Source organism: Eublepharis macularius, chromosome 7 (assembly GCF_028583425.1).
Source record: "Eublepharis macularius isolate TG4126 chromosome 7, MPM_Emac_v1.0, whole genome shotgun sequence".
In the NCBI taxonomy this organism is placed as follows: domain Eukaryota; kingdom Metazoa; phylum Chordata; class Lepidosauria; order Squamata; family Eublepharidae; genus Eublepharis; species Eublepharis macularius.
This window is the reverse complement of record NC_072796.1, coordinates 140,910,557-141,197,830: the sequence shown is the minus strand read 5'-3', so window position 1 is coordinate 141,197,830 and position 287,274 is coordinate 140,910,557. Positions and strand designations below refer to the sequence as shown.

General features: G+C 48.2%; 2 protein-coding genes across 2 annotated transcripts in view; one reads left to right on the top strand and one right to left on the bottom strand.

The window, feature by feature from the left end:
• Positions 1-6,617, bottom strand: part of GFUS (GDP-L-fucose synthase) — a 19,650-nt gene extending 13,033 nt beyond the window's left edge. The window contains exons 1-3 of the mRNA XM_054985795.1: positions 6,472-6,617; positions 5,180-5,341; positions 3,627-3,741 (exon numbers count right to left, since the gene is read on the bottom strand). Coding sequence (XP_054841770.1) covers positions 3,627-3,741; positions 5,180-5,325 — 261 coding nt within the window. The 5' untranslated portion in view covers positions 5,326-5,341; positions 6,472-6,617. The remainder of the gene's footprint in view (positions 1-3,626; positions 3,742-5,179; positions 5,342-6,471) is intronic.
• Positions 6,618-44,217: 37,600 nt separating this feature from the next.
• Positions 44,218-270,188, top strand: ARHGAP39 (Rho GTPase activating protein 39). The gene is made up of 11 exons (XM_054985596.1): positions 44,218-44,320; positions 166,266-166,700; positions 184,755-184,835; positions 220,731-222,123; positions 229,813-230,374; positions 242,501-242,593; positions 253,771-253,844; positions 261,768-261,967; positions 263,291-263,382; positions 266,442-266,611; positions 269,656-270,188. Exons 1-11 carry the CDS (start codon positions 44,310-44,312, stop codon positions 269,848-269,850), a joined length of 3,306 nt encoding a protein of 1,101 aa, XP_054841571.1. The 5' UTR covers positions 44,218-44,309; the 3' UTR covers positions 269,851-270,188.
• Positions 270,189-287,274: the final 17,086 nt, after the last annotated feature.

Below are 287,274 nucleotides of genomic sequence, written 5' to 3'. Positions count from 1 at the left end.
GGAAGGGGCAAGAGGCAAGGCTGACACCCTGCATAACCTCCTGGACTCCCGTGCCTCCCAGCTGGTTCTGAGGGTAAGCCCCTATGTCACCAGGCAAGGCCAACGGGACTCACTTTGCACCCCGTGTGTCTGGACAGGTACAACCTTTCTCCCCCCCTCCCACCAATGTCTGCCAACACTTTGACATCTTCACAAGTAGGAATTTATTTATTTTTAGTCAGAAAAGCTGCCTCTCTCTCAGTTAAGGGCTATGACGGGCCGCTCCTCACATCTGTTCACAGTAACAGCTTTTTTTAAAAAACCACTATGTCACCACAGTGTAAAAATAACCTTCCATATTCAAAACACGATTGCAGAATCATACAATCATAGGTTTGGAAGTCTAGAGTAATCTAGCCCAACCCCCTGCACAATGCAGGAAATGCATACTTACCTCCCCCTCCCCAGTGACCCTTACTGCATTCCCAGAAGATGGCAAAACACCGTCAGGATCCCTAGCCAAACTGGCCTGCGGAAAAGTGCTTCCGGGCCCCAAGGTGGTGATCGGCCTTACCCTGAGCATGTAAGAAGGGGCCAGGAGAACGAAGCACTGATGTAGCCCTTCCTGCCCTCCCTCTCATGATCTGCCCAGGTTCACAGACTAAGCATTTCTGTCAGATGGCCATCTAGCCTCTGCTTAAAAACCTCCAAAGAAGGAGAGCCCACCTCCTCCCGAGGAAGCCTGTTCCACTGAAGGACCGCTCTAATGGTCAGGAAGTTCTTCCTAATGTTTGGCTGAAAACTCTTGATTTAATTTCAAGCCGTTGGTTCTGGTCCGACTTTCTGGGGCAGCGGGAAACCACTCCATGCCACCCTCTATATGACAGCCCTTCAAGAACTTGAAGAAGGTTCCCCACAACCAACTCGTTCAAAACTCTCATGTCTAGTTTTACCCTAAGCTTCTCCGCAAAGGCCTGCCAGACCAATCAGAGAGCAGCTTCTCAAAGCTACAGTCTGTTTGCACCGAGCTCAGACCATCTGCTGGGATGGCACAGTTCCCTAAAATATTATTTTAGAAGATGCTAGCCCTGGGGCAGCTGCCCCTCTCCCTGCAGACATGCCCTATGAGGCACACAGGGGGTCTCGGGCTTGGAAGTGCAGCCAGCCAAAGCAACAGTGCCAGCATCCCCGAAGCATCCCGGGGGAGGCAGCTCAGGTGAAGCGGGGCGTGCTGGGACTCACCGTTTCCTCTCTTGACCTTTGGGTTCGGAATGACGTGGCTGCAGATTACAGAGCCACGTGGCCTGACTGACAGCAAACAAGCTCTCTCCTATAGCAGCGGCAACGTGACCTGTTGTGTGTGTGTGCGTGCCTGCGTATCCTTAAGCTGCTTTAGCATCCGGGAGAAAAAGAAAACAAAGAAAGGAGAGAGACGCTTGCAAGGAGTGGCAGTCCTTCTCGCTTGGAACCAGGAACTGATTTCCTGGAGCAATGAAAGGTCATGCCAGGAGAGGAACGAGATGGGGCAGGAGAGGTGACTCCCTGAAGCAGCTCTGAACTGGGGGGAGAGAGAACAATTCCCCGCCCCCCCCTCCGCCCTTGATCTCAGAGATTTCTTACTGAGCCTTCTTGCTATTCATCGTCTTTCCAAATGCAAAAATGCAGTTGCTCAACTAAACTGATGGGCTGACCAGGTTTAAAGAGCAACTGAAGGCACCATGTCACCGTACAACACATAGCCCATCTATGGAACTCATTGCCACAAGAAGTTGCAGGGGCCACATGTGCTGTTTTAGTTGCCTGATTCTGTACCCAAACAACCAGGAGTAAACACAGCATCCAACAATCTTACGAAAGCAAAAGCAGCACAGATTTTTATAGAGATTTTATGCCGACTCTCGTTTTAAATTTTTGTCTCTTCCCTAACATTGCAGTTCCCCATATCCACAGCCATGGCACACCAAGCTGATGTTTTCTGCCAAAATTCTGCAGAAACTCCACTTCATTCACAGCCAACTCAATGGCAAGAACTTTCATTTATACTCCAAGAGGCTGCCAGCTACCCAATTCGGTACCAAATCCAGCAAGCAAGTTAAGTAGTTAGATGTGGTGCCAGCCGCTTCCTGCCTCATAAGTCATGGCAGAAAACAGAAAATCCCCCCATGAAGAATTCTAACAATGAATACTAAATATAAGCACTTTAATACAGTCTTACTGGAGATTTAAAGACAATGAATTATGTAATCAATAGTAACAATACACAAAATCTATATGCAACCATTAAGCCGATAAATATAGCCAATCTTACATATTCAAGTGTGAGATATACAAAATATGTCAAACATTATAAGCAACCAGATTCCAGCTCCTTAACAGTTCAATAGCCCACAGGCTCCCCAGGAGTCAGCAACATTTCTAGTACCATAATTCTTTTGATAGTTCCATACTTCAAACCACCATTTCATATGGAAGTCACAGTTAGCACAGCCAATCTCTCCCTCAACAGAGTCCGTGTGATGCACGCCTGAAGTAGAAGACAAATAGCCCGAAAAAACCCTAGCCCTGTTTGTTTCGCAGTCAAAGCTTTTTCACCAGTATTGATATTAAACATAAACAACCTGTTAAACAAACTTTTCTACTCCTTACAGGGAATCACTCCACTTTAAGTATCTTTACTTACAATAAATGGAACGCCTTCAAGAACATCAAAACTACCTGGTCTGGTCTGATGTCAGCGGATATAACGTCTGTGCGCACAGGCACTTGGGAGAAGCGTGGACAGAATTTGGCAAAGTCCAACAACTGGTGCAGAATTATTACAAATTTCATTTTAAAAAAAAACCAAGTCTCTAGACCTCATGAGTACAGAAAATGTTTGAAAGCAAATCATGATGTCCCACAATCGTTCTTCTTTTCCAAGCATACCCATTTTTGCTTTTTAGAAAACTTTAAATACAAATACTACAAAAATGTACACATAATGAGTTCCGAATGAAGCATGAAGTTTGGGCACAAGCAAGCGCAGAGCTGAGGCTGTGAGAAGCGGGGCAGCCAGGGGACGCCTCCAGCACACAAAATCTAATTCATTTGAGAATCCACTTCCCAAGGAAGTGAACTTTAATTGTCACTTGTATAAATTTCAAGCGGTTGACTGCCGAAGGAGCAGATATGGGGCGGACAATCTAGTTAAAAATATCTCACACACATTTAACGCTGCAGCGTTCTACACAGTTACATTTCGTGGGCAGAATTTGAGTTCTCTTGGCGCAGCATTTAGATTTCATAATTCCATAATTGAAATTAAATTGTTAGGGGAAAACAGAGGTTTTATCCAGCTGCTGCTAAGCTGCAGGAGCCAGACTGGATCGTATTGCACATCTGCATCACAGGCCGGAGTATGACGCCTTCCTCTGCAATGTTTTTACTTGAATCTCCTAGCTCTCCGATGATTTCAACACCCTGCCTATTTGGTCTGTTTGGAAAAGGTTTAAAGTGCAGAAATCATTCGGTGCTGATTTGCATACAATGGCTTATGTGTATAGCTGGGGGGTGGGGGGATACCTTGAGCGTCCTTAGGGCAGCACCTTACCTGCCATAGGTACTATGAACACACATGCCAAGTCTGAGTTGGCAGGCAACAGGCTTACCCAGAAGTCCAGGTTGTATTTGATGTTCCTGAAGAGACCTCCCACCATAGCTGCCAGGTGAATGACATGGGTGGGTCTGTGCTTCTCAAAGAGGGCTTTGGTCTGTGCCGCATTCCTGAAGGGAAGAAACAGCAGTGAGGGAGAGGGGTTGATATTTTCCCCAGGCAAGCGCACCTGTCCATCCACAGTCTCAGCTGCACACGAGTGTGTGTCTGTACAGGAAGATCACCCTGCCTCGCTCCCTATGTCCCTCCTCGGCAACTTTGCTCATCCAAACAGGGTCTCTTGCAGGTGCCAGCCTGTACATGGGCAAAATCAACTGCAGCCCATGCACAGGCCTTCTCAGTGGTGGCCCCTACCCTATGGAACCGCCTGCCTGAGGAGGTCAGGAGAGCTTCCACGCTCTTGGCTTTCTGCAAACAATGCAAAACTGAATTATTCAAAAAGGCTTTTTTACTCAGATAGGAGGGCGGTATTGTAGGGAGGGGGTCTCGGATGTTTCGCCAATGATTTGGGAACCATGGGTTCCACCATTATGTTGCTTTACGTATTATCTGTTGCTTTGAATATGTACTCGTATATACTGTTTGAGCTTCATGTTGTCTAATGTCAGTCCTAGAATTGATTATGTTCTGTTGCAGCAATTCTTCAACCCCATACTGGATCCTTGCTAATGCTATGTCTCTGTAAACTTGTATTCATCTACCCTATGACAGTGTTTACGGAAATGTCCTTGACACTGTATGGAAATGCCTACCCTTGTCCTGGCTACTGATTGTACTGATCTCACATTATGTAATCCGCCTTGTGCCTCAGTGAGAAAGGCAGACTATAAATGACATAAATAATAAAAATAAAATAAACAACAGGAGTTTAGGACAGATGAGCTCCCCTGGGAGCCTCTCCCACAATGTCACTGCAAAATGCCATCCAGGTGGACCTCCACAGAGTTGCTGCCACTCAGAAACACAACCACAACTTTTCACTGATAACGCAGCTCAAGACAATGTGTCCACCTGGATTGAATCAAGACCTAGGCTTCCTGTCTCATTACCAATGCTGATTTCTCCACACCCACCACCCCTTTGCATGCCCCACCCTATTCAATCACGCCTGCCGTTGTCATTCACCGGCTGTTATCATTCGGCTTCTGCAATCACTCCACTATGATATAGGAACAGATGGACTCACATTCTAGCTGTATCTGAAGAAGCGAGCGGTGGCTCATGAACTGTTAGTCTTATAGGTGCTACTGTTGTTATTTTTAGTCTTATAGGTGCTACTGGACTCTTGCTACAGAACTTTTCAGGCCATCACCCAGTATTGGGAGCGTATGCTTTGCATGCAAAAGGGTCCCATGTTTAATGCTTGGCATCGTCACTTCAAGGGTTTCAGAGAGTGTGTGCTAGAAAGGGACTTCTCCGCATGAGACCCTGAAGAACTTCGCCAATCTGAGCAGATAACACTCAGCTCAATGGGCCACTGGCCTCACTCCAACCCAGCCAGCATCATGCGCTCATGCTCAAGCCCCCAGCAAGCAAGCATTCACTCACGTTAAATCAGCATCTTTAGAGGACAAGAAGATCCACTCCTCATCGGGCCGCCCTGCCCCGTCCGCTACCACCTTCTCGATGGCTTTCCCCACCAGCCCTGAGCCGCCGGTCACCAAAATGCGCTTCGGCCTTCCAGGCTCAGCCATGATAAGATGCAAGAGGCTGGATGGGAATAAGAAGGCAGCTTAGAATCACAGCCCAACATCCCCAGAGGGTTGAGAGCATTATTTATACTTTTAAAGCACTGAACGTTTACCTTGCACGTTTTGATTCTAAGCACAAACTACCCAAACATCTCTTACAAGAACCTTGCAAGGTAGGCCTGTATTATTTTCTCTGTATTACAATCTGGGACCTCCGGTTTCTGACTCCGAAGGGCTCCCCAAGGATGCACTTCACAAGAGGGACTTGTCATGGGTGCAAGAAGCTGGAGATGCCCAACAGTCAAGGAGCGAACAGCTGAATTATCATTGGAAAATTAACCTGAGTTTTTCCAAACTCCCTAGTTACCAATAGGATAGTCTGGCAGAAGGGTCGCACCAAGTGGGATGGATCTAGGGTTGTCAACCTCCAGGTGGTGGCTGGACCTCTCCCGGAATTCCAATTGATCTCCAGGCCACAGAGATCAGTTCCCCTGGAGAAAATGACTGCTTTGGCGGGTGGGCTCCATGGCATTATATCCCGTTGAGGTCCCTCCCCTCCCCACTCCACAAATCTCCAGGAATTTTCCAACTTGGAGCTGGCAACCCTAGAACTTGCTCCCCTTCTCAGCACAACCATGGGGGCAAAGGTCCGCTTGGTCCGGGATCCTGTTTTCCAGACGGCTGCTTTGAGCAAAACCTGAGGGAGACACCTGGCCTTCGGAGGTACACTGCCTCTCTCCATGGAGGTTCCTCTGAGCTGCTGACATCATAACCCTTTTGCAACTCTGTTCCAAAGCAGAGGTGCCAGCCCAGAGATGCCAAGCGGGATTGTGGCTGGCCAGGCTGGAAAGGAAGCATCCTAGCGTTGCCAACCTCCAGGTGGCAGCTGGGGATCTCCCGGAACTACAGCTGATCTCTAGGCCGCACAGATAATTTCCCCTGGAGACAATGGCTAGCTTGGAGGGTAGTATCTATGGCATGATACCCTCCCCTCCCCAAACTCTGCCCTCCTCAGGCTCCACCCCAGGAATCCCCCAACCTGGAGCTGGCAACTCTCCCGGCGTGCAAGCAGCAATCCAGCCGGAGGGGGAAGGCTGCCTATCCCTCCCTCCCCGTGCGAGGCTGGGCGGGCAGAGGGCAGAGCTGCACCTGCAGAGCTTCTGCCTGGCGAAAGGCGCCAGGCGGTGGCTGCTCCCCGTGGGCAGCCGATCCCCGGCTCCGATCCCGACCCGCGGGCGCCCCGGAGCGCGGCAGGAAAGCGGGGCGCCGAGCCGCCGACGCCTCTCCCGGCTGCAGCTGCCTCACCGGCGCGCTCCGCCTCTCCGCTTCCTGCGACCGCCCCGTCCGGGCCGGGCCTGGCCGGCCGCACCCTCCGCCGGCGGCTCGCCGGGAAATGCAGTCCCTGCGCCGCGTGGCTGGCCCGGGCTGGGCAGGGCGCGATGCGCTTGAGCCTCCTCCGAAGCGGTCGCTTCCCCCAACTGGCCTCTGCGGCCTGGAGATCCGCTGGGATTCCGGGAGATCTCCAGCTGCCACCTGGAGGTTGGCAACCCTGCCAGTACCCTCCCTCGGGCTCGGTTTTCTTCGCCGGGGCGAACCGTTCGCCGCGCCTCCGATTTCGGTTGGAGGCATTCTATAGAACAACTTTTTTTTAAAGGAAAGGAAGCTTCTGAGCATGTGCAGAGCGCAGTTGTTTCCTGTGGGCTGCCCTCCTTTTCGGTGCAATCCTAAACAGAGTGACTCCAGTCCTATGCCTATTGAAATCAATGGGCTTAGGCTGGAGTCACCCTGTTTAGGATTGCAGTGTTTCAGCAGCGAGGCAGATCGGCTGGAAGGTTCTCTATTGCAGCCTGGAGGCATATTCGTCTCCCACTAGTCTGGCCTAGTTGGTAGTAGGGTGTTGGCCACGGATCTGGGAGAAACTGGGAGCACTCCTAAACAGGTTACTTGGATTTGGTCCCATGTTATTCAATGCATGTTATTCCCAGGAAAGCATCCTTAGGGTTGCAGCCACTATCTGTCCTGTGATTGTGATTTGGGGTCAGTCACTCTCTCAGCCTTACCTACTCTATAGGTAGTTTCAGGTGGGTAGCTGTGTTTGTCTGTAGTAGAAGAGCACGATTCAGGCCCAATAGCACCTTAAAAAACTAAATCCAGAGGAAAATCAAAAAGAGTCCAGTAGCACCTTTAAGACTAACCAATTTTATTTTAGCATAAGCTTTCGAGAATCAAGTTCTCTTCATCAGATGCCTGATACAGAGACTGGTCAAACACAGAAGAGCAGGAGAGGGAAGAGGCAATTAGTGGGGGAGGGGGAGGGAGCAATCAAAACATTCCTTTGCTAGTATATGTAAACATCTCCTTTTGGTGTGTAAAATCAAAAAGAGTCCAGTAGCACCTTTAAGACTAACCAATTTTATTTTAGCATAAGCTTTCGAGAATCAAGTTCTCTTCGTCAGATGCCTGATACATCAGTTGGCTTCAAAGGAGTTTGCCCTGTTAGTTTGTAGAAGCCAAACAGCTAGACCATCCAATTCCAATGCAGTATGAGCCTTCGATAACCACAGCTCTCCCTGCCAGATGCATCTGACAAAGAGATCTGTGGTTCCCGAAAGCCCACGCCAGGTGCCACTGAGCTCCCCCAGACCCCACGTCTGTAAAGGAAATCTGTTACCTGTGGTAATGTGATAACCATTCATAGTCCCTATGATTGCTCCCTCCCCCTCCCCCCCTAATTGCCTCTTCCCTCTCCTGCTCTTCTGTGTTTGACCAGTCTCTGTATCAGGCATCTGATGAAGAGAACTTGATTCTCGAAAGCTTATGCTAAAATAAAATTGGTTCGTCTTAAAGGTGCTACTGGACTCTTTTTGATTTTGCTACCACAGACTAACACGGCTAACTTCTCTGCATCTAAATCCAGAGGAGTTAGCCATGTTAGTCTGTAGTAGCAAAATAGAAAAGAGTCCAGTAGCACCTTTAAGACTAACCAACTTTACTGTAGCATAAGCTTTCGAGAACCACAGCTCTATTCATCAGATGTGTCACAGTTCTGTTCGTCAGATGCACATCTGACAAAGAGAACTGTGATTCTTGAAAGCTTATGCTACAGTAAAATTGGTTAGTCTTAAAGGTGCTACTGGGACTCTTCGATTAAAAAACTAAAGACTTCTACCTTTTTTTCTCTCTTTGTATTTGACAAAGGGAGCTTTGAATCTTGAAAGTTCGCATCCCGGAAATCTAGTTGGTCTCTAAGGTGTTACTGGACCAGTTCCTATTCCGCAGGGTTGTTGGGAAGATAAAATGGAAGAGGGGGAAACGATGCACACAGCACAGCTTCTTGGGATAACAATGTACTAAATGAATAACCGGAATCCCTATTATTATATAGTCTATTATAGTCTTGTAGCAGGCCTCAAGGAAAATGTTTTATATTATATTGATTATTAACTAATAAGTGCTATAATACTGTTCTAATTAACATTTAAGAAAGATTAAATAAAATCCTTCTTCAGAGTAAAATATAGCTGTCAAGTCAGCTAGATACTGTTGCAACAGGAAACCTGTAGCCTAAGAAAAAAGGAAGTATATTGCATTGTGTATCTTAGAATAGACTGCTTGAAAGCTAATGAAACTGCTGAATTAAGAGAAATGTCTGATTTATGATGTGTAAAGAAAAGGTCATGGCTGGGGCAATAATCTTGACGATGAGGCTGAAATACTGTAAACTTGTAATCAACTATGTACCACATGCTACGTGATGTAAGCAAGCTTGACTATTTCAGCATCTGAACTCTCTCTATTCGGGGCTCAGAATTTTAGTGATTCCTTATATCACAGCTGAGCCAGCCAGCTAATAAAATCTTTCCTTCTTAAGATTCTGTTTGGTTTCAAGTCCTTGGGCAAATCCCTAGTCCTGCTACAGTCTGACCCAGAGAAACAAAAGGCTGCATCCCCACTGGTGCTTACTTTGTATATGGAATTCTAGCTGAATGAATGTCACGGGAACCTACTGGACAGCGTCCATGCCGTCAGCAGTGACAAACAGCAAACCCGCTCCTCCATGTCCATATTGTGCAACCATTTCATGTGTGCGTTGCAGTGCAATACATTATTTTATTTTATCATATTTGTATTAGGGAGCAAAGTAATCGTATTAGGGAGCAAAGTAACATAATACGGGATTGTTCTGGGGTGCGCCTTCCCATCTTAATTCCCCAAGTAAACAATTTTGTGTAATTCAGAAGTTTTCCTAATATTTTACAGATCAGTGCTTTGAAACAACGTAATTTCAGGGGAGGGGGATACTTGCTGGGAAGGGGGGCCAGGAAGGAGTAATTGTAATCCTACAAAGAAAACAACTACACAACACACACACACATACGCACAGAGCCATGGCTTGGGCTTTAGTTGCTTGTGGCTTTTCAGCAGGTGACCCTCGAGATTTTCTCAGCAGTCATACCCACATAACAGGCTTCCTTATACAAACCAGCTTTCTCTTAGCTTTCAGCAGGATAGTTAAAGCCCTTTTCCTTTTTAAACAAAGCATTTGCTGCGCCGAGGAATGGTTGTGTGACAGCTGGCATTTTAGTGGGTGGCTGTACAGCGGGAATTGCTGCATTATTGGCATTTCTTTGTTTCCGCATTCTGCTGTATTTTGTATTGTCACTGATTTTATAGTACTCTCTTGGATTTTGGATCTGGGTGAGGAAAGCAATGTTTGGCTATTGCAGCAAACCAACCCAAAAAATAAGTGATTTGGGGCTGTTGGTTTTTAATTATAATAATAATAACATTCAATTTATATACCACCCTTCAGGATAACTTAACGTTCACTCAGAGCAGTTTACAAAGTATGTTATTATTATCTCCACAACACTCACCCTGTGAGGTGGGTAAAGCTGAGAGAGCTCTGAGAGAGCTGTGATTGACCCAAGGTCACTCAAGCTGGCTTCAGGCAGAGGAGTGGGGAATCAAACCTGGTTCTTCAGATTAGAGTCCTGCCGCTCTTAACCACGACACCAAACTGACTATCTTTAAGATGCCCCCAAGACTCCTTTGGGGAGCTCAGATTTTAACCTTTTGAGGATCCTAAGCGGCAGAGTGGAATAATAATATGAGAATCAAGGAATTAAAGGGAAAGTCCAGGAAGCAGCAGGGCCTTCTTAGTGGGGGCCCTAAAGCTGTGACATAGCTGGGTTGGAGGACACTCAGACAAATTCTGCAGAAAGACCCTTTCAGAAGATCTGCGGAGCCCTTCTCTGTTTGAGACCCCAGATAGCTGCTGCCAGTCTGAGCAAACCCTATTGAGCTGAAGGGACTCCGAATCTGTCTCAGTGTAAGGCAGCGTCATAAACGAGAATGAAAAGATGTCTCTCTAGTAAAGAAGAGCTCGAAGAAGTGCTGGCAAAGGCCCTTCTCTTCCTGAGACCCAAGAGAACCGAGCAGGTGAAGAGGCAATACTGAGCTAGGGGTTCCAATAGGCTGCCTCGGGAGAAGGCAGCTTCGTGTATAAATTCATATCCTGGAAAACAGTGTTGACGTTCTCGCTGCAGCCCCTCAGGACTGTCTTGGCCTTTGCTCTGACCTTTGCTTTGACCTTATATAGGATACGGTTAAAATGGTTTCTGCACTTCTCGTGTGTTGTTTGTGTGTTACGCTTCTGTGATCAGCGCACATGCCTATTGAGGAAGCTTTGTAGAGGCATCTGTGCGTGTGCTGTGGGAAATGCAATGCTGGACTCAAAGGGCCTTTGGGCTGCTCCAGCAAGGCAAGTTCTTCCATTTGTAGGGGGCAAATCTACAGGCCAGCGTCTTGTGGTTTCCTGGAGCGGATGTGCTCCAGGCCTCTTGTCCTTTGCAGTGGGACGCTGTCCCCAGGAGATGGCAGCACAGAGCCAGCCGAGGTGCAAGCAACCTGCCCTCCTTTTACGAATTCGGCTGGTTTAATCTGGTTGTTTATTGACTTCATTTAAACTCAAGGGTCCATCTGTTTTTTGGTAGTCCATCCATTGTCTATGGGATATTATAAATTTGAACGTACTTGTATTGCCGAAGGCTTTCATGGCTGGAGAACGATGGTTGTTGTGGGTTTTCCGGGCTGTATTGCCGTGGTCTTGGCATTGTAGTTCCTGACGTTTCTGGACCACAAAGCGTAGCATCCAGACAAGAATAAAAGAACATGAAAGACACTGCAGACTTGGACAACCTGAAAAATCAGCAGTGGCTGAACATAGCCTAACTCAAACAGGGCACAGTATCTTATTCCAGGACACCAAAATACTGGACAACACTTCCAACTACTTTGTCAGACTGCACAGGGAAGCCATTGAAATTCACAAGCATAAGCAAAACTTCAACAGGAAAGAAGAAACCTTAAGAATGAACAGAGCATGGTTTCCAGTTCTGAAAAACACCAGGCTAACAAAACACTCTATACCCGACAATAGCCCTGCAGAGAAGATTAGCACATCAAGCACCAATCCATATGCAAAAGAACCTCCTCAGGATACAGTGAAGCCTCCCGCCATTAGCATTCCACACCCTGGGAAACTCTTACAGGATGACTCAGCTCAACCCCACCCCCCCTGAGTAGATATAAATGACCTGCCAACATCTTTTCCACACTGTGACACTGAGAGATCTCTGTATTTTGGTGCTACACCTCTGAAGATGCCAGCCACAGCTGCTGGCGAAACGTCAGGAACTACAATGCCAAGACCACGGCTATACAGCCCGGAAAATCTACAATAACCATTGAATGTACTTGTTATTGGTCATTGGGTAATCCATCATTGTGTATGAGATATTTATTGTATGTATTTGTTCTGCAGAAATTTTTAATTGATCTTCATGTGTACACTCTAGGATAAAAAGATGTAATTTTGTAACACTTTTGTAAAGTTAGCTTGACCTTCCTATTTCACTCACTATTTCGGATTGAGTTTCCTCCTTGCTTTTTTTCTTCATTTAAACTTGGCCTTTGGGGACCCCATAGCAGCTTCTGTAATTCTGCTCACCTCCATGGTAATAATAATAAAACAGTAACAACAATAACAATAATAACAACAATAACAGCATTCAATTTATATACTGCCCTTCAGGGCAACTTAATGCCCTCTTAGAGCGGTTTACAAAGCATGTTGTACTTTGTGAAATGGGTGGGGCTGAGAGAGCTCTGAGAGAGCTGTGACTGACCCAAGGTCACCCAGCTGGCTTCAAGCGGAGGAGTGGGGAATCAAACCTGGCTCTCCAGATTAGAGTCCTGCTACTCTTAACCACTACACCAAACCGGCTACTCTCTCAACAACACTGTGAGGTCAGTTCGGCTGAGAATGCATCCCCCAGCCTTCCATCCTTCTGAGGTCGGTAAAATGAGTACCCAGTTTCCTGGGGGTAAAGTGTAGATGACTGGGGAAGACAATGGCAAACCACCCCGTAACAAAAGTGTGCCGAGAAAACGTCATGATGCGACGTCCACCCATGGGTCAGTAATGACTCAGTGCTTGCAACTTTACCTACCAATGTTAAGAATAAAAGCTCTCTTTTTTCTAAAGTCTGTATTCCTTAATCCATAAATCCACATACTATCAAGTCATTATTATCTATTTCATGTAAAAAGTCTATAAAGGGTTTCCATTCAACCAGAAATGTAGATTTTGTCTTCTTTCTAATCAACAAAGTAAATTTTGCCATTGATGCAAATTCCAACACTCGATGTTGTGGTTTTTGTGACTCTCTTCTTTGCATGCCAAAGGAGCATCCTTAGAGGTATCATGCAAATGGTGGGAAACCAGCCCTGCCTAGCTAGTCCCACTGCCTACTCCTGGTCACATCCTTTTATTGTCTTTCATGAATCCAAATTAATGGTCCCAGAACGCTGTTGATAGTAAGGAAGCAGCTCTCACCCCAGTGCTCGAGTTTCAGACCACCACCAGCGCAGGGTGCAGTCTCACTCCAGAACATGCATTAAAAGAGGGGGGCATCTTTTTTCCATTCTTTACTCACCCGATAGGAAGTTCTTTCAGGTGCTGAAAACGATATTGTAATCGCTTTGCGTAAGGCAGGTGTTCTAACAATGCCTCTCGCTTTCACTCTGGCTGGTGTTAGGTTGCAAAAGGGGAAAGGATAAAGAAAAGGAGTACTCATAATCTCCATTTAAACAAACAAACATGCCCAGAACAGGTGCAGAACTGCAGACTCGCAACCTGCTCCAGGTGCCTTTTTTTTAAAGCTCCTCTAAAGAGGGAAACTGGTTTGCATGATCCCTTTTTGGCCTCCAGTATTGTCCACGGGACTGCTGACGGAAGCGTGAACCTGGTGCAGAAAAGACATATAAGCCCTCCTCATATTTATTTATTTATTTAATGTCATTTATGGTCCACCTTTCTCACTGAGACTCAAAGAGGATTACACAGTGTGAGATCAGTACAGTCAATGTCAGGAACATTTCCATAAACAATGCCATAGGGCAAACAGATACAAGTTCACAAAGACAGAGCATTAGGAGGAATCCAATACAACATAGTGGTGAAGTCTATGGTTCCTAACTCATTAGCAGACCATCTTAAACTGGAAGGCTGTGGACTGGACTATAGGGCAGTTCAGTGGATAGGGAACTGGTTAGAGGACCACACCCAAAGAGTGGTGGTCAATGGCGTTTCATCAGATTGGAGGGAGGCGTTCAGTGGGGTGCCGCAGGGCTCGGTTTTGGGCCTGGTACTTTTCAATATTTTTATCAATTATCTGGATGAAGGAGTGGAAGGGCTGCTCGTTAAATTTGCTGATGATACCCAATTGGGAGTAGTAGCAAACTCCCAAGAACACAGAGTTAAAATTCAACAAGACCTGAATACTCTGGAGAAGTGGGCGGTTGTGAACAGGATGTAATTCAACAAAGACAAGTGCACAGTATTACATCTGGGCCACAAAAATGCGAAACACAAATAAAGGATGGGGGATACACTTCTGGGTAGTCGTGTATGCGAAAGAGATCTTGGAGTAAGAGTGGACTGTAACTAAATATGAGCAGTCAGTGTGATGCGGTGGCAAAAAAGGCAAACTCAGTCTTGGGTTGTATCAAAGGGGCCATAGCATCGAAATCGCAGGAGGTCATAGCCCCTCTCTATACTGCCTTGGTCAGGCCTCACCTGGAGTATTGTGTGCAGTTCTGGAGGCCTCACTTCAAAAAGGATGTGGACAAAATCGAGAGGGTGCAGAGGAGAGCGACGAGGATGATCAGGGGTCTGGAGACTGAGCCCTACGAGGAAAGGCTGAGGGCCTTGGGAATGTTTTGTTTGGAGAAGAGGAGGTTGAGGGGGGACGTGATTGCTCTCTTTAAATATTTGAAAGGCTGTCATTTGGAGGAGGGCAAGGAGCTGTTCCAATAGGACCTGAAGCAACGGGCTTAAATGACATGCACAAAGGTACCGGCTGGATATTAGGAAGAACTTTTTCACGTTCAGAGTAGTTCAAAGGTGGAATCAGCTGCCTAGAGAGGTGGTGAGCTCCCCTTCACTGGCAGTTTTCAATAAGAGACTGGATGAATATTTGTCAGGGATGCTTTAGGCTCCTCCTGCATTGGGCAGGGGGGTTGGACTAGAAGGTCTCTGAATGGCCCCTTCCAACTCTGTGATTCTGTGATCTGAGATCTCCTCCCTACAATACAGTCCTCCTATCTGAGTAAAAAGCCTTCTTGAATAATTCAGCTTTTCAAAGCAGCGTGTGGGGGGCGGGGGGGGGAGTGGAGGCTGACCGCTGGGAGTTCATTAGGGTAGATCTGGGAGGATGTGTAGGAGGTCCTTTGAAGTGTTAGCCAGCACTTGGTGAAAGGACGCCCAACCAAACCTGGAGGAAGAGCCTTTCTGAGTCTGCAAAGGAGTTTTTATCCTATTATCCCCAGGCATTTCTTGCCGCTCTTTGCCTTTGATTTGATTAGCTTAGAACGGAACGTTTGCTTGCTTATCTGCGGCGAGCTGCTTTGAGTTTGGTGGAAAGCAAGCCATAAAAATGCCCCCTCCCCGCCGATCAGCACCATCCTTTAAACATTGCATGCTTGCATCGTACGCTTTTTCTAAAACATGATTCATGGTTGAATTGCACACATGGCTCTTTGGCAAGTGGTAACCATTAGGAGAAATACTCAAAGAGCACCCTCACCTCTGGGTTCTGGACTCAGCAACTCCGTCCCCATTGGTGGTCTGGGCCCACAGATGCAGAGGACCCCTTCCACTCCCCTGCACTCTCTGCTCATCTTTCCCCTCTGGTTTGGAGGGCCTGACCGGACCCTTCCTTCTCTGGAGCCAACCTGTTTCTGCCTGCAAACAGCCGTCCATAGGAGCATTACCTGACGTCCGTGTTAATGTCTTTTGAGTGATATGCTTTGAATTGGATGAAATTGATGTCGGTCTAGTAACCATCTTTGAAAAAGAACAGAAATGGGACCAGAATAGAGAACTGGTCTGCCTGTCAGATGGTCTTTCTTCTTACTTCCCCTCCATCGAACTGCACTTGGATTCAATGCTGTGTTATTTATTGTTATTTGCACTTACCTGTTGGACTGCTGCAACATGAGTGACTCTGGCCAAATCCACACGCACTCACCATCCGCTTATCTTGCGCAGTCGTGGCAGTTGGGTTCATTCCGCTACCATGCTGTGCATCATCACATTCACCCTCCCAGTGCGTCTTCCTGGCGCAATCAGTTCTCCACATGCCACTGAGTAAAGCGTTATAGTGGGCGGTTCCCTCCTCCGTCGTCAGTGTTGATGGCGCATGTCACTTCCCTTTTTTTTAAAAAAAAGAGTTAATTTTGCGCTATACCGATATCCCGACTTTTAAGAAATGGCAAGGTCCCCTGTCATGGGCTGGGCCCACCCAAGCTGGGAGTCCAGGTACTAGCACGAAGCCAAGGGGTGTTCAAAAGTCACAAGCCAGGTCCAGTCCATAGTCAGAGCACAAGGTTAATGCCAGGGTTGCCTCCAGGATCCAAAAAGCCAAGCCAAGTCCAGTCCGTAAGTCAGAGCACGAGGGTATCAAGTCAAGGTGCAGGCAAGAGCAAGACACAAGGTACCAGGGAGTGGTTGCAGGTAGTTGACACATTGCTTCCACGCCTGGCAGTTGCTCCTGACTGGCTTTTATAGCCAGGCGTGATTTTCAGCCAGCTGCTGGGGCTCCATCCTGATGCTACTCATCATCACTCTCCAGCAGCTGGCGTTGGCTCAGGAGACGAGCACTGCGCCGTCTCTCCTGCAGTTCCAGTCTCTGGCGCTGTCTGCAGCGCTCTCTAGGCGTGGGTGAGCCTGGGGGGGGGGTGGAATCCCCTGACTGGGCTTCCCCTGTGGTGCTGGCAGTCCCTGACTGAGCCTCCCCTGTGGAAGTTCCTGGCTGAGCTTCCCCTGTGGTACTGGGGCTAGAAGGTGCTGGTGTCTCAGCTGCTAGCTGTGAGCCTTGATCAGCCAGCAGCTGCTGCTCATGATTGCTGGCTTCTGCTGAGTCAGGGCTAGGGCTGGCTACACAGAACTCTTCCTCTCCTGAGGAGTCCTGGCTGGCTACACGAGGCTCCTCTCCTCCAGAGGAGACCTCACTCTCAGACTGGGCTATGACATCCCCTCCCCCTCAACTTTGATTGGCCCATTTTTTGCTCGTCACAGACCACTTTCTAACAATTGGCTGGTTGTTATGGCGGGCAAATTTGAAAATAGTTTGTCACATTAAAAACATTCTCCGGAAACCCTGTTGCTCACAAAGTAGGTTTTCCAGTATACCGACCTTTCTTTATTGTGCAAATGCACGATGAAAGCCCATTTTTTTAAAAAAAAGTGCCGGGCAAAACCAGATTTCCGCCATTATCACGTGGTACAGAAAAGAGGCGCAATTGCGGCACAGTGATGGCGGGGAACACTCGGAATGGGAAAGCGTGTGAGTATCTGCTTGAACAGCGCCGCGGTGGCGAAAAAGGCACGGAAACGAAAAGGAAGTGTGGATTCAGCCTTTGTATGCAATTTGTTTATAGGAATGGAATATGAAATGTAGTAGGCACTAGCACTTTAGGTACAGTTCTGGAGATTGGAAGTGATGCATGCATGAATATTGAAGGCAACGTATGCATGAATTTCTCCCCTGTTGTGACAGAATTGAAAATAAGACAAACTAATTACTGGTTTAATACTTATTTGTTGAGTTTTCGTTAGCTTTCACGATACTTCCTTTTTGCTCTACCTGCAAATAGGCAAAGAGGCAAGTTTTCACAGAGATGCTAAACATTTCCCTTGTTCCTTTGGCTGGCCTAAGCATTTGTTACTCCTTGGAAATGCCCGTCTTAGCTGAGATTTACTGTCGCGTAGTCTTAGAGATTGCTGTTGAGTTGGGCCAAAGGTTTGTTCTTTGTGAGCGCTGGTTGCCCGTGATGCCAGAGCAAGGCACTCCGCTTCCAACCTGCTAGGAGAAGAGGCTGGATTTGAAATGCAGCTAGTAAAAGAAAAGAGACAGGCTGTGTTTTTGCAACCACCTGGCAAATTGCAGCAGAAGAGAAGAACAGGCTGTGCAGCTTGGTTTGGAACAGATGAAGCTGCAGTTTGCAGAGTCAGACCGGGTCCATTTAATTCTGTACTGCCTTCTCTGATTAATAGCCATACACCACGGTCTGAGGTGGGTCTTTCCCACCCCGTGGGCAACTGGAGATGCTGGACCTGGAACCTGGAACCTTCTGCATGTGAAGTGGAAGCTCCACTGTTGAGCCACATTCTCTGGCTTGAGGGGGATACCAAGTCCCTTCCCTTAAAGACTTATCACTGCTTGCTCCCCTTTGCATATCTGCATTATAAAACTCATAAGATAGTTTCAGGTGGGTAGCCATGTTGGTCTGTAGTAGAAGACCAAGATTTGGGTTTCGTAGCACCTTCAAGACCGGCTGGATTTCTAAGGTATGCGCTTCTGAGAGTCAGCGCTCCCTTCGAAGGAGCTCTGGCTCTCAAAAGCTCATACTCTGGAAATCTAGTTGGTCTTTAAAGTGCTCTTGGACTCAAATCAAGACTCATAAGGAAACTGGCTACTTAAAGGCTGTCCCTGGAGCACCCATCCATTCAAAGGTGTGGGGGGGCCTGCATACTGAATGCACAAATGTGGCCAGTGGAGAAGCACTTGTCCTGCCGAAGCAGCTCGCACTGTTGCATTGTGGTTATGTGAATACAGCCTACTGTGTCACAACGGCAAGTATAGCGTCCCATGAACACCGTGGCACCGCTGCCCAGTAACCTGTGGGGGTTAATCAGGCCTGCTGGGAACAAACTCTCCACCTGCTACGCGTCAGATCTTTCCCTTTCTGGTCTTTCTCTTCCCAAGCTGCAGACAATCTCCGCAGAACTGGGGGGGGGGGGGCGCGGACTGGGCCTTGCTTGACGCAGCTGGAGCACCAAGAGAATGCCAGCCACCACCCGCCAGAGGTGTTCCTCGAGACTGAAGGACACACGCAGGCTGATTCCACACACGTTAGATAATGCACTTTCAACGCACTTTATCAATCATTGGAGGTGGATTTTTTGTTCCGCACACAAAAAAATCTGTTCCAAATGATCTATAAAGAGGATTGGAAGTGCATTATCCAACGTGTGCGGAATCACTCACAGACTTGACAAGCCACGCTTGATGGGACAGCGGGGTCTGCTGAGGGCTTGAGCCAAGCCAGGGCTGTCAGACACGAGATTTTTTAAAAGCTTTATACAGAGGGGTTGAGAGCCAGAGGAAGGAGAGCAGAGGTCACAGCGAGGGGCAAATGGCGTTACAGCGGAGAAGCACCCCCTTCGTTGCAAACCTCTCTTATTGGTTCTTGCAGTTTATCTGAACCGGACACTTGTCCCTGTTGCAATCAACACGAGTAGCTTGAGAAGGTCCCCAGCAAATCCAGTCCTTATTCACTGTTAATTCCATGCTATTTTGTGCTGCAGTCAGAACCTCATTAAAAAGTAGGGTTGCCAGCTTCCAGGTGGAGCCTGGAGAACTCCTGGAATTTCAACTGATCTCCAGGTGACAGAGATCTGTTCCCCTGGAGAAAATGGCTGCTACCTAACTGAGATCTCCAGACCCCATTTTCCCTAGGCTCCACCCCCAAATCTTCAGGACTTTACCAACCCAGAGTTGGCAACTTTATTAAAAAGGTACTAACTTCATAACAAAGACTCTCCATAAAAGGAAAGAATGCTGGGATTAATGTTTCGCAGTCACCAGCCTTCATAGTATGGAGCCACTTCTCTATTCTAGCCCGTAGGGTTGCCAGCTCCAGGTTGAGAATTCCTGGAGATTTTGAGGATGGAGGCTGAAGAGGACCAAGTTTGGGGAGGGGCCTCAGCAGGGTATAATGCCATAAAGTTCACCCTCTAAAGCATCCCTTTTCTCCAGAGGAACTGACCTCTGTGGACTGGAGATTATTTGTAATTCCGGGAGATCTCCAGCCACAATCTCCAGCCTAATTCTGGGAAACATAAAATACTCTGCAACTCTGCATTGATTTAATTTTATTCTTTTGAATTATTATTTTATTTTAATCCATTTCCTAGTGCTGGGTGGATCTTTTGATCTGCTCAAGAGCCCCCCTATACCACACAGGTGCCTTTGGGAAAGATGCCCCCCATTAGGCAAGGAGAAACAGAGAAGGCCCGCCCCATATATCCCTGCCCCACTGCACCTCTCCCCTTATTCAGTACTGAGGTTTATCTGAGCTCTTTAGAAATGCATTCAATTAAAATGAGATTTACCCATCTTTAATTCACTTAATCTCCTATTAAGCACAGGGAATGGAAATGGGTACGCTCAGGAGAATTCAAGGCGGCTTTTTCTTACCCCCTACCCTCAGATTTCTGCAAAGAAAGCCAAGGCTATGGTATCTGTCAAAATTAATATGTTAAAAGGCCAAAGATTAAGGTTTCTCCGTGGTGGGAATCTCCTGTGCTCCCCGCCCCTCCTCCTCTGGATAAGAAATGCAATCTCCATTGTTGCTGGTAGTAATGCGATTTCCAGACCCTCACCCCTTCCTCTTGGCAGAGAACAGAAAGAAAGTGTTACAGAGTTAATGCAGAGGAGTGAGAAATTGGTGGGAGGTAAGCTGAGAAAAGACCTCCTTTCCCTGTGCATGGAATGGTGATTTGTAAAAAGGTAGGTCTTAGGATTTGAAAGGATTTGAAACCTGTAAGAGGACCACTTACCGGGCACATACTATTTAGCACAGACCAGGATCTAATCATTGAAATGGGAAGTCTGAGCCTAGGCTGTACCATTTCAGACTGCAGGTGGAGAATGACATGATGGAATGATTCACCATATGTAAACAGTTCCCCGCACCTAGAAAACTAGCATGTCAGGGGAAAGGTGTTCTTACCTATTCCCAGTCTGCTACTTCTGTGTTCTGGGAATCTTTCTAAAGGGGCAAAGCATCCAGTGCATGTGACCCCCAACTTGTGGTCTGAAGTAGCACAGTCCAAATTCAACTACAATGATTCAGGCAACAGTCACCTCTAGGCTAGACTACTGTAATGCGCTCTACGCAGGGCTTCCCTTGAATCTGATCCGGCGGTTGTAGCTAATCCAAAATGCAGCAGCGCGTGTAATCACCAGAGTGCCGAGAAATGCACATATTACACCGGTATTGCACTAGCTGCATTGGTTACCAGTAGAGTACCGAATCAAATTCAAAGTTTTGGTATTAATCTATAAAGCCCTATGCGGATTGGGACCTGCATATCTTTGGGACCGCCTCTCTGCATATGTGCCCCAGTGGACACTTTGATCTAGTGATAAACAGCTACTAATGATCCCTGGCCCCAGGGAGGCCCGCCTGGCGTCGACCAGAGCCAGGGCCTTTTCGGTCCTGGCTCCAACCTGGTGGAACGCTCTGTCTAATGAGACCAGGGCCCAGCAGGATTTATTATCCTTCCGCCAGGCCTGCAAGACAGAGCTGTTCCGCCAGGCGTTTGGTTGATGCTGGGTAGGGCCCCCGCCAGCCGAAATACGGTAGAACAGGGGCCCCCTATTAGAACATCCACCTCCAAAAAAGAAGTGTCCTTCTTCTTTATTTTTCAGTGACAGTTGGAAATGGATTAATGAACTGTTTGTGCTGCTTGTGTTTGTTTTTAAATATTTATATTGTATTTATTATGTTTTAAATTGTGCTTGTAATTTTAATGTCTATAAATGTGATCCGCCCTGAGCCTGCTGGTGCGGGGAGGGCAGAATACAAATTTAAACAAAGAACCAAATAAATAAATCACCAGTGCAAAGAACCAGGTGTGTAACTCAATACCTGGGCCTCTTTAAGTACACGGTAAACAGGTCCCAGGTTGATAGACACAGAGAGCTTTCTCCTCCATCTAATGTGTCCTAAAAGTCATCCTCAGCACATCTTGTGGCAATGAGTTCCAGGGATGACATTGGTAGCAATAATAAGAGGGTCTGCCTTACCATCGTTTATTTTCCTCCTCTTCCCAAACCTGTCATTCCACTGCTGTTCATAGATCCAGAGGAGTTAGCTGTGTTATCCTGTAGTTGCAAAATAGTAAAGAATCCAGCAGCACTTTTAAGACTAAGCAAGTTTATTGTAGCATAAGCTTTCAAGAACCATAGCTCTCTTCGTCAGATGCATCTGACGAAGAGAGCTGTGGTTCCTGAAAGCTTATGCTACGATAAAGTTGCTTAGTCTTAAAGGTGCCGCTGGACTCCTTACTATTCCACTATTGTTTATTTCTCCTGGTTTTGTCTTGGTATCCAAGAACCAAGCATCCGTATTTGCTTTGACGCTCAGCTTTTCACAGGGGACCTCACCCATAGTCCATTGGAGTGTATAAAGCTGACAGGCAGCAAGAAATTGTATTGACAGACCTTCATTGGACATAATTACTCAGTGGGGGAGCATCCTGAATCCATTCATCACAGCTAAGCTAACCAGGACTCCTGCCCTTGGGAGAACTACTAGCCAAACCGACACCAGTACACGCTGATTTAACTCCTTCCTGGCAAAGGAAGTAAGGTTTCAGAACAGCCTGTGAGTAATTCATTTGGCAATGGGGTATGGATATTTAAATGTATAGCACCTAGCATTTTGCAAATCCAATTATTGACAAAGTCCTCGGCCCAAGTCTCCAGGGCAATCAGTGAGGGCTCTGTGCAGGTGACTGGATGTAAAAGAGAACAGCCCTGTAGAAGTTGCCTTGTGTAGAAAAGATTATTTTGGCTGCAGTATTCCCCCCCCCTCGCTCTTCACTGAAAGGTCATTCCTCTATTCAACTATTAAAGTTGCAGAAACCAGATCCAATGCGGTGGCTGAGCTGGGGGGATTCGAAGAGGTTTGTCTTATCACTCATGAATGCCTTTTTTGCGTGTAAAGAGTCCAGTAGCACCTTTAAGACTGCATCTGACGAAGAGTGCTGTGGTTCTTGAAAGCTTATGCTATAATAAAGTGGGTTAGTCTTAAAGGTGCTACTGGATTCTTTACTATTTTGCAACTACAGACTAACACGGCAAACTCCTCTGGATCTATTTTTCATTTGCGGGCAATTTTAAAAATAAAAACATTTATAGAAAAGTAGAATGTATATATCTACCTAGAGAGAGAGAGAGATGAAATCATGCCCTCAAGTCATATCTGACTTGTGAAAATTATTATAATACACAAAACTGAAAAAAACCATGTTGGCATTTTATCAGTTAGACAATCTAATTTGCAATACCCCTTCCTCCCTCTGCCTGGAATTTAAAGACTCCTAACCTTTTCCACTCCGAAGGGAGGGAAAGGTCATCCCCTGGAAATCTAGTTTGTCTTGGTATTACTGGACCCAAATCTTGCTCTTCTACTAAAGACCAACACAGCTGCCCACCTGAAACTATCAGGAGATGGTACAACTCTACTGATTGACGATGGTGTGCTCAAGTGGATTGACCCCAGCAGTGAACTGGCATGAACAGGATTCCCATCAAATCCAGTTTTTACTCGTGCTTGCTGGGATAAAGAGAAGAGTAAAAATTCTCCAAAGAGTAAGAACAACTCCTGAATTGTGGCCCAAATCCAGTTGCTGGATCAACTGGATTTCCATGCACCACTTTATGTATGTTCTTTTCCGCACTTCAACTGCTGATATAGAATGAAACAGAAAGACATTTTAAAATGTGCCTGTGCATGCGTGCAAAACAAACAGGCAGTTTTAACTGTGTTAGCACGCATGTGCAAAGAGAAAGGCAGTTTTAAATGTGCTCAATATCAGATCGCTGAAAAGACTGACGGCTTTTTATTGGCTTGATTTACAGTTGCGTTTCTAACTTCCTGCAGTGTACAATGCATCTGTGATTTCGGCCTTCAAGGCGTTTCAAAGGCCATTTATTTCAGCCTCCTGACTTAAAAGACAGGATTGTCTTTTCTGTCTCCCTCCCTTCACGGGTCAACCTACACACCACTGCTTCCCAGCACCAAATATGGTGATGAACTAGATTTTGACTCACCATGAAATCCATCCACTGACTCTTCCAAAACAAAACTTTCTTCACAAGCTTTCACACTTCACACTTCTTCACACTTCTTCACAAGCTTTCCCTTGCTGCAGCTGCACAGAAGTAATATAGAACTGACAGGTGCAGGGTGAGTGGGGAGAAGGTAATATCAAAGAGGAGGAGGAGGAGGAGGAAGGAGAAGCCACCCTGTCTGAGGCACAAGCAGCTACTCCAGAGTTCACTTGGCTGGCAAAATCTGCAGAGCGCTGAAGACATAGGGCCAAGCTACAAGTGACAAATGACACTTGAAGGCAAGTGAACAGACTCACGTGTATTCCTCACTGTTCACTTGCCCTCCACTTGCCCTCCACTCGAGTGGTGGGCAAGTGAACAGGAAGGAATACATGTGAGTCTGTTCACTTGCCGTTCAAGTGTCATTCATCACTTGTAGCTTGTCCCATAGTGCACAATCTGAGTGGAGTTGCTTGGGAATGGTAAAAACGTCCTGGGCCAGCACTAGGGTTGCCAGCTCCAGGTTGTGAAATTTCTAGAGATTTTGAGGATGGAGCCTGGAGAGAGACGGGTTTAGGAGGGGATGGACCTCAGCAGGGTATTATACCATAGAGCCCACTTCTGGAAGAACTATGTTCTCTTGGGGAACTGATTTATGTCAGCCGGAGATCAGTTGTAATTCTGGGAGGTCTCCAGCCACTACCTGGAGGTTAACCGAGCAACTTGGTGGTCAAACCTCACTGGAAGTATATATAATAAAGTACCTCTCAACGATACATAAATATATATTTAGGTTATTTAAAGCGAAAAGTGACTTGTGCTCAATAAATACATAACAATAAATATTTTAGAAAAATATAGTCATATTAAAAAAATTAATAAATATTACAAAAACACACATTGGTGTCAGCCAGATATGAAGATCTCTCTCTCATATACAAAAGTCTAATAAAGTCATTTCTATTCCTTTTGCAGGTGGTAATGCCGAAGAAAGATGTTCAAACAAAGACCGGAGTTCAACAGGTACGTAATACAACCATGCAATAAATTAATAATCCATATTCTCTTTCTCTTTTCTTTTTTTTTTAAGGTGGAGCTGCAAGGGTGGGGGGAGGACCCCCCCCTGCCCAGGAGATTTGGGACAATTCCCAGAGACTTGTTACTGCTGCAATCCCAACAGACCCCCCCCCCCATGTCCGAACATGTCCAATGCTATCACCAGCTGTGTCTGAACCAAGCCAGAACTGGTTGCTCGGGACAAGGAGGTCAACACAGTCTGAACCTACGAGGCTGACAAAATTTGGTGTCCTGTCAGAGCCACTAGAAACTCAGCATTTTAGAAGAACCAGCCCGGGAGCCTGCTTGGCCTGGCGACACGTGTGCAGGCCCGATTTCGGCCCTCTTATTGCTCTGGCGCTTAAGGGGTGGCCAGAGTCCAGTTGTGGACCCGGTTTTACTGGCAGGCACCCTCTTCCCTTCCTCTGTGGAGCCCCACTTGGTGAGAAACACCGGCTTCGGTGAGTAGAGGCCCTTTTGCTGAAGGGGGTCGTTGAGCTCAGCTGGCCTTCAGGGCCTCGACCTTTGCTCGGCTGCCAAGAGAAAGGGCACGTCTTTGCTTCAAGGAGGACATTATTCCAGCTGGAAATGTCAGGACATGGGGCAGCATGGGGTCTGAGCCAGCACTCTGTGCTGGCTGATGAGCTGGGAAGCGCATCTTATTAGCTGGGCACAATGGGACCCAGAAAGCCACCGCCTGTCCATCAAAGGAGCCTTTCTTGCCCTCACAAAGGCCGCTGGTGTGCACGAGGGTAGCGAGGAGGCGGCTTAAGCTCCTCGCCCCCTTCTGTTCCAGGGCTCAGGCGCATTCCTCAGCGCCTCTGTCACTGACAGCCATTGAAAGCCAAGCTTGGGCATGGGGCTTGACTCAGCCACGCCTCGAAACAAACAGCCCGACAAGTGGAGAATCACTGGAGTGGGTGGGGAGACAGATAAACAAGAGGTCCTTCCAAGATGCCTTGGGTCAGAGGGGAGAGCCCCAAAGGAGAAGGAATGGATGCCAACAACAGCAATCGGTGGTGCCTTTGCGCTACCAAACATACAGCATGTTCCCCTAAATTCCATGCTCTACATTGGACAAACTGGCCAGTCCCTTTGACATAGAATTAATGGACATAAGTCTGACATCAGGAACCAAAACATTCAAAAACCAGTGGGGGAATACTTTAACCTTCCAGGACATTCAGTTGCTGACCTAAAAGTAGTTCTCCTGCAGAGGAATTTCAAAGGGAGATTAGAAAGGGAGACTGCTGAATTGCAACTGATAACAAAGCTCAAGACAATGCATCCACATGGACTGAATCAAGACCTAGATTTCCTGTCTCATCACCAATGCTGATTTCTCCACACCCACCATCCCTCTGCATACCCCACCCTATTCAGTCATGCCTGTCATTGTCTTTCACTGGCTTTTGTCATTTGGTATCTGAAATCACTCCACTCTAGTCTAATCACTCCACTCTAGTCTAAGATATAAGAACAGATGGACACACATTCTAGCTGTATCTGAAGAAGTGAGCTGTGGCTTATGAAAGCTCCTGCCCTACCACAAATTTTGTTAGTCTTATAGGTGCTGCTGGACTCCTGCTCTTTTCCATTGCTACAGACAGACTAACACGGCTACCCATCTTGATCTATCCCCTAAACGCATCGGCCGTACACCCATCACACTAAGCCAGTGTTTTTGTTTTTGATGTTGAGAGCACAGCCCGAGATCAATGGATTTCTCAAATCAACTTGGAAACTGAAGAGTACGTGTTGCGCCACAACTGTTTCTGTCTCTTTTCTCTTTCCCATGCTCTGCCTCCAGTCCTTACCACAAACCTCAAAGCCATCTCTGGTGGGAGACAGCTGAGTCAGTAGGGGTGGACATTGGCACCTTCCTCTGAGGAGAACCACGACCCATTTTTGTTCGGTTTTGAGCGACGATGCAGCAGAAGGGTTTCTGGTGACCACCAACGTAAACAGGCACCCAAGCCAGCGTCCTTGTAGTGAATTAGCCCAGGGATTCACCTAACTGAGTAGCATCTCCTCTAACTTCTGGAGGTTCTCCTGACCAGAGTCTTGGGCCAAGAAATGTCCTTCCCAAGACCTGCTACCTAAGATCACATCGCTGAAGATGCCAGGGACTGATCCTGGGACTTTGAGGATATAAAGCAGATGCTCTGCCACTGAGCCACAGCCCTGCCTCATTGAGGGAGTGTAGGGTGATAAATAAATCATTATGTAGGCCCCAGAAACCTAATTAAAGGATTCTGTGTTTGGGCCATTTGCAGAGTCTGTTGTGTGGCATAGGAAGTGCGATTATAGGTGCTTGTGAGCTGATTCTGCTGGCTGGTGTGTGTGCAGGAATGAAAATAATAAATTCATACACTTGCTTTATATTTAGAAAGGAAATAAGAGTTCTTTATTGTAGGAACTCCATACTTTGATAGGAAAGGAGGAGAGATAGATCCTAACTACCTATCTAGTCTAAGGATGGGCATGGATGGCAGGACAAGGCCTGAATCCATGCTGCCAAGGTGGAGGGAGGAGGAGGAGGGAGATGGTGCCTGGAACAAAGCCAGGAAGAGAAGGAGGAAGTCAGGAGGAGGAAATCCTGAGAATAGTAATCTACATATCAAAGGACAGTCAGAGCAGTAAACAGAAAGCCCTGACCTCTCTATCTTTCTAACTCTTTGGTTTGTCCCCCTCTGAAACCTGAGGAAAGGGACAGTGTTAAATGCTCCTCTTCCAACATAGGGTTTGCCAATCTCCAGGTAGTGCCTGGAGACTTCCCAGAATTGCATCTGGTCTCCAGATGACAGAGATCAGTTCCTCTGAATAAAATGGCAGCGCTGGAGGGTGGACTCTGTGGGGTTCTTCCCTGCTGGGGTCCCTCCCCTCTCCAAACCATGCCTTTCTACACTCCACCCCCAAATCTCCAGGAACTTCCCAACCCAGAGTTGGCAACCCTGGGGGGGGGGCGGGTTTCCATGTTCTCTTCAGATTCTGCAGCGAATTCAATGCGCCACGAAGACATAGCTGTTAAATAAAAAAAGAGCCTGCTGAATTGCAGTTCATTAACAGCATTCTAGCATGACTCATCCCTGAAAACGATGCTGGTCTCGCACAACCCAGAATAACCTGAGTCCTGGTGTGCCACAGCTCTGCCGGCTGGCTCGTGTTGGGCTTGGGACATGCCGATCGGACGGCAGTGGGAACTGCCCATCTCTCCAGCTCCATGGCCAGACTTTCTGTTCTGCATTACGGGATAACTAATTTGCAGCGGATAATCTGGAAATGCCGCCTCAGGCAGGAGGCGATGAGCAAAGATTGACTGAGAGCTGAGAAAGGCAGAAGGAAGCAAGGAGGAGTCCACAGTCTGAACGATGCCTCGTCTGGCATCGAAGAAGCACACCACTGAAGCCGCATATCCCCTCACGGCCGTCCGCTATAGTTCCAGCCACCAGGAACGGCCACGTGCCTCGCAGCTCTCTCCCACAGCATGCAATCAGGTCCCTCCAGCTTTCCATCAGCAGGGCACTTCCAGAGAGCTGCATCCCTCCCCGCAACCGTTGCACTTTTTCCAAGTGGAGGGCGGGAGCGCTGATTCAGCAGGCCCGCAGGCGGATGGCACCAGCCGCTGTGCTGGATGCCGCAGAAGGCAGGCTAGTGAGCTCAGGCCGGGCAGCCTCAGTGCTGAACCAGCCACTGTAGCATCAAACCACACTGCTGGCCTGTTTTATCGTCGCAAAGGTACTTGGTGTCCAACTTCCTGTCCATAGGAGATAAGACAGAATCACGGAGAGGTCTATCGATGGTTACTAGCGATGATGATGTAAGCAGGGCTTTTTTTCATCAGGAACGCGGTGGAACAGTGTTCTGGCACCTCTTGAAAATGGTCACATGGCCGGTGGCCACGCCCCCTGATCTCCAGACAGAGGGGAGTTTAGATTGCCCTCCGCGCTGTTGGAGTGGCGTGGAGGGCGATCTAAACTCCCCTCTGTCTGGAGATCAGGGGGCGGGGCCACTGGCCATGTGACCATTTTTGCCGAGAGCAAGTTAAACTTTAAACCCCCTGTCCGGCGACACCGGCCTTTTGTCCGCCCTCACCACCAGCCCTGCAGCAGCAGACACCCCCTTTAGGCCCTGCAGCACAGCCTATGGCAGTACCCTCAGTTGCAGGAGCCCCTCCAGGCCTTCCTCACCCTTAGGCCAGTTGCAGCCGACGCCCAGGCACAACTCTGGGGAACAGCCTGCAGCCACTCAGCAGACTCACCTGTCTCCCACAGTTGCCCAGATGGCTCCACTTCATCCAGGCTCACAGGAGGTTGCCATCAGCACAAGCCAGGCAGGCGCAGGCCCCAAGATGCCAAGGGAGCCACTGGGGAGGGTTCAGAGGCAGCAGGGGTGAGCCAGGCAGAGGGCAGACCAAATGCCCTGCCCTAGGTGGGGATGGAGTGGGTGGGGCCAGGAGACTGCAGAGTCTACCCAGCCCTCCTATCAGATAGGCTGGGAGCAGAGCCAGTCAGGGAGACGGGGTGGCAGTTGGGGCCAGAGCCAGGGAGGCGGGGCCAGGGGAGGCCTTTAAATTCAGGTTCCTGTGAAGGCCGAGGAGGATTTTGCAGGGAGAGACAGCTGGAGCGCACTGCTACTCCCAGGGCAGGAGAAGGAACAAGGTGGTGCAACCCCCTTCCCTGCCCATCTGAGGCCGGAGGACACCTGCCTGGAGAGCTGGTAGGATGGCAGGCCGTCAGGAGAGGGCGCCAGTGAGGGAGGATCCTCACACACCCCTTGTTCCAGCTGACCCAAAGTGATGTCATTCTGTGGTCCTGAGTTCCACCACTGAGTTCCGCCACCTCTTTTCCCAGGACAAAAGCCCTCGACGTAAGGAACCTCGACATACAAAGGCAGCAAAGCTACCCATGCTGGGAGGCAGCGTCGGGGAAGCCCTCAGTCTCTGTGACCTCTGTTTGGCCTTCTAGGGCAACTGGTTGGCCACTAAAGTGAAACAAGATGCCAGAGCAGATGGACCACTGGTCTAATCTGACAAGGGACTTCTGATGTCAGCAAAACAAAAACAGAGCATACACGAGTGGCGCTAAATAAAAACAACAACAATGTTCAATTTATATACTGCCCTTCAGGACAACTTAACTCCCACTCAGAGTGGTTGACAGCCAGTTTAGTGTCGTGGTTAAGAGCGCGGGACTCTAATCTGGAGAGTCGAGTTTGATTCCCCACTCCTCCCCTTGAAGCCAGCTGGGTGACCTTGGGTCAGTCACTTAAGAGCAGCAGGACTCTCATCTGGAGAGCCAAGTTTGATTCCCCACTCCTCCGCTTGAAGCCAGCTGGGTGGCCTTGGGTCAGTCACTTAAGAGCAGCAGGACTCTCATCTGGAGAGCCAGGTTTGATTCCCCACTCCTCTGCTCGAAGGCAGCTGGGTGACCATGGGTCAGTCTCTTAAGAGCAGCAGGACTCTCGTCTGGAGAGCCAGATTTGATTCCCCATTCCTCTGCTTGAAGCCAGCTGGGTGACCGTGGGTCAGTCACAGCTCTCTCAGAGCTCTCTCAGCCCCACCCACCTCACGGGGTGTTTTGTTGTTGTGGGGATAATAATAACATACTTTGTAAACCGCTCTGAGCGTGCATTCAGTTGTCCTGAAGGGCGGTATATACATCAAATGTTGTTGTTGTTATTACAAAGTGTGTTATTATTATCCTCATGACAATCACTCTGTGAGGTGGTGGAGCTGAGAGAACTTCGAGAGAGCTGTGACTCTCACCCAGCTGGCTTCAAGCCCAGGAGTGGGGAATCAGACCTGGTTCTCCAGATTAGAGTCCTGCCACTCTTAACCACTACACCAAATCGGATGAGACGCCACTAAAGATGCTATGCTGAGGAAGCTGAGGGCAAGCCATCCCTGTTCATCTCTTACCTTGAAAGCCCATGAGAAGTTGCCGTAAATCGGTTGCCAACTTGATGGGACTTAATTATCTTAATAGTAGCTGAAGAAGACATTTTTTTAAGAATTAACTCGCCAGATTACCCCTGCCCCACTGCTACTTTGATCTGATGAGGAGAGATCCCTGATCCTCATAACCGATCTATCACCTCACCAGAGACAACAAACAGGAGCTATAGAAACAGATCAAAGCCTTGTCCCTCACACCATTGATTAGTGTAAATCAATCAGTGCAATCCCATTTAGGGGCCAATTTTGTCATTCTGATTGGTTAACATCCCTGTCAGCTACACATCTGCTGAGTCATTCTTTTCCCTCTGTTCAAGCTGGTTTTGAAAATGGTAGAGAATCCTGCAAATACAAAAAGTAAGATTGCTGCATGCTTCTCCACCAGTGATTCCTTTTCCCATCTGCCTTCAATTATTTTTTTATTGTCTTCTGTCTCCTTTGGATCCCCTTTCTGTCTAGGATTCTGTTTTTTGGATTTCCCAGTCTTATTTCCTGAGCTTGGAAATCTAGCTTCCAGGGCCTGATCTCACAGAGACTGCTCATGTATCCATACATATGTGACCCTCTCCTGTACGGAGGTATTTCCCCTCTAGGATACTGAACAGATCCCGCTTTGATTTCATGCTAAAACATCTTCGGAGTCCTCCGACCTTCTTGGAGAGTAAGCTGCAAAACGGGATGTGGAGGGCTGAGCAGCTGCTTGCTATTAAGAGGCAGGGCCCCTTCTTGCTTCTGTGCGATATGAATCAATCGGGGCCTTCTCTTTGATTCTCTGCCTCGATCTGCCTTTCTTTTATGAGTCCGTGTCTGGCAAAGGAGATGTCTGGCTAGCAGGTGTGTGAAACAGAAGCCTTTGGCCTCCCACGTTTTCATCCCCATTGAAATATTTATTAAAAGGGGAAAGAGATAGCGGAACACTTTGCCAAGTTGCTGGAGTCCAGATTTCCAAAGATGTCTTTTGCAAAAGTGGAATTCAGGGCTGCCCAGTGTCAGCCCGAGTCTCTCACACCGCTGGCTGATATGGGACCCTCCCCAATTATTACCACTTTCTCAAGAGGCTTTGCTCCACAGCTGGCTTTCTTCCAGGGCCATGGCTTCCCTGTATGCGACAACATTTAATAGGGTTTTCAGTAGCGAAAGCCTTATTTTCTTATCAACTGTTTCAGAAAAACTGGATTTCAACTGGGAGTTCTGTTAGAGCTGCCAGCTCTGCGTTGTGAAATTCCTGGAGATTTTGAGGGTGGAGATTGGGGAGGACAGAGTTTAGGAGGGGAGCGGCCTCAGCAAGGTATAATACCAGAGTCCATATATAAAGCAGCCATTTTGAACTGGCCTCTGTCGTCTGGAGATCAGTTGTATTTCCAGGGGATCTCCAGCCACCACCTGGAGATTGATAACCCTAAGTTCTCTGCTCTGAAGGTTTCATTCCAGCATGGAGTAGTGGCTAGAGTGTTGGACTAGGATCCGGGTGACCCAGGTTCGAATCCCTGCTCTGCCATGGGAGCTTGCTGGGTGACCTTGGAGCAGTTACACATTCACTGCCTAACCTACTTTTCAGGGTTGTTGTGAGGATAAAAATGGAGAAGAGAATAATGCTTTAAGCCACTTTGGGTTGCCATTGGGGGAGAAGGGTGGAGTAGAAATGAAGTAAATAAATTACTCTGCTTTTCTGGTGTGTTCTAGCCATCCTCTTGTGTGTGAGTCTCTCTACATGAGTTGCCTTGGTGCGTCTCCAGTCTAAAACTGTGTGGGATGGCAACCAGAGGGCAGCAACGAACGGAAATGGGTTGGAGCTGCCTTCTGGAGCCAGGCTTGGTTCTAATGGGCTGAAGTTTCCCTTCTGGGATTTCACATCCCCTTCACACAGCTTCAGTGTATAGCAAAGCCTTTGTCTTGCCGCCGACTCTGTCTTTTTAAACTATCCTTCCTGGCTACCATTGCATCTCCCAACATGTGTTCTTCACGTGTCAGACGTGTTGTGTAGAGAGATTCTGTGGTTGTAGCCCTTCGAGATTAATCTCTCCATAATTGCCTGCTGTGTTTTGCTCGCCACCTACTGCCCTAAACTGGGGGGTCATTGGGGTATCTCTGAACTGCTTAGGTCCAACTTACCTTAAAGAGCTTCTCTTCCTATGTACCTTGTTAGAATTGTTGGCATGTGCAGCAGATGTACTTTTGGGTGTGCTATCTAAGGGCTCAAAGACAGATCTTTTGGGGTGGTTCCCTTTCCCCTAGTTACGGGACTTCTTGAGCATCTTTGGCTAGCACTGTAAGACTTCCTCCGGTTTGGTTTTTGTGGCTCTGGCTTAAGTGAGGAAAGGATGGACCAATTTCAAGGAATTCACTTTATTCTGTTGTGCTGGGGGTGGGTTTTGTGTGTGTGTGTGTGTGTGAATGCTTTTATTTATTAATCATCTCCCTGAGGCCTTCTGGCTGCGAACCTGAATAATTAAAGCCTTAGAAATACGCAGAATAAGTCCTTCTTTGTATTAAGAGTATCTGCTTACACCACTCCTCTCCCCCAAAACATAGAAAGGGTGCGAAAGAGAACATTAAATGCCTTCACCTGCACACTGTTGTGCCTTTTTGCAACCTTTTCCTCAAGTGGATTTCAATAGCTTGTTTGAGTAACGCACTGCCGCAAGTTTGCCCGGTAGCACATAAAGTATTACTTTATTTTGAATTATTTCTAGGTATCCCATCCCCAAGGGCTGGAGGCAGACACGGAGACTTAAATCAACCACCTGATAAAAGCAATTCAGATAAAATGCCCTTTAAAACAATCAGATTTGATGCTGAGTTCACGGGAGTTTGATGCCAGCTGGGATCTCCTTTCCATGCTACAGCCCAGCCATTGATTTGGGAAGCAGCAGAGTACCTCTGAGCATGTGCAAAGTGCCTTTCTTTCACCACATTTTAAATTGCTCTCTACCCCGGCACAAGCGAATTGAGACCTGGTGCGAAGGGTCCCCATGGATCTATTCTAAGGGTCTACAATGCTCTTTAATATTTATGGAAAGCCTTTTTATTGAAAGCTTCTTTAGATTTGGAGTTTGCCATCATCAATTTGCTGATGACACCCAGCTCTATGTTTCTTTATCAACACCCCCAGAAGTGGCTGTTGCAGTCCTGGAGCCATGTGGGTCTGGGCTGGGAAATTCCGGGAGATTTGGAGGGTGGAGCCTGAAGAGGGTGAGGTTTGGGGAGGGGCTTCAGTGGGGTATAATACCATAGAGTGTACCTTCCAAAGCAGCCATTTTCTCCAGGGGGGGACAGATACCTGTCACCTGGAGATTGTAATCCCAGGAGATCTCCAGCTAACACCTGGAGGTTGGAAACCCTGCTTGAGACCCATGTAAAGTGGCTGAGAGTGAACAAATTGAAACTAGATCCAGACAGCGCAGAGGTAATACTGAGTTGGATAGTGGAAACTTTGGCGCCAGTATTACAAGCTCTCTTTGATAACTCAAGTGAAGAGCAGGGGTGGGGGTGGGGGTGGGGGGTGGAATGGTGGAGTATTCTTGGACCAAAACTTGTTAATAGAGAAACAGGTTGTGTTTGTAGCCAGGAGTGGGGTTTTTCTTACAACTGGCTTGCAAGCCGGCTCCTTATTCAGATTCTACCAACCTAGCTTGCCCCTTCCGGCACCATTGCTACGTATTGTAAAATAAGCAATTCCTACACCTGTTTCTCCTTAAAGTGAGACCAGCGAGAATCTTGTAAGACACCTTTGAAAAATGCTGAAGCATAGATCAACAAGTCCCTGTCGGACTCTGTTGTGTGCAAAAACTTACCAGATGCTCTCCCTTTCCAAGGAAGATTTTAAAAATGTCTCTGGGTTAGGTTGCCCCAACCTGTGTTTTACTCTGAATGCAGCCACAAGCTACCTACCAAGACCTACTAGGGCCTTGAGAACCCTGCCTTTGCTGCCCATGTAAGGACCAAAGCAGAAGCGACACATCCATCTGGCCTCAACCAGGGCCTGGGCTTTTTCTGTCCTGGCCCCGGCCTGGTGGAACGCTCTCCCACTGGATATCTGGACCCTGTGGGACATGTTACAGTTCCGCAGGGCCTGTAAAACAGAGGTGTTCCACCGGGCCTTCGGCTGAGTGCCAGCGGGTGCCCTCCTTCTTCCATCTAAGACCACCACTTCTTCTGGGGCTGCCCTCGGCCATCTGCTATGCCCGTATACGGACTCCCAATATTTGTCTAAATAGCCTGCTCCTGGACTATTTTAATTATTTTTAAAAAATTATTGTTGATTTTATGTTTTTGCTCTTTTAATGTATTTTTTAATGTTGTCAAATCCCACTACTGCCATGAGCTCTGCAGGTGGCCTTGGGTCAGCCCCTCCTCTCAGCCCCAGCTCCTCAGCTGTATTGTGGGGATAATAATAACACTAACTTGTTCACCGCTCTGTCTAGAAGACAGATTAGTTGTTGTTACACACATACTATTTTTCCTCCAGGTTATTGCTACTCTTCCACCAAAAGGAACAGCCAGCCACTTTAGCCACAGCTTTTGTCCAGCTGTAGTTAATCAGACCTGACAACAGGACTTTCACACATCCAAAAAAATTGGTTGTTTTTCTTTGTGGGGTTGTGTACTCTCAGGCTATGACTGGGGCTGGGCATTTCATAAAGAAAAGAGGCACAATGGAAAATAGGAGATATATATATATATATGGTTTCCCGGAGTACACTGGAAGTGCTTGGTGGTTGCTACCAGAATCCAAACTTCTGGGCTCATGTTTTTTAATTTGGGAAATAACTCACACCAGTGCTCTCAAAAGCCCTTCTCTTTCCTTCTATAAATCATCCTACTGCAGGCCCAGTTTTCAGAAGAAGAGAATGACAAGCATTGTATATAATAATACCTTGTCCTTCGGTAGACACTTCAGAAACTGCTGAGCAGACACAAAAACTTCAGCGAGGGACACATTTGACAGTATATGGTCCCACCGTCCCTACTTACTGGAGGAAATCCCTGTTTTCTGATTCCTGTCTGTGATCAGTCACTGCTCTCATTTTGCATTTTGGGGATGGATTACTTAAATTTTTTTTGCTAAAGCGAACTTTCTTCATCTTTCATTTTCCCCCTCCATGTCCCTAGAAGATTTGTGTGATGCAGGGCAGGCACATCTTTTCTTTCACATGAATGCATCATCTGCATCATCATCATCATCATCATCATCACATTCGATTTATACACCACCCTTCAGGACAACTTAACGCCCACTCATAGCATTGAAAAATATGTCATTATTATCCCTGCAACAAACACCCTGTGAGGTGGGTGGGGCTGAGAGAGCTCTGAGAGAGCTGTGAGTGACCCAAGGTCCCCAGCTGGCTACAAGCAGAGGAGTGGGGAATCAAACCCTGTTCTCCAAATTAGAATCTTGCCGCTCTTAACCACTACACCAAACTGGCTCTCATGAGCATGTAAGCCTGTAGGGTTGCCAGCTCCAGGCTGTGAAATTCTTGGAGATTTAGGGGGTGGACCCTGAAAAGGGCAGGGTTTGAGGAGGGAGGGACCTTAGCAGGGTATAATGCAATCACCCCCAACAGCAGCCATTTTCTCCAGGGGAACTGATCTCTGTTGCCTGGAGATCAGTTGTAATTTCAGGAGATCTCCAGCCACCACCTGGAGGCTGGCAACCTTAATGAAAGGGCACATACATGAACACTAACGTGCAATGGAGCATGCAGCCTGCCATTTCAAAGGACACAAGGTTAGTTTTTGAAGAGTTAATATAAATGATTAAAGGACAATTTGGTTTCGGAACTTTGGTTTCAGTTCAGCACATCTGAGCTGAGTTTCAGTCCACCCTGGCTTTTAATTAAGGGGTTGACCATTTAATACTTTTTTAGTCTGGAAACTCTTATTTTAAACTGCCAGTGGTCAGTTTTTATGATCTATGTTTTTATGCTGGGCTGAATTTTTAATGTTGGATTTTAATTAATGTATTTTAGTGTTTTCTTTTTATTATTTTTTTATTTTGTCAGCCATCTCGGGCAGATTCCTGGAGAGGCAGCATTTTTTTAAAAAGTCTAAATAAATAAATAGTCTGCCATGGAGAAACCAGAAAGCAGCTAAGCCAGACTTCAAAACAGCAGGGCATGAAGTTTAAGTGTTTTCTGTAAGTCTCAAACAGACAAAATAAAGATTAACAGTGCAATCCTAAAGAGAGTTGCTCCAGCCTAAGCCCGTTGATTTCAAGGGACTTAGACTGGAGTAAATCTCTTTAGGGTTGCACTGTGAGTGTCAGTTCTTCTATAAAATACAAATTGCAGGCTTGTGGAACTTCAATTTGCCTTGGGTCTGTGTAGGAAGAAAGAGGTTTAACCCTTCAACCTCCACCGCTTTGCAACTTTGTTTTTACTAAAGCGAAAATGTGTTTTTTTAAAGGGCTCACGAAAGATAAGATGGGAATAAAACTTTTTTTTTTAATTTTCAGAAGGGAAGGATTTCCATCTTGGAAATGGTGCAGAAAAGAAGAGTTAGCCCTCTCTACCCCAGCATTACAGCCCATTAAAATCTGACTCCTCACATCAGCTACTCAGATCAGTTCCCCTGGAGGAAATGAAAGCTTTGGAGGGTGGTCTCTATAGCATTATACTCCGCTGAGGCTCCCTCTTCCCCAAATCCCACCCTCTCCAGGTTCTAGCTTGCAAATATCCAGGAATTTCCCAACCAGGAGCTGGCAACCCTAGCCCTCAGGGGCTCCAAGGTGGATCAGTGAGCGATGGGAGATGCCAGCATCTTCTTGGAGAGACACTAGGTGTCATTGTTGCTATGGAAACAGGCTCTGTTGGGGGAGGGAATCACTCCTGTGTCTCCTCCTCTCCTTTTTACTTGCTGCATAAAAGCATCTTTGGAATAAAAAGAGCCCTACCAGACACCTTCTTTAAACAAGTGGTGCTAAGACTAGCAAGTCAAAAATGGTCTCCCAGGCGCTCCCCCGAGAGCATCTCACAGCATCAAAGCACAGACCTCCCTTTCAACTCCATGTTTTAACCAGCTCCAAGCTTGTCGAGCCACGTGGCATCAAAGCCGTGTGCCAGACTGCCGTGCTGCAAACTGGGACTGGTTCCTCTCACTGCCACATCAGTCCCCATGATTTGGCCACAGAGTGTCAAAAGCAGAGATTGTGGCTAAAAGGCTGTCGGCATAGCTCACTAGTTGACAGAGGGAGCTATGGATCAAAAAGTCCCCTGGTTTTCAATCTCACCTCTGCTATGAACTCATGGGAGAGCCTGGAGGGCACAAGAAGGTGAGAGGAAGATTGAGCTCTCATTCCAATCATAAAATGCAAATTGTAAGCATATGCAGCCTCCATCTGCCTCGGGGCTGTGCAGCAGTGGCAGGATGGTACTGGTGGCGGTTAATCCTTCAACCGTCATGCTCTCTGTTCAAAATTTGTCTCCCTGCTTTAATGTTTTAAGAATGTGTCCTTTACAAAAAATACAACTTTCCCTTTAAAATGCTAATAAACAAAGCGGGATGCTGGGTTTTTAACAGAGTAAGAAACCATGCGGAGGTTGAAGGGTTAAACTCCCTGCAGAGCCCCAAGGCAAATTGAGACCTGCGTTTTTCACTCTATGGAAGGAAAGTCTTTACTGAGTGAGGGAACTGGTTCCTCTAGCTCAATACTGCCTGTTTTAATGCCAGTAGCTGTCAGGCACAGAAAAAGACTTCTTGGCACATGTTACCTGACATATTTTAAGTGAAGATGCCAAAGACTGAACTTCTAGCAACTTCCGTACCATGATGATAAGGCCACTCTGAGCCTTGGTCTGCCATCTGCAACGTGATAATACTGACCTATAAGGATTATTGAAAGGATGAGTATGGCTGTGTTTGTGGAATCTGTCTGTTTTCCTTATTTTCTTTATAGCTTACCTTTTCCATTGAGACTCACACACTATTATGCCAATCGTTTGTTTTCAGGCTCTGATTGAGTTCATCACAAAGCTTTAGGCGTGAAGCAGTAACAGATGGCTTTTGAGCATGTGCAGAATGCCTGTCCCATACCACTGAGGACTCCTTCAAGCATTAATTATGCACTGCACGGGACACATTGTTATATAAAAGACAAAAAACGGCTCGTCTTGTACAACCGTTACCCATTCTTCTGTTTTACAAGCTATGTATATTATATGCATTCCCTGGGAGGTTGTGGGTAACTGACTTCAAAGGTGTGCAAGAAACAGATCTTGCCATTCTGGGAGATCCCCAGCCACCACCTGGAGGCTGGCAACCCCATCCAGACTTGATTACTGCACAGGTCTCTCATTGGGATCAGTATTGGAGGCAGCATCAAGCGGCAACCTAAACACCCCAGCTGGCCCAGAGTTATATCAGGGCTGAGATACGGCCTCCTCTCTGGTCTGACACTCCAACCACTACACAATACTCTCTTCCTTTGAATATATTTATGAGTTTTGTCTCAATGGCTACATTATTCATGGTGAGGTTCCACAGTCTCTCTTGCCTCTCTGCCCCAGCACAGACACCATCGGTCCTTTTTTCAGCACTCACCAATTTCCTGTCATTCTCAGAATTCTCATCCTTTTGCTGCTATGTCATTTCTGATTTTGTTATGCAGTATTTATGAAGGAAAAGAATGATGGGGGAAAAAAAAGATGATAGTAACAAGAAATCTGCTCTCTAAGCCCCTGAGCAATACAGTGCGACTCTACAATATGTTCTCGTTGAGAAATAATATTGGGATAATTATGTACTTGTTCAAATTTATTTTCTGTTATGTCACCTGGAGCGATTTTTTTTGTTGGAAAGCAACTAACAAGATTATAAATAAATATAATACGCAGAATACTTCTGAGGCCATGTTTGGAGGGCAGAGAAGGAAACGCCTTGGGGAACCATGGAAGACATGGGATCTGTGCAGCCACAATACAGGTCTGAATCAATTTACACCAGTCTTGCTTGGGTTTGCCTGTGTCTATATATCTGTTGCAATTGTCAGTGTTTGTATGAAGATAGTAAAGAGACCAGTAGCATCTTTAAGACTGACCAACTTTATTGTAGCATAAGCTTTTGAGAACCACAGCTCTCTTCGTCAGATGCATCGTCAGCTTTTGAGAACCACAGCTCTCTTCGTCAGATGCATCGCCAGCTTTTGAGAACCACAGCTCTCTTCGTCAGATGCATCTGACGATGCATCTCGAAAGCTTATGCTACTATAAAGCTGGTTAGTCTTGAAGGTGCTACTCAACTCTTTGCTATTTTGCAACTACAGACTAACATGGCTAACTCCTCTGGATCCATGACACAGAGGGGTCCTCTCTCCCAGCCCACTTGCTGCCCTTCAGTGGTGGAAAGCAAGAGGGACACATGTCTGTACCAGAGGAGTTAGCCGTGTTAGTCTGTAGTAGCAAAATCAAAAAGAGTCCAGTAGCACCTTTAAGACTAACCAATTTTATTATAGCATAAGCTTTCGAGAATCAAGTTCTCTTCATCAGATGCCTGATCAAAACTGGGCATCTGATGAAGAGAACTTGAAAGCTTATGCTATAATAAAATTGGTTAGTCTTAAAGGTGCTACTGGACTCTTTTTGACATGTCTGTACAACCCTCTTGTGTATCAGGGCTAGGAGGAGGCAGGGATTTCAACTTCCACTCCCTTCCTTGCCAGTACAGGGTACCTTCTGTAGAGACCTTCTCCAACTCCACCTGACCCAATCCTCCTCATTTTCTATTTTCAGCAACTATTGATGTTTTAGATGTCGCATGGTTTGGTTTCAACCGTTGAAAAATATTTATTTTAAAATGCAGATGTTCTGCTTTGTGTATCCTGTAAAGTGCCGTCGTTGTTGATGCTTCTGTACGCACAATAAGCTCTTCATGTTTTGAGAGTCACTGCTACATAAACACTTGTGAAGCAAGGAAAAGAACTTCCAAGAAAACCTGCCTAACGTGGAAGAACTTGAAGCTCTACGCATTTGTTAGTTCTTTTCCAACTCAATAAAAAGCACTCGGAACACTTGGCTCTTACTCACCAAAGCTTTTAATGGAGTAACCTGTGTTAGTCTTTAACATGTCCTTGGGCTCCTGTTGTACTTTGCTGCTACAGACTAACGCAGCTTCCCATCTGGAATTTTCAGCATACAAGAACGTATTACCGTTAGCTAAGATTTCTGTCCTGCCTTTGGTAGCGTAGTTGGTAGTTAAAGGGCCAGGGAAGGTCTGACATCTTGGCTCCTCTGGGAGATGGTAGAATTCAGGGGTTCGTTGGGACTTAGGTACTGAAATAAGTACCTAAGAGGAAAGCTGCAGGATCAGATTAGGTTTGCCAACTCCAGTTTGAGACATTCCTGGAAATCTGGAGGCAGCGGTCACACTTTTGGAGAGGGGATGAATGGCTTTGGTCTTTCACATTTCCAGGGCCACCTTTCTCTTTGTATGGCAGCTTTGCTCATCTGAACAAGACCTTCTGCAAGTACGACCTTCCACATCGGTAAAATCAACAACTTGCCCATATATCCAGAGGAGTTAGCCGGGTTAGTCTGTAGTTGCAAAATTGTAAAGAGTCCAGTAGCACTGTGACACTGAGAGATCTCTGTTTTTTGGTGCTACACCTCTGAAGATGCCAGCCACAGCTGCTGGCGAAACGTCAGGAACTACAATGCCAAGACCACGGCAATACAGCCCGGAAATCCCACAACAACCATAGTCCAGTAGCACCTTTATGACTAACCAACTTTATTGTAGCATAAGCTTTCGAGAAGCTGGGTTTGAAAGCTTATGCTACAATAAAGTGGGTTACTTTTAAAGGTGCTACTGGACTCTTTACTATTTTGCCCATACATGTGCATTCTCTGTCGTGGCTCCCACCTTATGGAATAATAAGCAACAGACAGCACGCAGTAGTGTAGTCTACAGTCCCTATCCCTTTAACCACAGCATCTCTCTGAACAATTTCCTTGCAGCGCGGCCCTATTACCCGTGTGAAAAGCCTTTCTGAATAATTCAGTTTTTTGTTATTTGTGGAAAGCCAGGAGAGTGGGAGCTTCCTGACCTCTTCAGGCAGGCCATCCCATAAGCTGGGGGCCACTACAGAGAATGCGCATGTATAGGCAGCTGTGGACTTTGCCTCTTTACCAGACGGCACCTGTAGAATAGGGACTGTTCTAATGCATGCTCTGCCGAGCTCCTGTAAATAACTGGGCTGCAACATTCTGCACCAGCTGGAGTCTCTGAGGTGACTTTGAGGGGGAGACCTACATAGAGGGCATTGCAATAGTCTAGTCTTGATGTTACCATGGTGTGGATCCAAGGGGCCAGATCGGCTGTGCTAAAGTAGGGCACTTGTTTTTCAGGCTGGACTGAATCTCAAGAAGGCATTTTTTTTGCAGCTGCATTAACTTGCTTCTCTAGTAGCAATGCTGGATACAGTATAAGCCCCAGGTTTTTAACTGAGTCTGCACAGCTCAGCTGGACCCCATCAAAAGTGAGGAGGAGCAATGGCCTTCAATATCTCTGCCTTCCCAGCCAGTATCACTTCCGTCTTCTCTGGGTTCTGCGAATATCTTTCTTCCACCTGACCACAGCTTTCAGGCAGGAACTCAAGACCTTGCAGTGTCAGGGAATTTGGAAAGAAAGATATAGAGATGGGTGTAGGGTTGCCAGCCTCAAGAGGGGACATTCCTGGAGATTTGGGAGATGGAGCCCGGAGAAGGCAGGGTTTGGGAAGGGGTGGGACTTCTGTAGAGCCCACCCTCCAAATCAGCCATGTTCTCTGGAGGAACTGATTTCTGTGGCCTGGAGATCAGCTGTAATTCTGGGAGATCTCCAGCTACTACCTGGAGGTGGCAACCCTACCTGGGTGTCATTCCTCTATTGATGGCGTCCAATTCCAAAACTACAAATGAATTATCCTAAAGACTTAACATCGGGGTTTAATAACATGGGCAATAAGACTGCGCCCAGTGGACTATAAATAAGGAAGATAAAAAGAATTGCATAGAGGTAGGGTTGCCAGCCTCCAGGTAGTGGCTGGAGATCTCCCGGAATTACAACTGGTCTCCAGGCAGAAGAGATCAGTTCCCCTGGAGAAAATGGCTACTTTGGGGGGTGGATTCTATGGAATTATGCCATGCCAAGGTCTTTTCTCTCCCCAAACTCCACTTTCTCCAGGTTTCACCCCCCAGATCTCCAGGAATTTTCCAACTTGGAGCTGGCAACCCTACAAAGAGAGTCCACCTTGCAAAGCAACCATATTCTCAAAGGGAATTGATCTCTGTAGTCCAAAAACCAGCTGCAATTCTGGGAGATCTCCAGGAGATCTCCAGGCCCCACTGGGAGGTTGGCAAACACTCCTAAGGGTCTTTCAATCAATCACTCTTGTTTATTTTAATTTAATTATGGTATTCAGTGCGGGGAAGAGAAGGGGAGTCCGAAGAGGCTTCTATCTTGGCTGTGTCAAAACAAGTTTCCTCCACTTCACACGCAAGTACATGTGCCACTAGGATGGATGCCAATGGTGGTTGGAAAACTCCTGCAGATCTGGGGAGTGGATTATATGGTACATTTTCTCTCCTGGAGAAAATGGCTGATCTGGAAGGTGGATTATATGGCCAGTTTAGGTCCCTCCCCTCTCTAAAGTTCCTGACTGTTAGAGTGGGTTCCTCAGTGGAACAGGCTTCCTCGGGAGGTGGTGGGCTCTCCTTCTTTGGAGGTTTTTAAGCAGAGGCTAGATGGCCACCTGACAGCAATGCTGATTCTGTGAACCTGGGCAGATCATGAGAGGGAGGGCTGGAAGGGCTACATCAGGGCTTAGTTCTCATGGCCCCTTCCTGCACACCCAAGGTAATGCCGATCACCACTTTGGGGACAGGAATCAATTTTCCCCAGGCCAATTTGTCTAGGGAGCCTGATTGTGTTTTGCCATTTTGGGGCACGGAGCAGGGGTCACTGGGAGTGTGTGTGTGTGTGGGTGGGAGGTATTTGTGAATTTCCTGCATTGTGCAGGGGGTTTGACTAGAGGACCCTACAGATCCCTTTCAACCCTATGATACTATGAATCTAAACCCCGCCCTCCCCAAGCTCCACCCTCTAAATCTCCAGAAATTTCTCAGCATGGACCTGGCAACATTAAAGCAGATCAACAAAAATTCCGGGAGATCTCCAGGACCCACATGGAGGTTGGCAACCTCTTGCCCAGCCAGACACAATCTGGAACTACAACTCCCAGGAGCGCTGGCGGCGGCAGGGGCAGGGCCGCGGCAAGGGCGGGCGCCGGGTTGGGCGGGGCGGGGCCGCGGCCCGGCAGGCCCCGCCCCTGCCGCGCGTGATTGGCTGCGGGCGGTTGTCGGTGGTGACGGCGGGACGCGCCGCCAGTGGCCGGGAGGAGGCGGTGGCGGCGGCGGCGGCTGAGGCGGAGCGGGAGCCGCAGCGCTGCCGGGGCCATGGGCTGCCGGGCGGGGGCCGCCGCCGCCCCTCGCCGCGCCCGGTGACGAGCCCGCCGGCCCCGGGAGAAGATGGCGGAGAGGTAGGAGCCCCCCCCCGCGCCCCCTCCAAGCACCTGCGGCAGGCCCCGCCCCCTGCGCCATAGGGGCATCCCTCCCCCCACCAGCACCCCCAGTTCGCCCCCCTGGAAATGGAGCCCCGGTGCTTTTACGTCTGTTTCTTAACCTCCACCCCAATTTTCCTGCAAACCCCCCCCCCCCAGCCTGCTTCTTGCATCCTTCCTCTGCCTCTTTTAAAAAAACCTGCACCATTAGGCCGCCCCCCCCGGGGAAATCCTGCACCCGGATCCACTTAAGTGCAAATTTGCATGAACCCCCCCCCCCCAACTGGAAGGAACGTGCTCCCCGCTCTGGAAGGGGTCCAGTGGGTTCCTTCAGCACCCCTCGAGGGTGTCCCCATCTTCCCCCTCCACGAGTCTCTCTCCTGCGAGATTGACCCCCCCCCCCGCAGCCCCTGCTGAACCTGCCCTGCTTCCTTTGGGTGGATCGGGCCCCTGCCCCCCTGGGCGATCCCCGGGGCCAGCAGGAAGCTCCCCACCCCGGCCACTACCCCCTTTGCATTTGGGTCTTTACTTCTCTATGCTTTCAAGCTCTTGCCCTCCCCTGCACGCCTCCTCCCTCCCTTCCCCCTTTTGCCTCCCAGCCGGAGCCCTCCTTGGACCCCCTGCTGTGCCCCCCCAGTCTTCTCCCTCCTCTCCCGGTTTCGTCCCTGTGCAACTGGATTGCTCCGCTCGCCAGCATGCCCTGCAACTCCCTAGAAGCTGTAACTGTCCCCTCCCCAGATCCCCTCTTTTCTGTTTCCTTGCTAGGGGGGAGGCTCACATCCTTGGCACCCTTAACGCATGCTTCGCCGCTCCACCCTGCTCTGCCCCCCCCATTGCTCTTCTCATCTCTCTGCCAGCTCCCCCCCCTCCCTTGGAGCTCCTTCTGTCCCCTCTGGCAAGATCGTGGCTTTGCCACCCCTTTCAGCCCCCCCCCCCCGCCCCGGCACCTGCTCCCGCCCATCCTTCTGCAGGCAGGTGGCTTTCTCCCCCCCCCCCGCCCAACCCTCTGCCTTGCTGCATTGCCTTGCCTGCTGCCGGGCTTTGAGTTCTGGGGGGGTGGTCGTGGGAGAGCGGAAAAGACCCTCTTCCCCCCTTTTGGATGTTTCCACCCATGTCGTGTGGCTGGTTTGGGGCACCCTTCTTCCTCCCAATCCAGATCTGTGCATGTGAAAAAAAAAACCTGCGTTCAGGGCAGGTCCTGGAAATGTTGTTGCTGGTGCTTGCCTGCCATGGGTGGGGGGCACATCAGAGTGGGGGCTGTGCAGAGAGAAGGGGGCCTTGATTCCCGTCTTTGGGGATGGGCTCCTGAGTTGGCTGAGAGACCCTTGAACCGGAGCGAGGGGCGTGTGTGAGGCTAGGAACTGGCGTGGCCTGCCGTGGCAAGAGGCTGGGAGGTGGATCGGGCCCCCTCAGTCATCAGTTTCCCTTCCATGGCCGTTCTGTGCCTTCTCTTTTGGTGGGCGAGCGGGTGGGAGAACTGCAGTGGGTTTTTTTTCTTTGAGATGGGTTGCGGGTGCACGCCTGAGGGCTGGGATCCGAGCATCCACGTGCGGTTGCTGCTGTGGCTTATGCGCCTTGTATTGGGCCAGAGGCACGGATGCTTGCAATGTGCTGTGGGGGCCTGCTGGTGCAGTGGGAGGGGCGGGGGGGGTCGAGGGTGAAGGCTGGTATTTGGGTGGAGTGTGTGTATATGGGGGGGGGATGCAGAGGTTTGCACAGAATGGCGCGGTGCTCGGAGCATCCAGGGTTGAGGGCTGGTATGCAGGTGAAGGCTGGGGAAGCTGTGTTTCTCCCGGGCCGGCTTCCATTTGCTTTCCCTGGAGAGCTCTCCTGACTCTCGCTTCCCCTTTATTCTTTTTTGCTTCTGAGCTTCTGCAAGATGAGGAATTATCACGGCTCATTCCTCCTCAGATGTGTGCAACACCGTTTGAATTAATCCTCTCTTGATGACCTTGGCTGACAGTCTTGCCCCCCCCCCCTTCCTGGCAAAGGACCGGAGTGGCTCTTTCAAAGGGGCAGGGCAATGCCCTTCGTTGTGATCCGGGCTGCATGCAGGTAGCAGGTGACTTAAATAGAGGGTGTGTGTGTGTGTGGCTGTGCTTGTGCCCCAGCCAATGGAAGCTGAGATGTAAGGCTGGGGCTTGGCCCGTCCATGCCGTGGGGCTCGCCAGGTGGAGTCTCGCTCCCATATCGTTGGCTTAGACATTAGATGCTGCGTGTACCTCGAGCGACTGCCTTGAATACCGATAAGTGTCGTACCAAAAGCCGCCTTCCTTTGCATCTGCTAATTGCTCCAAAAAGGTTGTGGGGGTGGAGGAAACGGACACCCCTGCATTTCAAATAATGGAGCTTAAATTTAGACAGAGCGAGCTGATTTTTGTTATTACGGAGGAGGGACGATCACAGCGCATCACTCGGTTATTTATTCCCGTAGCCTTGGTTGAGAACACTGCCCCCTGCTTCAGAGAAACTGGATTGGATTTTGGGGGGGGGGGGAGGAATAAGAATTTTTGTTCTGTACTCATCCTTTGCTTACCAAACGCGTCAGTCCAGAAGGAAGGATTACCTGCAACTTTTATCTTGTGAGTTGCGTGTGGGTGGCTGCTTTTGGCATAGCTGACCAGGCTACATCTAATCCTGACTCCTGAATGGCCGGTTTCTGTGATGGACGTAACCAGTCTCTGTTTTTGAAAACCCTTTTTGGAAAGCATTTCCCCCCCCTTTATCCTGAAAACATGGCTTGGCTCGCTTGCTGGAGCTGTCCAGACTTGTTTACCCTCAGCTGCGCTCTGCATATTCAATCCAGAAGCGTCTGGGATATAGGAAAACGCTTTCCAAATCCCAAACCTCGGGTAATCAGCACCTTTCATTCCATTTATCTTTGAATATTCTTGTTAGAATTACTCTTCTCCCTGTCCTTTGATGAATGGGCTGTGCCTTGGTTCCTCTTTCGTGTGGAATCTCAAGTGTGAATTTTTGGGGGAGCTTTTGATCTCCCCTCTCTTGCCCTCCCTTCTTCCTCCTTTGTCAGTTTTCACTCCAGGATTTGGGTTCAGGTCTCCGGAAACTCTTTCTGCGATGAGAGAAGCTGCTTTGCAAAGCAGAAAAACACAGAGCAGCGATGGAATGTTTTCTCTTAAGGAGACCCATAGATTTCTAGTTATGTTTTCATGCAGAGTATCTGCCAAGATGTTTTATAGGGATCCTCCCCATAGATAGATCAGTTTGTGGGTTGCCTGTCACCTGGATTATAATAATTTATTTATTGTCCGCCTTTCTCACTGAGGCTCAAGGCGGATTACATTGTGTAAAGCAATACAGACAGCAAGACGAGACATCTGATAAGCAATGTAATAGGACTAGGGTTACAGCAGTCTGAAACAAAGCATAAACTATTAGACATGATTTGTTACGCAGTGCAGATCCTGTGAGAAAGAAAAGTAACACTTGAAGCTGCATATTAAAAAAAATGGAATCGAGGGAAGCAGACGAGACTCCTTTTAACAAGCAGCTTCAAGAGTGGACGAGGAGCGAAGATTCGAATTCAATTCAAACCAGAGACTTTCTTCCTGGGAATAATGGAGAGTCAGTTAGAAAAGTCTTGGAACTGTATTTTTATATATGATCACGGCAGCAAGACTGCTGTATGTGCAAAACAGTAAAACTCCAATATTGCCCGCGATGGAGGAATGGTTGATAAAGGTCTTAGAATTTGCATCGATGGCAAAACTTGCTTCGTTGATTAGAGAGAAGACAATATCTACATTAGAGAGACGACAATATCTACATTTCTGGTTGAAATGGAAATGACTTGTAGACTTCTAACATGAAATAGAAAATAATGATTTGATGGTATGTGGAATTACAGATTAAGGAATACGGACTTTAGAAAAAAAAGAGGGCTTTTATTCTTAACATAGAGTAAGTGAAAATTTGGAAAATGATACATATTTGTTGTGGAGAAAATCGGAACACTGCTTGTAGTTTATTTAGTCCTGCCTTTATTTTTCCCCCTCTTTGTCTTCTTTTCCCTCTCATTATTCTCCTTTTCCTTTTTTCCCTTTTAGTTTGGTTTGTTTGTAAAGTGATTTTGTTTTTTATTTTTTATGTACTGATTATCGTTCATTCTTTAAATGAATACAATATTATAAAAAGGGGAAGAAAACAAAAGGAGGGGAAAATTCTTTCAGGAAGCATTTTAGGGACTTTCTACCACAGCACTGGTATTGCATCTTCAGGGCTCTAGCAGAAGTCTTGGCCGGCCCTGAGGTCCCTGTGGCCTTTCTAGTTTTACCTGGCACCATGTGCATGAAAAGTCAGGATCCCATTTGTTTGCTTGTGGTCAGCGTTCTTGGGGGGCGGGGTAGCTGCACATACTTTGAATTACTCATGGCTGCCAGGTAGTTAATGCCGGCTGGCAATTAGCTGTAGTTTCCCCCAATGTTTCTCTTGTTAGGAGAGAGAGAGGCATGGAGAGCAGTTCAGATGCCAAAAAGCTCAGCCGATTAGCTATTTTTTAAAAAAATACAGCGAGAGATGGACAGTTAGCCGTATGTAGAGCTTTAATGCTTTCGTTCTTGCTGTTTGAATCAAGTGCGTTCTTAAAATATATTCCTATGTTTGGTCTGACATTTTGTAGGCGTTTCTGGCATTCAGGGTATGGTTTTCATCTGCATATTCAAGAAATGCAGAAAAATCAAGTGTTTGTCTCTTGGACTCTTTACGACTGCAGTTTTGTTCCTGCAACTCAAGATGGTGTCTCTGAAGACTTCTGAAGTCCAAGAGTGCAGTAGCACCTTTAATACTAACCAACTTTATTGTAGCATAAGCTTTCGAGAACCACAGCTCTCTTCGTCAGATGCATCTGACGAAGAGAGCTGTGGTTCTCGAAAGCTTATGCTACAGATGCATCTGATGAAGAGAGCTGTGGTTCTCGAAAGCTTATGCTACAGATGCATCTGATGAAGAGAGCTGTGGTTCTCGAAAGCTTATGCTACAATAAAGTTGGTTAGTCTTAAAAGTGCTTACTAGACTTTACTATTGTGCAACTACAGATGAACACAGCTAACTCTTCTGGTTGTGTAGTCCAGTTCAGCTTAAGCCAGAGTATATGTTAGTCTTTAAGGCCACTGCAGGCCACTCGGTAATACTCAGCGGCCTACCCCTTTGGAGTGGCTGGCTGTCGGTTTCCTTGAAGGTGGCGCCTAATTTTGGATAGGAGCACAGGCACCTCTGCCGCTGCCTATTTTTGCTGGATGCAGGACTGGAAGCAGTACCTTCTGGTCGGAATGAAGCAGTCAGTGCTGGATTCTACAAAATCTGAACAGTCGGGTCTAACCACTGTGTTTAAAGAGGAGCGCACTCATTGTGGAAGCGGCCAGCTGTTACTGCGCTGTGCAGTTTTGGAAGTTGTTGTTTGAGTAGGGTTGCCAGCTCCAAGTTGGGAAATTCCTGGAGATCTGGGGGGGTGAAACCTGGAGAAAGTGGAGTTTGGGGAGGGAAAGGACCTTGGCATGGCATAATTCCATACAGTCCACCTCCCAAAGTAGCCATTTTCTCCAGGTGAACTGATCTCTGTGGCCTGGAGACCAGTTGTAATTCCGGGAGATCTCCAGCCACTACCTGGAGGCTGGCAACCCTATGTATGAGGCAGCCTCGCCAACGTTCCTTCTCTTCTCTTAATGCCTGCAGAGAAGGGAACGTCGGCGGGTCTATCAGCGCATCTGTCAAAGTTGTGCTTCCTCTTTAGATTTCAAAGGAGGCTGATAGTTAGAAGAATTAAAGGCTGGTAGCTCATTGCAGACGAACCTTTTTTGGGAAGGGTCTTCCATTTTATTTACGTAGATAGCCTCGGGTGCTTTCTACCGCTTCGGCTCCTAAGCTGAGAATGGTGCGGTCTGATCCTGTTTGGCATGAGTTCGTGTAACTCTTGCGCGCTCCTGGAATCCATTACCGCATTCCGTCCTGGTCTCGTTCCCGTTGGAAAACACCAGTTGGTCCAAGCTGCGGCCTAGCATGCAGCAAGGTGGGAACTCCTAAAATATTTTCGGCCGAACTCCTGAAGTATTTTTCCCCATGCACAATTCAAGGTGATGGTTTCCACCTTGGAATACCTGCATGGCCTCGGTCCAGAATACAGGAGGCAGTGCCTGCTCCCTTGCGTATCTTCCCATTCCACGTTCTGTGGATCAAGTCCTGTGAGTTCTCTCACATCAGGAAGTCAGGTTGTTGTCTGCTGGGGGCCCCAGTGTTATGGAATTCCCTCCCCTTGAAAGCCCACGAGGTCGTACCTCTTCTGTCTTTTAAATCATCATTTAGCAGTTTCGGCTAGCTTTTTCATGCCCTTTCAGCACTTCTGATGGCTGTCAAGGTCTCTGATGGCTTTTGATGCTAATATTTTTATGAGATTTCAATTAAAGAAGGTCTCGATTTTCGTTGCTGGTTGTATATGAGGGTTATTTTGGCAGCCTCTTACTGAGTTTGATTGTTGTTTGTATAATGTTGTGCCTTTATGGGTTTTAATACGCAAGCCATATAAAATGTTTCAAAATGAACGTGTACAGTGCAAATTGAGGCGGAACTCTCCTCTGCAAGGCTGCCCTGTACATTCAGGCGTATCTTTCTTTATCTCACCCTTCCACCAGGCAACCGAGGGCAGCTGATGTCCGTGGTTTGCTCTTCCCCCATTTTATGCTTCCTGCAGCCATGCGAGGTGCAGATACAAAGCTGCCTTATACTGAATTGGACCTTTGGTCCATCAAAGTCTGTATTGTCTACTCAGGCTAGCAGTGGCTCTCCAGCATCTCAGGCAGAGGGTCTTTTCCTTCAGCTCCTGCCAGATCCTTTTCGGTCCCGGCACCAACCTGTCGGAACTCTCCGCTGAAACGAGGGCCCAGCAGGATTTACTATCGTTCCCCCAGGCCTGCAAGACGGAGATGTCCTGCTAGGCATATGGGTGAGGTTGAGGTGAAGGCGGGCTCCCTTGCTGGTCTCCTGGTGTGTGTGTGTGTGGGGGGGAGGAATTGGAAACTCCCTCACCCCTCTTTTCCACTGATAATATTGCCTGCCCGTTCCTACCTCATGGAATGTTTTTGGTTGGGGGTTGAGCTATGTGCTGTTATATTGTATTTTATGTGCTGTTATATTGCTATGAGCTGCTATATTGTATTTTATGTGCTGTTATATTGCTATGTGCTGTTATATTGTATATTACGTTGTGCAATATAACAGCCCAAATGTGTTGTTATATTGTATTTTTTGCTTTCAATGCAGTTTTTATTTAATTAATTTGCTCTAATCCACTCGGAGCCTGGTTGTGGGGAAAGCGGATAATAAATCCAATAAACAACAGCAACAATAACACATGCCAGGGGTTGAACATGGGACCTTCTGCATGCCAGGCGGATGCTATGCCGCTGATCCACAACATTGTGCAAGTTAGGTGAGGCTAAGAGAGAAAAGCTAGCCCTGGTCAACCACAGAGCTCCGTGGCAGAAAGGGGATTTGCACAACCCTCTCTGGTTCTGTTTCAAATATTTGTATCCTGCTTTACTCCTGACCTACAGGAATCAACACAGCTCGTGTCATTCAAACTACGTTAAATTTAAACTGGGATAGAACGTAAGAAGAGCCCTCTCAGATGAGGCCAGTGGCCTTTCTAGAGCAACGTTCTGTTTCATGCAGTGGCCATCAAATTGCTCTGGAGGGTCAACAAACCGGGCGTGGAGGCCAAGACTTCCCTGTGGAGTTGGCTTCTAGTAGTGCAGAGGTTGACTGCCTCTGACTGTGGAAGCTCCCTTTAGTTGCTGTGGCTGTGGCCTCTGATGGACTCATCTGCGGTGCTCCCCAAAAAATCCCAATCAACTGACTGGCCTTTAATTAAAGGCTCTTAAAGTCCGACGGGGATCTCTCTGCTTTATAGAGCGTGGGAATCCTTTGCAGAGGTGGGGCCTTTCTCGCTTCCCTGGAGAGAGCATCCCACAGAATGAGATGAACCACCATGGGTGCTTGGGCCACAGTGGCCCTTACTGCGCTCCTGGCAGTCCTGTGCGATGCGCTCCTGGTTTAGGCAGGACTCGCTCTGCACAAACCCCAGCTTGATTGGAGCTGCCCCCATGTATGGGTCTGCCCCAGTCATATTCTGACACTTGCCGCTATGCATTCTCGGCATCTTCTGTGTGTGTGTGTGTGTGTGTGTGTGTGTGTGTGTGTGTGTTGGTCTAGGCCAGGGGTGGCCAAACTCGCTTAATGTAAGAGCCACATAGAATAAACGTCAGATGCATCAGACATGATGCATTGAAGTGACTTCGGAAGAGGAGGTGGGTTTGGGGGAGTGTCCTGAAAGTGACATCACAGAAAGAGGTGGGGTTTTGTTGCAGTATGCTGGAAATGACATCATTGGAAGGGGTGGAGCTTGGGAAGAGCCATCACTGGACTTTTTACTTGGAAGTGACATCATAAAAGTGACATCACATCCTTGCTAGGCTTCACCTCCAAAGTCCCCAGATGTTTTCTGAGTCACACTTGGCAATCCCAACATTTTTATTGAAAGTATGAAAGATAGGGAGAGAAAGAAGGAAGGAAGGGAAAAAGGAAAAGGGAGGAAAGACATGGAAAGAAAGAAAGAAAGAAAGAAAGAAAGAGAGTGAGGAAAATAAACGAGACTAAAATAAAATGTGTGGCCACGGCGATACTCAGAGACCTCCAGGAGCCACACAATATGTCTGAAAGAGCCACATGTGGCTCGCGAGCCGCTGTTTGGCCACCCCTGGTCTAGGCAACGTTCAATCTGCTGATCTTGGGTACGGGCGTCCCTTTGCGAATGCTGAGCTGTCCCAAAGGAGGGCTTGGCATCTGCGTCTGAAGGCTGGCCCTGGAGCATGTGGCAAACTGTCCCCTGGGAGTGGAGCCTCGCAATTGCAAAGAGCTCCCTGCCCCCAAACGATCCCAGCCTAAATAATTGGGAGGTTCCTTGAGTCGTTGCCAGACTTGTTGAAAGGGTGGCTTTTCTTGACCTCCTTTCCAAGGCATGCTGCCCACGGAGGGTGGGCAGAACTGGCTCTTTCCATTGGGGGTGTGTCTGCTTCTGGGGGCCCTTCGAAGCTTTGAGCTGCCTTCTTTCCTATTACATGATGCTTCCAAGGGCCCTTGCCCTTGGCTAAGCTTGTGGCCCCTCGCATGGCTAGAAAGGTAGACCGCGAGGCCTGGAATACATAAAAAGAGCACGGCTGCTCTGCTCTGCTCAGCTCGTTGCTGTTTTGCGTCTTGGTGGGGTTGGACTCTTTTGAGCTGAACTTTTAAGTCTGCGAGGCAGCAAGGCAGGGAAACAAAGCCGAGTGTGTGCCTGATTTTCGGCTGTCAGCTGCGTGCCGCCTCTGCTCTGCCTCTCTTTTTGAGGTGCTGACATTTTTCTGTCTGCTTCGATGCATTTCTATCGACCGCTTAGCTTTGAGCTCCGCCTGAATGTAAATGAATTCTGTGGGTAACGTGTGTAGAAATCCAGTCTAAAAGCTCCGCTAGCCCTGCAAGCTGACGAGGCCCGTTTCCATTGTGGCTGCATTGATCCGATACAGGCTTAAAGCCTTTGGGGGCCTCAAGCGAGGTTCTTAGTCAGGCCAGAAATCAAAATGCAGCTGTCTCTGGGGTGGGACAGGCAGCCAGACAGTATGTTAGAGAGACTTTGGTGTTTTTGTTCCACTTTCTTTGTGCAGTGTGGGTTGATTGGGGTTTTAGTCCTCTAGGGAAGGATTACATTGCTGATCGTAACTTAAACAAATGGGGAGTGCTTTGCAAATATATTGTACAGCCATGCATATAAGGCCCAGGGGTTGTAGGTTTACATTGGCCTGCCTGCCTATGGAGTTGCCAGCTCCAGGTTGGGAGATTTCTAGAGATTTGGGGAGAGAGGGGAGGCTGGAGGGAATGGAGTTTGGGAAGGGACTTTAGCAGGGTATAATGCTATAAACTCCACCTTCCAAAACAGCCATTTTCTTCATGGGAACTGATCTCTATGGCTGCGAGATCAGTTGTAATTCCAGGAGATCTCCAGGTGCCACCTGGAGGCTGGCAACCCTTATTATGTTGAGTCACTTGTGACAATTGATAACATTAAATGAGGGAGAGGGGAATCGAGGAACAAACATTCCCCCCCCCCCATTTTTTTTTTGCAAATTCTTCTGTACCTAATAACTTGTAGCCTAATTTTGAACATCAATATACAACTTAAACCAGAAGCCTTTTTGTTGGGACAAATGGACAAACAGTTGGAAAATAAACATGGTACCCTATTTTTATATATGACAATGGTGGCTAGGCAAAAATGGTGCAAAAATGGAAAAGTACAGTACTACCTTCAATTGATGACTGGGTTGTGAAAATGATGGAGTTAGCGGAGATAGCTAAACTTATGGCCCTAATCAGAGATAAAACATAGTCTGCTTTTATAGTAAATTGAAAACCCCTTATTGACTTTCTGTGCGAGACGAGAAAAAATGAACTGATGATTTGTAGATTTGATTTCTAAGAGGATAAATTTGGGAAAACGAAATAGAAAAGGGGGGTGTTACTGAAAATGTAAATTTGGGAGGTATCAAAACTACAAGTATAATGTTTGTATAGTAGATATGTTAGGTTTTGTAGAGAAAAATGGAAAATTTCTTATATATGTATTCTTTTTCTTTGTTTTTTTCTTTAAATTTTGTTCTCTTCTTTTTCTCTTTCTTTATTTCTCTTTCTCTTTTCCATTTTTATTGGAATTCTAAACTTATCAATAAAATAAAAAGTATTCATCCAAAAAAAAAAATAACCCGTAGCCCATTTTTACTTATTCCAGGTTACCTAATTCAAGTGGCTGCATATAAGCCCGATAGCGCAGTTTGAGGTTTGGCCTCTGTTGGCCTTTGGGCCAAATCTGGTCGTGGTTGGCTGCCGCCAGCTCCCCTATACAAGGCTGTCCCCTTCTGTTCCCTGTAGCTGCAGCTTCATTACCGCCCATGGACACCATGTGGCCCGTCTTATGGAGAAAGGAAAGTGAGAGACCCATGCAGGGGAGCTGGTGCTTGGAACTGGGGTGCAGTTCTTCGCAAAGCATGGAAACCTGCAGGAGATCTTGCTAGCTTGAGAGCAGAGCAGCTGCACCTTTGAGCTTCATCTGCTGGAATCATGGTAGGGAGGGACGATTTCAGGTGAAAGCTGCCCGTTTCACAAGCCGTCTTTCTTGCTCTGCTATAAAACCTGAATTCCTGCGAGGAGACTCTAGCGAATGGGCACAGTTAATAGCCGCAACGCGTCATAAAACGTTACGTTTCAGGCGAACAAAATCTCGGGTGGCTTGCCGTTGGTCCTTAGCAATTTGATGTACACCTCCTCCTGCCCCCCCACCCCCGCTTGTTGTACCACAAGAGTTTTTCCGGCAAAGGAGCACTTTTCTGCTGCCTCTCTCCAAGCCATTTTGTACGCTAAGCTGGAGCAAGTGTCCGTCTGCAACCGAGTGCATGCTTAGCTGTAATAAACGCTGAATCCTGTTGCACCTTGAAGGTGGAGAAACTTAAAGTGATGTGAGCTTTTTTGCGCCGGAGGATACTGAGTGCGGAAGCATTGGCCCCGCCTCCCTCCTTTGGGTGCTGGTCTTTATGTGGTTTTTTTTTAAAAAAAAGAATCAATCTGGGATGATGGCCTTTGGAGCACTAATGAGTTTGATTATTACTAATAACTTCTAGCCACAGTGAAAATTCAGAAAATACAGATAGGAGGGAAATGTTGGGTGAGAAATCGATCCGTGATGGATCTGCAGTGGCAGTGTGGCTTGCAAGGTGAAGGTATAAATGCACTCCTCTGTCTCTCTCCATCAGAATTTCATTGGCTCGAAAAGGTGATGTGTGTTGCGCACGCCCACAAGAGATGGCTCTTTAGATGTAATAAATAAGGAGCGGTGTTCTTCGTTGATGTGTCTGGAGAGAAGAAGCATTTGGCCTAACCCAGTTTATAATCCTAAAGGTAGTCTGTGCAGGGCACCAGTTTATCATTCAGGCTGCTTCTTGGAGCTCTTAGCTTGGAGCAACAGAGAAGCCTCCAAAGATCTGTTTTCCAAGGATCCAGCCAAATGGTTTGCTGGCAGATCTGTACTGGGCGTGGCTGTACAGATTGGAGTCCAGGAACATCTTAAAGGCCAACAAGAATTCCAGGGTATAAGCTTTTGAGGGTCAAAGCTCCGTTTGTCAGATAGCTTGATGTAGACTGATGAAGAGAGCTGTGGTTCTCGAAAGCTTACACTACAATAAAGTTGGTTAGTCTTAAAGGTGCTACTGAACTCTTTACTACTTTATTGATGTGGACTGGTACTGTGACACAAGGGGAAGGTTAAGCCTACCCCTCTCCCTTTTTCCATTCTAAAACTGCTCCAGGAAGCCACTCTTTATCCCATTGAGGAGACCTGCGTGTCCTGGTGTCATGTTTGTGTAAGCATCCCCAGTTGTTCAAGCAGGGTTTGAATCCAGTAGCACCTTAGAAACCAACTAGATTTTTAGGGTGTAAGCTTTCAAGAATCAGAGGTCCCTTCTTCAGACACCATGTCTGCTCTGCTTTGACTCTTGAAAGCTTCCACCCTGAAAATCTTGTTGGTCTCTAAGGTGCCTCCAGACTCAAATCCTGTTCACCAACACCGCTACTTGCCTAAAACTAGCTGGTCAAGTAGCAGCTCCTCAGAGGGCTAGTTTAGATTGGGAAAATTATGTCTGCCTGAGGAGCATAACAGCAACAACATTTGATTTATATACCGCCCTTCAGGACAACTTGATGCCCACTCAGAGCGGTTTACAAAGTATGCCATTATTATCCCCACAACAACCACCCTGTGAGGTGGGTGGGGCTGAGAGAGCTCTAGAGAGCTGTGAGTAGCCCAAGGTCACCCAGCTGGCTTCAAGCGGAGGAGTGGGAATCAAACCCGGTTCTCCAGATTAGAGTCCTGCGCTTTTAACCACTACACCAAACTGGCTCCCAGAACACAGAACTAGCAGACTGGGAATAGGCAAGAACACCTTTCCCCTGACATGCTAGTTTTCTAGGTGCAGGGAACTGTTTACGTATGGTGAATCATTCCGTCATGTCATTCTCGGCCTTCAGTCTGAAATGGTACAGCCTAGACTCAGACTTTCCATTTCAATGACTAGATCCTGGTCTGTGCTAAATAGTATGTGCCCAGTAAGCAGTTGTCTTAGAGGTTTCAAACCCTTTCAAATCCTAGGACCTACCTTTTTACAAATCACCAGATTAGAGTCCCGCACTCTTAACCACTACACCAAACTGGCTCTCTGGAATCCAGATTCAGCTTCATGCACCTGGCAAGTGACTAAAAGACAATATTTATTGATTAATTTATTCAAGGTCTTTATTAACTGCCTTTTCTCCAGAGGTGCTCAAGGTGGCTTACAGAAACAAAGCACGCAGTGTGTTCCTGACATGAAATGTGCAGTGCGTCCTCTGGTGGGACGCGGAGCCGCGTATTGTGAAGTTCCCATAGAGAACAATGGCCCTGCCTTGTGCTTGTTGCGAAGCGTTTGCGTCTGCAGCTCTCAGCCCCCTTACGTGTGATTCTCAGCATTGCCATGAGCTGCACGGTGTGTGTGCGTGTCTGTGTTGTGTAGTGCGTAGGTGTTCCCTCTGGGGTATTTAATCATTTATATGTAATATATATTTATTCCAGGCTGTGCATGCTGTGATCGTCTGGGGACGTAAAAGCCTGTCTCTTATTTTATCCCGCTTTTCCTTCAAGGAGCTCAAGGTGGCTTAGATGCCCCCCCCACCCCGCTCTGTTTTATCCTCGTGGCAGCCCTATAGGCTGAGAGATGGCGGTGTGAGGTCTTCCAGGGAGCGCCATGGTTATTTGATTCTCTTGGTGTGAAAATCCAAGCGCTGCACAGCCTCTAAGGAGCATGGAGCGTGGCATTGGGCACGGAATGTAGCGGGCGTGGAACCTCTGCTTTCATTTTAAAAACGGAAATGCCAGGGCTTTATGGAGGGAGGCAGATGCTTGACAGCACGTGGGCGGTGCCAGCTGAAGAAGATGCCCGGGAGCTGGCAGCAGGAGGTACAAACCTGTATAGGTTATATAAAAGAGACACATTGCTTATTTATTTTTGCAAAATATTTATACGCGCACCTTTCTCTTGATGACGTCAAGAGGGTTGCGTAATTTATGCAAGTTGCAGCGCTGAGCTGCCCTTGCTACAGAATTCCTCTCCACTGGTTAAAGAATTCTCTCTAATGTGGAGTATACCTGGCCCTGGTTGTATAGGATGGCTTACAAGGTGTGTTGCGTCCTCGCTGCTCTTGCTTTGAAGAACAAGGCGCTGCGAGGGGCTCGTCCGAGCCAAACCAAGATCCCCTCCTATTTTGGAGGCTTATTTCAATCAATTGGTGAAAGTCTAGAACTGGTTGCTGTGACTTCTCCTGTAGTTCTGGGTTGGTTCAGACAACAAAAGCCTTCTCCTGTGTCGCTCCTCAGCTGCCTGTGGGAATCATTCATAGAACATAGCACGTTGCTCAAATCTTCTTGGGGCTCCTCCTGTTCTACTTGGCAAAAATTTCTACAGCCACAAGGGACTCTTCTGGGTGGTGCTGTGCTTGAAGGGCCAAAGATGGAGAGCCAGTTTGATGTAGTGGTTAAGAGCAGCAGGAGAACTGGGTATGATTCCCCACTTCTCCACGTGAAGCCAGTTGGGTGACCCTGGGTCAGTCACAGCTCTCTCAGAGCTCTCTCAGCCCCACCCACCTCACAGGGTGATTGTTATGGAATCATAGAATCATGGGGTTGGAAAGAACCTCCAAGATCATCTAATCCAACCCCCTGCACAATGCAGGAAATTCACAGCTACCCCCCCACACACCCAGTGACCCTTGCTCCATGCCCAGAAATGGCAAAACACTGTCAGGATCCCTAGCCGAACTGGCCTGGGGAAAATTGCTACCTGACCTCAAGGTAGCAATTGGCATTACCCTGGGCATGTAGGAAGGGCCATGAGAACTAAGCACTGATGTAACCTGTCCTGCCCTCCCTCTCATGATCTGCCTAGGTTTGCAGAATCAGCATTGCTGTCAGATGGCCATCTAGCCTCTGCTTAAAAACCTCCAAAGAAGGAGAGCCCACCACCTCCCAAGGAAACCTGTTCCACTCAGGGACCACTCTTAACTGTCAGGAAGTTCTTCCTAACATTTAGCAGAAAGCTCTTTTGATTTACTTTTAACCCGTCGGTTCTGGTCTGACCCTCTGGGGCAGCAGAAAACAACTCAGCGCCATCCTCTATATGACAGCCCTTCAAGTACTTGAAGATGGTTATCGTATCACCTCTCAGTCGTCTCCTCTCCAGGCTCAACATTTTGAGCGCCTTCAACCTTTCCTCCTAGGACTTGGTCTCCAGACCCCTCACCATCTTCGTGGCCCTCCTCTGGACACGTTCCAGCTTGTCTATATCCTTCTTAAATTGTGGTGCCCAAAACTGAACACAATAGTCTAGGTGAGGTCTAACCAGAGCAGAGAAGAGCGATACCATCACTTTGCGTGACCCGGACACTAGGCTTCTGTTGATACAGCCCAAAATTGCATTTGCCTTTTTAGCTACCACATCACTCTGCTGACTCATGTATGTTCAGTGTATGGTCTACTAAGACCCCTAGATCCTTTTCGCATGTACTACTGCCAAGACAAGTCTCCCCCATCCGATAATTATGCATTTGATTTTTCCTACCTAAATGCAGAACTTTACATTTATTCCTGTTGAAATTCATTTTATTTGTTTTGGCCCAGTTTTCCAGTCATGAGTATAATAACAACATACTTTGTAAACCGCTCTGAGTGGGCATTAAATTGCCCTGAAGGGCGGTATATAAATCAAATGTTGTTGTCGTCGTCATTATAATTATGTTGCATGGCATCCCTGGAGCAGTTGGTGGAGATCTTGCTGCTTGATGTCTGTTTATCTTTTCTCCACAGTCAAGACCTAGAGCAGGTTTTCATCTCATTCTCCCCTTCTTAGCCTGAATCACTAGCAGAGCTTTAAAGGCTGAGACTTCCATTCCTGTTTTTTGCAGAAGGTCCTTTAGGTATGTGTTCAGCATATTGAAATCATGAGCCTATGCAGTTTAGTGGTTAGAATGTCAAACTAGGATTCGGGAGCCCCGGGTTCGAATCCTCACTTTGCCACGGAAGCTTGCTGTGGGTAGCCTTTGGCCAGTCAACGTTCCCCTCCTTCACAGGGTTGTTATAAGGATAAAATGGACGAGAGGTCAACAGTGCAAGCCGCTTGGGTACCCACTGTTACCCAATGGGAAGGTCTCCCTGCGAGTTGGGGGAATTAGTGTGTAACAAGAGGGAGCGAAAAGCGATAACTTTGGGATCTCCACCTGTGTATACTAGGATTGTCCCAGCTAGATAACTCTTTTAACGACCGGACAGAGATTTCAATCCAAAAGGGTTTTTAAAGATTAAAATAAAGATCAACAGCACACAAAAACACACACAACACACTCAAAACTAACTGAAAAGCGGTGGTGAAAGTTGGATAGCTTAAGGGATGGGGTGATATCTAGGAGAGAGTGTGTAGAGCGACCAGCGTGTCAGTGCAGAAGAGCGCGAATGGAGGTCCGAGGGTGGATGCTGGGTCCAAGAGCATGCATACAGCTATGGCACAGGGGCAGTCCAATTATACTGTGGATTGCATCTTCTGCCCCAAAACAAAGACTTAATGGTTATTCCCAGAGTGTGACAAAGGATTGGGAAGAGAGGCAGTTTTGTGCAGTGGTTAAGAGCAGCAGGACTCTAATCTGGAAAGCCAGGTTTGATTCCCCACTCTTCCGCTTGAAGCCAGCTGGGTGACCTTGGGTCAGTCACAGCTCTCTCAGAGCTCTTTCAGTCCCACCCACCTCACAGGGTGTTTTGTTGTGGGGATAATAATGACATATTTTGTAAACCACTCTGAGTGGACTTTAAGTTGTCCTGAAGGGTGGTATATAAATCTATTATTATTATTATTATTATTATTATTATTATTATTATTATTATTATTATTATTATTCTCCGGGGCGAGACAATGAGCTGGTGAATTGTCTCGGAGGTGGGACAATAAACTGGCAAACTGTTTCCAGGGTGGGACAATGAACTAGGAAGGTTTGATTAGGTCTTCCCAGGCGCAATGAAAGTTATCAGCAATGATTGACAATCCGTGAAGTATGGATGTGTGAGGCTAGCCGCTCCCTGGTTCGCCTAAGAATAGGAAAGTGGTTAAGGAGAGATCGATAGGTTGTGTTGTGGTGATTAATTCAGGAACTCTGGGAAGGCCCTATTGTATCAGGATCCTTAGTGCATCTCCGGGGTGTGCGTATGTGTGTGTGTGGGGGGGGGGGCTGAGCTGACTTTGCCGGTCATCTCACATACTAACAACATTCCATCCCCTGGCTGGGATCTGGCTTCCATATCTCTGCCTGCTTGGGCAGAAATGTTAAGAGTCCGGAAATATTAAGAGTCCAGAAATATTAAGAGTCCAGTAGCCCCTATAAGATGAACAAAATTAGTGGTAGAGTATGAGCTTTCAGGAGCCACAGCTCACTTCTTCAGATACCTGAAGAAGTATCTGAAGAAGTGAGCTGTGGCTCACGAAAGCTCCTACCCTACCACTAATTTTTTTAGTCTTATAAGTGCTACTGGACTCTTGCTCTTTTCCACTGCTACAGGCAGACAAACACGGCTACCCATCTTGATCTTTTTAATATTGTGAGGGCAAGTCTGACCACTAACACCACACGGGAGAAAGCAGGATATAAATCAAGCAAATAAACAACATCCTTATGAGGTAGGTTAGTCTGAGAGATTGTGACGGGCCCAGCAAGCTTCCCAAAAGGGGATTCAAACCTGGATCTGCCGGGTCCTAGTTTGACACTCTGAAACCATGCCAAGCTTGTGCGTGTTTTTGCCGGCTGTTCCCTTTTTTAAATTGAATAAAAGGCCAGCAGTAATATGGAGGGAGGGAATCTATGAGTGAAAATGTCTAAAAACAAAAAAGCTGAAAATCTTTCGTTCTCTTGCAGTACCGTACGCGGAAAGACCTCTGAAGTTTCTTTCACCTCCAGAGAAACCTGTTGAAGTTAGCTCAGAGCTCTTTTCCGGACTATTTTGTTAAGAGATTTACGATGCGGTATCCTTCAGGCTGTGTTGAAATAGTGGCTGGAGCGTGTCAAAAAGCTTGCATGTGTGTGGTCTGGGGAGAGCAGGAACAGCCAAGCAATTTGGTTTACCTGAGCGATGGGAGACGTTAGAACAAATGGGGTGAAGTGTTTCTTGGGCTGCAGTGGGACTCTTATGCCCGCTGGCAGCAAAAACATGTTACTTCTCATCCCATATTATTGAGTAATGCAGTGGCTTCAAAGAGAGGCTTTTTTATCAGTGACCCTGTAATACTCCAAACTGTGTGTAGTTCTGCAGGTTGTCTGGCTCTCTTGGATCACAAATCCTGGCTGGGGGTAAAGGGCCTGGTTGCATGTGAATTTTAATCCATCTGGTCAGCGGTTATGCTCTTCAAGGCGCACATGGAAGTACCGGTGGCACACGGTGCCATGCGTGGTTCTGTACATTTACGGCAGCATCTAAACTGTTGAACATTTTCATGCTATGCACGGCATCATTGGTGAGAGCTAGCACGGTGAAGCTGGGGAGCAGACTAGACCTAGGAGGGAGCCCTGAGTTCAAGTCCCCACTCCGCCAGGAAGCTCTCATGGTGGCCACACACACACACCTTGGGCCACACACCGTCTGCTTGCCTAATCTGTCTCGGGGTGGTTAGCATAAAACAGGCCAACAGTGTGTGTGCTGCCTTCATTTCCTTGGATCTGGTTTGCCAGCTCCACCCTGCACCTGGCGAAGAGAGCTGTGGTTCTTGAAAGCTTATGCTACAATAAAGTTGATTAGTCTTAAAGGTGCTACTGGACTCTTTACTATTTTTTAATTCAGTGACCCTGAAGTGTTCGAAAGGAACAGGGGTGCTTCTGGACCTGGGCCTCCCACTGGATAAACAGGTGGTATTATTGGCCTTGAGTGCCTTTCGCAGCTTTGGCTAGTAAACCAGTTGCGGCGTTTCCTGGGAAAAAAGATCTTGCCACCGTATGCACGCCCTGGTTATATCTAGATTAAATTTTTGCTGTGCGCTGTACTCGGTTGGGCCTGCCTTTAAGAGTGTCTGTAACTGGTACAGAATACTGACTGGAGTGGATCATAGGGGCGGACTCTGTCCAGCTACACGGGTTCCTAATTTGCTCCCAGGTCCAATTCTAGGTGCTGGTGTTGATGTTTCAAGCCCTATGCTGCCTGGTAGTGGAGAGTGCCCTCAAGTTATAGCAAAATCAAAAAGAGTCCAGTAGCACCTTTAAGACTAACCAATTTTATTTTAGCATAAGCTTTCGAGAATCAAGTTCTCTTCTTCAGATGCCTGAATCTGAAGAAGAGAACTTGATTCTCGAAAACTTATGCTAAAATAAAATTGGTTAGTCTTAAAGGTGCTACTGGACTCTTTTTGATTTTGCTACCACAGACTAACACGGCTAACTTCTCTGCATCTATGCTCAAGTTATAGCTGACTTATGGCGACCCCTGTTGGGGTTTTCATGGCAAGAGACTAACAGAGGTGGTTTGCCATTGCCTGCCTCTGCAACCTTCCACTTCTTTGGAGGTCTCCCATCCAATTACTAACCAAGGCCGACCCTGCTTAGCTTCTGAGGTCTGACGAGATCAGGTTCTCCTGGGCTAGTATATCTTAAGGACTGCCTATTCTCACATGTATCTACCTGGCTGCTAAGGTCATCTTTGAGGGCCTTGCTTCAGCTGCCCCTGCCATCTAGGGCAAGATAGCGGGCCACCCTAGACAGGGCTTTTACGGACGTGGCACCAAAATTGCAGAATTTCTTCCCCAGGGAGGTCATCTGTGCCTCTCTATCACTGCTTTCTACTGGTGGGCGAAGACAGTTGTGCTGTTTGCCTGCTGACCCTCCTTCTCGTTGCTGTGTTTTTATTTCATTGATTTAAATTATACACACTTTTCGTCTTCCTTTAATGTTTTTGGCTGTTTGCCATCTTGGGGATCCTTGTAAATAAATGTACAGCTCCCAGGAAATGAGTGAAGTCCCTCCTGCATGCGCATGTTATGGTCTGACAAGCTGCTTGCTTGGCAGCAGCTGCCATGCCAAATCGTGCTTTAACTGCACTAGGTACGTAAACACCTAATTTCTTTAAATGGAACTAAGTCCTCAGGGCCAGGCGAATTGCACCCAAGGGTACTAAAAGAACTCGCAGATGTAATTTCTGAGCCTCTGTCCGTTATTTTTGAGAATTCCTGGAAATCAGACGAGGTGCCAGAAGACTGGAGACGGGCAAAGGTCTCCGTCTTCAAGAAGGAGAAAAAGGAGGATCCAGCTAACTACCGACCCACCTGCTTGACATCTATACCTGGAAAGGTCTTAGAACAAATCATCAGTCAATCCTTGAGCATTTAGAAAGGAAGGCTGAGATTACAAAGAGCCAGCACGGGTTTCTCAAGAACAAGCCGTGTCCGACTAATCTTATCTCTTTTTTTTTGAGAATGTTGCTACCTTGCTGGATCAGGGGCATATCTCAATTTCAGTAAGGCTTTTGATAAGGTTCCACATAATATCCTTGTGGACAAGCTGGTAAAATGTGGTTTGGATCCTATTACTATTAGGTGGATCTGTAACTGGTTGACCGATCACACTCAAAGAGTGCTTGTTAATGATTCCTCATCCTCGCGGAGAAGAGTGATAAGTGGAGTGCCTCAGGGATTGGTCCTGGGACCTGTTCTGTTCAACATTTTTATAAATGATTTGTATGAAAGAATGGAGGGAATGCTTATTAAATTTGAAGATGAAGACAGAGTAAGGATACAGGCTGATCTTGACAGGCTGGAAAACTGGGCTAAAACAAATAAAAAGCAGGACGTACATAAAAGATAAACAGACATCAAGCAGCAAGATCTCCACCAACTGCTCCAGGGATGCCGTGCAACATAATTATAATTATAATGACGACAACAACAACATTTGATTTATATACCGCCCTTCAGGGCAATTTAATGCCCACTCAGAGCAGTTTACAAAGTATGTTATTATTATCCTCATGACTGGAAAACGGGGCCAAAACAAATAAAATGAATTTCAACAGGAATAAATGTAAAGTTCTGCATTTAGGTAGGAAAAATCAAATGCATAATTATCGGATGGGGGAGACTTGTCTTGGCAGTAGTACATTCGAAAAGGATCTAGGGGTCTTAGTAGACCATACACTGAACATACATGAGTCAGCAGAGTGATGTGGTAGCTAAAAAGGCAAATGCGGTTTTGGGCTGTATCAACAGAAGCCTAGTGTCCAGATCACGAGAAATAACGGTATCACTACTCTGCTCTGGTTAGACCTCACCTAGACTATTGTGTTCAGTTTTGGGCACCACAACTTAAGAAAGATATAGACAAGCTGGAGCAAGTCCAGAGGAGGGCAACAAAGCTGGTGAGGGGTCTGGAGACCAAGTCCTAGGAGGAAAGGTTGAAGGCACTCAAAATGTTGAGCCTGGAGAGGAGACGACTGAGAGGTGATATGATAACCATCTTCAAGTGCTTGAAGGGCTGTCAGATAGAGGATGGCACTGAGTTGTTTTCTGCTGCCCCTGAGGGTCAGACCAGAACCGACGGGTTAAAAGTAAATCAAAAGAGCTTTCTGCTAAACGTTAGGAAGAACTTCCTGACGGTTAAGAGAGGTCCCTCAGTGGAACAGGCCTCCTCGGGAGGTGGTGGGCTCTCCTTCTTTGGGGGTTTTTAAGCAGAGGCTAGATGGCCATCTGACAGCAATGCTGATTCTGCAAACCTAGGCAGATCATGAGAGGGAGGGCAGGAAGGGCTCCATCAGTGCTTAGTTCTCATGGCCCTTCCTACATGCCCATGGTAATGCCAATTGCTACCTTGAGGTCAGGTAGCCATTTTCCCCAGGCCAGTTTGGCTAGGGATCCTGACAGTGTTTTGCCATTTTCTGGGCATGGAGCTGCGGTCACAGAGGCAGTCGGGGGGTGGTGTTGGTGGTGGTGGTTGTGAATTTCCTGCATTGTGCAGGGGGTTGGACTAGATGACCCTGGAGGTACCTTCCAACCCTCTGATTCTATGATTCTCCAAGCATTAATAGTGATGGTTAAGCAGATGTGAAACTCAGGCAGCCTAATGAAGGATTAGGAGTGTCAGGTTTGATCAAAGAGCACCTTGCATCAGAATCATATTTGTTTCATAGAATCACAGAATCATAGGGTTGGAAGGCACCTCCAGGGTCATCTAGTCCAACCCCCTGCACAGTGCAGGAAATTCACTGGGCACTGATGTAAATCAAAGTTAATTATGTATTGATTATCAAATCAGTTACCTGTGGTTGTGAAAGATTATAATGATTCGATTTTAACAGTGCTAGATGTGGTGCCTATAAATGTGAACAGCTCACGGAGTGCTCTTCTTTGGCTGTTATCCCGGCACTCCAGGGTCAGCCTACAGTTTCAAATAAAAAAAAAATTAAAACAGAAAAGAGGTAAAGTAATAATAGCCACTGTGGAGAGAGGTCAGGTTTGAGTAGGCGGTCAATAGGAAAAGCTCTCCTGTGACTCCTTCCAGATGCAAAGCTGGTGGGCAACTCATCATGAAATTTTAAACATTTTGCTCCCTAAATGGTGCCATGGCCTAGTTGTTGGCACCTTGGGATATTTTGCCACGGCCAGTTGACAATATTCGACTGGTGTTCCAATCCTAAGCCACATGCTTGTCTCCCGTACCTTAGTATCATAGAATCACAGGGTTTGGACGGGACCTCTAGGCCATCTAGTCCAACCCCCTGCAAAATTGTTGGATAAGTATTGTTGCAGAGTAGAAAATTTGCACAGCAGATAAAGAATCACAGACACATGCGTGTTCAGCTTCTAAAATAAATGTTTACTACATATAGGAAAAATAATAAAGGATACATTGGAGATAAAATAAAGAAGAGCTAACTTAGTTCCTACATCCTTACATCCTGGAGAGAACGGTCTAACTAACTGGAGAGCAATGGGGTCCTGAGTAAAGGAAAGAATGTCAATTGCCCCCCCCCCATAAACCTGGTCAGCCAATAGTCAATCCTAGATCTGTCCATTAAGCTTGCAACTCCCCTTTTATCCTGGCCGACATATAACTGGTTTTATGCAAACTAGTTTTCTCTAACTAAACACAAACAAATTAACTCTGTCATGACTGAAGAGGATGACACTTGTAAAAATCCCAACAAAAAAGCAGGAAATTCCCAAATTACCCTCCCCCAAGATCCCTGCTCCATGCCCATAAGATGGCAAAACTCCATCAGGATCCCTAGCCTAACTGGCCTGGGGAAAATTGCTACCTGACCCCAAGGTGAAAATCGGCCTTACCCTGGGCATGTAAGAAAAGGCCATGAGAACTGAGGTAACCCTTCCCGCCCTCCCTCTCATGATCTGCCCAGGTTCACAGAATCAGCTTCGCTGTCAGATGGCCATCTAGTCTCTGCTTAAAAACCTCCAAAGAAGGAGAGCCCCCCACCTCCCGAGGAGGCCTGTGCCACTGAGGGACCGCTCTAACTGTCAGGAAATTCTTCTTAATGTTTAGCCGAAAACTCTTTTGATTTAATTTCAGCCCATTGGTTCTGGTCCGACCTTCTGGGACAATGGAAAACAATTCCTCGCCATCCTTGTGGGGATGGGGGGGGGGCAACCATGGAAAAAGAGACGTTACTGACCTCTTGTTGATGCTTTCCTTTGGAGCAAGTTCAAGTGCAGAACTCTTCCAGCCCTCCCATTTAACCAACAGCTGTCCCTTCGCAAGGCTATGGATGCTTCTGGGTTCTGAAATGAGGCATACAAAGAGCTCCTGGGAAGCCCCAGTCTGGATTTGCCCCTGGTTCTGTGTGCGAGCTCTCTGTGTGGGTGTTCTCATGGTACTGCTGACAGATTTTTAAGTGTACGATTACACCGGAATGCGTGCACTTCTCCAGCGGCTGAAAGTAATTGGTTTTAAAGCCTTGTACCTTAGATGGCAGAATGGCCCGCTTTGTCGTCTCTTATTGTCTGGTGGTGTGTTTAATGGGGGTAAATCGCTGGCCAAAAAAACCCTTAGAAATGAATACCTGCTCAACTTCTAGCACGGCGTATGTTTCCTGTGTAGCTCATGCCGCAGAAAGCTTGGTGCATAAATCTTTTGTTTGAGTACCCCAGGGAAAGGTGTTGCAAGCTGTTTCAGAAATAACATAGCACAAACTCAAAACGCTTCTGCTCCCCCCCCCCCCCCAACCCAAGTCCTGGGACTAGATTCTGTTGTTAGTGGTTTCGGTGATCGGTGAAATGAATGAAACGAAAAAGGATGAATAGTCGTTGTGTGCCAGAACTGGACTAAAACATTCCGTTAGGGTCCCTGGAAAGGGGGACAACTGTTTATAGGACCAATGTTGGGGTTCCTGCATACCCATTTCTGCATGTAGAGATGTTGGCCGCACATTGGTGTAATTAGCTATCTTGGCCTGCTGCCCTAGATGCAGAAGACCTAAGCTCTGTCTCCAAAAAGATCTTATTTCATTCATTCATTCATTCATTCATTCATTCATTCATTCATTCATTCATTCATTCATTCATTCATTCATTCAACTTTTAGCCTGCCTGCCCTGCAGGCGAGCTTGGGACGGGTCACAACAAGGATAAAACAGTAAGTATAAATATAAATACCTATCCAGCAATAAAACTAATAAAATCACATAAATTACAGTACCCCCTCCCCCAAATTGCGGCACATTCTGTTAGTCCCTGCTTAAAAAAACATGCTGAGGAGGGGGTTGGGCTGTTCTGATCAGATCTTCTCATGAGAGGGTGTGTGTGTGAAGAAACTATACAACCCCGTATACAACTGTACAACCCCTTCTTAACAGGAGATCGGTAGGGAGGCTTGTCAGATGGAAACCAGATAGATCTAAAGTGAGAGCTCGAAAGTGATGACATGAATGCTTGGTGACAGACCACTCTGTTGGAAAAAGAGCAATATATGACAGCCTGCAGTCATGGCGGCGAAGACTAGAAGGACTAGAACTGGTGGGGCCTGGGTTCAGATTCCCCACTCGGCTGTGAAGCTCCCTGGACGACTTCAGGTGAATCTACTTTACGAGGAGGAAGAGGGAGCAGCGGTCTGTGGATAGTCTGTCCTGAGCTCCTTGGAGGCCGCTGCGACGGATGGGATGCTGGGACACGGGGACCCTTAATCTGATCCAGTGGGGCTCTTCTTATGTGGACCTTAGAAGTCCGCTCTCACCATCAGGGATACTGGTTTCCTGGTGCGACCTCTCCCGAGGACTTGGCTATGTCTGTGGCTTGTATGAAGGAAGGCTAAAACTACCGGGGCTAACCCATTTGTTGTGGCCTGCGCTGCTGTCGGCAAGGGTTCTGAGCACCCAGCGCTCATGCTGCGACAGGGTGGCCCTCCCACAGCAATTTTGCTGGAACAGATTGACGCTTCTGTTCTCCTGCAATTGACTGGCTTGACTCTCCTCTGGATTTCCACACGGGGTAGGGGGGGACAGAGCGGGCAGATATGCCTGAGGGCCTGGTGGCGTTGCCAGAAACCACTGGTATATTTCTTCTTTAGAAAACTTGTCCGTTGCCTCTCCAGAGACCTGCTTGCATGTTTCCGTTAAAAAGGTCCCCCTAAGTAAATAAGTGAGTTGAAGCCTGTCTGTCTCTGTCTTCTTTCTTTCTTTCTTTCTTTCTTTCTTTCTTTCTTTCTTTCTTTCTTTCTTTCTTTCTTTCTTTCTTTCTTTCTTTCTTTCTGTCTGTCTGTCTGTCTGTCTGTCTGTCTGTCTGTCTGTCTGTCTGTCTGTCTGTCTGTCTGTCTCTGTCTCTGTCTCTGTCTCTGTCTCTGTCTCTGTCTCTGTCTCTGTCTCTGTCTCTGTCTCTGTCTCTGTCTCTGTCTCTGTCTCTGTCTCTGTCTCTGTCTCTGTCTCTGTCTCTGTCTCTGTCCGTCCTTCCTTGCCTTTCTCACTGAGATCCAAGGTGGAGTACAACAGTGCAAGTGATAATGCAATAAAATTAACAGCTAGGATAGATATATATTGAAGATCTCAACAGTACTCTCATACTGAAGAACTATGCAGTTAGACTCTAACTAGGTGATTTCTGCTCCTGTTTAAAACAATGTGGTCCCTTTTAATCTTCAGGTAACAGACCAGCATTGTACAGAAAAGCTATTCTGCAGCCCCCTCAAATTATCCAGCAAAGAAACTGTCATGGTGTTGCAAACAGTTCCTGTGAATTTGGTTGTGTGTGTGTGTTTTGTTCTGGCATTTTGCAGGGAGCTTTGAGCTTTGAGCTACAAGCATTGCCAGCTTCAAGAGGGGACTGGACAAATATATGGAGCAGAGGTCCATCAGTGGCTATTAGCCACAGGAGATAGATGGTATTCTCTTTGTGGGGAGGTGGTGCTCTGTTGTCTTGGTGCTGGAAGGAAGGCAGTGGGAGGGCTTCTGGTGTCCTGGCCTCACTGACAGTCCTTTAGATGGCACTGGATTTCTAGCCACTGTGTGTGACAGAATGTTGGACTGGATGGGCCACTGGCCTGATCCAACATGGCTTTGCTTATGTTCTTATGTTCTTATGCTTATGAGTATGTAGGGCCAAACACTCCTTCTCGACCTCTTGCCCCGTAGGGTGAGGAAGTTGCAGAGGTACCCAACCGTTGTTGCACGGTGTAAGGGCATCTGGCAGAAGACTTCTGGATGTACTCTGTCATCTGGAGTTCCTAGCGTGCTGCAAGCAGCTACAAAACCCACAACTGTGAGGCGTAATTTTCAAAAAAAATTAAATGTTTCATGAGCCGCTGTCAGGGGAATCTGGCGTTCCTTTATCTTGGCTGGGATGTTTTTTCTTCTCCTTTTCAAAGCCCTCCCGTATTGATTTGTCATTATGAGCCGCGTGTTGCTGTCCCTTTGCTCGCGGGGAAGAATCAAAAACTGGGTAAATGTTCTGCAGCCATCTGGAGAGATTGCAGAATAATGGCTGGCTGATAACAGAGTTGCTTATCTGCCCGTATGCAGCAGGGAGTCAGTAGATGATAAACTGGCTGCACCATTACAATTTTTTTAAAAAAACATCTGAATGCTTCGAGCTTTAATGTTTCCTGGGTGTGTTTTGTTCAGGGTGTTTGAAACCTACGCTTATTATTTTTTTTAAACCTAATACTCTGCAACTCCAAATCCTGTGCTAAGAAAAGCTGGACTCTATGACCTGAATCCAGGATGCAATTTGGGCTAGAAATTTGCTCTTCTTTATTTCAAAATGCTGAATTCGGCCCCCCAGTATTACATTCTGTGTTCCCACAGAAATGTAGCATCCAGGGGCCATTCCGTAGAAAAAGAACGGCAGGAACTCATTAGCATAACTCATTAGCATATGCCACGCCCCTTGCCATCACCAGAAGTGTGTCATTGGCACAACTGATTTGCCTATGCCACACCCCCTGACCTCACCTATGCGGGCTGTTTTGGACCCAATCCTGGCCATTCAGGGCCAAAATTGGGCCCCAAATGCCAAAAAGGGGCTGAAAATGGCTGAAAAGGGCCCCAAAATGGTCAGAATTGGGCCGCTGCTGAGCGGGAGAGTGATCCACCACCCTTCAGAGGCCCGATCCGGGCCGTTTTGGGACCAATCCTGGCTGTTTTCGGCCCAATCCTGGCCATTTTGGGCCCAATCCAGGCCAAAACGGGCCCCAAAGGGCCAAAAATCAGGTGGGCGGGGCCACCTGACATGTGACCTCTTCGGAGAACTACCAGAACTGCGTTCCTGCGCGTTCTCCCTCAAAATGAGCCCTGGTAGCATCCATGCAGCCTTGAATTTATTGTGCTTAGTGGTGTTGGCTGTTGGGTAGGATTGGATAAATTACTGAGCATGGACTGATAAAGATTCTGCCTCAGGACAGGGTAGTAAGAGTAGGAAAACCGAGGAAACCTCCGAGCTCCAGTTCCCTGAGAATCCTTTGTAGAATTTTTTGTCTTCACTTTGAAGGGTCAAGCGATGCGCTGGGAAGATGCCCTTTAATGCTGCGTCCACCACTTGGCTTGGCAAATCTTTGATGTTGGCAGCAGCTAAGGAGCCCATCAGCGCCTGGTTTCTTTTTTCCTCCCACTTAAAAGAGACATTTCACTGCTGCCTCTTGAGGCCGTTGGCTGCTCTGCTCTGATGTCATAAGCGGATATGTGTTTGGTAGGTGGGATCACGATCCTTTTGCTCGCTGCTCTGATGGTGGAGAGACCGGCATACGAATGCTCGGTTGTGGGGAGGCATGCTTTGGAAGATCATAGAATCATAGAGTCAGAAGGGACCTCAGGGTCATCTAGTCCAATCCCTTGGACAGTGCAGGAAATTTGCAATGCAGGAAATTCACAACTGCCTCCCCCTACACCCCCAGTGACCTCTGCTCCATGCCCAGAAGATGGCAAAAAATTTATAGGATCCTTGGCCAAACTGGTCTGGAGAAATTTGCTTCCTGACCCCAAAGTGGCGATCGGCATTACCTTGGGTGTGCAAGAAGGGGCCATGAGAACTAAGCACTGATGTAGCCCTTCTTGCCCTCCCTCTCATGATCTGCCCAGGCTCACAGAATCGGCATTGCTGACAGATGGCTATTTAGCCTCTGCTTAAAGACCTCCAAAGAAGGAGCGCTCACCACCTCCCGAGGAAGCCTGTTCCACTGAGGGACCACTCTATCTGTTAGGAAGTTCTTCCTAATGTTTAGCCCAAAACTCTTTTGACTTAATTTCAACCCGTTGGTTCTGGTCCGACCTTCTGGGGCAGCGGAAAACAACTCCGCACCATCCTCTATATGACAGCTGTTCAAGTGCTCAAAGATGTTTATCATATCACCTCTCAGTCGTCTCCTCTTCTAGAATTTGAGTCTGAATCTGTTACGTGCTCAAATATCATCATGTCATCTTTGCCCAGAAGCCATGAGTTTTTTGGGATGATGCCTTATTAATGCAAAAAGGAAACGGCTCTAAGGATGAATAGGGCTATAGGAGAAAGCAGTGGTTGCTAACTCTCAGATGGCCGTTCCCAAAGGTCGGTGACTTGAACAAAGTGTTATAGATCACTGCTGTCGCTTTTGGGTGTGTGTGTATTTGGGGCTGCTTACCAAAGGCCACAGCAACGCATGAAGCTGCCTTTCTCTGAGTCAAACTGTTGATCTCTCATGGTCAACACTGCCCACTCCGCCCGGAGCTCTTAGGGTCTTGGGCAGAGATAGTTTGCCATCACCTGATCCTCTTAAGTGGAGATGGAAACTGGGATCGTCTACATACAAAACAGATTCTCTTCCTCTGAGCCTGACTTATTTATTTTTATTTATTATATCATTTACAGTCCTGCCTTTCTCACCGAGACTCAAGGTGGGTTACATAGTGTGAGGTTATTACAATCATTATCAAGGACATTTCCGTACAGTGTCAAGGACATTTCCATAAACAATGCCGTAGGATAATATAAGTTTACAAAGACATAGCATTAGGAAGGATCCAATACAGAGTTGTGGAAATGTTGAAACAGAGCATAATCAGTTCTAGGACTGACATTAGACAACATGAAGCACAGGTAGTACACAGGAGTACGTATTTAAAGCAATAGATACTATGCAAGGCAACATAGTGGTGAAGTCTATGGTCCCTAACTCATTAGTGAAGCATCTGAGACCCCCTCCCTACAATACAGCCCACCAATCTGAGTAAAAAAGCCTTTTTGAATAATTTGGCTTTGCATCGTTTGCGGAAAGCCGTAGTGAGCTTATAGCAAAAAGGAGTGTGATTGTTCAATTGATCCAGGTTCCCGCCCCCCCCCCCCCGTTTTTGGACTAATTAAATGCCAGCCTCATCACCCACATCTGGAAACTCTTGTATTTTTGAGTGGCAGCTCTTCTCTGCAGCGAGTGACAGGTTGCTTTAGGCCCTAGCGCTTGTCACTTTGCAGTTCTGTCTCAAACCTGAATCAACGCAAGGTCGACCCAGCGGCTTTCGCTTCCTCTTAATTGTGTGGCTTACGGAAGCGGCCTTGATGGCACGAAGGAAGCACAGCGGCTGCCTTGTGCAGTATATTCTCTGGCAAGATCGATGCGGCCTTGCAGGAGATGGCATTGTCAGAATGCCAAGCTGCCGTTCCGCAGAAACATTGGCACAGAAGACTTTCCAAAAATCCCCAGTGTCTTCATATAATCTTGTGGGTCTAAATTAATCCCTCTTTTTATGTTGGTGTAAACAAAAGTTGGTGCAGGGTTTATTTAATGGCCTGGGTGAAGAAATGGAGCGCGTGCTCATCAAACTTGCAGGCAGCGCAACGGGGAGGGGTCTGCAATTGCTCCAGAGGCGAGGATTAGAGGACAAAATTACTGTAATTCAACAGTCTGCTATTTATAGTCCAGTGTTGCCGATTTATCACAAAGACAAATGAAAAGAATTATGCTTCAAAGAAGAAGAAGCAAATCCACAGAAAGTATGTTCCAGAAGCTCTATAAAACTTTCTGGCTTGGACTGGTTTCTCTGGGTGAAGTTTACAGCTGGCACTGGCCAAGGAAGGTGAAGATAAAATGTTTAGAATGAGGCTAGGAGCGGTGGGTATTGGTAAATTGTGAAATGTAATCCCAACGAGTCAGAAGTACTGGTGGGGGGAAGGCTTGACCCAGGAATAAAGATATCTTCTGTTCTAGATGAGGTTGCACTCCACCTAAGAGCAGGTACGTAAGTTCCTTCTGGACCTGGGCCTCTTGTTAGATAAACAGGTGGCAGAGGTTGCCAATGGTGTCTTTTATCAGCTCTGGCTGGGGAGCTAGCTACGGCCCTTCCTGAGAAGGAAAGATCTTGCCAATGTAGTATGGGCTCTGGTAACATCTAGATTAGATTACTGCAATGTTCTGTTTGCGGGGCTGCCCTTGAAGAGAGTCGGGAAGCTACAATTGGTACAGGATGCTGTGGCCAGAATGTTGACGGGAGTGGGTCGTAGGGACCATATCACCCCAGGCTTGCTCCATCAACACTGGCTCCCAATTTGCTTCCAGGCTCAATTGACCTTTAAAGTCCTGTAAAAAGTCCATGTCATAAGGACCACTTTCTTCCATATAAACCTACCTGTTTACTCTGGTTCATCTTTGAAGGGCCTGCTTTGGGTGCCTCAGCCATCTGGGGCTAGACGGATGACAACCCGAGAAAGGGCCTTCTGGGTCATGGCACCAAAACATTGGAACTCCTTCCCGAGGAGTTTCCCCTCGGTTGCTTAATTCCTCCAACGGGTAGAGGCATTTTTGTTTTGTTTAGCACCCCCCCCCCCGATAACTGTTACTGGCCCTGCCCTTTGTGTTGTGTGTTTGATTTGAGTCTAGTAGCACCTTAAAGATCAACAAGTTTTTCAGGATACAAGATTTTGAGTGTCAAATCTCCCTTCATCAGATACTAGTGGGAATGGAAGTCTCTGATCTTTTCTGTCTCAGCCAGAAGGTGGGAGGGGTGTTGTAAGGAAGGGCATCCGATTGCAGAATCATAGATCCAGAGGAGTCTGTAGTGCAAAGTAGTAAAGAGTCCAGTAGCACTTTTAGGACTAACCAACTTTATTGTAGCTTAAGCTTTCGAGAACTACAGCTCTCTTCGTCAGATGCATCTGACGAAGAGAGCTGTGGTTCTCAAAAGCTTATGCTACAACAAAGTTGGTTAGTCTTAAAGGTGCTACTGGACTCTTTACTAGATTGCAAAGTGTGTGTGTGTGTGTGTGTTTATTGAATTGTTTTTATACTTTTTAAAATGTTTTAAATTTAAATTGTTTTCAATTTTTTTTTTTAATGTTTACCACCATGGGAACCATATCTGGGTAGAAAGGTGGCATAAAAATGTTTTAAATAATAGTCATTGTGGCAGTTCTATGGGACCAGATGACCTTAAGGAAAGCTTGCTTCTACACTCATCTGACCGTTTGCTAAGACTTTCTTTATGGTGGGGTTTTTTAAATGTATCTTGATGGTCCTTACGAGGGCAGAAAGGCAGGGTCTCCATTTTGTAAAATAAATAATGCGAAAAGGGAAGTGAGTAGTTGAGTCTTCTCTAGAGTCTGGTCAAGTGTCTCCTTTTTAATACCCCATGCCAAAAACACTTCATGCCGCCTCTGTTTTTATTTATTTATTTCCTGGATTTATACTTCACCTTGCTGGGACATAGAGCAGCCACCAGCATTTCCAAGGTGAAGGAAATCATTTTAAAACATGGGAAGTCTTTTCCGGATAAGTTGTGCGACTCTCAGTGTTACAAGAAAGGATGGCGATGAACCCATGAAGAAACTACGCAGGGATCTTGCAATTGCAAATTTTCCTGCATTGGGGGATACCTCCAGGTGACCTGCTTTCTGTAGGAAAATATAGCAAAGTTGGTGCAAAGATTGCGCATTGGAAGTAATGAGAATAGACTCACACACACTCCAGTGTAGCTCTGTAAGATTACTTTACTAAAGGATAAAAATAGGGTTACATTTGGAGAAAATAATAAATTGCTAAGCTGACTACATCTTGCATGGGAAGTAACTGAGAGAGAGAGAGAGAGAGTAGTTGAGAGAGTGAACAAAGAGCAATAAAACTTCAGTATATAGGATCACTTAATTGCCCTCCCCAATAAACAAGTTGCCCAATAGAAAATCCCAATTCTGCTTCATTATGCTTAGTGCCTCCCATCTCTGTAGCAGGAATCCAACTTCAAGGCCTAAGTGTTTACATGCAAATAAGTTTACTAATTAAGTAAGTAACACAAATAGTTTAACTCTTTCACGACTGAAAGAAAAACACTTGCTAAATCCCAACACTTTCAGAGCTTTGGGGTGTGGCGGTGGCTGGTGAGAGAGCCTTTTCTCTGGTGGCATCCTGGCTGGAGAATTCCCTTCTCAGTCCTGGCACTTACGTTTTTGGGTAGTGGCCAGGTGGAGGTCCACCCTGTCTGCTCTTGATTTTAATTTGTTTGAAAAGTTGATTGTTGCGTCTTATTGCAGGGTGTGTTTGATTTTTAGCTGGTGGCAGATGCATGCTAGAATAAGGCTGCAATCAGCATCACACGCATGCACACACGAGGTGGGTGGGTGGGCTAGCTGCCTGGAGGGATAATGGCCATTCTCAGAAGATGGAGGCTGCATGGAGAACACCCTGGTTCAGTTCCTGCCAGCTGCAGTTAGAGACTCTTGGGAGGCCAGAGTTGGGAAAGCTCTTTCTCTGCCTGGGATATTCTGCTTGTGTTCACTCTTCTTTGGAGTCTTTTAGGGCAGGGCAGAAGCGGGCCTGGACCGGCCCACAAAACGAGGGTGCCTCTGCCCTGGGAGGATTGTTCAGAACGCAGTTCCCTTGCGCCCTGGCCATCCACACATCGCCCCAGGCAAGCGTGTAAATCTTCTTCAGAGCAAGATATGGCCGTGCTGTTTCACCACATCCCAGGTAGTGAGAGTTGTGGCCGTTTGGCATCTTCTAGACGCCTTCTGTGCATACTCATCTCAGGCCTGCTTTTCTGCCCCCGTCGGCGTGCCCTACTGTGCAATCCTGCCGGCCCCAGAGAGCCTCCCACGAGGGCCATAAAATGCTCCCTCTTGACCGTTCGTGCCCCCGCAGCACTTACAGTCCCTGCTAGATCAGAGGATTGGGCCAGCAGCCCCCTGCTGTGAGTGCATGACGGTGAAGTCATCCGAGCACCTCTCCTTAAAGGTCTTGCTCCCTCAGGAACCCCGATCCTGCTGGGAAGGCTGCGTGGAATGACCTTTGGCCCGCTTGCTTTTGTGCATCTCACAATCAGTAAAATGCATTGAATAGAAGAGTTGTTAAATTGGGCTAATTGGAAGGTGTGGATGGTAAAGGGCTTTGGCGTGGTGCTAGTCCCCCCGCCCCCCCACATGCCGCACCTTTCCTTGGAGCTGCCAGACTCCTCAGCCTTGTTCATTCTCTCCACCACAAAATAGCGGGGCAGGCTTTATCTGTGGCGGTTAGACGTGGCGGCTAAACGGAACCTGCATGTGCAGAGGCTGTATATCTGCTGTGGCAAACCAAGAGGGTGATTGCAATCCTACTGAGCCAGTTTGGTGTAGTGGTTAAGAGCACGGGACTCTAATCTGGAGAGCCGGGTTTGATTCCCCACTCCTCCACTTGAAGCCAGCTGGGTGACCTTGGGCGAGTCACAGTTCTCTTGAGCTCTCTTAGCCCCACCCACCTCACAGGGTGATTGTTGTGGGGTAATAATAACACTTTGTAAACCGCTCTGAGTGGGCATTAAGTTGTCCTGAAGGGCGGTATATAAATCGAATGTTATTATTATTATTATTACTGCAATCATATCGCAATCCTACTGTTTCTTAACAAAGGTGCAGATCCTAAAATTATGCATTATGCAGATTGTGTTCCCAGGGGTCATAAGAGAGCCCTGCTGGATCAGACCAGAGGTCCGTCTAGTCTAATATTTCCCCCGTAGTCACCTGACAATGCTGCCCAGGACCCAACAAGCAGGGCACGGAGGCAGCGTCACTTTTCTTTCCCCCGTCTGAGGAACTCGGTCCGTAGCTGCTTAGCTGCAGCAGTGCTGGAGTATCTGGTGCTTGTGGACCGTTCACCGGGGCCTGCTGTCATGCCCTGGAGCCAAGCTAGAAGTGGCTTCTTTCACGGGGAGAACACTTGATTGTTCTCGCAAGTTTACCTGGGAAGTGAAGTCCGAGTGTCCTTCCCCTCTCTGTTAGAATCGCTGGCTGAAGAGCCAGAGAAAGCCGGCGGCAGCAGCAGCTTTTGCAAATCGTTCCTCCAGTCACAAGCCTGCTGGACGCGAGGCCCCCAAAGATTGTTTAGGGGGGGCGGGCAGCTGCCACTCTCTCCCAGGGCGTCCTGCGGGCTGCCACCTCCCGGGGAGCTGCTCTGGAGAAGGCTGCCGCATCGGTGCAACTCCAGCCGCAGTGACAGCAGAGGGAACGGCTGCTGCTGCCGCTGCTCTAACATGCCCTCCCCCTGCTCCTGAGCTCCCGGAGAAAAACTGGAGTGGAGCGCTTGCAGTCTTTCCAGAAACATTTTGCTGGCTCACACTGGAAAAACAACACAGCCCTCTCTGATCTGACGGATTGATTAGATTTCTAGCCAGCCCACCCTGTAAGCAGGCTCAAGGCAGGTCACAACATTTCGATCGCATAAATGCAAGAATATAAATACGTAAGTACATAAAACGACACAATAAATAGCCTCCTCCGCCAAAAAGAAAGGAGTTGGGGAATAGGAATAACATGGTGTAAAAAAGATTACTCTGCTGCTGAAACTACTCCTTAGTTGCTAAGTAAGTTGGACCTGGTGCAATGGTAAAAAGGTAGCTCCTACTTGGTACCTCTCCAGTGCATCAAGGGTGCGGAACGTGCTATACATACCTATATGTTGGCAGGCATTGTGCAAGCTTGCAGTGGGAATGTTTCCAGGCCTAGGCTTTTGATTCTCTGCAGGCTTAAATGTCTTTATATGCTTTGTGAAGTACGGAGAAGGGAGGGTGTGCTTAGGGAGAACTTAATCTGCCCCCGGATGACATTGTGATTCTGCTGGCCGGTGACCAACAGGATTTGAGCATCTTCCAATATCCTGGAGTGTTGGGAGGCCAGCACCAGTGCAGACGCGAGATTTGTGGCAGACCATTGGACGAATTCGTGCATTGGCCAATAGGGCAATGCATCTTTTGGGAAGCAAAGGAGAGCCTCTCGCAACCTCGAAGACTGCTAGAAAGCTCTTAGGAAGCACCTTACTTCTGCTGCTTTTTGCATGTAGCACATAGAGAGCCAGTTTGGTGCAGTGGTTAAGAGCAGCAGGACTCTCATCTGGAGGGCCAGGTTTGATTCTCCACTCCTCCGCTTGAAGCCAGCTGGGTGACCTTGGGGCAGTCTCAGCTCTCTCTGAGATCTCCCAGCCGCACCCACTTCACAGGGTAATTATTGTTGTGGGGATAATAATATACTGTGTAGATCGCTCTGAGTGGGCGTTAAGTTGCCCTGAAGGGCGGTATATAAATAGAATGTTGTTATCGTTATCATTATTATTATTGATCCTCAACGTGGCACCACAGTGCCCAGCAGTGTGCTTCCCGGCTCCTGCTAGTTCCGACCCAACTCCCTTCCTGATCCCCTTTTCAAATTCCCTTCATCTCGTCGTTGTCCTTTGGTCCATTCACACTTCCCTCCTTTTTCATTCTTTTCTTTGTCCTCTTTCACATTCCTTCCTTTGCCTTTTCTCTGGCGCTCTGACGGGCCAGTGGCAGAGTCTCTGTTTGGCGTGCCCAAGGTCCCTGCTCCAGTCCCTGATACTTCCAGTTTTAGAGAAGTAGTCGATGATGGGAAAGACCCTGGGACCTTGTGCCCGAGATATTGGACAGCTGCCACTGCTCTGAGTAGGCAGGACTGATCTTGATGGATAGATGGACTGATTCAGGATAAGGCAACTTCAGGTGTGTTTGCTTTGCCTCTGATCCAGAGGAGTTAGCTGTGTTAGTCTGTAGTTGCAAAATACTTCTTCTTCAGATGCATCTGACAAAGAGAGCTGTGGTTCTCGAAAGCTTATCCTACAATAAAGTTGGTTAGTCTTAAGAGAGAGAGAGAGAGAGAGAGAGAGAGAGAGAGAGAGAGAGAGAGAGAGAGAGAACCCCAGATTAAAGAGGAACAGGCAGTTAATCTTGCAGTTCGGCTCTGCTGGTCAGCTTTAAAGGTGAGTGACAGCAACGCTGATTCTGTGAACCTGGGCAGATCATGAGAGGGCGGGCAGGAAGGGTTGCATCAGTGTTTAGTTCACGTGGCCCCTTCTTACACGCCCAGGGTAATACCGATCACCACTTTGGGGTCTGGAAGCAATTTTCCCCAGGCCAGTTTGGCCAGGGATCCTGGAGGTGTTTTGCCATCTTCTGGGCATGGAGCAGGGGTCACTGGGAGTGTGAGGAGGGAGTTAGTTGTGAATTTCCTGCATTGTGCAGGGGGGGGGGTTGGACTAGATGACCCTGGAGATCCCTTCCAACCCCATGATTCTATGAGTTTGCAACTGCTTCTCCACACCAGCAGCTCCATCATCAGGAGAAAGGAAAGGGGAGGGAGCCAGACTTGGCCAAGAAACCCCACTCCACCCCACCCTTCTAGCACCCGTCACATCCAGAATATCCTTAGTTATTTAGACCATTTGTGTTCATTCTTTGCAGAAACCTGTTTGAGTAAAACGATAATCAATAAAATAATTCAATAAAACTACCCCCCTGCCCCTGCAATAAAACTCGCAGAGTTTATGACAGTCACACCAACAGCAACGTAAAGCTGTCGTTGATGCATAGAAGCAGATCATACAGATATCCAGCGGGCATGGGAAACAGGCCAAGGGCAGAAGCTAAAAGGTGGGATGAAACTTTGGTTCAAAGCCAGAGGAAAGAAAAATGTGTTAGCTTGGTGCCTATAGGCGAACATGTCTGGTACGAGAGGGGCCTCTAGCAGTCAGCATTCCAAAGATGGGGTGCCCCCACGAAGAGTGCCCGGTCTCCACTTTCCAGTGGCCTCACCTTGGTGGGCTTGGAGACAGATTGGGGCTTGAGATGGCCAGCTGGATGGTATGGGAGTCGTCCGCCATACATGCACCAAGCAAAATCCATTGCATACAGGCCATATGGTCTCCAGTGTTATTGGTTTCAGTGAGACGCTTATGTAAAGACTCCTAGCTCCTTGGAAGACCTGAAGGTGTGGTAACTTAAGCCAAACACCACAATTTAGGCCAAACATGACAATTTAGACCAATATTAATAAATTTGGGCAATTATCCTCATTACCCGGCCATTTTCTTTGTCCCCTTCAAAAACCTGCAATCTTGGAGGAAGGGGTCTGAGGAACACCCAAAACTCATTCTCCCCAAATTGCAAGTGCTAACACAGAAATGGTGAATTCCCCCCCCCCCCGTCCCCAGAGAAGCAAGTTCTGCATGCCTACTGTGGCACGAGCTGAGTCACGTTTCATAGGCGCTGCTGTCTCTCTCATCCATTATTGCCTTCTCTGTTTGGGAGCAGCTCTGCAAGGTTTTGGGGTGGGCCTTTTTCACCGCATGGAAATTATGAGCTCTTCCAAACGAGCTTTGATGCCATACAGCGGCAATCCGTTTCCCACAAACACAGCCCGGGCGCTTGAAATAGCGGCAAGCAGTTGTAACTCCCACAGTCCTGAGGGCTGGGTTCACTTTCTAGAGATATGTTTACAGATTCAAAATGTAAATCCAATTTGTTTAAATATAACAGAGCACACTTATGGAAACGTTCCCAAAGTTATCAATACTAGGTCACTATTGACCCCAAGAGCAAAGTCCTACTCACAATCCACTTGGTAGAGGGCACAGGCAGTTCTGTGGGTTTGGGCAGAGTCCCAAATACCCAGAAGGCCTTCTTGCAACAGCAGGACTCTTTTTGGGAAGATGCTGCATGAATCCTGGAGCTTGCTTGTTGCCCTAGGAGCCCTTCCCTCCTGGCAACACAGAGAGCTGCAGCTCCGTGCTAGCGTGCTGATCTCAGGCAGTCAATGAAGAGTTCAGCTGCCAGCAATTCCTGCTCTTCGCTTTTCCTTGCTTCTTCAGCTCTTCCCAGCTATTGCTGATCTCCCAGGGAGAAGGGTTCAATTCTTCCCAGCTAGCAGTTTCAGCTCTATGACCGCCTTAGAGCCAAAGCTTAGAAACAAGCTTTGCCTTCCACAGAACACTCCTCTCTCTCTCTCTCTCTCTCTCTCTCTCTTCTGGACTTTTCAGCTAGCCCTGCATTATACCACCTCTCCTAGTCATGGTGGCCTTTTCCAACACGTGCCCCCATGAGCCTTTGCTAAACATGCAAATTAATACAGACCTAGGTATGCACCAGTTATCTGCTAGTCCTGTCTGCTAGTCTGGACTATCTATGTATCTGCAGTCTATTAATCAGACCTGGGCCCCCAACCCTTTTTTCAGTACAGGCTTACACTGTTTTGCAAAAAGTTGAAATTCCCCGCCTAAGGGAAGCCTGCGGTTCATATGCTGCCCTGTGGCTCTCCAGGCCTGGCCTTCTGGGGGGCACGTGCTCCGGCTGTGGTTGCATTTCCCTCCTCTACTGCGTCTGTATTAGAAGCAGGAAGTGGCGATGTGGCTTTGGCAGAGCTACTGGGGAAACGTCGCAAGAGTCCTGATTCCGTATCCTCTAGCATGCTTTGAAAGCTCCCTGCACTGTGGCTGCGTCAGTGGCTGCTGATGCATTCTTTCACTGTGCCACTGTTCTGCCTTGGCAGCTTTTTAAAAGGTGTGTTTGAGGGGGACTTTGGTAATCCTGAGACAAGATGAAACTTCCTGTTTTCTGGCCACCTCTTGCCGTGCTAAATATGCCTGAGCGACTGGGGCCAAAGGGAAGGAACGAAGTCAGCCCCAAATTCCTGTAGCGGAAGGATAGCTTCCGGCTATGTTCTGTGGCTTTCTGGAAAGACTAATCGATGCGCTCGGGTATAAAAATGTGCCTGTGGGTATACTGGGTGGGTGGGGTGGGGGACGCTCCAGCGTACAGCATATGGCCTGCCGACTGCATGCGGCTCCTAACGCACCGAAGAACAGCTTCAGAAAGCAGAACGGACGCCTGCAGTTCTACCTTCCAGCGTCTTCTGCCCCCTCCTAATGCTTAAGCCTGAATGCGAACGCATTTTAATTATGGAATCTATTATTCATATTTTTTTGAAATCAACATGGGCTCCAATCTGTTAAAAATACAGCATTTTAAAAATAATACATAAATTAAAGCCATGCACAGTCAAGGGGAAAAAAACCCCTACCCGACGAGTTATCAACAGGCAGTAGTTTAACAGGCTTAAGACCCAGCATGAAAAAGAAAAGAACCAGGGCTTTTTTTCTGGGAAAAGAGGTGGTGGAACTCAGTGGGTTGCCCTTGGAGAAAATGGTCACATGGCTGGTGTCCCCGTCCCCTCCAGACAGAGGGGAGTTTAGATTGCCCTCCACGCCGCTCTGCGGTGCGGAGGGCAATCTCAACTCCCCTCTGTCTGGAGATCAGGGGGCGGGGCCACCAGCCATGTGACCATTTTCAAGGGGTTCCAGAACTCTGTTCCACCGCGTTCCCACTGAAAAAAAGCCCTGAAAAGAACTAAGACTCAGCATAACGGGGAGATCAACAAAAGGCATGGAAGGACCAGTGTGGAATGGATCGAATTCCAGCTTTGCCCTTAAGCTTGCTGGGCAACCCGTGGCCTGCCTGTCTCGTGGTGGTGCTGTGATAATAAAACAGGAGGGAAGAGCTAAGCGTGCTTTCTTGAGAGCCAGTTTGGTGGAGTTGTTAAGAGCGGCAGGACTCTAATCTGGAGAGCCAGGATTGATTTCCCACTCCTTCACTTGAAGCCAGCTGGGTGACCTTGGGTCAGTCGCAGCTCTCTTAGACCTCTCTCAGCCCCACAGGGTAATTGTCGTGTGGATAATAGCAACACATTTTGTAAACCGCCCTGAGTGGATTTGAAGTTGTCCTGAAGGGCAGTACATAAATCGAACGTTGTTGTTGCTGTTATTATTGTGTGTGTGTAAACATCCCTTTTATGAAGAAAACATTAAAAAAAATATACAGCAATGCACAGACTGGTACAAATAGAAAAATCAGAAACACACAAGCGCAAAATAATACAGGTGCAGGAACCCAGTATTCTTCTTTAGATACTTTGGAGACCCAAAGCAGTTTATATCATTCTCCTCTCCTCTATTTTATCGTCACAACAACCCTGTGAGGTAGGTTAGGCTGAGAATATGTAACTGTTCAAGGTCACCCAGTGAGTTTCCATGGCAGAGTGGGGGTTCACACCTGGGTCTCCCAGATCCTAATTCGACCCTCTTATCACTACACCATGCTAGTTTACACCACACTTACAGCTTACAATCTAGCATAATACCATCTGGGCCAACATTTGACCATTTCAGTCCACTCTGCGGGGATGGGATTGACTGGGCCCTGCGAGCTGTGAGTCCTTCCACGTGCTTCCTGGACCCGTGTCCATCGTGGCTGGTAAAGGCCAGTGCCGATGGAGTATGGAGTCACTTGGAGGCCATTGTCAACTTGTCCCTGAGCTCCGGAGTTTTCCCTGGGGCGACAAAGGAAGCTGTAGCAAGGCCTCTCTTAAAGAAGACATCTTTGGACACCACCAATCCGCCCGGTTTCAAACCTCCCGTTCCTGGGTAAGGTGATTGAACGGGTGGTGGCAGAACAGCTGCAGGGGTTCCTGAATGAAATCTCAGCTCTAGATCCCTTCCACGCCAGCTTCTGCTCGGGGCATGGGACGGAGACATTGCTGGTTGCTGTCACGGATGATCTCCGCAGACACCTGGATCGAGATGGATTGGCTCTGCTGATATTATTGGATTTGTTGGCAGTGTTCGATACGGTTGATTATGAACTTCTGACCTACCGCCTCGCCAATGTGGGGATACGTGGAGTTGCCTTGCAGCGGCTGGTCTCCTTTCTCCACGGTCGGGGACAAAGGGTGGCGCTTGGGAAGAGACTGTCATCCCGCCAACCTGTGGTGTGCGGGGGCCCACAAGGGGCAATACTCTCCTCATTGCTGTTTAACATCTATATGAGCCCCCGTACCCAGTTGATGCAGAGTTTCGGAGTTGGGTGTCATCAGTATGCAGATGACACCCAGTTATACCTGATGATGGACGGCCAGCCTGGCTTGGCCCCGGATATCCCGGAGCGTGCTTTCGATGCCATGACTGGTTGGTTGAAACAGAGTCGACTGAAATTAAATCCTACAAAGACGGAGGTCCTGTATTTGAATCGCAGGGGGTCAGGTGCCGGAATCCGACGCCTGACACTCGTCGGGGCACCGCTTATGCCAGTGTCGTCAGTTAGGAGTTTGGGGGTGGTTCTGGATGCCTCCTTGAAAATGGAGGCTCAGGTCGCAGCGGTTGCCAGGCCCTCTTTTTTCCACCTACGGCAGACCAGGCAGCTTGTCCTGTACCTCTCAGTCAGCAACTTAACTACAGTGATCCAGGCAACGGTCATCTCTAGGCTGGACTACTGTAACTCGCTCTACGTGGGGCTTCCCTTGAGTCTGACCCGGAGACTGCAGCTGGTTCAAAATGCAGCAGCGCGTGCTGTTGTAGGAGCACTGGCTGGTGTGCATATGACACCTATATTGAGCCAGATCAGTACCAGATCAGGTTCAAAGTTTTGGTATTAAACCTACAAAGCCCTATGCGGACTGCGATCAGCTTATCTGTAAGAATGCCTCTCCCCATATGTGCCCCAGAGGATGCTCCGATCGGGAAAGAAACATCTATTGGTGGTTCCTGGCCCCAAGGAGGCCCGCCTGACCTCGACCAGAGCCAGGGCCTTTTCGGTCCTGGCCCCAGCCTGGTAGAACTTTCTGTCCACTGAGACCAGGGCCCGGCAGGATGTGTTAATCGTTTTGCCGGGCCTGTAAGACAGAGATGTTTTGCCAGGCATATGGTTGAGGTCGGGCTTGGCCTCCACCGGGCGAAAAAATAGAGAAGAACAAAATCTGAATCCTTCCCTACTAGGGTTGTCCGCCACCTTATCTTGTTGAGCTGTGTCTGCTGCCTCTAGATTGCCGCCATCTGCGTGTGTATTTTTATCTGTTTTAAAAAAAATCTATTTATGGTTTTAATTGTATAAATTAATTTTAATGTGTTTTTAAAATGTTATATTCCCCCACCCCCAGAGCCCCTCGTGGGGAGGGCGGAATAGAAATCCAAAGAAAATAAATAAATAAATAAAAATCCCATGTTGGTTGTTGTGGGTTTTCCGGGCTGTATTGCCGTGGTCTTAGCATTGTAGTTCCTGACGTTTTGCCAACAGCTGTGGCTGGCATCTTCAGAGGTGTAGCACCAAAAGACAGAGACACTGAGAGATCTCTGTCTTTTGGTGCTACACCTCTGCAGATGCCAGCCACAGCCGCTGGCGAAACGTCAGGAACTACAATGCCAAGACCACGGCAATACAGCCCGGAAAACCCACAACAACCATCGTTCTCCGGCCGTGAAAGCCTTCGACAAAAAATCCCATGTTACTTACAGCTGCAGTTGAGATGGTAGCAGGGTGCCAGAACCAATTAAATCAATTAAATTAAATCAAAAGAGTTTTCGGTTAAACATTAGGAAGAACTTCCTGACAGTAAGAGTGGTCCCTTACTGGAACAGGCTTCCTCGGGAGGTGGTGGGCTCTCCTTCTTTGGAGGTTTTTAAGCAGAGGCTAGATGGCCATCTGACAGCAGTGCTGTGAACCTGGACAGATCATGAGAGGGAGGGCAGGAAGGGTTACATCAGTGCTTAGTTCTCATGGCCCCTTCTTGCATGCCCAAGGTAATGCTGATTGCCACTTTGGGGCCAGGTAGCAATTTTCTCCAGGCTAGTTTGGCTAGGGATCCTGGAGGTGTTTTGCTGTCTTCTGGGCATGGAGCAGGGGTCACTGGGTGTGTAGAGGGGGGGGTAGTTTGAATTTCCCACATTGTACAGGGGGTTGATGACCCCGTAGGTCCCTTCCAACTCTGTCATTCTATGATTCTAACCCTGCAGCTCTCCCCAGTTTTGGTTGGTTGATCCGGTCATGGGTACCCTCTTCCGTGTTGGAAAAAAAGATCCTTCCGCATCTCTTTTCTGCCTCTTGCTGGTGGTCCATCGGGAGTTTACTGGCCATGCTGGCAGGAGGAGCTTTGTGCTTGGCTAAGGGAAGGTTACGGGGTTTTCCCTTCACAATCCGAGAGGTTTCGGAAGGAAGCCTAGTTCAAAGTCCTTGGGCGCTTGCTGTAGCAGGGTTTCCATAGAAACACTGTCAGATGAAACGAGCATGCAAAATTGGGTTGTAATCAGTTTACATTTTGAAATTCTGACAGTGGTGCTTGTTAGAATGCTGTCTCTTTCTCTGGATAAATTGGCCTCAACTTGCAAGTAAAGTGTCTTTACTGACCTGCTCTGCTTGGCTGGTGCTTGGCAACTTGCACGTACGTGGCTCAAAGATGGAGGATGTTGCAATTCAGCCAGCCAGATTTGGGTACAGGCAGATTTTCTGGAGCACTTCTTTAAGACATGCTGGAAACCGGCTTGTGCACTAGGTAAGATGTGATGTGGGCCAGCTTGACCGCTGATCTGCCGTCATGAGAACACTGCCTTGTCCCATATGCCAGGGTCTTGTGCTGTCCTCTGTTTCTCCAATTCTGTTTACTGAATAGGCGGAATATGCGTTTAGCAGATATCCTGAGACGTCTGCAGTTGCAACCAGCAGTAGAAGCGCAGTCCATTGACAGAGGGAAGAGAGAGTGGTGGTGGTGGTGGACTCTTTGTCCCTTCCAGGTTATACTAAACGATTGGGGTGGAATTGCTGCCCGCTTACCTGTGCTTCTCTCTCGCCCCCAATAGTTTCAGCTGAATCTGGCCGATCTCAGTTGTGGGTCCACCAAAGCTGCTCTTGCTCGCTCCAAGGTGACTCTGTTTTTCAGTGCACAGGTTACCTGACGGTGTGTTGAGACCAGATAGAACTCTGGCGTTAATTTTATGCTCTGATGAGCCGTGAGAAGGCTGAGCCACGACCTCACTAAAATCTATTTTGAGCGCTAAAGAGATGAAGCTCTGTTTAAATACACCAAATGGACTGTCAATCTGCTGGTGCTTCTGCTAGTATTTGAACGGCCTAAGCGCAGTCAGAAGGCTGCAGCGGGCATCACAGCCGACGGCCCCTGAAGACGGGTTTGATGGGAGTTGTATCACCAGGCATTCTTTCTCTGCCCTTCTTCCACAGGCTGTCTTCACTTTTTTGGATTGTCTTTTTTGTGTGGGTCAAGAGTTGTGTGTGGTGGGAGGAACGCTGGTAGCATCAGTGTGCATTATCCCCCCCCCTCCCCCAGGCAGTCGCAGTAACAAGAGGCACCAGCTATACCCACCCCTCTGAGCTTTGCTTTCCTCTGTTTGGTTGTGTGCTCTCCATCTTTCCATATGTGCACATATGTGCACAGCCCGATAAGGACCATTTCCAGAAACCACTGTGGGGGAAGTTAGCGTGCGATCTCTTAGATGCAACTAAAGGCCAGCTATGAACTGAGGCTGAGTGGGTGGTGCAATAAGCGTGTGGCTGCTTTAAAATATTATAGATCCAGAGGAGTTAGCTGTGTTCGTTTATAGTTGCAAAGTAGTAAAGAGTCCAGTAGCACCTTTCACACCAACCAGCTTTATTATAGCATAAGAGAGCTGTGGTTCTCGAAAGCTGACAATGCATCTGACAAAGAGAGCTGTGGTTCTTGATAGCTGGCGATGCATCTGACAAAGAGAGCTGTGGTTCTCGAAAGCTTATGCTACAGTAAAGTTGCATCTGATGAAGAGAGCTGTGGTTCTCGAAAGCTTAAGCAACAGTAAAGTTGGTTAGTCTTAAAGGTGCTACTGGACTCTTTACTATTTTAAAATATTATGTTATTATTGATAATTATACTATGCTGCTAAATTTTATTCTATATTTTATTGTATATTTTATAATGTTGTAATCTACTCTGAGTCCGCTTACGGGGAGTGCGGAATAAAATCTAATTAAATAATAATAAAATAATAATAATTGGTGGCTGAGTGCACTGTGGTGCCATTCTTTCCTCTTTCCCTTTGGTGGCATAAAGCAACCAGCAGGGAGGCGTTTATGACTGGGAAAACAGGTTGTGGTGGGGAGCGGCCGCTGTCTTTCCTGGGATCCCTCCGTGGTTGCTTTTTGTGGCTCCATAATAACTCTGGCGACCCATCGTGGAGATCCAGTACCACGTATAGCTTAATCCTGAGCTTCCTTCATGATATGGTTCATCCTTGAATGGATTGTTCAGCAGCAATTTGGGAGTGAGAGATCTTCCAGGGTCTTGCTAGAGGAGATGCTGGGAATAAAGCAAGGTCTTTCCCATAGAGCCTTACCCTGTGGTTTTTCTCCAGACCCCTGTTCCTGTCTTCCGGTAGTTACGGTGGGTGCTCAGGGCTTGCTTTTTCCAAACCGTGGGTCGGATCTCACGTATTTGTTCTGCCGTCCTCCAGGGCAAGGAGCATTTCCCGATGCAACCGGCTTCACATCACGGAATCCAGCCCATAGGCGGAATGGCTCATCCTATGAAATGTTTGACAAAATTCTTATTTACCTTCTGAAAGAGTCCCCGAAGATTTCAGACTTAGATTACGTTAGGCTTTCCCCCTCAGGTACTCTTAGCATATGGAGCCAAACAAGCAAAAGGGTTAATCCAACAAAGAACAGAGGATATTGAGCGCCAATCTGACATCTCCAATGCATCAAAACTTGGAGCGCTGCTAAATGTCAAAGGTACTTTTGAGCCGGCAGCATTCTTGGCCTCGGTGGAAGCAAACAGTTTTAGACGGGTGTTTGCTCTTGCTAGGTGCTCCACTCTTCCATCTGCGGTTATCAAAGGCAGGTACAACAAAATCCCCTATCTAGAAAGGTTGTGCTCGTGCCGCTTAGGAGAGGTTGAGTCTGTCGAGCACATGTTCTTTAGTTACCCATTTTATAGGGAGGTTCGTCTCAGACTCATTACCCAGCTAGTTGATATGATCCCTGGTCATATAACCACCAATAATGCAAGGCTCTACTGGTTTTTATCGGATAAAAATTTTAGGATTACACGTCAAGTTGCTAAATTTTGTGCGTTAATTCTTAAATTGCGAGAATTTCATCTTAAAACTTCTTAAAGCTACTCTTTTTTCCTTTTAATTGTATCCTTGCTTGTTTAATTTGTATGATGGTCTTAGGACCATAATAAACGAATATGAATACGACTTAGATTATGTTTGGGATGGACCCTTGGACAGCTCCCTGAATGGACTGAATCCCGTGATTGTACCCTTTCCCCCCTCCCTTTCTTCCCGAGATGTTTGCAATACTAGAGGAAACCTCTGCAACCAGTCGCTGCAGTTGGCATGCTCTATTAGCTTTACATTAATGCTTGCCGACGGTGAAATTGGCAAAATACTGGTTGTAAAAAGCTTGATTTCCACATCCCGATTTTATCATTTGGATTACTTAAAAAAAAATCTTGTGCGGCAGTGATTGTTGACCTCAGGCAAGCCCTTGGCTGCTTTCATTTCAGGGTGAACCTTAAAAGGCTCTTCGGGCTTTCCTTGGCCCATAATCTTGCAAGCCAGCATCTCTCGTGATCCATTGCAGCAGCAACTGACCCCGTGGCCCCCGTCCACTGGCACTTAAGTAGAATTAACAGTGTGGGGGTGGGGGTCCCTCGTGGCAGCCAGCCATTAAAGACCCTGCTAACGATGATGAAATTTCTCATTATTTTAATAGCAGTGGCAAAGGGACACTTTTCGTAGTGAAGCCATTTGCTGATTGTTCTCCAAACATCGTTATGCTAATTTTTTTTTTTAAAAAAATGGCTATTTATCTAAAGCCAGGACAGATTTCCAAGCATCATTTGTCTAATCTGTCATGGGGGTGCCACGTGTACGTTGTTACGTGGTGTATTTAATTTGATCCTTTTTGTTACAGGCATTTTAGCTTTTGGTGTAAGGACATTCCGTTGAACCTACCTCTGTGCACGCTACTTGGTGCTTTCTTTTTGCCTATTCTAAAGGCTCTGCAGATGTGAGAGGCAGGAAAGGTGATTATTTATTATTTTTATTATTTATTTTTTTATTATTTTATTTTATTCGATTTATATTCCTCCCTCCCTGCATCAGCAGGCGATGCGGTCTGCTTCCTCAACCTCTTTGCAGCTGCCTGTGTTGCGTGGATTTTTTATCCACTCATGTCCTTCCAACCGTCAGTGTCATTTTTTTCAGTGCTCAGAAATGACCGTGTGGCAGGGGTTCGGGAAGGACAGAAAAATCAGTCTCTATCAGTTTCTTCCCTTGGTGATGAATAGGATCCAATACATGCTATACCATAACTAAAGATTTATGTTAAAGCTTTTTAAATGTAAAGCATGCATCTAAAATAGTATTGTAGGACAAATATCCATGAGATGGGAGAGACACACCCTGCCCAAGAACATTTTACAATGTCATATCCTATAGAGGACATAGCTACACCAGACTTACAATAGTTTTTTGTGTAATTCCTTCTTGCTGGGAATTTTTTTGAACTGTGGCTCTATGAGGATGCACAGGATCTATCTGTATAGGTAATTCTGAATCTGTCTCCTCAATGTGGATCAAAAACCCATCCAATAGGGTCATAGAATCAAACAATCATAGGGTTGGAAGGTACTTATAAGGTCATCTAGTCCAACTCCCTGCACAATGCAGGAAATTCACAGCAAGTACTTCTTCACCCAAAGGGTGATTAACACATGGAATTCACTGCCTCAGGAGGTGGTGGCTGCTTCAAGCATAGACAGCTTCAAGAGGGGATTGGATAAACATATGGAGCAGAGGTCCATCAGTGGCTATTAGCCACAAGGTATAGATGGAACTCTCTGTCTAGCGCAGTGATGCTCTGTATTCTTGGTGTTTGGGGGGGGCAATCAGTGGGAGGGCTTCTAGTGTCCCTTCCCCACTGGCAGACCTCCTGAGGACACCTGGATTTTGGCCACTGTGTGACACAGAGTGTTGGACTGGATGGACCATTGGCCTGATCCAACATGTTTTCTCTTATGTTCTTACGTAACTACCTCCCTTGCTCCCCCTGCCCCCAGTGACCCCTACTCCATGCCCAGAAGATGGCAAAACACCGTCAGGCCTGGGGAAAATTGCTACCAGATCCCAAGGTGGCGATCGTCAGGGACAAATTTGCAGAAAAATCCAAAATAAATTGATGTTGGAGAGCCCAGCCATAATAATATAACGGGTGACTTGTGCCTTTAAAGAAAGAAAAATAATGCGAGTCGAGTTCTTGTGACACTGTGGCATGAGGTCACCGTGGCCATTCGGGGAGTAGTTTGGCAACAACAGACAACATCGCCGAAGCTTTTATGTATTAAATAGTGTCAGCTGAGGGGGAAGGAAGGGGGAAAGCGAGGCAGCTTTCATCCATGTCAGATAATGCCCTTTCAGTGCACTTTAGCAATCGTTGGCAACAGAATTTGGAAAACCGACTTGCAAATGGTCTCTCAAGTGCGGTATCCAACGTGTGACAGCAGCCAGAGAGAAAAGACAGAAGATGGCAGGGAAGGGGGGAGGCAAACCTGAAGGAGGGAGGGGCAGAAAATATGGGAAGAAAATGGGACAGGCTCTAGGAACTGCCGTGGGGCCAGAGAGGAGGAAGAATTGATGTCTTGAGGGATGCAGCTAGAGGTAGGTGAGCGGAAGAAGAAAAGGGGAAAGGCTGTGGGGGAGATCGGGGGGAGAATTAGTGTCGGGGAATGGGATCAGGGTGGGTGGGTGGGTTTAGAGGCCCACCAAGAGTTCTCGCAGGTTCCCCAGCAATAATACAGAATGCTCAACAACCAAATCCAACAGCAGTTCCAAGGATTCTTTGGAAGTAACTGTAACGTTTGTGGGGGGACAGGGGGCGTAGTTGTGTATGTTGCGCAGTGATCAGGCGGTGCGGCGTCTATGGGAGTCTGAGATTGAGGTTGCGCTCTGCTCAGCCTATGTCATCTTTTATCCTTCTCTTTCTCCAAAGAGTTTGTGGCAGCACACATTCTCCCTCTCCAAACTTTCACAACAGCCTTGTGAAGTAGGCGAGGCTGAACAACTGGCTCAGGGTCATCCAGTGACTTTTGTGGCGGAGTGGGAACGCGAACTCAGATTTCCCCAGGCCTAATCTGACACTCTTGTCAGCCTACCGCGCTAGCTGCCCACATCGCCCTGCGGTTCCTGGAGTCTGCCGTGTGGGACCAGCAGTGACCAGTGGCCTTGTATGGCTTGAGGGATTTCAAAACCCAAATGGGCACATCCTGTTCATAGCACATCCTCTATCCCATGGCTTATTATTGCTCATGCGCCCCTGTGTGTCTGCTTTATGCATCCCAGACTAAAGATGGCTGCACTCCAAGATGCCATACACCAGGTTCCTACTGCAAGTCCCCTTTGGAAGGAAAGGGGCCCGGGCAGCTGTGGTGTTTAGAAGATTGCACGTGAAAATTTTATGTCTCTCGGTCAAACCAGCCTAATTTTTAAAGCTCAGCAAATTGAATTACAAAGTATAAATGCTTCTTTTGGAGCGTGGGGACTGGGCTAAACTATAAGCCGCTTAGGGTCGCTGTTGGGGAAGAAATGTGGGGTGTGACCGCAATAAGTAAATAAATAACCCGTATAGCATCCTGCATAATTAATGCAAGATATGGATAAAAGGCAATGCAAGGATTCAGATCTCCCACCTCCGTACTCGTAGAAGAATTTCCGGCTGAATGCAACCTGAATGCAGCCAGCGTCTGTGATCTGATTTCTGGATTTGTGCTGATCGACAGTTCTGGTCATCAATATGTGAATGTATAAAGCTGTTGTACTGCCTCGGCCGATCAAAGTTGGTCTTCTCAATTCTGACTGGCAATAGCTTTCCAAAAAGCCATGGGTAGAGAGCTCTCTTATCATCTACCACTTGATCCTTTCAGTGGGAGGTGTGTGTGTGTTGGGGCGGAAATTGAACCTTAGACCCTTTTTCATGCAAAGTAGATGTTCTGCCACTGAGCCACAGTTTCCATCTGATTCAGGCTGGGTTTAAGGCAGAAATGGCTTTAATCGCCCTGGTTGATCTTTGTGTGTAAAGCAGCTGAGGGTCGGTGTCCCTGTTGATTTTTAAAATTATTGCTATTTTATTTATGTCATTTATAGTCCGCCTTTCTCACTGAGACTCAAGGCGGATTACGTAGTGTGAGATTAGTACAATCAAGATCAAGGTCATTCCATGAACAATGTCATAGGGTAAATGAATACAAGTTTACAAAGATATTTTCCTGAACCATTTAGAAGCATTCGATACCGTCAACCAGTGCTATCCTGGATAAGCTAGCTGGGTTGGGAGTAAGGGCCCCTGTGCTCCTACTTTTTGAAAATGTTTTTATTTTTTCATTTGTGCAAAACTAAAGAAACAACAAAAGAAAAACATCGCTGGCCAATCTATGTCAGGTTCAGAATGCTTCCCTATATGTTGTAACCAAAGAGACTCCATTTTAATTCTTTTAGTGTTCTGAGTGCTTTCCTCACAGGTGCCAAGATGTTCCCTAGCAGCTATCTCTCAGAGGAGGAATGTTTTGGCTACAGCTTTTCCAGTCCTGGGAAATTTTCACTTTCTCAGCTTCAAAGGGATTGTTTTGAGAACTATGGGGGGAGGCTGGGCCTACTGGGTCTTGATACTTTGTACTGTATTCTTTGCCTCTCATTCGTAACAATAACATGTGTACCAGCCCAGATATTGCATCTGGGCCAGTGGACTATAATGGTTGCTTTTTTCAGTAAATCTTTTGAAAACAACGGACTCTTGTCTGATTGCAGAAGGTAGTCTGGATACAACTATTATTTAGCCACAGATCTGACAATCTATACATAATGGTTGTTGTGAGTTTTCCGGGCTGTATTGCCGTGGTCTTGGTCCACAGCAAGACCACGGCAATACAGCCCGGAAAACCCACAACAACCATTAATCTATACATAAACTTTGTAAAAGGTTTCCAAATATCGAAAAATAAGTCCATGTTCCTTCTTGACTGTCTGACTCTGGGAGTTCTGCCGCTCGGCCCCGTGGCATTTATGTCACGCCGTTGCGCAGGGGTTCCATCTCGTCTCCCATGCTGTACGTGAAACTACTAGGAGCGGTCATCCAGGGATCTGAAGTGAGGTGCCACCAATATGCGTTGGGCACCCACCTCTGTTTTTCCTTAACCGCTGACTCAGGCAGATCTTTGGAAGTCCTGAACAGGTGCCTGGAGAAGGTAATGGGACGGATAAAGGCCCAATAAATTGAAACTCGGTCCCAACAAGACAGAAGGGCTGATGGCCGCAGGAGAAGCTGCTCAGGGACTGGAGGGGGTTGTGCTCCCCGGGTGGAGCTGGTTTGTGGCTTGGGTGGTTCTGCCGGGTTCTGCCCTACAACTGGAGGCTCAGGTCTCTTCCATGGCGCATGGTGTCTTTTATTAGCTCTGGCAGGTTCGCAGCTATGGCTGTTCCCTGGAAAGGGTGATCAGGCCGTAGCAATCCGTGCTCTGGTTGTGCATCCAGGTTAGATTGCTATAATGTACCCTCCGTGGGGCTGCCTTCGAAAACTGGAAGTTTAAGCTAGTCCAAAATGCCAGGGGCAGAATGTGAGGGTTGTATCGCTGTGCTCAATTATTTGTACTGGCTACACTTCTGTTTCTGGATACAGTTTGAAGGGTAATTTTTTACCTTGGGTCTACGGTACCTGTCTAACTTCCAAGCTCTGGCCTCTCTGCCCCCACCTTCATAAGTAAGGAAGGGGTGGGGGGGAACCAGAGATAAAGCTTAATCTGGGGTGGCGTTTTGCCCTTGGTTCTCTGCCCTTGCCCTCCCGCTGAGGCTTGCCTGGCACTGCCCTTACTGTTTTTAAGGTGCCATGCCAGAAAATGTCATTTTACCTACACTTTTATTGAGGGTTTTTATCTTTCCAGACGTTTTATGGTCTGCTTCTGGTCTGAGACCTTTTTTATGGATAGTTCTATGCTGTGTTCATGTTCCATAGCTTGTTGTTCTGTATTGATTGTTTATTATTTTAATGTAAGCTGCCTGAAGCAGGATTCCAAAGCAGCGGCATAGAAATTTCCTAAATAAAGAACACATAAAAGGGAGAGTCAGGCAAGATTAATTGGGCGGGGGGGGGGGCATAAAACCAAATATGCACGGTGAATTGGTACCATTCCAGCGCACCTCCTAGAAACAAGGTTGCCTGGTTTGGAGAACTGCTAACCTGACCTTCAAAACGGGCTTGGTGTTGCTCGTTAATGCATATTTTGGGAGAGTCTGTAGGCTGTAGCAAGGCAAGAAAAATCCTAAGGACTTGTGTGTGAACATTTTAATCTGTCTGTCCCAGATGTCTGCATGTGCTTTTATCCTAAAGGAAATCTGCCTGCAGTGATGAAGGGAGGGGATATGGCTGTGTGTGTGTGTGTGTGTGTGTGTGTGTATGGGTGGATGCAATCTCTATCGCAGAGATTGATCGGATTCCCTGGGTCATGAATTTTTTGGTCAGGGGGTTAGTGTCCTGGCATGAACTGTCTTGTCGTTCCCTTTTCTGTCTAGTGGTATAAGGAGGAGAGCATCATTATGCAGCCTGCTGGCTGAAGCCCTTTGGCACCTGACAGGTACATACCCTCAGAAGACTGGTTCTCTTGTCTAGCAGGAATGTCATCTCAGATACTTCTCTCCATTTTAGTGTGGCAGAACGGGTTTCCATGCATTGCTTTCCCCCCCAGAGAATGGTACTATCTCCAGTTGATGTATCTATTTCTGGCAGGTAGGATTAGATTAGAGAGAAAGAGAGAGAGAGATCTGCAGCAGCCCATCAAAGTGGAGGGCTCTCTTCGGAGCCTGCCGGCGTCTTGTCTTGGCACGTAAAAAGGCCACATTCCCGAGTGTGTTCTTGAAGATTTCAGAATCATGTTGCACGCTTCGCGTAGCCGTTGGTAACCGAAGGGAAGCGGCGTCTCCCTCGCTATCAAATTGCCTATTCCAGAAGGAGAGGAGAGTAATTTAATTCAGCCGAGTCCGGGAAGTGGGCAATGAATTTTAAAAAGCTGCGTGATAAGATAGCGATGCGTTGCGGATCTGACAGCCGAGCAGGCAGCTAATCAAATGTGAACTCCCATATTTTGGGGTGTGTCTCAACAAGGGCGTTGCCTCGTCTAGCAACAGATGGATCACTGTTTCATTTCAAATCCCTTTGCAGTGAAGTGTTGGGGGAGGGGGGGTGACAACACTAGGGTTACACCTACAGGCTTAGCCCCCCGGCTGTGTGTCACTGCCACAGCCGAGGTTCCCTTTGCCTAGGGCTGAAATGTCTGCGTTCACAAGAGCACAGGCTTCAGAAGTGTGGTCCATATCTTCCATGTCTCCATACTACGGGCCGTGAGTTGGGAGTGTGTGTGCGCTTTGAGTTGTACGTGCCTAGGCCATGTGTAGATAGGACATGGAATGATGATGGCTGGGCTGTGGGGTAGAGCCGGTGGAGGCAGTGTTCATGCGCCGTGCCTTTTTTTGTTTTGACTGGGTCTTTTTTGTCTCTTCTGTTGGCTGCCTTGGTGGGCTTTTGCCCAGGTTCTGGGAGGATTGTCCCAGGAATTCTCCACCCACAGAAACTCTTTGTCATGAAAAATAAAAACAAAATCAAAAGCTGTGGTTCATGGGATGCCGAATAACTAGGTCACGCTAGGTTATCCTTGCAGCATTATATTTTGTTTCCAAGTTGCCGGCAAAGCCAGAGATTCCTGGAAGCCTCCAATGCACAGAACTCATCTCTGTAAGCAACGTTGAAAGCGGCGTTCAAACGACATAGCTGTTTTTAGTTCAAGTCTGAGGCGTGTTTATGAGCAGTGCCATTTGGCAACCGAGCTTTGCTTTGCTGTCAGCCTTCCCATGCTGGGATCTTTGCCCGGAGGATCCGCTTTCAGTATTTTTGACCACCAAAGCTGCTGAAGGACTGCCAGGCAGGGGCTGCCGACCCCATCTAGGCGTGGAGAAGGACTTGGCCGCTGCGAGCCAAAGATTCTGGAGTGCACTTAAAATGAGCGTTCTGCCTCGAGATGGGGCGCACATGTTCCCTTCAGGTCTCTGAGCCATTGAAAGCTCTCATGGCCACGCGGCTTTTCTTTAAGAGCCTGGCTCTCATCTCTGGCATGAGAACGTTTGTATCGACGCAGAAATCACTGCAGCCAGAGTTGGGCTACAAGGCCGACAATCTGATTTCGACACGGGGATGCAGGAAGCTGCCGTATACTGAATCAGCCACTGGTCCGTCAAGGTCAGTGCTGTCTAATTAGACTGACAGCAACTCTCCAGGATTTCAGACAGAGATCTTCACATCACCTACGGACCGGTCCTTTTAACTGGAGATGCTGCCGGGGATCGAACCTGTAACCTTCTGCATGCTCTATCACTGAGCCACAGCCCCTCCCCTAATTATTTAATTATTTATCTATAGGTTTTACATCCATCATAGATAGGGTTCCCAGGTGCCTGCCAGAGGCGGGCAAACTCTCGGGGGTTTGCCCCATTGCCCGCCGACCTGCCAGTGATTAGCAGGGGGTGGCCTGCCACTGGCAGGCACCCCAGCAACGTGGCGTGGTGTGTGCGTTCCCAAGGCGCCTGACGACATCACTTCCTGAAGTTACGTTGTTGTGCTGGCCCCAGGCATGCGCCCGCACTTTGCTGGGACCAGTTTTGGCCCCAGATAGGCCAAAATGAGCCCTGTGCAAAGCATGGCAGCACACCCATGGCTGACGTGATGACATCACTTCCCAGAAGTGATGTCGTTGCACACGTGCTGGGAGCACAAAGACGGCATGAGGTAGGTGCCAGGTCCTCCCTCCCACTGGTAACCCCAATCATGGAGCCTGTGTCAGTTCCCAGGTCAAGTCAGCAAGGGGAGTGGCTGAAAATATGAGCCAGTAAGTCCCAAGCTTTTGCCGGGCCCATAAGCTCCTTCAGCTTTGCCCTCTCCCCAATATGGAGACTGTGGCAGTTCCAGGATTACTTAGAATGAACATTTGTGCCTGTCTTTGTGCTGAACAGACCGTGCCTGTGGTGGCTTTCCAAGGTCTTAGGAAGGGTCTTTCCCACTAACTACTGCTTGAGATATTTTTAACTTACAGGTGCCAGGGTGGAACCTGGGACTTTTCGCATGCAAAACGTGTTCTCGATCCCTTCGTCTCTCAGTGCGTTTTGAAAGTGCTAACCAAATGACAAAAGCACGCGGCTATCTATTCTCAAGTGGCACAAAATACATCGAGGAAAGATTGACAGATAGGAGATCCATAACCCTTTCAGTTATTTATTTATGTATAATCCATATATTAGTTATAAAGGCAAGAATCAAATATTAATAACAGTAATCCTTCTATCCATTTCATGGGTTGCTTGACAACGTCCAGTGGTCTCTTGAGTGTAACCCACCACTATTTGTTGAGCAGACCGCATTACAAAAAAATCACGATGAATTCCCAATTCTGCAGTCTGAATGCACACTCGTTGCGTTGCATCTCTTACTGTATTTGCTTTGAGGAATGGTAAAGAGTTTAATGAAAAGCGCTTCCTGAGAAAAGGGGAGACACGCTTTTGGAATACTGCTCTTGTACATAGCTTCAGAGTGGCTTGTAGAATGAGCAAGTGGACTGTGTTTTGGATGCATTTGGAAACTTCTTGAGCGGTTGTGCTCTCTGGTTGCCCTTTCAGAACTCTGCGGGCTGTTTTAGAGGCTTATAGACTGGGGCTCAGATATCGAAGCCTTAATTCCAGCTTCCCTTTTCCTTCCTCTGAGTTCATAATGGGCCGTCAGGATGCAGCGAAAAAGCAGAGGAGCAGGAGGGGAAGGGGAGGCGGTCTGGAGGCTGAGCCCCTTTGGCCCTGGCTTTTTGTGTGTCCCTGGCATGGAACTGTTTCTAAAACAGCTGCTTTGTACCTGTTACGGCATCTTATCCCGAGTAAAACAAGAAGATAATTGAAGAGGAATGCAGGCTGTGCCAGATGTTTTTCAGTGCCTTGCCAGATCAAAGGCCTATTGTTGAGCCTGGTGTTGGAGAGCCTGAAAAATGCCGTGGGAATAATGATTAGGCACTGGTGGCCTTTACAAGTGTCTAAAAACAGCCTCCTCTTACAGGAAAGTGTGTGCGGGGGGGGGGGTCACTCAGTGTAGTTACATTTCTGAAGCACCCTGCTCTGAGGGTTAAGAGTAGAATTTCTTCCTGGGGTTCTAAAGATCTCCTACGTTTCTCTGGTTTAACCCCTAAACTCTCGTCTCCTGCTGTCTCCGAGCCGAAGCCTTGGCTAAGCGCGTTGGCTCACGGCTACCCTTGTCCCTCTTCCACCGTGGGGAACTTAAGCAGGAGGAACTTTAGATGCTGCTGTGAAAATCATGGTAAACTTAAATTTAACACAAGTGTTGAAGCTAGACTAAAGAATAAGGAGTGTCTAGGGACTGAGGAGCCCGGGGTCCTGGGAAATGTATTTATTTTATTTATGTCAACATGGTCTAGTGGTTACAGCCTACCAAGGGCCTCTTCTGCCCAATTTTTGGCTTTTGGCTGTAACCACTAGACAACGCTGTCTTGTGAAGAAGCTCCAGAAAGGCGTTAACATCTGCACAATAGAACCAGAGGACAAGAGACGTTACATACAACATATCAAGTGTATGCAACAACATCTGATTGGAGAAACGATACCGGTTGGACTTTTTGACCAGGATTGCATGTATCTTTATTTAATTATTTATTGTATATTTATTGAATGGTATATTTATTATGAATTATTTATCAGCACGTCAGCACTTTGTATTATGCACTGAACTTTATAAAAATTACAAATTTTTAAAATAAAAATGCACAAAATTTACGTATAATTATTTCTCTGGACCTTCAAGGTTTTTCCTTCTATTGTGTAGGTTTTAGGAAGCTCTTGTGGTGGGCTGAGTCTAGTTTTGTTTTGTTCTTAAAATGTTTCTGTATGGTTTGTAAGCATGTCAGCTGCCTTGAACTGCTGTTGGAAAAGTGGCGTGCGATAAAAAAAAAAAAGTGCTAGATGTGTCCTGGGCCCACCCCTGGTGGCTGACCAGTCTTCCCTAGCTTAGACCACAGAGCACAAATAATAGAGCATCTCAGCCGTGCTCAGAAATGGAGCCTGGAAATTGGTGCTGGACCTTTCGCAGCTTGTTGAACTAGCACGGGTCGTGGAGCCCACTGGAGTTGGGGGCCATCCAGAAAATCTAGTCGCCCTCATTTCCAGAGTTTTTGCAGAAAGAACGGGTTTACAAAATGCAACCGTACTACCACAAAGCGTCTTGTCTCAGTCTCCGACCATTATGAGTCAATGTTTGCATGCCATAGAAAGTCAAAGGGTTTTTTGTATGATTGTAACACATGGATTACGTAAAGGTAGTCCCCCTGTGCAAGCACTGAGTCATTACTGACCCATGGCGGGATTCCACATCACGACATTTTCTTGGCAGACTTTGTTACGGGGTGGTTTGCCATTGCCTTCCCCAGTCATCTACACTTTACCCCTAGGAAACTGGGTACTCATTTTACCGACCTTGGAAGGATGGAAGGCTGAGTCAACCTTGAGCCGGGTATTTGAACCCGGCTTCCGCCAGGATCGAACTCAGGTCGTGAGCAGAGCTTGGACTGCAGTACTGTCGCTTACCACTCTGTGCCATGGGGCTCTTAAACAGTCTGCCAAGAAAACGTTGTGATGTGATGTCCCCCCATGGGTCAGTAATGAACTCGGTGCTTGCACAGGGGACTACCTCTACCTAACACATGGATTAATAGTAGCAGGTGGTATCTTGGGGGCCATGAGAGGGCCATGAACTGCTCTTGGTTAAGTGTGCAGGTTCTGTTTTGTTCTTGGTGTTTTGGCAATGGGGGATCTAAGCAGAGCCCCAGCTAAAGAGTTGTGTGTGCATTGTGCTAGAAAGGGTAAGAAAGTCCCAAAGTGGAAGGAACCAACAGGAATCCTTGGAGCCAGGGAGGTGTCGACTTTCTGGGTAAAAGATTTAAACTTGTTTGCACTGTGAGGTGTGCCAGGTTTGATGTCACAGAAAAGAATGGGCTTCATTCAGAACCACCGCACATTTAGGACTTCCCTCAAGAGGCCGGCACAGAAGGGGGTTCATGAATTGAGATTCGTTTCTTACCTCGCTTTATCCCAGGAGCTTTAGGTGAGAGCAACTATCCTTTATCCAGAGCTAGAAAAAAATATTTCAGGCTCCAAGCTGAGATTATTTTAGCTTCGTTGCTTATCTTATTTTATACACTTTTCTAATGGCTGCCCGCCAACCGAAGAGTTTGGGACGCTTTCCATAACAATAACATTATAACGCAGTACGGCAGCTGACGAATCCTTGGCAGTAAAGGAAATAATGGGGTAGATTTGGGAAGGAATACTTTTGTGTTTTTAAAATTAACGGGGGGGGGGGGGGAGAGTGATCCGGTGGTACATAATAAAGCTTGAATGGTACATTTGTACATGTTTATTAAAAGTAGTTTTGTTGTCCTTGGCGGGTTTACTCTTTTCTGCTAACAAAACTGACCTTTCACAACGCCGTGAGAAGCAGGCCCAGCGAGTCTTCCATTGGAGCAGGTGGAATGAAATTTTACCCCAGATCTCCTTATAGGGGGATAGGATTACAGCTTGTACACTGCAAGCCCCTTGTTCGCAATGGCAAACGTGGTTCTTCACCCCTCCATTTTATTCTTTCTGCAACCCCATGATGCTGTTGTGTGTGTGTGAGAGAGAGAGAGAGAGAGAGAGAGAGAGAGAGAGAGAGAGAGAGAGAGAGAGAGAGAGAGAGAGAGAGAGAGGCTTTGTGATTCGTATACTAGGGTAGAAATTTGACCCCCAAGGCCCAGTCACACACCTAACACCCTACCACACTCACCACACTGGCCCTTTCTGAGTTCCTACTCACCCAAAGGATACAAGTCCTGTGGCTTCAGGCCTGATGGGATGGTCTATTTGAAATCAAGTAACACATTTGCTCCGTGTATATCCTGTCCATTTTATGTGAGCAGGAGGTGAGATATAACTTTTTAAATAAGAAATTGGTGTGCAGTAAGGCCTTTATATCAAAGCATAGAATGCTAAGAATTTAGCAAATGATTTTTTTAAAATGGCTGCTGAAATTCCAGTATTCTTTTCAAGGTCTAGGTAACCCTCTCTGAATTGGGAATTCCAGAACACTTGGGGCCACAACATGGACGGTTCTGTCCCAAATCCTGGGAACTCTGATGTGCTGGGTAAAGGGACTGTCCCAGGGCTGTTCTAGATAGGCTTGCCAACCTCCAGGTGGTGTCTGGAGATCTCCTGGAATTACATTTGATCTCCAGACAACAGAGATCAGCTCCCCTGGAGAAATTGATGGCTTAAAGGGCGGACTGTGTGGCATTATTTATTTTATTTTATTTATGTCATTTGTAGTCTGCCTTTCTCACAATGCCATAAGGTAACAAATGCAAGTTTACAAAGACGTAGCATTAGCAAGCATCCAATACAAAGTTGAAGAATTGCTGAAACAGAACATGAGCAATTCTAGGACTGACATTAGAGAACATGAAGCACAAGTAGTATATAGGAGTACATATTCAAAGCAACAGATAATATGCAGGGCAACATAGTGGTGAAGTCTGTGGTCCCTAACTCATTAGCGAAGCGTCTGAGGCCCCCTCCCGACAATACCACCCTCTTATCTGAGTAAAAAGCCTTTTTGAATAATTCCGTTTTGCATCGTTTGCAGAAAGCAAGGAGAGTGGGGGCTCTCCTGACCTCCTCAGGCAGGTTGTTCCACAGGGTAGGGGCCACCACAGAGAAAGCCCGTGTACGGGCTGCTGTTGATTTCTCCCATGTGCAGGCTGGCACCTGCAAGAGACCCTGTTCAGATAAGCAAAGCTGCTGTGGAGGGACATAGGGAGGGAGGCAGTCCTGTAGGTATACCCTTCTGTGGTCCCTCCTCTCCCCAAATCCAGCCCTCTCTTGGCTCTAGCTCCCAAATCTACAGAAATTTTCCAACCTAGATGTGGCAGCACTAGCTCCAGGTGACCTCAAGGGATGGTTGGAAGAAGCAAGAGGGTGTATCCGGGAACAAGGGAGCGTGAAGCGTGCCGGACCCAGACTGTGTAGAGCATTCTGTGTAATGTTCATTTTCTCCACATGTGACAAATGGCTTTATTGATATGCTTATGAGCAAACTTCAGGAATCTGGTTGTGCCATGTGGAAAAGTCTCCTTGTCAGGGTGTTGGCACATAGTCAAGAAAATATAATCCCCCCTCCCACCCTAAATCAGTTGTGTGCCTGATTCCCTTCTTTGTGCAATCAGTAATTCCAACATACTTATTCTCTTTCATAAAACGTTTTGCTGTTAAAATTGTGGGATTAGAGGCAAACAGGCGATCACCAAATCCAGTCCCCGTCTCAGGAGATACCTCGCCCGAGTGCCCCCTCTGTGGAAGTGTGAATGTGGACTAAGCAGGTGGTATTTCCACAGGTAGACTTGTTGGGAGGTAGGGAACAGTTGCGGCTCCTTGTTAATAATGCATTCAGTGACAAATCTAGTTTGGTTTCTGCATGATGTGAAATGATCCTAAACCCAGGGCTTTTTTTCAGTGGGAACGCGATGGAACGGAGTTCCGGAACCTCTTGAAAATGGTCACATGGCTGGTGGCCCCGCCCCCTGATCTCCAGACAGAGGGGAGTTGAGATGGCCCTCCGCGAACTTCCCTCTGTCTGGAGATCAGGGGGCGGGGCCACCAGCCATGTGACCATTTTCTCCGAGGGCAACCCGCTGAGTTCCACCACCTCTTTCCCCAGAAAAAAAGCCCTGCCTAAACCATATGAGTTGACTGCGGGGCTCAGAGAGCAGAACCAGAACTACATGACTTTTTCCCATACGGGCATTTCTGTCTGTGACTTAGTGTGGTCTGCAGTGGACACCACGAAACTTTCTGGGATAAGGTGGCTGATCACTCGGTGGCTGTAGTGGTCTCTGGCCCTCCCTCCCTCCCTCCCTCCCCGATCTGCTTTGCCTGGTATCTGTCTGGTTTTGGGTACAAGGTGAAAAATCTCTGTATTCCCGTAGCCTTTTTGTCTGACTTTTGTTTCACTTGCTGCACCATTCTGTGCTGTTTAGCTTTTAATGTGTAACGTGGGAGGGGCTGTGAGCATCTGCTTGGCATGTAGGAGGTCCCAAGTTCATTCCCTGATATCTCCAGTTGCAATAGGTGATGCGAAAATCCTTTCCCTGAGACCCCGGAAAGTGACTGCCAGTCCGGGTAGACAATACCGACCTTGATGAACTAAGAGTGTGATTCCGTATGAGGCGGTTGCATGTGCTTGCGTGTTCAGTGTGTGATTTTAATGTTAGCTGCGTCTTTAGTTAGACTGGAAACAGTGTTTTATTGATTGGAGAAAGTTGTTTGCAGAATGTAATTTTTTATAATAAAGAAACGTGAACCAAATGGAGTTTGCTGTACAGATTGCTCCAGAAACAGCTGAGTTAAATAGGCTTCTCAGTTGCCTGCTGCTGGTGGGCGATCTCCCAGGGGTTCGCTCCATTGCCCGCCAATCGCTGGCGATCAGCCGGAGGTGGTAAGCCCCTTGGAGAAAGCACACAATGAGGTCACTTTGTTGTATCACAATGTCACATCATCACGCAAGCGCCAGGAGTGCATGTGTGTTTTGCACATGTGGAAAAACACACACACAGAGAAGGCACACGATAAGTGGCAGGCCCTCCTCTCCTGCTGGGAGGGTACAGGTATCCGGCAACCCTAGAGCCAAGCCATTCTGAACAGAGAAGACCAGCTGCCCTCCTTTTCGGCAGTCTGCCCTCACCAGGTGTGTGAAGCACAAACCTTCCCTTTTGGGAGGTCTGGTCCTCTTGGTAAACCAAGGGTAAATGTTTTAATAATGGCCCCACTTATCAATAATTGTCTGTGTTGGGAAAAATCTGGCCAAAGCCAGTCTGAATATAGTTTTTTCCCCCTTTTTTGACAAGGTAAATTATGCACCAGTGAAGGGTAACCTCCTTGCAGCTCAGAGGCGCAAAATGAGTCACGCCGGATGGGCGGAAAAATTCAGCGCTGCTGTCCGTGAGAATTCAGGGTTGTATGCAGATCTGAGCCGTGCTTGGAATATTTCAGCCCACGTCTCCAAAAACTGCACTGAGAAAAGGCTGGATTTTTAGCTTTGGGTGTGGGTGAAGAGCAAGGGAATTTGGAACCAAGCCCCCCCCCCCCCCCCGAGGTCTCTTGCAGTTAACATGGGTGTGCTCTGTCCTGAGCGACAGGATTTGTAGTCCGACCTTCGAGGTCTTCCAAGTAAAGCTGTTGCAAGCAGTGACCTGTACAAGGGAATGCATGTAGGCTGCCGGGTGGCCTTTTTGTGTTTGTGTGTGTGTGTTTGTAGGAGCTGCTGCCCCAGGAGTTCTGTTGAGCCTCTTGGGGACTGCCAAACTGGCCAGGTTGTGTAGCATGTTCAGTACAGCTCCCTGGAAGCACAGGATGCTGACCTCCACCTTTTTGCAAACCAGCTGCCCCGTCAGTAGTGCTGCAGCGCTGATTAAACGTGTTCTTAGAAAACCTAAAGCTGTTTAGTCGATGGGTATTTGCCAAGAGCCTACAAAACATGGCACCTTGCCTCCACGGATGCTTTGCAGAGCGACCCAGAGTGGCGGGTATTGGCAGCCTTGTAATTGATAGGCGTGGCAACGTGTTAAATGGCACTCTTTCCCCTCAAATAGCTAATCAGTGGGCATGGGGTGGTGGTGGTGGTGGTGGTGGTGGTGGTGGAATGTTTAGCCATACTTGTCCCAGCAGGCTGGAGTGGGGGGGAGCATCTTTGAAGTGGGCTTTGAAAGGGATTGCCCACCCGTTGGGTGCAAACACTAGAGATTTAATGGGAGAGCAAACGTTCATCGATGACTTTATTTGAAATTTGTAACCCACTCTGGTGTAAGGATTGATTTTGAACTTAGACAGTAAAACTGTCTTAAAATATTAATAGATTTGGAATCTCACCCAATAACATTTACTTACTTGCATCATTTATAGTACACCTTTTTCACTGAGACTCTAGGCAAATTACACAGTGTGGGTTGGTACAGTCAATTTCAAGGACATTTCAGTGTAATAGGGTCTGTAAATGCCAATGTGCAGAAATTCAATACAGAGTTGAAGAAATGGTGAAACGGGGCATTAGCAATTCTAAGACTGACATATTAAACAACATAGAACTATGCAGTAGGATCATACTTAAGGCAACAGACAGTAAATAGTAGCACACAGTAATAAAGTCTATGGTCCCTGTCTCTTTACTGACGCATCTCTTTGGGACCACTGCCTTATAGCACAGCCATCCGATCACAATAAAAAGCCCTCTTGGATAATTCAGTTATACATTGTTTGCGGAAAGCCAAGAGAGTGCCCCCTTCCTGCCCCCCCCAAAAAACAATGTATGAAAGCGGTTTTATGGCAAGTCTAGTCCATCTAGTCCAACATTGTCTGCTCTGCCTGGCAGTGATGTCCGGGGTCCTGAGCACAGAAGAGTCTCAATACCTACTTAACCTAATATCCTGTAACTGGGCACTGATTTATTAAATGCTTCTTCCCCTCTGGTTTTACTACCAGGACATGCCGTCAAAGACTTAAAGGTCGCTGTAGTTCAACAGAAACCTTTCAAAAACAAAATCCAACGGGAGGCTGCTGAACTGGAAGTCGTATGCAAATTTGACTCAGTCAAGCTGGGACTGAATAGGGACTATGAATGGTTATCACATTACCACAGGTAACAGATTTCCTTAACAGAGGCGGGGTCAGGGGGAGTCCAGTGGCACCTGGCGTGGGCTTTTGGGAACCACAGATCTCTTTGTCAGATGCATCTGGCAGGGAGAGCTGTGGTTATCGAAGGCCCACTCTGCATTGGAATTGGATGGTCTAGCTGTTTGGCTTCTACAAACTAACAGGGCAAACTCCTTTGAAGCCAACTGATCCACACACCAAAAGGAGATGTTTACATATACTAGCAAAGGGATGTTTTGATTGCTCCCTCCCCCTTCCTCCCCCTAATTGCCTCTTCTCTCTCCTCCTCTTCTCCTCCCTCCTCTTCTGTATTTGACCAGTCTCTGTATCAGGCATCTGAGGAAGAGAACGTGATTCTCGAAAGCTTATGCTACAATAAAATTGGTTAGTCTTAAAGGTGCTACTGGACTCTTTTTGATTTTCCTCTGGTTTTACTGGAGACCTTCTGCAGGCAGTGACCCGTCAATGGACCTTTCTTGACTTGATTGCACCATTTATTTGTCTAAAGATTGCAGGCCTCATTGGAGTGTGTGTGTGTGTGTGTGTTGCGGATTTTATACTGAGGGTTTAAAAAAAAAAAAAACAATGACAGCACGTGGATAGAAAGTTTGCTTGTGCTAAGTTTGGATCACGTATGCCTCTTTCTGGGCTTCTGTTTGCAGAATAATCCAGAAGTCGATGCGGATGAGTTTTCCATGTAATTGGGTTCCTAGAGCCGCTTTGCTCACCAAAATAGTAAAATCAAAAAGAGTCCAGTAGCACCTTTAAGACTAACCAATTTTATTGTAGCATAAGCTTTCGAGAATCAAGTTCTCTTCGTCAGATGCCTGATACAGATACTGGCCAAATACAGAAGAGCAGGAGAGAGAAGAGAGGCGGCAATTAGGGGGGGAGGGGGAGGGAGCAATCAAAACATTCCTTTGCTAGTATATGTAAACATCTCCTTTTGGTGTGTGGATCAGTTGGCTTCAAAGGAGTTTGCCCTGTTAGTTTGTAGCAGCCAAACAGCTAGACCATCCAATTCCAATGCAGTATGGGCCTTCGATAACCACAGCTCTCCCTGCCAGATGCATCTGACAAAGAGATCTGTGGTTCCCGAAAGCCCACACCAGGTGCCACTGAGCTCCCCCAGACCCCACCTCTGTAACGGAAATCTGTTACCTGTGGTAATGTGATAACCATTCATAGTCCCTATTCAGTCCCAGCTTGACAGAGTCAAATTTGCATATGAATTCCAGTTCAGCAGCCTCCCGTTGGATTTTGTTTTTGAAAGGTTTCTGTTGAACTACAGTGACCTTTAAGTCTTTGATGGAATGTCCTGGTAGATTGAAGTGTTCTCCCACTGGACTTTTACATTGAATGCTTCCGTCGTCGCACCCAGGCTGAAATAATTGACAAACAACAACACCTAAAGCAGAACCTCAGCCATGCAGAAAGAGATGCCATAAACAGCCTCCAAAACAATTCTGGCATCGTAATCAAGGAAGCCGACAAAGGCGGAGCAGTGGTCATCATGGACAAAGAGAATTATATACAGGAAGCAGAAAGACAACTCTCCAACACAACATTCTATAAAATACTACCTGGTGATCCTACGGAGCAATATAAAAGAGAACTCAATAAAATATTGAAGACTCTTCCCGTGGACATACAAGAATGCATCCATACGGACACACCCCAGGAACCACGGCCAGGAAAATGCTACCTACTACCCAAAATCCATAAACCGGGTAACACAGGACGCCCCATCGTCTCAGGAAGAGACACTATCACGGTCGGAGTCTCAGGATACATGGACTCTATCCTCAGGCCCTATGCCACCAGCACACCCAGCTATTTACGGGACACCACTGACTTCCTCAGGAAAATACAGTCCATTGACAACCTACCAGATGACACCATCCTAGCAACCATGGATGTGGAGGCTTTATACACCAATATCCCACATGCGGATGGACTACAAGCCATACGGAATATTATCCTGGACAAAACCACAGCACACCTCGCCACTGAACTTTGTCACTTCGTACTCACTCACAATTACTTCGAATTTGGTGACAACTTATATCTACAGATTAATGGCACAGCCATGGGCACACGCATGGCACCACAATATGCTAACATATTCATGGCGGACTTGGAACAACGCTTCCTCAGCTCCCATCCACTGGAACCACTACTATACTTAAGATTCCTGGATGACATCTTCATCATTTGGACCCATGGGAAGGAAGCCCTTGAGAGATTATATCAGGACTTCAATAACTTTCACCCTACTATCAACCTAAGCCTGGACCACTCTACACAACAGGTACACTTCCTGGACACCACTGTACAACTACATAATGGACGAATAAATACCACCTTATACCGGAAACCAACAGACCGATACTCATATCTACATGCCTCCAGCTACCACCCTAAACATACCACTCAGTCTATTGTCTACAGCCAAGCCTTACGTTACAACCGTATCTGCTCCAGTGCTCTCGACCGAGACTCACACTTAAGAGATTTACAACAAGCATTTTTGGGACTACAGTACCCACCAAATGAAGTGAAGAAACAAATCAACAGGGCCAGACTAGTACCCAGAAACAGCCTACTCCAGGACAAACCTAAAGGAACTAACAACAGAACACCACTGGTTGTCACCTATAGCTCCCAGCTCAAACCCATCCAACGTATCATCAGTGAGCTACAACCGATCCTGGAAAATGATACCTCTCTCTCAGAAGCCCTGGGTGGAAGACCTTTCCTTGCCTACAGACAGCCCCCCAATCTTAAACGACTTCTCACTTACAATCATGAATCGGTCAGCAGAGTCACCAGCACAGGTACCAGGCCCTGCAACAGACCCAGATGCCAGCTCTGCCCCTATATCTACCCAGGGAATACAATTACAGGACCCAATGGCATCAACTACACTGTCTCTGGCTCTTACAGCTGCTCATCCTCCAATCTGATATATGCCCTCATGTGCCAACAATGTCCTTCTGCTCTGTACATTGGACAAACCACCCAACCTCTACGCAAAAGAATAAATGGACACAAATCTGACATTAGAAATGGAAACGTCCAGAAACCAGTGGGAGAACACTTCAATCTACCAGGACATTCCATCAAAGACTTAAAGGTCGCCGTAGTTCAACAGAAACCTTTCAAAAACAAAATCCAACGGGAGGCTGCTGAATTGGAATTCATATGCAAATTTGACTCTGTCAAGCTGGGACTGAATAGGGACTATGAATGGTTATCACATTACCACAGGTAACAGATTTCCTTTACAGAGGTGGGGTCTGGGGGAGCTCAGTGGCACCTGGTGTGGGCTTTCGGGAACCACAGATCTCTTTGTCAGATGCATCTGGCAGGGAGAGCTGTGGTTATCGAAGGCCCATACTGCATTGGAATTGGATGGTCTAGCTGTTTGGCTGCTACAAACTAACAGGGCAAACTCCTTTGAAGCCAACTGATCCACACACCAAAAGGAGATGTTTACATATACTAGCAAAGCAATGTTTTGATTGCTCCCTCCCCCTCCCCCCCTAATTGCCGCCTCTCTTCTCTCTCCTGCTCTTCTGTATTTGGCCAGTATCTGTATCAGGCATCTGACGAAGAGAACTTGATTCTCGAAAGCTTATGCTACAATAAAATTGGTTAGTCTTAAAGGTGCTACTGGACTCTTTTTGATTTTGCTACCACAGACTAACACGGCTAACTCCTCTGCAAAATAGTAAAGAGTCCAGTAGCACCTTTAAGACTAACCAACTTTATAGTAGCATAAACTTTTGAGAGCCGCAGCTCTCTTCTTCAGATGCATGCAGCTGACAAAGAGAGCTGTGGTTCTCGAAAGCTCATGCTACAATAAAGTTGGTTGGTCTTAAATATGCTACTGGACTCTTTACTATTTTGCTACTACAGACGAACATGGCTACAATAAAGTTGGTTGGTCTTAAATGTGCTACTGGACTCTTTACTATTTTGCTACTGCAGACTAACAGGGCTACAATAAAGTTGGTTGGTCTTAAAGGTGCTACTGGACTCTTTACCATTTTGGTACTACAGACTAACGGCTACAATAAAGTTGGCTAGTCTTAAAGGTGCTACTGGACTCTTTACCATTTTGGTACTACAGACTAACACGGCTACAATAAAGTTGGCTAGTCTTAAAGGTGCTACTGGACTCTTTACCATTTTGGTACTACAGACTAACATGGCTACAATAAAGTTGGCTAGTCTTAAAGGTGCTACTGGACGCTTTACCATTTTGGTACTACAGACTAACACGGCTACAATAAAGTTGGCTAGTCTTAAAGGTGCTACTGGACTCTTTACCATTTTGGTACTACAGACTAACACGGCTACAATAAAGTTGGCTAGTCTTAAAGGTACTACTGGACTCTACCATTTTGGTACTACAGACTAACACGGTTATCTCCTCTGGATCTTTGCTCACCAAGTCGTTAGATGAGCAGGAAGGAAGGTTTTTATCTTGGAATAGGAACTTCTGCAAGGAGTCTGTGCTTTTAATGCATCCCGTCCCTACCTAAAGTCCATGTGAGCTGGCAGGGGCAAAGTTGAGGTTTCCTTGGCTTTGCTGGAGGCAGACAAAAGGCATCCTTGAGAGATGGCTGGGTCACCACCTCATCTTTTATTTTATCATATTTTATCAGACTAACGGGGCTGACTCCTCTGGACCTATGACTTTTTGGGATCAGCTCTTTCGTATTGTGTAAGGCTGCGAGGATGGATGGAAATCACACAGTTCCTGGGCTCGAGTGTTTAAGTATCTGCTGGCCAGGTGCTCCGGTCCTTTCCTGCTCCGCACCACGTCTTTCCTTAAGCCTGGCCAGTATATCTGCATGAAGAGTAACATTGCTGTGCCTGGGGACTGGTGATGTAGAGTAGATTATGTTGTGCTAAAGGATGTTTCTGAACGGCCCTGGCTTCTCTCTATCCTGCCTGCCCTGCTGAGGGCAGCTGAAGCCCCCCCCCTTGGCATGCTCCATCAAACTGCAGACTTACAGAGGGCTTGGATGGCACACAGTTCAGGGTCAAGGATAGTGCGTTTCAAAGCAAATAATGCCAAATTGCTCTGCCTCATGCACGTTACCATTCAGGGTAAATTTAGCACTCCTTGTCAAAGGCTGTAAATCAGCCTTCTCTGCCCCATTAAACAGATTTTGTTCTGTTTCGAAGCCGTTGCCTGCAGAATATCCCCTTCAAATGCTTGTGCAAAATCCCTTTCCTGCTTTGCAAGAGATACTGTGGCTAGGCTCTTTAAAAATGTCCATACAGTAAGAAAAGGGAATGGTCGGGGGGGGGGGGCTCTGAAATGAGGGAGAGGTGGGGGTTGAGCAATAATAGTAGAAGAGGGGGAAAACAAAATGGGAAGGGGGGGGTCTCATCTCATTCCGCTTTTCTTGGGGCCACCGTCTGTACCTCGACTTGACCCCTAGGATATGTTTCAGCGAATTAAGAAGCTGAAGTTGGTTCCCAGTTGCTTATTCGCTCCAGAACCAGTGTTTGGAACAGCACCAGCACATGCCCTCTTGTAGGGGGACATTCTCTGGATTGCCAGGCGGTGTGATTTGGGGTGATCCATATATTTTGAGGGGTGCAGCTGCCCCCCTTTCTGCTTATTGATTTGTTCTGGGGGCACCCTACTTTGAAGCTGTCAAGTCAAGAACTGGGCTTTGTAGGAGGACTCAGTATAGGTCCACTTAGAGGACAGAGTCCGCTGAATATGGAGGTGTATGATATGTGTTCCTACTATTTTTATTTTGGGCTGCAGAGCTTTTCAATTTCCCCTAATATTTGTGTTTTGCTCTGTGAATAAGGAACTGGGAGCCAACTTCAGCTTCATCAAGGAATAGATGCTTAGAGCCAGGCTACAAGTGACGCCTGACACAGGTTGGACACTTGTCAGCTTCCCTCAAGTTTTGATGGGAAATGTAGGCGTCCTGATTTTGCAGTTTGGCTCTCCATTTAATTGAAGTTTACAGAGCGGCAGTCTATGGGAGGGAGGGCACGCAGTCGGGCGGGGATTGCAGGCGTCTGGCTCTTGCCGGGCGCCCCCCTTCCTCTCTGTTGGGTGCTGTGCAGTCGCAGCGAGGTGTTCTGTGGCCTTCCTTTATTCTCTGTGCTTGGAGTTTGGAGCTGTGGAATACGCTTTCTAGCCAGCTATCTCTAGGAAAGGTGCAAGTGACTAGTTGTAAAACCTGGATTTGCCCGTATTGCTGTTTCAACTCCAGCCTGCCTTCCCTGGGGTGTACAGCATGGAATTCGCTGGGAACAATGGGGAGGGCGGGAGTGGCAAGCAGGCCATAGATGCAGGGTGGGAGATAGAAGGTGTGAACAGGGGAATGAGAGCAGGGTTTGTGGGCTGATTCCTTGTGGGCTGAAGCCTTTTCCTATGGCTTCCCCCCTCCCCATTCCTTTGTGCACGCTCATTCCTGGAACGGGAGGGGAAGAAGGCGAGGAAAATAGCCCTTGTGTTTCTACAGAGGAGTGATTCAGCTTGAGGGACGGTGGGGAAGAGATGCAACATTTTCGGAGTGCTGCCTGATTTAGAAGCATCCCTGATAGATTTGGCGTGGAGGCCCCTTTCCTTGTTTGCGACAGTCGCTTCTGTGCACAGCACTGATTGGCCAGCGCCTCGTGATTTTACTAAGATCCCACTCCTTCCTAAGGCCGTTTGCACTTTAAACAATTTTCTGTTTCAAGGCCTTCTCACATTCAGGAGCGTGTCGAGAGAGATAAAACTGAGCATCTGTCTTTTCCTAGACTTGCAAAAGTGGCTGAGTAGTGAAGTCTTTGAGCCCTAGAAAACAAAGAGTTTGGCTCCAGTTTTCTGTTGTTTGTATTTACAGCAGTTGGGTGCAAACACAAGATGGCATTGTGGCTTCTCTTAGGGGGTGTTCTATGGCATTAGAGGTGCTTTCAGGGGTGTGGTGCTGTCTTTTGTGTTCTTCTGGTTTAAAAAAAAATCTTATTGGCCACTCCCTTGTACCATTTTAAGCATCACATGATGGGTAAAACCTAATCTGGGGCTTGAGATGAGAGAACGCCATTTAAACAGGAGCAAATCTCGCTATATGCTGCGAAGACCCTTTTCAAGTTCTACCAATACTCCCAGCCATTGTGAGATGTGCTTAATGGTCTGTCCAACTTCTCCCTGGCGTTTGGGATCTAGAAATGAAGCCCATTAATTTCCATCATGTTCAAATTTCCAGCGAGGTCGGCAGTGCTCTGGAGAACACGGAGAGGTTGCAATATCATCGGGTGGTTAAGCACAGGCTCCCACAGTTAAGGGGAAACGGCAAGCTGGGGTGTGTGGCTGGCGTCAGTGGGGCTGCCTTCTTTAAGCAGCGGAGAGTTTGGATGCATGTGTTGACAACGGCCCCACAAGGATAGCAATCTTGAGAAACTTTGGTGTGTGCCTTGTGGACGCAAGGCATGCTGCAAAAGCATCGATATGTCCTTTTGACTCCGTGGGTGGGTGGATTTAGCGCAAGGCTGTTTTTAAAACCATGGATGTGAGAACCTTATATGCTGGCTGGATATTTTTGGTCACATTTACTGCCTCTCGTGCATGTGAGAATAAGAGAAATGCTGTCAGGGTGGCCCCTGCCATACTTTGAGGGCTTCATGGGGTTCACTAGGGGGGGGGGGTTACTGTTGCAGACCAGACCTGTGCCCTGCTTTAAAAGTGTCACTGCAGCCTCGTGGGCCCAACGCAGCCCTGTGTGTGTTAATCCTGCCTGGGACATGTTATCTGTGGGAGAAGCTCTGAGAATGCAGTTGTCGATGTTACCATGGAGACGGAGAGGATCCGCGGGCCTAGTCAAAACTATAACGTTGTTTCATTTTACTTTCTGCAGCTTATTAGATGTGAACTTAGAGCTTAGTTTCGGGGGGGGGGCAGAGTGGGCAGTAGTAGTAAAGTGGGTAGTGCCTGAAGGGGGGTGGGTAGTGGCTGAAGAATTTAATGTTTAACAGGGGGAGGGGACAGCCATTCCCCAGCCATCAAGAAGGTTCTTCTGTACTGAACTCTTGGGTTATCAATGAAAGCTTTAACTTATGCATCTTTGGACTCATGCAGTGAAGTTACTTGAGATCTAAGATGGCAGACTCTGACAAATGCCCCATGAGATCATACGGCAGCTTCATCACCTAGTCTTCAGCTGGGGCTTGCCAGATGATCTCCACCGCTCCCCGAGAGCTCATAAGTAAGATTGCCAACTCTGGGTCGAGCATTTCCTGGAGATTTGGGGGTGGAGCCTAGGGAGGGTGGGGTTTGGGGAGGGAAGGGACCTGAGCTGAGTCTGATGCCATGGAGTCTACCCCCACCCAAAGCTGTCAGTTTCTCCAGGGGAACTGATCTCTGTGCCCTGGGGATCCGTTGTAATTCTGGGGGACCTCCAGGCCCTCGCTGGAAATTGGCAACCCTACTCATAAGGCAGCATCAGGGGAAGACCTCGACCTCCATGCCCCGTTGGCCCTCCAGAGTAACTGGTTGGCCACTGTGTGAGACAAGATGGTTGGCATGACCCAGCAGGGCTCCTCTTATAAGCACGGTCCTGGAGATGGCTGATCCTTTCCTTATTTTCAACAGCAGACAATTGGAGGAAGGAGACTGCTTCTAAACATGGAGGTTCCCTTTTATGTGTTGTGCTTCTCTTCCCTTGCGTTAGACAACGCGATAGCCCTTTTCAAGCCTTCCAAAACAGGCTCTGGAATCTTCTTTTTGTTGTGTGGCCGATGCTGTAGGAATCTAAAGCCAATCATAACTCTCTCTGGGGTGCGAGCGCCATACCTGTGGCATACGTGGCCAAACACGAAGAGCATTTGCTGACCCTTTTATAGGATGTGCAAAACAAAATTGTCCAGGAGGATATTTTTATAATCTTTGTGGAAACTTTCTAAATAGTTTTGTGTTGTTACTTTTTAACATTTTTCTAATCCACCTTGAAATACTGTTTTTAATGTATGTGGAAACTTTCTAAATAGTTTTGTATTGTTACTGTTTTACATCTTTCTAATCCACTTTGGAATATTGTTTTAATAACAACTACTACTACTTATATACCACTCTTCTAGACAGATCAGTGCCTCACCCAGAGCAGTGAACAAGTTAGTGTTATTATTATCCCCACAATGCAGCTGGGGAGCTGGGGCTGAGAGGAGTGGCTGACCCAAGGCCACCTGCTGAGCTCATGGTAGGAGTGGGATTCGAACCAGTAGAGTGCTGATCCACTGCCGAACCACTTAACCATTGTGCTATAGTGCTATAGCAATTCTTTGTTTGTGGAAACTTCCTAAATAGTTTTGTTACTTTTTAATGTTTTTCTAATCCTTGAAATATTGTTTTTAATGTTTCGGGAAACTTTCTGAATAGTTTTATATTGTTACTTTTATACATTTTTCAAATCCGCCTTCATTCTCTGTGAGAAAGATGACCTATAAATGGAGTTAGTAAATAAATACATGTTATGTGCTAAATACAGGAGCCCTGTAGCTCAGAGTGGTAAGCTGCAGTACTGCACCCCAAGCTCTGCTCACGACCTGAGTTCAATCCTGGCGGAAGCTGAGTTCAGGAAGCCGGCTCAAGGTTGACTCGGCCTTCCATCCTTCCGAGGTCGGTTAAATGAGTACCCAGTTTCCTGGGGGTAAGGTGTAGATGACTGGGGAATGGCAAACCACCCCGTAACAAAAGCCAAGAAAATGTCGTGATGAGACATCCCCTCATGGGTCAGTAATGTCTCGGTGCTTGCACCTTTACCTAACCTAGGTGTGTACTTGCTATATCTGCAACTTGTGGGGCAGCCTGAACATAATCTCTACATCTTGCCTCCTTGTGGGAGCTTGTTCTTGGGTGGGGTCCGGCAACCCTAAAATTAAAGCAAGAGATATCAGAACTAGGAGGGTAGTAACCATGTTTGATGCCAATGAAGGCACTTTATTTTGTGTATTGCAGAGGAGCAGCTCAGTGAAACTGTTGCAGCATGCTGGAATGGAGTCTCGTAGCTTGGTTATTATTTATTTTATTTTATTGTATTTATATTCCGCCCTCCCCGCAAGCAAGCTCAGGGCGGATAACAATATTAAAACATAATCATTAAGTTAGTCATTAAGATGTCATGAAATTAATTTTTTATTTCAAGTTGGCCTAGTGTTGATGCTGAGAGGTGGCAACCCCAATCTCCCCTCTGCTATGGCCTCCGTCAAGCTACTTTCTGGTCCCGTATCTTCCCTTTTGGGGAAATAATACTGGCTTCCTTTTCACATAGTTGTAAGACGACGGCAAGGTTAATGCGCTTAACATGCTTTGAACAAGTGGAATTCCCAATCAAATGCTGCTGCTGCTGCTGTTATTAAGAAGACAGAATTAATATTCTTGAGCCTTGAGCCATCTAGATGCCTCCTGCTCTTTGCCCTGAGTCCTGCCCTTGGGGAAGGACTCAGTTGCTGTCCGAGCATCCACTTTGCATGCAGAAGGTCCTAGGCTCGGTCCCTGGTATCTCCAATGAAAAAGATCCAGTAACAGGCGATGCAAAGGGACCTCCACATGAGACCCTGGAGAGCTGCTGTCTGTCAGAGTAAGCAGCACTGACCTTGAGAGACCAAATGTGGCGATCCAGCAGACAGCAGCTTCCTGGGTTCACAAGAGGGGCACCCAGTGTGGAAGAATTCTAGCCCTATTTGTAACAGTGTCGCTATTATTAACTACCATAACTGCTCAGAATAGCTTTGCTGTTCTGCATTTAACTTCCTCCACCCTGTAATTTTGCTTCTTTGTGCTAGCTGTTCGGGCAGAACATTGCAGTTGCAGTCAAGGATTTGGGGCATGAGGACAGAGGCTGGTCGATAGCAACTGTGCGTGGCGCGACAGAGCATTAAAATTGTATCAGCCCACCTCATCTGCCCAAGGTTCATCCTAGGATATTCCATAGGTGGGGATTGGATGGTCTAGAGATTTCCTGGCTGTAGCATCATTGAAGTCCAAGATGGGCTAGAGTGTGTGGAGTTGTGGCCTCTTTGGAGAGGGCATTTGCAAGACGCTGCGACATACAACGCTGCAAAAGTCTGTCCCAGGGCTTTTAGTGTGTGGAGATGAGAGATCCTATTGATGAGGGCAGGCAAGCCAGTTTTTCCATCTTGGTGTGTGTGAGGCGGGTGGACATCAGTTATTTCCCAGGCAGCTGTTTTTATTACTACGGCAGCTTTATTCGATATCTGGCATCATAGCCTTTTTTAAAAAAGCGTCCTTTTGCAATGTTTTGCAGCAGAATAAGACGAGCTTACCATTGATCCGCTCATAACGGCAGACGCTGCTCTTGCACTTGGCACTAGCAAGGCACTTTGGAGGGCTCTGACCTGTTCTCACACAGCAGACGAGGCCGTGAGCTTATGTCTGAGCTCTGCATGGCAGAAGTTCCGCTGGGCATTCACATGAAATGTTGTTCAATATATTTTTTAAAAAATCAATTCCATGCACCTGAAAAACCAGTGTGTTGTGAAGAACGGTTCTAGTCTAGTATTTTTGCTGCTAGTTCTGTATGGGGAGAAGTTATTTTCATGGTAGGGGGGTGAGAAGTTTTGATCATATGATTGTGATCCCACCCTTGAGGTCTGAAGTGGTACAGTCCAGATGTAGATGTGTCACCAGACCCCCAGATTTCAGCCCCAAAGTCCAGGCCTGAGAAGGCCACTTCCTAAAATAATCCAGGCTCCATGTGCTAATTTATGCTAATTAAGCAAATATGCATGCTTCCTCTTATGCAAAGTTCTGCTTTGGGAGCTACGGTTAGGTTTGCTGATTGCAGCAAACTCCTGGCAATTAAAACCTCTGCCTGACAGCCTTCAACAACAACAACAACAACAACAACAACATTCTATTTATATACTGCCCTTCAGGACGACTTAACACTCATTCAGAGCGGTTTACAAAGTATGTTATCATTATCCTCACAACAACAAACACCCTGTGAGGTGGGTGGGGCTGAGAGAGCTCAGAGAGAGCTGTGACTAGCCCAAGGTCACCCAGCTGGCTTCAAGTGGAGGAGGGGGGGATCAAACCTGTCTCTCCAGATTGTAGTCCTGCCGCTTTTAATCTCTACATCAAACTGTCTCTCAACTGATTGCCAGGAGGAGGCAGACTGGTGAAATGGGTGTGGTGCATGATTGATCCTAGTCGCTACATGATGACATCACTTCCGGTGTGACCTGGAAACAATGGCATCGTGCCGAGGCTGATTCTTTAGCATTCAGCCCAAATCATAGCATTTTTGACTGAGTGTTAAAAATCGACCCCAGTGCAATGCCATTGCTTCTGGGCTGCACTGGAAGTGACATCATCAGGCAGAGACAAAGATTGTGTCCCCTCCCACTGGTTGCCAGTGGGGACCTGGGAATCCTAGCTATGGGATGGAGGGTCAAGGAGCATTATGGGGCACTGCTGAACCCGATTCCCTCACCCCAGAGGTTTCTGCTAAACCTTCCTCTGGCTTTTGATGTTTTGCCTGGTGTTGCCTGCACCCTGTTGAGCAAATCTGCAAAATCACAAAGAGCTAGAAAGGTGGTGGCCATTTAAACAAATTCTTTTCTCCAAAAGTGGCATTCTGGCCAGGTCTGCCTCCTGCACCTTCCCTGTGGAGCTGTGGTGTGAACAAACAGCTTTGTTTCTTCTTTTAAAGCTGGAGCACCAGCCAGTGGGAGAGCACTTGGGCTACTTCCATTGCAAAACGAGCCACCGAGTTCTGCGCCTAAAGGAATTTCTGAACCGTGGCTCAGTCATTTCATGGCCACACTTGCTCTGTCTCTGGGGTGTGTGTGTGTGTGTGTGAGACCAACGCACCTGTTTTCATGGATTGTTTCCAACTCTGGCCCTCTTGCATCCAGGGTTGCCGACTTCCAGGTAGGGGCTGGAGTTCTCCCAAAATTACAAGTGATCTCCAAACTGCAAAGATGAGTTTCCTGGGAGCAAATGGCAGCTTCAGAGGGTGGGTTCTATGGCGTCACATCCCTGCGGAGCTCCTCCTCAACTTCCGCCCGTTCCAAGCTCTGCCTCCCAAATCTCCAGGAATTGCCCAACCTCTACTTGTACCTATTTGCTTCCAAATGAATGGGTTTCAATTTGAACAGAGTGGGAGCTGTTTCCTCTATTGTGTGCAGCCTGCTCATTGCAGAAGTTCTGGTGCCGAGAGCCCTTGTGGAAGCAGAAACTCTGTGCTTTCCTGTTCTGTGTTTCTCTAGATCAATTTCATTTAGCTCTGTGCTTAAGGAAATGGGTTCTTTAACATCTGCTTTGGGGGTTCAGCCAAATGCATTTCATTTTACTTGGAGAGGAGCATCGGTTTTGAGGTTTTCCCAGATGTAGCAGCTCAGGCGTTGCAGTCCTTACTGGCATTAGCTTTCTGCTTTGATTTAAAAGGCTTCAGGCTTGCAGTATTAAGTGCCAAAAGTATTGTTGGAGGTCTTCTGCTTTAGAGCGGTGCCCAGTCTTCATTGTGCAATTTTGTCTGCATGAATATTTTAATCCCCTTCCATCTGGCTCTTGCAGTTGTGAAAGCCAAAATGTCCTCTAAAATAAGTAAGAGCTCAGAATATATTTTATTTGTGTTGCCCCTGCTTTTTAACTAAAGCACACGAGATGATGGTAAACTTGACTTACAGCTCAGTGGGTCAAGAGCTCTGCCTCTCGAAAGCACCTATCCTGGAAATAGATCCAGAGGAGTTAGCCATGTTAGTCTGTAGTTGCAAAATAGTAAAGAGTCCAGTAGCACCTTTAAGACTAACCAACTTTATTGTGGCATAAGCTTTCGAGAACCACAGCTCTCTTCGCCAGATGCATGGAAGATACGAAGAAACTGGTCAGAGATATAGAGGAGGGGTGGTGCAGGGAGTAGTGAGGGCCATGTAAATGTAAACCAGTTGCAAAAGTCATGAAAGAGGTGGAGTGAGTGACAGTGAGCAATCCAGGCTGGGTGTGACACCCAGGCTGGAAGGGGAGTCACGCCCAGCCTGGATTCCACGCTCCACCTTTTCCATGACTTTTGCAACTGATTTGCATTTACATGGCCCTCACTCCCTGCACCCCCTCCCCTCACCACCTGTAAAGCTCTGGCCAGTTTTTTCATACCCTCCATGCATCTGACGAAGAGAGCTGTGGTTCTCGAAGCCTTATGCCACAATAAAGTTGGTGAGTCTTGAAGGTGCTACTGGACTCTTTACTATCCTGGAAATCGAGTTGGTCTTTACGCTGCAATTGGACCTGAATCTTGCTGTTCATTGCCGGTTTTCAGTGGGGACTCCCACATGCAGGCACGGGCTGATGTGTGCCTGCACAGAAGACCTCAGCGAACAACTATTACAGGTAGGTGCAACCCTGTTTTTTACTACAGACCAACACAGCTGTCTCCATGAAACTATCTGAGTGGGGCTATACCGGCTTTGCTGGGTCCTCTTATCCATTAGCCCAAATCCAGCCATTTTAACCGTCTGCTTGAAAACTTGTTCAAGTGCCCTGCTTGTTTCAGCGGAGCCCACACCCCCACAAGACCTTCCTCCAAGCTCACAGGGGCGGTGCCCATTGAAATAAACGGGGCGGCCCCCTGTGTGGTGCAATGAAGCCCGTCAAGTGGGTTAGGATGTGTTTCTCCAGCATTTAGCAAGGAATTTCCTCAAACCGCGTATGGAAACACAGATTTGAATGAGGACAAGGTATTGAATGCTCATGGAAAGGGGTGGCTGTAAACCTACATTTTGTTTGTTACAACAGCAACAACAACAACAACAGTTCATTTGTATACTGCTCTTCTGGACAGATTAGTGCCCAACCACTTAACCACTGTGCTGCGGCAGCTCTCTTATAATAATAACTGTGCTTATATATCACTCTTCTAGACAGATTCATATGCACTCCAATCATTGAACGAAGTCAGTGTTATTATTATCCCCACAATACAGCTGGGGAGCTGGGCTGAGAGGAGTGGCTGACCCCAGGCCACCTGCTGAGCTCATGGCGGGAGTGGGAGTCGAACCAGCAGAGTGCTGCTTTGCAGCCCAGCCACTTAACCACTGTGCTACAGCAGCTCTCATAATAACTACACTTATATACTGCTCCTCTAGACAGATTAGTGCTTCACTGAGAATCGTGAACAAGGTCGGTGTTATTATCTCCACAATACAGCTGGGGAACTGGGGCTGAGATGAGTGGCTCGCACAAGGCCACCTGCAGTGCTCAAGGCTGTAGTGAAATTAAAACCAGCACAGTGCTGCATTGCAGCTCAGTTACTTAACCACTGTGCTACACCAGCCCTGTCCTCCTCTCTGTTTGGGACATGTACCCTGCCATGGATAGCCCAGGTGAGCCTAATCTCATCAGATCTCAGAAGCTAAGCAGGGTCGGCCTTGGTTAGTAATTGGATGGGAGACCTCCAACAAAGACCAGGGCTGCAGAGGCAGGCAATGTTAGTCTCCACCAGGGGTCACCATAAGTCATCTCTGACTTGATTAATTTAATTTAATTTAATTTATTATATTTATATTCCGCCCTCCCCGCTTTCGCAGGCTCAGGGCGGATAACAAATACAAACATCACCCAACCATTAAAAACATTTAAACGCATTAAATATTACAGTTCATACTGCATAGTAGTTCATACATGCCTCTGTGTTTGCATAGGGGCGATGGTTTAACCCCCCCTCCACCGGGGGGCACCGCCCGGCGTCAACCATATGCCTGGCAGAATAGCTCTGTCTTACAGGCCCGGCGAAATGCAAGCAAATCTTGCCGGGCCCTTGTCTTGCAAGACAGAGCATTCCACCAGGCCGGGGCCAGGACTGAAAAGGCCCTGGCCCTGGTCGACGCTAGGCGGGCCTCCCTAGGGCCAGGGACACTTAAAAGATGTTTTCCGCCAGAGCGGAGAGTCCTCTGGGGCTCATAAGGTGAGAGACGGTCCCTCAGATACGTCGGTCCCAGTCCGCATAGGGCTTTGTAGGTTAACACCAAAACCTTGAACCTGATTCGGTACTCCACTGGCAGCCAATGCAGCTGGCGTAGCACCAGTGTAATATGCTCCCACTCCGGTGCTCCAGAAATGACCCGCGCTGCTGCATTCTGTACCAGCTGTAACCGCCGGATCAGGCCCATGGGAAGCCCAGCGTAGAGCACGTTACAGTAATCCAACCTAGAGGTGACCATTGCTTGGACCACTGTAGTCAAGTCACAGGGAGACAAATAAGGGGCAAGCTGCCTGGCCTGCCGAAGATGATAAAAGGAAGACCTGGCAACTGCAGTGATCTGGTCCTCCATCTTCAAGGAGGAATCCAGAATCACTCCTAACTCTCGGGGCCAGTGTAAGTGCTGCCCCATCAAGTGTAGGAAGCCGGGGTCCCAAAGCCATCTCCCCACGACCCACGTATAGGACCTCCGTCTTCATGGGATTCAATTTCAGCCGACTTTGTCTCAACCAACCAGCCACAGCCTCAAAAGCACGCTCCAGGGCATCAGGGGCCGATCCAGGCCGCCCGTCCAACAGCAGATAAAGCTGGGTGTCATCTGCGTATTGGTGACACCCAAGCCCGAAACTCCGCACCAGCCGGGCGAGGGGGTGCATATAGATATTAAACAATAATGGAGAGAGTATCGCTCCCTGTGGCACACCACATACCAGTGGCCTACGAGATGACACTCTCTCCCCAAGCGCCACCCTCTGTCCCCGATCATGGAGGAAAGAGACCAGCCACTGCAGTGCTGTCCCCTGAATCCCCACATTGGCAAGGCGGTGGGTCAAAAGCTCATGATCGACCGTATCAAACGCTGCTGACAGATCCAGCAAAATCAGCAGTGCTGATCCGCCCTGATCCAGATGTCTGCGGAGATTGTCTGTGAGGGCAGGATTTCATTTTTACCAGTTTTCTGAGGCAAGGAGGCAAGGAGAGATCTGAGCTCTTCCGCGTGATCCAGCCCGTGAACTGTGGAAGGGTGTAAGGCGATGTGCTCAATTTGGAGTCTCTGCTTTTCACAGTCAGGGCAGCTGTTCTAAGGGGCTACAGGCCAAGGTGCTTTTGCTACGTGTTTGCATTTTTGTTAGTTTTTTACTCTGGACAGCCTTTTGCCCTCCTCTCGTTGCCCTGAGCTGCTACTTCTGCAGTGAGTGATGCTCATCACTCTGTCCTGTGCACAGGGCAAGCCGGAGTGCGCAGGGATTTGCAAGTTTTATGCCTGGAGGAGCCATGTTAAAAGCAGTGCATGACCTGAGTTGTGCCTTAGTGTCCCTTTCAGGTTGCGCTGTCTGCGTAGCAGCTTCACCCTACAGTTTGTCTGTGTAAGTCTCCAGGAGGAATAATCTTCTGGGAGCCCTCAAGAGTCACCAAAAGCCCCTTGTGCACGTCATCCATTGCTTGAGATTTTTGAGGGCAATGCCTGGGGAGGCTGGCATTTGGTAGGATGTGGTGTCACTTCCTGGTGACACTCTAGGGTTCCCTTCATCTCTGTGGTAAAGACTACAGAGGCCATTCTCTGGCTGTTTCCTCTCGCCCTCCTCAATTTCTTGAGGGTGGGGGATTGTGCCCGAAGTGACAAACTCACTGGTTGCTACTTTGGCACCATTTTTTTAAACACTGGCTCGTCATTCTTGGAACAGTGATCCAGAGGAGTCAGCCGTGTTAGTCTGTAGTGCAAAATAGTAAAAAGTCCAGTAGCACGTTTAAGACTAACCAGCTTAAATAAGTTGCTACTGGACTTTTTACTGTTTAATAATGGCTGTAATCCTCATTTGAATAAGGACAAATTTTGAGAAAAGTTATCTTTTTTGTACTCTGTATTTCAATAACCCTTGTAGCGCATAGTTGCATAGTTTTTTCTGAACTTACCATTCCCTCCCCTTCTTTTTTTCTTTCTGTACCCCTCTTTACTTTGATAAAATAAAAAAAGACTAACCAACTTAATTGTAGCATAAGCTTTTGAGAACCACAGCTCTCTTTGTCAGATACATCTTATAACAACAACAACAACAACAACAACAACAACAACAACATTTTATTTATATACTGCCCTTCAGGACAACTTAATGCCCACTCAGTGTGGTTTACAAAGTATGTCATATTATCCCTACAACAATCACCCTGTGAGGTGGGTGGGGCTGAGAGAGCTCCAGAGAGCTGTGACTCCCAGGGTCTCCCAGCTGGCTTCAAGTGGAGGAGTGGGGAATCAAACCTGGCTCTCCAGATTAGAGTCCCGCGCTCTTAGCCACTACACCAAACTGGCTTGTCAGATGCATCTTTCGATGCATCTGACAAAGAGAGCTGTGATTCTTAGTTAGTCTTAAAGGTGCTACTGGACTATGTATTGTTGAAGGCTTTCACGGCCGGAGAACGATGGTTGTTATGGGTTTTCCGGGCTGTATAGCCATGGTCTTGGCATTGTAGTTCCTGATGTTTCGCCAGCAGCTGTGGCTGGCATCTTCAGAGGTGTAGCAATTATTGATGCTACACCTCTGAAGATGCCAGCCACAGCTGCTGGCGAAACATTAGGAACTACAATGCCAAGACCACGGCAATACAGCCCGGAAAACCCACAACAACCATCGTGCTACTGGACTCTTTACTATTCTTTGAACAGTGATTCTGGCCAACTGAGAGTGGGACCACAAGTGACGCCTGACACAGGTTGGACACTTGTCAGCTTCCCTCAAGTTTTGATGGGAAATGTAGGCATCCTGGTCTCGCAGCTTGGCTCTCCGACTGCTGTCCAATGGACTTTTCAACTGTCACTTGTCCAACATTCCGCCAAGCTGCCTACATTTCCCATCAAAACTTGAGGGAAGCTGACAAGTGTCCAATCTGTGCCTTTTGTCACTTGTAGTTCCGCTCTGAGGATCATATCGGTGAGTTATTTTTTCCAGTGTTATGTAGACAATCAAGGTTGGCTGTGAATCCTACTGAAAACAGGCTTTGTCTCAGGAGGGCTATATTGTAGGGAGGGGCTCTCAGATGCTTTGCTAATGAGTTAGAGACCAGACACTTCACCACTATGTTGCCTTACGTACTATCTGTTTTAAATATGTGCTCCTATGAGCTACCTGTGCTTCACGTGGTCTAATGTCAGCCCTAGAATTGCTCATGTTCGGTTTCAGCATTTCTTCAACTCTGTATTGGATCCTTGCTAATGCTCTGTCTTTATAATCTTGCATTTATTTACCCTATGGCATTGTTGATAGAAATGTCCTTGATACTGACTGTATCAATCTCACACTGCCTTGAGAAAAAAACATCCTTTCTTTTTCTTCTTTCTTGGGTAACTGCTCTGAGCGAACGCTCCAGAGAAACGCGGCTGTGTTGCTCCTTGTTCCTACTGCCTTGTGCACAACTCTTCAGAAACCCCTTTGATCTAGAAGGAGGTGCAGTCTTTGCCCTAGATGAAAGAGGGGCTGAAGTGTGTCGAAATGTGTTGGGCAATTTGGCCGTCATTAGATTCGCCTTTGACATCTGCTGGGGGTTTAACCGCCTGCTTTTGTGTTCACTTTCTTCTCCCATGCAGTTAGGTTTGTGGGGAAGGCTGGGGGCGGGGTGGGGCTTTAGCTATCTGTGGAATAATAAAGCCAATCAATGCGCCCCCTCCACCTTTGTACAAGACCCCCCCTACCTTTGTACCTTTGTACAAGACCAACAAGACCAAACAAGACCAAACCCTAATGGCGTTTACTGGTGCGCTTGGTCACACACTCCTCAGCCATTTGTAACATATCAACAGCCTCAAATAATAATAATAAAAAAGACCACCTAGTCCCTTTCCGTTTTCCTATCTAAAATGCTATTTTACACTATTCTAACGCTCCAAACTCCTTTCCAGATAACTCTGAATGCTGATGCAAATAAGTAGATGAAAGTTAATCCACAAATCTTTGCTCGTCACAGGTGACCTTTGTCTCTGTGGGGCTCCTTGCAACAAAACCCCGGAAATACTTGATTGTTGTTATTAGATATGGAAAAGGTGAAGGTTGGTGGTGCCAGAGGAGGATCGTCCTGTGGTTTCCTTGTGCCTGCATCTGTTCTAGCACGCAGAGCTGGCTGTGAATGCTGTTCCTTGGCCAAGGATACACTATGTTTAAACTGCCAGCAGATCTAAATTCACAGCCCCCCCTCAGCACAAATGGGAGGGGAGCTGGACACCTTGAATAGCATCACTCCTGGCCCAAGGGTTGCCCGTCCCGGCTTCCTGGATCTTGCTCTTTGTTTCAGTGCTGGATAAGCAAGCGGATCTTTGGTGCGACTGCTTTGTTTTTTTCTAGAGCTTGCAGAACCAAGGAGGGGGGAAAACATCTCCAAAGATATGTTATTTGCCAAGCACCATGTGGCTGCTGGCAAGGGCGCACGTTGTTACAATAATTGCGCAGCCCACCTTTGGACACCAAGGCGGGGCCTAATTGCGGGTTTTGCTTTGGCATATCAAAAGGAACCAGAGGCGTGAGCTTTTCAGGAGAGGGAAACTGGCGCTTGTACGGCTGTCAGGCTTGTCAGAACGTTGGAGAGTTCTCTGTGGAGTCTTGGCCCAGCCAGGCCCTCTCATCTGGAGAACCGCAGAAATCCAGAACTGGCAGGGAGGCCCGTGTCCTGCCGGTCGGATGTGCTTCTCTGTGGCAGGCAGGCTGCTGAAAAGGAAAACGGGTTTGGTTGCAAGCCGTTAGGCAGGGCTGTGTGCCGTGAAACCACGGGTGCTGCACGGGGCGTAATCGGGTGCTTTGCGTCAAATTCGGTTATTTTAAATTTCAAACCTCTGTGCTCCTGAGCGGCCTTGGCTGAAATGAAGTCTGAGAGTAGGGGGTGGGGGGAGCATGGCGGCTTCCCCTTCTTCCCTCCCTTTCTTTTCACCACTGTTGCAAAGAATATAGGCTGGAAACTCTTCTTCTTCTCTTGGAAACTCCTCCAGGCAGGAACGTAAAACAGCTTAAGACGTGTTTGTTGCTCCTTAAAATGATTTTCACGGGATGATGTTTCGTAACTAAAAATAATCAGAACTTTCCATTAAGATTTTGCGCTGGCAGCTTTTCTTCCTGCTTCTCCCCTCCCGCATGCGTTATGTGGCCCTGGGTAAACGAAAGCTGTAGTAAAACTAGCTGTCATCTGAATATGGTGCTCTGGCAGATCTCAGCTCTAAGGGCCGTGTGGTTTGGTTTTGGTCTTCTGTCGGAGACTGCATGAAGCGCTAAGCTAGATGCCTCTTCCTGAGTAAAATATCTGCTTCATGAGGATCTACTCATGCAAGACTCCTGATCGTAGATTTGTTTATTAAGGTATTGAAGGGTTACCTTTCAAAATCAGAAGGGAAATAACTGGTGCGCTTTCATAAAGACTTACCTGTTCTTTGGAATAAAGAAAACTCTGATTTTGTAAACAGAAAAACGCATTGCAACTGAGTAATGAATGCCAACGCGTGCCGTTCACGTCATCCTGGGAGCAGAACTTGGATTTTATACGTGCAGCCTCAAGTCAGGTTTTCAGAGGTTGCATTAAAGTGTAGAAACACAAAATCCTGTGTTGCAATCTGCTTCCTTCTGCTTTAATCAGGGTGACAGATTGAATGACAGATTCTGCTCCCAACTGTCCCCTGCTCTTGGATTCTTTGTCTGGGCAAGAGGCTTGCCGTAGAAGTGATTGTATCATTCATGGCACATATGGGTGAGCCTCTCCTTTGGAGCGCAAGCATGCTCGGCGTCAGAGCCCCATTTTCTACTTAAATCGTAGCCAGAGAGCAGTTTTGCATCTTCTATATCCAACCACCTGTTCCGGTAGAGGAGAGCTGGCAATCGCCTTTGAATACGCAACGGGCTGCCATTTGTATTGTCATTCGGGATGCGTTGCTAAGAGGCGGAAGGCTTCCTTTCAGCCGCTGTGGGCATCCTGGGCGTTTCCCTTCTGTGTTTGCGGAGTTATATCAGGCATCCCTCTTCCCCCTCTTTGCTTGGATTTTGCTTTCTGGGGCACGTGCATTTTTTGGTTTTTTGATTCTTATGAGTGTTTCGCTGTTGATAGTCCTGGGAACACAAGAAGAGCCTTGCTGGATGATGGAACGCAGTTCCATCTAATCCAGCATCCCGTCTCTCATGCTGGTCAACTGAGATGGGTAGCCGCAGGGCTTTTTTTCAGCTGGAACGTGACGGAACAGAGTTCCAGAACCTCTTGGAAATGGTCACATGGCTGGTGGCCCCGCCCCCTGATCGCCAGACAAAGATCTGGAGCGGTGGAGGGCAATCTAAACTTCCCTCTATCTGGAGATCAGGGGGCGGGGCCACCAGCCATGTGACCATTTTTGCCGAGGGTGATTTAAACTTTTAAAAACTCCTCCTTTGTTCCAGTTTACCCAGAGTGACGTCATTGGCCCTGGGAGCATGCGTGCACTTTGTGCGCGCACATGTGGTACCAGGGGCCCCACCTCCTGCCAAGAGTTGCCCCCTGTGCTGGCAACCTACTGAGTTCCACCACCTCTTTTCCCAGAAAAAAAAGTAGCCGTATTAATCTGTCTATAGCAGAAGAAAAGAGCAAGAGTCCAGTAGCACCTATAAGACTAACACAATTTGTGGTAGGATATGAGCCTTTGTGAGTTACAGGTATCTGAAGAAGTGAGCTGTGACTCACGAAAGCTCATACCCTACCACAAATTTTATTAGTCTTATAGGTGCTACTGGTCTCTTGCTCTTCTCTACTGGTCAACCAGTTACTCTGGAGGGTCAATGACAGGACACAGAGACTGTGTAATGGGAATATGAATTGGAGCACTTTTTACTTTAGCGATGCATGTGTATTCTAGTGAACTTTGTATTCTGTGAACTTTAATGTAGCATTTTTCAACAGGCTGTATAAACACACAAATGTTCTTTTCTTGTTTGACAGCCAATTAAAAATAGTGGACCGTAGCAGATAAATATTCTCTGGCTGTTAGAATGGATCAATGATGATCTACTCAACTTTTCCTATTTATTATTGGTTATTATAGTCTGCCTTTCTCACTGAGACTCAAGGCGGCTTACATAATGTGAGATTAGCACAGTCAATATCGAGAACATTTCATTTTCCTGTCGCCTTCTAATGACTTATATAGCTTATCTTGCAGTTGGACGTAGTGTCATTTTTTGGCTAGGAATGCCATGTGATTGAAAATCGGAATAATTAACTAAATCTAAAACCAATCATAATTTTATATTGCTATCCCATGTGAAAGATCTTAGATTTCTCATTGGCTATCATGTGTCCCTTATTATAAAAGATGCTACCCAGAGAAGGAGTTAGGGTCTTGCAGAAAGAAATCTCATGAAGATCTAGGTGAGAAAATTATACTTAACCAGTGTGCTTATTGAAAATGTAGTGCATTTCATAGTAGATTTTGAATCCATCTTAGATTTAATTGAGAGAAGCTAGGTCAATTAATCCTTGTTTGCTCGTATTTGTGCCATTCTTGATGGTTCTCTCTTAATAATCATTTATATTTTGATACCTTGCTTTATTGATAGGATTAGAGTTTATTTCAGTAAAAAAGAAACATAAAACTCGAATGAGAAGTCTCTTGTGTGTCGTGGTTGGGCGAGGAAAGCGAGAAGAACCCATGTAAATTATTTGTACTAATTGACAGGTTCTCCAAAAGAAAGACCTTTGTTCTTAACTCTCAGAACTAAGACCTGGAAACTGCTCAGAGTTAGGGTGTAAATCTTGATACTGGACAGTTAGAAAGCCTTAATGAGACGTGGATAAGCATTTCGTTACAAAGACCTTCCCCTGATTTGCCTCCTGGCATTTGGATTTGGAGGGTTTTTTTGCCTTTCTGCTAGAGATTATCTGCTTCGCCTCCCTTCTTTCGAAGCCACAAGCCTCCTGCTGAAGTGTGGAATTACAGCAGGTTCTTCCACTCTTGATCCTACACACTTCTCCCTCCTCCTCCATTTCTCTCTCCCTTACCCTCAAACTTCCAACTGTAAGCTCCTTGAGGGCAAGGGACCTTGTCTTCTGGTTTCTTGCAAAATGCCAGGCACACAAGTACTGTATAAATGATAATAGATTTGTGGCTAAATAATGCATTGGGTGGTTTGCAGAATGCTCGTGGGCATGTCGCAGGCTGGCTTCTCTCCCCCCACCCCAACACGCTGGAGCAGCTTGCACTGTAAAAGCCAGCCTAAATAATACAGCCTAAGGCCAGAATAAAACTGGTGTGGGGTAAGCAGAACCCGTTTTAGCTTGTATAGCTTTCCCTTCTGGAGTTGTCCTATGTAGCTTTCCGATTTAGGAAATCACTTCCCCTGCTTTCTTCATGCAAGCACAAAGCCGTTTACAATTAGAAATGTAATAAATAATAATAATAATAATAATAATAATAATAATAAATAGCTCAAATTCACTTCCAGTATTAATAGGTGCATCAAAGTGCTTCTGCCCCTTTTCTGATATCCCATATATTGTCTTCATAATTTGCCCTTCACAGGAGATGGCAGGGGCCAGTGAGAAACTTTGTTCCTCTTCCTAAATGCTCCAGGGCCGTTTTGACCGAGGGCTTGATGTGCATCCATCTGCCCCGGCGAGGCCCTGTTCCAAGGTAGCTGCCTGGGGATGAGCTGGAGGTGAACTGACCCTATTATTTCTTTAGTTAATTATTTTATTTATCCCCTCTTTACCCAGCTGAGGACCCAAAGCGGCATGTAACATTCTCCCCTTCTTCTTGTTATCCTTTAAAAAAAAGACCCTGCGAGGTAGGTTAGACTGAGAGTATGTGACTGGCCCAAGGTCACCCAGCCAGCTTCCGTGCCCGGGTGGCTGTTCGAACTCGAGTCTTCCAAAGCTTTGGATCTGGCTTTTGATAGCTAGGCTTAAACTTCCAATGAGGAAAAGCTTGACGTGTGTGTTTCTGGAGGGTGCATTCTGACTTTTGTACCAGGATTTGTTTTTGTTTTCTTTCCAGCAGCCCGTCAGACCTGGTCCTAGGCCACAAAGCAGACAAGCCTTTCCTAAATTAGAAGAATGTCGTTCTTCTCGGGTCTCTGATGTGCCAGAAATGACTGTTAGCCCTGCTGCCTACACACAAAGCTGTCACAAACCTCTGTGGTCTTTGTATGATTTCTTTGTATAAAGTGGGGAATTCTCCTCTAGTGATGTCTTTGAAGTTTTAGGGGTGGCAGAGTAGTTTTTATACCAAGAAGGGTTTTCCTCCACGCCCATTGTCTAATCGTGGAGAAAGAGCGGAGGGGAGCAATTTCTTCCTGTGATCAGGCAGCAGACTTTGGGTTTTTGGTTTTAACACAATCAGTCCTGGCAGCTTGTATCTCCCCCACCCCTTTCCTGTTGTAAAAGCAGCTTGTTAGTTTGTGTTTGGCTGCGGCTTGTCGCTTCCCTTCTGCTCATGCTGGTTTTCTGGGTCACAGCCTGTTCAGGGGAGATTGGCTCAGGGATCCGAGTTCAGGACATTTCACTCAAATGCGTCTCCTGGATTGATGGCTGCTGCCTCGGTGTCATCCCCGTCCCACCCCCAGCCGTCCAGAGGAACTGGGTTCAGGTTAGTTGGATGCTGTTCTGGGAATGCCAGCAGTTTGTGGAAAAGGGGGGAAAAAGTAGGATCCTAGAGTTGGAAGGGGCCTTACAGACCATCTAGTCCAACTTCCTGACCAATGCAGGAACAGCCTAAAGCATCCCTGACAAAGATTCATCCAGCCGCTCCTTGAAGACTGCCAATGGAGGGAACTCACCACATCTCTAGGCAGGTGAATCCACTGCTGAATTATTCTTAATGGGACAAAGTTTTTCCTAAAGTCCAGCTGGTACCTTCCCTCCTGTAGTTTAAACTGATTGTTTCGAGTCCTATCCTCTGCTGCCAATGGGAACAGCTCCCTTCCCTCCTCTAAGTGACAGCCTTTTAAATACTTAAAGAGAGCAGTCCCCTCAACCTCCTCTTCTCCAAACTGAACATTCCCAAATCCCTCAATCTTTTCTTGCAGGCTTTGGTCTCCAGGTCCCCGATCATCCTGGTTGCTCTCTTTTGCACCAGTTCCAATTTGTCCACGTCCTTTTTGAAGTAAGGCCTCCAGAACTGCACACAATACTCCAGGTGGAGCCTGACCAATGTGGTATATAGTGGGACAATGGCATCCTGTGATTGGGATGTTATGCCTTTGTTGATACATCCCAAGATTGTGTTTGTCTTTTTTGCTGCTGCATCACACTGAGTGCTCATATTTAACTTTCCATTCACCCGCATCCCAAGATCTTGTTCACACACACTGCTACCCAGAAGTGTATCTCTCATCCCATCTGTGGGGAGGGCAGGGAATAAATTGAATAAAATAAATAAATAAATAATCCCGTATGCATGCTTTGCATTTTTGTTACCCAGGTGGAGAACCTTGTAACAGATTTTTACCTGTGTCTTGCCAAAGTTCCCACCATCCCAAAAGAAAGATTTATCTTTGCTCTTGGATAGCTTTCAGAAATTAGTAAGACCTGTCAAACAGGACTGCTCTTTGAACAAGTTCTGCTTATCAGTATATTATTTATAGAGTTCATCTTGCTTTACTTTGCTCATCAAAATACACAGACACCTTCTAGACTTTATTTCTTTTATTGAAATTACACTCTAGTCTTTTAAGGAAGCAAGATATCAAAGCATATATGATTATTAATATAAATCCTACAACAATAGAACCCGGAAAACAGTAAGTGTTAGGTTTCCTAACATTTCCTAATTAACTCTAAGTTTAAAACAATAAAAGTTTCTATGAAATGCATTAAGATTCCCAAAGCAATGGTAAAATTCTTACCTAGATTCTCATGAGGTTTCTTCCAATCAGAACTCTAACAAACTATCTGAATTTGCATTTTTATAGGGAGTCCAGTAGCACCTTTAAGACTAACCAACTTTATTGTAGCATAAGCTTTCGAGAATCACAGTTTTCTTTGTCAGATTCTCAAAAGCTCATGCTACAATAAAGTTGGTTAGTCTTAAAGGTGCTACTGGACTCTTTTTGATTTTGCTACTACAGACTAACATGGCTAACTCCTCTGCATTTTTATAGGTAATCTTGTGCAAATATCTAAGATCTAAGATCCTTTTCATGTGATAGCATAAACAAACTTTGATTAATGCTTAATTGTATTCAAGTTTTCTATTGTGTAACTTCCTAATTAGCCAAAAAGTGATGTTGTATCCAACATACAAATAAAAACTATAAATCTCTGAGAAATGACAGAAAGAGTTAAGTTGGTAGGTCACCATTGGTCCATTCTGCAACTGGAGAACATCAATCTAGGTAGAGTCCACTATTTTTAAATGACTATCAAAGACGAAAGCAACACCTGTTTTAGTAATACAATATTCTGAAAAGACAGTTCATACAAAGAGCAGAAGTTCACTTAGAATACGAGTGTATTTGCCCTGTATAATGTGCTTCAGTCTATATTGCTGCAACAACCTGGCACTTATCCACGTTCAATCACATCTTATTCAAATCTGCCCACTTTTCCAGTGTGTTCAGGTCTCACTGAATTCTATCCCTGTCTTCAAGGGCGTTTGCTGCTCCTCCCAGTTTGGTGTCATCTGCAAATTGAATGAGTAATCCCTTCACACCCTCGTCCAGATCATTTATAAAAATACTGAAAAGCATTGGGCCCGGAACCGAGCCCTGTGGCACTCCCCTGGACACCTCCCTCCAATTATACGTGGTACCATTGACAACTACTCTTTGGGTGCGGTTATCCGGCCAGTTCGCTATCCATCCTAGAGTCTAGTCCACAGTCCTCCAGTTTACCACTGAATGGACTTGAAAACAAGATTGTGGCAGGAGGGACGGACACCTCCTCTGTTCTACTTCAGACTACTGGAGAATGAACTTGGATCTAAAAGGATCCCCTTACCCCTGTCTTGCATGAACAGGAAGGGGTTTTCAGCACTTCTGCTTAAGATTATTCACAACTTCTTGTAAACGGCCTTGAGAGTTCCTTTTGAGTTGAAAAGCTTAAGAACGTAAGAAGAGAGAGAGCCCTGCTGGATCCGACCAGTGGCGTATCCAGTGCAACATCTTGTTTCACAAAGTGGCCAGCCAGTAGCTCTGGAGGGCCAACAACTGGGCATGGAGGCCAGTGCCTAACCCTGAAGTTGTGTCCTGGCACAGGTATTCAGAGGTTTATTGCCCTGGTGACGGAAGTTCCCTTCAGTCACCATGGCTAGTAGCCATTGATAGATCCCCCTCCACGAATCTAACCTAAAAGGCCATCGCTGCCTTCTCTAGTGAATGGTTTTTAATTTCAGGCACCAACCCAGAACTTCATTCTTGTCAACTCAGCTTGGCTGGATAGATAGATCGGATAGACGTTTTAGTAGTCTGATCAGGTCTGAACTCTGGAGGAAATTCTTTTCCAACCTTTTCCCATGCCATCTTCTGGGCATGGAGCAAGGGTCACTGGGGGTGTGTGTGGATGGGGGAGGGGGAAGGTAGTTGTGAATTTCCTGCATTGGGCAGGGGGTTGGACTAGATGACCCTGGAGATCCCTTCCAACCCTAGGATTCTATGAACCTGAGAACAGCCACCTGCTTTCCTTTGCTGTTCTAATCTGCCTATACAGCGGCTGTTCTCCGGAAAAACCACCAACCTAGGGAAAGAGGCAAAGAATCTGGGCAGACACGAACATGCGAAGCTGCCTTACCCAGACTCGGACCATACTGTCTTGTTCCTTGTTATCCTTCTTACTGGCAGTGGCTCTCTGGCATCTCAGGCTGAGAGCACCCTTCCCTGGGTGTCGAATTTGGGACCTTCTGCAGGCGAAATGTGCTCTAGTAATCAGCCAGTGCCCCTCCTGGAGTGTTGGCCAGAATGCATATATATCTCACGACTTAGTTTGGGTTTCATATTTTTCACACACCAAGATAACTTTTGAATTGGGGTTGGGAAGAAGTATGGTAATCAGGTTTGCAGTGAACCCCATGCCAGATTGTCTCTCCCTCTCTCTCTCCCTTCCTCTCTCCCTCTCTCTCTCCCTCCCTCTCTCTCCCTCTCTCTCCCCTCTCCCTCTCTCTTGCTCTCCCCCTCCCCTCCCCTCCCCCTCTCCCTCCCTCCCCCCTCTCTCCCCCCCTCTCTCCCTCTCTCCCCCTTCTCTCCCCCTCTCTTCCCCTCTCCCTCTCGCTCTCTCCCCCTCTCCCTCCCTCCCTCTCTCTCCCCCTCCCTCCCTCCTCCCTCCCTCCCCCTTCCCCCCAGGCAGCTGGGCTACTGTGTATTTTTGTAGCCTTTGGTACACGGCTGCTGCCGCCATCATGCATGAACTGCACAAATGTCTGCTTTGCCATGGGTGCACCTGCTTGGAAGCCGTAGTGCACAGCTGCTCCCAAACATGTGCAATGGGGGAGTGGTGTGACGATTCCGTTTCAGCTCTTTAAAATTCCGGTCTGTTGCAGCCAGTTCTGCTGCTGCTTGGAATTAGTTGGGAAGACTCTCTGCTTTGCACAGCACTTGTCTAGCTAATTAGTTTGGCAGTGAGATTGACCCGATGAGGAAAAACACGTTTGCTAAGTCCCTTCTCTCTTTTTATGTTCCCCTGTCCAAGGGACAGATGCATTTGCTTATTAAAGATAAATGAACAAGCAACAGCCACAAATGAGCCTCCTTGAGCCAGTTTCTGGAAGGGTCAAAGGGCCACTTCCCCGTCAAAAAAGAACTCTCTTCTGCTTTTGCCGGATTTGGGCCCGCAAGCTTATTGCTGTGAAAGATCCTTTGCAGCCCTCAGCAGGCCGGAGGTCAGCCTTGCAGACGGGCGGTCCTTGGATTCTCCTTTACGGCCCGTCTCTGTGTTATCAGCTTTCTGACACTCTTGTGTGCAGAAGAGATAAAGCAAGCAGCAAAAGAGATGGCCTGTGAAGGTTTGGATTTGGCAGCATGGGGCGCTGCCAAAAGGCAACTGAAACCCAAGGAACCGATAAGGGGGAGGAAATCGGATATGTGCCTTCCTCTTTCTAAAGCTGCCCTTTCCAAGGGTGTGTTTTATCCCTCTGTGAGCCACTCCTAAAGGAAAGATTACAGCCTTGGAGATACTGGTGGGGGTTGGCACAGGGAAGGAATTGCAGGGCAGACCAGCTGTGGCCGGGGCAAGTGTGCAGGATTCTCTCCTCCGGGAACAGTTTCCTCCTCGACCCACCCGTCTCTGTGACAATCAGGGTTCTGGGGCAGGATTGAGCTATTGTGCCTTGGAAACTGAGAGTGCACCCTCAATGTGCTCAGCAGGTCCCTGTGACTGTGCATTGAAGGGATAGATCATGGAATCACAGGGTTGGAAGGGACCTCTAGGGTCATCTAGTCCAACCCCCTGCACAATGCAGGAAATTCACAAATTACGCCCCCCACACACACAGTGACCCTAACTCCATCAGGATCCTGGACGAAATGGCCTGGGGAAAATTGCTACCTAATCCCAAGGTGGCGATCAGCCTTACCCTCAGCAAGTAAGAAGGGGCCATGAGAACTAAGCACTGATGCGACCCTTCCTGCCCTCCCCCTCATGCTCTGCCCAGGTTCACAGAAACAGCATTGCTGTCAGGTGGCCATCTAGCCTCTGCTTGAAAACCTCCAAAGAAGGAGAGCCCACCGCCTCCCAAGGAAGGCTGTTCCACTGAGGGACCGCTCTGTCAGGAAATTCTTCCTAATGGTTGTTGTGGGTTTTCCGGGCTGTATTGCCGTGGTCTTGGCATTGTAGTTCCTGACGTTTCGCCAGCAGCTGTGACTGGCATCTTCAGAGGTGTAGCACCAAAAGACAGATCTCTCAGTGTCACAGATGCCAGCCACAGCTGCTGGCGAAACATCAGGAACTACAATGCCAAGACCACGGCAATACAGCCCGGAAAACCCACAACAACCATCGTTCTCCGGCCGTGAAAGCCTTCGACAATACATCAATTCTTCCTAATGTTTAGCCAAAAACTATTTTGATTTAATTTCAACCCGTTGGTTCAGATGCAACCTTCTGGGGCAACAGAAAACGACTCTGCACCATCCTCTATATGACAGCCCTTCAAATGCTTGAAGATAGTTATCACCTCTCAGATCTCTCCAGGCTAAACATACCGATCTCCTTCAACCTTTCCTCCTAGGACTTGGTCTCCAGACCCCTCACCATCTTCGTGGCCCTCCTCTGGACACGTTCCAGCTTGTCTCTATCCTTCTTAAATTGTGGATCAGGGTGGTTTGCTTTGGGTCGCTTGCTGCTGCTCTTCTCATCATGGACTCTCTAATCGGCTTCCACCATCCTCAACATTCAGAATCCTGCACCCACCCGCCCACTGTCTTGAAAATGCTAAGAAGCCAGTCTGCTCCGATGGATGGAAAGTTGAATTCGATAGACCCACATCCCAATACGTGCTCTCAGCCTTCTTTCCTCATCGCTAATAAAAGAATATTGTTAATGGCCTACCTCCCAGGGCTGTCTTGAGGGTGAATGAGATGAGATGAAAAGATTGCAAAACCCCTTTATAAGGTGTGATTAATATGTTGTTGTCTAAAAATGGAGTCACTTCCAACCTCTTTGAGAGAGAAAATAGTATACAGCTAAACTCTCAGTCTTGCCTTCCACGTTTCTGTATTGGATGGCCGCTCGAATTGCTTGGTTACATTACGGAGGAGCTGGTTTTTAGGTAGTTATTGTAGGAAAATATAGCAGAGTTTGTGCAAAGATTGCGCATTGGAAGTAATGAGAATAGACTCACACACACTCCAGTGTAGCTTTGTAAAATTACTAAAGGATAAAAATAGGGTTACATTTGGAGAAAATAATAAATTACTAGGCTGACTACATCTTGCTCGAAAAGTAACTTAGAGAAGACTAGAAGACAAAGAGCAATAAAACTTCAGTACATCGCATCAATTAATTGCCCCCAATAAACAAACTGCCCAATAGAAAATCTAATGGTTACATTCAAAGTAAGTTCGCTAATTAAGTAGGTAACACAAACAGTTTAACTCTTTCATGACTGAAGTGAAACCACTTGCTAAATCCCAACAGTTATCCGTCTTGTGTTCAGTAGAGCGTTTAGTGCGTGAATGTTCGGCTTCCGTTTGTAACCTGCCTTCCGAGTCTTCTGATGGCAAGGCAGTGTTATTGATACTAAAGCAAAATTTAATTTGTGCTGCAAACCTTGAATCATTGGCAGGACTGAAGGCAAACAACAAAGTGAGCTCTGATAGTTTACGGCTCTCCCTGCTTCACTCCCATGTTACAGCGTACAACCTAGTAGAAGTCATCATTTTTTGCTATTGTAGTCTGTATTGTTCATGATGCCAGTTTTTTTTTAAGTAATTTTTTTCTTTATTTAAACTATAAACTGCACACCACAAGGCAGTAAACAGCAAACCTAGAAAACAAGAAAAACTGCACATTTCTAAACATAGCACACTAACAATACATATATCTATAAGATTAAGAGGAAAAAAGAAAATAAAAAAACACCTAGATTACGCTACAAGTTGAGTTCCGATTTTCTCCACACAAGTATATATCATTTCTAGAGTCCCACTTATTCTAAGTTAGTCACAAACCCCCTCTTTTTTCTATTCCTGTTTCTTAATCCATAAATCCAGATGTCATCAAATCCTTGTTATCCATTTCATGCAAAAAGTCTATTAGCGGTTTCCATTCAGACAAGAAGTTAACTAATGTCCTTTCTCTAATTCATGCAGTAAGTTTTGCCATTAACGCAACTCCAAAATGTTTGTCAACCATTCCCCCACTGTAGGCAATGTTGTAGTGTTCCACTTTTGTGCATAAAGTGCTCTTGCTGCTGTAATAAAGTATAAAAACAGTGTTCTAAAACTTTTTTTCCAACTGGCTGTCCATTGTATTGTCGAAGGCTTTCACGGCCGGAGAACGATGGTTGTTGTGGGTTTTCCGGGCTGTATTGCCGTGGTCTTGGCATTGTAGTTCCTGACGTTTCGCCAGCAGCTGTGGCTGGCATCTTCAGAGGTGTAGCACCAAAAGACAGAGATCTCTCAGTGTCACAGTGTGGAAAAGATGTGGGTCATTTGTATCTAACCCCAACCCCACCCCTCGTGAGTAGATACAAATGACCCACATCTTTTCCACACTGTGACACTGAGAGATCTCTATCTTTTGGTGCTACACCTCTGAAGATGCCAGCCACAGCTGCTGGCGAAACGTCAGGAACTACAATGCCAAGACCACGGCAATACAGCCCGGAAAACCCACAACAACCATGGCTGTCCATTATTCGCAACAGAAAAGTCTCTGGTTTCAGCTGAAGTTTAATCTTCAAAATCTTCTGAATCGATGATTGTATCTGCAACCAAAAACTCTTTGCTTTCTTACATGTTCACCACATATGAAAAAATGTCCCTTCTTGTTTAGCACATTTCCAACATACATTTGATGCCAGTTTTGTATTATATTTAGTTTTTAAAATTTTAGGTTTTTTTTAGATATTTGTATATGGTTTTAATATATGATGTATGATATATTTTGTTGTTGTTTGCCGCCCTGAGCCTGTTTGTGGGGAGGGCGGAGTATAAATCTAATAAAATGAATAAGATATAGAGTAAGGTAAAGGTAAAGGTAGTCCCCTGTGCAAGCGCCGAGTCATGACTGACCCATGGGGGATGTTGCATCTTGTTTTCTTGGCAGACTTTTTATTACAGGGTGCTTTGCCATTGCCTTCCCCAGTCATCTACGCTTTACCCCCAGGAAACTGGGTACTCATTTTACCGACCTCGGAAGGATAGAAGGCTGAGTCAACCTTGAGACAGCTACCTGAACCCGGCTTCCACCGGGATCGAACTCAGGTCTTTGTGTACAGAGCTTGGACTGTAGTACTGCAGCTTACCACTCTGAGCCACAGGGCTCCTAAGATATAGAGTATGGGGACTGGATGGTGAAGAAAGGTGACAGGAAGAAAATTGATTCATTTGAAATGTAGTGCTGGAGGAGAGTTTTGCGGGTACCATGGACAGCCAAAAAGACAAATAAGTGGGTACGAGATCAAGTCAAGCCTGAATTCTCCCTAGAAGCTAAAATGACAAAATTGAGGCTATCGTACTTTGGTCACATCACGAGAAGACAAGATTCTCTGGAAAAGTCCATAATGCTAGGAAAAGTGGAAGGCAGTAGGAAAAGAGGAAGACCTAAAACAAGATGGCTGGACTCAACAGAGGAAGCCACGTCTTCCAGTTTGCAGGATCTAAGCAAGTCTTTTTAATGATAGAACGTTTTGGAGGTCTTTCCTTCATAGAGTTGTCATAGGTTGGAGGCGCTTTGACAGCACATAACACACATGTGCCTCCATGTAAAGAAGTGTAAAAAGGCTAGGAATCTAGGGGGACATGCAGAGCTGCTTGTGGGAGTTTTGAGAGAGCTTGCAGACCCAAGGATTACTCTGTGGGGTACGAGAATAAACTCTTCTGCTGTAGCGTTTGTCTTCCAGTTCCCTCTGCCTGGGAATGTTAGCAGGGGAATCGTCTGGAAACAGTTGCCTGGAGGCTGCTCCACTCCCCCCTCCCCAACCACTAATGGCATTGTTGGCCTTAAGCGTGTGTGTGTGTGTGTGTGTGTGTGTGTGTGTGTGTGTGTTGGCATCACGGAAAGCAGGAGGAGGGAAATGGGGCAAGGCTGTTTTGCCTACGATGGGCTGCATCTCTGCAGAGCGGTTGCACCTTGCACTGCGGTGGTTTTTGCTTGCATCCGACTTGGTTGGGTTTGGAGGAGGGGACCAGGGACCTGTCTGCAAGGCCACCACCACATATTGCAAAAAGTAAACACATGCAGCTTCCCTTGCCTGCTCAGACAGGCGGCGTCTCTCCGAAATCGCAGAGGTCTTTCACATCACAGAGTGCCTTGTCCCTTTTAATTGAAGGTGCTGGGGATTGAACCTGGGGCCCTCTATGAGCCAAGCAGACGCTCTGCCACTGAGCCATAGAAATGCTCTGGGCGAGGAGTCACAGGGCAATGGCAGAGGCCCTGCTTTGCATGCAGAGAGGGCTGGGTTCAGTCCCTGGCCACCCCATTTAGAGTAGCAAGCCCTGCATCTCAGATAGGATTCATTGCACCCATCCAAAAACACTGGCTTGATTTCGGGCAAAGAATGAGGGCGCCCCCCCTCCAAACAGAGGGCATGCACAGCACTGCCAGCACTGTGGTGGTGGTCTGTTGCTGAGTGGCTCCCTGCCAGGGTGGAGCAGGCATGCGATGGGTGTCTGGAATGAGTGGCTCTCAGGGGCTGCAGTAGTCCAGCTGTCAAAAGGGGGGTGGGCGGGCTTGGATTACCAGAAAAAGGACAGAAAAGCAAAGACAAAGAAACCCCCACCACGTTAGAAGTCTTAGGGGACCACACCTTAACTCTGCTCAGTTATAGCTGGCCCGGTCAGAGGAGGGCACCAAAGGTAACCTGAACTGTGGAAGTAAAGGGAAGGCTCTCATAGGAGTCAGTTGGGGGGATCTTGTTCACAGAACTCAGCTGCAAAAAGTGGTGGTGCTAAGGTGCTTCTCAAAAGACCAGCAGGTAGCAAGGAGTCTCAAGTTATCATATCAGCCATTCTGTTTTCTCCTTTTTGGAGAAGCACAGGCTGCTGTCTTAAGCAGTGAGGGTTGGGGCTGTGACCGTTTCTTCAGACAGCCACCTGTGCCTTTCCCCAAGCCAGACAAGAAAGAAACACGGCTGGAAAGTCTCTGGGATTCCGTGTTCCCTTGGCTTGTTCCTGAACAGTGGCCTTTGAAGTCTTGGTGGTGATGGTGGAGGAAAGTGCCATCAAGTCATAGCTGACTTATCACGACCCCTGGTGGGGTTTTCAAAGCAAGAGACTAACAGAGGTGGCTTGCCATTCCCGGCCTCTGCAGCCCTGGTCTTCTTTGGAGGTCTCCCATCCAATTACTAACCAAGACGGGTTCTGGTTAGCTTCTGAGATCTGATGAGATTGGGCTTGCCTGGGCTATCCAGGTCAGGGCTTGAAGTCTTATTGGATTTGGGGTTCCATAACGATCGTTCAGTTTTCTGGCATCCCATCAAAGGGTTAGGAAATTTAAATAACGGCCATATCCATCTCACTACCCAGCTAGAATCATAGAATTGAAAGGAATCTCAAGGGTCATCTAGTCCGACCCCCTGCCCAATACAGGAAACTCACATCTACTCCCCCTCCAGACACACAGTGACCCTTACTCCATGCCCAGAAGATGGCAAAACACCATCAGGATCTCCAGCCAAACTGGCCCAGGGAAAATTGCTTCCTGACTCCAAAGTGGCCATCGGCATTACCTTGGGTGTGCAGGAAGGGGCCATGAGAACTAAGCACTGATGTAGCCCTTCCAGCCCTCCCTCTCATGATCTGCCCAGGCTCACAGAATCAGCCTTGCTGTCAAATGGCCATCTAGCCTCTGCTTAAAAACCTCCAAAGAAGGAGAGCCCACCACCTCCCGAGGAAGCCTGTTCCACTGAGGGACCCACTCTAACTATCAGGAAGTTCTTTCGAATGTTTAGCCGAAAACTCTTTTGCTTTAATCGAAAGGCATTTTCTGAAGCTTTTAGCCTCACCCTGTTTGCTTCCCTAACTGAACCGAATCCTGGCCTGTGCACATATTTCAGCCGCCCAGCACTCGTCCCTGCACCTCCTGCCTTGCCTCTTGGTCCCCCCCTCCCAACGCCTAAATTTAGACCATAAACTCCTCAGGATGGAGGGTTTTAGTCAGCCTTTTATTCTGTCAGTGGACTCTGGTACTATATAAATAATTTTTAAAAAATTAAACACTGGGAAAACAAAGTTGCCAAGCAACACAGTAAACACACACACTCACACACATGCGCGCGTGCGCTCGCGCAAAGATTTAATTTTAAAGTGAGGAGTTGATGGCTCATGTGGTCTCCTCATTGATTTGCGTTTTGTCTCTGTTTTGTGTCCTGGATCAACAGCCCTCCCCGAACTCCTTTGCACACATTCCAAACATTTTGTCCTCGCTTTTCAGATCTGAAACAAAGATGGGAAAGTGCGCATGAATCTTCTCGATGCTGCCGCTGGCCTGCCTGCAGCTCTTGGGGAGAAGAGCCGAGTGCTGTCTGGCCAACCCCTCTTCTTTCCCTGTCCAAAGTGGATTCTTTTCCCTCTTTTATTTACGCTTTCAAACTTCCTCCAGCCGGCGGAGAGCTTTTCCCGACATCTTCTAGCAATTTTTCTGCTGATGTCACTTAATCCTCTTGTTGCTCCCAGACCTTGTAAACTAATTAGCAGTAATTCAGAGCAGACAAGCAAGGATGGCAGATGTAAATGTGTTTTCTGAAAAGTTACCTCTTGAGCCAGCAAAGGGGAGAACGCATGAGCAGGGGCGTGCAGTCGGAGCCCGCTTGCTCGCAGCGAGCTTGGTGTCTGCGCAGAAGGACCTTTGCAGCTCTTCCCTCCCTGATAACTTCACTTTATTTCCTTGTACCTGGTCACCTAAAATGGCCAGATGACCAGCTTAGCAGTTATTGTTGGAAGTGGAACAAAAACCGTTTCAAAATCTAAGGTGGAGCTGGAAGTGCTAGGCCTAGTCTTGCTATTGAGTCAGTCGTGAGTGGCATGCAAATCTGAGTGGATGGGGAAGTCAAGGTGTAATAACTGGGGGGTGGGGGTTGTTGTTGCTTGCAACCATGGCAGTGTGATCAGCAGTAGCCCAGACTAGCGTGATATTGTCAGAGCTTGGATGCTAAGTAGGGCTGGCCATGGTTAACACTTGGATGAGAGACCCCCAAGGAAGCCAAGGGTTGCTACGTGGGAGTTAGCAGCGACAGAGATAGGCACGAACTGAACAAATGGTACTTTGTTGCAGTTTGTGGTTCGTAGCGTTTCACACACCATGAACTGGCATGAAATTGCCCGGTTCACAAACCGGTTTGTTTGGTTCGTGAAAATGTCACTTCCGCGTCGGCAGAAGGTCTGCAGAAAACCCATCCCCCCTGTTGTCAGGGAAACTGACTGATTGGCGCTAGGCTGTGTGCAGTGACGAACCAAAATTCAAACCAAACGAATTGCGCTAAAAATCATAGTGGTTCATCACGGTTCGTTAAAATGAGCTCTCACGAACTGCCGGTTCGCGAACCACGAACCCATCCGGTTTGTGATGAATTTTGGTTCGTATTTCGGTTCATGCCCATCTCTAGTGGCAAACCACCTCTGTTCCTCTCTTGCCTTTTTTCTGGAGTCTTAACCAGATTCTACGCCCTGCATTAATGATCCAAATTAAGAAGATTTGCTGCTCCTTTTGTGTAATCTTACCTTTCTGTGGGCTGTAGGGAGGAGGAAGAGAGGCCTCCGACAAGTGCTGGAGGGACGATCTCTCAATCCCTGTTGCATTTGAAATTTGATTTGACGTTATTCACATTTTTCAAGCTTTGTCTCTGCAGCCATCAGGACTAGAAACGTTATGTTCAGTACAGTTCTCAGCGTGCTAAATCTTCTGCCTGCCCAACAGCTTATTCTGGGCACGTGCAGTGAGATCACTGACTTGCAGAACAGACTCAGTTTCTGGTGTTAGTGAAGAGGTGCATGAGGATATTGTTAATTTACGCAAAAATACATGTTGGCGAACAGAGGGCGCAAGCGATTGCCGCTTTCTCCTTGAAAAACCTTAGTGATAAGGGAAATTTACTCAGTGTATACTCAAGTGGCATCCAGGATCAATTGATATTTCTGCTTAAAGGATTTCAGGTAGCAACTGGGAAAGGCGGTTCTCTGGCTGAGACCCTGGAAGATCTCTTCTGGCCAGAGGAGATGAAGAAGGACTACCAGATACCTGTGAAGCTGCCTTTACATACTGTCAGATCTTTGGTCCATCAAGCTCAGTGCTGTCTTCTCTGGCTGGCTGCTCTCCTCCAGGCGTCTCGGCTCGAGAAATGTCTTCCACATCACTCTTGGACCCTTTTAACTGAAGATGTTGTGGGTTGAATCAAAGACCCTTTGCTAGGCAACTTCCTACATTCACTTTCTTCAGTTTTCCATAGCTAAGACTGGTTCCCTCCCAGAATTACAGCTGATCTCCAGATGACAGAGATCAGCTATCCAGGAGGAAATGGCTGTTTTGAAGGCTGGACTCTGTGGGACCGCCTCCCCCTCTGTGTTCCTCCATGGCAGCTTCACTCATCTGAACAGGGTCTCCTCCAGGTGCCAGCCTGCACATGGGCGAAACCAACAGCAGTCCGTCCACGGGCTTTTTCTGTGGTGGCCCCCACCCTGTGGAACGGCCAGCCTGAGGAAGTCAGGAGAGCCCCCACTCTCCTAGCTTTCTGCAAACGATGCAAAACCAAATTATTCAAAAAGGCCTTTGTATTGTATGGAGGGGCTCTCAATGCTTCGCTAATGAATTGAGGACCATAAACTTCACCACGATGTTGCCTTACGTACTATCTGTTGTTTTAAATATGTGCTCCTATGAGTTACTTGTGCTTCACGTGGTCTTATGTCAGCCCTAGAATTGCTTATGTTCTGTTTCAACATTTCTTCAACTCTGCATTGGATCCTTGCTAATGCTCTGCCTTTGTAAAATTGTGTTTATTTACCCTATGGCACTGTTTATGGAAATGTCCTTGACATTAACTACACTAATCTCACACTGTGTAATTCTCCTTGAGTCTCAGTGAGAAAGGTGGACCATAAATGACATTAAATAAATAAATAAACAAAACCATGCCAAGTTCCCTCACCAACTCCACCCTCCCTAGGCTCCACCCCCAAGATCTCCAGGAATTTCCCAATTCGGAATTGGCAACCCTAACCATAGCTGAGCCTTGGGTATGGAAAAGATGTCCCAGGGCTAAGTTCTGAGGAGCCTGGCTGAAATTGTCATAGATCCAGAGGAGTCAGCCGTGTTAGTCTGTAGTAGCAAAATAGAAAAGAGTCCAGTAGCACCTTTAAGACTAACCAACTTTACTGTAGCATAAGCTTTCGAGAATCACAGTTCTCTTCATCAGAGGCATCGTCAGCTTTCGAGAACCACAGCTCTCTTCGTCAGATGCATGGTAGGTTAGGCTGAGCGACTGGTCCAAGGTCACCCAGGAAACTTTCAGGGCAGAATAGGAATCCTAGTTTGACACTGCAAGATTTGCATGCAGGAGCACTTTAGAGACCCCACAGGATTTTCAGGGTAAAAGCTTTCGAGAGTCAACGCTCCCTTTTTCAGATACGGGGAGAAGTGGGGAAATCTTCCGCCTGATGCTCTAACCACTATACAACACTGGCTAAAATAATGGGTGAAGCAGTTTTTAATCTACAGCTGTGTCGGAACTAGAACTGGACTTGTGTGTCTCCTCTGAGCCATGCAAGCTTTGAAATAAGCTCTGAAATAATTTCAGTAAGAAAACTTTTATGAATCAAATGCAGGATCCATTTAGGCCAACCCAGTTTGGGCCAGCCAACAAATTGGAACCTCCTTTTCCAGTATATCTTTGAGTGCCAGTGGTGGCAGAGAATTTGGGAGGGGGGCGGTGGCAGTGTTCCCATCACACGTTGCTCATGGGCTTCTTGGAAGTAAAGGCAAAACGAATGATCCGCTGTTTCTGAAGTGGCAACTCAATATAGGTTCGCAGCAAGTATAGGCTGGAGTCTTGTTTACAGTACCAGAGGAGTTAGCCGTGTTAGTCCATTGCTGCAAAACAGTTAAGAGTCAGATGCATCTGATGAAGAGAGCTGTGTTTCTCGAAAGCTTAATGCTACAATAAAATTTGTTAGTCTTAAAGGTTGCTACTGGACTCTTTACTGTTTCGCTTCCAATATTTACTCCAATTCAAGACTAGGTTTTTATCACAGCTATGTCTCTACATCAATCATTTTTTGTGCACAACATTTTTTTAACGCAGTTGTCTTGCCTTCAGGGTTGTCTTCCTTTCGAGTAAATAAGGTGTTTCCTTCCCTGTGAAAACCGGCAGGGCGGAGGCTCTCCCCGTTGTGCCTGCCGCATGCATTAATTCTGCCCCCTTTCGATGGCGAGGGGATTTGCTCGGCTGCCCTGGCCATGTCAGGCAGAGGTTGCCGGTCCTGTGAAGGAAGATTAGGAGTTACGTAACCTTGGATTGAGTCATCTCACTTTACTTCTTGCATTTCAGATCTGGGAGGGGGGTCTGTAATCCGGAGAGGGTTTTTTGTTTTGTGAAGCTGCATTTACTCCCCCTGCGTTGCAGTGCAGGGCAAGAGCAGGAGTGAAGCGACTGGTGTGTCCCAAAGGGAAATAGGCTGCTTCGTGCGTAAAGTTGGGGGGCAGAATTGGTCAAGGCAATGCGGGAGACGGTGGGAACAGCACAGTTCTCATTTTTCTCACTGGCGAGGTGGCAGTCTGTCTAAATCTTGCACGCTGGCTCTGAGCAGCCTCTCTTGCCTGTCTGCTGGCTTTCCTTTTCTTCTAACAAACCAGCAGCCGGCCCCCAAGAATGACTGAACTTTTATACTGTCGCGAATGAGCGTGCCCTGTGACCTCAAGAAGAGAGGAATGTGTGTAAGCTGGCATACCTTCGGTAGCGTAATCTGGGCTTTGCTGGAGGACCAAACACCTACAAAGTAGGCCCTTTTTTTCTTTAATTTTTTTATTTCGTTTTAGTTGCAAAATCATTTATGGTAGACATATAACATACTTAATGTCACAATTCCAATAAGCTACAACCAGTAGTACTCTGTTTTACAGCTGATGTCAATTTCTGATTAAAATACAAGTTTCCTTAATGTTTTTACTATTCCTATGTAGTAAAATTTGGTTTATGTTTTCTGTTATAATATCTAGAAACAGTCAAAAGTGAGTTAGTAAACTATAGTATTCCTTGGCTGGCATAAATTCTTTTACAAAAGCGTTTTTTGTCAAGAACTCTAGGAGGGGAACCCACTGCTCCAAAAAGTATGAGTTATAATTTCAGTTTGTGTTATTTGATCTGTGAGTTTCTCCATAATAAAATGGTCCCGTACACGGATAAGCCAATTTGAAATGGTTGGAGGCTGATTTTCCTTCCAAAATGAGGCTGTTGTAGATTTGGCTGTCGACAGAAGGTTTGCAATCAAATTTTTGCATACGATCGGGACTGAATCATCTTGCCATACATTAAGGAGAATAGTTTCCAGTATCATTGGAACAGAGCAATGTGTTAGAAGTTTGATATATCTAACCACATACCAGGATTTCTGTATTTGAACACGTTCCCAAAGTAGGCCTTTTTGAAGGGGGGAAGGAGTCCCATCTTCCGTGTTCCGCATGCTCACGTGTGGGCTGGTGGCGCTGGCTCTTGTGAGCTTCGATTGACTCAGAGGTTTGCTGGCACCGCCTAATTCCTACCTCCTTTTCCTATAGAGAATTTTTAACTTTGGAGGGCGAAGAATGAAAACCAGTATAAAATCTCTGAGAAAAGGAGCGCCTGTAGTCTTTCGGATTAGGGCCACACAATTCCCAAGCAGTGTGCCATGAGAAGCTGAAAAGGGAGCTGTGACGGAAAAGACCAGCGGTCTATCTAGCCTGGCACCTGCTTTCCCATAGTGGCCAGACAGATGCCGAGGGCAGCCCTCAAGCAGGGCCCCCATACAGCAGCCCTTCCCGGCCGACTGCTCCCTGGAGTTTGACAATCGGAGGCATTCCACGTTGGATCCCACTTTGGATCCTTCTTGTGGTCGTGAGTTCCACGGTTCATCTGTTCGTTGTGTGAAGCGCTTCCCACTTCCAGTTTAGTGAAATTCTTAATGTGATGGAGGTACAAAAAAAACCTCTGCTTTTTATCGTAATTATCATCATCGTCAGTGTTAACGTTAGTATTAATGTTAATGCTATTTACAGTCCGCCTTTCTCACTGAGACTCGAGGCGGATTACACAGTGTGAGATTAGGACAGTGAATATCAAAGATACCTCCATAAACAACTTCTGTGTTGCTTTTTTGTATCTTTTAAAATATTTATATTGTACTGTTTATATTGTTTTAAATTGTTAAATGCAGTTTTATTGTAACGTTTTTATGGAGTGTAATCCGCCCTGAGCCTGCCAGTGCGGGGAGGGCAGAATAGAAATTGAAACAAATAATCAATCAATAAATCATAGAGTAAATTGGGTAATGGTAATGCCATAGGGTAAAAAAGTTTAGGCAGCCTAGTGGTGAAGTCTGTGGTCCCTAACTTTTCAGCTACCGATGGCTCAGCCTGCTCAACAGGGTCTTCACTGTACGCTCTTTCCACTCCCCCCTTCTTCCTTGTAAGCTTAACATGTATTATAAACCCCTAAAGCTCATGGGAGTGGAAAGCTGTTGGAAGACATGCTGAAATATCCGCCACGTGGGGATCAGGGGGCTGGGCTCAGTGGGCCTTCGGGCTCATCTGAGGTTTTTGTGCATGGTGCGCTTCAACATGTCCGGTGGATTTTGCATTTTAAAATTCAACTTGGGCAGGTCTGGAAGGGGCACGTGAAGAAGCTGGAAGCTGGGGTATTCTCCCCTGCAATGCTAGGCAAAGAATATGCATTTATTTCAGCCATGGGCATGTATTTGGGCTTCAAGGAAGACTGGGGGACTTCATGGGTTTGGAGGAGGGATTTGAAGGAAGAGAGTTGGGTGGGATCACATCTGGTCTGGGAAGGCATCTACCGTACGGGGCACCAAGGACAGGAGCAAGACAGAACGGGCGATCTTCAGGTGGAGCAGGCCTGGGAAAGCCTGGGCGGTGGGTGTGAGGGGGGAGAGGGGGGGCACCTCCAATTATCTGACTCCGTATAAGGCAACTTCCGGTGTTCCCTCATGCCTCCGATGTTAACTGTCCCTCTGCAATCAGCAGTTTATTTTATTTTATTTATGTCATTTATAGTCCGCCTTTCTCACTGAGACTCAAGGCGGATTACACGGTATGAGATTAGTACAATCAGTATCAAGTACATTTCAATACAGTATCAAGGGCATTTAATAAACACTCCCATAGGGTAAATAGATACAAGTTTAAAAGACATGGGATTAGCAAGAATCCAATACAGAGTAGAAAAAATACTGAAGCAGAACATCATCAATTCTAGGACTAACATTAGACAACATGGAGCACTGGTGGTACATAGGAGTACACATTTAAAGCAGCAGATAATATGTAAGGCAATATAGTGATGAAGTCTATGGTCCCTAACTCATAAGCGAAACAGCTTCCCTACAATACTGCCAACCCATTTGAGTAAAAAGCCTTTTTGAATAGTTTGGTTTTGCATCGGGTACAGAAATCCAGGAGAGTGGGGGCCCTTCTGACCTCCTCAGGCAGGTCATTCCACAGGACAGGGGCCACCACAGAGAAAGCCCTTGTATGGGCTGCTGCTGACTTCACCTGTGTGCAGCCTGGCACCTGCAGGAGACCCTGTTCAGATGAGTGAAGTTGCCGTGGAGGAACATAGGGAGGGAGGTGGTCCCGTAGTTCACACCTCATTTATTGGGAGTTTGGATAATGCTGCTCATGGGAGGTGAAATCAGTGATGGAGAAAGGTTGGTGTTTGCTTGGCAGCTGGCTGTTGTGTTCTTTGCTGTTCATAAAGAACTGCACAACGATCAGTTTCAAGCATAGCACTTGGCCTCATAGCCCGTTGTGAGACCCGGGGCTACCCTGGCACACGTGTCTTGGAAAAAGCAGGGACTAGATCACCAGGTCTGGGTTTTTCTTGCGCGGGATGCCCTCTTCACGAGGCATTTCCAGCGAGCGATCTGCCTTTCGCTGCGGGAGGCTTAGCGTTGCTTCTCGTCTGTTTGGCCCATGTGGTAGAGTTACTCCTGGCTGGCGTGCTCCTCTGTTTGAGGCTTGCCTTGGGTCACTTTGTCTGCCTTTTAAAAGATGCAGAGGAGTTAGCCGTGTTAGTCAGTGGTAGCAAAATCAAAAAGATTCCAGTAGCACCTTTAAGACTAACCAATTTTATTGTAGCATAAGCTTTCGAGAACCACAGCTCTCTTCTATATTTGACCAGTTTCTGTACCATGCATCTGACGAAGAGAACTTGATTCTCGAAAGCTTATGCTACAATAAAATTGGTTAGTCTTAAAGGTGCTACTGAACTCTTTTTGATTTTAAAAGATGGATGAAGATTTGGGGCTGTAAACTGGAAGGATGGACAACTGAGACTCTTAGCCTGTGAAGTGTGTATGACCCAAGCCTCTTAGGGCTTGAGAAGTGGAAGCCGGCATCTTGGATCAGTCAACGGAGACCTTGGCTGACCTGCTTGTAAAGGCTTCTACCACCCCCTTCTCTGCTGCTCACTGGAATACATCCTTCCCCCCCCCTTTTTTTTTTTGCTTTTGGGAAGGTTGAAAGGCTTCCCAGGATATAGCAGGGATGAAAGGGTTCGTTTCCAGGGAGATGGAGCCCCGCATGTAAATAGGCAGCATAGCAACGGATGCCGTGACAATGAAACGGGGGTGTGCAGTTTCGCCCATGGTAACTTGAAAGGTGAGTCTGCGAAGGGGCCTACAAAGGCACGAGCTCTCCCGGATCCCGGAGGCACGCCTGCTGCCGCCGTTTCTACAGCAACGGGATGGAGCCGGCACTCACTCGGCTGTTCTCCTTGCACTTTTCGGCCTCCTCTTTGGGGACTGTGTGTGGAGGAGGTGGAAGCAGATCACCTGACTGTGGAGTTGGCCTAACCATGGATTGATTTGCTCCAAATTTCTTACCCCCCTCCGCCCCATTGCTGCATAAGAGAACGTTCATTCCACCCCTCCACACTAAAATAGCTGAGATTTGACTGGGGGGTGGGGGGTGGGGCTGCAGAATTTGCCTATGCAGTTCTCTGGCCGAGACAGCTTTGGAAGGATGTTCATAACATGGCCTCTTCTCCCCTAAAAAGAATTCAGGTCCTACATGCAATTCTGTAGTAGTCTTTCTGACGGACTGTATTTTTAAAAGAAAAAATGTTGCAAAACCAAATGATACAAAAAGGCTTTTTTACTCAGATTGGTGGGCTGTATTGTAGGGAGGGGGTCTCAGATGTTTCGCTAATGAGTTAGGAACCAGAGACTTCACCACTATATTGCCTTACGAACTACCCGTTGTCTTAAATATGTGCTCCTGTGAGCTACCTGTGCTTCATGAGGTCTAGTGTCAGCCCTAGAGTTGCTTATGTTCTGTTTCCACATTTCGTCAACTCTGTATTGGATGCTTGCTAACGCTGTGTCTTTGTGAACTTGTATCTGTTTACCCTCTGGCATTGTTTGTGGAAATTTCCTTGATATTGGCTGCACTAACCTCACACTGTGTAATCCGCCTTGAGTCTCAACGAGAAAGGTGGGCTATAAATGACATACATACATACGTACATAAATTGAAAGGCAGAGAGGATGGCCACACCTCTCACATTTCAACCTGCCACAGGTGCTCTGTTGTGTTGTGACCAAGTGGGCATAGTTAGGGTGGCATTCTAATAAGCGAGGGTGTTGGTTCTCTAGCCAGCGTTCCTGACTCAGGGCGGCCTTTCCCAGCCGGGCAATGGTGCAAGGATAGTCTCAAGGCAGACACGTAACATGCTTGGATGTTGCATCTGCCGCAGAATTCGGCAGCCTCTCTCCTGACAGGGCATCTGGAACCACTTCAGAATCCAGGGTGGAAAATCCATCTCCCCCCCCCCCGCAATTTAGCATGGGGGGCACAACCCAAAACCTTTTCTACAAATGCTGAAACGAACAGCAGCTGGGCAAAAAGCCATGCCATCGTGGGTCTGATCCGCCTACCTCGGTCCTGTGCTTTAATAGCCCTCAGAGTCTCTTGTCAGCAGGCCAGCTGGGACGCTGCCCCCCCCTCGCCCCCATGGTAGTGGCTGCCTCTAGCCAAGAGCGCAGTGCGCTAGTGTTCCACAGCTGTGTTTGCCTCACCCGCTTGTAGTTCAGGATGCCGGATTTGACTGACTTTGCCCATGGCTTCTGACCTCCATACATGAGAATCCTGCTTTCTCTGCCTTGCGGAGAACAACCTCGCCCTCTTTGTATGTCCGGCATGAAGTTGTGTTTCAAAAGCATCCTTGGTTGGTTTCTCCCCTCCATTGGCATTTCCGTCCTTGCTGGAGATGGATCTTTTCTTGCCCTCTTGGTTCTGGGCCTGCCATCAGCCCTGATCTAATAGAAAGAAGAGGCGTAGCTGTTCTATTGAGTGTTATGACGGCCCTCGGGGTGTGATGGCTCAAAAGGGGCAGCGGATAGCTCCATCTGGAGCTGATTTAACTATTTTTTAAAATCCTGCTGTTTTATTATGAGGTAGTGTACAAATACCTGACCTGCATAGCCCAGGAGAGCCTGATCTCATCAGATCTCAGGAGCTAAGCAGGGTCGGCCTTGGTTAGTAATTGGATGGGAGACCTCCAACGAAGACCAGGGTTGCAGAGGCAAGCAATAGCAAACCTCCTCTCTTAGTCTTTTGCCATGAAAACCCCACTAGGGGTCACCAGAAGTCAGCGCTGACTTGAGGGCTCTCTCCGCCACCACGAGCCCTGACTTGGCTAGCCCAGGTGAGCCTGATCTTGACAGATCTCAGGAGCTAAGCAGAAGCTTGGTTAGTAATTGGATGGGAGACCTCCAACGAAGACCAATGTTGCAGAGGCAGGCAATGGGAAACCCCCTCTATGAGTCTCTTGCCCTGAAAACTCCACCAGGGGTCACCATAAGTCAACTATGACTTGAGGGAAGGATTTCATTTATGCCCTGACCTGGAAAGCCCCGGAGACCCTGATCTTGTCAGATCTCAGAAGCTAAGCAAGGTTGGTTAGTAGTTGGATGGGAGACCTCCAACAAAGACCAGGGTTGCAGAGGCAGGCAATGGCAAGCCACCTCTCTTAGTCTCATGCCACAAAAACCTCATCGGGGGTTGGGTGGGTTTGGCCGTAAGATAGCTATGACTTGAAGACATGATTTCATTTTGACTGTACAAATATGATTAAGAACATTCAGCAGCAAATCAAGGTAAGATTTAGGCAGGGATGGACAGGATAGATTTCATCGGGCTTTGAAAGCATGATTGAGTACGAGGAGTCGTGCAACGGGGAGGTGCAATACGAAAGGCTGCATCCCAGGGCCAGTCTGACTGTACAGGCGAACTGGGTGGTCACTTAAGACACCGGGGTTTACGGGGGCGCAAAATTGGATGGCAGTGAATTGAATGCAGCGTTTAAGAACGATCAATGAAAACATGGGTTTTAGTTTTTACATGTGTGTGTGTGTGTGTTATGTGCCGTCAAGTCGCCTCCGACCTATGGCGACCCTATGAAGGAAAGACCTCCAAAACGTTCTATCTCTAACAGACTTGCTCAGATCCTGCAAACTGGAGGACGTGGCCTCCTCTCTTGAGTCCAGCCATCTCGTTTTAGGTCTTCCTCTTTTCCTACTGCCTTCCACTTTCCTTAGCCTTATTGACTTTTCCAGAGAATCTTGTCTTCTCATGGTGGGACCAAAGTACGATGGCCTCAGTTTTGTCATTTTAGCTTCTAGGGAGAATTCCGGCTTGGTTTGATCTAGAACCCACTTCTTTGTCTTTTTGGCTGTCCATGGTACCCGCAAAACTCTCCTTCAGCACCACATTTCAGATGAATCAATTTTCTTCCTGTCAGCTTTCTTTACCGTCCAACTTTCACATCCATACGTAGTAATGGAGAATACCATAGTTCGGAATACCATAGTTTTTACGTAGTTTATGTTAAATGGCAAGTGAATAAAGTTAAAATGTTTGTGCTGGATTTGTTTTTCTCTCTGTTGGATGTGGGAGGAAGTCCTAAGCATGCCTGGGCGCCAAAAACCATCAGGCCAGCCGTGCCTTCTCCATACATCAGGCAGGGAGGGTAGAGAAGGGCTTCTGATGAAATGTCAGTTGATGGGTTGGTTTGTAACCCTGGCAGCCAGTCTAGCAGTTCAGAGGCAGCGTGTCTTGAAATACCAGTTGGACTGACGGCCACGGAGGCTTCATGACTTACTTGCAAGCTTTCTCAAAGCCCCTTGCTGGTTTTGGGGAGAGACCTACCCAAACGGGGCCCTTTTTGCTTGGTCTGACCCGGCAGCGCTGATCATTTTATGCTACAGACAGGAATATAAGTTCTCTCTGGCAGAGAAGCCCCGCCCTGCGTGGTATTGCCTTGCGGATCTGCATTAATATCTTGAGCAACTTGCCTGATGCAAGAGTGCAGCTGCCCCGGCAGAGATCACACATGCGCAACCCCACCGTCACATGCCAGGCTCACGAGCAGCTGTGACTTCTTGCTGACCGTGGCAGGTGGAGGATCTATGAGCACGGTTTATTGGAGTGACCTAATGGAGTGGGGAGGGGGAGCATTATGTGTGGGAGGGGAACTTCTCCTCCACTCCTCCCCGTTATGCCTTGAGCTGCCTTCTCTTTCCCTGAACTGCCCTTCCTCCAGCCCCCTTTCTCAGAAAAAGCTTTAACCCTTGCTACCTTTCTTCTACTGCCATGTCCTTCCAGACCCTGTTCCTGCTATTTATATGGAAACTCTGATCTTTCCTGCCGTTCTGTCTCCATCCGTGGCACAGTGACGCACTGACATGATGTTCCCCCGCAACATTTTGTTCCTGCTATGAGTGCTCCCTCCCCATCTTATGTTCCCACTTGAGCGCTTCCTTGCCTTGAGCACTCATCCACACAGCCTCAGTGCTTTCTCCGTTCTGCCTGGCAGAGGCTGTTGCAAACTCAGGCAGGGGGGGGGGTCTTTCCCAGTCCTGCTACGTCTGCGTCTTTAACTGCAAGATTCATGTCCAGTTGCACCTTAAAGACCAACTAGATTTCTCGAGTTTTCGAGAGTTAGAGCTGTCTGAGGAAGGGAGCTCTAACTCTCGAAAACTCCTACCCTGGAAATCTAGTTGGTCTTTAAGGCGCGACTGGACTCAACTCTTGCTCTTCTACTACAGATCAACACAACTACCCACCTGTAACTATTTAACTTAACTGGAGGAACTAGGATTTGAATTGAGGGCCTTCTCTATTCCAAGGATGTGCTTGGTAATGGAGCTATGGCCCACCACTCTTCTTCCCTATGCAGATCCAAGAACAGAGCAGAATACCAGAATTTCTACATGCAGCTTTTGATAGCAACTATTTTGCTCTGCTTGGGGAAGATAGCAATTTGTTTGCACCTTCCGGGTCGACTAAAGAGGATGTTGTTTTGCTTGCAGTCGGAGCATACGTTGACGCACGTGCGTTGCCGGAAGCATCAGCCTGCTTTTCCACCTTGAGGCAAGCTAACAGCAGCAGTAACTGAACTTCGGCTTGAAATGTCCAGTGCTTGGCTAAACTTGCCCGCTGACTGCTTGTGGCCCTTTTTGGGGGGAGGGGGGAGTCCCTGGTAAATAAGAAGTAAAGGCTCTCTCTCCAGAGCATTTCCTAAGCCAAGATCGCACCCCACCCACCCTCCTCTGCGTTCTCTGCTCTCGCTTCCCACTGGCTCTTTATTTTCCAGCTTCAAAGGCAATCAGCTTAGCATGCCGTCCATAATCAATAAGAGGACAAAAGAGAAGCGGCTCACGGGGGGGGGGGGGGGGCTGGAGGCTTTTATTTTCCGTCTCGCCTGTTGCTCTCAACACTTGAAAGAAATTCCACATCAGAAGCAGCTTGTGCTTGCCTAGGATGTTCCACGCACACACCACTCGCCATGCAAAGCAGAGGTGGCGGGAGGGGGGTCTCCTTCCGTAGCACCCTCACCCTTATTCCTTTGCTTCTGCATCTCCGGCATTCTTTCGTCTCCTGAAAACGTCCCCTTCGTGCTCCTGTTCTGAGGCTTTTGATTTTCCAATGGAAAAGGCTTCCCTTTTTCGTATGTGTTCTCTCTCCCCATCCTCGGGTCTTTCCCACTAAAACAAACAGCCTTGCCCATCGAGCAAGGGCTTCTATGAGCTGCCCAGGCAGACTAATAATACCTAGAAAATTAGTCGGATGTAGAAGGCAGACGAGGCCCTCCGTTCTGCAGCGCTGGGAGGATAATCTTGCAAGGGGGGGCTTCACCAGCTTGCTCGTGCTCAGAGATGAGGGGGAGGGAGTGATGCGCTAAAGAGCCATAGCAACATGCCAGTGCGCTTCACAGGCACCGCCTCTTCTCATTGGCTTCTGCAACTGTCATGGCCCTTACAAGCACGCCTGGCCTTCATCTGAAAGGGAGAAACATACTTCCTCTCTTCCCCTCCCGTGCCTCCTGCCTGAGCAGGCTGTCATCTAACTGGATAAAAAAAGCAACCCGAGCACTTAGATGTGACCTTGAGAGGTTGTGCCGTGGGGTCCAGCGCATGGCACTCCGGTCAGGTTTAAGAGTCTGAGACCTCCTGGTCAGGGCTGACTGCGTGTCTCTCTTGGGGAGCCCAGCTGCAGCGTCAAGACCCAGCTGTGAGTCGCTGGGCCCCTGCTGAATATGCCACCCACCCGATCTGTTCTGCTGCACGTGGTTGCAGGCCCTTAAATGTTACTGGAGAAGGAAGTGTGGCCACGTGTGTCTCATATTGAACATGCTTATGATTATTAATATGTTCCATCAGTCCAAATGTCTCAGAGGAACTCTGTTTTGCTGAGCTTCAGGAAAGCTCTTGGTGTTGCTTCCATCCAGGAAGAGAGACCCTTTTATGCCCTTCATGTGCACGTAGAGGGAGGCTGGGCAACCCCACCCCCCCAGCCATCGCTTTCACTCTGTAAGCAGATACCAGTTTTGCAATGCAGAGTTAAAGGATTTGGTCTGCTTTGGGCTGGATCTGGTGGTTCTGTCCTGCTAGCGGAGGCACCACTTTCTCCCAGCAATAGGGAACATGAGATGCTCACCAGAGGAAAGCACTTTTGCTTGCAGGATGCCGCGCTTTGGGATTGTGTTCTCAGGTAGCACGAAGGCTTGGTTTGACTGATCTGACAAACCATCTACTTGCACCTAGCTAGCTTTTGTGCTTGTTTGAGGAATACAAGAATGAAGAAGGTTGCCATTTTTAATGGTTAAAAGCGGCCCATTCCCTGGTCGATTTAATAGCTGCGTTTTCAGAACTGGTCCCCACCCTCTATTCAACCACTCTCGGAATCAGCGCTGGGCAACTCTGAAGGCGTTCCAATTATGGCTGCGCCCCCCTCCCTTTCACTTGTAGAGGATTGGCTGCGCGAAGCTTTCTATCTGCAACCCCCACCCCCTTTCCACCTGGAGCCTGTTTCAGCCGTGTGCCAGAGTCAGATTTGTGCAAGCCCATCCAGTTTCCTCGAGCAGCTGCGCCTGCCTGCCGTTGTCCCGTTGGGGCTGAAGTGCCCTGCTAGCCGGAAGCTGCCTGCTCAAGCCCGGCAGGCCCAGAGGCGCATCTGGCACCGTGGCAGGTGGTCGGCTGCGTATGCTGCGGAATCTCCTGGCTGAATTGGCAGAGAGCGGAGGTGGGAAAGCTCATCTTTGTGAAACTCTGGAGTCAAATGGAGGAGGCTAGATGTCTCGGCTGTGACCTTTTCCCTGGCCAAGGTAGCCGAGGTAGAGCTGCATGTGCAAGCGCTGTGGTGCATTGGGGCATTTGACCGGAGAAGGGTTCGTCAGAGGTGCTGACGTTGAAACCTGCGGCTGCCAGCAGAGCGTTGCTCGGCTCCCCCCAGAGATCACAAAAGAGCAAGAGTCCAGTGGCACCTGTAGGACTAACAAAATTTGTGGTAGGGTTTGAGCTTTTGTGAGTCACAGCTTCGGATCTTGCTCTGTCTTGCTGGAAGAGCGGTTGGTGTCTGTGTTGCAGAGGAGCTGAGAACGTGGAGTGCATAAACTTGGAGGTCTGCTTGTCGGGTTCCCTTAGTCAAGCCAGTTATCTCTCAGCCTTAGTGCTCCGATCTGCCTCCCTCTCCCCCTCTCCCAGCCTTCAGTTTGGAGATAACTACCTTCCCTCGCAAGGTGATTACTGGATGGTTAAGAGAGATGATCTCTGTTGAAAACTGTATTTGTGTGTATTTGCAGAGTGTAGCTGTATAGTCTTCTCTTCTGCCCCCCAAACCCCTCTGTAGCTCACAGGTATCTTAAAAGTCCAGACTTTGCCGCGAACACATTCTGGGACGGAAATCAGGACGCTTGTCCCGTTGCCAGATTGCTCAGCAAGTCCCATTATGTAAGGCTGAACCTTTCTGTGGCTTTTGCTCTTGCTATCCTGTCCTCCGTAAATATGGCCCTGCTTCTTGCTGAAAGCTGGGGTGGGCGGTATGTGCACCCCCACATTAAATTAGTGGGGAAGAGCCGGCTGGATTTTCTGCCTTGGCAAAGTGTGCCAGTGGCCTGTGGGTGGGGTTCACGGGGCCTCAGTGCCCCCACGCAGCTTGCGCTGTGATCTGGTGCAGTCATCTAGCGGGAAGCGGGTTTACCTGCATTTGAACTGGTACATGCGGGTTGGTATCCCGCAGGTTGGAAGCGTGCAGAAAAGAGGAGCTATCCCTGGCAAGTAACTGGGGGTGTTGCGTGCCTTTACATCGTGGAGGAGAGCTTGTGAATGACTTGGTGGGGAAGGGGGGCTTTTGCAAACCCCGTAAGGCACTAGATTTATCTCCCTCTCCCCACAAATAAGAATCTAGTCTAACCTTAAAAGAGTCGGCTGATGGCCACCAGGCTCAAGAATCTCACAGAATGTATGCCTCAGGTTTGTGTATCCGATGTATAGAGATCATAAATATTCTGGTATAAATAAATTCAAGTGAGTAGCCTTGTTGGTCTGCAGTAGAAGAGCAAGATTTGGGTCGAGCAGCACCTTAAAGACCAACTGGATTTCCAGGGTAGGAGCTTTCGAGCGTCAAAGCTCCCTTCGTCAGATATCTGAAGAAGGGAACTTTGACTCTCAAAAGCTTGAACTGTGGAAATCTTGCTGGTGCCACTGGACTCAAATCTTGCTCTTATATAAATAAAGTTGCCTTGTTGGGAGTTCTGTTTTTATGTCTTAACCTTTTACTTGTGGGTTGGGGGGCATTCGACAATGGTATCATGTGCTTGGTGGGTGGCGGATTAAAAATCTAGAGCTACTGTTCTACCCTTTGCGCTGTATGGCCAGCAACTAGAGCCGAGCCTTGCCCTTTGGCCCCTGCCCGGTGAGGCTTCCAAATACTCCTTTGCAACCATGTCGCCCACCTGCCAACCGGCTCTTGTGGACTAAGGCAGTTACTTAGGTCTTGTTTCTGTCCATTGTCATCACGTTCACCTGCTCAATGACTTTTAATTTTCCTCTTTCCCTACATGAGTGACCAGAGCTGCTGTAGCATAGTGGTTAAATGACTGGGTTGCGAATCGGCACTCTGCTGGTTTGAATCCCACGACAGCCGTGAGCTCAGCAGGTGGTCCTGGTAAGCCACTTCTCTCAGCCCCAGCTGCATGGGTGGATAATAATTCCGTTGACTTTGTTTTCAGTGCTCTGAGTGGGCATGAATCTGTCTAGAAGAGTGACATACTGTATATAAGCTCAGTTATTATGAGAGCTGCTGTAGCATAGTGGTTAAGTGGCTGGGCTGTGAATCAGCACTCTGCTGCTTCGAATCTCACTCCTGCCATGAGCTCAGCAGGTGGCCTTGGGTCAGCCACTCCTCTCAGCCCAGGTCCCCAGCTGCATTGTAGGGATAATAACAACACTGATTTTATTGTCTAGAAAAGCGATATAAAAGTACACTGTTATTATTCCTCTATGGCAAAGTAATTAAAACAAGCAAGCTGGTGAGATTTTCCATGCCCATGGTGTGCCCTCCGAAGCTGGAGCATAAAGGGTGAGAGGGGGGGGATTACGATGATACCTGGAAAGAGCTCACCTGAACCAAGGAACCTTGTCTAGTGTTGTGCAGGGCTGCTGACACACAGTCTCTGATATTAATAAGACCATTGTGATGGGTGCAGTTTGTAAGTTAGACTGAAGAGCCTGGTTACTTGGGACCAGCTGAGCCACCCACGGACCTGCGCTTTTGTTGTGGGCTGAAGCAGATGTTGCGTAGGAGTTCAGCGAAGCCGTCTTTGCCCTTTCTCCACTCAAAATCGCCCTCCCTGACTTGCACCCTCCCTCTCTCCCAGATGGAAAAAGAAAGGAGTTCTGGGGCACCTTTTTCCTGCACTCATTGGCCTTGAAGCAGCTTGAGACATGTTACTTGGAATGGACCAGCGGCGGGAGGGGAAAGGTTTAAGCGCCCCCTTCTTGCCCTGCCTGCCCCTCTTCTATTCCAAATCGTGGCTGCTTTACAACATCAAAAATAATAAAAAGGAAAACTGTCGGGAGACTGTTCATGCAATCCTTGTATAATGTCCTTCGGTGCTGTATTCGAAAGGCTTCTGGGCATGGAGCAGGGGTCACTGAAGGTGTGGGGGGAAGGTAGTTGTGAATTTCCTGTATTGTGCAGGGGGTTGGACTAGATGACCCTAGAGGTACCTTCCAACCCTATGATGCTATGACTGCGTATATCAAGTCTCTTCATGTCACAGCATGTAAACGTAGTTTACTCCCCAGGTAGCACTTTATCCATGGTATATGGAGTTTGCCAAACCAGACCTTATACAGGAGGGGCATGAAAAGTCTTTCTCCTCTTTCCTTTTCCTTTTAAAAAAAATTGGTACCAGTTTTAGATGCGGTGTGATCCGGAGCAAAAGAACTGTGAACTGAGGTGGGGCTAGAAACGTGAAGGCCTAGGGGCGATAAGACTTATTTTCCGTGTGTTTTCCGCCCAAAGACTTTTCAGTTTTTCCATTGGAAAAATTGGAAATTTTGAGGAGTAATTTTTTAAAAAAACCCTTCTTTGAAATATTTTCTCTTTTGGAATGAGCAAAATTCTTTAAGATGAATTTCCCCCCACTCAAAATGCATTGAATGCCAGGCAGCCTACGGCATTAGAGAATAATTCCTGCTGAAGATTTATTTAACACTCAAATCCAAGACAGCCTTCTGTGTCTAGAGGGTGATTCCATTTTCCTGAGACAAATACATGGGTCCTTTCCCCCCCTCCCCCCGCTGGGGGTGGCTGCTTGCCTTCCTCTGGTGACCATTAAAACAAAGATGTATTTGCTTGGGAAGCATCAGGCACATAAGTTTGCATTGATGATGTATTTGCATTTTTTGTGCATGGAAAATTAAGCTGTTTATGCTTCAGTCTGCCAAGCAGGGCAATTTTGTGTGCTAACAGTGTTCTATATGATACACTTCATTATGCTAAATAAGAGCATGGAGACCTTTGACCCTCCAGAGCTCAAACCCTGGAAATCTTGGTCTTCAAGGTGCTACTAGACCTGAATCTTGCTCTTTTGATAGCAAAGTCAGTGTCCCAATAGATTTCACCCCTCCCCACAAATTTCTTTTTCCTTTTTTTCTTTTTTTGGAGAAAACTTGCCCCTCCTTCTGGCTTCAAATTTCCTAGAAATTTTGCCGCTGTCAGTAGGAATGTTTCATCCTCCCCCCCCCTCCCAATAACGCATCCCATTTTTGTGTTTGAGCCTGCTGTAGACGGTTGCATGCAGCCCCGGTAGATAATAATATCTGAATTTTTAAAACACTTTTTATTTAATTTTGAATTCCCAAAAAGTTTTTTTATATACAACAACTTAATCAGCAAAGTAGTATTTCAGTAACAGATTTAATCGTAAATTCAGCTTAACAACAGAAGTATTCCAGAAGTAAAGAGCTAGAATAAAGCATGTTAGTAGAACACAAAATCTTAAGAATTTTTAGCCCTCCTCCCCGCGAATAGGCTCAGGGCAGGGTACAATAAAATGCTCAAAGAGCATTTAAATATATATCAACATATATAAATAAGATTTAAAATAAAAAAACCATAAATACATAAATACCTAAATCAGCATATCAGGTGGTGGCCCACTCCAGTTTCCCCAATCTGAACATAAACAAACCAAGAGGAGTGTGGGTGGGGGCCATAGATTGATCATATTCTGGTGACAGCACTTATGGGGAGGGGGCAGATGACTTTGTCGCCTCTTTGGCAAAGAGATATGGGAAGATGCACGACTCGTTACATGATCTAAAAAGGCATACCGTTTCCCCCCAAAAACTGGATTGGAAATTAGCGTTGTCATTCATTATTAATTGTTCAGAACTCATATCCGTTATCACAGTGTCCCAAGTTTTCTGTATCTATTGTCCAATCGTGGGAATTTTATCTGATTTCCAGTTCTGTGCTAATAAAGACTTGGCGGCAAATAATAATAATGAAATTAAATTTCTCCTCAATGGTGCAATTGTAGAATTATTCCAGACGTTTAATAAAATGATTTCTGGATTGAGGGGTATGATAATATCTGATTTTTAATATTGGTGGTCATATGTCAGCTGTGTTGACATATTTTGCACAGGGTACCTCTTGAGCGGCATTTCTTGCCGGTCCCAGAGGCACGGACTGCTTGGGAATCCAGACTCCTTCCCTGGAACTGCTTGGTGTCATAGAGAAGGACAAGCTTTTAAATACGTGCCTCTACCTTTTTTTCTTTCCCGCAGGTTGGAATGGGTGGAAATCATAGAGCCTCGCACACGGGAACGCATGTATGCCAACCTGATCACGGGGGAGTGTGTGTGGGACCCCCCTGCCGGCGTCCGCATCAAGCGCACCAATGAGAACCAGTGGTGGGAGCTCTTTGACCCCAACACCTCGCGCTTCTACTACTACAATGCCACCACCCAGCGGACGGTGTGGCACCGCCCGCAGAACTGTGACATCATCCCGCTGGCCAAGCTGCAGACCTTGAAGCAGAACACGGAGTCGCCCCGGGCCTCCACCGAAAACAGCCCCGGGCGCAGCAGCGATGTCAGCCGGGAAGGCAGCACCAGCTCTTCCCTGGAACAAGAGCTGGAAGGTGTGGAGAAGGTGCCGGAGCAGAACCGGCCGAACCGTCAGGCTTCCCAGTTTGCCACCGTCAAAGAGGAAGTGGAGAGGTAATCCTGAGACGTTGGGACAGGCAGAACGTCGAAAGTCTGGTGTCCACGTGTAAAAGCCGTTGTTCTCGGGTTGGGGGGGGGAGCATAAATAGTTTGACAGTGTATACTAGCGAGTAGAGCCACCGGCACTGTGATCTGTGCGATTCAGTGACACGGATTTTGTCTTAAGCCGTCAGGTAGAATAGGGAGAGAGGACGCGCTTGGGGTTGACCAGTAAAGTCCCTTTAGATTAAAAAAAAAAAATTGGTAAAATTATGAGACTGTGTCAAAAATTATGTGAGTTGAATGTTTATCCTATGTGCATTTTGGGGCTGTGTGTTGATTTCAAGCTTTTCAGTAGCATGGATCCAGGTGGCCAGGCTGGCTGTGTCAAGGTAGGGGACCATCTTCCAGGCTAGAATGAGTTGGAAGAATTTCTTTTTTTTTTTGGCAGCTGCATTAACTGGCTTCTCCAGCAGTTATGTTGGATTCAGTATAACCCCAAGGGTCTTAAATGAGTCAGCAGGGGTCAACTGAACCCCATTGAAAGTGGGAAGTAAAATGTCCTTCAAGATCTCTGGCTTCCCAGCCAGCATCACTTCTGTCTTGTCTGGGTTCAGTTTCAGTTTGTTTTCTCTTAGCCAGTTAATCATAGCAGCCAGGCCGTTATTCGGATCCTCTACTGCATCACCAGGAGATTTGGACAGGATACATGTCAGCGTATTGATGACAACCACCACAAAACTATGAATGATTTGTCCTAAGGGCTTTGCATAGAGATTGAAAAGCCCCCTGGAATCCTGCAGAATAGGTCCCGCACTGATGATCTCTGCTCTCGAACGGCAACTCTTTCAGTCGGATCCATGAGAACGATTTGAAATAGTTTGACACACATCCCTTGAGATCTTGTAGCGTTTTTGTCAGTCACAGCGGAGAACACAGGGCTCTGCGTGCCTGTGGTATCACTAGAGATGTAAAATGGAGGAAAAACACACACACACACCCTGCCGTTTGTTCCTTGGGAAATGTAACTTGGTCACAGTGATCCACGCTCTGCTCAAATCCAGGTTAGATTACTGTAATGCGTTTTGGGTGGGGCTGCCTCTGAAAGCCGCCTGGATACGGGGCTCGGTCACCCTTGTGCTGAAAATTGTGCACTAGTAGCTTGTCTGTAGTAAAGAGTCCAGGAGCACCCTTAAGACTCACCAACTTTATTGTAGCATAAGCTTTCGAGAACCACAGCTCTCTTCATCTGATAAAGAGAGCTGTGGTTCTCGAAAGCTTATGTCACAATAAAGTTGGTAAGTCTTAAAGGTACCACTGAACTCTACTACAGACTAACATGGCTCTGGATCAGTTGCTCATCTGGTTCCAGGCACGGTTTAGAGTGCAAGCGGGAGATTTTAATCTGCTGGGCAGACGCGCTTGGTGCGCATTTTTTTCTCCTTTTTTTGCAGGCTGTGGCACTTTCTTGAAATACAGCAGGAGGAGGAGATTGTCTTCCCCTCGCATGCTGCCGCGCCCTTCCCATTGCCATTTGGTGTCCATCCTGCCGGGGCACTTCACTGTAGGCACTGCAGGTGCTTGACTGCTCTGCCTGCTTCAGGTGCCCGTCTCTTTCATGGGTGGCCAGTGAGCTAGGAGGAGCTAAACAGGCAGAGCTGGTAATCCAGGCGAGCAGGTGATGGACCTCATGCAGGCTGTGATTGACACGGGGAGGGCAGAATCCGGAGTGGGTTTCTCGAGATGGCTTTTCCCTCTTGATGAGCAGCGGCTGGTGAAAACCTGGGTGCCTCGGAAATAAGGTAGGAGGTGCGCCGCTTCTTGCTCATTTGAGCTGGAATTCAGCATCTCGCCTGTGCAATCCGCTCGAGGCTGCAAACAGGGTTCGTTAATATAATTAATAATAGCAATTAGCGGATCAGTGTTACTAGTAATTAAAGATCAGCTGAGAGGAGGCAACAGGTGGTCTTGCATGGCAGGATGCGTGCCTTTCCTTGTGCCCAATGCTGCTTCAGCAAGGACTCCTACTGGGCTGGCAGAAGCGCCTGGGGGCTGCTGCCAAGTGGGTCGGGTGTGGCAGGCCGAGGGTACACAGTGCGGTCTGAAGGTCAGCTAGCAGAGATTTGCCAGCCGGCTGTGTCCAGGTGCAGATGGAGATGTCTGGGCACAGGGAAGGCCAGCCAGGGGACCAGGCCAAGCATGCTAGAGGTGGGAGGGAGAAGCAGCCAGGGACGTTGGAAGAGGGGGCAGGAGAAGTCAGTCTAGGCTTCCGGTCCAAAGCTCGTGTAGCGGTCGGATGAGCGATGCCTCCTGAGTGGTGGCCTCGTGGAAATTATGCTCCAGTTCTAAGGGCCTCACCCACACACAGGCCTTTGGAGCAGCAGAATTTGGGTCTGGTGGCCCCTTAGAGACCAACAAAATTTTGGGGTGTAAGCTTTCGACAGTCAGAGCTCTCTCCTTTGGACTCTTTGCGGGGGGGGGGGGGGGCTCCCTGGCTGGACCCAGTGCAGGGAGACGGTTGGGCTAGGGCTGGAGGGACCCAGGTTCAGGGACCGTTCTCAGTCTGATTGACATGGCAGGATTGTTGTGGGGGTCTGATCCTGCGGAGCTCTTCTATAGTCTTACGATCCACATTGAATGCAGACCTTGCTAGGGCCGTCACCAACTGCGAATTCTTCCAAGGACAGCAGGCTTCTTTCGCAAAGGGCCAAATGCATTCACAGCCCAACGAAAACCCACAGATAAACCCCTCTGGCTGTCAGCCAACCTGTGAAGCAAGGGAGGCAGACGCAGTGCCAATTACAAATTGATTTTTGATTGTATTGATGATGTCTGCAGGGGTCTGTCCCTGACACCTGCCTGGAGTCCCGCATGCATCGCGGCCCTGCTTTTCAATCCGGCTGTGAGGTTACCCTCTCTTTGTTTCTCTGTTTCAGCGCTGACCTTAGCAGATCCGTCGGCAGTGTCTGTTCAGTAGTGAGGAAAATGAGAATTTTGCTTGGGCGTGCCCCTGGCCGGTCGGGCTTGTGTGCGGAATGTCCGAGCATGTCCTGCAGACGGGCTTCTTCCTACTTAGGACTGTGAGAATACCCGCTCTCTGGTTTCGGAGCCAGACTCTGTAATTTTTCTTGCCTGTAGTGGGTTTTGAAGTTCTCAAAATTATAGTATTTGGCATCCAAGTTGTCAGGCAGGATGCAAAAACCTTCAGCTGCCCCCCCCCCCTCCTGCATCTAAGAAGGCATTCCCGTTGAGCTCTTGGGTGCAGACCGTGGGGCTCGTCTGTTTGTGCCTGGGTAAGCTCTGCTCAGCAAGTTAAGCAGAAATCTGTCTTCTAATTGCTCCTTAGCCAAGTTCAGAACTAAGGGCAGCGCCTCTCGGCAGGCTGAGCTGGAAGCAAATTAAACTCGGGGGAAATTACAGGTTCTCCGTTGCCAGGAGAGAGCCATTTCTGTCCGTATGCCTACCTGTCACTTTGAGGGTCTCTCGAAATGAGATCTCGAAATCTAAGTGATTGCTTTTCTGTGGCACTTTTCATTCTACAAGGCGTTTCACAAGTTACAATTTCCTTTTTCTCCTCCACGGCCGAAGCCTTTGCTCAGAAATGACTTTTCTAGGACTGCTTGGGGGGATTTGCGGCTGAGCTGGGATTTGAACCTGGCTCTTTCACAGCCAAACTCATGTTTTCTGTTTCCTGCCCCACACAATGTCCCTGTCCCACTTTTTGTTTCTGATTTGTCCTTCTGCTTCTGATTTCCATAAGCTGGATGGGATATAAACTGTAACTCCTCCCCTTCGTTTCCCAAACTCTTTCTGGCTTAGTGGGGAGGGGGCCGGGGCTAGGGTGTTTCTAGAATCCTTTGGGTTGAATTTCGGCTGGTAACAGAAGCGAGGACCTGGGAGAAGGAAGCCCATCTGTGTTTCTCTGAGGAGCATTTATGAAGAAAGAACCAAAAAGAAAAGACCCGATAAGTAATTGTGATGCAAAACGACCGAAATGCAGCGAGTTGCTTCAAGCTTCTGATTGAAGGTGCTTCAACAAAACCATTTCAGATGGAAAGCGGGGTGTTGAAGAGCAAGGTTTGGGTCCGTTTGTGCCTTCACGACCTGCTAGATTTCCTGGGTATGAGTTTTGAGAGTCAAAGCTCCCTTTTTCAGATATGTTTAGAAGTGAAAGTGTGTAGGGTTTCATGCAGCTATTTAAAGTAAGGGTGTAAGGCCTCATAATACTGCAATTCGCTTGATAGAGTCGGGGTGTGAAGAGCAGAAAATCAGCAGCTGTAGGGAGAGAAAAATCCAAAGGCCCTCCTCCTCGAGATGTCAGTCTTGCCGCCTTCTGCAGTGATGTTGAGTCTTGCACTGGGCCTTTTCTCTGAGGATGCAGGCACTCCCTTTGGCCCTCTACACCAGGACTACTCATTGAGGACTTCATGCTTGCCTGAGCAGTAAGCTAGGAAGTCCCTGGTTCCTACCATTCCTCCAACATGGACTTGCTAGGTGGCCTTAGGTCCCCAGTTCATCCTCAGCCCATTGGCAATATAATGCCAGCTGTGCTCTGGGAAGGAGTATTGGGTGCTGTATGTGAAAAATGAGCTCCCTGCGGAAGAATTGCTTTGTTGTCATTATGGTGGGCATGGCCGTTCGGGAACTTGCTTCCTCGAGGGAAGGTGGACCTGGAGGCCTCCGATAGTCAAGAGATAAATGGCTTGCTTTTGTACACCTGTAGAAAGCTCTTCTGCCTGAACCTCAGGATGGGAAGTTTCACGAAGGCCTCAGTTACGAGAAGAACATGCTGAGGAGTTGGATTTTCCTGTACCCCTTGGCCTGAGGAAGAGGTGTGGGGAAACAGCCTTGCAAGCACCCATTTCTGCCTGCATGGGTGCGAAGAAGTTTTTGGCTTTCCGGAGGTCTCTTGACCAACCTGGCTCCTCTCTTGGCATCTCGCTCTCTCTTCTCCCTTTCAGTTTCCTGTATTGAACAGGAGCTTTAATGTGGGTCACAGAGACCAGACTGGCTACATTAAGAAGGAAAGGAAATTTAAAAAGAAAATTAAAAAATGCACACAGCATATGTAAACACAACAGACCGAGCAAGGATCAAAAGAAAAGTTATATAAATGCGTTCCTCTGCCCTGCAATCTCACATATGCCTAACGATAGAAAATAATAATGTCTCTCTCTCTCTCTCTCTCACACACACACACACACATACGCGCCCTTCTGGACAGATGAGTGCCCCACTCCGAGCATTGAACAAAGTCAATGGAATTATTATCCCCACAATACAGCTGGGGAGCTGGGCTGAGAGGAGTGGCTGACCTAAGGTCACCTGCTGAGCTCATGGCAGGAGTGGGAATCGAACCAGCAGAAAGCCGATTTGCAAGCCAGCCCTTTAACTGTTAATGCTACTTGAGGTTGCAAGCATTTGGAAATCATCCGTTACTTTACTCAGCATTTGGGATTCCCCCTTTTTCTGATTTCAGCACCATGTGATCACGGCTGCCAAGATGGCTTGCAGTAAAATGGCCCATTCACCACCCCGGCCAAGAGGGGTTTTTTTTGTAATCTTCCTCTCTCCCCCCTTTTCTTCTCCTGTCCTATAAGGAAGGATTGATCTTGCCTTGTTCTCTTGAGCTTTTTAGTCTGAGAGCCTCGCTACAAGTGACATCTTACACGCGAACAGCACTTGATCATTTTCGCAAGTCTTTCTGGGAATTGAAGTCCCTCTCCCCCACCCCTTTTCTTTCTGTTCCTTCCCCTCTCTGTTAGAATGCCTGCCTGAAGAGACGGAGAAAGCCTGCTTCTGCAAATCGCTCCTCCAGTCACAAGCCTGCTCTCAATGATCTTTGGGGGTGGGCAGCTGCGACTTTCTCAGCTTTCTCCAGAGCATTTCCCCCCCAGCAAGATGATTAGCAAAGTTGCAGCTGCCTGCCCCCAAAGATCACTGAAAGGACACTAGGACTTCACCGACATGTCAGCTTTCTCCAGAGCATCCCCCACCCCCCAGCAAGACGATTTGCAAAAGCTGCTGTCATAGGCTTTCTCCGTCTCTTCAGGCAGGCATTCTAACAGAGAGAGGAAGGAACAGAAAGAAAAGGGGTGAGGGAGAGGGACTTCAATTCCCAGAAAGACTTGCGAAAATGATCAAGTGCCGTTTGCGTGTAAGATGTCACTTGTAGCGAGGCTCTCAGATGTGACTAGGGATGAGGTGTGATGTTCTCTGGCTCTCTGTATTTTTATGGCACTAAATGGCTCTGCGGGAGACAAGAGGTTCGGACCCTTTCCTCTCTGGCAGCCAGCAAAAGCGTTCTGTAGGCTCTGAATCTGTATGGAGTGCAGACCACCAATTATGATACACTTTGGAATAACTTCTGGGGTTATTTTCACCCCAAGAGGCATCAGGAAATCTCTACCTTAGCTGCCATCCACTTTGGTCGACCTTTGGCTGGTACCCAACAGAAAGAAACAGCAAGTTTGTGAGTGCCTCTGTTGGAGAAGATCCAGGTAACGATTGCTTATTGCAGAACGATGCTTGTTGGGGCAAGAGTGTAAACAATCAGTTGGTTCTTAGCCACAGGGCCAGGATGAATAACAACAACAACAACAATAATAGTAATAACATTTGATTTATATACCGCCCTTCAGGACAACTTAACACCTACTCAGAGCAGTTTACAAAGTATGTTATTATTATCCCCACAACAATCACCCTGTGAGGTGGGTGAGGCTGAGAGAGCTCTGAGAGAGCTGTGAGTGCCCCAAGGTCACCCAGGTAGTTTCAAGCAGAGGAGTGGGGAATCAAACCCGGCTCTCCGGATTAGAGTCCTGCTGCTCTTACACCAAACTGGCTGAAGCTTAGAGAGAAGCTATCAAGGAGAGCTATCAAACTTCAATTATTTATTTTGGTATCTGTGACATCAGCAGCCTCCCTCCCAGTTAAAATAACCTAAAAAATCCCTTACCGGCACACCCCTCGTGCCGTCAAAAGATATACTGAGTAAAATAGCCTCTTCCTGAAGATCCTGAGGACCAAAAGGGATATGACGGGAGATTTGCAAATGATGCTAATATGTTTCTTCCATGGGCCAAATGACGGCTCTGGAGAGATGATTGGCACCGCAGCCGACTAACCGGTAATTCCCAACCCGTGGCTGCTGTTTGTGCTCAGAAACACTGCAGGAGATGCATTCATCTCTTGATACTTCCTCTGCATTGGATTGGGCAATTCATTAATCCTGTCGAATGTTGTGTTTCTGTGTTTTTGCAGCAAGGCACATGGAGAGAACTGAATTTCATAACCTTCAAAAATTTTCGTGACTTTCTTCAGGAGCGCATAGGATTCCCCCCAGCCGCTCTGGTGCACCTCTGGCTTTGCTTGTTAAAATGCCAGAAGTCTTGTCAATCCCCCCCCTTCCCCTTTCTTCTCTGACATGTCATTTGTCACCCGTCAGGGTGACATAACCATTTTCTTCCTCCTGCAGGTGCCAAGAAAGAGGTTCTTGCAATCCCAGCACATCCTGGGAGTTAATTGCTTCCCTCGTTTCTCACAAAAGGCCCATTTTGTCATTCTTTTGACATGAGGCAGGTGCATGACTTTGCAGAGTGGTTTTATACGGACTGCACAGGCTTTTAAAAAATTCCATCCGATCGCTTGCAGGTTTTGCGGTTTCCAAGCACTTTAGATTTCTTTTATTGGCAACTGGGCCTGAACGTCATCTGTTTTGGTACTGAGAACTCAAACAGCCACACATTATTGGACTGCTCAGCGGGAGAAGGAGGTCTTTCGTCAGGGAGGTTATGAAGGGTCAGGGCAGGCACGCTTGTGGGTCTGTCCAGTTACTCAGCATTCACACAATCAGGCCAGCTGCTGCAGAGCTGGGGTTACATCAGCTTGTCTGCCAGTAAAGATCCTGAACTTCCTAACAAAACTTCCTGATTAACTATCAGGGTACCTCAGTGGAACAGGCTTCCTCGGGAGGTGGTGGGCTCTCCTTCTTTGGAGGTTTTTAAGCAGAGGCTAGGTGGCCACTGGATAGAAATGCTGATTCTGTGAACCTGGGCAGATCATGAGGGGGAGGGCAGGAAGGGCTACATCAGTGCCTACTTCTCATGGCCCCTTCTTACATGCCCAGGGTAAGGCCCATCACCACTTTGGGGTCGGGGAGCAATTTTCTCCAGGCCAGTTTGGCTAGGGATCCTGACGGTGTTTTGCCATCTTCTGGGCATGGAGTAGAGGTCACTGTGTGTGTGTGTGTGTGGTGGGGAGGTATTTGTGAATTTCCTGCATTGTGCAGGGGGTGGCCTTAGAGGCACCTTCCAACCCTACAATTCGATGTTTCTGTGGCCTCGGCCCCTCATATCTGTGCCACCGCCTCTCCCACTATGTTTGACCACAGCAGTTTCGCTCATCTGGACGGGGCCTTCTGCATGTACCACCTCGCAGTGGAGCCAAATCAGCGGCTGCCTGCACATGCGCCTTCTCTGAGGGGGCCCCCCACCTTGTGGAATAGCCTGCCAGGGGAGGTCCCGAATGCTCTCTTTCTCCTCACTTTCCACAAACTATGCAGAACTGAATGATTCAGGAGGGCTTTCTGGCCAGATTATAAGGCTGTGTCATAAGAAATAGGTCCTGACAGTGTTTTGCCATCTTCTGGGTATGGGGCAGGGGGCACTGAGGCAGTCGGGTGGTGGTGGTGGTGGTGGTAGTTGTGAATTTCCTGCATTGTGCATGGGGTGGACTAGATGACCTTGGAGATCCCTTCCAACCTTATGATTCTATGAACCCTTCCCCTTGGAGAGGAGATGGCTGCATCCAATCACCTGTTCGTAATCAAGCGCAGGGCAAAGTCTGTCCTGCCTGCCTGTGCTTTGAATGATATTCAAGATTTAGGGTCCTTAATTTGGGACCTTTTTTCTTACATTGTAATCCTGCTCTTTGTTAGTTTTATTTACTAGTGCAGCTTTTATTCTTCATAGTGATGAGGACAGAGGTGCAGAGATGCCTTGCATTTTGGGGTGTTCTGGTGTCCCTCCTTGGAGACTGTTCCTACATCGTGGTATCACTCGAGGTGTGCGTGTGGCTGGGATGGGGGGGGGGACTTTGTTCTTTAGAAGGTAAGGCCTGGAAGTTTTACAGAGTGAGTTTTGATAGTGGGATCTGAGGGTTGACGTCCAGTGGCCTCTTCCAGATTTCAAGCGGGTAGAGATCTCTCTGTGTCCTCACGTGCACAGTTTGAGTCACACACTATGTTGTTTGTGCAGTCAGGCTGCCCTGGACTGGGGAGAAGAGGGAAGGCTGGAAAGATTGTGTCAGCAGTTGCAAGTTGTATAGCCCAGAAGGGGTTGACAATCAATTGGTTCATTGAAAACAAAAGTACATTTTGCTTTATCCCGTGAGCTCAGCGTGGGTTGTTAACAATTGCTCCAAATGCACATTTCTTTTGCAAAGGGGCTTGTAACGTCTCCTCTGCTCCTTCCCTGTTGGCATGTTAAGGGTATTTCTGGGGGGGGGGGAAGCGACGTCCCCCAGCATCCAGAACCCTTCGAAAGCAGTTTATACATTATCACTTTATCGGTGAAGTGTGCATTAAAAACATAAGATTGTGAATGCAATACATTTCTTTTGTCCTGTGAGTTTGCTTCTCAGGGAGCACTGATAGGTAGTAGCTTCTCCTTGAGGGAATGCAGGTTTGCTTACTGGTTTGCATGAGTCTGTAGGGGTCCCTGGTGCATTTGTCTTCCAGACAACAGGGCCACAGTTGAGCGGTTCAGTACATGTTTTGCATGGAGATGAACTCATCTTTAGTAGCAAGTAGAGGTGGGCATGAACTGAAATGCCAACCAAAGTGTGTCACAAACTGGGCCGTTTTTTTGGTTCATGAGCGGTGGTTCATCAGAGGGCATTCCTTACAAACCAATTTTTAGGCCGGTTCATTTGGATCGTTTTTCGGTTTGTCACCGCAGACAGCCTGCTGCCAATCAATCAGTTTCCTAGGCAACGGGGAGGGGGGGCTTTCTGCAGACCTTCCACTGCCCTGGAAGTGACGTATCTACGAACCAAACGAACTGGTTCACGAACCAGGCAATTTCATGCTGGTTTGTGTTCGTAAAATGCGACGAACCACGAACTGCAATGAACTGCCATTTTCCTGGTTTGTGCTCATCTCTAGTAGCACGCTGTGGCGAGCCGCTGGCAGGTTGGATTGCCGGTACGGGGCTAGCTGGACCAAAAGCCTGGCTTAAGTACGTGTTTCAGATGGACTCAAATTTTGCTAACTTTACGTGACATATAAAATTTCTGCAACAGGGAGGGGAGCTGGTCTCCGTCCTTCTGGCATCTATTCCTCTGTCGCCCCTCACGAGCAGAGCTGAGATTTCTTCAAAGAGCAGAGAACAGCCAATTGGTACAAGCTGACGGAACGTCTGTCTCTTGCATAAGCCTTCTTGCGTTAGCCTTGACACACCCAAGCGTGTGAGCTGTGGAAAAAGCATTCCTTGCCCTGCCATTTTGCTTTTCTGCCCCCCCCCCTCCACAGCTGACCACTGCAAATTATGCTGCTGCAGAGATGCTTCCGGCCTACTCCCAGGGCCTTTTTATTGCACGGCAACTTCTGCTCATGAGGCTGCAGGCCTCTCTGTACGTGTAAGAGAGAAGAGACGTGTTGCTAAGCGAGAAACCTTTCTTCCGATGCTCCGGGCCCTGCTGGGCCGCTCTTGACAGCAGATGCTGTTTCTCTGCTTTCCCCCAGATTCCCCGCCAGGCAAGCAGGCTCCATGCTGCCTGCTCCAACGTGCTGGGCTCTCTTCCTTCTCCCGGGCAAGGTGCCAAGCAGTGTCTGGAAAGCCAATTGACGAGTCTCTTTCCAGCAAAGATCTTGGCGGTTGGTTGGGAGAAGGGGTGGGTGGGAGGAGGGGGGCCTGAGTGGGCTGGCAGCTACGAGCTCTTCACAGAAGACTCTGACTTTTATTCAACGTGATAGGAGCTGCACGGGACAAGCAGAGGACGCCACTGCCTATGCTTCGAGGATTTTTGGACCCTGACAAGACTGGGAGGGGGGGAAGCACTCTTCCCCAAGCGCGTCTCGTGCCTAGATCCGCCCCTTTGTTGAGGTTTCCCTCTGAGTTGCTGGATAGGAGAGATGTATGCTACGTTTGGCCTGAGGATGTCCTTGGTTTTCCCCAAGAAATGCTTTGCCTTTGAGTAGCGACTACCCAGAGCATCCTAACCTGGACAGCCCAGGTGAGCCTGATCTCGTCAGATCTCAGAAGCTAAGCAGGGTCGGCCTTGGTTAGTAATTGGACGGGAGACCTCCAGCGAAGACCAGGGTTGCAGAGGCAGGCAATGGCAAAGCCCCTCTGTTAGTCTCTTGCCATGAAAACCCCACCAGGGGTCGCCATAAGTGAACTACGACTTGAGGGAACTCTCCACCACCAAGTATCCATGCAGGCACTGACCTGGATAGCCCAGGTGAGCCTGATCTTGTCAGATCTCAGAAGCTAAGCAGGGTTGGCCTTGGTTAGTAATTGGATGGGAGACCTCCAACGAAGACCAGGGTTGCGGAGGCAGGCAATGGCAAACCACCTCTGTGAGTCTCTTGCCGTGAAATCCTCACCAGGGGTTGCCATAAGTCAACTATGACTTGAGGGCACTCTCTACTCTGCCGCCCAGAGATGTCATGCAGTTTGCATCATGAAGCTCTGTTTCCTTGAAGGAGGGATGCTGTACGTGGGTCTCTCCTTCTCTTCTTTATTCTCATTACATCCCTGTGGAGGACCTAGAGTGAGTGAGTGGCCCAGCGTCCCCCCAGCGAGCTCTGTGGCAGAACTGGAGATTTATCTGCATCCCACTCCGCTGACTTGAGGGGGGCACCGGTTGCCATGGGGGAAGACACCTGCTGGTTAGAATCTAGAGGAGGCAGGTGTCCAGAAAGGGTCCCGAGAGAGCAGAAATTCGGGAGCCCCTCTTGTGCTTCCTAACATAGCAGGGGAAACAGCTTCCTCTCTCCGGCTAGACTTGGCATTCCATTCCCCTTCTCCAGCCATCAAACGATTTATTCCTGATCGGTGCTAATTAGCCCCCAGGAATGCATGTAAGCCCTGCCGTGACTGACAGGGCCCATTTGGTGATGGGAGCAAAGTGCCGGCTGGCTTTTGTGAGCTTTACCCAACCGACCGCTAGTCTTGCCTCATGCTTGGGCCAGCTCCAGTTCCCATGGGCCTCAGCCTCTCTGTGTTGCTTTGGGAGCTGCTGTGAATACTGTTGGGGAAAGAGGCCAAAAATGTGGCCTGCAGCCACTGAGTGGTCCAGGGGACAGCTGGTGGCTGGGCTTGATGGAATACCACAAGGGAAAGCAAACGGGTAAGCCAAGACAGGAGTCGGGGTTTGGGAAGACAGGCTGGGAAGGGGGAGGCAAGAGAATCCTGGCCACAAGCCTCTGCTCCAGTGGTCTTGGCATGGCACGGCAGTGTGGGGAGCCAGTGTAGTACAGGGATTAAGAGTGTCTAGCTGGGATCAGGAGACCTGGGTTCAAATCCCCACTCTGCCACTGAAGCGTTCTGGGTGACCTTGGGCCACTCACACACTCTCAGCCTAACACGAGAACGTGGGCCTTTGTTCTGACCCTGCTCGGGTGCATCAAATAGTGGCTGACCAGCTGTCTAGAGGAAGCCCGGAAGCAGAACAGATGCAACAGCATTCTCCTGCCAGTGCTCCTCGACAACTGGTTTAAGCAGTCCTACTGCTTCTGGTAATAATAATAATAATAATAACATTCGATTTATATACCGCCCTTCAGGACAACTTAATGCCCACTCAGAGCGGTTTACAAAGTGTTATTATTACCCCACAACAATCACCCTGTGAGGTGGGTGGGGCTAAGAGAGCTCAAGAGAACTGTGACTCGCCCAAGGTCACCCAGCTGGCTTTGTGGAGGAGTGGGGAATCAAACCCGGCTCTCCAGATTAGAGTCCCGTGCTCTTAACCACTACACCAAACTGGCTCTGGTACTGGTGGCAGTAGATATCCATCATGACTAGCAGTCATGGATAACCTCATCCTCCATGGATTTGTCCACTCCTCTGTTAAAGCCATCCAAGTTGGCAGCCGTCACCACATCCTGTGGCAGTGAGTTCCACAGGTCAACAATGTGCTGTGTGAAGATGGACTTCCTTTTGTCTGTCTTGAATCTCTCCCAAATCAGTTTCAATGGACGGCCCCAAGTTCTTGCATTATTAGAGAGGGAGAAAAGCTGCTCCCTGTCCGCTGTTTCCACACCATGCGTAGTTTTATAGGCTTCTATCATGTCTCCCCTTATTCTCCCTTTTTCTAACCTAAACAGCCCCAAGCATTTTAATTGATCCTCATAGGACAGTTGCTAGTGCTTCCTACCTCACAGGGTGGTTGTTGGGAAGATAAAACAGAGGAGAGGAGAGCAACATTGTAAGCCACTTTGGGTTCCCGTTGGGGAGAAAAGCATAGTATAAGTATCTAAAATGAATAAACGCCAGCCTCTTAAAAACCTGTCATGCACCGTCATTGATACCAGTTGGTCTATGGGCAGGGGTTTCGAAAGCGGCAGTGTGCTTTCCCACCTGTCGCTGCAGCTGGAGCTGGGCCAGGCTGTGGCTGGAGCATGAAGCGCAAACCTAGCCAGTCTTGCTGAGCAAAGGGACTGGCTTTGCGTACCTTGGCGTCCTGAACGCCCAGTCCTCGGCGTCCCACAGGGCCTGGCTCCCCAGCGTCCTGCTTGGCGTGAACGTCCCACTGCAACCCCCACAGTGACCAGTCATGTCAGGCAGGGGCTGCTGTTACCACCCCATGTGCAGGAGCGAGCTTAAAAAAACCCTGGCATTTGCCAGCGTGGACAAAGAACCTGATCCTACCCGCGGCAGCTGGTTGCGGGAGACCGCTGCTGTCTCTGGGCAAGATTTCACTCGTGGCTGCCATGTGCCTGAAGAGACAATGAATCAGTCATACATGTAGGGCTGCCCTCCTGAGAAGGGGTATTAGAGTCTCCCGGGTATTCAGAAGGAAGAGCCAATAACGGTCTCGCAGGAGTGGAAAAATTTGGAGCAACCGTTTTTTTCTCATGGTTTTCACCTTGAGAGCCAGTTTGGTGTAGTGGTTAAGAGTGGCAGGACTCTAATCCGGAGAACCGGGTTTGATTCCCCACTCCTCCGCTTGAAGCCAGCTGGGTGACTTTGGGTTAGTCACAGCTCTCTCAGAGCTCTCTCAGCCTCACCCACCTCACAGGGTGTTTTGTTGTGGGGATAATAATGACATATTTTGTAAACTGCTCTGAGTGGGCATTAAGTCATCCTGAAGGGCGGTATATAAATCGAATGTTGTTGTTGTTATTATCATTGAAGGCCAAGGGAGGGAGAGAGAGAGAGAGAGAGAGAGAGAGAGAGAGAGAGAGAGAGAGAGAGAGAGCGCTAGCGCTAGCTGTGTTGGCTGCTTGTGCGTGCATAGCATGGGGGTGGATATTTTTGCTTCAAAGCAAAGGGGTCATAGCAGAGCCCCTTTCTTTGCTCACCTGCCCTCAGTTGATAGCAGGATTGAGGGGTGGGGTGGGGGGGGTCACACCTGTTTGGTGTAGAAATTAGTTTCCTGCTTCATTTTGGAGCAGAGATGTGACTGAACCAGCACTACCTGGTGTTGGACTTAATTAGCAGAGATTACTGCAGTAGAATATAAGAAGACAGACTCCAGTGTTTTTGCGCTAGTAAAATGCTTTACTACATGTTTGGACAAAAGGGTACATTTGAAGAGAAAATAAAGAATAGCTGGTTCCTACATCTTTCTGGTCAGACTAGAACTCAATACAATCTGAATGAAGACTGAAAAAAGATTGAAGAGCAATAAACCCACTGGTATATGTTAGAGAAGTTAATTGCCCCTAGTAAAGCTAGTTGCCCAATAGATGATCCTAGATCTCTTCGTTAAGCATAAAGACTTCCCTTTCTATGGGGGGAACTTTTACTCAACAGGTAAGTAGTCCTATGCAAACTAGCTGACTAAACAAACAGAACAACAATTTAACTCCTTCATGACCTAATGTAGGACACTTGCTAAAATCCCAACACCTGGATTGAGCCCTCTACCTGTGGGCCCGACGTTCTCAGTTTAGGCTTTGTAAAAGCAGCCAGAAAGGCTAGGAGCAAAGGCTCCAGACTGCCAGCGGTTGCCAGGCAGTTGAGCTTCCAGAGCGCTGTCAGTTTCCATTTGAGATGCGCCCACAGCTTCTTGCTTGCCGGTTAGCTTGAGCGACGGCTTCATGTTCTTGCAGGTTCCTGTCGCGATGAGTCTTGTGCTTTCCCGAGGCTGCTTCTATCTGTCCCTGTCCAAACATCTTTAGCTTGTTGCTTTCAGAAGCACAGCACCTGACAGAGCTCAGCATTAAAGGTGACAAGTCTGGGGTGGGGTGGGGGGGTTTGGCAGCATCCTCTGGGAAGTGTAGAGTTCTGTATGCCGTAGAACCACGGTTTGGTATTCTAGTCGCTTCTCGCTCCCAGTTCTGTTTGGCCACCGCAGGGCTCCCATATTTGTTGGATCTGATTGTACTAGAGCTGAGCACCCTCCCGTTATTAATGGTAGAAATGTAAAGCGCTCGTTCTGGTCTCGGGATTGCATATGCACGGACATCTTCACACACACAAAGGGACAGCTCCTTATGTATGCATGCATGCATGCATGTATGTATGTCATTTGTAGTTCGCCTTTCTCACTGAGACTCAAGGCAGATTACATAGCGTGAGATTAGTACAATCAGTAGCCAGGACATTTCCAAACAATATCGAGGACATTTCCATAAACAATGCCGTAGAGTAAATAAGTACAAGTTTACAAAGACATAGCATTAGCAAGGATCCAATATGGAGTTGAAGAATTGCTGAAACAGAACATAATTCTAGGACTGACATTAGACAACATGAAGCACAGGTAGCTCATGGGGGCACATATTTAGAGTAAATGGGTAGTACATAAGGCAACATAGTGGGGAAGGCTATGGTCCCTAACTCATTAGCAAAGCACCTGAGCCCCCATCCCTACAATACCATCCTCCAGTCTGAGTAAAAAGCCTTTTTGAAAAATTCAGTTTTGAGCATTTTGCGGAAAGCCAGGAGCATGGGGGCCTTTTCAGGTATCACCCCACTTGTGACAAGAAAGCATTCACCAATCTGTACTTGAGGTTCTGAGGTCCAAAACTTGTGAAACCAGTAGAAAAGTGAAAGCAGAGGTCAAGGGAGCTCTCGCTCGCCTGGCGTTCGGTAAACAATGCAAAACTGAATTATTAGTTTGGGAAGTCTTGGTGTCTCTTTTGTGTGTTGTTGTTCTTTTATGTTTTGCATCTTTCTGTTAAAACTGAATAAAATTTAATTAAAAGAAAACCTGAATGATTCAAGAGGGCTTTTTACTCAGATAAGAGGGCTGTACTGTAGAGAGGTAGTCCCAAAGAGATGCATAAGGGATAGGGACTATAGACTTTACTTCTATGCCCTGTCTGCTGCTGTATGATCCTACTGGATAGTTCCTATGTTGCTTAATATGTCAGTCTTAGAATTACTTATGCTCTGTTTAGCATTTCTTCAACTCTGTATGAGATTCCTGCTAGTTTTAAAGCTTTGCAAATTTGCATTTATATACCCAATTAGATAGTTTATTGAAATGTCTTCGCGATTGACTGTATTGACTCATACTGTGTAATCCGCCTCAAGTCTCAATGCGAAAAGCTGACTATAAATAACATAAATAAAATAAATTAATGTCAAAAGGATGCTGTCTTTCACTCCCAGTTGTAAAGGCAGCTCATCTGGGCAGAACGGGCTGGTTCCCCAGTTGTGTGACTTCACAGAGCTCGCCTGTCACTGTATCTATCAAACTCTGTCAACCCGTCAGTTCACTTGCTCCTCCTTGTCTAATTCTGATATTGCCATATTCACACGTGCATATCTACAAAAATGATTCCAAAGCCGCTTCCAGGGAAGCAACTGGTGTATGGGAACTGGCATGTGGTTGAATATATTAAGTTGCCTTCCAGAGTCAGGCCATTTATCCTGCTTAGAGCTGCCCTCCCTGGCTAGCTGCACTTCTGGACCTTGGACAGAGAGAGGTCTTTCCCCTAAACCTGCTACCTGATGTCCTTGAACTGGAGAGGCCCTTTGCATGCGAAACGGGTGCTCTGCTCCTCTGTTCCTCTCCCCAGCTGTGGGGGGGGGGGGTCTGCTTGAAAAAAATTCCTGCAGTTTATTATGTGGGTGTGTTTGAAAAGCCTTTTGTTGCAGAGGGTATGGGCAGGTAGTTATCTCTTTAAAGCCAATAATATAATAAAGATTAATGACATGTATAGCTTGCTTCCCCCCCACCCCCCCCGCCGCCAAATCGTGGCTGTTATCCCCTGGGATGTACAGTGTGCGGAGCTGGCTTTCTGGTTTAGCTGTAGTGCCGTCAATTTTTACAGAATTTTTCAGAGTAAGATGAGCAAAGCAACCTGCTCTCCCCCCTCTCAGGTCTTTTCTCCTGCAATGAAAATTTTGGCCGTAGGGGACAGAACTGCCCCCTCTGTGAAACCCGCTTTTTGGCACAGTGAAACGAACCCAGTCGGCATGGCTAATTGGAGCAAGCGCGGGTTCTTCTCCTGTTTGACCCTGTGGCAAATTATGGAATGGAATCTCCTTGGGGCGGGGGCTCTAACGTTCCATGTTTTCTGGGTATGCAGCTGCAGCATAAGGAATTGCTGCTTCTGTAGAGCCCAGAAGAAGGTTGGGTGAAGATCACCCCAGCCAAAGAAGTTGGCTTATAGAGAAGCCTGTCCTCCTTTGTTTTGCCGGCAGACCGTTCTGGGCCCCAACGGGCTGGCTACTTGAAACCCCTTTTTGGGCCGGCCAACCCGATTGGTGTGTTCAGGCCTTGACCACCGAACTTCCACACACGGTTGTGGGACCATCATTGATTGCCCTGAAAGCTTGAAGTCAAAGGGAAGCTGCAGTCTGCTAAGAGTTGACGTGAATTTTTTCCCTCTTGCTTGCTTGCTTGCTTTGCTTAACAACTTTGCTTTCTCTACCCTCTTTGCAGCTCCTCGCCCCCAGGAGTTTTCGAGAAGGAATACGAGATCTATCGTGATTACAGCTCTGACGGGCAACGACTCCACTACAGGTTAGCTGGTCTCATTCCTTCCTGTTTAAAGAGAGCTTGTAGCTTTGGCGGGTGGAATGAAGATCCTTTGCGGTGTTGCAAGTGGGTTGGGGAAGTTGAGTGCGGGAGGGGAAGAGAGAGAGGCCTGTTACACATGGGATGGGAAGCGGGTCTGGGATAGGCGAGAGAAGCATTTTTAAAACACCCTCCGTGTTACACAGGGAGGATTCCCAGGAAAATGCCTGCTTTGCAAGGGAACAACATTTTGGCCCTCTTTAAGTGCTTATCAGTTTTACATAGGTGAGCAACCTGAAATACCTCTCCTTTTAAGCTGCCTTCTGTCCCCTTAACATCTTGGGCCCTAAGAAGATCAGAAGAGCTCTGCGGGGCTAGACTGTCCCATGTCCCCCACCAGATGCCTCCAGGAAGCCCATCAGCGGGCATGATAATTCATTCTTGTTTTTGCCTTCCAGTAACTGGTATTTGGAGGCATACTGCTCCTGAAGATGGAAGCTCCCCCTGGCTATCGTGATTTCCTTCTAGAACTCCCTTCCAAATCACCTTTAAGGCTCTTCCAGAGGGCCTCTCCTTTGCCAGGTCCCAAAGAGCTGGGGCACACAGAGAGAAGCGTTCTTTGCTGGCTGTTGATCTTCTCTTAGAAATCTATTTGAGTCAGAACCTGCATTGCTTCCAGACCCGCTGTCAGATTCTCCTTCTTGTGCAGCTGCTTGACAATCAGGGTTGTTTCGGCATGGAGTGTAATGACCCCCGCCCCCAGCTTCCCTGCTGCAAATAGATTTTTTAGTGAGTTTTCTGGAGCAGATTTGTACCCTCTTAGAATTGGGGGTGGGGTGGGGATAACAGAAGAACAAAGGAAGTGCTAAAAATTCCACCTGCCTACTTGGCCAGATGTTTGGCTGTCGGGCCCAAGCCGGGCTGGTGTCTGCACGCGGGATGCCCCAAGAAGGGCTCGTCTGCAGCTGTGTTTATTCTGGGCTCCTTTCGAAGGCTATAAAACTTGCCTTTTAAACAGAAGGCTGCCTGGCTGCTGAAATTTCCTCCTCCGCCTTGCAGTGCCATCACGTGAATTGTGCCCAGATGTTTGCACTGGGGGCTTTGGCATAACAAACCGTCAATATTTGCCTCTCATTTCTCATTAATAGCAATCCTCCCATCTTTAAAAAGGGAGCAGTGAGGCAGGGAGAAGTGCTGGCATCTGTGCTTCTTGCCCTTACTTGGGCTTCAGAATAACTTCAGAAGTGTTTTCGAAAAGCCCGGTGTTGCTCTTTGCGAAGGAAAGCAGGATATTTCCCTGTGAACGGGCTGGCCCAGAAAGACGAAGCGCTTCCCCATCCCGTTGGAATCCTGAGTGGTTAGGGAAACTGCTTTCCAAGCTTTTACCTACAGAGACCTTTTCCCATAGGGGATGGGCCGTGGCTCAGTGGAAGAGCCTCTGCTTGGCATGCAGGAGTTCCCAGGTTCTATCCCCAGCATCTCCGGTTAAAAGGACCAGATTGGTTGAGGATGTGAAAGACCCGAGACCCTGGAGATCGGCTGCCAGTCCGAGTAGACAGTACTGACCTTGATAGACCGATGGTCTGATAAGGCAGGTTTGCGTGTATCTGCTTATCATGCAGGAGTTCCCATGTTCAACCTCCAGTTCGGAGCGACCCATGCTAAACTTAGGTGGACCAACGATCTGACTTGGTACTAGACAGCTTCGTGCATCCCCGCTGAGGTGTCTGACGAGGAACCCCAGGCTGTTGAGGAAGATTCTGGGCTGGATTCTGGGGCACATGGCAGAGCGTCACGTGACCCGGGCGTCATTATAACCCTGCACCAGCTGAGTGTGCCTGGTGTGCTGTTGTTATAACAGCAACAACATTCAATTTATATACTGCCCTTCAGGACAACTTAACACCCACTCAGAGTGGTTGCCATTATTATCCCCACAACAATATCACCCTGTGAGGTGGGCGGGGCTGAGAGAGCTCTGAGAGAGCTGTGACTGGCCCAAGGTCACCCAGCTGGCTTCAAGTGGAGGAGCGGGGAATCAAACCCAGTTCTCCAGATTAGAGTCCCGCGCTCTTAACCACTACACCAAACTGGCTTATGATGCGTTGCTGAGGCAGATGGGTAGAGGTGGGTACGTTTCTTGTCTTTTCGAGAAGGTTGTCCGCCATTTTGAATCCTCCCACCAATGGAACGCCAGCAGGGCTTCCAAAGATCAGTGGATCTTGCTGAACTCTTTTAAAATGGGACTGTGTATTATGCAAGTAATAATGTGTATTATGCAAGTAAGATACAAATCTAAAATGAGGAATAGTTTTTAAATGGAAAAAATTATATACAAATTTTAAACATAAGTGTATTGTAATGCAGAAGTAGAATAAGTTTTAAATTTAATACTATGAATATAAAGCTATATGGAAGTAGTTTTTGAGTAGAAGTACTCTTTACTATTATTTTCTTATTATGAGATAGACGTATAATAGACTTTTGTATTTTGAAATATTAACTGTTTGTTAAAAGTTATAGTGGTTAGGTAGAACTGGTAAAAGTATGTAATACTGAATATGCGCCAAGGGTGAAATTAATAATGTATGGGCAAAACAGATTAGCTATGAAATCTGAAATTTAAAATGTTGGAAGTTGAACATAAATGTTGAACATGTATACTGAATACAAATGTTGAATACGAATTTGAAACCTAAAATGTTGAATATAAATGTATTCTGTATAAGCAAATATTACTATATTCAGACAATATCCAAAAAATTGACAAAGGTGATGTTGGGAAGAAATATTTTTTGTTTCAAATTTTATTTTAAACTTTTTATTTTGAATTTTTTTTATTTTAACAAACAATTTAACAACAGCAAAAACAAATACCAGATCACAACAGTCTGCCTTGAATTAACAATACATTTCTACAATTCACACAAAGTTCAAACAGTTTTAGTGTATCGATTACAAGCCAGGTTATAGTACAGCTGTGCATTTATTTCTGCCCCCTTTTTCTTTACTCTTGTTTGCTCGAAAACTAAAAAGATCTAATGGATAAGAGTTACTTGGCTTTATCTTGTAAGTGATCATATAATCTAAAACTGGTAGCCAGTCTTCCCAAAAACTGGATTGTGAATTAGCCAAATCCATTTGCTTTAGCTGGTGAAATATTTTCTCCTTGAAAAAGAGATCCCAGATTTTGTTGTGCCAGCTTGCAATAGAAGGAGACTGAGGATTCTTCCACGTGGACGCTATAGTCGTTTTGGCTATAGATAGTAAATATTTTTTCCCCATATATAACTGTTCTGATCCGTATCACTATGTTGAAAATGAAATCCTGCCGTCAAGTCATAGTTGACTTGTGGCGACCCCTGGTGGCATTTTCATGGCAAGAGACTAATAGAGGTGGTTTGCATTATATAATCCCTTTTTCCCTATCAGTACCTCTTATACTATTACTTTGCCTTTTCAAAATAAAACACTTATAATTAAGGGGGGGGAAGGATAAGTGCCCTCCCAGCCTTGCCCCATGGAGAGAAGGTGTGGGGCAGGGCTGTTCCCTCCCCTCCCCTCCCCTCTTTTTGCTCATAAAGTTGTATCCAGAGTCTTTAAGGGCTTTGAGACGATGCTGAACTTTTGGCATACGAAATCAGACATAAACATCTCCTTCCTGGAGGTCGACTTCTGAGCCCTGTAATTTGGTTTCAGCCACGCCAGCCCCACAAGACAAATTCATTTACGTTGGCTGCCTGGCTTGTCAAACTTAATCTCCACTTTGGAGAGAAGGACGGGAAGAGCGGGGAGCTCCGAAGGTTGCTGTGGAAAAGGACCAGCCAGCTTTGACAGGAGCTTGGCTTCTGGCATTGCCGGTACCCGTCCCATCCTCAAGGAGAAGATGCAGGTGGCTGGAGTCAGGCAGTCGTTTCTAGTGAATTGAGAGATGCTTTGCTTCTTGTGGGGGATGCATTTATCCCTCCCCCCAGTTGCCTTAGACCCAACAGGCCTTTAGATGTTCTTGAAGCCAACCTCTTTGCAAGAGGTCAAACTGGAGTGGCAGCGATCCCTTCAGATCTCTGCAGATGTGGCCCCTTGAAGACAGCACAGGTAAGATGCGAAACACAGCTAACTTCTTTAGAAAACTTCACACCTTTAAAAAAATGCAAATTGGCAAGTCAAAGGATCCAACAGAGTACTTGTTCTTGCAGAGAAAACAGAGCTGAATTGGCGCTTTGCCCTCCGGAATCACTTCCAGATGCAGCCACACAAAGGGAGCTCCCGTGAAGAAGTGAGCAGTGACTCCAGGAAGCTCATACCCTGCCACAAATTTTGTTAGTCTTATAGGTGCTACTAGACTCTTGCTGTTTTCTACGACTGGGAAGGCATTGCTTCGCAGTGGCCACTGACTGTAGGAAAATATAGCAGAGTAGGTGCCAAGATTGCATTTGGAAGTAATGAGAATAGATACATACACTCCAGTGTAGCTCTGTAAAATTACTTTACTAAAGGATAAAAATAGGGCTACATTTGGAGAAAATAGTACATTGCTAAGCTGACTACATCTTGCTAGAAAAGAAGTAGAGACTAGAATAGAAGTGAAGACAAGTGGATAAAGAGCAATAAAACTTCAGTATATAGCATCACTTAATCCCCCCCCCCCAATAAACAAGTTGCCCAATTGGAAATCCTAATTCTACTTCATTATTCATGGAGACTCCCCTTTCTAGGGCTGGAATCCCTAGTGGTTGCATTCAAAGCAAGTTTACTAATTGAGTAAGTAACACAAATAGTTTAACTCGTTCATGGCTGAAACGGAAACACTTGCTAAATCCCAACACTGACTCCGTGCCGGCTGAACTCAGATCGGCTGCTAGATGGTTCTGTGGCTAAGGGAAGGGAACGCCACCCCGCCTCCTGGCCGCATGGCTTCTTGGCTGTTCCCTGGGGCTGGAGAGTCACTTAGTCCTGTAGTTTGGGCACGGGTGGCAGCCTTTGAGCAGCGAGTGCCTGCCCTTCTCACTGGCATCAATGTACCTGGGAGGAGGGTTCGTGTACTCTGTGCATGTGACAGACGGGGGGCGGGGAGGGGGTTCATGTCTGCGAAACAGGGAGCCATATTTTTCTAGGCCCTCTCGCCACATAGACCTAGCAGGACAGCGAGTGCAGAGTGAGCTACTCTCTTGCTGAAAGCCCGTTCACAAATTTCCGTCTTGTTGTAGAGTGAGAGCCGGGGCCGGGGCCGGGGGGGGGGGCATGCAAATGAGAGCAGGCCGGCTTGACTCGGCAGGAGCCGGAAGCAAAGCGAGCCCTGAACCCAGGGGCATCCCTGCAGCGGGCGCCCAAGGAAAGTGAGCGTGAGCCTCACCATTTTGTCCCAAACTGCAGTGCTTTCCTTCCCCCTCCCATCGGAATATTGCCAACGGGGCAGCAGGTCCCCTGGCACTTGCCGATCGGAATCCTGCCGCGGAGATCCCTTCCTATGTACAGCTGCGCTGTCCACACACGCCCCAGACATTTTGCTAGTATAGAGTAGTGTAGATCTTGCATTGGAAGCATTCATGATCTCTACTTTCCTGTCGAGCGATAATTCGGCTAGCCTCCGGTTCACGTTTCAGCCATGGTTCCTTGGCCAAAGGGAGGAAAGGCAGCCCAATGCTACTGTGCAAGGTTGTTGTGTGGGTCACTGAGATAATATATATGCCAGGTACGTTGATCGCTTTGTACAGCAATAGCTCCGAGTTGGAAGGAGAACTCTTTTCCATTTGGATCCCATTATCTGGCCACCTTCGTGGGCTGCTCCGGAAAGAATTACTCTTATAGGAATTATTCTTACAAGAATTACTCTTAATGCAAACCTGCCTTTTCAGTCTTCGAGGTGGCCTGCAGTGGTCGTCGGCCACATAGGGTTAAAAACTTTGAAGCAATAGCGCCTCATTCCCAAATAAGATCCAGAGGAGTTAGCCGTGTTAGTCTGTAGTAGCAAAATAGTAAAGAGTCCAGTAGCACCTTTAAGACTAACCAGCTTCATTGTAGCATAAGATTTTGAGAACCACAGCTCTCTTCGTCAGATACAGCTGATGATGCATCTTTACTATTCCCATTTTATTTGTGAATAGTAAAGAGTCCAGTAGCACCTTTAAAACTAACCAATTTTATTGTAGTATAAGCTTTCAAGAATCATAGCTCCCTTCGTCAGATGCATCGTCAGCTTTCGAGAACCACAGCTTTCTTTGTCAGACACTGAGCATCTAATGATGCATCTGATGAAGAGAGCTGTGGTTCTCAAAAGCTGACGATGCATCTGACGAAGAGAGCTGTGGTTCTCGCAAGCTTATGCTACAATAAAGTTGGTTAGTCTTAAAGGTGCTACTGGACTCTTTACTATTCCCAAATAAAATGGATTTCAGCTGGATGGTTTTACACCCCCACATTAACAGACTTGGCCACCCTTGCCTTTTCAGGAAGTTGATTCCAGAGGGTCAGGGCCTTGTTTTGTAGTGGCCCCTTTCTGATCAAGGTGAAGGCGAAACACTGCCTGTAGTGGCTGCTGGTTTTATAGTAAATGTTAATGGGGCTTGTAAGGAGAGGAGTGTGTGGGCCCTTTCCATTTACTTATTTACTTATTTATGTTATTTCTAGCCCCCATTTCTTACTGAGACTCAAGGCGGATTACACAGTGTGAGCCAATACAGTCAATATGAAAGACATTTCAATAAAACATGTAATAGAATCATAGGGGCTTGAAGGGACCTCTAGGGTCATCTAGTCCAACCCCCTGTACAATGAAGGAAAGTCACCTCCCCCCCCCACACACACCCTAGTGACCCCTGCTCCATGCCCAGAAGATGGCAAAACACTTCCAGGATCCCTAGCCAAACTGGCCTGGGGAAAATTGCTTCCTGACCCCCAAGTGGTGATTGGTCTTACCCTGGGCATGTAAGAAGGCGCTACGAGAACTAAGCACTGATGTAGCCCTTCTTGTCCTTCCTCTCATAATCTGCCTATAACGGGTATATACATGAGAATTTGCAAAGATTTTAAAAGCCTCAGAAATCCAACACGGAGCTGAAGAAATGCTGAAATGGAACATAAGCAATTCTATGACTGACATATTAAACAACATAGGAACTACCCAGCAATAGTAGTGGAATCTAAGGTCCATCAGTATTTACACCAATAGTAGTAAAGTCTGTGGTCCCTCCCCTATCCCTTTACTGATGGATCTCTTGAGACCACTTCCTTACAGTACAGCCCTCCTGTCTGCGTAAAAAGGCCTCTGGAATAATTCAGTTTTGATGGTGGTTGTGGGTTTTCCGGGCTGTATTGCCGTGGTCTTGGCATTGTAGTTCCTGACGTTTCGCTAGCAGCTGTGGCTGGCATCTTCAGAGGTGAAGCACCAAAAGACAGAGATCTCTCAGTTTTGCATCGTTTACAGAAGGACAGGAGAGCGGGAGCCTTCCCGACCTCTTCAGATAGACCGTTCCGTAAAGCGGGGTTTTTAAAGGCTAATAGAAGCACCTTGAAATGAACTCTGAAATTGGCTGGCGCTGCAGCGGCTTAAAGATCAATTGGGCACGGGCAAAGCTGTCAATACTTGTTCACAGCTGCATTTTTTGTTGGGAATTAGCAAGTGTTTACATTCAGTCGTGAAAGAGTTAAGCTGTTGTTTATGTTACTTAGTTAGAAAACTTATTTGCATGTAACCCCTTAGCTGTTGAGTGAGGTTTCCCACCATAGGAATGGGAATATCTATGCTTAAAGGAGTAGAATTAGGATTCTCTATTGGGCAAGATCCAGAGGAGTTAGCCGTGTAAGTCTGTAGTTGCAAAATAGTAGAGAGTCTAGTAGCACCTTTAAGGCTGACCAACTTATTTGTGGCATAAACTTTAGAGACTTTAGAGAACCACAGCTCTCTTCGTCAGAGCTGTGGTTCTCAAAAGTTTATGCTACAAATCTGACGAAGAGAGCTGTGATTCTTGAAAGCTTATGCTACAAATAAGTTGGTTAGTCTTAAAGGTGCTACTGGACTCTCTACTCTATTGGGCAACTAGTTTACTGGGGGGGGGGCAAATAACTGGAAAGATATACTGAAGTTTTATGGCTCTCTGTTCAGTTCAGGAAACTCTCTGTTTAGTTTACAAGCTAGCCACAATATAGCCAGTTAGCCATTTCTTGTTTTCTACGAATGTAACCTTTTTATCCTTTTATGTAGTATTTTATAGAGCTAAACCTGGAATTCTCTTTATGTCCAGTGCGCAATTCTGCTACTCTGCTAAGTAATAAGTAATAATCCTTGCAATTCTGAACCGGTTCAAGCTCCCTCTAACTCAGGTTGCCGCTTGGAATCTCACATGAAGCAGCCTGGTACTGAACCAGAGCATTGGTCCGTCAAGGCCTGTATTGCCTACTCGGACTGGAAGCATCTCTCCGACGTCTTGGGGAGAGGCCTTTCGCATCACTTACTTAATTGGCGATGCCGGGAATTGAACCCTGGGCCTTTTGCATGCCGAGTAGAAGCTCTTCCACTAAGCCTCCGCCCTCCCCTTCTTTCGTATTTCCTGCACCTGCAATTTGAATGCAAAATTGCATTGGTGAGAATGTGCAATAATCGATAATTAAAATAAATTGGATCACATTCCCCTAGCAAAGGTGTTATCCTCTGAAGAAAGACCCCTTATGCCGGAGGAACAGCGCCTCCGCTCGCAGAAAGGTTCCCTGGAAATCCTCCCAGGCCCTTTCTCTTATTTTCTCTACATTATGAACGTCTGTGAGTACACCGACGTCTAAGCTGGCAGGAAAGATAACCGAGAGTCGTCTTAGAAGGCCAAACGGAAAACATCTGCTCAGCGTCTGGAGGCAGCGAACAAAGCAAAGCACGTTCCTTGTTAAGGATTATTAGCTCAGGAATTGAAAACAAAACGGCAAGTATCGCAAGGCCAGTGGATAAATATATGCTGCAGTCTTGATGGCCACTTTGAGAGAACGTTGCAGAACTGGGGAAGGGACCCGAAAAGGGCAACTGGAATTATTGGGTGGGGGGAATGAGTATTGCCCCTTTGGAGCCTGGGGCTGTATTTGGGGTGGGGGGTGACTGGAGGAAGATGGTAGAGTGTGATTCACAGATAGTGTAGGGTGAGAGAGAGAGAGAAACCATCGTCTCTCTTTGAGCACACACAACAGCTGGTTCCATCCAAGGAAATCAGACTCGTGTCAGGCAGTTCAGAATGCACCCGGGTTGCCAGTCTCCAGATGGGACCTGGAGATCTCCAGGCTACTAAAATCAGTTCCCCTGGAGAAAACGGATGCTTTGGAGGGTGGACTCTGTGGCGTTATACCCCACTAAGGTCCCTCCCCTTCCCAGACCCCATATCTCACCCCCAAAATCTCTAGGAATCTTCCAACCTGGGGTTGGCAAACCAAGGATGCACCCAAATGAAATATTTTGTTAAGGAGCTTTTAAGGGAAAATTCATATTCTCCAGCTTAGGTGGCTTTTAAAGATGCCTGCTAATGTTTGTTATGCCATGTTCAATTGCTTATGTTTTGTTTCAGCCCTGTATCGAGTTCCTCCTTGCTTTCCCGTGTCTGCAGTCTATACCCGATAGTGTCGTTCATTGAACGTCCCAGCCACTGATCGTATCGACTTACGCTGCGTAATCCGCCTTGGGTCTCAGTGAGAAAGGCGGACTATAAATTATGCAAATAAATTAAAAAATCCATCAGCAGTCCTTCGTTGTGGCAGTTTATAACAACCTCCATAACAACAGCCAGTGTATCAGAGTCCGTGAAGTTTACGTGGAATTGTGTTGTATGAAGTAGTAAGAAAGACGGTCGTTGTGGGTTTTCCTGGCTGTATCGCCGTGGTCTTGGCATTGTAGTTCCTGACGTTTCGCCGGCAGCTGTGGCTGGCATCTTCAGAGGTGTAGCACCAAAAGGCAGAGATCTCTCAGTGTCACAGTGTGGAAAAGATGTTGGCAGGTCATTTGTATCTACTCAGGAGGGGTGGGGTTGAGCGGAGTCATCCTGTAAGAGTTTCCCAGGGTGTGGAATGCTAATGGCGGGAGGCTTCACTGTATCCTGAGGAGGTTCTTTTGCATATGAATTGGTGCTTGATGTGCTAATCTTCTCTGCAGGGCTATTGTCGGGTATAGAGTGTTTTGTTAGCCTGGTGTTTTTCTGAACTGGAAACCATGCTCTATTCATTCTTAAGGTTTCTTCTTTCCTGTTGAAGTTTTGCTTATGCTTGTGAGTTTCAATGGCTTCCCTGTGCAGTCTGACAAAGTAGTTGGAAGTGTTGTCCAGTATTTTGGTGTCCTGGAATAAGATACTGTGCCCTGTTTGAGTTAGGCTATGTTCAGCCACTGCTGATTTTTCCGGTTGTCCAAGTCTGCAGTGTCTTTCATGTTCTTTTATTCTTGTCTGGATGCTACGCTGTGTGGTCCCGATGTAAACTTGTCTACAGCTGCAGGGTATGCGGTATACTCCTGCAGAGGTGAGGGGGTCTCTACTGTCTTTTGCTGATCGTAGCATCTGTTGTATTTTTCGGGTGGGTCTGAACACTGCTTGAAGGTTATGCTTTTTCATAAGCTTTCCCATCTGATCAGTAATTCCTTTGATATATGGCAAAAACACTTTTCCTGTAGGAGACTGTTTTTCCTTGGTTGTTTGATTCATCCTGGGTTTGATTGCTCTTCGGATTTCATTTCTGGAGTAGCCATTTGCCTGAAGTGCGTGGTTTAGATGATTAATTTCTTCATTGAGAAAGTGCGGCTCCCATATCCATCTTGCACGATCCACTAATGTTTTCATTATGCCTCTTTTCTGTCGGGGGTGGTGATTGGAGTTTTTGTGTAAGTACCGATCAGTGTGAGTTGGTTTCCTGTAGACCTTGTGACCTAACTGAAAGTTTGCTTTGCGGATGACCAAGGTATCCAGAAATGGGAGTTTTCCCTCGATTTCTTTCTCCATTGTGAATTGTATGTTCAGGTGGATGTTGTTGTGATGATTCAAAAACCCCATCAATTCTTCCTCCCCATGGCTCCAAATGATAAATGTATCATCCACAAACCGGAACCATACACTAGGTTTGTGGGGTGCTGATTCAAGAGCTGTTTTTTCAAAATGTTCCATGTAGAAGTTTGCTATAACTGGGCTGAGAGGGCTCCCCATGGCCACCCCATCCATCTGTTCATAGAATTCGTTATCCCATTGGAAGTAACTGGTTGTCAGACAATGATGGAATAAGGCTGTTACATCCTCTGGGAAAATCTGATTAATAAGTGCAATAGTGTCTTTTACTGGAACCTTGGTAAACAGGGATACAACATCAAAGCTGACAAGTATGTCTTGTGGACTGAGTTTCAGAGAACTGATTTTGTTGATGAAATCTGCTGAATCTTTGATGTAAGACGAGGTTTTCCCGATGTGGTCCTGCAGGAGATCGGCCAGATGTCTAGCTAATTCATATGTCGGTGAACCAATGGGTTCACCACAGCTGCTGGTGAAACGTCAGGAACTACAATGCCAAGACCATGGCAATACAGCCCGGAAAACCCACAACAACCATCGTTCTCCGGCCGTGAAAGCCTTCGACAATACATAGTAAGAAAGGTGTTGTCTAGTAAGCGTGTCTCTCCCAGACCCCCAATACAGGGGTACTTCCTTACTCGCCACTCTATCTCATAGAGATCGACCTAACAGTATGGTGTGATGCAACCAAAGAGTAGATCGCTTCTGGGAGGTATCCGCGGAGAGGTACTGCATGTTAATTTGTATGCGAAAGGTTTTTTATTTTATTTATTTTTTTATTTACGTCATTTGTAGTCCGCCTTTGTCACTGAGACTCAAGGCGGATTACACAGTATGCGGTTAATACAATCAGTATCAAGTAAGTACATTTCAATACAATACCATAAGGTAAACATAGACAAGTTTAAAGACATGACATTAGCAAGGATCCAAGACATAGTAGGGATACTGATGCAAAATATAATCAATTCTAGGATTAACATTAAATAGCATGGAGCGATGGTTGTACATAGGAGTACAAATTAAAAGCAGCAGATAATATATGAAGCGAAAACAGTGGTGAAGTCTACGGTCTTTAACTCATTAGTGAAGCACCTGAGACCCCATCCCTACACTGCAGCCCTCCCATTTGAGTAAAAAGCCTTTTTGAATAGTTTGGTTTTGCATCGTTTACAGAAAGCCAGGAGAGGGGGGGGGTTCTTCTGACTTCCTCAGGCAGTCCATTCCACAGGATAGGGGCCACCACAGAGAAAGCCCGTGTATGGGATGCTGCAGCACCTGCAGGAGACCCTGTTCAGATGAGCGAAGCTGCCGCGGAGGAACATAGAAAGGGAGGCGGTCCCGTAGGTATGCCGGACTAAAGCTGTGAAGATCCCAGTTCGGGCCTTGGAATCCGCATTTGAAGTCTCACAGGCAGCAGCGTCTTGGGAAAGGCCGTTCTCTGCCTGAGGCTCTACCAGCCGGAGTAGAAAGCATGAGCAAGTATGGATCCAGTGGCTCAATCCGTTGGACCAAACGGCATGCAGCCAAGTACGGTGTGGCTTTATCTTCATTTCTAGCTAGCATCGCGGCAGCAATAGTAACAACCGCCTGCCACAACTGTGCAGGGGTGTGCTGAGAAGTCTTGCGTGCGAATGATGGGATTTGGTTTCCGGCATGGAACTGGGTGCAGAATTCTGCCAAATTGTTGACGCTGCCCTTACCCAAAGCCTTACAAGTAGGAGTTAGAGAAAGGAAGGGGCCATTGACCGTGCTAGAATCCTGCCCCTCCCGAAACTGCCTCCTGCAGCTGCTGCCTGAGCTTTCTGCTCTTTCCAGCAAAGGAGCAATTAAGAGATTAGGTTTCACTAAGGCGAGCGCACAAGGGCCGGCTGCTTTAGCACGTGTTTTGCAACCGGACATAAATCTGTCCACTTCCCAATTGGTTTTATTGGCTGCGAACACCGTGATTAATACCCTCCCCCTGCCTTTGAAGGAGCATTTTGAGATGGTGCTGCTAATTAAAGATCTCAGAGTCTCCACGAAAGGGGGAGAGGCTAGGGGGCTGCATTTCTCCTGGCCAAGAGGGCCCATTAGTTCCTCAGCCCCATACAGTGGTGATGGTGGAGAGTGCCCTCAAGTCATAGTGTGAGGCCCCGCCCCGCCGGCCGCGCCTTCCCCGCGTCCTGCCGTCCCGGGGGTGACCACCAGGGGGAGGTTGAAGGTGCTCTCTCGGCCTCAGACTGGATAGGGGCAGTGGTTCAAGCACCAAGCTCTGCCTCCTATCTGGCGTTCTGGAATATACTCGCTCTCTCTCTGTGTCCAACCTTCCAACTAGCCGTCTCCTCCTCGGCGTCACTGGGAGCTCCCTTCTTATAGTCCCTCCTGGCTCTGCCCCCTGGCTTTCCACCAACCCTCTCCCCTGGCTCATCTGCCCTAGTCGCTAACACCTGGCTACTCCCGCCTGGTTGGTTCCCCTGCCCTTCCGTCACCCTTCCTCCCCCTGCCCTCTCTCTAGTGCCTGTTTCTTCCCTCCACCACCCTTCACCAATCCCCGGTGCCGCTTCAGACCGGGGAGCCCTCCCAGGAGCCATCCAGCCAACCCAGAGCGGGGATGTCTCGCTGGGCGTCCCTCCTTCCGCCCGCCCCATCTGGGCTTTCCCCCTCCCCGCGCTGGGCCGCGCTCGCCCCGGAGCCACCTCCCCGGGTGGCTGCGGCGGCGTCGGAGCTACTCTCCTCCGTCCGCCGCTCCCGCTTCTCTGCCGCGCGGCCGTCATCCCGCCGGGCAGCCCGCCCGGCTCCGGCCGCTCCGCGGTCGCGAGAGGCGGCCGCGGCCGCGGCCGGCCCCGCCGCGGCAACGGCGGCGCCGGGCTCAACTCTCCCGGCGGCGGCGGCGGCGGCGGCAGACCCGGCGGTTCTCGCAGCGGCGGCGGCGGGCCCCGCTGCCCCTGTGAAGGCTGCGTCGGTGGCGGCAGGTCTCGCGGCTCCCGCGGCGGCGGGGGCGCAAGCGGGAGCGCGGCCGGGAAGCCGAGGGTCGACGTCCCCTCCGAACCCTGTGCCGTGGGCTCCCAGGTAGGTTGGGGGGCTGGGCGGGGCTCGGGGGGCTGGTGGTGGGCTCCCGAGGGGGTGGGGGGTCGGGTCCAGTCCGGGGGGGGAGGGCCCACCCCGGACACACCCCCCCCCTGGGGGTCGGGAGCCTCCTGGTCCGTGGAATGTTCCGGGATTCGCGACATGTAGTCCGCATTCGCATGGAGCCGTCCCGGACGGTGTCGGAGCTGGAAGCTGAAAGGGAGCAGAGAGAGGTACCACCTGAGAACCCGTGGGTTGTGGTCCTTCATGCGGGCCATCCATAGCAGGGGGGCGTGGTCCGTGACCAGGGTGAAGGGGTTGTTGGCAAGGTAAAACTGAAGTGCCCCCACTGCCCACTTCACCGCCAGGGCCTCTTTCTCTACGGTAGCGTATCTGACTTCTGCCGGTTGCAGCTTCCGGCTGATAAACAACACGGGGTGCTCTTGACCGTCGACTTCCTGGGAGAGGACCGCCCCCAGCCCCACGTCGGAGGCGTCCGTGTGTACGAGGAACGGTTGCTCAAAGTCGGGGTTCCGCAACACGGGGGCCCCTGACAGGGCCCGGCGTAGGGCTTCAAAGGCACGGAGCCGGTCGGGGTCCCAGTGTATGGTAGCCGGTTGGTCCTTGCGCAGGCAGTTGGAGAGTGGGCTGGCCTGGCTGGCGAAGTGGGGTATGAATTTACTGTAGTAGCCCACCAGCCCCAAGAAGCGCCGCATCTGCCGCTTGGTTCGAGGACGGGGGCTATGCTCCAACGTCGTGACTTTGTCGGGTACGGGGCGTAAGACCCCGCGACCCACCTGGAATCCCAAGTACGTGAGTTCCTGGAACCCGATCCGGCTCTTGCGCGGGTTGACTCGCAAGCCGGCCCCGGCTAGGGCTGCCAGGACCGCACTCAGGTGCTGTAGATGTGACGTCCAGTCCGGGCTAAAGATGATGATGTCATCTATATAGGCTCGGGCGAACCCCTGGCAGTGGGCCAGCACCTGGTCCACGAGGCGTTGAAAGGTGGCGGCGGCCCCATGCAGCCCGAAGGGCATGACTTTGAATTGGAACAGGCCTTGGGGGGTCGCGAAGGCCGTTTTCTCCCGGTCTTCGGGTGCCATGGGTATTTGCCAATACCCCTTTGTGAGGTCCAGGGCTGACAGGTAGCGCGCCGTTCCGAGTTGGTCGATCAGTACGTCAGCCCGGGGCATGGGATAGGCATCGAAGGTGGCGATGGCATTGACCTGCCGGTAGTCCACACAGAAGCGTACGGAGCCGTCCGGTTTCCCCACTAGCACAATGGGGCTCCGCCACGCACTACGAGAGGGCTCGATGACGTCGAGGCGGAGCATGTCCTCCCCTTCCTTGGCCACGACTTCCCACCGTTTTAGGGGGAGTGGCCTCCAGGGGGTCCTTGCCACTTGCCCCGGGGGTGTAGGTATGTGGTGAGACAGCATAGTGGTCCGGCCCGGTCGGCAGGAGAAAAGACCTGGGTTCTGTCGGATCACTGCCCTTGCCTGCGCCCGTTGATCGTCCTGGAGGTCCGTGTCCAGGACGGGCTCCTCTTCGGCGAGTCCGCTCGGGGTCCACGGCAACTCGCCAGCGGGGAGTTCTAGGGGGTCGGGCGACAGGTTGCACTGGTGCGCCTCCGCCTCGTGCCAGGCTTTCAGGTCATTAATGTGCAGTCTCTTCCGGTGTCGGGGGCTCGGCCCGCACTGGACTTCATACGACAGGGGCCCCCGCACTTTGGTGACGGGGTAGGGTCCCCGCCACGGGGCCCCTGGGCCCGGCCCCATGACCCGATGGTGGACAAGGACCTTCGCCCCCACCTGGAATGTCCGAGCTTTGGCTCCCCGGTCGTAGTAGGCCTTCTGGGCCCGCTGGGCTTCCCGTAGATGTTCCCGGGCGGCGGCCCGACAGGTCTCCAGCCGGTCTTGGAGGTCCTGAACATACTCGGGGGCGGGTCGTCCCTCGGGGTCGGCCCTCGGGGCCCACTGCTCCCCCACCAGTCCCAGTATCCCCCGGGGTCGCCGCCCATACAGGAGCTCGAAGGGGGCATATCCCGTAGAGGCCTGGGGTGTCTCGCGGACCGCGAAGAGCAAGGGGTCTATGTACAAATCCCACTGGCGGGGGCGGTCATGGGCTAACTTGCGGATCATCGCCTTCAGAGTCTGGTTGAACCTCTCCACCAGCCCGTCGGTTTGGGGGTGGTAGACACTGGTGAAGATTTGCCGTACTTGCAGCGTACGGCACAGATGTCTGGTGAGCTGGGCCGTGAAAGGCTTCCCGCAGTCCGACAGCAGCTCCCGGGGCAATCCTACCTGAGCGAAGAATCGCAGCAGCACCCGGGCGACCCCCGGGGCCTTCATGTCGCGCAGGGGAATGGCTTCAGGGTACCGGGTAGCATAGTCCATCAGGACCAGGATGTAACGGGCTCCCCGTGGCGTCCGTGGCAACGGGCCGACGAAGTCCATGGCCACTCTGGAGAAGGGCTCCTCGATGATGGGTAGCGGGGCCAACGGGGCCCGGGCTGGACGGCGGCTGGCTTGCCGCTGGCACAGCGGGCAAGCCTGACAGTAGCGTTTGACCTCCTTGGCTAGCCCCGGCCAGAAGAAGTGGGCTTCAATCCGGGCCGCAGTGCTTCGCGCACCCTGATGGCCGCCCCAGGGGTGGTCGTGGGCGGCCTTGAGGACCTCTGGGCGGTAGGCAGTTGGGACCAACAGCTGGGCCACTTCCCCTGGTCCTCCTTTCACTAAGTGGTACCAGCGCCCTCCTACTTGGATGACCCGCGGTAGCCGTCCTGCTCGGCGGGGATCAAGGACCCGTCCCTCACTTACCGCGGTCATCCGGCGTAGGCTTTCCAGCGAGGGATCCTCGGCCTGGGCGGCGGCGAATCGGGGCTCGGTTCCCCATCCCCGGCGGAGTTGGGCTGGGACATCCCCGATTCCATTCTCCTCCGGGTGTCCCTCGGCGTCTCCTTCGTCGTCCCCGACCATGACCTCCCCAACTTCCTCCAGATCCGGGGGAAGGGCCGTCTTCATGGCGGGGCGGAAGTGGGGGGAATCCCTCCCCAGCAAGACTGGGTAGGGGAGAGCCTGTACCCGGGCCAAGGGCGTCTCGCAGGTCTGGCCCCGGTACGTCACTGGGGCCAAGACGACGGGGCATTCCTCCACATGGTTGTGGACACAGGCGATGACGGCCTGACGGACCACCGGGAGGTCTGCGGGCAGGAGGTGGGAGCGGATCATTGACACGGAGCTCCCGCTGTCGAGGAGTGCCGTCAACTTCCTACCCATCACCGAGACCAAGACAAGCATAGGGGGAGGCCGGGGGGCCCGGCTCGTTGCGGGCAGGGCCGTGTCCCAGCCCAGGTCGCACTCCATGAGGGGGCATTCTCTTTTCCAGTGCCCCCGTTGCCCGCAGGTGAAGCACGGCCCTTTGTCTCCCGGCTCCCTAGCTGAGCTGCCGGGCTTAGGCGTAGCGGGGGTTACGGGCGGCGGGAGAGCTAGTCGGGGCCCGGCCGAGGGTCCTCCGGTTGCTCGATTCAGCGGGGCAGGGGCGGGGTGCCGGGGTCCCGCCCGCGCCCGTCCCCCCTTTTCGCCTGTGCTGCGGCTCCCGTCGCTGCCGGGGCGGGGCTCCGGCTTCCCAGGCTCCCGGGGCTCCACGGCCATCACGTTTTCCCACAGCGTGGTGGCTTCTTTCAGGGTGGCGGGCTTATTATAGGCCACCCAGTTTCGAGCCCGCGTCGGAATCACCTGGAGCAGCTGCTCGAGGACCACTTGGTCAGCAATCCTCCGGCCGTCATCCGAGGTGGGCTTCAGCCAGCGGTAGGCGGCATCCTGGAGATTGGCCACCAGGGTGCGAGGCCGGTCAGTCTTCTGGAAGGCGATGGACCGGAACTTCTGCCGGTAAGTCTCCGGGGTGATTTCGTAGCGATCCAATATCGCCTCCTTAAGCCTCGCGTAGTCCGCGCTTTCGGCCTTGGGAAGGGCCTTCAGGGCGGCCTGCGCCTCCCCCGTAAGGTAAGGCCCGATGATGAAGGCCCACTGGCCCGGTGCCCACCCTGCCGCCTCGGCGGTACGCTCGAAGGCCTCCAAGAACGCATCCACGTCATCCTCCGGGCCTAGCTTAGCGAGGTGGAACGGCGGCCTGGGGTTGGGTCCGGCGCCTCCGGCGGCCCCGGCCCCGGCGCCAGCCAACGCCTGTTGAAGGTTCTGGATGAGGTTTGCCTGGGCGTCCTGCTGCTGACGCGCGAGAGCGGCTTGCGCATCCAGTTGCTGTTGGGCCACCTCCTTCAATAGTTGCCCCTGGTGCTCGGCTAGCCACTGGCCAAACTGCGTGAGATCCATCGTGGAGCCTGCAGTCTCGGCAGGGGTCTCCACACTCGCCGCTTTCAACACCGCCGGGCGCAGGAGGGGTCGGGGGCTGCTCCAGCCGGCTGGAGTGGGCAGGTGCGGGCGCGGGTGCCTCACGGGGCTGCCAGTGCGTGCATTCTCCACCAGTTTGTGAGGCCCCGCCCCGCCGGCCGCGCCTTCCCCGCGTCCTGCCGTCCCGGGGGTGACCACCAGGGGGAGGTTGAAGGTGCTCCCTCGGCCTCAGACTGGATAGGGGCAGTGGTTCAAGCACCAAGCTCTGCCTCCTATCTGGCGTTCTGGAATATACTCGCTCTCTCTCTGTGTCCAACCTTCCAACTAGCCGTCTCCTCCTCGGCGTCACTGGGAGCTCCCTTCTTATAGTCCCTCCTGGCTCTGCCCCCTGGCTTTCCACCAACCCTCTCCCCTGGCTCATCTGCCCTAGTCGCTAACACCTGGCTACTCCCGCCTGGTTGGTTCCCCTGCCCTTCCGTCACCCTTCCTCCCCCTGCCCTCTCTCTAGTGCCTGTTTCTTCCCTCCACCACCCTTCACCAATCCCCGGTGCCGCTTCAGACCGGGGAGCCCTCCCAGGAGCCATCCAGCCAACCCAGAGCGGGGATGTCTCGCTGGGCGTCCCTCCTTCCGCCCGCCCCATCTGGGCTTTCCCCCTCCCCGCGCTGGGCCGCGCTCGCCCCGGAGCCACCTCCCCGGGTGGCTGCGGCGGCGTCGGAGCTACTCTCCTCCGTCCGCCGCTCCCGCTTCTCTGCCGCGCGGCCGTCATCCCGCCGGGCAGCCCGCCCGGCTCCGGCCGCTCCGCGGTCGCGAGAGGCGGCCGCGGCCGCGGCCGGCCCCGCCGCGGCAACGGCGGCGCCGGGCTCAACTCTCCCGGCGGCGGCGGCGGCGGCGGCAGACCCGGCGGTTCTCGCAGCGGCGGCGGCGGGCCCCGCTGCCCCTGTGAAGGCTGCGTCGGTGGCGGCAGGTCTCGCGGCTCCCGCGGCGGCGGGGGCGCAAGCGGGAGCGCGGCCGGGAAGCCGAGGGTCGACGTCCCCTCCGAACCCTGTGCCGTGGGCTCCCAGGTAGGTTGGGGGGCTGGGCGGGGCTCGGGGGGCTGGTGGTGGGCTCCCGAGGGGGTGGGGGGTCGGGTCCAGTCCGGGGGGGGAGGGCCCACCCCGGACACATAGCTAACTTATAGCGACCCCTGGTGGGGTTTGCATGGCAAGAGACTAACAGAGGTGGTTTGCCATTGCCTGCCTCGGCAGCCCTGGTCTTTCTTGGATGTCTCCCCTCCAATTACTAACCAAGGCTGACCCTGCTTAGCTTCTGAGATCTGACGAGATCAGGCTCACCTGGGCTATCCAAGTCAGGGCATCTCCTTGCAGTAAGAAGTCCAAAATGCATTAAGGAGGTATTGGTCTCGTGGGGGTGGCTTTGGTTAGCAGTTGGCAAGCCTTTAGATTCCTATCCTACATCTAGAAATTGTTTCCAAACATCTCCTTCCAGTAAGCACCTTTAAGCAAGCATGACTGTTCTGAGAGTCTGAAGATCAGTTTGCATTTTTTTTTTGCATGATCAGATCTATACTGAAAATGCAAATGTGCCGAAGTCTTAATTCTGCATTTGCATCTAGAATATCCGGACACGAACGTGGTATAGTGAGAGACGGGCGTGCGCTGCTGATACAGACTTCCTAGGGATTACGATCCAGAGCAGTTAGCCGTGTTAGTCTGCAGTAGAAAAATAGAAGAGTCCAGTAGCACCTTTAAGACTAACCCACTTTACTGTAGCATAAGCTTTCGAGAACCACAGCTCTCTTCGTCAGATGCATTGGGATTAATCCTAGGGATTAATGCTCCAATGAACTCAATGGGACTGACTTCTAAGTACACATGCATAGCTTGGAGTGTACTTCTATGCTTCTGTGGGAGTGACAGAATGGGAACATTGCCCGCTGCGATGGGGAGGCCATCAGGGAAGGGTTAGACTGGACGGACCTGGGCCGGTTTCACATGACGTGAATGGCAGTGGTTCCCTCGGGGGGTCAGTCTCTACTGGTCAGTGCCAATATTTCCACATACTGCACATCAAAACCCTATTAATCACATTCATAAGAATAGCTGTGCTGAGTTAGACCAGCGGTCCCTCTACGTCTTGTTTCCAGCAGCGGCTGTGAGCAGGACCCACAAGAGCAGATGTGACTTGCTGTGACCTGGAGGCAAGGAATGTTGCCCATTCTGGTCTGCAGAAACTGGGTGGAGAGCAGCAGAAAGTTCTTGTCCCTGGCAGCGCCCCTCCTTGCTCTTCCAGGACTGGGTGGGGGGAAGGAGGGACCTCAACTGGTGTTCCCTGGATGTGCTATAAATAAATAAATCAATGCCCAGGCCAGAAATTTCCCATCACTTATTCTGCTGGCGCTAGCCCTGTGGGCCACTGGAAATCCAACACGGCTCCCATTTATGCCTTCTAGGGTTGCCAACCTCCAGGTGGTGGCTGCAGATCTCTCCGAATTACAACTGACCTCCAGGCGACAGCGATCCTTCTCTTAGAGGAAATGTCTGTTCTGGGAGGTGAACTCTACGACATTATGCCCCACTGATGTCCCTCGTCTCCCCAAAGTCTGCCTTCCTCAGGCTCCGCCCCCCCAAATCTCCAGGAATTTCCCAGCTCAGAACTGGCAACCCTAGAGTCTTCTGAGAGCACCACATCCAAGCCTGTCTTTGAGCCACGAGGGCCAGAACTTGCTTTGAAATAATAAATTAGAGATGCACTTGTCAGTGTGCCAAATCTGGCAACTGCTGGGGAATCATAGAATATGTGCAGTATTGGCGGAGAAGCTTGCATGTGCCATTTGCGTGTGCCGTTCTGCTGACAGATGTCCCCCACCCTACACACACACACCCTGAAATACAGCATGCATGTAGATAGAAAAGTATGTTTAGAGAATGGCTCGGTTGTTGGCTGAGGGAGGGTCTCCAGCACTCGAACGCCTGTCAGAATGAGCAGGGCTTTTTTCCTGGGAAAAGAGGCAGTGGAACTCAGGACCGCACAATGACATTACTTTGGGTCAGCTGGAACAAGGGGGGAGTTTTTTAAACTTTAAATCGCCCTCGACAAAAATGGTCACATGGCCGGTGGCCCCGCCCCCTGACCTCCAGACAGACGGGAGTTTAGATTGCCCTCCGCACCAACTCCCCTCTGCCTGGAGATCAGGGGGCGGGGCCACCGGCCATGTGACCATTTTCAAGCGGTGCCGGAATTCCGTTCCACCGTCTCCCAGCTGAAAAAAAGCCCTGAGAATGAGCCATGCCGAGACCAGCTTTTATGCTGCTGGAGAAAGGAGACCCCGTTGCAAACAAATGAATACGGACAGGCTGTGGAGAACCGTGGGGAGGGGGGGCACAGCTCTTGCATGCTGATTTCATCTTTGCTGCAAAGAAATCAAAGCTTGCGAACGTGCTTGTACTGCAGCAGGAAGCTCTGCGACCGGAGCCGATGGAGGCCGCTTGGGTTTGCCAACACAAGCAACATAAAGCCCCCCCCTACCCTTGGCAAGCTCCGTACGAGACCAATCTTTGGCTCCTCCTTGTGATGTGCAAATCCCAGGCTTCCTAAACCCAGGCAGAAAAAATTGCCGAACTAGGTCAGTTGGGTTTGCCTTCAGTCAGACCACATTGCGAACTGAGCATCAAATAAAGATATGAAGATATCTTCATTTCTTTCCGGTGGAGGGCTCCTAGACAGCACAGTCAGATTGCACCCATCTTTGTAAGCCGGTGCGATCTGGGCAGTAGTTACAGTTTCTGTGAATGACCAATTCTTGCCTGCAGCTGTTTGAGTCCAGGTTCTCAAATCCGGTTTCTTTAAGTTCCCTTTAGCTGCTTGGCCCATTAGCTGCTGACACCTTCTATGACACCAGAAGAGATCAGCCAATAGCACGGAAACTAGGAAACTAGAGAGAGAGAGTGCAGAAGTGTCCGAATATATCAAAAGAAAGACGAAAGGTGTTAGAGGAAGAGACAGTAAATACAGCCCGTGGTACTGAAGGGCCCCGAACAACGACTGTCTTTCATATTAGGGCTGTTTATGAGATCTAAGAATAATTGTCTTCCTGCACTATTCATAAAAGGAAATGTGATTTGTTCGAGCAATCTTGCTCTTCTGAGACTTCCTTGGTATTACTCACAGAGGGGGTCTTGCAAAGGTTTGTGACTTGGTTTACAGATCGAGGTCATCTCAGATTTGCTAGGAATACTGTTAGCACTGGTGAAAAACGCAGCCTTGGCAGTATTTTCATGTCAGTTGCAACCGGCGAGAAGGAAAGCCAGTGTAACGCTGTGGAAGAGAGGGCTGGATTTGGGTGGTCATTGTCCTAGAGAGCCTCTGCTCATGTCTCAAACAGAAACAGAGCAGCTGTAGCGTAGTGGTTAAGTGGTCGGGCTGTGCATCAGCGCTCTGCTGGTTTGACTCCCAGGACTGCGGTGAGCTCAGCAGGTGGCCTTGGGTCAGCCAAGACTTTCAGCCCCAGCTCCCCAACTGTGTTGTGGAGATAATAACAACACTGATTTTGTCTACCTTTCTGAGTGAAGCACTATTCTGCTAGAAGAGCAGCATATAAGCACTGTTGTTGTTGTTGTTGTTGATGAAAAGAGCTTTGCTTAAAAAATGTTAGGGAGATGCTTAGAGTGAGAATGATGTAGCATATTCGTCTCTGCCAATGTGTAGCCCAGCAGGCTGGTCTTCCGGTGAAGTTCAGCAAGCTTTCGGCTTGAGTTCGCCGCTGCTCTCTGGACCCCCCTGCCCCTCCTTCAGCCTGCCACTCCTCTGCCTCGCTCTCTGAAACGGCTGGCTCTGAATGCCTGGCAACGGGGCAGCTGCAGGCATGGCATCTCAGGTGAGCCAAGACCTCTTCCCGCCTCCTGTGCTAATTGTGTGAATCTTTCAAGGGCCTCTCTTCTTTCCAGCCAAGCCATTTGTTCCCTCTCTGGCAGCTCTAGGATTTCTCTCTCTCCTGTCCCCCACTCAGCCATCCCCAGCCTGCCCCTTTGCCCAGATCCTCCTGATCTCTCTGAGTATGCATCCGGCGGCTGAATATTAAGCAAAGGCATTTTTCCAGCGATAAATTTTTGCCTGTGGCAACTGTGCGTTTGTGACCTGGAAGAGCTACCACTGCACGCAATTCGTATTTCTTAACATTCTATAATCTCTCCTTGTAGCCGGTGCGTGTCAGGAGCGAATTATCTGGCTTGGCGTAGCAGCCGTTCCTCTCCTCCTTCCAGTGTCGCCAGCCAGAAGGAGGCACGCTGCTGCATAAAATATTAAACGCTGGCTGCACATCCAGGGCCGAGAACTGCCGTTTTGTTGGCGTTTAGTTAAAGGGGTTAAGATTTCCTCGGGGACGTGGCAGTTTGTATTGCCCTGTGTGAAGATTGGCAGGCTGGTCGGAGGAGCCAAATCCATACTCAACTCGCCACCTCTTGTAAGGCTGTGAACTTGTAGGGTTTTGCAGGTGTCCTTTTGCCACGGAAGGGTTAAACTGAAGTTTCTGTAAGCTGATGATAGCAAGTTTAGCATAGAGGCAGTTAGGTGTAGAGTAGACTGTTCCCACCAAAGAAAGGGAGGTTTTATTCTTAATGAGGTGACCCTAAAATGGACTATTGGCTGATCAATATATTGGGAATAGCCTGTGCTATCCTGCACGTACGCAGTAAGAAAGAGGAAGGGAACAAAAAGACAAGATGGAGCATACCAGAGTTAGACTATTGTTGTTTTCTTTTCCATGTAAACCCTGCGCTGCATTATTTCTTTATTTTATTTTACTTATTTATGTCATTTATTTATGTCCTTTCTCACTGAGACTCAAGGCGGATTGCATAGTGTGAGATTAGTACAATCAGTATCAAGGACATTTCCATAAACAATGCCATAGGATTTTACAAAGACGTAGCATAAAGGACCCAATACAAAGTTGTAGAATTGCTGAAACGGAACATCATCAGTTCCAGGACTGACATAGATAACATGAAGCAGAGGTAGTATACAGTATTCAAAGCAACAAATTATATGTAAGGCAACACAGCGGTGAAGTCCGTGGTCCCTAACTCATTAGCAAAGCATCTGAGAGCCCCTCCCTACAATACTGCCTGCCTATCTGAGTAAAAAGCCTTTATGAAGAATTCGGTTTTGCATCGTTTGCGGAAAGCCAGGAGAGTGGGGGCTCTCCTGGCCTCCTCAGGCAGGCCGTTCCACAGGGTAGGGGCCACCACAGAGAAAGCCTGTGTACAGGCTGCGGTTGATTTCGCCCATGTACAGGCTGGCACCTGCAAGAGACCCTGTTCAGATGAGCAAAGCTGCCAGGGAGGGACGTAGGGAGGGAGGCAGACCCGTAGTTATGCCAGACCAAGACCATGAAGAGTTTTATATGTAATTACCAATACTTTGAATTGAGCATGGTAACTGATAGGTTATTCTTCCGTGCTTTATTTACTCTGCTAAAATTCAACAGAACTGATGTTCCATGAAGTCATCAACACTCTTGAGTAAGTGGCAGTCTCTCCTGTGAGGAGAACAGCGACAGGTAGGCCTTTTGCTCTCCGATCTGGGAGAATTCAGGGTCCTGCCTCCCCTGTTTAAAGATCAGGCACTGTCTTGCCTTTCCACCTCCTTCAGAAAGTTTGTATCCTTGCTCCACTTAAGCTGCAGTTCCTAACTTTCCTCCTGGCAGGCGCCTTTGCACAGGGGTAGGGAGAGCGTTAGCGTTCAGAGCAGCCTGTTTCTAACTGCGCCATCGAAGTGACTGCTTGGAGGGGCACAGCGAGGCGAGGGCTGATGCACCACGGGAGCTCAGCTAACTCCCATCCAGTGGGGGCATCGTGTGAGGGGGGGGGGACTGGCACGGCCTCCTGGGCTGCACCACCCGGGATTGCCACAGGCACTTGGCTTGGGGTGACAAAATGTCTCGAAACATGTTGGTTCGGAAGTAAGCTTGATCCAGATGTGCACCAGCTATCAAACAGGGGTGCGCAGACCAGGATTCCTATGAACCAACTCGCAAGGCAACACCATTGAGAAGATGTGACGCCTCTTGGAACCTGCAAGGGGATGCCAAAGGGGCACCAGAGATGGAGCCAAATCTGCCATTCTAGAAAAATGGTTCTGAACGTGCTTTGGAGATAGAAAGGTTTCAGTTAATGCAGCGTCAAGGCGACCTTGCGGGAGTTTCCTTGAAATTTCCCACTGAGAAGCAGCACCGGGTACATTATAAAGCTTCTAGGAAGGATTGGACTTGACTCTCCTAAAAGACGGGCCTTTTTTCGTGATTGGCAGAATGCTCTCCGGCCTTTGTTGCTGATACCAGGAAATCGCTCGTCCTGCTGCCGAACTTCATTTGAGCACAATTAAGGCAGGCTCTGCAGCCACAATGTCTGGCATGGCCTTCAGGTATGCCTAAGGGGCTCAGGCAAGAGCAGGAGGAGATTACACGAGAACGGCTTCTGGCCTTGTTTGACCTTTTCTTCTTTTTGAAAGGGCTCTTTTTCCTTCTTGCCCTGCCCGGTTTCTGCGAGGCTCACATCTAGCACCTTAATGCTGCCGTGCTGATTTCACTGTGGAATTGACTGCTCTTTCTGGCACTTTGTTCCAGCGGCTTCAGATGGAAGCAAAATGCTTCATCCTCTACCGCCAAGTGGGGGCCGAAGGGCCTCCTTTCACTTCCCTGGCACCCTGCCTCTTGCTGGGGAGCTGCCGTTGTCCATAAAATAGAGGTCCCTGCATTAGCCAGCCTGTTGCCCGCAAGGCCGGTTTGCAGTTCTCGTTGCCTGGGAGGACTCAAGGCCATTTGGGACTGTGACGGGCTCAGTCAAAACATCCAAGTTTTGGGAAGATTTAGGAGGAGATGTTTGTGAGAGGGAAATATGGAAGGGGGTGGGGGACAGAGGGGTGCGTCCTCCAGATGGTGGCTGCTGAAAAGATCCGTTTTTTTCTGGGATCTGAGCTGGTTGGCTGCCTGGCTTCCAAAGTGGAGGTCGGGATGTGAAACTGGAGCAAGAAGAGCTCCCTTTTTGTGAGTGCCCCACCCTGGCAATCCATGTGATTTCTACAGTCCCAGCTACTGGAAATGTTCAGATGCTATTAAATAGCCTCAAGATCAGGGTCGGTCTCTCTCCTTCTCTCTCCCTGTTTTGAAGCGAAGTGAACATCACATAGGAATGGAATCTCAGAGTCTCTGTACATGAAATGCCTCGGCGCATGTTTGTCAAGTGTAGGGAGAAGCAATGTTAGCCAGGAAGTGTAGTTTAAAAAGACAGAGCCGGCAGAGATCACTCCTCAGATGGTTTGTTAATTTCATGTGTGGCTCCCTGAAGGCTCTGTCAGTTTCACCTCTCGGGCCTCAAACTGTGTCTGATCGCAACCAGAGGGCAGCGAGGAATGGAAATGGGCTTCAGCTGCCTTCCAAGCCGTGCTTTGACCTGGAGAGGTTCTAATGGGCTGAAGTTTCCCTTTGGCATTTCACAGCCCCTTCACACAGCTCCAGTGTATAGCAAAGCCTTTGCCCTGCTCCCAACTCTGTCTTTTTAAACTACGCTTCCCGGTTATCATTGCCGCTTCCGACACGTGTTCTTCGTGTATCAGATGTCTCGTGCAGGGAGACTCCCAGCCAGGCATCCATTTTGCTTCTTGAGAAGCTTGGAGGCGCCTTTCTGGTGCCTTGCTGGATTAATAGACTAGGCCAAGACCAAGGCAGGTGGAGGAATTAATGTTGCCGTCTCTCACAGCCAAAATAATTGAACTGGGACTTTTTTCTGTGTGCAAATAAGTGCTTAATTGGGGGAGATGTCTCCTGCTCTCCCTGCACTTTGCTGATCTTAAGAGTATTTCTGCTTTTCTGTTCCTGCATTGCCAACAATGTTCTTCTCCGCTCTGCTGTTATGGAAATTTTCAGCTGATTGAGATAGTTGCCTTTCCTAGGGATCTAAAGCAGATTTTGGGGTCACTTCTGTCATTTTTCAGATCTGCACTCTCTGGGTTTTCCTTCTGGTTTCAGAACGTCCTGCCCTCACCAGCAAGAGGAATAGCTGTGCTGTTGTGAGACAACGGGCAAGCGTCTGCTCCTGACGTAGGAAAGGTGGGCAGCGTTGAACTGCAAAGTGGCCACCGTGGGGCATGGAAGGAACAAAATGTCCCGCTCTGCTGCAAGGATCTGGCTTTGCTCTGCTCCCTTTGTGGGGATAATAATAAGTGTGCTTAATTACCACTCTTCTGGACAGATTACCGAGCCGCTCAGAGCTGTGAACAAAGTCAGTGTTATTATTATCCCCACAATACAGCTGGGGAGGTGGGGCTGAGAGGAGGGGCTTGCCCAAGGCCACCTGCTCAGCTCATGGCAGTCGTGGGAGTCGAACCAGCAGAGGGCTGATTCACAGCCCAACCACTTAAACACTATGCTACAATGAAATGGTGGCTTTTGATCTCAGGTAGAAGTTGTCTCGGTTTGTTAAGTGCTGCCCTTTGGTAACAAGATCCTGGCCTGGCTAGGCCAAGGAGGAAGTGGCACTAGCCAGGAGAGGAGAAGAACCGATGTATGGCTTGTTTGGGGTGGAAGCAATGGGTTGGTTCCCTGGGCTGTTCTACCAGTGGCTGTGCATTCCTTTGGAACAAGGAGCCTTCTTTTTCTGACAGCCGGAGCTTTCATGCTGGGGAAGGATTCTTGTGCCGAAGGAAGGTGCCTCTGGATCACAGATCCACTGAACCCAGCCCAGGACAGTTGTGTGTTGCATGTGCAAAGATTAAACATGTGCCCTCCATTGTATCACTCCAGACTTCTGGTGTGGGTCCGCCCCCTAGAGGACAACATCAATGCACCACGCCAGAAACCTGGTGGTACCCAAAGTTGGGTACCAGCATTATCATTCCAAGACGAGTAGCCATCTGTAGCAACAGAAAAGAGCAAGAGTCCAATAGCACCTGTTAAGACTAACAAAATTTGTGGCAGGGTATGAGCTTTCGTGAGTCACAGCTCACTTCTTCAGCTGTTTCTAAAAGTGAGCTGCGACTCACGAAAGCTCCTACCCTACCACAAATTTTGTTAGTCTTAACAGGTGCTACTGGACTCTTGCTCTTTTCTACAGCATTATTATTTGTTTGCTTCCTGCCTTTCTCACTGTAACTCATGGTGGATTACAGAATATGAAACGATGCAGTGATACGTAAGATAAGCAGTGAATAATGCAGTTGTGCAAGGATTGGAGGGCACGGCGCAAACAAGACATTGACTAAGGCAAGGCATCCTCTAAAGAGTGCAGAAATTGGAATTACAAAGGCGCTGTAAAACCAGAGCTGTACCTACAATACAAGACTACAGATGCCATCCATTCTAAGGGTGTCCCCCTGAGCTGTTCCATTCCGCTGGTCCTGTAATCTCTTTATAAAAATGCCCTCCAGAATATTTCTATTTTGCTCATTCTGCGGAAAAATGGAAGTGTGGGGGCCTTCCTGACCCCATTGGGAAGGCTGTTCCACAAGATGGGAGCCGCTACAGAGAATGCGCGTGATCTTTCACATTTGCAAGGTGGCAAAGCTTCGAAAGGCTTTGCTTGGGTGAGTGTAGCTGTTGTGGCAGAGCGTAGCAGGAGAAGCAATTCTGCGGGTGTGTGGATCCAAGCCCATTAAGAGTTTAGCAGGTGATAAGCAGAAACAAACCTGATAACTGTCCTGTGCTCTGCAGGCTGGCCTGGACTCCTCTGGAGTAGGGCCGCCGGCTTGGCTGGCTAGGCTCAGGAGTGCAGAGCGGCAGCGAGCCTGTGGTGGAGACTGGCCACTTGGAGCACAGGGCTTGTGCCTAGCAGAGCAGCCGATCCAGCAATGCAGCCTTCTCAAGCCTGAGCCTAAATAAGCTAAGCAGGGACCTGGCTCAGTTGCACCTGCTGGCAGGTGCTGAGGCTGCTGAGATTGTGCTTGGTTCTGGCCAGGATCCACCACTCCCGGTGCCCTGCTCTGGATCTACAGGGAGGTGGAGCACAGACAGCCTGGCATCTCGCCCTCCCTGTGTCACCCTTGCCTGGGCCCTATGCCATCGTTCCCTACAGAACGGGAGAGGGTCCTGAGAGGCTGTGCGTCTGGCTTCGGATCCTGCCTGGCAGAGGCGCAGCAGTTATTTCAGGGGCCAGCAGCAAGGGCTCACTTGCAGGCTGTGGCATTGCTGGGGCACGGTCAGCAGGCACCCCTGCTGCATCAGGCCCTCTCTGGCTCCGCTGGTACTCCTGGATCCCTGGCCGTGGCTCCTCAGGCTCTTCCTCCGAGCCATCCAGATCTAGTCACAGAGCTAGTCAGAGGAGGTCATGACAGTAACTGTTTAGTAACCAGTGGAGTTTCTGAAGAATAACTGTGACATGCATGTTCATCCTTGTGTCTTCTGTGAAGTCCCACATGGGAATCGCGCATGCATGGCTGGCCTGCGCCTGCACAGTTCCCATGTGTGCCTGCACAGAAGAACAGCAGTTACAGGCAGGTGCCACCTTATTCCCACCAGGTGCCTGATAGTTCCCTCTCTGAGTGGCCGCAGCGTCATCCCTTGGGAGCATCGCCAGGCGCAGCTTGGTGTCCAGGAAATGCTTAATGTGCACCCAGTTCTGCTTTAGAAGAACACACTTCCATGCGGGGAAAAAAAAATTAAAATTCCCCTTTATTTCCTTCTCTGTGACTCAGGAGCAAAATGCACGCAGGCCTCCCGGTGGGCGAGCCGAGTCTGTAGCAAACAGGCCCTGTCGTCCGAATGCAATTTGCATGCTGGGAAATCTGACTTTTGCAGTGAATGGTCTATGTTCTTGTGATAAACTGGCGTGGTCAGGGCTGACTGCAGAAGCTTGCCAATTTGGTGTAATGGTTGAGAGTGGCAGGACTCTAATCTGGAGAGCCAGGTTTGATTCCCCGCTCCTCCGCTTGAAGCCAGCTGGGTGACCGTGGGTCAGTCACAGCTCTCTCAGAGCTCTCTCAACCCCACCCACCTCAAAGAGTGATTGTTGTGAGGATAACAACAACAATAACAATAACACGCTTTGTAAATAGCTCTGAGTGTTAAGTTGTCCTGAAGGACAGTATATCAATTGAATGTTATTATTGTTATATTATTGTAACATTTGATTTATATACTGCCCTTCAGGACAACTTAACGCCCACTCAGAGCAGTTTACAAAGTGTGTTATTATTATCCTCACCCTGTGAGGTGGGTGGGGATGAGAGAGCTCTGAGAGAGCTGTGACTGGCCCAGTGGAGGAGCAGGGAATCAAACCTGGCTCTCCAGATTAGAGTCCTGCCACTCTCAACCATAACACCAAATTGGCAAGCTTCCGCAGTGGGGAATCAAACCTGGTTCTCCAGATTAGAGTCCCATAGCTTTTAACCACTACACCAAACCACGAGAGGAGCCATACTGGATCAGACCAGAGGTGCTTTTAGTCCAGCATCTGTATCTGTTTTGGGTAGAGACCTTGCATGGGCTTAGAACAGTGATGTTCAAACTGCAGTGGGGGGGGGGCATGTGATTCATCAGAAGCTTCCGAGAGTTTCAGCAACGGCAGGTGTTGGGCCCGTCCCCAGGGAACAGCTGCTGTTCTGCAGGATGAAAGGAAGGCTCATGAGGGCTGCCCGATGCCCCTTGAGAAAGGAGAGAGTGCCCTGGATTGTGACCCAGAATGCTGTGCAGCACACGGGGGTTCTCTGGTCAATGTGCAGGGGTTCCCCTGCGGGCGTAGCGGTGGAGCAAGGCTTGAGCGGCAGAGCTTCCGTTGCGCAGTCCAAAAGAGTTAATATTGCAGAGTGAAGATGATGGAGAGAGAGTAATTATTTCTGTCCATGAAATATTAATTGGGAGCAGAGAGAGGCAAGCCTCAGTTTTGCTGCAAATTCCAATTAGAGCTGAAGCGCTTGACCTGAGGAGGTGCCGCTGGAATGGTAATTGCGGGAGGTAACGGGATCCGCAGGCCGGAGCACCCCCTGTGTGGCACCACTTTTCTTTTTTAAAAAAGCTGTTCCCTGTGAATGCTGCGTGAATGCAAATTTCAAGTGCGTTCGCAGGGCGTGAGGGGTCTGTTCTTACGCGGCTCAGGCCCCGTGGCTTCCAGGCAGAAGGGATCCTTCCCTTTCTCTTTCCTAATCCTTGCCTTGCCATCCGCAGCCGAGAACCCCTAATGTCTCCAAATAACTGTCCTTCTATCGAGCTCTCAGCGTGCTTCTCTGATAGATTTTAAGGACCCAGTTCACCTTTGCATGTTGGGAGGCTGGTGGGTCACTTGGGACTACGTTTGAGCTCTGTCCGGTTCCTTGACCCACTTCGGCTTCCTTGACGGGCAGAGGATATGACGCCTGTGGATGGGTCAGTTCTGGTATAGACACTGAGAGCCCGCTGGCCTGGTTGGCCTCCATTAGAAACAAGTTGATGATGGACTAGACCAGGGGTGGCCAAACTGCAGCTCGGGAGCCACATGTGGCTCTTCTAGACATATTGTGCGGCTCCCAGAGATCTCTGAGTATTGCCGTGGCCACACATTTTATTTTAATCTAGTTGATTTCCCTCCCTCTCTTTTCTCCCTTTCCTCCTTTCTTTCCATGTCTTTCCCTCCCTTTCCTTCTTTCTTTCCATGTCTTTCATATTTTCAGTAAAAATGTTGAGGTTGCCAGGTCTGACTCGGAAAATACCTGGGGACTTTGGGGGTGAAGCCTAGCGAGGAGGTGATGTCACTTTTGTGATGTCACTTACAAGTCAAAGGTCAGGTGATGGCTCTTCCCAAGTGTTATGCCAATATAGATTAAGATCATATGCCAATAATCAATACTGAACAATACTAGGCCTAGCTTCTATACTCTAGATGAACTTTTAAACTTTGCATGAACTTTCAGTGTATTTTTTCTATGTATAAGGTAATTCAACAGGTGTGCTTTCATCCTTTGACAATTAATTAAAATAGTGGACTCTACTGAGATTGATGTTCCTCTATCAGAGATTCAACCAATGGTGATCGTCCAACTTAACTTTTCCTGACACTTGTTGGAGATTTGTAGTTTTGTTGTGAAGTTTAGATTATGACATAATTTTTTAACTAATTGGAAGGCTGTACTATGAAATTATGAATATTCAGTGAAGTGTCAAACCAATCAATATTTGTTTGTGCTATCATGTGAATAGACCCTAAATATTTGCATATGATTAGGTATATCATTGCAAACACAGAAAGAATAAGCAGGGTACTGATGGAAGAAATCTCTTGAGAGAATCTAGGTGAGAAACTATTTCTACCTATGTATTTCATAGAAACTTTGAGCAATGTAAACTTAGGATTTATTGAGAAATGTTAGTGAACTTATTTCTTATTGCCTTTCTATGTTTTGTTGTTATAGGAGTCATATTAATAGCCATTTATATTTTGATTGCTTGCTTCATTAAAAAACTAGGGTATATTTTCAATAAAGTGAAATAAACTCTAGATTGGTGTCTGTGTGTTTGACGAGGAGTTGCAAAGCAATATTGAACCCTATATAAATAAATGTACTGATAAACAGCTGGTTCAAAGAACTTATCTGTTTGACAGGTCTAAAGACTAACTGCTTTCTGCTTCCCCAGAGAGAGATCCATCTTTCTCTTGGCAAGTTGAAGCTTGGTTTTAGACACGGGAACTGACTCGTTACACAAGCTCCACCCCTTCCAATGATGTCACTTCCAGCATACTGCACCAAACCCCACCCCTTTCTGTGATGTCTCTTTCGGGACCCTCCCCCAAACCCACCTCCTCTTCTGAAGTCACTTCAATGCAACATGCTTGTGGCTCTCAAACATCTGACTTTAATTCTATGTGGCTCTTACGTTAAGTAAGTTTGGCCACCCCTGGACTAGAAGGACCTTTCTGGCCCTGACCAGCAAAATTTAGGAGGGTAGCCGTGTTTGTCTGCAGTCGAACAGTAGGATTTGAGTCCAAGGGCACCTTAGAGACCAACAGGATTTTCGAGACCAACACGATTTTCAGGGTAGAAGCTTCCGAGAGTCATGTCAGTCTCTGAGGTGCCACTGGGCTCGAATCCTGTTGCTCCAAAGACGGGATCGTAAACTTAGCGGAAACCAAAAGCAGTGCTGGGGAGGAAAACCTTTGACTTTTCAGTTGCTTCTGGTGCTTCGTCGAGTGGTTTTAGGGCCCAGCGTCTGATGTTTATAGAGTCTGTCTTAGAAGTCCAAGCAAATCGGGTTGGGATTGGGGGCGTGGCTGTGGGCGGCAAAAGGGTCTGGAGTGGCCAAGGAGCAGTAAAGGAAGAGTTGGGCCTTGAGGAGGGACACCTGAGTGGCGGAAGGGCGGGCGGGGTGGATGCAGGAAAAGGGACCAAGCTCCTGAGTTCAGGTCTGGTGCAACACAAAGTGCCCGGCCCTCGTATTTGATAGAAACGTAGCGAGGCCTGCGGTGGCGTCTGATGAGGGCGTCTCGTAGGCAGAAACCAATTATAGTCAGAGTGTTCTGTGTTCAGAAGGGCCTGGGTAGGATCAGAATGTGGTCTTTTGCCAACTGTGTCTGTTCACAATCAGGCCTCTTGAATTTATGCTCCCGAGCCCTCCCCTCAAGTGTCCCTTCTTTTATTCCCTTAGTCATCGACCCAGAGGAGTTAGCCGTGTTAGTCTGTAGTTGCAAAATAGAAAAAGAGTCCAGTAGCACCTTTAAGACCAACCAACTTTATTGTAGCATAAGCTTTCAAGAACCACAGCTCTCGTCAGATGCATCTGACGAAGAGAGCTGTGGTTCTCGAAAGCTTATGCTACAGTAACGTTGGTTAGTCTTAAAAGCACTACTGGACTCTTTACTTTATTCCCTTTGGTGCTTACTGCATGTACTGTGCCCTCCCACAGCTGTGAGTCCCTCAAGATTTCTTTATTCCTCCCGATTTTCCTGCTCTCTGAGACTCAGTTGATGGGGAAGATAAAACAGCAGGGGCGCAGGAATATTGATTCCTTTAGAACCAGGCTTCTCACAATCCCGGTACTCAATAAAAATCAGCCACAGCCAGTATCGTGAGGCTATTTAACCTCCCCATTCTGTTTTCTAGATTGAAAATGCTCCCCCCACCCTGTTACTTGAAGTCATTGTAGGGAAATAAGACTGGCATGGTCTGCCTAAAGCTGCAGAGTGGAGAGGGGGTGGGTTTTTGACTGGGGGGAAGAACTACCCCTCTCCTCCTCTAGCCCTGTAACCCCAATCCGTATCTCCTTCTTTTCTCCGCTCTCCAGACTGCTTTTGAGAGCCAAATAATAACTCTGATCTTCCAGCGGAATTAGCCGTGTTAGTCTGTAGTTGCAAAATAGTAGAGTCCAGTAGCACCTTTAAGACTAACCAACTTTATTTTAGCATAAGCTTTTGAGAACCACAGCTCTCTTTATCAGATGCAACTTTATTCTACCATAAGCTTTTGAGAACCACAGCTCTCTTCGTCAGATGCATCGTCAGCTTTTGAGAACCACAGCTCTCTTTGTCAGACAGTGAGCATCTAACGATGCATCTGATGAAGAGAGCTGTGGTTCTCAAAAGCTTACGATGCATCTGACGAAGAGAGCTGTGGTTCTCGAAAGCTACAGTAAAGTTGGTTAGTCTTAAAGGTGCTACTGGACTCTTTGCTATTCTGATCTTCCAGGCAAGGAACCCCCAGCCTTGCGTATAACTTGAGTCATGGTGCTTTGGTCTGTATGTTCAAAGCAAGAAATAGTGTGTAAGGCTCTTGGTGGGTGGTGAATCTCTCAAATACTTGGGCATGTAAATAAATAAATACTCGGTTTTGTGCCTCGCTGGGTCTTCAATAGTTTATTAATTGTAATTACTTTTATGATTTTATGATGGATTTTCAAGCCATCTCAGGCAGGTTCTCTGGGGGGGATGGCATAGAAATATTCTAAGTAAATACATGTGTCCAGAACAACTTCCCGCATTTTGAGAAGATTGCGGAACTAGGGAGCACTCCTAATAACGATGCCCTCTAAACTTCATGTTCTTCTCCAGCCAGGGCCTCTTCCTCATCACTCTCTTTGGGGTTGAAGGGCTTTTAATGACGGCTGTTAGTGGTACAACCAAAATGTCAGTGGCATTTCCTCGTTTATCACATTCTGACATTTCTCAGGGCCGTTTGATGTCACGTGTCTATTCACGATTGGGTCAAAGAACACGTTGCTCAGACATTGTGTCTCCTTGGCCATTCAGAACCAATTCTGCACAGGAAAATCCAGTTCAGAACCATTCAGAAGCATTCAGCACAGGAAAATCCAGTTGCCAATTATTGCTAAATTGCATTGAAAGTGCATTATCCGACACGTGAAAAAACAGTTCCCGTATAGAACACAGTATCTCGAACAGGGATGGCGTCCTTTTGCAGGATGTACGGCGTCCAGCCTGTTGATGCTCTAGGATAGTCACAACATCGACGAGAAGGTAGGTTTTACGCCGCCCCTGTTTCTGACCAGCTGTTTGTGTTCTCTCTCCCCCCTGCTCAGGGCGTCATCTCTCAGGTGGAACACGGGCACCAAAGAGCGGATGCTTATCAAAGTGACGGACCGCGAGCCCAGCTTTCTCATGCACCAGGGCAATGGCTACCATGACAACCAGCAGGGGACACGATCACGCAGGCCGTCGGGGGGGCAGCCATCCCCCAACCTCCAAACTTTTGCCCCCGATTCGGACAACTCTGTCTTCTTCCCAGAGAGGAAGCCGTCCCCCTTCCTCAAGCGGGCTGACCATATAGGCAGCTGCTCGCCCCTGCTTGGACGGGGAGACTCGTTCTGTTCCCCGCTCCAAGCCCAGCACCGAAAACACTCCAGCGAGTCCCAGCCCTCCTCCCCACGCTACGCCTACGAGCCACCCTTGTACGAGGAACCTCCCATGGAGTACCAAGCCCCCATTTATGACGAGCCCCCCATGGACATGCAGTTTGAGGCCAGCGGCAGCTACAAAGCTGGTTCCCCACAGAAGTCGCCCATCCGCAAGCCCCAGTCCTTCCTGCAGTCCCCCAAGCAGGGCTCCAACTCCCCCTACCAGCAGCTGGTGTTGACCAAGCAGAAGGGTCCCGACCGTTTCATGAGCCTGGAGTACAGCCCGGCTGGCAAGGAATACGTTAGGCAACTCGTGTACGTCGAGCAGTCGGGCTCCAGTCCCAAGATGAAGACCGGGCTCCGGCACAAGTATTCCCCCAACCCTATTGGCGGCTCCTACTCCTTGCAGCACAACCCCTGTCTGATGAGGGACCAGCGCTTGGAGGTCAAGTCCGGGGACTACAGCAGCATGGAAGGAGCCGACTTCCGGCATAGCCCCCCCATCGGCCAGGCCTCCCAGGGCGAAGACTCCATGTCGTGGTCCAGCCAGCAGAACACCCTGTCCTCCACGGGTTACTCCCCTGGCACCCGCAAGCGGAAAAGCAGGAAGCCCTCCCTCTCGTACGACCCCAACGCCTCCTCCACAGACGGCTCAGGGGAGAGGGAGGATGAGCTGCTGGAGGAGAAGCCGTCATCCGGCTGTCACCGGTCCCAGATGAACCGCACGGAGAGCCGGTCCGTGGAGACCGAGTCGACGAGGAGCTTCCCGGAGCCCTTCCTGGCCCAGGCGCGACTGGCGTGGGAGGCTCAGCAGGCGCACTACCACATGAAGCAGCGGAGCAGCTGGGATTCCCAGAAGGACGGCTCGGGCTACGAGAGCGATGGGGCTGTGCCCCTCCCCATGCCGGGCCCGGTGGTGCGTGCCTTCAGCGAGGACGAGGCTTTGGCCCAGCAGGAGAACAAGCACTGGAAGCGCAACACCTTTGAGAAGCTGGGCTTTCCTCAGATCCTCCTGGAGAAGAGCGTCTCTGTGCAGACAAACCTGGCCTCACCTGAGCCCTACCTGCATCCGTCTCAGGTAAGGCACCTGAAACTACAAGGTGGGTTTTAAAGTGGTCTGCCTGTGGGGCAGTGTTCTGGGATTGTCCGTTGTGGGAGCAAATAAGATCTTCAGGGCAGAGGTGGAGATGTTGATTAAGAAAGGTTGGATCCTGTGGTACTTTTCTCTAATGTAAGGAGCCTCCCTCTGATGCTTTATGTCAGGGGAGGGCTCCTTCCACTATCAGAAAGCCCCTCTCCTTACAGAATGGACCCCTGGGATCCAACTCAAAGCCCTTCAGTTTTGTTCCATAGTTAAGATCTCAGAATTACCATATTGGAGGCTCTGAATCAATCAGAATCATAGAATCATAGGGTTGGAAGGGATCTCTAGGGTCATGTAGTCCAGCCCCCTGCACAATGCAAGAAATTCACAGCTACCCCTGACACACACCTGATGACCCTTTCTGCATGCCCAGAAGGTGGCAAAACACCGTCAGGATCCCTGGCCAAACTGGCCTGGGGGAAATTGCTTCCTGGCCCCCAATGAACACCTTACTGGAATTACCAAATGAACACCTTGCTGGAAATGTATGTTTTGAAGCAGTTTGGTTTTTCGTTTGGGTCGTATTGTCACTTGGCGCCGTTTTTATTTCTTTGCCCTCAGCGTCCCTCGGTTTCCCTTCCCCATGCTACCTTTTAATCTGATTCTGTAACAAGCGATACCGTTTTGTCAATATGACCAACACCCAGAAACAAAATAAAAGAGTTGCACCAGCCGATCGGATGTAATGGCACTGAGGGCAAAGAGCAAGAAAAATTGTGCCTGGAAGAGCACGTCATGGCCTGGCTTTGACGGTGGGTCAACCTTTCTCCCCCTCCAAACCTGGATGCCAGTTAGGAGTCTTCAGCTGCATTTTTGTCCAGAGTTCCCAGTTCAGGGAGAAAGGGTGCCTGCTCCCAAAGGTGTGAGAACGGGTAGGATCAGATGCAGCAACTGATTGAACGGGATCTTTAGGTTTCTGCCCTATGATCTTGGAAGCTCTGAGCAGTTGGTATTTAAGGAACAACACAGGGAAGTCCACGAGAGAATAGCTCAAAAGCATCCTATTCTGGGAAAGGAAAGACTTTTGTGTGACTAACAGGCAGGGGACAAAAGCTTCAAAGAAGCTCTGATGAGTCATGCTTGGCGCTCGCTGCTTGCCCAGTGAGCATGAATGAGCCTGGCCTGATCTCAGCCTCCCTGATTCATCAGCACACGATGCGAGAGGCTTCTCAAAAGCATTTGGGTCCCTGTGTGTTCACTCCTTTGAATTTGCTTTTTTTAGAAAGCACATGCAGCACTCCCCCCCCCTCCCGCCCCCTGCCCGAGGCTGCTCGGTTTTCCGAGACTCGAGTCCAGTAGCACCTTAAAGACCAATAAGATTTCTAGCGTATGAGCTTTTCAAGGGTGAAAATCTTCCTTTGTCAGAATCAAGATAACGTTTTCCGAGAGATCCCAAGATGGTTCTTTACCAAGCAGAGTTCATGCACTGCAGAGATACAGAAGTACAACTGGGGAGAGCTGAGCTGAAGGAATAAACAAGGCTTTAAGGCCGTGAATTTTTTTGGGTATTAGTTAGCAGAGTGCAGAATTTGCGCAGTGGACATAATAAGAACAAACTCCCATCTTTAACTCTAGAAAAATACTTTACTACATAATAGGGTGAAAGGTTACATTGGCAGACGATAAAGGATAGCTAGCTAGCTTGGATTCAGAGGAGTTAGCTGTGTTAGTCTGTAGTTGCAAAAGAGTAAAAACTCCAGTAGCACCTTTAAGACTAACCAACTTTATGGAGGCATAAGCTTTTGAGAACTACAGCTCTCTTTGTCAGTTGCATCTGATGAAGAGAGCTGTAGTTTTCGAAAGCTTAAGCCTCCATAAAGTTGGTTAGTCTTAAAGGTGCTTCTGGACTTTTTACTATCTAGCTTGGCTTCGTCTTGCTGGTAAGACTTACCGCTTAGAGAGTTAGCACAGACTGTTACATCGTGGACTGTGACACTGAAACAAAGAGCAATAAACCTTAGTATATGTTTCTAGCTATAATAATAATAATAATAACATTCGATTTATATACCGCCCTTCAGGACAACTTAATGCCCACTCAGAGCGGTTTACAAAGTGTTATTATTACCCCACAACAATCACCCTGTGAGGTGGGTGGGGCTAAGAGAGCTCAAGAGAACTGTGACTCGCCCAAGGTCACCCAGCTGGCTTTGTGGAGGAGTGGGGAATCAAACCCGGCTCTCCAGATTAGAGTCCCGTGCTCTTAACCACTACACCAAACTGGCTCTAATTGCCCCCCCCCCAATAAACTGGTTGCCCAAAAGTGAATTCCACATCTTCTTAATTAAGCGTAAAGACTCCACTTTCTGTGGCGAGAAACTTAACTCGACAGCCAAACGGTGCTATGCAAATAAGTTTACTAATTAAGCATCACAATAACAGTTGAACACTTTTGTGACTGAATGAAGAACACTTGCTAAATTCCAACAGATACTCACTGTGCAGCTCAACTCCACCATAACCATCAACCCGAAGAAGGCACATTTACTTTTAGTTTCGGCATGAGGCCTGCACCTCAGCGAGGCTCACAGCTCTGACAGCAGCTGTATCAAGGTGGGAACCACCTGCCAGCCAGAAGCCCCACTCAGCGAGAGCCTTGCCCACTTACCAGAAACTTGGGGCAGCTGCCACGTTGGGGAACGGCGCTCTTCTGAGCCGCAGGTGACATGTCAAAAATTAGGATGTTCCCAGTCCTCCTGAGTGTAGAGAGAAATTGTGAAATGTGTGCGCAATGCCCGGAGCCAAATATTTCAAGTTCAGAGCCTGCACCTATGGTCTCACGGTGGTGTTAGGATGGGAAAAAAATCCCTGGAGGGAGTCTTTATAGTCTTTATGTGCATGTTCTGCGGTAGCTGCCAAATTTCATCCCAACCAAGAAAGCCTTGCTTTTGATGGTGAATTTATAGCAGAAGGGAAGGGGAATTCCACGGGGGTAGGACAGCCACCCAGGAAAACCAGTCGGAGTGCCACTGCTTCTCAAACTGGGTGCTGGGATGATACAGTCGAGGGGACATTCTTGGTGGGTCTTTGAGGCCCCTCCTTATTTATTACCTATCCTTTTAAGGTCCGTTATCCCCCATTTTCCCCCAACACCTGCTCAAGAACGCTAACAAAAGAGAATGTGACAGCAGCAGGCACAAAGCTTAAAACAAGGACATCAATAAAATACCTTCAAAACAATCCAATGAAATTCATGTCTCAGCAATAAAACCATCTGGATATATTTCTTCCGAACCAGCAGCATTATACAGCCATAAATGTGAAAGCAGGCTTAAAAAGGAGTTGAAAGATCTTCGTGGCGGGCCCCAGAGTTTGGCAGTGCCTGGGACCTAATTGCACGAATCCGAGAGGGTTTTTCTGTAGTGGGTCCAAACATGCTTGAAGTAGCATGCTATCTTTGATCGGTTCTTGCCCAGCATAATCAAAGAGACACTCAGAGCTCCTGAGCCAACATAAGGGGTTCCAAGTAGAGATGTAAAATTTCCAGAACAGTTAAAGCTATTGGGGGTGGGGGTGGGGGGGATCTTTCCTAGGTTTGTTTGAAAAAACAGATTTGGGGAGGGGGTGGGAATCAATTGTATGCAATAGTACGTCAAATATATTTGATGCATTTACTTTCACTATTTTAACAACGTAAAATGCACAATTCATTTCTTAGCATGTGAAATTCTGCTGTTTGTCATATTTATGGAACTTATACTTGTTAAATTCCTTTGTTTTCAACAAGCAAAGTTATGAATACACCAACACTTGAATGAGAAAGCAGCAAACTGCCACACCTTATGCTGTCTTAGCACATGTCCCTTAGTTTTTGCTTTTTGAGAGGTAGGAAAAAACAAAAGTTGAAAATAGCCAACAAATGTTGTCGCAAACAAAGGAGTTATTTAAAATAAAACTGGAAGCATATTTGAATATGGAGTTAAACTTCCTGTCTTTGAAAACAGTGAACATAACATATTATGATCATAGGTGTATTATATTAATTGTAGACAAAACTAGTCACAGTTAAACAATGTCTATAAAATGTTGTATATGTCTACATAGAGAAATTATTATCTAAGGAAGTAGATAATTTGGTGTAGTGGTTAAGAGTGGCAGGACTCTAATCTAGAGAGCCAGGTTTGATTCTCCACTCGTCCACTTGAAGCCAGCTGGGTGACCTTGGGTCAGTCACAGCTCTCTCAGAGCTCTCTCAGCCCCACCCACCTCACAGGGTGATTGTTGTGAGGATAATAATAACACACTTTGTAAACCGCTTTGACTGGGCATTAAGTTATCCTGAAGGACGGTATGAAAATTGAATGTTGTTATTATTATTGTCTTGCATAAAAATCATTTTGAGCTAGTCCTTTGTCTTAAAGCATTTCACTAATTCCAAGAGAGACAATTTTTATGGGAATGTTTATTCAGAATTCCCCCAGATCTCCAGTTTTTCCGTGGGAAAAAATCTGGAGTTGGAGGAGTAGAAATGTTTTCTTTTATCAGTTTTTCATCACTCCCTCACCACCACCTCTGTCACCACCACCTCTGTCACCTTTCGAGGCAGTGTGGGACACTTCCCCTCCAGCCCTCCACTCTCTCTCCACCCACGCTCAGGGACCCTCCAAGGCCATGTAGTCCCTGAGCTTCTAACAGCTGAGACCTGTGCCCTGTAATTGCGTTCCCTTCTCCACCTCCGTGGCTTTCTAGGAACTTGGGCTTCCCACTGTGTGGCTTGTTTGCATCGCAATTCATAGCTCTGAGAATCTCCGGGCTCGTTCCTTTGCACGTATGTAAAAAGCATGAGATTGATTATAAGCTTATCCCAGGTCCGTTTTAGTCCCTTCTTAGGCGTCTTAGACTGTTCTATGGCTTGAGTGGAGGGAAATGACCCCTCAGTCTTTGGAAATGATTTTGTATCACCTCACTGCTTTCGTGGAGTTGGGGGGGGGCAGCCTTGTGATCTGCTGGCAACTCGAGAAGGAGCTTAGACTTTAACAGCGCAGTCCTAAGCAGAGTTACTCCAGTCCAAGCTCATTGACTTCAACGGGCTTAGTCTGGAGTAACTCTTCTTAGGATTGCACTTTAAAAGACATAAAATGAAAAAATGAAATCCTGCCCACAAGTCATATCTGACTTATGGCAAAACCCCTGGTGGGGTTTTCATGGCAAGAGACTAACAGAGGTGGCTTGCCATTGCCTGCCTGTGCAAACCTGGTCTTCGTTGGAGGTCTCTCATCCAATTACTAACCAAGGCTGACCCTGCTTAGCTTCTGAGATCTGATGAGATCAGGCTCACCTGGGCTATCCAGATCAGGGCTAAAAAAAGTTCTGAACTTTTGTCATTAAAAATGGCGCTGGCAAACCATTTTAAGGACGTGTAATGCTTAGGTTTTGTGGGGTTGTGTAAGTGTTCCCATAGGAGAGGCTTGCCTTCATTTTAAAAAGCCCCAATAGCATAAGCACATGTAAAGCTTTCCCCTGGAACATGGAAATGGTGGTTAATCTGGGCTTGGAACCTCACTTGGCAGTGACTTAACTCATTTACAGAGGAGAGGGGCTCTTCTTATTTGAGGCGGGCCCTTAGCTCAGTAGCAGGGCATGCCATTCCCAGCGTTTCCGTCTAAAAAAGGTAACAGGAAAGGTGTTTTGGGGGTGTGGAATGGTATAGTATGCTGTAGCACAATTTATATTTATTTATTTGTTGGATTAATGATCTGCTCCCCCACCCCCTCGAATGGGCTCAGAGAAGACCACAATATTCATAAATAAGTTTACAATAAAATCAACATTAAAAGCATAAAAAACAGTTCACACAATAAAATTCGGCGGCAATCCGTATTGCTCAATGCTGACCGAAAACATCCGCTTAGATGGGGGTGGGCAGACAACATTAATATATTGGTGGAGAAAACTGCAGGTGAGGTTTTTTCCCCTATCCCCCTCAACAGGAAACGAGCAGAGGAGCTTGCCCCTGCCTTGGCCTCCACCATATGCCTGGCGGAACATCTCTGTCTTGCAGGCCTGGTGGAAGGATAGTAAATCTCGCTGGGCCCATGTTCCAACAGACAGAGAGTTCCACCAGGTTGGTGCCAGGACCGAAAAGGCCCTGGCCCTGGTTGAGGCCAGGCAAGCATCCTTGGGGCCAGGGACCACCAGCAGTTATTTGTTGGACGAAGAGAGCACCCTCCGGGGAACATATGGTGAGATCTCGTCAGGTATCAAAAGCTAAGCGGGGTCAGTACTTGGATGTGGGACAGCCAAGGAAGGCCCTGGCAAACCACCTCTGCTTCTCACTTGCCTTGAACACCCCTTACTGGGGTTTCCATATTGGTTGTGACTTAAAGACACATGCGTACATACAGAAATAGCCTTCACATAACACCACAAAAATACCGCATCAGCGTAGACTTTTCTAGGCTGGATGGACGGAAGAGGTCTGACTCAGTATAAACCAGTTTTGTGTGTTTAAAAATGTAATCATCGGAAGCAGATTAGCCTACTGGGTAACCAGATTTTTCCAACAGGAATGAGTTTACAGCAAGTCATACTTTCACCATGAACATTTGTTAACAATGTTCTCAGATACGTATGTTAGCTGAATGAGAGGATACAGAAAAATGCGGTAGGCAATATTGACAGTATCGATCATCACAATTTAACACAGTGCACACTCAGTGACACTTAAAATGCTTCGTAAAATGGAGTTGACTGTATCACACGCAACTACATCATTGTTCAAAAATATAGAACTTGATAACAACAACATTTGTTTTATATACTGCCCTCCAGGACCGCTCAACATCCAGTTAGAGCGGTTTATGAGGTGTGTTGTTATTCTCACGACAATCACCCTGTGAGGTGGGCAGGGCTGAGAGAGCTCTGAAAGAGCTGTGACTGACCCAAGGTCACCCAGCTGGCTTCAAGCGGGAGGAGTGGGGAATCAAATCTGTCCTACTGCTCTTAACCACGACACCAAACTCATTTCTGTTCACTAGAAAAGAGGTCAGCTTAGGCTTAATCTTTCCAGCCACCAGTAGGTCTATCCAGGGTTTTTTTTCTGGGAAAAGAGATGGCGGAACTGTCCAGAGGGCAATGAGGAAGAAACACACGGGATTCTTTGAAATCATATTATTTTCAAGCACGTTTGCCGAGTATTTTCAGTAGGTGCCGGAACTCCGTTCCCCTGCGTTCCCCCTGAAAAAAAGCCATGGGTCTATCTGTGACTCCAACAGCTCTCCAGTCTCCACCGTCACAGGTGGACCTCGATCCCAACCCTGTTGACTAAATTTAATGTAGCCCTCCCTCTCACTGAGCCGTGATCTCTTCCTCTGAAGCACAACATAGCAATAGCCAGCTTTATCTGCAATGCTGGACAACAAAATGGGGGGAAAGGTGCAGTTTGCCGATGACTCAAGTGCTGCCATATTGTAGGTGACATTTATAGGGAAATGACACACGTAGCCGGCCAGGGCTGAAATACAACTGTGTGACAGAGGCAACAGCTGCTGTTTCCACCAGCAGAGCGTGAAGAGGAAGGGAGTAGAAGCTGGGGAGGGGGGGGGATCCAGCTCTCTTGGGTTGATGGCGATGAATTCTCTTAGCAAACAGGTGGGTCACCTGGTCTTGTCTTTCCTTCCCCAGTCCGAGGATCTCGGCGCCTGCGCACAGTTTGAGAGCAGCAGACAGAATCGGAACATGATGCCTAGCACCAGCTGTGTCTTCCCGACCTTCAACCTGAGGAAGCCTTCCTCGGAGACGGACATTGAGAACTGGGCCTCCAAGCACTTCAACAAGCACACGCAGGGCCTCTTCCGGCGCAAAGTCTCCATCGCCAACATGCTGGCTTGGAGCAGCGAGTCCATCAAGAAGCCCATGATCATGACCACCGATCGCAACGTCAAGAAGGAAGCCTGCGAGATCTTCAAGCTGATCCAAATGTACATGGGGGACCGGCGGGCCAAGGCGGACCAGCTCAACGTCGCCCTGGAGATTGCCACCAAAGGCTGGAGCATGCAGGGCCTGCGAGACGAACTCTACATCCAGCTGTGCCGGCAGACCACGGAGAACTTCCGCTACGAGAGCCTGGCTCGCGGGTGGGAGCTCATGTCGATCTGCCTGGCCTTCTTCCCGCCCACCCCCAAATTTCATTCGTACCTAGAAGGATACATTTACAGGCACATGGATCCGGTAAACGACACGAAAGGTAAGGGCAAGAGAGGGGAGACCTCGGCAGGTCCGGCACAGCCCCTTTGCAGACCAGGAGCTCTTCTTTGTGTTTTCGGTTGTCGACTTGCCTCCAAAGTTGGCCACCACCCCCCTCCCCAGGTCAGTTCTGGGTTTTGACACTGGCATTCCCTTTCTGAGCAAAATCCAGCTTTAGATCAAATGGGAAATGAGTGTGGTGGGCTTGAGCGAAACCCAAGCATTGTGCACAGTGCCAGTTTTGAGCTGTTTTGTGTTTCAGTTTCCACTGTGTTATTCCACGTACCACAGAATAGGACTTGATCACCTCTTCCGCTCCGCGTGCAATAGGACAGGGACCCACTTGACGGAGTAAACTTAGCCAATTGTAGATTTCCCCATTTCACTACTAGTCTGAGCAATAACTCAAGGCATTTAAACTTGGTGATCGTAGAACTAAAAAGGTTTATTTAGCAATAAGCCTTGAGGCAGTCAATCTGGTAACTGAATGCATACAGGAAAGAAGTAGCACCTGTAATTTATACCTTTCCGTTGACACAGAAAAAATGGTGTACAATTCATAAGATCTCAGTTCTGTAAACAAACAGCCAGTGCTTTCAAACAATTAAGTCGAAGTCCACGATCTTCTGAACAGTGTAGATTGACAGGTGATAGCCAGGAATTAAAAGGAACACTGTAAGAATAACGTTCTTGGATGGCACCATTCATTTCCAGACATAACTGGGAAAGGATACCCCAAGGCCGGAGCTAAATATCTCCGGATATAAACAATTTTTAACCTTCAGTATATAGTGGAAGTTAACTTGCTGTGTTTTTGTCTTATGGCCTCCATATTATAATGTTGCAATAAGAATTGCAGGAGCAGGAGTGCAAAACACAAGAGTGTAGAAGGATTTTCTCACAAGCTTTGAGCAGCCCAGATCAATGAGTTTTTATTGGGAATAAGGGGGCTACCCCCCCAAATTCCCTAACATCTTCCTCCTTCATTAAAAAAAAATATAGACAAAGTAGACATGGCTGTGTTTGGTTGTTGCGGATTTGCTGTTTGTTTCTTGTGCAAGAGAGAATCTCCTGGTTTCCACCACCCCCGTTTCTTCTCTTTCCCGTGTTCTGTGGCAGCCATTTCACTAAGGACGTGCGTCTGAGTTTTAACTCCAGCCTGTAGGCCGGTCACACACTCTCAGCCTAACTTGTGAGCCTGTGCGGTGTAGTGGTTAGCGCATCAGACCACGATCTGGGAGGCACCGATTGGAGCGCCTACTCTGTCGTGGAAAGCAGTCACACACGCTGGGCCTAATCTGCCTCACGGGCTTGTTGTGAGGATAAAACAGAGAGGAGAATGACATAAGCCACTTTGGGTCCCCTTTGTGGGGAGAGATGAAGTAAATAAATAAAATAATACTGTTTAGATAAATAATATTGTGTCCTGGTTCACTTGTTTGAGCCTTCTGAGCTAATAACACTTAAGTGGTCCGAGATACCAGCAGTCCTATCGGGTGCTTTTGTGAGACTCTTTCTCGAATTGTGATGGGAATGGGCTGTTCACCGGTTCACCTCCTTTTAGCTTGTTAGGGAAAATGGGTTGCAAATACTTTATTTTATTTTTTAATATATATTTTTATTTCAGTTTCCAAACAAACAAACATAAAATATCATCTCAGAAGCTAAGCAGGTTTGGCCTTGATTAGTAATTGGATGGGAGACCTCCAACGAAGGCCAGGGTTGCAGAGGCAGGCAATGGCAAACCATCTCTGTGAGTCTCTTGCCATGAAAACCCCACCAGGGGTCGCCACAAGTCTGCTATGACTTGAGGGCAGGATTTCATTCATAGTCCTATAAGCCTAAAATAAAAACTGCATACATTTAAGTGGATCTTACTTAAAACTACTTATCCTCTTATTCTGTCTTTACCACCTATCTTCAAACTTGATAACATTTAAATCGTCTAATAACGTTTTTATTATACGTATGTATTACTTAACTCTTTCCTTCTATCATTCTCTTTGTTAATTGCCATCTATCTTCCATCTATCTTCAAATCTGATAACATTTTTATCATCTAATAACATCTTTATTATAAGCATGTATTACTTAACTCTTTCCTTCTATCATTCTCTTTGTTAAATTTAATTTTGTTCTTAGTTTTCAGCTATATAATTAAAAAACGCTTCCCATTTACCTCAAAATTCTAAAGTCAGTCTATAAAAGAGATTAATTTTTCGATTATCAGTTGCAAGTGTTTTAAATAAGTATTTGTACCAGTGAGTTTGAAGCACAGTATAGGATATGGGCAAGTTGAGTAAATCTGTTTTCATTATCTTATTTCATTTGCTTCATTTGTAGCCCGTCTTTCTCACTGAGACTCAGGGTGGAGCACAAAAGATAGAAAACAATTTGATCGTACACCACAAGACATCCAGTATCAATGCAGAAGGACTAGGATTTCGGAAATTACGAAATGATGCACACTGCCTAAGGCGTGACATAGCGGAAACAGTGATACAGGCAAACTAATGGAGTACAGATCCATCTATGGCTGTTAGCTGTAGTCTGTAAAGGGAACCTCCATGTTCAGAGGCAGTGTATCTCCAGCACTGGTTGCTGGAGGGGAAGGTTCCCCCTCCGTGCCTTGTGAGTCAGCCTTGCAGGGGCACCTGGACCTGAAGGTGACCCAGTGAAGCTGTTCCTTCAGTGGTCCTCATGAATCCCAAACCATACATGGTGGGTGGCATCTCATCATTGCAAGCAGCTCTCTCCAAGCCCAGTTCCTATCTTGGGACTATCTTGCGCTGAGCTGCAAGAAAAATGCTCTCAAGGGAGTGCAACAACTAGTCAGGGATGGGGGGGCAGGGTTTATCTCTCCTCACTTATGCACTCTGTCTTCTGCTAAAAAGGCCCCTCCCCTTTGGACAGGTGACTAACAACGCAATCCTATGGTGAGTTACTCCAGTCTAAGACCATTGAAGTCAATGAACTTAGATGGGAGTAACTCTCCATAGAATTGCACTGTAAATATCTGGATGCTCTTGTTGCATCGAGGTAGGTCCCACATTCCACAGAACGTCCGTCTCGGGTGGACACCTGCTCCAGCCTTGCTCTATGAGGTTGGAGCTGGGGTTTCCAGCGTGCCTCGAACACAGGGCCGTATTATTCATAAGGCTGACTAGGCCAAAGCCGCAGGGACTAGGGGCCCATCAATTTTTTTTTTTTTGCTGAGGCACACCCCCACATAAATTATAATGAATTGATTCTCTTATATGACCTCTATTAATAAGATAATTAACTACTTCCTTCTTGAAGTGAAACAGATCGTCTCTTACATTAAAACAATTATCCATAAATTATATATATTTTAGTAAATAATAAAAAATCATTAACTTAAAAATATTACAGTATTGGAAATGGACAAATTAACTTCATTAATGAAAGGGCAAATGGAAGAATACTTTTCTGTCCCATGGACCCCCTTCTACAACTGGATTAAAATTAAATATAAAGACTAGAATGTAAAAATATATAAAGGTACTATTGTAACTTATTACCAGTAACCACAGTCGAACACTTGGTAGGAAAAATATGATGTATAGATAACTAGAATGTTGATGTAAGCAGTTTAAATGACTTTTTTCTTTTTCTCTTCTCTTCTATCTCTCCTCCTTAATTCTCCTCTTTCCTATTTCTACTTTTATGGAAAAACCAATAAAATATATTTAAAAAAATATTACAGTATTGAACAATTATACCTTCAAAATGTGCTTTCCTGAAAAGTTCTACTTTTGCAATAAAAATATTTTTTAAACGGTGAATAGAATTCTTCAGGAGACCTGTAACGAGACAGTTCCCGTGTCTAAAACCAAGTTTCAACTTGCCAAGAGAAAGATGGATCTCTCTCCGGGGAAGCCGAAAGCAGTTAGTCTTTAGACCTGTCAAACAGATAAGTTCTTTGAACCAGCTGTTTATCAGTACATTTATTTATATAGGGTTCAATATTGCTTTGCAACTCCCCATCAAACACACAGACACCAATCTAGAGTTTATTTCACTTTATTGAAAATACACCCTAGTTTTTTAATGAAGCAAGCAATCAAAATATAAATGGCTATTAATATGAATCCTATAACAACAGAACATAGAAAGGCAATAAGAAATAAGTTCACTAACATTTCTCAATAAATCCTAAGTTTACATTGCTCAAAGTTTCTATGAAATACATAGGTAGAAATAGGTTCTCACCTAGATTCTCCCAAGAGATCTCTTCCATCAGTACCCTGCTTATTCTTTCTGTGTTTGCAATTATATACCTAATCATATGTAAATATTTAGGGTCTATTCACATGATAGCACAAACAAATATTGATTGGTTTGACACTTCACTGAATATTCATAATTTCATAGTACAGCCTTCCAATTAGTTAAAAAATTATGTCATAATCTGAACTTCACAACAAAACTACAAATCTCTAACAAGTGTCAGGAAAAGTTAAGTTGGACGATCACCATTGGTTGAATCTCTGATAGAGGAACATCAATCTCGGTAGAGTCCACTATTTTAATTAATTGTCAAAGGATGAAAGCACACCTGTTGAATTACCTTACACATAGAAAAAATACACTGAAAGTTCATGCAAAGTTTAAAAGTTCATCTAGAGAGTATAGAAGCTAGGCCTAGTATTGTTCAGTATTGATTATTGGCATATGATCTTAATCTATATTAGCATAACAGACCCTCAAAATGGATATAGGGCTATGTACTGCGGTCTAGTACCTACTGTACCAGAGTCAGGTTGTCAGCTGTAGTGGGGTGAAAGACTGAAGTGCCGGAGGGGGCCCGATATGCCTGAAAGCCCAGGGGCCCAGCCGTGGGTTACTACGGCCCTGCTCGATTGTGTGCTTTTTCTGAGCCCCTGGACCATGCAGCCAAGGGAGCCGTCCGTGAGAACTGTCTCCACCTGTCTGCTACTTGCATTCCCTTGGCAGATGCGGAAAAAGTCCCAGGTGACTTTGGAGGAATGAGATCTGTGCTGCACCACTGGAGTTTGGGGGAACCCACCACAAAGGAAGCGCAGGCCAAGGAGAGTCAGGATCTTGACCTTTTTGGTCCCCCTTTCTCCGTGCTCTGTCGACCGCTTGGAAACCGCAGCTGCCGCCTGGCTGTCAAAGCTGTATTTCATCTGCCTCTCGCTCAGTGTGTCATTTCCTTATAAATGTCACCGGCAATATGGCAGTCCTTGAATCTTTCTGCAGTGCCCCCCCCCCCACACTCACACACTTTCTGCAGCCGTGCTTTGCGGTTAAGACTGGTAATTGCTTATTCGAGGCAGTGTTAACTGAAGACTGTTGTTCTAAACCATTAACCACCAAACCACATACCAGCTCCTGACCCAGTCCTCCCCTGCTAATATTCTCTGCCTGATGAGCAGGAAGAAGAAAACGATTCCGCTAATGAGGTGTGAAAATGCAGCGCTTGGTTGCTTTGGGTGCTCCCTCATTTAGGTCTGTGAGGCAGCTTCACTTTGGGGGGTGCCCGCCTGACCCTCGCCGGAGTCTAGAAGCAGACTCTGCCGTTAGGCAAATCTGTGTCTGTGTCAGGAGGCTTGGCTTCCTTGACTCTGATTTTTTTTAAAAAGAAGGCTCTAGTCCTCTTTTTTTTTTTAAGTGCTTTTGTTTTTTTAAATATGCAGAAACTGTTTAAAATGAACTAGGGCCACAGTGTTGGGATTTTTACAAGTGTCATTCTCTTCAGTCATGAAAGAGTTAATTTGTTTGTAGAGACAACTAAATTTATCCAACACGTAGTCTGTCAAAGGATTTTACTGCATGCACAAAAGGGATTCAAGATTCAATTTTTGCATTTCCCCATTAAAAAAAAACTCATCCCAAGTTTTAGACCGGATGTTCCTCAGTGCCAGCATCTTGTACACTGTAGAGCCCCATGCTCACGGATGTGCTGTGTGTGTCTCTCTCATGTATCAGTTGTGCTAAATTCCATGTGCAGATGGACCCAGGAGGCCCTTTTTGGGGTTCGTGGCTGTTCTTCCCTCTGCTTCACCAGGCCGCTAGACTCCAGAGAAGACCAAGGTGGGATGTGACCTCCTTGGTGATCCCTATAAACAGCAGCTTAGATTTGATGCAGATAGGGAGAAAGGGGTAGGAGGCACACTGCCCGAAAAGAGCAAAGATGTGGGAATGGGCTAAAGAAGAGGCTAGGGATCCCAGCGTCCCTTTTCCTTCGAGTGGTTTTCATCTTTTCATGACGCCGGAAGCGGAATGGCTTCTCAGCAGGACATGGTCTTTTGATCCTTTGCAGCTACTAGAATGGTGCTGTAAAATTGGATGTGAGAAATTTATTTGGGTGGGAACGTTGTTTAACGTTGCTTGTGTATGACTTGTTTTCCCAGTGGTTAGAGTATTAGGCAGATACATCTCTGAATTTAGTATTTATTGCTGTATTTATTGAGCTGAAAGCACAGAGCACCTTCAACAGTAACTTGTGATGTCTGTAGAGTAGAAGTTTTGTAGCACGGTGCACTTTATAAAACAGTTAAAGATCAGCAACCTTCTCCGCGGAAGATCTTGTATCTTTCCACTGCTGTATCTTTTCATGGAAGTGAGTCACAAGTTTATGGTTGTTTCAGAAAGTGTCACTTAAGGGTGTGCTGTCCCAAGCCCTCCGTGGGTCCAAAGATGGCCATTTGGGAAACCCTGCCCGTGCCACTCCCCGCTGAAATACCAGGAGGCGTTAGTAGTTGACCCACCAGTCAAACTCGTTTCTCACCCATCATCAGAGAGGCCTGTAACCTCGGGAGTGAGACGTGGCAGCAAGGGGGGGGGCGGGTAGCGGGGCTGGGCGCTACAGAGGCCACCTTGTTCTGGCTGGGCCGGGTTGCTTCCCATCGCCTCCGTGCCGTGGCCTCACATCCTCTGTCCTGCATCTGTGGCTCTTTGTGATGTCAGGATGCAGGCAGGCTGCGAGTGGGCGATAGCCGGTGGGGGCAGCAGGCTCTCTCTCGCGCCTTTGGGCTTTGCAAGAGACAAAAACAAGAAGGGAACCAGTTGTGAGCTTCCCTCCCCTCCCTCACCCCCTGCTCCCTCTGTGCTGCCAGTGAAAGCACGGATTTAATGCAGGAGTTACGGGATGACGCCTTCTTTCTCCTCAAGGCATTGTATGCCCCAAACTGCAGTGTATTTTTCTTTCCTCCCTCCACAAAACTGCTGTGTCTAGTGCAAGACCACTAGTCCTTCAACCCTTTTATATGCATGGGCGGGGGGACTGATGGGACCCAGTCCTGAGTTGTTACCATACTGTTAGGGCATTTGCACGCTGCCGAATTGTAGATGAATGGGTAGTGGAGAGAGCTCTCCTAACTGAATTCTCAGCACCTGTACTAACTTACCATTCCCAGGGTTTTTGGAAACGCTGTGACATAACTGCTGTAAAGCTAGTACAGACAAACCCGTTCTTTCTCCTCTTCCTCTCTCTCCATCTTTCTGTGTCTTCTTTTGGAAGTTTCATGGGGCAGGGCAGCTGGTGTGACCTTGATGTGGGTCTTAACTCACACAGTCCCACGTTTAGTTTATTCGGTGTTTATTCGTTGTTTATTCGTTAATGAAAGCCGCTTGCCGTTCCAAAAAATAATGAAGGAGATCCGTCGTACACCGGCAGTGCTGGCAATATGCAACTACGGCCTTAGTTTTTCTGGAAAGGACCCACTTCTTTAATGCCAGGGAGAGAGCAACATGCCTGTTCCTACCCCTCCAGCTTGTAATTCCCGGGTAGAAAGAATCTGTCTTGGCTGTGTCAATGCTGCCCTGGGAATTCACAGTGCCTGTAACTAGCCTCAAATTATTGCCCGGAATCCAAAGAAGCATTTAATTGCTCCTGCTCAAGGAACACTTACTTTATTTTATCTTTTTTTTTTTTGCTGGCCTGATTGCAGCCATTAATTAGGCAGCGGTGTTCCTGGACTTCCTGAGCAGCGCTAAGTGGCCGTGGAAAGCGGCTGGAAGACTCAGCTATGGATTGGGACTTCGCAGGGGAAGAGAGATTGGACGCCTCTCCCAGGCGGCTAGGAATGGAATAGCCTCCAAAAGCTGCAGGTAGCTCAGACAGGTGGTTTTAAAACGCAAGGGACTTTGCTGTCCATGTGTTAGTCACAGAGATACGCTTGCAGGGAGAGCGGACCAGGGCTTTATTTCAGCTGGAACGCGGGGGAACGGAGTTCCGACACCTCTTGAAAATGGTCACATGGCCAGTGGCCCTGCCCCCTGATCTCCAGACAGAGGGGAGTTGAGATTGCCCTACGCACCAGCGGTGCGTAGGGCAATCTCAACTCCCCTCTGTCTGGAGATCAGGGGGCGGGGCCACCGGCCATGTGACCATTTTCGCCGAGGGCAATTTAAACTTTAAAAAACTCCCCCCCCCCCGTTCCAGCTGACCCAAAGTGACGTCATTGTGTGGTCCTGAGTTCCACCACCTCTTCTCCCAGAAAAAAAGCCCTAGAGCGGACTATAAATAAAATAAAATAATGAACAATGAACAGAGGGGACAAAGAGTGGTAAGATGGGACGGACATCTTTCGATCAAGGATGTCAAACGCGGAACATCCCAGAGGTCTCTAACAGGTTCCGGAGGGTACAGTTCATCCACCGGTCTCCCTCCATAGGACTGGATCCTGGAGATCAGTTTTGGGTCGCCGTGGTGCCAGGAACTGATGACTGAACATTGCCATCGAGCTGGACCGATTTGCTGGCTCCAACCCGTAGAGGGCTGACCTCAAGCAGTGCCATGCAAAACCCGCAGCGAAGGATAGGAAGCGGGGTTGGCCGGTGTCCACACAACCAGGTTCCTCCGAGGTTCTGTTCGACACCTTTGCTGGGGGCTGGGGGGCTGCACTGATTTGTTGGAATGGGTCGGAACAAGAGATGGGCAGACATACTGCCTTCAAGAATTACAATTACAGCTAGCACAGGCCCCATCCTCTCCTTGCAACTCTCGGGATGAAGAGGGGTCCAGGATACGCCGTGCTGGGATCACCATAACGTAAGATCCTGGCTGGATCGGAGCAGCGGTCCATCTGGTCCGGCACTCTGTGTCACACAGTGGCCAACAGACAAGGCAGAGAGGCCGCGACATTTCCTTTCTAACACTTGTTCAGAAATATGCTGCCTCTGGACTCGGAGGGTAATCGATGGACCTTGGCTTTCCTCCACATTTCTGTCTCAGCCTCTTTTAAAGCCGTCTGGGCTAACGGCCGTGCTGATGTCCTCTTGCAGAGAAGTGAGTGAAGAAATACTTTCGGGAGAAAAAAGTTTTCTGCACCCCCTTTCTCCACCTTATGCATACCAATACATTATTCCGTGTAACTAGACAAGGCTGATTCGCCGTATATATGCAGCTTGGTAGTTTTAAGGTCTAGAAGCTCAGTGGAGCAGGACCGGAGTTTTTTTCTGCTATAATGAGAAGGGGGAAAAAAGCCGATTGCTTTCCACAACCAACTTACTGACCTTTATCAGTAAATTTTTAATGTGCTGAGTAGATAGGGCCCTTTCAACCTATCCCCTTCCCTGCTTCCTCCCACAGTTGGCCCAGATTCTGAGTCCATCCGTAGTGCTAATAGTTTCCAGTGCGAATTCTCAAGGCGTGGAACAGACGACCTCCCAGAATTCCGGGCCCGCAAATTAACAGGGAGAGGCCGGAGGGCCGATCGGTTGGGTTCCTGCGACATCACAAATGCGCAGTGATTTTGCCCAGTTGAAGCAACAATGGAATCTCTTGTTTCCTTTACTGGAGGAGTGTGGTTGTGGGGGACACGGGAAATGAATTAACAATTGTCGCAATTTAAGAATGACCTCGGGCCGTCCTTAACCAAGAGGGGTGGAAGAATGTTGACGGGGGAAGATGGGCAGTGTTTGTCGTAGAGGGATCAGCAAATCCATACAAAAAGATGACAGGCGCATGATGCTCACCCGTTTCTTCAACATTGCTGAGTTCAGAGCTGGATTTGTCTCTGCCAGGCTCGCCTCTTGGGAATGCCAGTGTCCAAAAACCCTACGCCCGCCTTTGGGGAAAAGCTAGGCTCACCCACACCTCGCCTTTGCCAATCAGGTCTTTTATTCATTTATCTGTTCCACACCCATGCCATTTATGTTAACAGGAGCCTCGCTTTCTCTGCTGCTGGAATTGACCCGAAGAATTGACACATTCTGGGCCTGCTCTCATGAAAATTGCTCATCTCTCCTAGCCTAAAGCATGGACGAGGGCAACTCTGCAGTGCCCATATTTGTGGTATCGTCTTGAGTGTTACAAGGCAGAAAAGGGGAAGGTTGTTTGCAGAAATCCTTGCTTTGGCTGAAATTTTTGTAATCTATGCATACAGTTAAGGGCCTCTGTAGGTACAGTCTCCTAATCCAGCAAACCAAGGGCCAAATGCTATGTTGGTGTTTTTAATGAGTTGGGTCTGGGAGACATGGACAGATTCGTGTTCCTCACAATCCCACAGCAGCTACAGCTCTCCTAGTGAAAAAAGTGAATGTATTTTAGGCTGGAATGCGGGAATTCCACATTGACGGTTGAAGCGAGCCTCCTTTTTTGAAAACTGGGTATTAGATTGTGATTATCACATTCTTCTAGGTGCCTATGAAGCAAATTCCTTTCCCTGTAGATGGTAGGTTCCAGTGCTACGAGCCGTGTAGAACTAGTGCAAATCCTACCGGTTCATTTCTTTGGAAGCACGAGTATTTTGGAGGCTGCCCCCCAAGAAGCCCTGTTCACCAGCCCCTGGTTCTGAGCGCTTGGTGGTTAGGAAAAGATACTCTTTCTGTATATGTTCACAGACACTTCTTTTTTGGTTCTTGGGCTCCAAAATAATTTTTAAAAGTACATCGAGAAAACTAACTTTTCAGTATGAGAAGTGGGGCAGTGCCAGAAAATATTCCCTTTCTGGTGTTCAGCACTTCTTTAGAATAATGCTCAATTATTCATCTCTGTTGCCCTTATTTGCCCTCAGTCATATAAGAAAATCTTATCTTGTGGCATCGTAATATTATCCTGTTCAGTGAACGGTCCTTGATTTAGATGGATTTAGTCATAAGACTAATCCTGAAGAGCAGCAGGGGGCAAAACAAAAGCATGAAACGGGATACAAGGCAGGTGAATGCTTGCATAACCAATGGGATAATAATAATAATATCAATAGTGTGCTTATAAACTGCCCTTCTGGACAGATTAATGCCACACAGTGAACAAGGTCAGTGTTATTATTATCTCCACAATACAGCTGGGGAGCTGGGCTGAGAGGAGTGGCTGACCCAAGGCCACCTGCAGTGCTCATGTCAGGAGTGGAAGTCGAACCAGCAGAGTGCTGATTTGCATCACAGCCACTTAAACACCATGCTACAGCAGGTCTATATAATAATGACTGCACTTATATACTGCTCTTCTAGGAAGATTAGTGCCCCACTCAGAGCAGTGGACAAAGTCAGCGTTATTATAATCCCTCCCATACAGCAGGGAAACTGAGGCTGAGAGAAATGGCTCACCCAAGGTCACCTGCTGAGCTCATGGGAGTCAAACCAGCAGACCGCTGGTTCACAGCCCAACCATTTAACCGCTATGCTACAGCAACTCTATATAATAATAACTGCACTTATATACTGCTCTTCTAGACAGAGCAGTGCCCCATTCAGAGAGGTGAGCAAGTTTAGTGTTATTATTCTCCCCACAATCCAGCTGGGGAGGAGGGGCTCACCCGAGGCTACCTGTGAAGTTCATGTCGGAGTGGGATTCAAACCGGCAGAGTGCTGATTCGCAACCCAGCCACTTAACCACCACGCTACAGCAGTTTTGTAGGAATGCTATTTCTACCCCACCACATTGGTTAGTCCCTGCCCCAGAAGTGAAACGACAGGCTATTTGATGCAGCGCCAGTGTGAACTTGTAGGGAATGCTTGCATTCTCCCTGCCGGACAGACGGGAACAAAACCGGCCAGCACTGAAAGCGGAGCTCCACTGTTTTTGATTTCATTTTTTGTGTTTGAAATTTGTGTCTCCCTCCCTCCCTCCCTTTCTCTCTCTCTCTCTATTTTTGCGTTCCATTCCGTTGTCCTCATGGTTCTGTTTGTTTCCCAGTGACACAGCACATTAAAGAGCTCCTGGAAAGGAACACTAAGAAGAAGTCCAAATTGAGAAAGAAACCCAAGCCTTATATCGAAGATCACGATGGTAGGGTGCCGCAGCCCAGCGCTCCCGTAGCACCTTCCTCTCCTTAGACGTAGATGCCCAACTCTGCTTAATTTCTCCGCAGCTTCTTAATCACTGCTCAGCCTCCTCTTAACATCTGCTTCACTCCCCCCCCCCGGTTTAACTGCTGGTTTGGGGTGTGCCTTTCTCTGAGTGCTCGATGCCAGGCGCAGGTCCATCGCTGCTGACCACGCTTCTTCCAGCAGGTGCTGACCTTGGGGTTGACCTTCGGATGAGCGACTTGGCTTGAGGCTGGTGTGGGCGCACGAGAGATCATGCAAAGACGTGCAACCACCTCCGTGTTGTTGCAAACGCAGCTGGTGGCTCCCAAACGCCTGGAGCGGGACGGGTACCGGTTTGCTCTCACTCATCTCTGACGAGGCCAGGTCCCGCTTTGCAGGGCTGTTGCATGCTCCTTGACGCCTTCGCTTCTCTGACCACAAGCCCTGAGCGATTGGACTGTTTGAGGGCGCTGGGTTCTGTGGGCAGGACGCTTGCCACTGAAAACCGTACTATTGGTATTGCTAATAACGTAGTGTCCAGAGCCCTTTACACCCATTATCTTGGCGGGCTTAAGGAGAAGGACAACCTTGTAAAACAGAGTGGCGTCATTAGCTGTTTATGGGGTGGGTGGCAGCGGAGGCCAAGAGGATAGGGCTTGCATTAGGCCACCCAGTGGGACTTCCTAGATGACGGGTCAGTGGCAGAGCCCATAAGACCCCTGCGTCACTCGTCAGCTTCTCCTGAAAAAGACTTTCAGATTGGGGGCCTTTGCTTGAGACCTTGGAGAGAGGAATGGTTGTTGTGGGTTTTCCGGGCTGTATTGCCGTGGTCTTGGCATTGTAGTTCCTGACATTTTGGCCAGCAGCTGTGACTGGCATCTTCAGAGGTGTAGCACCAAAAGACAGATCTCTCAGCGTCACAGTGTGGAAAGATGTTGGCAGGTCATTTGTATCTACTCAGGAGGGGTGGGGTTGAGCTGAGTCATCCTGTAAGAGTTTCCCAGGGTGTGGAATGCTAATGGCGGGAGGCTTCACTGTATCCTGAGGAGGTTCTCCTCAGCCTCCCGCCATTAGCATTCCACACCTTGGGAAACTCTTACAGGATGACTCAGCTCAACCCCACCCCTCCTGAGTAGATACAAATGACCTACCAACATCTTCTCCACACTGTGACACTGAGAAATCTCTGTCTTTTGGTGCTACACCTCTGAAGATGCCAGCCACAGCTGCTGGCGAAACGTCAGGAACTACAATGCCAAGACCACGGCAATATAGCCCGGAAAACCCGCAACAGCCATCGTTCTCCGGCCGTGAAAGCCTTCGACAATATACTGGAGAGAGGAAGATCGATGTTACATGGCACTTGTGGTGCACAGTATTTTCAGTGCATGGTATGTGAAGAAGGGCGCTTTGGCTCTCAAAAACTCATGCCCTGAAAATCTTGTTGGTCTCCGGGGTGCTGCAGGACTCAAATCCTGCTGTTCTACTGCAGACCAACATGGCCACCTCCCTGAAACGGTACCTTGTTGTAATCTTTTGCCTTATTAGTCCCAGATTGCAGAGAGACGTCGTCTTGCCTTAGGCCTCCTCTAATGAACATAGATCCAGAAGAGTTAGCCGTGTTAGTCTGTAGTAGCAAAATAGCAAAGAGTCCAGTAGCACCTTTAAGACTAACCAACTTTACTGTAGCATAAGCTTTCTAGAACCACAGCTCTCTTTGTCACATGCTTGGAGGGTATACCAGTTTCTTCATACCGTCCATGCATCTGATGAAGAGAGCTGTGGTTCTCGGAAGCTTATGCTACAGTAAAGTTGGTTAGTCTTCAAGGTGCTACTGGGCTTTAACGAACATGTGGCTGAAATGAGCTTAGAAGCAGAGACCTCCAAGGTCTGAAACTGCCCCTCCCCTGCTGACACCAAGCGCGTCCTTCTCAGCATTGCTCTGGCCTGCACCAGACCTAGAAAGGGCGCCTCTTTCCGAAGTGTCCTGGGGAGAGCGAAGCTACATCTGTGCTTGGTGACACCTTTCTGGGGGGAGGAAGAAGAGCAGCCCCCTGCCTCCGTCTTTGCCCTGGGTTGTTCTTGGGGGTGATGCTGCCCGTAAGGTATGGCCTTGCCCGAAGGTCTCTGACCTGCCCTGGTCGTTAGCGCGCACCTTCTGGGATGCGTTTTCCGAGCAGCAAAGTTTGTTCAAGCCGTTTCAGCCGCTAGGGAGTTGGTTGCAGGTCAGCAGCCAAAAAACTAGCCGTGAAAGAGGAGGGCCTCTTCAGCTGGGTATGATTCGTACAGTATCCCTAAGATACTTTATTACTGTCGCCGAACGGCAGATGAGGGATTTGCATTACAAGAGAGTGGCTTGCTTAAGGCCGCCTGGTGCGCTCAAGGCAGAGGCGAGATTCAAACTCAGAACTTCCTGATTCATAACGTGGTCTCCTGGCCATTGTGCACCTCTTCACTAGTGGTAGAAGTGGTTTAGATTAGTAGCCTGGACTTTATTTTCAGAACAACACGTATGTTTCCAAGCTGCTTCCACCAGATGTAGTTATATTTTCTTATTTATTTTATTTTTTTATTTATTTCAAATTTCTATTCCGCCCTCCCTGTGAGCGGGCTCAGGGCGGATAACAACATACGAAAATACAATAAAAATTCATCTACATTAAAACAACAATGTATTAATACACATTTAAAACAGGATGGTGGACAGCCTTCACGGGGAGGGTTTTATACACCCCTTTTTTCCAGGCTGGCGGAGGCCCAGCCTCAGCCATATGCCTGGCGGAACAACTCTGTCTTGCAGGCCCGGTGAAATGAGGCCTGTCCTGCCAGGCCCTGATCTCAGCAGACAGAGCGTTCCACCAGGTGGGAGCCAGGACCGAAAAGGCCCTGGCTCTAGTCGAGGCTAGGCGGGCCGCCTTTCATAAGTTAATCAAAAGCACACTGGAGATGCTGAGAATTAGTATTAGTTAAAATATCTGACCTCTCTTCACCCCGCCTTGTGCTCTGATGTGCTCAAGCTGCTGTACAATTCCCTAGCGCTCCCAGGCAGTGCCATAGAGCACTGGGAAACGAACCGCATGACATTGTCAAGGCATGGGTGGATTCTGTTGCATGGTAGTGGAAGGGCCAAGACAACACAGGACTGTTGATTTCATCGGCAGCCCTGCATGGATCAAAAAAGTCTCAGTCCCGGCTAAAAGTCCCAGTTAGTTGGATTGGAGAAAATGTTTCTAGTCCTGGGCAGGGGTCACGTTCCTCTTGCTCGGAATGCACGCGGAAATCGTTCCAGCCTCGTGCTGACTGTGGAGTTCCTCTTTCCCAGTTTTCTCTCCTCTGCTCTGGTGTCATAACGGACAGCAGAAATACGACCTGGCTATTTTTAGACCTCTCCTCCCGAATAGGATTCTGCAAAAATTGCTGACCGAGGTGGGTGGGTGGGTAACGCAACATCCAGCTCAGCCGATCAGAAGTTACCGAGTCGGCTGCTGCTTTGTCTTACCGGCTGGCCGGGGAATTGGAGCCTCTTGTTCACTTGGCAGGGCCCCCGCTCTCAGGTGTTCCGTTGCACCAACCCCAGGAACATGAAAAGCAGTCCACAGAGAGGTTGAAAGAGGAAACGCCTTGCTTTTTGTGCCCCAGATGAAAGAGGACTGAAAGGCGTTTTTGTTCAGGTTTCTATGTCTGTTTGAGGACTGGAACAGGAGACTTTCCCACTCTCAGAAAAGGCGGGGATGCCGGGCTCAGTAATTTCATCCTTCGTTTTCATGCGGAAAGGCATTTGGGTGAAGTAGTTCCACCGGGACAGCTCAAAAATTCACCCTATTACAGAAGACATGAGCGGGGGGTTATCACTGGATCTGTTGGGCTGAAGGGGAGTGGCGCAGCCATGGATCGCCCATTGCCTGCCAGCGACCCATCCGAAAATAGTCCGGTGAGCCAGTGAAGCAAGGCACCGTTCCAAATAGACCCTCAGCCAGTTGCCTCCCCGTCCCAAATGGCAGATCCCGGGATGTGGCCCTGTGAGGTCCTGTCTACAAAGGCAGTAGGGGAGTGATGGTTGTTGTGGGTTTTCTGGGCTGTATTGCCGTGGTCTTGGCATTGTAGTTCCTGACGTTTCGCCAGCAGCTGTGGCTGGCATCTTTAGAGATGTAGCACCAAAAGACAGAGATCTCTCAGTGTCAGAGTGTGGTAAAGATGTTGGCAGGTCATTTATATCTACTCAGGAGGGGTGGGGTTGGGCTGAGTCATCCTGTAAGAGACTGCACAGGGAAGCCATTGAAATTCATAAGCACAAGCACAATTTCAACAGGAAAGAAGAGACTTTAAGAATGAATAGAGCATGGTTTCCAGTCCTGAAAAACACCAGGCTAACAAAACACTCTATACCCGACAATAGCCCTGCAGAGAAGATTAGCACATGTAGCACCAATCCATATGCGAAAGAACCTCCTCAGGATATAGTGAAGCCTCCTGCCATTAGCATTCCACACCCTGGGAAACTCTTACAGGATGACTCAGCTCAACCCCACCCCTCCTGAGTAGATACAAATGACCTACATCTTTTCCACACTGTGACACTGAGAGATCTCTGTCTTTTGGTGCTACACCTCTGAAGATGCCAGCCACAGCTGCTGGCGAAACATCAGGAACTACAATGCCAAGACCACGGCTATACAGCCCGGAAAATCCGTAACAACCATCGTTCTCCGGCCGTGAAAGCCTTCGACAATATGCAGTAGGGGAGCATTCCACATCTTCTGCTCAAGCAGGGAAACCGTTGCTGCAGTAGATCAAAACTGTGGTTGGCTTCAGTTCTCAACCAGAAGACGAGAAATTAACAGGGAGTCAGACTTCTGTGCTTTCCAGCAAACAGGAATTAATCCCCCCTTCTCTTTGCAAGTTGCAATGCAGTGTGTGCCTTAATTAAATGAGTTGTGCTTCCAGAAGCGGAATGGCGGAGGGTCGTCAGAACAGATTCTGATCCTAACCTGGGCAATGCAGAGCTGCTGTTCTTTCTCTCCACTAGTCACCACCTAATAGTTCCGCCGAAAGTGTAAAAAGCCGGAAGGGCCTAGGCCAGTTACATAGATCAGACTTGGGAACAATCAGTGTAAGTATAGATCCAGAGGAGTTAGCCGTGTTAGTCTGTAGTTGCAAAATAGTAAAGAGTCCAGTGGCACCTTTAAGACTAACCAACTTATTTGTAGCATAAGCTTTTGAGAACCACAGTTCTCTTCGTCAGATGCATCGTCACCTTTTGAGAGCCACAGCTCTCTTCGTCAGATGCATGGTCAGCTTTCGAGAACCACAGCTTTCTTCGTCAGATGCATGGTCAGCTTTTGAGAACCACAGCTCTCTTCGTCAAATGCATCGTCAGCTTTCAAGAGCCACAGCTCTCTTCGTCAGATGCATCGTCAGCTTTTGATGCATCTGACGAAGAGAGCTGTGGTTCTCAAAAGCTGACGATGCATCTGACAAAGAGAGCTGTGGTTCTCGAAAGCTTATGCTACAAATAAGTTGGTTCATCTTGAAGGTGCTACTGGACTCTACTGTTTCGTAAGTATAGCTGCTCCTTAAGAGGGGGATCTACCTGGTTACTTGCATATCAGGAGCAGTTCCGATAGACTGAGGCCAGGAATTTATTGTGGCCCCCTCTTTGTCACACTCTGAAGACCCTAGACCCATTCTTCTGCACTGACATTGCAGCATCCCATGGTTTTCATCCTCCTGCCCAGTACCATAAAGGAAGGTAACAAAAATACATGTACTGAGTAGTATAAGGCACACGCACCGAATGCAGGTTCAGTGCCACGAGTGTGGTTTGGGTGCATAAACACATGTGCAAGACTTGGACCATGTTGCATGCGTGCTTGCCTGGGTGCTGTCTTCAGATCTGCAGTGGGTGTGTAGGATGTTGTACAAATCCAAGAGCCCCTCCCCCCCCAAGCACGTAACTGCATTTTGGTACAGAGACTGTGGAAAGGGAGGAGAGAATGAAGGAGCCCACCAGATCCTCCAGCTTCCCCCTCCTCCACCTCTCCCCGAACTGAAGCCGCACCAGCCTGTCTCCCCTTTGCAAGTCCTGTGTGCCGCAGTTTATAGTAACCACAGCCACGAAATCTTCCACCGAGTAGTCTCCCCAGCACCTTTGCAAGGTCAGCCCGTATTGCCATTCATGGACCAGCCCAGGAGATGGGGCTGCGTTGCCCCTGAGCCCCAGACTTGTCTCATAAGAAGAAGCAAAAAGCCGCCTCTTCTGTAGATTGCGGAGAGCTAGCAGCGCCAGAGACAGTGCACTACAGTCACTTTCCATGGCTCCGCAGGGCCTGGAGAATTCCTGGCTAGAATAGACACCTGGGATCACTCTCCTCCTCCCATCCCCCAGCCTGACAGTTCTGGTCCTCCTCCTTTGGGTACAGCCTCGTCAGCATCACGGCTGGAAAGCAGGACGAGACAGGCAGATCAGACGAGCCCACACCGAGACAGGCAGCTCTGAGGGCCCCGAACCCTTCTGACTCCCTTCGCCAAGAGACCTCCCTGGTTACCTTCTAGGCTTGCCTTGGGACAGATAACTGGAGAAAAAGCTGCCGTGAATCTCAGGCAGAGATTCCCTGCAACAGACATCTGAAAATAAGGCACTTCACCCTCACTGTCTTTCTTCTAAATGGCTTCCCTGCGGTTTGGAATTGGGCAGGGAGAGGCTTTTCCATTCTGCATGTCTCTGAGTCTCTCTATACGAGACACCTCGGCGCGTGTTCGTCAAGTGTAGGGAAACACAAAGTTAGCTGGGAAACATAGTTTTAAAAGACAGATCCGGCAGAGATCACTCCTCAGACGGTTTGTTAATTTCATCTTCACTTCCCCAGAGGCTCCGTCAATTTCATCCCTGCAATCTCAGACAGTGTGGGATGGCAACCAGAGGGCAGTGAGGAATGGAAATAGGCCGGAGCTGCCTTCCAGAGCCAGGCTTGGACCTGGAGAGGTTCTAATGGGCTGAAGTTTCCCTTCCGGCATTTCACAGCCCCTTCACACGGCTCCAGCGTACAGCAAAGCCTTTGCCGTGCCGCCGGCTCTGTCTCTTTAAACTACCCTTCCCAGCTACCATTGCATCTCCCGACACGTGTCCTTCACATGTCAGATGTCTCACGTAGAATCGTAGAATCATAGGACTGGAAGGCACCTCCAGGGTCATCTAGCCCAACCCTCTGCACAATGCAGGAAATTCACAACCACCCCCACTCTGTGTTGACTCAAATCTGAGTACGATTTGCTTCCCACCGCCCACCCTACGTTGACATCATAAACTGGTGGAGACAGTCTTTGTGGGGACTGATCCTCCCGGTCGGATTTAAGAGGAGCTCCTCCACTGTGGCTTAGAAAGTAAAATAAAAACCCTGCCCTACCCTGAACGTTTTGCCAGTGGATTGGAAACTTAGCCTCTTTAAGCGGATTAAAGTCCTGGCCAAGAGAGTCTTGCTCAAGGGCCGTCTTCCTTATGGACAGGAAGGGGAAAGGTGAGAACCTTCTCATGCCGGTTCTGGCTGCGTTGGCTGTGCCCTGCTGCGGCTCTGTTAGCAAGGGGGTGGGGGGGCTGGCCGGAGTCTGGCGTGTTGGGAGGAGGTGACGTGTGACCTCCTGATCGAGGGCTGGGCGTGCCATGGTGCTTGCACGTGCCAAATGCTGCAGGCCAAGCGTACCCCTGTTCCTCTCAGCGGGCAGCTCACAAACCACCCTGCTGGCCTGGTAAGATACTGCTGCGTCCCCTGCTCAGGCGAGGGTGCCTGCACCTTAGAAGCACAGAAACAGAGCCGGGAGGGACCCCAAGGGCCATCTCGTCCAGCCCCTGCACAATGCAGGAAATTCACATCCAAAGAAGGAGAGCCCACCACCTCCCGAGGAAGCCTGTTCCACTGAGGGACCGCTCTGTCAGGAAGTTCTTCCTAATGTTTAGCCAAAAACTCTTGATTTAATTTCAACCTGTTGGTTCTGGTCCGACCTTCTGGGGCAGCGGAAAACAACTCTGCACCATCCTCTATATGACAGCCCCTTCAGGTTCTTGAAGATGGTTATCATAGGACTTGGTCTCCAGGCCCCTCTCAGTCGTCTCCAGGCTAAACATACCGAGCTCCTTCGACCTTTCCTCCTAGGACTTGGTCTCCAGACCCCTCACCATCTTTGTTGCCCTCCTCTGGACACGTTCCAGCTTGTCTATATCCTTCTTAAGTTGTGGTGCCCAAAACCGGGCACAATACTCTAGGTGAGGTCTAACCAGAGCAGAGTAGAACGATACCATCACTTCTCATGATCTGGACACCAGGCTTCTGTTCATACAGCCTAAAATCACATTTTCTGGTTTAGCATCGCACTGCTGACTCATGTCCAGTGTATGGTCTACTAGGACCCCTAGATCCTTTTCGCACATACTACTGCCAAGACAAGTCTCCCCCCATCCTATAATTATGCATTTGATTTTTCCTACGTAAATGCAGAACTTTACATTTATCTCTGTTGAAACTCATTTTGTTAGTTTTAACCCCTTTTTCCCAGCCTGTCAAGATCACCATGAATCTTGATTCTGTCTTCTCCTGTATTTGCAATCCCTCCCAGTTTAGTATCTTCCCATGCTCTTCCTCCAAGGTGGCTACCAGTGCTCCACAGCTGCGGGTTACCTGCCATTTATGAGTGCAGGCACAATCCCATAAGGAAGCGCGGGGTCCAGGACTGAGGTGCCGCCATCCGTCACAGTCAGTCAGGTGCACAATAGAAACAGCAGCCCCTGGACAGCAAGTTGGGAGGCAGAGCTGGCCAAACCCCCCACGTCACTTCCCCCAGTGTGTGATGTGCGCTTAGCCGCTACATCCCATGTTGTGTCTTGAGTGTCAAAGGTGCTGATCTCTAAGCGAGCCCTTTTGGGTTGGACTTTTAACGAGATTATTAATAGCCCTTCTCACAGCATCCTCTCTGAGAGATCAGAGCAGCCCCAGTCACGGGTCCCCAGCCCTCCAGGGTGACTTGAAGGTCGTGCAATGGGTAGATTATCCCCTCCTGCAAAATGTACATGAGACGCTGGCCTTCATGCTTGGTGCATGTTGCGGGCGCCGCTGGAGTCTTGCACGGAAAGAGGCTGCTCTGGTCTTGCCCGTCCCAAGGGAGCGTCCGGGGCGCAGCACCTTGCCCAAGTCCAATGTAGGGATTTGCTTCCCTCCTTCAGGTGATACTGAAACCAGGTAACGGATTCTCCGGACGTGCCCCAGAACGGTGTGCAGGTGTATTTAAAAGCAATACACTAAACTTAATTCACATAACCATAATGACTCCCACATCTCCCCCCCCCCATATTTTGGAAACGATAAGGCAGTGGTAAGGAACAGCAATGCACAAGCTGTTTGTGTCCTTGTGATAGAAGCAGAACTGGATGGGATCACGAGGGTCATCTAGTCCAACCCCTGGACATTGCAGGAAACATAGTAAGACAGGCAAAATGTAAAGCTGCCTTTATCCTGTCAAGAGAGTGACCAAAAAAGCAATCTTTCCCTCAGACTTCGCTGTCACAAGATGTCTGTTACAGGTGACTATAAAGAAGAGATGAGACAAATTCATAGAATCATAACATCATAGGGCCTGTAGGGTCATCTAGTTCAACCCCTCCTCCATGCCCAGAAGATGGCAAGACACCGTCAGGATCCCTGGCCAAACTGGCCTGGGGAAAATTACTACCTGACCTCAAAGCAGAACCGAGCAATGTCTGAAAATGGGGGTCATGCAGTGCTGTTAGCACCTAGAGTGAATGAGGAAACCCCACTGCTGGTTCAAGCCTGGGGGAGAGAGCGCATGGACTCTCTTAAGCCTTTTTGGCGCTGCTGGACTTTGACTTCTGTTTCATTCAGCCAGTCTGGTGTCGTGGTTAAGAGCGGGTTTGATTCCCCCCTCCTCCACTTGAAGCCAGCTGGGTGGCCTTGGGTCTGTCACAGCTCCCTCAGAGCTCTCTCAGCCCCACCCACCACACAGGGTGATTATTGTTGTGGGGAGAATAATAACATACTTTGTAAACCGCTCTGAGAAGGCATTAAGTTGTCCTGAAGGGCGTTATATAAATTGCATGTTGTTATTATTACTATTTTCAGGTAACAGACCAACATAGCTACCCCTCTGGGATCGTCTTTTGAAGTGTGCATGTGTGCGGAGGGGGAGAGTACAGTGAAGTGTATGCTACGTTAAAAACTAGAAATAGAATTGTGCGAGGTGAGGCAGTTGCTGGTGCCCCAGTGTGACAAGCGGAATAACAGCGGTGCGTAGACTTGGGAGCCTGTGTGGCTCTCCTGCGCATGGGTGTGCAAACAGCGCAAGACCAGCCTGCCGCACACTGTGGGATTTGTGCATCTATATGAAGCTGGTGTTCCCTCCGGATCGGCGGAGGTGCAGGGTGCGCTCCTAGGACCGGCCCTTGTTGATTCTACACGAATCAGTCCACCTGCTGTCGTATTGACAACTGGCCGGTCCTTCTGTCTGGGCTAAGAAATCCACCTGCAATTGACCTGCCTGTTGGAAGTGCCCATCAGGCTCGGCAGCGGAGGGTCTGCTTTGCGTAGAGGAGGTGCCTCCGCCAGCATCTCCCGTTAAAGGCCTTTCAAGGATCAGGACCGGGAAAGCCCTTTGCTTGTAACCACAGAGAGCCGCTGCCTGTCAGAATAAGCAATACTGGGCGAGGCTGATGTGACCCTGTGTTAGGCGGCTTCACGCGTTCAGCTCCAGTAGCCACTGCAAGTATTCAAAGTTTCCAAGGGGAGACTCCGCAGTTCCGCGGCATGGGGAGGCAGCGAAGCACAGAGGCTTGGGGGGGGGGGCCTGACTCCCCCCCAGGGCCCCGATGCCATTGCATGCTGACGAGCCGGTGAACCTTACTGGAGCTGAGGCTTCCTAGAAGCCTTCGCCTTGGACAGGGGCTGCACGGGAGCTTCCCAAGGGAAGCGTGAGAGCAGCTGGTGCGTCCTGCGCCGTCTCTGGTCTTGGAAAGCACTGCTTTGGGTGGCTTCCCTCCAGGATGGTGTCGGGGTCTCTCTCGTTCGCTTTGTTCTCTCGGGGCGGTCTCTTGGAGAGTCCGGTCTAGTTCTGACTCTGTTCTCTCTCTCTCTCTCTCTTTCTCTCTTTCTCTTCCAGGGGTGGCCATCAGCACCTATGCCAAGTACTGTTACAACAAGCTCCAGAAAGCAGCATTGACAGGAGCCAAGAAGGTACCTCCACCCTTTTAATGTGGATTTTGAAGCCGGTTGGGCCAGCGCAAAGCACGGGCGCTTGTGTGTTTGTGGCTGGGGCGTGGGCCACGGTGTCCAGAAGTGAGTTCTGCTTTTGAGTTCCATCCCTGCAGTCGGGCTTTTTCAAGTGAAGAAGGAGACGAGCTGTTTGCATTTTTCCTTGCTCCAAGCCCCGCCAGTATCCAGTTTTAATCAAAGGCTGAAAGTTTGCTTTGGGTGGCCCAGGCAGATTTAACCAATCTACGGTGTGGGGAGACATTTCTGAATGAAGCCACAAAGAACCTCTTTTCATGTTAAGCCTCTTCCAGCCGCCCAGGTGGCGTATGCATATGTATGTATGTATACAATGCATCATTTGTACCTCAACCTACTCCCCAGAGCGGCTACGTCATTCTTCTATCCTCCATTTTTTCCTCACAACAACCTGGTGAGGTGGGTTAAGCTGACAGTGTGTAACTGGCCTGAGGTCACCTAGTTAGCTTCCATGACAGAGTGGGATCCAAACCCAGGCCTCCCATGTTCTACCCCAATACGCTAACTACGACACTATGCTGGCTCTGATATTATAACTAACTATTACTATACCCTGACCTGGGTAGCCCAGGTGAGCCTGATCTCATCAGATCTCAGAAGCTAAGCAGGGTCTGCCTTGGTTAGTAATTGGATGGGAGACCTTCAACCAAGACCAGGGTTGCAGAGACAGGCAACAGCAAACCACCTCTGTTAGTCTATTGCCAGGAAAACCCCAGCAGGGGTCGCCATAAGTCAGCTATGACTTGAGGGCACTCCCCCCCATCTATTACTATACTTGATGCGGAGGAAGCGGAGAGACTATTATCGGCCCCTCTTAAAATACTAGAACTGGAGGGGGCACACAACGGGGCAGATGGGCACTACATTTGAAACCAGAAAATGCCCGTAGCCCTTTTCATCGTGGAGATAAGCCACAAAATAGCTAGAGGCTTGCTTTTTAAAACGAAAGTTGGAAATTCTGAGGACGTAACAGCGGACCCGACTGATCATTAGAATTTTATAACGCTCTAGCGATATGGCCATTGCCAATTTTTAAAGAAAGCCTAAAATGCCCTCTGGTGGCTGCGGGAGGTATTGGCCTACAGCAAGGGAAATTGTGCAGATGTGGGTGGAGACTGCAAAAAGTGCCCCTTCCAGTCCACATAGCAATGAAAACATGCTTTGATGGCAGTCTTTCCAAAGAGATCGTACAGAAACCCTGTTTCTGAAAAATTGTCGCCAAGCAGGGGAAAACCTGGAAAGTGGGTGATTAGGGGATGACATTATATGGATGCTCAAAAAACAACATTGTAAAGAGCCCAGTCGCACCTTTAAGACTAACCAGCGTTATTGTAGCAAAAGCTTTCGAGAGCCACAGCGCTCTTCGTCAGATGCTGTGGCTCTCGAAAGCTTATGCTACAAATAAGTTGGTTAGTCTTAAAGGTGCGACTGGACTCTACTATTTCAAAAACAACAACTCCAAACCAGGGTAAAACCCTCACTAAGGGGAGGGGGGAGAGAATGCATCTTGCCCAAGGCCACTCTGGGAGTTGTTAGCAGAGGGGAACTTCAAAGCAAAGGCTCCAGTCCCTCCTTCCCTTAGCTGTTGTGCTGATATGGGTGGTGGGTTCGGATGCGATTAATAGCAGCAGAGTGGGAGACTGAGACATGTTGCTGGGGGAAAACAGTCTCTGCAAAGAATTCCCCTCTGCAAGCTCCATCGCAACGCCTTGTCCATTTCAGTGTGTCTCGCACACAAGACCTTCCTATGTCTGTTAGCTGGGTGGAGGCACCTGGTGGGTTTTCTGCTTGAGGTGTTACAGTGGCCCGAACCTGTCCGTTTGTTCATTCATTTGTTGGTTGGTTGGCTGGCTTTACATCTCACCCTCCCCGCAAGCAGGCTCAGGGCGGGTCACAACATAACAATTACAACAATATATAAATACCATAAAATACTATAAAATATGTCAAGAATAACTTAAAACCATATAAAACAGTAAAACAATAAAACACAGTCCAACAAGGACCTCAAAGAGGTGGCGTGGTGGTAAATTCAGTACATATCATCGTGGGTAGGTACAACAGATCTCAGTTAGGCTTCGGAAGTGGAGCAGACCAGGCAAGGGGCCAGCAGGATAGTTCGCCAGCTCCTCAGCCACTCCCATAGGCCTGGCGGAACATCTCTGTTTTGCAGGCCCGGCGGAACTGTAATAATTCCCGCAAGGCCTGCGTCTCAGCTGGGAGAGTGTTCCACCAGGCTGGAGCCAGAACTGAGAAAGCTCTGACCCTGGTCGAGGCCAGGTGAACCACCTTGGGGCAAGGGACTACCAGCAAATGTTGGTCTACAGAGTGTAACGCCCTCCAGGAAATGTACAGTTGTGCAGTGCTTTTCCTGGACTTTATTAATCACAATGATACAGAGACAATTAAGCAGGCCCCGTGGTTGAGTTCATGAGCAGCCTTCCCCACCACAGCTGTTCTGTATTGCTAGTTCTTAAGCACTTCGCCGGGGCTGCGCAACACACCATCATGAGTCACTTATCTCCTGCTTTCATTAGGACAAATCGCTGCAGCTCCAGTTTTTCTGCACGTTGGCAAGCGGAAAGGGGGGGAGGGGACTGTGAATTGCAAAGGCGCAGGAGACATCTGGAGAAAAGAGCAGAGCAAGAATATTTGCACCCTTCCAAACTTGACGTAAGCAGATTGGGAGAGATGAGGGAAAAGAATGACTAAAATCCAGACTGGCAGGGCATGGTTGGAGACTCTTTATTATTTTTTATTATTATTATTTGAATTTCTAGACCGCCCTCCCTGCGAGCAGGCTCAGATAAAACACCATAATAAATAAAATCCATAAAATCACAGTTCCCTAAAATCCAGTTTCAGCGGCACTGACACTTCCACAGTCTTGACGCCATATTGCAAAAATCTCAGGCTGGGCTCAGCAATGTGGCAGTACAGACTCCACCGCCGTGCCGCTGCATCTGCTGAAGTGCCCGGCAGGGGCCTTGGCCCAGTGTTGGGGCACTTGCTTTGCAAAAAGTTCCAGGTTCAATTCCTGCCATCTCTGAAGTTACATGGTACTCTGGTCTCTGTGAACAGATGAGGTTGGATTCTTGTATATGTATCCTCAGGGCTGTGTGGGATTTCAGTATTTAGCAAGCACAGAAGTCACCTTTCTGAGCATCTTGGCTTTTCTTTAAAATTACCTGGTTCTAGTTCTTAGGATTGTGAAAGCCAGAAGGCATGAAACTATATTGCTTGCTGGGATCTCGGAAGCCAGCGGAGTTTCCGAGAAAGACAGCCAGTCACAGGCCTCAGTAAATTAAGCAACTATTACGGAATAATGCATGCTACATAGTGCCAGATTGTTTGATTTGCATAATATGTGCTGGTTGCAGAATTCAGGTTTTCACCTCTTTAATCCAGAGCAGTACAACCCCTTTATATTTTAAGCCTTTTGTAAAGGGAGTAAGTTAGTATTCGGCTCCACTTCCAGTGCAGTTCACAAAGGCATGCTGGGCAATCTGTAATTGTGGAAAAAAACAATAACAACAATGTTCGATTTATATACCGGACAACTTAATGCCCACTCAGAGCGGTTTACAAAATACGTTATTATAATCCTCACGACAATCACCCTGTGAGGTGGGTGGGACTGAGAGCGCTCTGAGAGAGCTGTGACTGGTCTGGTCACCCAGTTGGCTTCAAGGGGTAGGAGTGGGGAATCTAACCTGGTTCTCCAGATTAGAGTCCTGCTGCTCTTAACCACTACACCAAACTGGCTCCAACCCAACCCAGGTGCAAGGTTGTTCGGGTCTGTTTTCCCCCCACTGGAGTTGAAAACTTCCCGGGGAAAGCTCTAACCTCGGAGGCATCACGTGTGCGTGCGTGGAGAGGGAGAGCAATTCGGAAGAGGCAGCTGCTGGTACCGTGCAGATTTTAACAACAGCTGGACTCTGGGCCACCTTTTGAAGGCTGCTGAGGGGACTGGCAAGAGTTAAGCAGTGGGTGCTCGTGGGATGCCAGGGAAATCTGCTGTGTCTGCATCAATAATGGAAGCAGATAAAATTTTAACTAGCGTGATGTGCTCTGGCAGGCAAGTGCGTGAGCAGAAGAGTGGGTGGACTGAATGGTGTCTCTCGTACACCCCTCCCTTGGCCTCCGGGCTGCCTGCTCTGGATTCTTGCTCTTGGGCACAGATCTTACAGGGTCTGCTTAAAATCCCAGTACTGGAATGGGAAGGAAGGAAATTGTCCCTCTGGGGCTCTTGTAGGCAGCGGGGCTGTACTGCAGTTATTCCCTCTCGGCTGGGCTTGGAGCAAGCACAGACACAATTTGCCTACTCCTGATTTGGAGCAGGAGGCGGCACTTCAGAAGAAGATGCTTCAACCAGGTGGTTGACTAGTTATTGCCTGGACCATCGTTGCAAAAGATCTTGGCCGGCAGCAGTTTCTTGTGAGCGCTTTCAGCGTAGTTGTGATATCCCAAGCTGGAGCTCGAATAAATGTACAGATCTTGAGAAGGTCTTTTGAGAACTGGTCGCATTTTGGTAACCTAACCCGGAGAGGCCAGGGGCAGGCAATGACAAACCACCTTGGTTAGTTTCTTGCCATGAAAACCCTGCCAGGGGTCACCGTAAGTCAGCTTTGACTTGAGGGCACTCTCCGCTCCAACCCAGAGAGGCATAGAAATAGAACCTCCATGTTCAGAGGCAGGAGATCGAGAAACTTTGCACTCCTGCCGTGAGCTCAGCAGGTGGCCTTGGGTCAGCAACTCCTCTCAGCCCCAGCTCCCCATTTTTATTGTGGGGATAATGACAAGGTTGACCGTGTTCGTCTCTCTGAGTGGGCACTAGTCTGTCTAGAGGAGTGGTTTATTAGCGCAGTTATTGTTGTAAGGCAGCTGCTGTAGCTTAGTGGTTAAGTGGTTGGGCTGCAAATCAGCCCTCTGCTGGTTCGACTCCCATGACTGCCATGAGCTCAGCAGGTGACCTTGGGACAAGCCCCTCCTCTCAATCCAGCTCCCCATCTGCATTACAGGGATAATAACAACACTGACTTTGCTCACTGCTCTGAGTGGGGCACTAGAAGAGCTGTATATAAGCACAGTTATTATTATTATTATTATTATTATTAGTTGTTGTTGTTGTTGTTGTTGTTGTTGTTGTTGTTGTTGTTGTTGTTGTTGTTGTTGTTGTTGTTGTTGTTGTTATAGGGCAACACTGCCCCTTGGTGGCTCAGGGCTCATATCGGAGGAGGCTTTTCTCTAACATTCCTTCACAAGCTTGCCATAAGCGTCCAGCCGGTTGCACCAGCTACATGGGACGTGGACCAAGCTCCCCTCTTCTTGTACCTTCATCTCTGAAGCTAGCGAAGCCCTGGAGGCCTGCTGATCTCTAGCGACTAATTCCAGACGGGCAGCCCTGCAGCCCAAATCCCCTGAGCGTCTTGGGGATGAAAGCTTGGTGCCATAATACATCTGTCAGTCTTCTCCAATGCCCCAAGGCTCCTTGGCGGTTCGGATCTCTGGGGTTTTTCTAGCACGGTGACGGACGGCATCAAATACGGGCAGCCCTTCTGGTCCATTTAGAATAAATCTCAGTGGCCGCAGCAAAGGACCTTTATTCACAGAGAGAGGAAGGGAGGAAAAGAAGCATTTTGAGTTCTCCAGAATTCTTTTTCAGGCTGGATGTTAAGCAAAAAGAGAACCACCACCACAAAGAGAGATTCTCTCATGGGAAGAGGTATAGAAATAGGCAACCAGAGTGACTGGAGCATTGGAGTAGATCCAGAGAAGTTAGCCGTGTTAACCTGTAGTAGCAAAATAGTCAAGAGTCCAGTAGCACCTTTAAGACTAACCGACTTTATTGTAGCATAAGCTTTCGAGAGCCACAGCTCTCTTCACCAGATGCATTGTCAGCTTTCAAGAACCACAGCTGTTTTTGTCAGATGCACCGTCCCCTTTCGAGAGCCACAGCTCTCTTCATCAGATGCACTGTCAGCTTTTGAGAACCGCATCTGACAAAGAGAGCTGCGGTTCTCAAAAGCTGACGATGTATCTGATAAAGAGAGCTGTGGTTCTCGAAAGCCTATGCTACAATAAAGTTGGTTAGTCTTAAAGGTGCTACTGGACTCTTCACTATTGGGATTTTGGAGGAGGAGTTAAGGAGTTTGGGGCTTTTTCATTCAGAGAAAAGCTGTCAGGTGTGTGGGGTGGGGACAGATGTGAGAAAGGTTTATACTCCCTCTCCTGAGACGCCAGCACTTGGGGATGTGGGGGTTACTGTGTCTGTTCGTCTGCCTGATGCGTTTTCATTCTGCCCTGCTCCCATCCATGGTCTCCATTTTTCAATTTTACCCTAACAGCAACCCTGTGAGGCAGGTTAGCCTGGAAGAGCGTGACTGGCCCAAGGCCACCCAGGGAATTTCACACCCGTTTGTTTGTTTGTTTGTCTGTTCAGTTGAATTTAAACATCTGCTCAGAGCAGATCACAACAGTATAAAAGTACGCAATAATAAAACTTGGTGGCATAGAATATAAAACCAGCAAACAATACAATACTAAAAACACCCGTGCGTGTGTCGCTCCACCCGTTCGGCCCAAACAAACCCGTGGGACAGGGTGGCCAGTTGCAGATGGATACAGGTCGGGGGGGGGGCACACGCCGCCCCCCCCCCATGGCAGGAAGATGGTTTGGACGGCTCACCCACCTCAAGCCACCCTGTGCCTGCTGGAACAGCTCGTCTTACAGGCCCAGCAGAAAGATAACGAACCCAAATGAGCCCGATTTGCCGCAGGCAGAGAGCTCCACCAGGTTGGTGCCAGGGCCAAGAAAGCCCTGGTCCTGGTAGAGGCCAGGCGGACCTCTCTGGGGCCAGGGACCACCCGTAGATGTTTTTCTGCCAAACGAAGCAGTCTCTGGGGAACATACGGTGAGCGGCAGTCCCGCGGGTCTGCTGGTCCCAATCCACGAAGGGCCTTAAAGGTTAGAGCCAGAACCTTAAATCTGGTCTGGAATTAAATTGGGAGCCAAGTTGAGAGTTTGGAACTGAGCTCTTCCCAGGAGTCGACTGACGCTTTTAACTGCTACATCATACAGATGTCATTACGCCCATATTGCAGACGAAGGGCACAGAGAGAGAGAGAGAGAGAGAGAGAGAGAGAGAATGACTTTCCTAGGTCCACATTTTGGCCGAGGGGAATCTTGAACCCAGGGCCACCCAGATCACAGCTCATTCTCTTTGCCGCCATGCTGGCATGCAGAAGGTCCCAGGTTCAATCCCCCACATCTCCAGTTGAAAGAGACGAGGCAGTAGGCGATGCGAAAGACCCCTGCCTGAGCCCCTGGACAGCTGCTGCTGGCCTGAGTAGGCAACGCTGACCTCGATGGACCAAGGGTCTGTCTCAGCAGAACGTCCACCCTGCCAGCTCCTGGTTGTTCCCATTCACTCCTCGTTTACCTTTGCTTTTCCCTTCACTTCTTTCCTTTCTTGTCTCCCTCACTGTCGGCGTTTAAATTGTAAAGACTTTGGGGCAGGGTCCTCTCAATTTTGTTTCCGTTACTTTTCGGGGGGCGCCAGCGTGGATGGTGGTATAAAGATACCAGAGCAAGAGTCAGGTCCAAGAGCACCTTAAGGACCAACTAGATTTCCAAGTCATGAGCTTTTGAGGGTCGGCGCTCCCTTCATGCATATCCTGGAAATCTCGTTGGTCTTTAAGATGCTACTGGACCTGACTTTTGCTCTTCTGCTGCAGACCCAACACGGCTACCCACCTGAAACGGCCTCCATAAAAATACCAGTCGGCTGCACTCGAGGAAGCTGCCCTGAGCCTCGCTTTGCACGCCCTTGTTAACTCTCTGCTTGCCCAAACCGTTGCTTTCCATAGGGCCTCAAGAAGCCAAACATTGAGGAGATCCGCCACGCCAAGAACGCCGTCTTCAGCCCTTCCATGTTTGGAAGCTCCTTGCAAGAAATCATGAACATGCAGAAGGAGCGGTACCCGGACCGCCAGCTCCCGTGGGTGCAGACCCGGCTGTCGGAGGAAGTGCTGGCCCTCAACGGGGACCAGACGGAGGGCATCTTCAGGTAACCCCCTGGTCGCCAGGCCGTCCAGTAAGGAAGCATTGTGCCAGACAAGCCTCCCCAAGTATGGAACAAAGTGGAACCCCACAATTCAGGAAAAAGAAATTATTATACACAATAGTACAAAACAAATAACTTGTATTTTATTTCAAATAACTTGTTTATTTCAATACAAGTTATTTGTTTTCTACCATTATGTATAATAATTTCCTTTGCCGCCTTAAAGTACGCAGGCGTCTCCTCGAAGACCATAGTATGGAAAATAGTAAAGAGTCCAGTAGCACCTTTAAGACTCACCAGCTTTATTGTAGCATAAGCTTTCGAGAACCACAGCGCTCTTCGTCAGATGCATTGTCAGCTTTCGAGACAATCTGACAAAGAGAGCTGTGGTTCTCGAAAGCTGACGATGCATCTGATGAAGAGAGCTGTGGTTCCCAAAAGCTGACGATGCATCTGACAAAGAGAGCTGTGGTTCTCAAAAGCTTATGCTACAATAAAGTTGGTTAGTCTGATGATGCATCTGACAAAGAGAGCTGTGGCTCTCGAAAGCTTATGCTACAATAAAGTTGGTTAGTCTTAAAGGTGCTACTGGACTCGTTACTATTTTGCAGCTACAGACTAACATGGCCTACTCCTCTGGATAGTATGGAAAGGCATTGGTGGCTAGGGTGGTGTCGTGCTCTGGGTACATTGCTGAACTTGTGACTAGACCTGGGTTCCAGCCTGCGTTAGATGAGACAAGGGGCGGAGGGAGAAGACAGAGGTTGACCAATAAGCAGCGGAACTATCAGGGTGGTAGAAGTCATAGTCGCCTGCTGGGGTTTAGGAAATGCTTTCTTGACATTTAATTTCAATTGAATTTAATTGATTTGATTTTTATCCACCCTCCCCACAAGTGGCCTCAGGGCTGATTACAACAACACAGTAACAATAAAACAATTTAAAATACAATACATAGAGGTAAAAACAGTCACATTATCAAGTTAAAACCAGGTTACCCAAGATGGCTGTCATCTCTCGAGATGTTATGGGGTAGGGCAGGCAAATGATGTCAATAACAGGGGTACCACAGATCACAGCACGGGGGGCAGTTGGACAGTTCGCCCAAGCCTCACTCACAGCCATAGGCCTGGCGGAACTTCTCCGTCTTACAGGCCCTGCGGAATTGTAACAAGTCCTGCAGGGCCCTAGTTCCGTTGGTGAGGGAGTTCCACCAGGCCGGTGCCAGGGCCACAAAGCGGGGGGAATGGGGTGGTTATTAAACCAGCGGCAAGTCAGGCCCAGCCTTCCCCCATCTCTTTCTTACTCTTTTCTCCTCTTCCGCAGAGTCCCTGGTGACATCGACGAGGTCAATGCTCTCAAACTTCAGGTGGATCAGTGGAAAATCCCCACTGGCTTGGAAGACCCGCATGTTCCCGGTGAGGACAGAGAACGGCACATGGACGGACACTTGCGGGGGCAACCCGGTCTCCCTCCTTCCCTGACTGTAAACCTGACTGGCGGACTGGCTGTTAACTAGAACCGGATGAGCTGCTGCTCAATTGTCTGCTGTGGGACAGTGGCCAGGAAAGTCAGTTTTGTTCCTTGGAACGGAGTTCCCTCTTTTCGTTTGTTTTCAGGAAGAAGCTTCCTGTTCTCCTGGCTCCTAAGCCAGGGGGCTAAAGAGAAGGCTGAATGCACAAAAAGGTCCCCTGCTCATCTGTGGGGAGTGAGAATCTCCTGCGGGTGACCAAGCAAGGAAGCTTTGCAAAAAGCTCCTTAGAATTGGAAGGGATCTCCAGGGTCATCTAGTCCAACGCCCTGCACAATGCAGGGAATTCACAAATATGCCCCCCCCCCACACACACACACAGTGCCCCTGCTCCATGCCCAGGAAGATGGCAAAACACTGTCAAGGATCCCTAGCCGAACTGGCCTGGGGAAAATTGCTTCCTGACCCCCAAAGTGGCAATCAGCATTACCCTGGGCATGTAAGAAGGGGCCACGAGAACTAAGCACTGATGTGACCCTTCCTGCCCTCCCCCTCATGATCTGCCCAGATTCACAGAATCCACGTTGCTGTCAGGTGGCCATCTAGCCTCTGCTTAAACATGTCCAAAGGAGAGCCTACCACCTCCCGAGGAAGCCTTCTAGACCTCGAATGGCTCCCCTATGTATGTGGGGGCAAGTGGGCTACTAACCATAAATTATGGGTTACAGGCATGGAACTTATTTAAAAGGCTGCATTATTGTAACTCCTGCCATGAGAAGCAATCTCAAAATCAAGAAAGGGAGGGAAAACCTGTTGTCCCTCTTCCAGTCTCTTGCCCCACACTATTAAAGAGTCCAGTAGCACCTTTAAGACTAACCAGCTTTATTGTAGCATAAGCTTTTGAGAGCTGTGGTTCTCAAAAGCTGGCGATGCATCTGACAAAGAGAGCTGTGGTTCTTGAAAGCTTATACAACAATAAAGTTGGTTAGTCTTAAAGGTGCTACTGAACTCTTTACTATTTTGCGACTGCAGACTAACACGGCTAACGCCTCTGGATCTTGCCCCACATGGTGCAGTTCCTAGGCAACCCAGTTTAGCCCCCGCCCCTGCCTCTGGTGGAGGCTAGGAATGGAAAGTGTGCTCCGGTCAGCTGGCTGATGATGGTATTACTACCCCCAAAGGCTGTCCCGTGGTAACCCCCAATTAGTCATTTTGGTGGTTTCTTTTTTTTGTGACAGTTGTGATGTCTTTGCACTTGTGCAGACCATGTCTACAAATTTGTGTGTGTGTGAGGGGGGCGGGGGGGGGGGGTTAACCCTTTAATTTTTATTTGTGTAGGTATTAGATAAACCTCTACCCAGTTTCCAAATGGCCACATTATGTACATTTTCTAATCCACACATTGAGGCCAAATTGGCAATTCGATATATGACGGGAGGGACTGGAGTGCCTTCCAGTTTCCTTGCTCGGTAAGCACTGGGCAGGAAGTGCCTATGATGGTTGCTTTGCAGAGAGAACCAGTAAGTCAGACTGCTCCTCTCAGGCTAGAGTGCCAACGGAAGTGAGGGGCTCTTTTGACTTGGGTACGGACACGAAAGCTACAATATCCTGAGCCAGTTTGGCATAGTAGTTAAGAGCGGCAGGACTTTAATCTGGAGAGCCAGGTTTGATTCCCCACTCCTCCGCTTGAAGTCAGATGGATAATCCTGGGTCAGTCACTTAAGAGCAGCAGGACTCTCATCTGGAGAGCCAGGTTTGATTCCCCACTCCTCCGCTTGAAGCCAGCTGGGTGACCATGGGTCAGTCACAGCTTCTAGGGCTCTCTCAGCCCCACCCACCTGGGTTAGACTGCTGCAAAACCTTATATGTTACAGCTCTTGGAAATTCTTTTGGAAACTTGAAGTTTGGTGTAATGGTTAAAGTGTCGAACTAGGATTTGGAAGTCCAGATTCAAATCCCCACCCTTCAGTGGAGGTTCACTGGTAAGAGCCAGTTTGATGTAGCAGTTAAGAGCAGCAGGACTCTAATCTGGAGAACTGGGTTTGATTCCCCACTCCTCCGCTTGAAGCCAGCTGGGTGATCTGGGTCAGTCACAGCTCTCTCAGAGCTCTCTCACAGCCCCACCCACCTCACAGGGTGTTTTGTTGTGGGGATAATGATAACACACTTTGTAAACCACTCTGAGTGGGCGTTAAGTTGTCCTGAAGAGCGGTATGTAACTCAAATTTTATTTTTATTATTGTTGTTATTGTTGTTATCATCAACATTTGAACATATTGCCAGTTTGGTGTAGTGGTTAAGAGCGACAGGACTCTTATCTGGAGAGTTATCCTGAAAGGTGGTATATAAGTCGAATGTTTATTGTTACTCCTTGTGATTTTTATACATTTTTATAAATGTTCAGAGTGTACGCTTTCAAGAGTTAGCGCTCCCTTCTTCAGACATGTAGGAATGGGGTTCCTGAGCCAGGTTTGATTTCCCACTCCTCCGCTTGAAGCCAGCTGCGTGACCTTGGGTCACTCACAGCTCTTTCAGAGCTCTCTCAGCCCCTCCCACCTCACAGGGTGATTGTTGTTGTGGGGATAATAATAACATGTTTTGCAAGTCACTCTGAGTGGGCATTAAGTTGTCCTGAAGGGTGGTATATAAATCGAATGTTATTGTTGTTAATGTTGTTACCGTCTGACCGCCTTGGAATCCCAGATGGGCGTGCGTGGGCTGATTTGCTTAGTGGCATGGGGAAGCGTTCTGCCCATGTTTCGAATCACTCTCCTGATACGGCTTTCCATGTTGCAGAGCTGAGCCCTGGCAGCGAACACTGTTTTGGGGAGAAATTAAGTGAAATTCTGTAATGCCTTTGGCAGAGAGGATTTAGTTGCGGCTTGCAGAATTGGGGACACCCCCTCCCCCATCAGAGACCTGTTCCGTTGTCCTGTCGCCTCCCTCTTTCTTCCTCTCGTGCCGATGTGACTCAGATGTTTTTCCTCCCCTTCCCACCCACCCCAGCCTCCTTGCTGAAGCTCTGGTACCGGGAATTGGAGGAGCCCCTGATCCCACACGACTTCTACGAACAGTGCATCACTCACTACGAGAACCCGGAAGCGGCAATCGCTGTCGTCCACTCCCTGCCCAGGATCAACAAAACGGTGCTCTGCTACCTCATCCGCTTCCTACAGGTGAGTTAGCCTGGAATGGGCAGCTTAGCATGTTTGCAGACGCTGTTTTTGCAGGACTGGTTTTTGCATGCATGCCGAAAAAATGCCACGAATGAATGAATGCGCTGTGCAAGCCGTCCTGTCTGGGGACTGCGGCTCTTTGAATTCAGCACTTGGTGACAAAGCCAGGCGTGCGGCTGAGCGACAGGTCCCAGGGAAAGGAGGGCAGAGGGCAGCTAGCTCAACACTTCCGCTCTGGCACATACATCAGTTTCAGCTGGCACATCTGTTGGATATCTACCTTGGCAGGGCCTCTCTTGGCTCACATGAACAGATCCTCCTCCTCTGGGTCTACCTCCTGTTCTATGGTCTGAATTTGACTAGGTGTTGCACAGGGGAGCGCTTCTGTTGCCCAGAGGGGGTTCAGACGGGCTTGGCTTGCATGCCAAGTGGTGCCAGGGAAGCAGAATGCGACAAGTCAGGGGGTCCCAAGGTCACCTCTCGGGTGCTGAGCTCTAGCTGCATGATGCAAAAATGATGTCTTGAGCTGTCCATGCTCACCAGCACATGGCCTTGCCGGCGGCGATGAGTTGGGGGCTGCTGCATAATCCGTGGCCTTCACCAGGCCTGTTACTCTCAGGGTCTGAATAGCAAGATGAGGACAATGGTAGTGGTCTACCTTACAGGGTTGTTTGAAGGCTGTATTTGAAGAGGCTTTGCATCAGGGCTTCAGAAATTAAAGAGCTCACATCCACCACTCTGTGCCCCTCCATCTGGGGGAACCCCGTGCAGTATTTACCACCCTTCTTCCTCTGCTGAGTGATGGCCAGTGACATCTTAAAGCCAGTTTGGTGTAGTGGTTAAGAGCGGCAGGACTCTAATCTGGAGAGCCGGGTTTGATTCCCCACTCCTCCGCTTGAAGCCAGCTGGGTGACCTTGGGTCAGTCACAGCTCTTCCAGAGCTCTCTCAGCCATCTCACAGGGTGATTGTTGTTGTGGGGATAATAATGACATACTTTGTAAACCGCTCTGAGTGTGGCATTAAGTTGTCCTGAAGGGCAGTATATAAATCAAATATTATTATTCATTATTATTAAAGTCACACTGGAACTACTTGGGGTGGTCTGTGCTATGGCTGGCAGGTGTGGGGGAATCCCAGAAGCGTCGCTGTTGCCCAAGGGGCAGGCGGGCTCTCTGGAAGGCGGGTGGGTGGGGTGTAGTGGTTAGAGCACTGGGCGTCGTGGGCTGACGATTGGAGGAGGGCCAGGGGAGCCAGGTTCCTGTCCTCTCTCAGCCATGAAATTCTTTGTATGACCTTGGGCCAGTCATACTCTCTCAGGCTAATATTATATACCACCCTCAGCTCTTCAGGAGAAGGATGGGATAAAAATGTCATAGATTAAGTGGGCTATTCCACAGTTAGGAGGAAGAAGCTCACTAGACAGAGAGATGATGGAAAAATGTATTTATCTGTCTGAGTGTCGAGAGAAGTTAGGGACCACAGACCACCACTATGTTGCCTTACGTCTGTGCTCCTCTGTACCACCTGTTGTTTTAAGTATGACCCTACTGGGCAGTTCTATGTTGTCTAATCTCAGCCCTAGAATTGCTTATGTTCTCTTTCAGCATTTCTTCAACTCTGTGTCGGATTTTTTCTAATGCCGTCTTTGCAAACTTCCATTTATTTACCCTCCGTCATGTCTGACTGTGCCCATTCATTCATGCCAATGATTTTGCTGTCAAGTGTATGCTTTATTCTGTCAAGGGTGACTCCATTTTGTATTGCTAGATTTATTCTTGTTGCTAACATTCCAGTGGGTTCTCACACGTTTCCAGATGGCCGGGTGTTTACCAGTCTGAGGCCTCCTTCCTGACTGTGATATGTCTTCTCTCTTTGTAGCCTGATAGCACAAATAGGCATCCTGTTCTCACACAGAAGAAAACAACACTAGGTTGTTTGGGAATTGGGAGGGGGAAGGAACAGGGGTAGAAAAGGGATGTAATTTTCCTATGTAGCCATTCTGGGCAACTTTCTACTAGAACTGCTTAGGTGCTTACCTTACTCGCTAAGTAGACCTTTGGCTCTGAGTATGGAAAGAACTGATTTCTGAATAAAAGTCATTTAACCAAGAGCCTGTGTCTTGCTACAATGAACCAGGGCTCTGTCTGCTGTAGTCTATCATCCAGAGCCTGACACCCTCTGGCATTGTTTATGGAAATATCCTTGGTATTGACAGTGCTAATCTCACACTGCGTAATCTGCCTTGAGTCTCAGTGAGAAAGGTGGACTATAAATAAAATAAAATAAAATAAAAAGAATTACAGGGGAAATTACTGTGGATTTCTAATGTTTGTGAATGCTCCAAAGGCATCCCCTCGTCGCTGAGTATGTAATTCCATGCATCCACGGCTCTGTCTCTCTCCTCCGTCCCCCCTTGTTTCCCAGACGGCATTTTGAAGATGCAACGGAGGTAAAATAATGCTGCCGCTTTGGTGCTTGATCCACACAGCCACAGTTTTAGGCACGGAAAACAGCCTAAGCGGGGCTGAACGCCCTGTTGTGTCTCTTTCACAGTGCGTTCAAACTGTTACTCATTATTGCTCAGTTGAATGTTTTGGATTGGAGAGTGCCATCAAGTCACACCAGTGGGGTTCAAGGCCAGAGACTGAGAGGTGTCTTGCCATTGCCTGCCTCTGCAGCCCTGGTCTTTGCTGGAGGCCTCCCATCCAAGCCCGACCCTGCTTAGCTTCTGAGATCTAACAAGCTCAGGCTCATCTGGGCTACCCAGGTCAGGGCTGGTGAATGTCCTCATTGTTGATTATATTGTGTTTTCACTTATACTGTATCGTCTGCCTTTGAAAAGATAGCAGATGTGTGTCCCTGCAATTGCAAGGCCCGCCCAACAGACCCAGTGGCCGCGAACGCTGGAACTTGGGTCTGATCCAGTAAGGCCGTTCCTACGTTTTTGTGTTTTCCGGACGTTTTTTTGCTTAACAATGGATTGTGTTACGGCTGCTCTGGCTTGGCTGGCAGTGACCTCTCCCTCTCTCGCTTTCCCCGGCAGGTATTCGTGCAGCCGGCCAACGTGGCCATCACCAAGATGGACGTCAACAACTTGGCCATGGTGATGGCCCCCAACTGCCTGCGCTGCCAGTCAGACGACCCGCGCATCATTTTCGAGAACACCCGCAAGGAAATGTCTTTTATCCGGGTGCTGATCCAACAACTGGACACAAGCTTCATGGAGGGGGTGCTATAGCGGCGGTGCCAACGAAACCCAGAATAGGATTGGACATCACCAACCCAAGTCCCCCCAGCCCCCAAGTCAATCTGTCCACAAGAACTAGTCTTGACTCAGCAAAGAGAACGTCCTCAGTTGGCACCTTGGGGAAAGCGGTGGACCGCACCTCCCCGCTGCAGAGTCTGTGCCCGCGTGATCTGTTTCTCCCTCTAGAATTGCACGGGAACCCCTTCTGGGATTCTCCTGGTGCTTCCACTGTGGACAAAATGCTGCTGCCCCATGGCAGCCCCCTTTTGGAGATACCAAGGTCCAGCCATCTTAAGGAACAGTGCTTCTTAAGGGAGCCCAGAGATCCCAAAGAGAGTCTGAATTAATGGACAGCCTGGCAGAATTCAGGTGAACGACGGAGTCTTGGATGGGGGGGGGGCTGCCCACCTATCCACTCACCCTAGATGAAATTTGCTGTACGCTTTGATGAGGAAGGGACATAGTTGGGGCTGGGCATAAAGGCAGTGGAGGGAGGAGGCAGCGTCTGCAGGAGGCCGCTCAGTGGCCCCTGGATCAGTTGGAGGGTGGTGGGCAAGCAGCACGTGATCAGATGCCATGCCAAGAAGAGCATCTGCCTCAGAAGGGTGAAGGCAAGAGTGGGGCATCAGGTCCCATTAATTGAGACCCTCTTGGGGAGGAGGTGGTCCAGCGGGGCTCGTCCATGGGCACCCACAGGGAAGGAAGAACCAGCTGGACCCGTCATCGTCGGCGAGGGCTGGGAGGTTGCAGGCCTGGGTGCAGCTTTGTCGTGACCCTCCTTTACTGTCTCCCTTCCCTGTTCCAGCACAGTCACTGCCAGAAGGGGCCAAGCCCTGCCCTTCGAGACTCCCCCCCCCGCCCCCCCAGTGCCCAACATATGGGCCAGTTACACTGTGTAGGACCCAGGAGTGGGTGAGGGTTTGTGGAGCAGACCAGCAAGGAGCTTTCCCTAGGTTTGATCTCCAAGAAGTCGTCCTGCCCTGATTCCCTTGCCAACCTCGCCAAGCTGTGCGCCGCGCACAGAAAAACCCAGTGCCAGGGTCTGTCCTATCCTAGCTCGTCCTGGAAAATCTGGTTAAATTTGGGCGCGTTCACTTTAGGGTTTGCCTTGGATAGACGGGTGTCCTCATTCAGCCAGGCAGGGCCGTGTCCGTGCTCTCCATGCGACGGGCGGTATTGGCATGAAACTTTATTGCACTGCATGTAGCTTTCCATTCCCTGCGGCTTCTCCCATGCGTTACGGTTTGGCGTTTGATAAGTGCTGGATCGGGCACAAGATGTGTTCCCGCACAGACTGGTGTTGAAGATGGGCCAGACATCCACTGGGAATCCTGCTTTTATTCCAAGCGCACAGGCCTTTCCCCGGTGGGTGCCATTTCCCGTTGCTCATTCTCAGCAAGGGACCTGGAATCTACATACTGCTCCTCTCTCCTGGACTGGGAGTGTGACAATCCTGGTAATATGGAAAGGGAAAACACCCCCGCTCTTTACACCTAACTGTCCCCTAAGGAAGCTCGAGAAATTGGGGGGTGGGTGGGCGGTGATGACAGGACAGGACCAAAAACCAGCTGTGTTGAGAATTGCTCTCTCTTTCAGCAGCAAAGCCTAGAGGCGCTAAATTTTCTAACTGGGTAGTCTAAAAACATTAGGGTATCTTCTCCCCCCCCTTTTTTTTCAGTGCAGACTTATCCTTAACTGCTGAGGCCAAAAAGTGGACTCACTTTTGCTAGAATATACACACACTTCTGATTTCTTGTTTTTCTTCTTCCAGGGAAATGGCCGCTGGTGGTGGCGGTTGAAAGCTTTGCTTTATTCCAACCCTGTCTTTTAAATACCTGGAACCGTTTTTAACAGGACTGTGTGGGAGCTCTTCTGTCTTGCCCACCACCACCACCACCACGTCTCCTCTGCATATGGGAAAGGAAAATCTTGTTTCTCGTGTGTATAGGCCAGGAAGTTCTGGCCTGGGGGAGGAGTGGGGCAAGGGGGTACCCAGGGGCCACTTTCCGAAGTTTGTTTGACTGGCGTCAGGAGAGGGCCTTGAGTCTCTGCTCTCTCTCTCTCCTTGGTCAACAGCAGCGCGATCATTCTACGCAGGCTTAGATTCTAGAGGGTGGCAGAAGCCCTTCTGTCCTGCACTCTTCCCCCCCCCTTTTGGAAGCCCCTCTCTCTGATCTGTAAAGCCAGCCCTTCGTGTCTGCCAAAATTCTCACGCAAAACCGGGCACAGACCAAGAAAGGTGACAGGTTGGACGTCCCCCTCTCCCTCCTGTCTTTGTGGAAGGAGTCCCGCTCTTCTCTATTGCCTGGAAAGCTAGCCGTAGTAGAAGGAGCTGTGCGGATGGGGCCTCCCTCTTCTCGTCCACCCCTCTGAAATGGTTTGGGCTCAGCTCTGCTCCCACAACAGACGGTGGGTTGGATTTCACAGATCACAGAATCCCAGAGGTTGGAAGGGGCCGTACAGACCTTCTCGTCCAACCCCCTGCCCCGTGCAGGATGAGCCTGAAGCATCCCTGACAAAGATTCATCCAGCTTCTTCTTGAAAACGTTCTGCCAACAGAGGTGCTTTCCCCGAGCAGTGGTTGGGAAAGGTTTCCGCTGCCGGAGGAAAGCACCTCCTCTAGAGGAAGACATCCATGAGATCCAACCCATGTCTTTTTTTGCTGGGGTGGACCAAACGGTCAGGAGAAAGATGGGGGTGCAGAAGGTGGGAGAGAGCGATGGGAGGTTGCTTCTCTGCTAGACCACCAATGGGGCCCGCCTCGTGATCGATGCGTTCGGCTATGAACAGGGCCTGTTGTGGCCACTGCTGCTCTCTCCTGGGCCTTCCGTGGCCACTGCTGGCCAGCGCTTCTCATCGTTCCCAGGAGATGGCGAGTTGATGCTCAAACGGAGCTTCCCCATCTTTGGTTTGCTGTGGGGCAAACAGCCAGTCCTGTTGCATTGGAGCTTTGGAGTCCTCCGGCCCCGCCAATAGGCCAAAGGGTGTCTCCAGAGAAAGTGCCTTGTATTCCCCCAGTTGGTCACCCACCCAACTTTCTTGCCTTCAGTCATGTGATTTCTCCAGCATGGCTTAGCTAAGCTGGTTGTTTGACCCCAAGTCAAATGGTTACAGAGAACCGTGAGGGCATCAGGGCTTCCAGTTGGTCACCTACATTCCTCTTCATAGATCCAGAGAAGTTAGCCGTGTTAGTCTGTGGTAGCAAAATAGTAAAGAGTCCAGTAGCACCTTTAAGACTAACCAACTGTAATGTAACATAAGCTTTCAAGAACCACCATGCACATGACGAAGAGAGCTGTGGTTCTCGAAAGCTGATGCATCTGACAAAGAGAGCTGTGGCTCTCGAAAGCTGATGCATCTGACAAAGAGAGCTGTGGTTCTCGAAAGCTTATGCTACAATAAAGTTGGTTAGTCTTAAAGGTGCTACTGGACTCTTTACTCTTTTACATTCCTCTTGTGACATCCAGCATGTCGCCATACACGTGAAACTGTAACTTCAGGACCGTTAGACACGTGCCCGTTTCACGCATGCAAACACGTCACAGCTCTAGAGCAGGCACAGCTGTGTCTGACTTGGGGCAGATGTGCCTGTCATTGGCCACGAGCCGTTGTTTCCAAGAAACGCAGCCTCTGTAAAAAGTGGAAGGCCAAGGTGGGATTTGCAAATGTACTCTGGGAAGAAAGAATCGCCGGGGAAGTTAATCGACAGGCATCACAGGAGTTGGTGGTAGGAATATTTGGAAACGAGAGGTGCTGACTGTGAGTTTAGGGGTGGGAGATCAACGGAGACTTAGCAGGAAGACTGGAAAGATCTAATATCAGGCCAATACACGTGTTGCCCCAACTGGGTGCTGCTGTATAATCTGTCTTCCAATCGAATCTTTTCTGCTGATCAATACAAGCTGGAGAGCATTTGCGCTCCAAAGGGCTTTGCTCCGAGAGTTGGGATATTGCAAAGAATTCAGGATGACCTCCCCCGACGGGCAAACAATGAAGCCTATCCCATCATGTCCCCTCAAGGTGTTGGCACCTATGACGGTGCTGAACTGGCCTGCAGCTGGAGCCCTGTTTGTTGGCAAAGAGACCAAACCATGTTCAAACTATGTTCCTAGCAAGACTGGGGTTTGGCTGAAATTTTCCTTGATGTGAAAATCAGCAGGGGTGGGCAAGCTTCCCTCAAAGAAGGAGCATTTCATGCTACGGGCAAACAAGGGGAAGGGTTGGCAGCACGACAGACCGCTCTGGGTTGGCCGTGGACAAAGCACGCCTGGCCAAGTGGGAAATGAGGGGCACCTTAAAACATGTTTCACAATGCAAACGGGACAGTTTCCTGACAAGCTGACTCCGGCGGTGGATGGATATGTGTGTGATTGTGCATAAGAAAGGGCACGTTCTTCAGAGCAACTGCTGTCCCTCTTAGGGGGCTTCCGCCCTTCAGGAGGGCACGAGCTGCAAAGATCCAAGACAATGTGTGCGCTTCTCCCCAAGCCAGTAAGAATTTATACAGAGATATACGACAAAGTGTTCCATTATAAATTTGCTAACAACATAGTTTTAATCCAGAGGTGTATATATCTTATTACCCATCGTCGGGGCTTTTTATTTGTATGGGGAGGGGGGGGGGAAATGTTCTAATATTGATTTCGCTATTTATTTTGTTGCTCTTTTGAACATTCGCCTCACTGAGTTTGACCCAGAAATATATTTATTCCCTTCCTGTCAGTAATGGAGCTTTCTGATCTGGTAATATGTGGCTTATATAGCATTCATGCGCCGTCTGTAACTGAAGAGGCTGGCATTCCTCCTTTGAACAAAAGCATTTAACGGCAAGCAACTTTTGAAGACCAGGGTTTTAATCCAACGTGGCTGATGAGCGAATGTGGTAAAAACGGGCTTGCTTAAATTTGAGTTTCGATCCCTTTTACCTGGACGGCTGCCACACTGTGTGAATTGCTGTCCCCCCTTTCCCCCTCCTCACATGCAAAGTTTGTTTCTTTCGTTTCCAAATTTAGCTTTCTATCGGATTAGATTATTGTATTACGGAAACCCAAAGACTTTTCCTTCCTTGCAGAAAAATTTACTCGCCATTTTAAAGTATTCCACAGTTTTTAGGGAACTCAGCCTCTTCTGTTTTTTTGCCTGCCTGGCCCTCTGCTACAGTCCATCCTAGCAGGCACATCTTGGTGGCTTGAACATATCTTGAGAGTGCACTGGCGGGAAACTAACTTTTCAGTGCGGCCAGTTATTTACGTGCTGACGACGAGTAGCCAAGCTATAATATCTGTACTTGCGTCAGCCCCCGTATGGAAACTGGAACAGCCCTAGCGTCCCAAACCAGTACTGGTTTTGGAGGAATCTAACAGCCATTCTCCTTGTTTTCCATACCATGTCATATCTGTGCCAACGAAAAGTATCAAGGCAGCAAAAATCTTTTTCTTACCGATGAGCGGAGGCAGGAATTACAGTACAACCGACTGAACTCAGCTATGCCAAATGCTATCAATTACCAATTGGTTCTCATTTCTAAGAGCCAATTCCTAGCTCCTAGGACACAGTAAGAAAAGAAGGGGGTTAAATAAGACAGAATATTTATAATTTTGGCCACCGAATGAATAAAGGACAGTACAATCCTAAGGAGAGTTACTCCAGTCTAAGGCCATTGAAATCAGTGGGTTTTGATTGGAGTAAACCTGTTCAGGACTGCACTATTAGTCTAATTAAGTGCCTTAACACCTTAATGGGCTACCTGTTGCTGATGAAACTACCACCTGAGCCATTTACACCTGCAGTTTCAGTTTTCTTCTAAGTGTCACAGCACACATGGTTTTCGGAACAAGATCATCCAAGCAATCCAAATCAGTTAATGTTTTTCCCTGAGAGAGCCTGTCTCCTTTTCTCTTTTGCTTGCTTATTCTTGCAAATTGATCCCATAGGTCACAAACGTGCACAATAAATTTACACCACTCAGAAGTTGTTGCTTTAATAATGAAAATGCCCTGTCTTAAGGGGTTCCCGTTGTAAATAAATGCCTTTGCTCCATAACATGAAAGAAATCCTGGAATGTTTCAGGTAGGTAGCTGTGTCGGACTGCAGTGGAACTGTAGAATTTGGGTCCAGTGGCACCGTAGATACCCTGAAAATCTTGTTGGTCTCTTAAGGTGCCACTGGACCCAAATCATGGAATGGAGAGCTGGATGGATGGAATCCCACGCCTGATTTAGGAGAAAGGAATTTGACGTCTCAGCAAAGAGATCCTTGGGATTGCAGGCCTGTTTATTCTCAACAGGACTGTCTGCTACCCATGGGCAATCTGCAAACTGGTTTGGCCGATCAGTTCAAGCTCTAGCACAAAATGACAAACATCCGGGCGTGTCTGAGCCCTGAAGCACACCTCATCGAACGTGCTAAAAAATTGTTCCACTGGGGGGACAAGGCAAGGACAATAAGGGACTCGGTAGCGCTTAAAGCAGAGTCATAAAGGCGGACACAAGTCGAGGGGCTGCTGCCTGTATCCTGTTGTAGCCAAGCAGTGCAATCGTGACTTTCGCCATCTGACAAAACATCTTCAGTGTCGATATATTGTCGAAGGCTTTCACGGCCAGAGAACGCGAGTTGTTGTAGATTTCCGGGCTGTATGGCCGTGGTCTTGGCATTGTAGTTCCTGATGTTTCGCCAGCAGCTGTGACTGACATCTTGAGAGGTGTAGCACCGAAAGACAGAGATCTCTCAGTGTCAATCTGTAGAGAAGATGTTAGCAGGTAATTTGTATCTACTCAGGAAGGCGGGTTTGGGCTGAGTCATCCACACTCCACACCCTGGGAAACTCTTACAGGATGACTCAGCCCAAACCCACCTTCCTGAGTAGATATAAATTACCTGCTAACATCTTCTCCACCCATTGACACTGAGAGATCTCTTGTCTTTCGGTGCTACACCTCTAAAGATGCCAGTCACAGCTGCTGGCGAAACGTCAGGAACTACAATGCCAAAACCATGGCCATACAGCCCGGAAAATCTACAACAACTAATCTTCAGTGTCTTTCCCCCCAGACTTTTCTAGTGCTGTTCCTGGCGCACAGTAAAAAATGCACCGTCTTGGCCTTGGCTTGTGTCAGTCTAGATTTCAGGGTGGTCTTTTATTCACTGTTAGCAGCAGAAGGTCTGAGAAGGGCCCTGGAGATTAAGAGGAGGAAGGGGCTTTGCTGATGAAATCAGTTACAGGCAGGGTCTTAGGGGGAGTTTGCAAGCATTGTGACTCGTCAGGGTCTGTTGAAGACTCAAGGCCTTTAAAACTCAGCAGTAGTACCGATTTTATCAGTTGTACAAGGGAGAGGGAACAGATGAGCTGTCTTCAGGGTCGAACCTTTGGGCTCTCGAGCTGTCACTTTAATATCAGTTTGATCAGCAGCTATTGGGTTACAGCTTCAACTGCACATTAAATATACAAGATATTTTTTCTAGTTCAGTTGGCCGCCTGATCAGATCCTTTGCAGTCCTCCTCAGTTCATTTTGGCGGATTTTATCATCTGCTGTAAGCTTATTTTAACCTCTTAAAACATGTCTATAAAAGCTGCTTTTAAGCTCAGGTGGGAGTTTCTTTATCATTTTCTCCATTTATGGTTATTTTTGATGTCCGGTCCCTTAGAGAGATTGACAAGAAACTCAGACCATCAGCTGCAATAGGAACAAGCCCTATTGAGTTTGGGGCAAGATACTCTATTTTATTTATTTATTTATGTCGTTTATATTCCGCCTTTCTCACTGAGACTCAAGGCGGATTTTAAATATTTTAAACATTTCTGTGGTAATTATTACTACTAAATTCATTCAATTCCCCTCCCAAAATCCACAACTTTCTTCTCAACAGCAGGAAGGAAATGTTAGCTTCATTGTGACACTTTTCCTGTGTTTTAAATGGCCCTATTTGTACTGCAGGAGCACCTTTTTGAAGCCGGTCACTTAGCAATTCCTTGTTTGCCAAACACCATCAAGTTAAAAGACAATACTTACTCCCTGGAACAAAGTTTTGCAAGTATCAATTTTTTTTGTGCATAATTTCCTCACCAAATCCTCCCTTGGACGCCATTGGTATAAATTCAACTCCACCATAATGGCTGCGATTAACCAATAACTGCCTTGCAAGGTTATAAATTGGAGAGTAAGTCCTAGAATGGCTGGGGGGGGGGGCAGCCACTGAGCACTGAGCTCCCCCCATCCAAAATGGGGGGCCTCCACTGGAAAGGATCTTGAGGTGATGATCTTCCTCTTCCCTTTCCACTTGACCTGCTTATTCTAGGAAAGGGATTTGCTTGCCTTAAAGGTTGATCTTTGCTACTGTCTCCAGTAGAAAGCTCGAGAAGCAATTAAACTAATTCAGCACTGATTGTACTAGTCCATTCATTACAGCTATGAGAGATGATGCATTCGCCCACAAAAGAACAGGCCATGCTTCTGACATGAAGCACCGCTCTTCGCTCGGATCAGATTTTTTTTTTAAAAAAATGATCAGTGTTCAGTCACATAAACTGCTGGGTTAATTAAATATTCTCATACTAGCACAGGCCCCACAACACATTGGTACTGTAATATTTACCTAACTGGTAAATGAATCAACTAAAAAGAAAAAAACGGTAGGGGGAAGGGCTCCACTTTGGGCCTGACTTTTGTCTCACCCAAGGACCGATTTGCAGAAGCATTTTAATGTCATGGTGAAAATGTCTCGTATATGACTTTCACAGCAAGAAAACAGGTGTTGTTAAGAAATGTGTCAAAAGAGCGCTGCATACTGATTCTAGGAAGGCGGGGGGGATTTCATATGTTTGCCAGAGCATCTAAATCGTTTTGAGTGTGCGACAATCCTGTGCAGGGCTGGTCTCAGACCCTGGCACGCTGGCCTGGCGCACTTCCTTCCATTGCCACATTTAGGAGCATGCATTTGGCACCTCACCAGGCTAACAATAGCTGCACGCAGGTGAGCTTTCTGCACAACCCACCATGCGCCCCAGTGGCCATGTCAGTAAGCCCTGCAACGTGAGTGTGGTGAGTGATAAGTCATAACCCAATGAAATTTATGACAGGTGGCTCAGAAGCCCAATAGACAGAGCCATTTTCCTCCTTATGCTGTCCCAACTTTTGGAGAATCGGAGTCCTCCTCCCACCGTCCCACTTCCTGGGTGTTTTCCTTGGACAATCATTTCAGGCACTGGGCAGGCATACAAAGTGGGACGGGGGCGGTGTCTCTCGGCCGCTTGTGCACTCGAGCCCCCCAGCTGGATGGAGACGGGACATTCCCAAGATGTGATTTTAAGAGGGGCAACCTACTGTGTAACGTTGTCTGACTAACTCTTGTAATTATGAAGCATGGAAATGTAGAAGGCAACTCCATGTTGTGTGAATAAAGATGACTCTGGACATCCTTTGCAGGGCCCGTCTCTGATTCCCCGTCTCAGACAGGCGGCCGGCCTAGCTGGTGGCTGGGAACAGCTAGGCATGGCAAATGTCTGTGGCTACCCCTAGATCACACCAGCGTGCCAGCTCATCCTGTGCCCCATTTCACACCTCTGCCAGAACAGTTGCCCTCACCAACAAATGGCACAGAGGACGCTTTTCCCTGACGCTGCCTCTTAGCACTGGCCTTCCCTTTACGGTGGTTGGTAGCCATTGACGGCCCTCTCCTCTATGGCTCTAAGCCCCTCTTAAGCCATTTTTGTTCATAACCATCACAATGTCTTCTGGCAGTGAAGTCAATAATTTAATCATGTGTCGAACAAGTGTTTCCTTTTGTCTCTCCTGAACGTATCGCCCATTAAGTTTAATTCAACTAGTATAGGAGAGGGAGAAAAAAAACCCTCTATCCTCTTTCTCCACCCCATGCATAATTATTAAAACCTCTACGACCACGCCTGCTCATCTTTTTCTGAACTTGAAAAGTCTTGGCCTCTTCAGCTTTTCCTCAGGAAATTTCTTCCGGCCAAGATCTTGTCTGCCCTCTTCTGCACTTTTCCCAGCTCTGCAATCTCTTTTTCCCCCCCTTCAGATATGGCGACCAGAACGGCACACAGTATTCCAGATGAGGCCGCACCATAGATCGATTACAATATTTTCTGCTTTGTTTACAATCCCTTTCAAAATAATCCCCAGCGTGGAATTTGCGTTACTCTGCTGCATGCTGAACCAACATTTTCATCGAGTTTTGCACAACACCCCCAAGATCTCTCCCACACTGTCACTTCAGACCTAGTCAGCATATATTTGAAGTTAGGAAATTTTTTTTGTAGCATTGTACATTGTGTGCGCTATTGCACATTTACCTACACCGAACATTTGACACGTTGTTGCCATGCACCCACGTTCGAGAGAGAGCCTCCTGGAGCATTTCATACTCAGCCTTGGTTTCTCCTTAATACTTTGGTACCATCTGCGACGTTGGCCACTATGCGGCTCACCCTCAATTCCAGATCACGTATGAAGAAATTAAACAGCATCAGACCCAATCCTGATCTTCATGGATCCACGCTGCTGACTTGCCACCATTACACATTCTTCAAGAACGGGCTCTTCCGCACGTTTGACTTGCTCCCGATTTTCTTAGCAGTCGATCCACAAGCACTGGAATCAGTTTGGATATGGCTCTTCTTCACGTCCGCCCCCTCTCTGCATTTTTACATTTTTGGAGAAGGTTTATTTTCTTCCACAGATACCCTAAATAATCAGGATTTTCAAGTGTGGGTGCTTTTTTCATCAGTGGCGTCACAGTACCTCTTCCCCCTTTAAAAATTTTTTGCATATGGTTATAGCCGTATAAGAACTTAATTTCACGGTGGGGGGGGATCCAACTAAGCTAAGGGGAGAGAAATTTCCTGATTGCCCACCCCTTGCTGCCTCCAGCACCCCCTCCCCTGAAATTGGAGGGGAGGGAAGCAAAGCTTTGGGCATTCTCTGGCAGCTCCAAGCCAAACTATGAAGTAAAGGGGAAAGACCAACTGAACAGGAATTCAGAGAGTCAAAAGCCGGAAGCCCAGCTCTCTATGAATTCATTGGATTATGGGCCACCGATCCTGGCCACTTCTGTGCAGCCACTATGAAGCACAGCAGGGGAAGCCACGGCAAATGCTCTGTGTGAGTGTGTCTGTGTGCACATGTGGAAAAGGCAAGTTGTTCAAGAAGCACTCTTCCCCCCCATCACCGCAACTTCCTCCCCCCGCCCAGCTTCCCATAACAGCTTAATAGTTTCTTCACAAAAAGAATTTGTATTACTTTCAATAGAACCACACTCAAAAGCAGGCAACTGGCAAGAGTGAATAGAAAAAAGAAGAGCAGGAAAGGGTGTAGAGAGAAAGAAATTAAAAATTAAAAGCTGAGAGAAGGGAAGCCGGTAGGGAGAAAAGCAAACAAGTGACTCATAAAATCTGCGAACTGCCTGGAAATTTCATTTGGCTTTTCAGTTTGAAAGGTAAATGATATCTGCGTAGGGGAACAAATGTAGGGGTGAGGGAACAGAAGAGAGAGAAGAAAAAGCTGCCAAGTTAGAAGGGAAGCAGCCCAAATAATCGTATCGGAATTCATCCGGGGGTTTGTCCAGTTGAAAAGAAATCCCATCTTGAAACCTTCCAATCATGCGGTTTAGGGATTCTGAAAAGCAACGAAGAGGAATGCTGATGTATGAAAACCGTTATGAGAGCGATTCTCAGATCAGTAGTAGGTAATTGCTCACGTATGAGAATCGCCACAGCGGCAATTCTCTGATTTGTAGTTGAGAATCACCAGTTGTGCCCCACACAAAACAGGAAGCGATAGAAAGCTGCAGAACATGAGAAAGGAGGGGGGAAGAACAGAGGGCGTGGATGGTAAGGAAAGGCCAGTAATTGAAAAGTGGATTGCAGATAGATGGCAGTGGGTTGCACAGACAAAACCGAAAGAAATGTTACTTGCAAAGGAAAAGGTGACTCAAAATCAGCTTCGAAAAAAGATCAGGCTAAAAGTGGTTTTGTCCTAACCTGGTTAGCCTGACCTCATCAGATCTTGGAAGCTAAGCAGGGTGGGTCTTGCGTTAGTAATTGGATGGGAGACCACCAAGGAAGACGAGGGCGGCTATGCAGAGGCAGGGAATGGCAAACCATCTCTGTTCGGCTCGTCTTGAAAACCCCAGCAGGGGTCGCCATAAATTAGCTATGACTTGACAGCACTTCCTGCTAGAAGCGGTCTTAAAAACGGGGGAAATTGAAGTAAAAACTAAAGACACAAAAATGCGTGCAGAAATCAGGAAACAGTATGAAGTCAGAGCTGACGAAAAATCCCTGTGTGAAAAAGCCAAACGCATGGGGCTAAGGCGGAGAGGCAGGAACTGAGCTGTTTGAATGCAAACCACATGCCCAGTCCCTGGCCAAGGACTCTCTTGGACAAAAGCTGCATGCCGCTTTCCTGGGACAGTTGCAGCCCCTTCAGAGCCATCATTTTCTTTCTCCTATACTACCCTCTTGTCCATTCCATTCCTTTAAACGTCCAGCTACGTGGCCCTTCCTGGTTAGCGGGGAGGACAAAACACAACACTCTGCACATGTTCAGAGGCACTCTTTATTGCTACATCATGGCTCCGAGACATCAAAAGGAAGCTGCAAGGTTGAGTCAAATACACTCTACAGGCAAAATGGGGGGGGGGGGGGAGAAATCACAGCTACTGCTCTTGGTTTCCAAAAAGATACAACATGAGGAGACAACCCCCCCACCCCCGCGCGCACATGTTGACTTCAAAGTGGGGACAGAACCTACAATTTTAATCATAAAATTAACACGGGAGTGCACATAAAACATGACAATTGCCAGGGATGAGCAAGTCAACAAAAAAGACACGCTCTGACCCATCACACGCACAGCTCTGTCCAGAGGATCCCAAAATAACTTGCTCTTCGTAGGGCGAGAAGCCCCCTTAATGGCCTTGAACCAAAACCTCTGCGTGGGCAAAAGCGGTGCAGTTTCTTCCCCAACTGCTGAAAAATAACAAGACAAGCTTAAAAGTGTGTGTGTGTGTGGGGGGGAAGCCCCTGACGTCTCCCATTTCTGCAATCCGGATCTAGTCTGCAGAGGCAGTTAAATGAGGTGGGAAAAGAGATCCCTGCTTTGCTTGCAACTGGGACCAAGGTGTTGTATGCATTCTTTTGAATGCAAGGGTGGGGGGCACCCTCCTTCCCCCAAGTGAAAAGCTGAAGCCAGCAGAGCAGTTCTGAAGAAGCCTTCCTGTGGGTCTGCTCCAGGTACACTAGTTGGTCTTTAAGGTGGTACTGGGCCCCAATCTTGCTCTTCTACTACAGCCTAACACGACTGCCCACCTGGAATCACCACCTTAATGACCAACACATTTATTGCAGCAGAAGCTTCTGTAGACCCATGTTTTATGAAGCGCAAGGAATGTTAATACCTGTCTGTTTTCATAAAGGTCAAAAATTATAACTCCTTCACCCGCAATTTGATATGGTGCAGCCCAGGTTGCCAAGTCCCTATACCCTCCTGATGGTGTGTGCGTGGGGGGGGGGGGTGGACCTGGCACTTACCTTGTGGATTCTTCTGTTCCCTCTTGCACAAAGCACACGTGTGCTCCTGGCATCACTTCTGGGAAGTGATGTCATCTGGGAAGTGATGTCATCACTTCTGGGAAGTGGTGATCCTGCCAGCCATTGGCACGCTCCCATGCTTTGTGCAGGACAAATTCAGCCTGTTTGGGGCCAAAATTGGCCCCAGTGAAGCGCGGAAGCATACCTGCAGCTGGCACGATGATGTCACTTCCGGAAGTGATGTCATCGCGCCCCACTGGGAGTGCGCCCAGTGTGCGCTTTCCTGGGTGGCCTGCCAGTGGCAAGCAATCGCCAGGGATTTTGCCACCTCCCACCAAGTGCCTGTGATCCGCAGGCAATGGGGCAAACCCCTGTGAGATTGCCCACCACTGGTCGGCAGCTAGGAAGCCTAGATACTGCCCATTTCACCACCTCATAATGGATCTGTAGCCACTTCTGCGTTTGCAGGCCAGGCCTTAATAAATTTCCTTAGTATTGTATGCATGTTTTAAAGAGCATTCTTATAGCCTGGCATCTGTGATGAATTACCTAATCATCAATTTAGACAAGCGTCACTAGTACTCCTTTTACACGAAGGATGCTATTCTATGACATGACCCAAATTGTGCCCTGTGATCGGGTGAACCAGAAAGCTGGAGGTGCTTTGCTGATTTTAAGGAGCTGCAAAGCGGAACCCCCAATCCCTAAACTAGGGTAGTCCTTCTAGTTTAGCTGAGCGTGGATTCATCAAAGATGGAGTTATTGGAAGTCAACCGAAATGATAATCTCGAGGGTTGAGTGCATTGATAGAATATCCAGGGATTGGGGGCTGTAGGGGAGGAAACATTACGATCAACTAAACAAACTTCACACCTGCAAGTGGTGCTCGAAGCCTAACGTCTTCATGCTCGCATGAGCTGACCGTTGCTCGGTTCCCCTGCTATTGTCTGCTTTGCCTGGTGGTTCTCCAAGGTCATTCCTGGCTCTACTATCCGATTATAAGAACATCTGTTCCCTTCTAAGCAGCTGTGGACCGGAGACCCACCCACAAGGAGAGATTTCCTCAGTGAGCAAGAAATGGGATCCCAACTGGAGGCAACGGAGACTGAATGCCTGCAGATGTGCTACCACTGGCCTGTGGCCCTTCCTGCCATTAACAGCAATGTGTCTTAAGGTTCTGCCTTAGGTGCCAAGGTGCTTTTCTGCTTCATATAGAGAGTTACCAGGTTTTTTAATTATTAATAATATTAATAACAGCAGTGTGCTTATATACTGCTCTTCTGGACAGATTAGTGCAGTGAACGAAATCGGTATCAACATTATACCCACAATACAGCTGAGGAACTGGGCTGAGAGGAGGGGCTGACCCAAGACCACATGCTTAGCTTATGGCAGTAGTAGGATTTGAACTAGCAGAGTGCTGATTCACAGCCCAACCACTATGCTACAGCAGCTCTCATAACAGCACTGAACAAACCCTGTGTTGCTATCCTCACAATCCTACTGTGGAGATGGGCTGAGAGGAGCGGCTCACCCAAGGCCACCCTGCTGAGCTCATGGCAGTAGCGGGATTTGAACCAGCAGAGCGCTGATTCGCAGCCAAACCACTTAATTCCTATGCTACAGCAGTGCCCTCACAAGAGCTGTGCTATTAAGCAGCTGCTTGATCTGATGCTGATTTTTTAAATAATTAAAATATTTACACTCCACCTCTCCACTTGGCTCAAGCTCCCACCTGCCAATCTCTGCCTTTCTGGCTGCTCTTAAAGGCACAAGTCCAAGGGCCCCGTTCAAATGGTGGCAACTCAACTGGGATGCAAAAACGTTTTTGGATAAAATTTTAAAAACTTGCAATTCCATCATCCTACCTGGAAAGAGAACTGCCCCCAAGAAACCTTTTCTACTCAAAAAGTCAGACATGGCCACAGCCCCTTCAGGGAGTGGTACAAGCTTGGTTGCATGAGATCAAAATGCACGTGTGAAAGATTAAACAGCCTCCAGCAGCCTCTGTGTGGCTCAGCCCCAAAAGCCTCGGCTGAAGATTTCCATTAAGATCTGATTTGCTATTTAAATTATCAGCTTGCTTCAGTGCAGGGAGGGAAAAAAACTCGGCCTCCTAGACACTCGGGAAAGGGGGTCCATCCTATGACTTAAGTGCATAGAAAGATAGTTCCATTTCTCTTTTCTGCTGCATGCGGAATTACCACTTTGGTGGTAGGAACCACGGCTCAGTGGTCCAGCCTCTGCTTGGCACACGGAAGGTCCCGAGTTCAACCCCTGGCAAGTTCAACCCACTACATGATGCGAAGGACCTCAACCGGAGAGCTGCTGCCACTCAGAGCAGTCGATACGGACCTTGATGGACTGCTAAGGGCCAAGCTACACATGACGAAAGACACTTGCCTGGCAAGTGGATTGAGTGGAGGGCAAGTGAACAGGGAGAAATACACTTGCCATTCAAGTGTCATTTGTCACTTGTAGCTTGGCCCTAAGTGGATATTGTACTACCCCCATTCTGCCATTAAGCAGAAAGTCCACTCGCCCTACATTCAGTTCCCAGGAAGCAATTTCTGCAACTCCTTCCCCACCCCCCTTCCAATGAGGCTGTGCCCAAATTCCAGCTAATTCCACTCCAAGCTCTCCCCGCCTCCCAGAGTCAAATGGTCTCCTCCTAAACCACACGATGAGCAATTATGCGACTGCTCAGTGGTGCAACTGTGCCAATAAAACATTTTTTTTTTTTGGTAACAAAAGCAAATCGCAATTGCAGTAGCTGTCACAGCACTGCCCAGAAGTTGCTGGTGAGATGAAAAATGGTGTTGATTACAAGACAGTAGCGGAAAGGCCACCCACAGAAACGGCGATTCAGTATATTCTATTCTGCATGAACAGCAAAAATAAAAGAACATAAAGTCAACAAACCAGGCCCTGGAAACATAACGGGGAGAGTATGGGAAAGCAGAAAAATTGGCAATGATATCCTATGGAGTTTCTATTATAACCACCTGTTTAAATGATGCTAATTGCACTGCCTTTGACCAATATGGAATTTTCCCCAGCCTAGTGTAACGACTCTACTGAAAAAACCACATGAAACCTCAAGGAAAGAGAAATAATGTGGCACAGGGATAAGAGCACAACAAATCAACAGGCATCGTTGTGCACATTGCAAAGTCCTGCCGCTGTCCTCAGCTGCTGGAGATGGGGAATGCTCCACGCAGGTACCAGCAAACACCGAGGAGGCTAAAAGCCCCCTTTCTGACAAGGCTTGGAGCCAGAACGCAACTTGCTCATGTTTCCAAGCACACGGATTGCTGGAAGCTGCAGAACGGATGTGCGGCTGAGCCCCTCCAAACCTCCACGAGAATGCAACATTTGTGCCCTGGTCAAAGCTTCAGCCCATTCTGCAAAAAAACAGGGTCTTCGTTCCAGCCCGAGCTGATGCCCCCATCAAAACAAGGGCCAGTTGGGGAGGTTGCTTTAGACGGGAAGACAACAGGCCTTTTCTAGTTCTGCCCCATCGTGTATAAAAACGGAGTGACAAAAAGGCACACGGCAGCAGGTTGTGTGCACACTAAGGGCCAAGCTACAAGTGACGAATGACACTTGAACACCAAGTGTATTTCTCCCTGTCCACTTGCGCTCCACTCAATCCACTTGCTGTTCAAGTGTCATTCGTCACTTGTAGCTTGGCCCTAATTCTCCCCCTGTTCAGAATCACATGCTCATGGGGCTGGGAGGGACCTCCAGGGTCATCTAGTCCATCCCCCTGCACAATGCAGGAAATTCGCAACTACCTCCCCCCCTCACACCCCCAGCGACCCCTGCTCCATGCCCAGAAGATGGCAAAACACCATCAGGATCCCTA

Bases quoted from the DNA above. Each gene is read 5' to 3' on its own strand.
- ARHGAP39 (XM_054985596.1), top strand. The intron at 263,383-266,441 runs GTGAGGACAGAG...CACCCACCCCAG, and splicing joins GGAAGACCCGCATGTTCCCG to CCTCCTTGCTGAAGCTCTGG. The intron at 266,612-269,655 runs GTGAGTTAGCCT...TTTCCCCGGCAG, and splicing joins ACCTCATCCGCTTCCTACAG to GTATTCGTGCAGCCGGCCAA.